Raw genomic sequence first — 212,797 nt, 5'->3', positions numbered from 1 at the left:
AAGTTTCGAGAGACGGAAGATTGACTGGTATTAATCGTATTGCAGTCGCCAACTGGCCCTTGAAAACTCCCGTTTGCGTAAAAATACAAGGTGGATAAAACCCTTATATAAAAAGGTATATCCTCCGCAATGCCTTCGTCGAAAGGACTCAATTCATCCACCAAATCCTTCGCCAATGCCCGTGGGAATCTATATTTCCTTCGAAATGTATTTTCTGGCAGCAAAAACGCATTGTTTTTATCTCGAAGTTGCCGCAGTCTCCGGAGAGTTATTGTCCTGCAAAATTTTGAACGATTATGAAGATTTGTTCCATTTATTTCAATGTTATTCTCTTACCGAGCATCTTTGGCTTTCTTTTTCCGCAATAACATCAAAAATAGAAACACACAAAGAGCCGTTTGAGGCATGATCTTTTGCAAAAACAAAATTTCCAACACTTGATTTGACGATAATAAGTATAATAACCTCCTCTCGAGGACCATGTTTATAAATCAAAAATTTCATTAGTTAATAAAATGTCAAGTTCTGTGCATAGGAACCACTTGTTAATTTGAAATTAAGCTTTCAACGGCCATTTTAATAAGCAACTTATTTATAAATAAATAAGCTGATTTCCGTGCATAGCTTTTTTGATTTATTAGCGAATTAATAAATCAGCTAACTTCTGTGCATAGCTCCCTAAATTAAAATTTAATTTTCTATAATCTAAGCGACATTTTGGGTTTAGAATGTACCTAACCATAATACTTAAATTCACTAATAAATATAAAATCAGTATGTTTTAATAATTCTAGAATATGAATAGGAACTAGGAACTGCTAGAATATTTTTAATATTAATCACTACAGCAAATTTTCTCAAATATGGTCATTTAGGGACCTCAATACCGGTAGAATTGCAGAGAAATTAAGGCGTGAAACTGTTTGAAATGTAATGATTTGTTGTTCATCTAAATTTTTATTAAATTTACGTACTCAAAAATCTTCGGATTTATTGTAACTATGGATTTATAGCAGTTTTTTTGGAAAACTATTAGAAAACTTATAGAAGACAGTATTATTGGCAATCTTCAACATTATAAAAAATAATGAATTATGCCTTTAATGCCGATTATCTTCCGAATTAGCAAAAAGTGGTAGAAAATTCTCATAACTGACATATCACAATACTGCTAGAAAACTGAGTTGTGCTGCGTTTGTAACAATAGTAGAAATATTGAAGGAATTTATTTATTTAAACAAGAAAAATTGTAGGATTATTTCGTTTTTCTATACAAAGGAAATGTGCATTTCAAAGAGTCCTTAAGTGCTAGAAATGTGATTTTTGTTGCAGTTTTCCTTGAATATGGTACAGGGTGAAGTGGGATATTTTTCTTTAAAAAGAAATCCAATTTTCCAGCAGTTATAAAATCATGAATGAAATTAGGAATATATAATATGGGAACTGTACCAAATTTCGGCATAGTTGAATGCAAGCGCCATTGTCTAAAATTTGAAATGACTATTTCTATTACAACTTAAATTTTTGTTAGTTCTTTTTAAGGAGTGTTGTTTGGAGCCTTTTAGACAGTTTATCGGTGTTTATTTTCTCTAATATCAATCTTAAGATACATTTTAAAATGAATAAGAATATAAACATAGCTTTCGGTAATTATTCGGTCACCTTAATTCTCATAGTTCCTTGCCCTTCCGAAATTCTTCAAAAGTCTTTTTCACATCATCTCATAGCTCGAAGCGACATTTTTTCTATTTATGCATTATATTAAAGTATGCATAAACTAAAAATTTATGGTAATTTAAAGAACAAAAGATGTGGCTGAAATTACAAGCTGGCCGAAATTTGGTACAGTTCCCCTTTAGAAGAAAAAGAAAATTTTCACTCTTTTTAAAACAACAAGCCTCTTTCTAGAAATTGAATTTTATCTCAGTTTTATTGTAGTTTTAGAACCATTAAAGAATATTAAAATATTAAATGTAACAAATTAAATCACAATCTCAGTCACAAATCATCGCTAAATATGCGACATAGAGAAGATTTTAATGTGATACCAGGCATCGTAGAACTTGTATGCCGCAATACGAGTTCCGTATTAATGTTTTCACCTTTATCAACTAGATTTCAATATCTGTGCACATATAATATAGTGAACAATCCACGCAACTAAATGAATATTGTGATGGCTCGAGGGACAAAATGCAGACACGAGACAAGTCTCGTGTGTCTTTCCCAACAAAAAAATATGCTACTTTGTGTGCCAATGAGGCAGATTAATTAATTTTACTGCAATATCAGAGCATCAATAATAATTATGAGCGTGTCATGATTGAAATCAATGGCTCAGATTTACCATATTCACACGCTTTTGATGGCCAGAGAGGATTTCTCAATATAAACACCCATAAATTTTGCGAGAATCGGTCTAGACTGCAAATTAGCAAGAGCAGAACTTCCCAAGCAACTGCAGATCAAATTGCTGGCAATAACTTCCATCTGAATATACTTACAAGAGTCAAATTTCCAATGCATTTCAATCAGATGTTCAGGCAATTTTCACATGAAAATGCCTCTCTCAGTTAGTGAAACTGATGCACAAGAGCCAGGTTTAAAATAGAAAATATACACCAAATACAACCCATAATCCAATAAACACATTTTCTTGTAATTTTGAAATTTTTATGTGATTTTGAAGATACTGAGGAATGTGAGAATGAAATGGAACGAAATGGAATAAATATTTGAGGGAGAAAGAATATAAATGGAGGTATTTGATGCTCCTGGGGATTTTCTATACTAAACAAATGGACGGGAAACAATGTAAATAAATTCCCTATGCTCTGTACAATCTGCAGATCAGTGCTAAGAAAAAAATGATACGATTTTACAGTCTCTTATGTTTTTACGAAATATCCGAAATATACATTAGAAAAAAGCGTAGACAATTGATAAGATCATATTAGAAATTTATATCATTTTGAAATTTAAAAAGTAATTTTTTCTACTTTTATTTTAATTAAGCAACTTCATGGATTAACAACTTTTTTGAATTTAAAATTTAAAAAAAAAATTACAGTTATATAAATTACTGCAATATTATGTGTTTTTATTATTCGGAACATGCTGAGGAAATATCATAGAATTTTGGGAAAAGATAAAATCTTCACTCAACCGAGCGTAAAATGCGTTAAATTCAGTTTCTAGAGGTTTCAAAAACTTCTTTACTTCACGTGATAATTATTTAAAAAAAAAATCATTGAATGTTCTATGAACATTATTTTTAGGGGGAAGTGGGGCACTTTTGAAATTGGGATATTTCACCTATTTTTAAATATACTTAAGTCTTATCGTGATATAATTTAGCTTCTCAATCTGTTTGTGCAACTAAATTATATCACGATAAGGTTCAATTTTATTTAAAAATAGGTGAAAAATCCTTTTCAAAATTTCAAAAGTGCCTCACTTTCAAAGGTGCCCCACTTCCCCCTATTGACTTAAATATCTATTTTTTTTTTAATATTTATCTAATGCTTAAAATTTTAAAATATAAACAAATCGGATAAAGTGATAACTAACAAGCTCACTATCTCATATTTCAATGGTACGCAAGACTTCAAATAAGCCCCGCCCACTAAATGTGTACTGAGTAGGCATTAATTTATTGGTGACTAATTGGGCCCCACCCACAAATATTATCTAGTTTGAAAAGGTTAACTCTAATTGTTCCATTAAAATTTATCCCAAAAAGATTAGAGAGGCACTACAGTGGCATAATATATGTAGAGAGCCAAGTTAATAGGTTAATTCCCACTTCCGCAATTTGAGCGGCACTTTTTAGTACCTGGGTGCTTTGAGATGAAAGCCATAAAATATTAAACTATAGTTTTTCATATATTAATAACTCTATGCAACAATTTTGAACTTTTTTCGTTCTTGGGTTTTCATGGTATTTTTTTTCTCTTCCGTGAGTCAAGTATACTTTACTATAATATTTTTTATTTCATTTTGTTCTTGCGTCTACAATTTAGACAAAACCGTTTTTACTATTTTTTACTACTTAAGCGACTAGGGGAAAGCGCCCTACCTTCTGACGACTTATGCTTCGAACAATTCTTTCTCTTAAATATATTTTTAATGAATTCGACCCGCTATAATATTATATTTTAATAGCTAGTCCGATGCTTCAAATTTCGTGAAGAGAGCCATGGGTCAAATCCATTAGGAACATATAGAAAAGATTGAGTTGTTCGAAGCATGAGTTGTCCGAAGGTAGAGCGCTTTCTCCTATAGCTCCTATTCTTCTAAACCGATTTAATTCTTGATCAGGGAAAAGTTGTTCCACTTTAGGTGCCCGGCCGACAATACTTAATATAATAGATTAAGTTCGTAAAACCGACACCAGAGGCTCTGTACTCTCATATAATAAAAAAAACATGAAAAAATGAACCTTTTGGTTAATTTAATCAATTATATCTGGAAAATTCGAAGTGTCTTTAAAGATCTGTTTTATGGATTTGATACAGAATTTTGCTAGCTAGATTTTCCTTCGAAAAACAAAAACTTTTTTAACCTCGATATTGAGGTTCAAACGAAAATCGGGCTCACAGCAAACGGGAGAATGTATGATGGCTTTAAAGCACGATTTATTTAAAGGGTAAGTCATACACCGATTTTGAACCGAATTTTATTAAGATCGGTTAAGCCGTTTTTGATAAATAAAATGTAAAATTATGAATTTTCAGAAGGATATCGTTAATTTCCCAAGGACGTCTTTTTTACGTGGGTCTCGGTAAAATTTTTAAGCCTTAGGGGAAAGTACTCTCCTTTCGAACTTTTTCTGACTACAGAGTCAGAAAAAGTACCTAATCAAATCACATCAAAGCCACAATTGCAAAAAGAAAATTTAAAAAAGTAGCAAGAAAACTAATTATATATTAAAACAAACCTTCCCAAGTGATTACAGCTGGTGATGATCCTCTATGTTTCCAAAAATAACGAACTTCAGGAAATAAAAAAAACATAGTCTAGTCGACCACTGAAGAAGGTCCACATCCGGGCCGAAAGCTCTGGGAAAGACAGAAAATTTGTTTTTCTTCTTGAGGTGAAATAAATTTTCACTGGCGATTACCGGAAGTGTCCCCATATAAGTATTTTGTGTTCTTTTTAAACTAAATATCTTAGATTCAGGAAAACCCTACAGAAATTTAGCGGTTGACCTCACCGGAACACGACCTTCCACCATACGCAGAGCCAACGAGTGGTTTCTGGGGTCAAGTACTTCGTTTTTCCTTTTGTATTCACGCACACGAGACATCAGAAATTGTTTCAATTTTTGTTACTTTTTGCCCCATACCTTTTATTACTATTAAGCCCAAGTGATTATTTTCAACAAAAGGATTTCTGGATTTCTACAGAGAATCCAAATCATTTAGGAAATATTTATCAGTGCCTCAACTTTAGCAAATAAGGTAAAGTGCCTTCGAGTCGATCGGTTCCTCGACTCGACCGATGAATAATGATGAATATTTGAATGTTTTAATGTCTAATGAATGTTTAAAATTGTCACTGATTCGTATTTATTTATGGAATAATTGACCTATTAATGTTAGATCATACGCCAAATATTAGTGCAAATATGAATAAATTGAATAAATAACTCTACCAGTCGAATTGAGGAACCGGTCGACTTGAGGGCACTTTACCTTAAATAGGTAAAAATTGATATCTGCTGTAAGGAATATATTCCAAAAAATAGGGTTACAAATTTCAATATATTTTTTTTTATTTTCGAAATTTCTTGTTCGAATTCTAAGAAACTCACGACATTGAAAAAGGTCTATGGAAGCTATCTATGGAAAAAATTTTAAGCCGCTATCTTTTTCATCTTGGAAATATTTTAAATTTTGAAATTTTCGATTTGTTACTTTTTGCCCCAGTTCCCCTATTATCGATTCAATAGTACCAAAAAGTAAAAATTCTCGCCTGTTCTTATCAGATAAAGAAAAATCTAAAGTTTCTTTTTAATTAAACATTTTCAATTTCAATATTAAATGAAAAATTCTGCAAAACTACTCTATGCGATTAATCGGGTATAATTTACCAGTAAACTATTAAATGATTGTATTAAACAGCCCAACGAGCCCAACAGTTGAGTTTTCGCGGTCAATGCGTGAAAATTTCGTTTCTATTGTGTCTTGTAGGTGGATTTCAAAAAGTAAAAAGAGTATTTTATTGTTGAAATAAATCATTGTCTGTTTCACAGAAGGAAAAAAAATCTCTGTAAAAACGTCAATTGCCTGTGGGAGAATTAATGTTACTGAAATTGATGAGCATTTATAGAAAAATAAGCCGTTTAATTTAGTTGGGCAGATTGACATGGGGGACGGAGATCCTCAAAACTGTCCATTAGATCAATTTAGCGATGTTTCTCTCTCAATTTTCTTTCACTGTGTCACATAAAATTTACGAAGTACAGTGCAATGTTGTGAAACAATGACGAAGACGTGTTATGGAGTTTCAAACAACAAACTCTTCTTCCCCCTATTTTAAAGAGGCAACATATCCAGAGAGTCCATATATGTGATTGAGACCTCATTTTTTCAACTGGCAAAGTCTGTTAGCTGAGGCTCCAATGGGCATAAATGAAAATAAAAAAAAATAAATAAAAGAATTAAACAAAAAATAATGTCGAAGCAGAAGAGTGAGAAAAAAGAATAGGGGAATTGGAATGAAGGAAATATGGAGAGTGAGAGAGAGAAAATGCATTTTTATTATTAAATATTAAATAAATAAGTTGTGAAGCTTTGTAATTTCAGTCAGTTTGTCGGAGACGGTCGTTGAGTCAAGACAAAAGTAGATTTTCCGCACGCGCTTTGTAGATGAAGTGAAGAAAAAAAAAGTTTTCTCATCATTTTATGCCACATTTTTCCACTCTAGTGCATGATATTTAATTAATATGCTAATCAATGTGTTGATTTTCTAATGTGAAACAATTTATCATCACTCACAAATTGATTAATGTTTATTTATCTTTCGTCTGGTGCAAAGTAAGAGAAAAAAACCGAAAGTGTGTTCTTTAAGACGCATCTTTTGCTCATCGTCTGGAATTTTGTGCATTTTCTGTTTACGAGGAAAATCCATCGAGATGAGTGTTAAAGCAGAAAATAAAATTACGCTGAAAATTGAACCGAATAAAGAAATTTCAGCATCTCGTAAGTGACATGATACTGATAAAAAGCAGATTATGGAGAAAAATTCTTAGCTGTTGTAATTAATTGGGCGCCAGAAATATGATTAAGAAAAGAAATATGAAGAATAATTTACTGATTATTCAGTTCTCAAAATTAATTTTCTTAATTATAAAAATAAAAATAACAATTTATAGGCTGTTGAGGAAAAAGAAAATAATTTTTCTGACACGATATCATGAATAGAAATAGGAAATTAATAAATGGAAATTCAGTTGAATGAAAGAGGCTTCCCAAGGAGTTATCATGGGGACTTGAAAGAAAATTTACTTCAAAAACTGCAACATAAATCAACAGCAAGTGGCAGATTATTTCACGCTATTTAGATTTATGTATTTACCTTTTGCATCTATTAAAATCAAATAAAATCCCAATGGTACTGAAGAAAATTTCTCTAACAGCGTTAAATTGGAAAATATATACAAATTTCCATATTAGATGGACATTTTCTCTGGCACTTTAAAAGGCAAATGACCATCGAAACTGTAGATAATTTCTTAGTAAATTCCCTATTAATACCAAATTTTACTATCTGAAATTCTTCTTTTGCTGCTCGTTCTCGCGTCTCTCAATTATTGCCGATGCATTTTGAACTACCGTAGAATGATGGAATTTATAGATTTTCTCATTTCCGCCAATTTCCATCAGAATTCCATTGAGATTTCATCATTTTTAGAATCTAAAGGTCTCCATGAGAATGTGTTTCTCCCGTGTTGTTGAATTAAACGATGTAAAATTTTATCAGATTAATTCTCATACAATTTAAAGTAACATCAAAGGGGATGATGTAAAAGATTAAATATATTCTTTTTGTATTGAATGCTTGGGAATTTATAGTAGAAAGTCAATTTATTGTTGTGTTCTTTGAAAAAATATTGTTGAGAAGATTATAATTTTTATCCTAAATTACGCATTAAGGCGTCTACAAATTGGGAGCAATTTTCGTCAAAAATTGGGTTTTTGACAGAAATTTTACGTTTCCCCCTACAATGCTGCAGGGAATTTCCTTCAAAAAAGCAATTTTTGACAATAATTGCTCCCAATGTGTAGAGGCCATTAGAGATTATAAGCCAAAAGCACGTTTTTCATGACATTAGTACCTCTCTAATTTAAAAGTGGGAAGTGTGCCAAATTTCGGCCAGCTTCTAATTTCGGCCACTTTGAGTGTAATTTCGGCCATGGAAATAAATTAATTAAAATTATATATGCTATCTTCGAATAGTCAATGAATTCATTTTGCTTTTAAATATTTATTCCTTTTAGGATGTATTAACATAAAGACCGTTAAATTTTAGGTATAATTTGAATTTAAATTGCTTTGTGCAAAACTCAATGTGAAACGAGTCATACAAAAAATGTGACAGATCGATTGTGTTTCTAGCAGTCTTGTGATTTGTGGTGAAGTGCAAAAGGTTTTCCTTCGGTGTTTTTCATGAAAATTGATTAGTTTTCATTAAAGATTGTTTCTGTTTATGTTAATAGTGAATCAATCTTTAAATTTCGGGTGAAATTTCCCAGCTGGATCCTGTATTTCGTAAATGTATTTACTAAATATTAAACACAAAAGGTGGTCAGAAAAAAGGTGGCCGGTATTTCACACAAAGTGGCCGGAATACTACCCAAAGCAATGTCCATATTATTATTTGTCAACTTTGTAAAAGTAATTTTTTCAAAGATTACACAGCCAATGAAGAAACATTTCTGCCGTTTGGCTTCGGAGGCTGGTCAACAACGCTAAGGCGGCGGCAGACGCATGGTAAGGGGGGAAATGTAGAGCTTGAATAAATTTATTATTATTATTATTATTAATTTTTCAATATTTTAGGAAGTGATATAAAGAAAACAAAGATGATAAACTAGTTTTCAAGGTTCCACACAACCTTCCCGAAAAGGAAGCAACAAAAAATATCAATATGAATTAAAAATATTGCATTTCAAACTTAGGACTTTGGTGCTTACATGCACTATGCCGAAATTTGGCACACTTACCTTATGCCAAACCCACGATAATCTTTGTTTTGTAAACATGTTTTCAAAATTTTGCATGAGAATGAGCGAGATGACTAGATTTAGATCTCACTCACTCTCATTGAAATGTCAAAAACATGTTTAGTAAACAAAAGCTATTGCGCGCTAGGCATTATGGTTAATACACAAAACTACCGTTTTATAAACATGATTGCGAAACTACCTATAAGATTGAGACAGATGAATGGAACGAGCTTTCGCTTTTTTTCATGGAAATGTCAGATTCATATTTACAAAATAAAAGATTTTCAGTATTGTGTAATATGCGGTATGCACAATAAGTTTTGTTTTGTAAATATATATATAAAAGTGCTTGTGAGAGTGATTAAGATAACTAGATCTAGATTTTACTCATTTTCACTGAAAATGTTAGAAACATATTTACAAAACAAAAGCAATTGTGTTGGTCATTATGGCTAACACATTATGGTCATTTGGATAATGACCAGCGCACAATAACTTTTGTTTTAAAACTTTTCCGTAAATATGTTTATTTCCCATGCGAATGAGCAAGATGACTAGATCTAGATCTCACTTACTCTCATCGAAATGTCTAAAACATGTTTACTAAACAAAAGTTATTGTGCGTTTTGCATAATTCTCCGGTGTATGGTCAACGCATAATACCTTTTGTCTTGTAAACATCTTCACGAAATTTGCTATGAGAGTAAGCAAGATAGCTATATCTCGATTTCACTCACTCTCACTGAAATGTGAAAAACATGTTTATAAATCAAAAGTTATTGTGCGCTGAGCATTAATACCGTCCATCTTCTGTTTTGTAAGCATGTTTCCGAGATTACATAAAAAACGATCGAGATGAATAGAACTATTACTCATTCTTAAATCAAGTATCAAGTGTAAAACACTTTTTTATAAAACTACATTTATTTTGCGTTGTTCATAATAGCCTACATTAGATTAATTTTGTGATAAGGTTACATGCTGTCTTTTAACTGTTTGAACTCCACGAAAGAGCAGTTTCCACAATCCAATTTTTTTTTCAACTTCTCACCATCCTTGCTGCTAAACGGTAAGAGATATCGACTTCCGGTCTTCGGTGACCCCCTCAGAACTCAACATTCTCTAGCGAAATAACTTACACAATTCACACTCACTCGTTCCATACCCTCTAAAAACATCTTTTTTCGATTTATCTCAAAATTGGCCCTGGAAATTTGTTCATTTTTGGATATGTTTTGGAGGTAGGGTAAAGTGATATAATTTGGAATTAGTGTTACAAGTTGGACAATTCGCTGGTACAAGTTGGACATGGCTTTTTTCTTGATAAATACAGTACAAAATTTGTTTTTAAGCACAATGAACCAAATTATAAAACTAAAGCATTAAAAATATACAAATAAAAATGAAGTACTAAATTTATCAAGACAAAAAGCCCTGTCCAAATTATACCATTGTCCAACTTGTACCACTTTACCCTAGTCCAGCTCACCACTTCGTCCTTCGACACCTTTCACCGGAAATTGCTTTTGCTGATAAGTAATTTTTGTTTAGAAAATCAATTTACTCTTAAATTATTTTGTGGGATCTTTGGAGTCATTTACAAATCGGTTCAAATCGGTTGAGAACCGGTAAACTGTAAATGATGCGAAAGTACTTTTGATGGATATAGTCAAAGTCTGGAATTCGAACACTTCGCAAAGCCTAGGACGCTTTGCTACCTCTTTTGATTTCAGAATACATTTTTTTTAGTTCACTTCATCTTAGGCTCTGAATTGAGGGCATTGTATACTTTTTTAAGATTAATTTGGCTATTCAGGAATTCTGCTAATATATCCAGCGAAATTAACTGCTTCACTTGCAAACTCTTTAATATAATAATAATCATAAATAATTCAATAATTCTAGAATGTTAATGTACAGTCCAAGGATAAATTATTTCTAAGATTCTTTGCTTTTCATATATTCTAGATTGTCAACTCTGACAAAAATCCCAAATTAGTTCAATAGACAATATAAAATTGTGTTTATTTTAATTGGTCAATTTAGGGTTAAATATTTTGAGCATGTTGATCTAAAAGATGAAATTTGATCAAGATCAATGGAATAGTAAAATTCCGCCGGTCTATCTTCAAATTGTGAAAGCTTCTTAAGAACTCTATAGGGAGAGTTCATTGAAGTCAATTGTGTCAAAAGTTGCGCAAAGTAGTGAGATCGAGCGAGCAGCAAAAGTGTGTGCCCTTGGCCCTTCATCAGCATCTTACTGATGCGAATGCGATGCCTCGAAAGAGTGAAAATGTGAGAGTGATAAAATCTTTCTATCATTTTCCGACAAATCATTTAATTTGTTATTTATGTGGGACAGTTGGTTTGATTTTTTGGGAATAAAGGTATACATTAACATACAAAATGATGCAAAATCGATAACATGCGCCCATTTAAAACAATTTAATTACTGATCTCTATCATTTATTATTATTATTTCTCTGTTTCTTTTTTTTTTATTTTCCGATCGATTGAATTGATTTTCATCAATGACATACTCGATACAATGCAACACATTCTCACAAAAAAAAAACATTCCTACATAAAATTCACATTGATAAAATGGCTGGAAAAATAGCTGTAAGTATTCTTTTTTTTCTATTTTATTTACTCTTTTAAATAACTTTTCCTGCGTTTTTTTTTGCTGTGCATGCTCTTGCAGTGCGTCTTTTTCACATGATTTATTTTTTTCACCAATTAAGTTTGTACGTTTTATTGACTAACTTCTTTTAGGCCTAAAATTGTTACGGTTAACAAAAATTACTTGGTGTTTGACCCTAATAATGTTTAACTGTTTTTCCGTTCTTATTTTCTTTTTGAGAAATTGAGAAATAGAGAAATAGCCCTCACAAAATCTTCTCAATTGTCACGATTTAATAGAAGAGTAACAAAAAAGAAATAATGTTGAAACATTAATAATAATTTTTTGACTACGTGAAAATATTTCACGTAACTTTCAACATGTACAGAAAAAATGTTATTCAATTGAACATCAATCAAAAGACACTTCAATTGTAAATAACATCATTTTTTTCGTTTTCTGGAGAGAAAAAATGTGATTTATCCATTGAGGAACAAGAAGAAAAGTGTGTAACGTCCAAATGAAGAATTAGCCGTTCTTTTGTCCCATTTGTGGCTTCCGGCAGTCGTTTATTGCATAATAAACAATTGCTGTTGGCCATTTATAGTGTCACCAAAGCAATTCTTTATTTATTTTTTTCATACAAACAATAATCTATCAGAAGCTAGTATGATGGAGGGATCATATTTGGAAGTTTACATTCCAAATAGTACATCCAACTCTTGCTCTTTACGCTTTTATTCTCTCTCAATGAATTATTTATTTGAAAACTCCTTACCTCTTGCCATCTCTTGACATGTGCCTTTTGGGTCTTATGAAGGTTTTATTGCACTCCCATGCTCAAAGAAGTCTTTAAACTTTCGTCCAATTTTAGTTATTTAGTCCCTTTTTCGTATGCTCTGAAAATATGCAATAACATAAATGTAAAACATTATCGATGATGGGTTTAGAAACCACACTATTTAACCCTTTAAGGACGAGAAGCTTTTCGCTGAGTGAAATTCAACGAAATCAAGTTTCCCTCGATATTTTAGCCTAAATAAGAGATTTACGGTTAAAAAGAAATTTTCCCATCCCTAGGAGTCCTGGAAAACTATGGGTCATATATGACCCAATCGTCCATAAAGGTAAAAAAACACAAAATTTTCCAGGCGACTAGTTTACTCGTTTGCTCTGTTATTTTTGTAGAAGGAATAACTTGAATATTGTGATAATAAAAAGAGTTATTTAGCGTACGAGTAAAAATTAAAACGATCAAAAATTAATTTAAAAAAATATCTCATTCAATTTTTAGTCTCAAAGAATCTTGAAGAGTGGTACACAAAAACAATAATTTTTATCATAAAAATGTATTAATGTTTACTTCATTTTTTTATTTTTATGATATTAATCGAAACAATTTCGAGTACTGGTAACACAGAGATAAATGTTGCATGCCTCACAAATAGAATTGGTCTTATAATCCTTTTTTTCTAATAGCACCATGTGCACCTGCGCCTTTTCTCAATTTTTTTTTTTAAACATGTTTCATGGTAATGGGTAGGTGCATTGTTAGTTGTCTCTGCGAATTTCAGACGTAGTTGCACATTGCTGTGAATCCGGGAGTTCTTCCGGAGTTGATGCGTTCTCGATGAAACTTCAAAGTCCACTTCATTCACGTCTTGTTCCAAGTATATTTTGTCGCTTTCGTTCAGGATAAAATTGTCGTCTGGGCATTATGTGGATGATTTCGTGGTCATTGATCTTGAATTTTTTTTCCATTTTTGAAGTCATCTACAAGAGTAAAAAGTTATGAATTTACAACATTTACGTAGAAGTATTTTATAAATTATCAAAATATTACCTGCTTCAGTCAGTATTTCACTGGGAAATCTCAGCTAAATGATATTATCACACAATATTACACGAATAATTGACTATTTTGCGCACACATAAACAAAAACATGAAACATTCTGACCTCAAAACTTGGAAAATCCATTCGGTATTTTTTACCTTTATGGACGATTGGGTCATATATGACCCATGAAAATTATAAAGCTTGCCTGAAAATACCAATAAACTATAATTTTTACTTTGTTGAGAAATATTATGTATAGTTATTACAATTTCTAGTCCCAAGAGGTTTTTGCTTAAAAAAAATAGAAATATTAAAAATATAAAAATTCAAGCACCAATGTGAAAATTTGAAAATTCGTCATTTTTGAGCTAAAATATTTTTTATATAGCAAGTAGCTGGAGATTTGCAAAAATTATCCTACATTCCTACATCTTTCTACTTTGTGATTAGGTACAAACATTAGAAAGAAATAACTTCAGGTAGTCAGGAAAAATTATTTTCTCTATGGGTCACGGGTGACCCAGTCTTCCTTAAAGGGTTAAGTCAAATTATATTTTTTCAATATTACTATACCTTCAAGCGGTTCGATCTGCATCATTTTTTCTTTATATTAAAATCTTTGATATGTTTTTTAAAGATATATTCACATGCTATTTATAATATAACACTGTGCAACAATTTTGAACTTTTTTTTTGTCCCTGGGTTCTCATGCTATTTTTTCTATTGCTAGGGTCAAATGATTTACGAAAATACTTATCATTTTGATTTCATTTGGATTTTGCACCTAGAATCTAGGCAAAACCGTTTTTGCCGTTTTTTGATACTTGGGTGCCTATATCTCCGATTCTGCTTAACCGATTTATTTCTCGTCATGGAATAATTTGTTCTCCTTTACATGCCCGATAAATCCTCTGAACAGATGAAGTTTGTACAACTGACACCAGGGGCGCTGTAGTCTCATAAATGTCAGAAAACATGGGAAAATCGAACTTTTTAGCAACTTTGATCCAAAATATCTCGAAAACTAAGACTTTCCCTAACAATCTGTTTTGTGGGTTTGATTTAAAATTTTGTAAAATAGATGATGAAAGAATTGCAAAGTTAAGTAATTGCATAGAGAAAGGCTTTTAAAGAACTCCGAGATCACAGTGTAAAAGTTTATGATGTATTTTTTGAAGCATTACACGCGTATGAATTTAATTTTCATTCATTTTAATTCAGAGTCGCTCATCAAAATCTCTGTCATTTACTAATTGCTCTCTTCGTACGAGATGTCTCACTTTTTTCTCTTTTTTTTATAGAAGAAATACAGAAAAGAGCTTAATATCATGCAATTGTGCTATTAAGCATTTGGCTAATTAAATTGATAATTAGGAGATTTTTATTTTTGGTTTAAGATGGGGGTGGAAGAGGACTTAAATAGAGCTTGAGAGAAATTGATTTTTCTACTCTCTGTAGAATCGAAAGAATTATAAAATGCGCGCGGTAAAAATTGGCGCGAAGTGGATATAGTGCCTCTAGCGGAAATAATGGGAAAAGTGGATGTAGAAAAATGATGTGAGTGAGAGAGATGGGTGAAATTGGTGTAATAAATTGTAGCGCTCCATGCGGTGGTTATCGGTATTTCTCGATAGTTGTCGGTAGATTATCGTGGAGTACGGACGGATGTCAAATGCGCTGTATGATTGTTTTGTGAGTTGTCTCAAGAAAAAGTGGCTAAATTTGTGGATTTTCCGGTGAAAAGTGCATTTAGTGTGACTATTAATGCATATGCTGTGGTGTCTGTGAGGTTTGTGAGGGAAATTTGGGTGGAAATGGGGGAAAATTAGCTGAAAAACAAACATACGTTCGCGAGTTGGAATCTTTCGGGGCGGGAGTCTTTTGCCTTCTTTTTTTTTCTTATTGCTCTGCCCTGTCCTCAGCAGACTTCTCTTCACTTTTATTTTGGCCTTTTTCTTTCTCTGACTCTTCCTTGGGTATATTAGGCCTGAGAATCTCATGGAACATGCACTCACACAGGCCGTAGAGAGAGGAGAGATTTATGAGGGAAAAACATTGGTATTTTTGTTGCTAAAAGTGAGTCATCTCATCAAGGCTTCCTTTGGTTTTAGCTTCCCCAAAAATTTCAAGGGGGTGGTGCCTGAAAATGGCAGGGAAAATCCGTCAAAAAAAATCATTGATATTTTTTCATGAACACCCTCTTATTGATTTTTCTCAGATATTTTTCCTTTTGTGGCTTTCCCACAGAAGTTCCTCTTGGATGGGCGCAGGTTTTTTGGGGAGGAAATTGCACTTGAATGTGGGAGGATGGTTTAAAATAATTCCTGGGAAAATTTGGGGTGGAAGACAGAAAAATCAATAATCAACACCTCTTATCAATGGCTGAATGGATAAATATCTCTTCTAAAGCATTTCCTCTCTATTACCAGAATAATTTTCTACTCTTAATATTACTGGTCCTTTGGCCCAAGAGGAATGGCTTCAAAATCAACCCAAAAATATTTCGGGATCAAGCCTAGGAGAAATTCATGGGAAGGGTAACCGGGTTTTGAGGGTGAAAATGGTTAAAGAGACGAAGTGTATGACACTAATGCCAAACACACCCAATGCAAAAGCAAAAGGGAACGCGTGAGAAGGAACAAAAGGGAGGACTAAAAGAAAAGGAACCAAGAGGGGAAAAGGTTCCCGGACAGTGTTGTGTGGGAGTTGCCGTCAGAAAGCCTTTTTATAAAAATAACATCCACTTGACTCAATCCCTCCGTCAAATAGTCCATTTTCCTGCACGATTGAGTAGCTCGAGATGGATAATTACTTTATTTTTCAAGTTTTCTTTTGAAAAAAGAGAGAAAAATCTCCAAGAGGGGCGTTCTAAAACAATGCAAATTGCAAAATAGCACCCTTGACCCTATTTTTTTTTTATGAGATGCACTGAGAGAGATTCCACTATCGCAGAATCACCAGATTCTACACCAAAGAATACGATGGTTCATGTACTTGAAAAACCAATTTTTTGTTTAAAGACTTCGAGAAAGTTTTAATTATAATTGAGAAATCACGCAATTGGCTTCTCTTCCACTCAATTGGGCAAATTTCATAATGATACATCCAATTCCAATAAGTAATAAACATTCCTCTGCTGTGCAAGTTTACTTTGAAAGAAACTTCCCAGGAATTCAAGAGGGAAATTGATAAGTTAATCGACTTCGAAAGAAGTGTATTTTTTTAGCGATTTGCTCTAGTTCTTGGATTTTCAATTTGTTTCTGAGTTCATAGGGCAATATCCTTTATAGTTCATGTAGGCTGGAAGCGTGAGTACTCAAATAGTCTTTTGAGAAGTGCAATGGCCCGAAGGGGTTTTATATTGCGGTCTGACTCATTTTATTTGGCTTGGTAATTGTGTTTTCCTTAACCCTTATTGCCACTTCTGTTAATCAAGTACGAGAAACTTGATATGGATTTTTTCCCAAAGGGATAATTCCCAAAAGTCGGACAGCGCTAAAAGTCGGACACATCGAAAATCAGAATATGACAGGCTGCTTCAGAACGCAGACTGTTTCTCCAAAATAAAACTGTTCTAAGTGCATTTTCTTTGTATCAGAAATCGTAGCAAACAACGCGTCTTGATGCGTTGTTACAAAAAGTCGTTGCTTGGATCAGCAACTGTGCTAACTGCATTTACTTTGTGTCTACATTCGTTGCAAATGCCAAGAGAATCTAGGAGAGTAGTAAACGCAGGGTAATTGTAAAAAGTGATTTTTATGTGACTATTTATTCATGAAAGCCATGTGAGGATCGTTCACGTGGACGAACTCAACAGATATTGTCATTCAACCTTACCAGAGTGTAATGTACAACCATGGTTTGAAGGACTAGGTAAATTGAATAGAAAGACTATTGTTATAATAAGTCGACTGATTTCGAACCATGTCGGATTAAGAGTACATTTACACAGGATAAATATAACTGATCATCCATTATGTGAGTGCTGTAAAGAATATGAGGACAGTCATCATGTCCTCTTCAGGTGTCCGCGATATGTGGTTGGCAGAGACGAGCTTGTGGCCTCATGCAGTGCTATATCCCCTAGCCTCCAGCTCAGGGACATATTAGCACTGTGTCTCGAGTGCAAGCTGACTGGACCTTTAATTATGATAGCCAGATTTGTCAAGAGAAATGGCATCCAAATATAATACTTCTAAGAATCCTGGTAGTATCACTCCTAGGAGTATTTAAAAGTGTATAGTACAGATTTATGTTATTTATGTATTTATTTTTATGTAAGTGATTGCGAGTTAGTGGCAATGTTCTACAATGTAAGTTTTCGGTCATGATAGGCCAAGATCCTGAGACCTGAATTAGAGAGGGATGGGTGGGGATATACAAAAAAAAGTGAGGATCGTTCTAACTCTAATAGAGTAATTCCCAAAAGTCGGACAGCGCTGAATGTGGGATAGCGCTAAATTTCGGACACATCGAGGCTGCGTCAGAACACAAATCGTCTCTTCAAAATGAAACTGTTCTAAGTGGATTTTCTTTGTATCTGCAATCGTGGCAAACAACGTGCCATGATGCGTTGTTAGTGACAAATCGTTGGTTAGATCAGCAACTTTGCTAACTGCATTTACTTTGTATCTACATTCGTTGCAAACGCCATAGGGGAAACTGGGACAGTAGTAAACGCGGGGTAGTTATGAATAATGATTTCTAGACATATGACGATCGTTCTAACTCTAATAGAGTAATTCCCAAAAGTCGGACAGCGCTGAATATCGGACACACCGAAAATCGAACTATGACAGGCTGCTTCAGAACGCCTGTTTCTCCAAAATGAAACTGTTCTAAGTGCATTTTCTTTGTACCTGAAATCATAGTAAACAACGCGTCTTGATACGTTGTTAACAACAAATCGTTGGTTGGATCAGCAACTGTGCTAACTGCATTTACTTTGTGTCTACATTCGTTGCAAATGCCATACAGCGAGGCGGCTTTGTTGATGATGATGGATCAGCAAATGCAATTAGCACAGTTACTGATCCAACAGACGAAATGCTGATAAAAAGCAAATGCTTTTAGAACAGCTTCGTTTTGAATCCTTTTTATCTCAGTAGTGTTAAATAAATTTAATTACGGCCTAAGTTTTGTGAAAATTTCACTGCCATCTCCTTTAATAGTGTTTACCGAAATGTGCCCATCGCCGGCTTATAGTTATCTTAATCCCAGGAACAAATAATTGGAAAAGGTTTTCGACTGTCGTGACTGACTGATACAGAATTTTCTTTGTAAATTGGTCAAATAATGAACATTACGGCAGAAGTTGTCATCCAAGTTCAAGTTCAGTGTAATAATTCATGCCTGTACGTAATTTTCCCTGCCATATTCGACACTTAATGAACAGCACATCCATCCTCGACACGTTATAGAGAATTAAATAGTAAAAATCAAGAGATACTCAGTGTTTCCGTCCACCTTAAGACTCAGTGCTGCATAGCAGAGTCGGGTGCATTTTTAAAATACTAGTAGGCTACGTTTCCTTTTTCAATTTGGTGCAAATCTACCTGTCTGCCAAAAATGGTTTACGTTTATGCACCTTTTGAGGTAGAAAAAATCGTGATTTATACAAGAGGAGATCCCTGAAATTTTGAATTACTTTTCAAAATTTGAGTATTATCGAATTGTTAGCAAAGCTTTGCAAATTAGACGATTTCTGAGAAATGCCTGTTTGCCTGTTTGATCTATCAGTATCTAACGTTATCGGTTCAGACATGTCAGGATTTCTAAGGTCTTTCTAACGTACCCAAACTTGCCCTTATCGGTTAAAACAGTATAACTCCATACCGTCTCAATGACCCCTGCCTACTTAACACTTAATAAGAGGAGCTTGATAAAATTGACGAAATTGACTATAACTTCGTTCCTGCGTTGCGAGATAGGGATTCGGGCTTTCGAATGACCCCCTAAAATTCTATCGAAGGATCGTTGAGATGACCTGTAGGGGAATTATGTAATTTTCGTGGCATTGTCACGCGTGAGTTCGAAACCTGACAATGTCATTCGAGCTTTTTTTGTCATATCATATGAGTTCGAAAATGCAATTCATTGATTTTTTTTAATGAAATCCATTTACTTGATGATTTTATGAAAATACAATACGTCTTGGTTGATTTGTTTAACAAAATTCATTGTCATTTGAATTGCCATAAATCTTAAATATGTGACTTCTGACAATGCCACGTGAGCTCAAATGGCAATGTCACGGCTATAGAATCGCATTTTCGAAAAAGGTCTCCTAAAATTCGAACCCAATTTGTCATGGGTCATATAGCATTGCCATAGTGTTACAGAATTCCCCTCCTGTTTTCCTTAGACCCCTTTACTTGAATTATTTTAGACCTTTAAAACTTACTTGGGCAAGTTACTTGTCGTTACTTCTGAAGGGCCTTGTTGAAGGACAAACATCTGTCATTCGCCCTTGGTTAGAGATAACAACTTGGGACCTTAGGGGACCTCACCATAAGTCGTTATTCTTTACTTGAATTACTTCAGGCTTAAACCGATACTATTACTTCCCCGGATGTATCTTGGGAATAGCCCTTTTTTTACGGATCATCATTCTCCGGCTCAGTCGAGAGGAATATCTCAATTGCATGAGTGTGTTCATGAGTGAATTACACATTTCTTTATAGATACTCTGATGGGGATTTGTGTGGGATGAGATCTCGGAAATTGAATGAAATGTATTCAGGAAAAAGACTTCTTGAAGATGTTTTTCATATAGCCAGACACCATAGTCTCTTCTATACGTATCTCAACTTAGTAAAGGGGAGAGAGATTATGTCTGTTAGAACACATTGCCATGTCCCATCTCACTTCACTCGTAGTTGAGCTCCGTTTATTGGCGGCGTGATTTTTCCTCTTCACTAATTAAAATCAGCATTTTGTGGAATGAAAAACACTAAAACTGATTGTTCTTGTTGGGGTTTTTGAGTGGTTTTCTTTGTTTTGTTGAATAGCGCATACTTGGAAAATCATCTTGGAGATTTATTCTCTTTTATATAAGAACTGGATGATGAGAGATGTTGCACTCGATCTGACTAATCCATATTCGTTTCGGGCAAACAAGTTGTGAATACAAGTAGTTTTGCCTTCCATTGGGGAATAGATCAGCTGCAGAAAAAAAGAGAATTGCATTCTACATGGTTTATAAAGAATTTCATTGCAACGATATGAAGGAATGATGGGAGGCAAAAAAGAGATGACGCACCCACTTTTTCATCTGGTCTCCTCTCGTCTCAATAATTCAATTTCCCATCTATTATTGATGATTAATCAATAGAGTGTTTTCATGAGTGCAATTTTATGAGTGGTGGTGTTGAGGAGTTGAGCTGAGGAACATGGCGGGAGGGCATAAGAAGGAGGCCAATCATCTGTATGTTGTCTCGTAGATTCCATCACAATTAATTTGATTGAATAATTAAGAGACAAGGAGTCAGCAATTATCATAATAATTTGATAAATTAAGTGACAAAAAGGCTCGTGATCGTGAATTAGAAGTGATTTCGTAAAAGAGGTGAAAGAGAAAAGGTATAGGTAGTGAAGGTGAAAAGGTGTTAGTCACAAAAGGGCCCGAAATTGGAGACTCACGGGAATTTCTTGAAAGATACATTGAAAAAGTGCTTGGATCAGTGTTATGAGAAAATGAGTACGCCGATCACGTCGCAGCAGCAACAAGCGGGGGTTCAACAGCCTCCGGCGGTACCACAGGGTGGACCACCCCCTGTGCCCGCCACTAAACCCATACTTTCCTCACCCGGAGCCTATATGGCCAATTTTGTTCCACCAGGAGTCCCATCGGCGCCCACAGCGGGCATCCATGGGGTCAATAAGCAACACGAGAAGCCAGTGATTGCTGCTAGACCCATACCACCACCAACTCTGCCCAAGTACACCTCCAGCTTCGGGAAGATCGATCGTGATCGCAATGAATTCGGCAAGATAGATCGATCTGAGAGGGAAAAGGTGCGACTTTCTCATTAAACAAAATAATAAAAGCCCCTTAAGCCACTTTTGTTAATTCGTAGCTGAAAGAGGAAGGAATCGATCATGATCAGCTTGAGCCAATTTTTTATCCCAAATATATATTTATCATTAAGGCTTTTGTTTTATAAAGTTTTTTTTTTCTATAGAGTGGAAGTTTTCATGAAATATTCTTCAAATGAAGTTTTGAGGTACTATTATGTGAGATTCTTTTCTTAAACTCAAGAATGTGACCAGATAAATTCCTTATCAATTGCTTAATATTCAATTCGGCGATATCCATGTACTTTACCAGTTATCTCGGACAACATACCCATACTTCTTTATCCTAGACACTTTTCCTTCTTAACAAGTAGAATTAGACTTGAAAAAATGCTTATAAAAACTAGCTTATAAATTTGATCTAAAAAATATTGTTTATCACTCAAATGTGGAACCTTATAATTAATAAAAAATGCTAGTCAGATGTACAAAAGCATTAAATTGCAATTTGCAGTAACCGTTTTATTTTGCAATCTAATTATTCTAGCAATTTTGACATAAAACATCAATGTCAGTAAAGGCAAATCTTGTGACTACAGTAGACTTTTTCTCAATTGGGCATTTGGGGCGAAATGTCATCCGGTTTATCGATAGATTTGGGCGTTAAAGCCTTTGTAAATTCCACAAAAAGCGCTCAATAATAAAGGATCACGATAAAATAGGAAGAACTACAGCGAATTTGAGCAAATTAGCTTCATAATTAAACGTGAAAATTGTCAACAAAATTTTCCGCACGATTGAAAAAGAGCCGATTGAGTGAGAGTCTACTATATATGGGTCCGAGTGAGTTAGACAGCCTAAACATAAAATAAAAGAAGCAGAAGAAGAAAGGCAAATCTTTCATGACGTAAAAACTGCTAGAATAAGAGTTACGTCATGAAACTGTTACACTGTTAGAAAAAAAGTAAGGCTCAAAAATAAATCTTCATAGTTCAATTCTGAAATCGAGAAATTTCAATACTTTGATTTTCTAACACTAAACCTACTAAGACCCGGTCAAAATGACCGGTTTAAAATTAACACAAATTTAAACGGTGCAATGTTACTATCAAACTTTATTAATTTCTTAAAATATGCATGTAATACATTTTTCTGTCTTTAAATTTTAATTTTTTGCTCTTTTCCAAGACAAATTTGTTGAGTATCCTACCCTACCGCGGTTTGTCATTTGACCGAAAAACGATCAAAAACGGTCGGTAGGTTTAGTGTTAAATGTGAAAAACCCTGTGATTTTCTTTTTAAAAATACTACTCTTGAGATATCTGTATTTTGTGAATCCAGAGTAAACATATTTGTCCTTAGTTTATTTTAAAACCGATTCTTTAGTGTATTTCTTATCCTGATTTTTATCTCAAAATCGTGTTCAAAATATCCAGTAAAAAAATGAACATTATGATATAGTTTGGATTTAACAATTTTAACAATTTTTCGAATTGCTTCATTTTTACAGCGATTTTTCTTATCGAAGAATTATTAAAATTATAGAAATATCATTAAGCAAACGAATTGTGGTTAATTTTAGAAAAAAAAAAAAATTGCCAAGAGATGAGAGAGATTATCACATATAAGATTACACTCAGCTCTTCGTTATCCGGTACACGGTAAAAACTTTTGGACACTGACCAGAATATTGGAACAAGTTTTCCTTGGAACAATTTTTTTGGAATCAATTCGTACCAAAAGAAGATATTTGTTTGTTCCAAAAAGTTTTCAAATTTCGTCTTACAGTTAAGGCTTATACTTCAGCCGAGATGGATTTCCGAGTTTTGATATCCGGGTGACAGCTGGCAAATACTGACGGTTGATGTACAGTAGAGTCTCTCAAATCTGAATCTCTCAAATTCGAACGCCGTTTGGATTCAAAATGTCAATTGTGAGGTTATGTTAGAAAGTTCGTATTCTTTGGTGAATGAAAATCATATTTATGTGCTTCTTCCTGAATGTTTACATACATTTATGGTCGTGTAAAATGAAATGGAAGTATGTTACCACAAAACTTGTGAGAAATTACGGGAATTTGATTTAAAGTGCAATTTATTCTCACATAAATTCAGTTAGTTTTAAAAATATCGTTCGAATTTGGGAGGTGAGAAATGTCAAAAATACCCCCCAATCGTTCGAATTTGAGAGACTCTACTGTATTCAAAACTATTTTTTACGAAACATGCAGTTTATCCAATGTGAATTTCTTCAAAGTTTTTGATACATAATTGTGATATAAAAATGAAACAAAAACACACCACATAGAAAATTCTGTTGTTTTTATACGGAAAATAAATCCACATAGTATACAAAGTATAAAAACCGTTGATTAGAGTCAAGAAACCTAAAGGTCATGTTGTTCCTAAATCAGTCGGATAACGAAGACCTGAGTGTAATACTTTCTAAACTGCGAGATTGACAAAAAAATATCAAGTGTTTTTATCTTGTCTCTTTCCCATTTGCCCTACTGCGTACAAAGTTGGCAGCCATGAAATTCCACGAAAATTGATCGAATCACAGTTGGCACGCATGGAAAATTGCTCGAATTGCTTTTCAGATGATTCAGAAACTCCAGTAAACAATAAATACGAAATGTAATATCTTACTGATCTTATTACTTTACTAGAATGCACTCTTTCTAACATACGTAGTTTTGCATACTATACACCGAGCTTAATCGTCTGGAAAGCAATTCAAGCAATTTTCCAAGCATGCCAACTGTGTTTCGGGGGGTTTTCGGTAGGTTTCCATGGCTGACAACTATGCACTCCATAACAGTTGACAGGTGCGAGTGGGAGGCAAGATCAAACACTTGTTATCATTTCTTGACATTCTCGTAGTTCAGAAAGTATTTATCTCAATCTTAAATGTGACAGCTAGGTCAAAGATAAACTGCTAGAATTAGGAGTGCCCGATGGAAACGTAAACAATTTCCGTGTACATGAATATTTGTCGCATTTTTACATTCCACTCATTTAGCACTTTGCACTTATATGAGCTTCTACATTTGAGTGTATAACCTCGTGAGAATGTCCTCTTATCAAAAGTAAAATCACTGTGGTGAAAAAAGAATCCACTGCAATTTCCCGATTCATTAAACTTCGCGATAAGATAAGGTGTATTATAAATGCTGTGTTATAGAGAGAAAAGTTTGCACTAAATAACTTCACACGTTAATTAGCTTCGTGTTTTTTCGTAACAGATGATAAAATTTGATTTATCAAATTGAATATGCAATTGCATATTTCCTTTTAAATTCGAATACTTAATTTCTTCTTTAATTACAAAACAATCAAGACTAAACTTTCTTTCGACAAAAACATAAATTTTTGAATAAATGCAACTAGCTCTCTTATGAATGAAATATTTCATGAAAACTTCTACAATATCTGCTGAAATATTCGTCACGCTCTTTCTACTTTAAAACCGCCAAATTGCACAGATTTATTCAAATGGCCAAAAATCATGTTGAAAGTCTCTAATTGAGAATTGGGCATCAACAAAAAATAAAGACATTACACCACTTGAGATACTTTTTATCGTTTCTTTTACTACACATTACAATTTTCGGCAATTAAGTTTAAACCATGGTCTAAATTCCTTTTTTTTAACATATCACGTGTTTGATTTCTGTACATGCTTTTCACTCTGAATACAAATGGGATTAAATTCTTAAGAGGAATTTAGTGAGAATGAATTCCAAAACTGTCACAACACTTCTATTTCAATGCACTTAATACGGGATGCTTTTTTTTCTATAAATAAAGCACAAGAAGCCATTTGAATATACCTACATATCTTTTTTTTTTAAGTGAAGATGAATAGTGAATGAAATTTCGTTTTATTTTTATGCATTTGCCAAAGATCTATTTTTTTCATAAATTTTTTCTATCATTCCTCAACATCAAAAACACGATCGTATAGCGTTCCATTGACTCTGTGGAATTCTCTAATTTTGTGTTACACTAAAAATGTTTATTGTTGTGTGACACGGGTTAAATATATAAGGCTATAGAGAGGAGAGTTTGAGGAAATAAAGCGTGTGTCGTTAAGATTTTTTTTATGAGACTCCCCGCCTGAAAATGAGAAGATTTTTGGGGGGCGGCGAAAGTCCTAATATTGGAGAGAGAGAGAGCTTATAGTGATTATACTTCTGTTTGGATTTTTATTTGGGTCTTTTTAACACCAAATCTGTCAAGATGTATAAAAGACATTCAAAGAACGAAAAAAGTACTTGAGGGGCAACTATAAATGAAATTCTAACTCAATCGTGTCACAATAAATTCATAGGAATGGCACTTTAAGCGTAAAATATGAGAATAAATATTATAAAAGAAAACTATGTGACGTCTTGAGTGATCAAGAATCTGTGAAAAAAGAGCTTTACGGTCTGTTTGTTGTTGAAAATGGAGAACTGGGTGGTATAGTTAACCCCTTTTACACCAATTTTAATTTTCAATTCACATTATGGTACGTGCAAGTTTAATTGATAAATATTTTTTCGAGTGTTAAAGACAAAAATACAGAAACTCATATTAGTAATGTTTGCAATATAAATTTGGTTATTTCTAGCAGTTTTGACATTAAACGTCAATGCAAGTTTGAATGCCTATGCATTTGTAAATAGAAGAACTAACAAAATTAATGTTCCTCGCTGAAGATAATCTTATAACCTGTACCGGATAACAGGTTTTGTAATTTCTTATCAATTATAACAACTGTCAAAACTGCTAGAATTTGGTTTGTTTGGATTGCTTGCTACTAGAATCAGGCCTACTCATTTGTATTAGCGTTTGCTTTTCACGAATCATGAATTGAATTATCAGAAAAGAATTTCATTCAAATTGACATTCAAAAATTTATGTCAGACTTACAAGTAGGGTTGCCCGATGAAATTGATCCCAGAAAATAGGTCTGTTAACATTCAGATTTTGTTTGATTATTATAATAAAAATGCTGACTCAACTGTCCTGAAAGAAACTAAGCCTTCCCACAAGTGACTTTTCTAGTCCTGCATTATTATTTTCCGTATAAAGGGATGGGGTTGTCAGTCTCATGCCCGTGGAATTATGGTGAAGCTCACTGGACGCAATTCTATTGGGGGATTCGAACTCAAGACACTTGTATCATAAGTACTCTACTACTTGACCCATTGAGTGCCTTTATAGTTTGATTATAAGTTCCTAAATATTATAGCGATTACAGCATTTGAAAATTGTTCATACAGACAAAATCAGACAAAATATTAATGTGTCTGTTTAAAATAGTTGTGTGACTGCTAGAATTTTTACATTGAGACTGCATATTACGTAAATTTACATTTGTTTTAAAAATTGTTTACTTCACAAGGCTAAAACAGATAATGTTTTTCATGACATTAAGCACCCTTAAACAATTAAAAAGCAAACTGCTAGAATTAGGCTTGCCTGATTAACCTAAATATACTGGTCATGGGAAAATCACACTTGAAATCCTAAATCAATTCCTGTAGATAAAATATCCGGAGGTTCCTCAAATACCTGCAAAGGGAGAGAATATCTCAATTCTGGCGAAAAAGAACCGCCTTCTCTCATTTGCCGATGCACTGTGGTTGAATTCAACTAAATTTATTTAACAACTAATTCAATTAAACTAAACTGATTGGCAAAATAAATTCTGAATTAAAACATGATTCCGAGATTACCTTTTTGGCATAATGATAACTTCCGGTGGTGTTGCCTGATGATATCCATTAAGAGTTACTATAACATAATTTCCTATACAGTAGACTCTCTCAAATTCGGGCATATAGGACTGAAATGTCAGCCGAGTTAGACAGAAATGCGGGCGACAAACTTTTTGAAATGCAACGATTTTTTATTAGTGTGCATATAGATATTGAGTTTACACACTCATATATAACGTAAATTGCATGAAAATCCCTCAATAATGCAAAATCACATCAAAACTAAGACAAACCATGCCAAATTTGACCATATTTGATTCATTTGGTAATCATAATTAAACTTGAAAAATGTCAACAAACTGTTGACATTTTAATCTAACTGCTGTCCGAATTAAAAAGTAGCCCGATCTTAAAAGAGCCGAATTTGCGAGAGTCTACTGTAGATATCAACTTATGGTTCGACTTATTTGACTCGTTTTTACGTTGCATTTGAGTACTCTTCCAAGAATTTCCAAATGACTTGAATGTAAACTTTTTAAATGAATACAATTCTGCTAGAATTGGGGTTGTCCGTTGCATTTCTTTTCATTTTATTTTGTTTAACAATTACTACACAGAAAAAAAAATATTTCGTAAAATTATTCGTAACAGATTAGTGAATTCCTATTGGGGACTTACGAAATGCTCGTAAATCGATCCTCAAGTGATCAGATCATGTTACGCACAATGTTTGTGAAAAAAGTACAAACTTTTACGAATTTGTTTCTGGTTAATACGATTTACAATCATTTCGTAAGTCCCCAATAGGAATTCACAAACATTTACGAACAATTTTACAAGGTATTTTTTTGTTTACGTGATTAAAGAGAAGAAAGTTTATTTATTATTGTTATTTAACTTTTAATGAAAAACTGCTAGAATTGGGGTTGCCTAAGGTAATTTGTAATTCACATTAGAATTGAATTCTCTTGTCTATTCGATCTTTAAGGTTGAATACTAATATGAGTTTCTCTATTGAGACGCCAGCTCTACAAGATTGTGATTATACTAATGGCATAATTACTAATTCAAGTGCATAATTATACCATAAAAATCTTAAAGATATCATTTCATTGTACATTAATACCTCATTGACGCACTGCAACCATCAACATTTATCTCAATAATTTTCTTCGCATAAAAAAAAAGAATTACATGGTGTTGAAGGGGTTAATTGAGCTCAAGCTTGTAAAATGCTCTCTCCTCCTCTCTTTTTGTATCTAATTGTGAGAAAATGTGTGGAAAATGTCAAATGCACTACGGGAGAACTATGACAAAGGAGAAAAAAAATCATCTTTGATGAGCGACAAGGGGTGTGAAAAAGACTTTTACTAAACGATTAATTGCTTAAAGAATTTCCTGCGACAGAGAGAGAGACAAAAATGATTTTAGGAAAAGATCATTAAGATGTTTATATGCTAAACCTTTAGGATTAGTTATATAATTTTTAAGAGTGGATGTTGATGAATAATTGTTGTTGAACTCTCAAACAAACAAAAAAAGGAGGGCATTGGTGGATCCTATCGAATTCCCAGTCTCGATCGATTGGCGTATAAACAGAGACTTCTGGAGCAAAACGGTGGCCTGGGGGGCGTTATTGAGAAGAATGGAAATGGCGATAGTGCTGGCCTACCGTCTGCGGTAAGAATTTTGCCATCATCAGCATCACAATTAAAAAATAAATAAAACACGCATTTGTGAAAATGAAAATTCACCCAGAATAAATTCAGGAATGACCGCAAACAAGTCTAAGGACACTTTTTGAGAAACAGAATTTCACGAGTGAAAATGCTTTTTGGGTTTTTTTTTTATTAATAACTTTGTGGATATGGAGAAGGCATTCAGGCTTCGCACACGCACACACTCTGGCTTCGAACACTCTATATTTGTCCCGAATTCCTTGAATCTAATCTATCCATTACAGTATATTTTAATAGCTCAGATTCATTAAAGGATTATGGGAAAAATATGAAGTGTCCGAAGGTAGAGTAAGTGCGAAGCCTAGCCTTTCCTTACTTGGTGATCGCTGCTTTTGATATTCTAACGCTTAAACACATTTTCAGTAGTTTTTTCATAATATACATGGTGAGAAAATGTTACAATGATAATCGTACATCAAATAATTAACTTACAATTTAAGTTACTGCGAGAAAAAAAAACAGTATATCGTATATGTATTTCTCTATTAAAATAGGCTGTTTTTGCTTTGAACGGCTCAATTATCATTGCATTTTTTACTGTGTATTATGTATGATTCATTTTCTCGGCGTGTGCTTGAGTGGCTTTTCATAAGAGTGATCTTGTGTGATTATTTGGAGAAGATGAACATTTTTTTTTGTTATATTGAATAAATAGACATCATTTCCTGTTTGGTCTGCATTTGCTCTCATTTGGCATTCTTATTATTTTTCTTTGGTGTGTGAGAGAGTGTCTGATGTGAAAAATAATCTTTAAGAGAGATGGCAAAAAAACCACCAAGATGACGATTTAGTATATATGGAAAATTGAAAGAAATAGTAGAAAGAGAGAAGATTATGGTTGGTAAAAGAAAGATTAACAGACAAGATGAACTTTACAAGCGATAGAGATTATAAAATGTATATTTTCTCTAATGTCCCATTCTGTTTGGTGTGACTTTTCATACCAAACATGTCAACAGAGTTGCAGTGATAAGATAAGGAGATCTTATACACAAACTCCTCATAAAAGTGCATTTTGTGATGGAAATTTGCTAAAGACATTCCATCTTCATAGCACAATAAATTCCACAGTGCTTTCACATGGAAATGCGAAACGCTTGGACAATATTTGCAGAGTCAGTAATTTTATTTTTTTTTGTCTTAATGGAATTATTGCTACTCACTATTCTTTCCTATGCGTTTTATAAATTTTAACAATGAACTCTGTGGAATTTATGCATACAGAGGGATATACAGTAATTATTTCTTGTGGTTTTTCAATTAAAGCTATTCGGTTTTCTTGGGGTTTGGGATGGGCCAATGATTCATGTTTTTGTACCTATTGTTTATGAGTTTGTGCAAATTATAGTACAAGCTAAGAAAATATTGATTCAGATGGATTTAGACGGTTAAGACTTGAACGTATTTTGTGTTTTTGACGTAAGATTGGAACAGATGTAGGGAAGCGTTTGCAAAAATTTCTATTGATGATAAACATGGTAAGGAAGCTATTCAAATTAGCGGTTTTCTTTGTGGTGCCCAAGGCATAATGCCCAGCGCTAAATAACTTTTGTTTGTAAACATGTTTTCTAAATTTTCTATGAGAGTGAGCGAGATGACTAGATCTAGATCTCACTCACTCTCATTGAAATGTCAGAAACATGTTTACAAAACAAAAGTTATTGTGCGTTGGGCATAATGTCCAACGCACAATAACTTTTGTTTAGTAAACATGTTTTCGACATTTCAATGAGAGTGAGTGAGATCTAGATCTAGTCATCTCGCTCATTCTCATGGGCAATTTTGAAAGCATGTTTACAAACAAAAGTTATTGTGCGTTGGGCATAATAATATTTGTTTTGTAAACATGTTTTAGACATTTCAGTGAGAATGACTGAGATCTATATCTATTCATCTCGCTTACTCACATAGGAAATTTTGTAAACATGTTTTCAAAATTTTCTGAGTGAGCGAGATGACTATATCTAGAAATGTCAAAAACTTTGAAATGTCAAAAACATGTTTATAAAACAAAAGTTATTGTGCGTTGGGCATTACAGTCTAATATAAATATTTATGATTTACTTTATTTTATTCCACTTTTATTCCACACAAAAAATGACAAAATTCTTTTACTCTAGAGGTAGCTCATTCGTACTAAGGCGGTGGTGGACATTTCAGAGCAAAGGCTTTAATTTTTTTCGGGCTAACTATTACAATATTTTTGTTTTTAAATGAATTGAATTAAACTTTAAAATGTTAAAAATTTTACGAAAAATAATATAGGGGAAGACGTGGTACCTTCACGCGACTCAAGCTTCGGAAAACTCATATTTTGTGTGTTTTTTAATGGATTTAACAAATGGCTCTTTATAGAAAATCTGAGACATTGGACAAACTCCTGAATTATGATGCTCCCTCCATCCTGAAAATGTCGTACGTTTGCTAGTACATTTTATATGAAAGAATGTACGATTTTTAGGGACAGATGGAGTATTATAATGTGTCAAATTAATTAAAACCATATTGAGAAAAGTCAGTTGTTTATTTAATTTCACTGATTTTCAAGCCAAATTGGGGTTTATTTACCTCAAAATCCTTTTTTGTATCAAAGAGTTATTATAAAAAATGGAAAAATAAAAATTTCTCAAATTTTAACAATTCCTAAAAAATAATTATAATGCGTAGAAAATTCATTCTTTTATTAAATTTGTCGGATTTAGTAAGGTCCTTGACACACTTAGGACTTAAGCCGAGAGACAGCTTAGTGGAAAGTGATAGAAATGTGGTTTAACAATTATTTCGAATATAATTACGCTAAGCCGTCTCTCGGCTAATCCTCAGGTCTGTCAAGGCCCTTACTTTCTTCGCACTTCCAGGGGTCCATCAAGCCTAATAAAAAGTGAAGCTTTTTTCACTTTTCCTTGTAAAAATTTTGCAGGTATTGCACCGCAACTTAAACAAATTTGTTCATAGTTCTTCTATTATTTTCGGCGATTATTATGAAATATGTGTTTTTAGATATCTTTTAATGCACGATTTCGAAATATATCACGGTGCTATCAAACTAGGATTTTCACAATTTAATTTTAAATTCAATTGAGCCAATTGAGCATTATAACCGTGCTATCATATTATGATTTTTTCAATTTGTAAATTCAATTTAATTTTCTGATGAATTGTTCCTATGCGTTATTTTGCATTAAAAATCATTTCATTTGATAGATTTTCACTTATTTATTAATATACACCCAGTCCCGGGATTATGCACATTTTCGGGACCGAAAAATATACGCGAAATGGCTATATGCATACCCGCAGGCGATTTCTTTTGAATGAATCAGCCATAGAATGAATTTCACACAGAGTAAAGTAGTCATAACAAAAATATTCAACTGTTTAAAAAAATTCATCAAAAAATAGTGCATAATCCCGAAGTGCATAATGCCGGGACTGAGTCTAAACTAATACTTAGCCCACCAAAACATGTTTTTTAAACATGCTAAAATAGCATAAATGCAGTTGCTCAATTAAATTTGAATTCAGCAAATTAAAAAAAATTTTAAAATTGCTCATTAATTTCAAGTTTATTGTAGTTAAACAAGTAGCCTTTGAACCAAATTGTTCTTATGAAATTTATTTAGTCGTAATTAATTATTATTTGTGGCCAAAAAAAAAGTATAGAGTGATTAGTGATAAACTTGTACGCAAGTGAAGCTTCAGTATCGGGAGTAATTTGCTGGGTTTCTCCAAAGCAATTCAAAGGAAATTGTGTCAAGAAATCTCAGTTGGGATAACTTCATACAGATTTTCAACAAAACTGTTTGAGAATCTCTTCATGAACCCCCTTGCCTACATCCCTTTCTTCTGGCTTTGGGGATTCTTTTGCATAACAGATAAGTGACTTATAAGACATTTTAAGTACTATCACAAATTTTCCGGAGTCATTTATAATCAAAAATCCCGCGGAACTATTTAAAATTGAGCAAATTTCTTGCAAAATGTGTCCTATTTCTCATTTTTGAGATTCTCACAATGTTCTCACTATGCAGCTGAATCGCATTTCCGAAATCTCTGTGACAAATTTCTCACTGGACAATTAAAATACACTGGTTGTGATTCTCACAGGGTTCTCATTTTGCTGCTGAATCGCATGTTCGAAAGCTTTTGTGACTTTTCTCACGGGAGATTCTCAGTGACATTCTCAAAGGTCTACTGTATCCACCCCCTGGATAATTTTCATGTAAATTCTAGAAATCTTATAATGCTCAATTGGCTCAATTGAATTTAAAATTAAATTGTGAAAATTCTAGTGTGATAGCACCGTAAGATTTCGAGTACTTAGCAAATCCTAGGATGCTTTGTCACCCCTTTTTTTTAGAACAAAACAACTTTAGATGAAATGTCCATTTAGATCAAATTTAGATCAAATGTCCTTAAAAGGTTAAACTGCGAGAAAATCAGAAATGATTGCAAGTATTTGATCTTGCATCCCATTTGGACATGCCCAGCAACGAAAGAGTTTGGGGTTCGAAAGGCCGCGACGGTGGCGGCCTCCCAATTTGTTGCCAACTGCAAATACTGGAGTACAAGGTTGGCAGACATGAAAACTGCTCGAAAACTGACTGAATTACAGTTGGCACGCTTGGATTTTTTTCTAAACCATAATGGTGTCTACACATTGTTAGCAGTTTTCATAAAAAATTGCTCTTTTGAAGGAAATCGTCTGCACTGTTGCAGGTAGAAACGTCAAAATTTTGTCAAAAATGCGATTTTTGACGAAAATTGCTCCCAATGTGTAGAGGCCTTAAGGGCAATTTGAGTAATTTTCCATGCGTGACAACTGTGATTCGGTTAGTTTTCGAGAAGTTTTCATGCTTGCCAACTTTCAACGTCACAGAGAAAGAAGATCGCTTTGTTGAATAGCTCATTAAATCCACAATTTTTTTATGAAAGTAAATTTTACTTTACTGCATAATTTATGCAAACCTTCTTGATCATCTCACTATATATTGCAATAATCTTTCTAACATGATAGCTTCGTAAGACGGTCACAAGAGGCATCATTGGTGCTGTATATTTAAGACCGTGAAATTCAATTTATCAAACTGCAATTCTAATGATGTACCCTATAAAATATGAATGTTTTTTTCTTCAAAGAAAATAAAGCAATTTGAAATTTTTTATTGCATAAATTTAATTATTTTCCCAAAGTGTTAGATAAATATTTTTTTCTCTTTTGAACTCAAACCACTTGGGAATTTCCTTGTGAAATATGAGAAAAGAATAACACTTAAGAGACATCAAGAAGTGTTTACAAAGAAATTGTGTTTCTACTTTGGTTTAAAAATAGATGGAAGAGACAAACTGGAATTTTTTCCTATGTAAATGACAAGTGATATGAGCAATTAATGGTATTCACATTTTTTTTTCTCTAAATTGTAATTAAAAGAATGAGGTTTGCAGACTAGAAATTTTAGTGAATTACGTAAAAGTTTTGCTTAAATCAACTGAAGTGTGTTAAAGTTAACAACTTTCTGGTTGAGGTAAAAGGATGGGTAATTGGAGAGTGTGACTCTGTGAATGAACTCATTCAGGAAATGGCCTCAGCAGTATTCAATGAAATATTGATATATAAATGGCTTGTAATTGTACCACCAAGTGATTATATTGGTGGAAGTACTGTTGTATTATATATATATGTAAAATGTATCAATAAAATAGCAAAAATGGCCTAGTTTTCGTTATCAAATTGAGTTGTATTATATTTTTGTCTGTTTTGAATTTTATTATCGGATGATTGTGGTAATTAAATGCCATAGATTGAGAGAGTTGAGTGTTGGGAAGTTCGCAATTTGCTGTTGCTTCCATCTTTTTGTCTTTGTGCAGCACTTGTGGGTCAATACAGTGAATGATGAAAATTTAACAAAATTTTTGCATAATTTCTGTGCTATTTAATATAACTCAAAAGCCACTGCATTCTACTAACCACTGCATTTGCATACACAAATTAATCTATTTTTGATTTGACTTTTGATTTAATTATCACATAAAATTTATAATTTGTTTTGTTTTTTCTTTCCTTTTCGGTTGGTTATTATTCTTCGGATGACACGAAATACACAAAAAAAAATAAATTTGAAAAACCTTCCCACAAAAAATAAAACCAATAAAATTATACTTGTGCAAAATGTGCACAAAATCAGTTACAATCGAAGAGGGAGATGTTCTTCAAGCAGGAAACCACTTCGACAAATTCCACCGCGCTCAATAATCATAATCACAATGTAACAGCGACACAAGTAAGTTTTTTTTGTTTAAAGTTGTCTGCACAGAGTTTTTGATCAATTTATTGATGAGAGAAAGAATCATCATAAGTGCAATCAAAATTGATCATTTTTTAACAAGAAAATTTCTCTTTAGACATTTTCCATTATTATTGACAACTTTATTTGGCAAAGACAAAAAAAAACATCTCAATTGGCTGTCAAAGATACAGCAATGGAAAGCATTTAAAAAACAAAAAAAAAATCAGACAGTCGAGAGAGATTGTGATACTCAGAGAGAATAACAAGAAAAAAATTGGCATGAGTTGAAAGTTATTAATTGAACTTCTTTCACAGCAGATCTCAGCGACTTCTGTATCTTCGGCCACAACACCATCAGCAGTGGACAAAGTGGTCACGGCCATTAACAATGGGCACACAAATGCCACAACTGTGAACAATTTGAATAATATTTCCGCAAGTAAGGAAAAGCGTGATTTTTCACACGAGAATAACCATCAGGATTCAAATAAGATGGTAACAGAGCGGCAGGATAGGGAGAAGCAGCAGGCGATTGTGCGTCCCAAGCCAAAGGAGCTGGAGGGATATGTGGGTTTTGCAAATCTACCAAATCAAGTCTACAGGAAGGCTGTTAAGAGGGGTTTCGAGTTTACTCTTATGGTTGTCGGTAAGTTGTTTCATTCTGCTATTTATTTCAATGTCAGAATCATGATATCTTAACTAGGTATTTATTTAGAAGAATGCTCAAGGTTTTCATGATATGAAAATTTTATCACATCTTTGATAGAATAAGTGTACCAAATTCCGGACAGATTGCAATTTCGGCCACTTCTTTTATCCCTTAAATTTCAACTCTACAGATTATACAATGCAAAAAATATAACAAAAAATGTCGCTTCGGCGAACGAAATGATATGGAAAAGATTTTAGAAGAATTCCGGAACGGAAAGAGGAACTATTAGAATCAAGGTGGCCGAAATAATACATAAAGTTATATCTATATTTTTATTCATTTTAAAATATATTAAGAATAATTTTAGAGAAAACAAGGACGACAAACTATCTACAAGATTCCAAGCAACTTAAGCTAAGAAGTAATAAAAAATTAATTTGTCTATTAATAATATTTACATTTTAACACTTTCGAGCTTGCATGCAACTATGACGAAATTTGGAACAACTTACCCTAAGTGCCCCTTAAAAATTAAGATGGAAATGACATGGTTTTCTGTCTTTATGTCAGTTGTTACATAGACCTTATGCTTTATGCATAAATAAATGTGAGTCAGGAAAAGACTAATAAATTAATCGCAAAAATTCAAACCTCAGACAGATAAGGTTTTAGAGAAAAAAAAACCCGAATTTACATAAAATAAACAAACTATTAAAAGAATTAAAAAAAAAAAAACAGAAAAGCAAATGTCGAGAAAGATCAACTCCCAAACAAGTTTTTGGTTTTTGAATACTGCTTAGAAAGTCTCTCATTTTTCAAGATTAAATTTTAAAATTGAGAAAAAGCTTCTGAAATTCATAAAAAAAACACAAGTTCTGCACAAAAAAGAGATGGTAAGAGTATCAGGTTTGTAGAATTCTCGAACTTGCGAGACAGAGCTCTCGGTGAACTTTTTCGTACAGTTTTCAAGTAGGGTGGAGTAACCACTTATCGCCACTTTTAGGAAAAAGTGAAATTAATTGAATTATAACTTTTGACCCCTTATTATCAGATAACTCAAATTTGACACAAAGCTACTTAGATATATTGGCTCTAGATTTTTTAAAGCAATTGTCCTACAATTTAACGCGGGAGTACATAAAAAAATGATTTTTATTAACAATGCAAAAATAAACACTTCGTCGTCACTTTTTATCACTTTTCGCCAGTTCTGTAACCACTTCTCGCCACCCCCTTGGAAACGTTCAAACTCGATTATTTTGAGCAATATTACACTGGTAAAAATAAAAGGGTCAAATTGACCCTTTTCAACAAAAATGGATCATATTTGATCCTTTGAAAGGTTCACTTGAATCTTTTGAAATTTTGTAGGCATATTTATCACGATAAATCGTGTTTTATCGTAAATTTATTACTCTTATCGTATTTCTCTCATCTAAGCGAACACCAAAGGAGACTTTTTCAACGTTTTTATTCGTTTATTTCGGAGATAAATAAGTGTCAAAACAGTGACCCTTTCAAAGGATAATCGGTGACCCTTTTATTTTTACCAGTGTATTCAAAGAATACATTCAGCATTTCTTTTTCCTCACGATCACCTTATTATTACTCACATTAAATGTTTTTTCTTCACTTTTGTTGAAGAAATCAAATTATTAGACTATTGCAGAAAGTAAACAAAGCAGATTTGACAACTGAGAATCTATGAAGTTAAGTTAGCGTCGTCTGTTGGAAAGCTAAGGCGACAGGTGGTGAATCAATTCCAGAATATTACCACTTTCCGCCATGCCTCATTTTTACATAAAAATAATATAAAATTAAATATTAACTAACTAAATACAAATTCTATGTATTCGTCAAATGTAATTAAATGTTCAATAGACAAATTATTGATTCAAAATCTAAAATTTTGTTCGATAAAAGTTTCATGACACTTACTATATTTGGTAAGAAATATTGGATTCGATACACTTGCTTAAAATAATACTCTAAAAAATGCTTACACATTTAAATTCAAAACAAAAAATGAGTGTTTTTCGACTCTATACATAGCAGCAATAAAAACACAAGTAACTTTGCGGCTCATTTATTTCATAAATGGTGAAAAATAGCGATTTCAATATAAGTGGCGAGAAGTGGGGCATTGGCGAGAAGTGGTGATTCCACCCTAGGCGGAAATTTTTTGCAGCTTCGTACATTTTAGTTGCAGCTTCGTAAAAGTCATTTTTCTATTTTCCTAAATGAATCTACCCCATGGCTATGTATTCTAATAGATTGTCCAATACCTCACATTTCCTGAAAAAAAATTGGGAGCTTAGGTCTTTTTCCCTAGATTCAAGAAGTGAAAAGGTAAAACAGAAGGCAAAGCGTCCCAGCTTTGCGGAATGCTCGAACTTACGAGATAGATCTCTCCGTGAATTAGTTTTTCGAATGATCTTTTGGTACTTATTGGTCTACTAGAGATTAAATTGATTCATAAATCACAAAAGCATTTCAAAATCAAAAATTGGTAAAGAAATGATCATTTTAGAATGTTCTGGCATGAGTTACAAGCATACGGACAAACAGAAAAAATGTCAACACGAGATAGATAAGTCATTATCGGATATTTAAACGATTCATTACTGATTTCAAGACCAGGTAAACTTTGACTTTCAAAAATTCAAGAAGGCAAATTTTTAGGTCAAAGGTACCTGTGTATGAATGAAATTTTCGCCTGGACCACCTCCAAAACATATCCAAAAAAAATAATATGTAGGAGCTGTTTTCGATAGAAAATTGAACAAACATAGTTTTGGAGGGGTGGAAGGGGTGGGGGAAAAATAAAAGTCATAATAATGATCCTTGGGTTGACTTATCGAGGGTCCTCGAAAATCATAAGTTCGTATCTCTTACCGTTTCGCCTCAAGTTGGGTAACAAGTTTACGGACAGGAAAAAGAATATTAAAAAATAATTGGTCATTTACTGGTACTTCACCGATTCATTACCGACTGCGACCGACGCAAATGGATTGAAAATTTCAAGACTTTTCCAAAAAATCTTAATTTATCCAAATCGGTTAAAAAATAGGCCTATCAAAGTAGTAAAAAAATTTTAATTCGGAAAATCAGGACGGCGGCGATTGTTTTTTAGGTTATAGGTATGTTTGGACGAAATGTTCGCTTGGACCACCTTCAAAAGATATCCAAAAATAAAAGAATTCTTAGGAGCCGATTTCGAAATAAACCAAAAAGCATGGTTTTGGACGGGTTGGAGTTTGGTGGGGAATAGAGTAAAAACGTCTAGAAACATTGTTTTTTTTATTGAGGGTCACCGAAGACCAGAACTTGATATCTCTTACCGTTTAATCTCTAGGACGGTGACAAGTTGAAAAAAAGTCGATTATAAAATTGTTCTCTCTTTGAGTTCGAGCAGTAATAAAATAACTTGCTCTAAATTTATTTTACCTGGAAAACGTAAATACAGTGACCGTTTAAATTGACATCAATAAGCCGAGACGCATACCAACATGCTAGGCAGTCATAAAAAATCGCGATAAACTTACTGTGATTTTCTGCAAACTTGTCTTCTTGAAACTTTCCCAGGAAAAATGAGTAACTGGTGCAAATGGTTATCAAGAGTTTTATATAATGCTACCCATGCCACCATTTTTATTATAGAAAACTTAGCTTTCTTCATACTCTTGTCTTGGTGTGTGTCTTGGCTTTAAAAACAGGAAAAATTTTTTTTAGAACATGACTGTTCTAAAGTACTTCTGCATAATAGACTTTTTGTTGTATTGGTTCCTGTCACGACTGTGTGGTGGTTTTAGAACACGATGAGAATTGGAGGAAAGCAGTCGAGACAGGAACCAACACAAAGAAAAGTCGATAATGCAGAAGCACTTGAGGACAGCCATGTGCTAAAAAAACATGTACAGGGGACAGATTTCCCCTATTAATTTTCATTGGAATAATACCATAATTTATCAAGAAACTAGTCACTTTAGTGCTTAGATCAGCGCTGAACATTTCGATAAAAATTATTTGGTTGAAACTAAATGCTTTTTAGCTCCTTGAATTGAATAAGAAAAATGTAAATTGAATGGTCAACCTTAACCAATCCATTACGGAAACTTGATAATCTTTTAACCCCTTCCCATAAAACGATAGATTAGAGACTTTGTACAAGTGTTTGTTTACATCTCGAGTAAAACGAATGCTTTATTGGAAATTAAATTGTCAGAGTGATCATTTTGAAAGAGCAGTCCCATTGAAAAGACGGTTTCTGTCTTTTTGCTAAACCATGCAAATTAATGCAAGACTTTATGGTATTCCAATTCAAATGAGCATCTAAGCTCTTCTAAACAGAAACAACTGTTTGGATGATGAATGGTACATTTGAATATGTAAATTAATTCTTGAATAAGAATAATTGTCTCTTTAATTGGCGATTAAAGTATGATATTTGATAAATGGGATTTGTTTTTAGGTGAATCTGGACTGGGAAAGTCCACATTGATCAACTCAATGTTCCTGGCGGATATTTACAATCAGGACCAACATCCAGGACCTTCTTTGCGCGTAAAGAAGACTGTCCAGGTGGAGACTACGAAGGTTTTGCTCAAAGAAAATGGTGTTAATTTAACATTAACTGTCGTTGATACTCCGGGCTTTGGTGATGCTGTCGACAACAGCAATTGGTTAGTTTTGATAAAAAGGGAAGTTTTCTGGATTCAGGATTCATTTGGTCGCATTTTTCTTTCAGTTGGGTCCCAGTAATTGATTTTGTTGAATCAAAATATGAGGAATATTTGACGGCAGAATCTCGTGTACATCGAAAGGCAATGTCTGACAGCCGTGTTCACTGCTGTCTGTACTTTATTGCACCGTCAGGACATGGATTGAAGCCACTCGATGTGGAATTTATGCAACGACTCTGCGACAAAGTCAATATCATTCCAGTAATTGCCAAAGCGGACACAATGACACCCGAAGAAGTGCAACTATTTAAGAAACAGGTAAAAATTTTAAATGTTCTAATCTCCTCCCATTTTAATATTTAGGCGAATTTAGACACAAAACGGTGAACATGAAAAAAATGTTTAAACCTTCTTGTTGGTAGACACATAACAAGAATGTGAAGCATTTACTGAAATTTGAGAAGGTGGGCAAAAGAAAGCATCGTACGCACGAGCCTCATGAGAACTTTTTTGCTGGTTTTGTAAAACAATGGCTTTTTTTTCTTTTGCATAAAAGAAGCATTTGTTAGGTATGCTCTCCTCGGTGGAAGTTCATTAAGAATTTATTCAGAAACATTTCATTCACTAGTTCAAATATTTGCTTGAAATTCTAAGCAGATAATAATTTTTAATTCTAAAAGCAAGAAAAATATCACGTTCAAAAGAAATTTTAGGATTATAATATTTCTAAAGTAATGAATTTTCAAAGATTTAATGCATTCCTAAATAAAAAAAAATCTTTTGATTGAATATAGTCCTTATGAGCAGCGTACAATAGCTTTTGTTTTGAAGACATGTTTTTAAAACTCTTGAGAGAGTGAACGAGATGACTAAAAAGATGTTTTTAAAACAAAAGTTATTGTTCATTAAGCATAATAGCCAACGCACAATAACTTACTTTTTGTAAACATGTTTTTGATATTTCAGTGAGAGTGAAAGAGATCTAAATCGAGTCATCTCTCTCACTCTCATAGGAATTTTGAAAACAAGTTTTCAAAAAAAAAAGTAATTGTGCGTTGGATAAAGGACAACAAAAGTCTGTTACTCACGGTTCAATTTAGCTGCCGATTAGCAGGATTATGGAGACTAATTTGCGCGATACTGGAGACAGATTGCACAATTTTAAAGACTGATTACGCGATTGATACGATCTTGGAGACTGATCGATGCGAACAGTGTGATCTTGGACATTGCTCGTTCCTGAGGTTGGAATCGACGCTAAGACGGCAATGGCCGCACGGGGGTGGGGAAAAAACTGTGATAAAAATAATTCAATCAATCAATCAAATCAAAAACGGACGAATTACGTTCTGGGTGGCAGCAGCTGAAGAGCCCGGCGGGCTGCCGACACCTTAACCGACCATTGTTTAAAGAAACATCTGAATAAGATTGGTTTCCAATGCGCTACAATGTGTAGAGGTTATAATGAGCTCAAAATGAATTATCTGGGACACTGCCGGCCTGTTCGATGATTTTAGAAATCGGAATTTCGGATTTTCAGGATTTTAACCCATTCGGTATTTTGGCTTTTCGGGATTTCAAATAATTCGGGATTTTAACGTTCGGAATTTTGATTTTTCTTTGAGGTTTTGGTTTTTCGGGATTCCGACCCATTTGGGGTTGTAGATTTCGGAATTTTAACGTTCAGAATTTTGGATTTTTGAGAATTTGGCATTTCTGGACTTTAAACCCATTCGGGATTTTGGCTTTCAGAATTTTGGCTTTTCTAGATTTTGGATTTTCGAAATTCCAATGCATTTGGGATTTCGGATTTTGACTTCGAGTTTTTGGATTTCGATCCGTTCGGGAATTTGGCTTTTGGAATTTTGGCTTTCCGAAATTTTGTCTTCCCGGGATTACGATCCATTCGGGATGTTGGCTTTACAGATTTTGACCAGTAGGGGAATTCTGTGAATTTCGTGGCATTGTCACGCGTGAGTTTGAAACCTGACAATGTCATTCGAGCTTTTTTTGTCATATCATATGAGTTCGAAAATGCAATTCATTGAATTTTTAATGAAATCCCTTGATGATTTTATGAAAATACAATACGTCTTGGTTGATTTGTTTAACAAAATTCATTGTCATTTGAATTGCCAGAAATCTCAAATATGTGACTTCTGACAATGCCACATGAGCTGAAATGGCAATGTAACGGCTACGGAATCGCATTTTCGAAAAAGCTCTCCTAAGATTCGAACCCAATTTGTCATATGGCATTGCCAGAGCGTTACAAAATTCCCCTCCAGGACTCATATCACATTCCTCCTTTAAGCCTCCGGTGACCCAAAAATGAAATTTTTCCCACGGCCATATAAAGTTGTGTTTTGCTGTAAAAAGTCAGAAAAAATTTTTTCTGACTCTCAATTTTGACCTTCTCGTCCTTACAGGGTTAAAAAAAAATTGTTGTCCTAAATATGCCTGAACTGTCATTACTTTCCTTACACTCAGAAAAATGTTTGAGTAAAACTTACTCGAATCGATGTTGAATTGACTCTTTTTCGCAGTGATTTTGGATTAACTATATTTTAGAGTTGATTTTACTTCTATTTAGGTGTAATATTCGGAAGAGTTGTTTTAACTTTTTTTTCTTAAAATTTACATGACAAAAGATAGTGTAAATAACTCTCTATAAGACTGAAAATAACTCGTTTTAAGAGTTAAAATAACTCGTTCTAAGAGTTAAAATAACTCTTTCAAATCCCAAAATGGATAAATTTTGCATTTTTATGTTTTTTTTTATTTTATCATTTTCTTTATTAATATTTTCTTGATCTCATGTTCCCTATATTCCGAACGAAATATCACGTATGATGCACGCACATGTCTTCATGAAACACTGTTAGGCATATTTCTAATTAATGTTCCATATGAACTTTGTCACACGAAAACCTTCTTGACTGAAGTATATTCTTAAAACGAAAACACTTAAGCATATACTTCAGTCGAGATGAATTTTTACATCGAAAAAGAGTAATAATTACATCGACATCCGACGAATTAATTCAACTCGCACGAAGAGTTGTTTCAATTTTATTTACTAAAATTTACAATCAAAAAGAGTTACAATTACATCGATATTCGTAGAGTTAATTCAACTCTGCCATAGAGTTGTTTTAACTTTCTAGGTTTTTTCTTAGTGTATGGAAAATAAAGCTATTTGTCACATTTTTATTTCAAAAAAAATAAATAAAAATTCTTCCTAATCAGCTTTTAATGTAACACTTAAAGAAGCTTAACATTTGACTTTTGACACTTCGTCGTTTGGATCAATAAATGTCGTAACTTAGTCATAATGTAAATCAATGATTCTTGAATAGTTTGCGTATTTTCATATTGTTTCAATATTAAGTCAATGTTTAAAATTTTAATGTCTCATTATCTGAGACATTTTCCATCAAAATTTTCAAGTGTCAAGAGCGATTTTCCCTCGATAAAAGGCCGTTTGTGTTTTATTATAAAGAAAATTGTCGATGAAAAGAGTCCAATTAAAGAACCTTTTCAATTATCTCTCTACTTAAGTCTTTTTTTATAGTCTTGTGATGGTTTTATTGATGGTCTCTTCATCATTTTCTTCGTCTTCGTCCATATGGTTAGATTCTCAACGAGATTGCCCAGCACAAAATCAAAATTTACGACTTTCCGGAACCGTTGGAGGATGAGGAGGAGGCCAAAGTGCTGAAGCAGCTCAGGAGTCGTGTTCCGTTTGCTGTTGTGGGTGCAAATGTGGTTATTGAGGTGGATGGACGGAAGGTTCGTGGTCGAAGGTATCCATGGGGAGTTGCTGAAGGTATTTTTCTTGGATTCTATTTTCTGGGGATATTGGGAAGTTCGTAAATTGTGTGTGTTTTTTTTCCTGATGTTTTTGTTAGTTGAGAACTTGGAACACTGTGACTTTATTGCTCTGAGAAACATGGTCATTAGGACACACTTGCATGATCTCAAAGATGTCACCAATAATGTTCACTACGAGAACTACAGGTGCCGTAAATTGGCCGGATTAGGGAATGATGGAAAATCCGGTAGATTGAGTAATAAGTAAGTGAAAAAGATTATTTTTATGAAATATTTATATATTTTTTTAGTCCTTTTATGAGAATATCCTTTCACAATGATTTATCAAAATATTTATTTGATTGAACTTTTTATTTCTCCCCTTTTGCAATTGTTTAATACACTTTCAATATATAGCTGATCGCCGCATTTCATTTAATATACTAATCTTCTTTCTTAAAAACACCCCACAATCATCCCTCTATCGAGTTACTTCCTGAAATATATGACAATCATTTTGAATACTAAATGATCAAAAGATGTACATAAAATTGGAAAAAGAAAATTGGATAGACTTAACAATATTATTTTTTTGTTTTGAGTTTTTTGTGTGTAATATCTATTTTTATTTTGGCTTGTTATCCCATTTTTATTTTCATCTCTGACCTAATTTCATTTTTTACTCACCACTAAAACATATTTTAATCTCAGTTTCTGCAGTCAAGGGATTATAAATTCATTTTTGATTGTTTGGTAAGTCAAATATGACGACAACAACACCAAAAAAGTTTTTTAAAAAAAAGCTAAAGACTCAAAAAAACGTGCAAAAATTACTTATAATTTTTTGCATCACAAAAAAAATCAGACACCTCTAAAAAATTTTTCTCTTGACGAACTTTTGACAAATTTTATTTTTCATTAGAACATTTTATATTTTTGCTGTTAAAAATGTTTAAATTGTGAAAATTATATAAATTCAAGGAGTATTTCACTGAGAAAAACTCAGTCTTCTGAATTTATTCAATCTAAAACTTTGGGAAAATTCGATTTTCTCAAAGTGTTTTCGATATTCCCAAAAGATTTTCGACATTAATAAAATTCGATTTTCGAAAAATATTTTCGACATTCGGAAAATAAATTCTATTGGCTCCGACACACCTTTTAGATCAGGAAAATTTCATGAAGTCGAAATTCGGATTCTTTTCTTTCTCACACACTTTGCATACGTCTATCTCATTCTTTCGCACTCTTCTTCTTCTTTTAAACTTCAAAACAAATTCGACTTAATTGAATTTGCAGTGCGAAAAAATGAGATGGACATAATGCAAAACTTTAAGAAAGAAAGAGATTTGAATTTTGATTTCATGAAATTTTCCTGATCTAAAAGGTATGCCGGAGCTATATACATTTATAATGGCTCCGGCACACCTTTTAGATCAGGAAAATTTCATGAAATCGAAATTCGAAACCCTTTCTTTCTCACATGTTTTGAATATGGCTATCTCATTCTTTCGCATACCAAATTTGATCGAGCAAAATTGAATTTGGAGTGATGTTTAAGAGAAGAAGAAGAGTGCGACAGAATGATATAGACATATTCAAAATGTGTGAGAAAAAAAGGGATCCGAATTTTGACCTCATGAAATTTGCCTGATCTAAAAGGTGTGCCGGAGGCATAAAATTCGATTTTCGAAAAACATTTTCAATATTCGAAGAAAAAGTTCAAAATTCATAAACTAAAAGAAATTCAGAGAAATTATGTTCTACATTCCTCCAGTGAAATGCCCCTTGTAATGGATATCAAATTAAATTTTTCTTGAGTCATTGAAATAATAAACTCTCTTGCATTTAATTATTTTACTTTCTTAACAAGACTAATTTTCATCATGCATTATTTGCGGCATTTTGTTTTTATTTTATTTATTTTTTAATTCGTGTATGAAATTCTCCTAATTTAATAATTTTCCTTTTTCAAAATGATTTCACATTGGATGTGAACTTGTTTTCTTTTTATTTCTGTTTCCATCTCATTGCACCATTCATCAATCACCATAATGTTATTTTCTTTTTTGTTTTGGACAGTGTCTCGATTTTATTTTTCAATATTAATTTCTTAGTGCTTTTGTATGTTTCTTTTTCATTTCAATATACTTATTCTCAATGATGTTTGCAGATAATATACACATCAAATTTCTCTAAACTCAATTACAAAAAAAGTAAATGACTAAAATATTTTCACCTTCATGCTCAATCTCATTTTTGCAGAGATGAGTTTTGGATTTTTAAGATAAGAAATACCCCGGGGAAAATTTTTGGGTATACGTGCAATGCATTTTCAGAAAGTCAGAAATCGATTTTGCTAAAATTGTGACAAAGCATTGCTCTCTGTGACCTACTTCCTGTTCAATCCTTTCGTGCCAACATAAATAACTAATTTAAAAATAAGTTTTCTTTTATAGAAGATTTTAAAATTGGATTTTAATATATAATAGAATGCTCTTCAAATTTGCGGCTTCACAGAAAAATAGCTATATGTTTTTTTTTTAACAAGTATATTGATAAAAAGAATATAAATGGAAAAAGGATGCTAGAACTAATGAAATACGAAAAATATGAAGATGCTTACTGTAGCCTCTTGGATATATTATTATTATTAAATATTAAAAAGAATAAATATTAAAAACATTAAAAAATATCGATTTCGAAAATAATAAAAAGGCCAAATTTAGGCAAATCGATTGGGAAATAGGCCTTCAAAATCGTTTATCTATGAAGTTTAAAAATTCGATATCGAAAAATTTTTCGGTCATAGCTGTCTGCAGACGAAATGTTCACCCCGACTACCACCAAAAACATCATCGAAGATGAAAAAATCTAGGGGTCGTTTTCGGAATAAACAAAAAAACGTTTTGAAAGGGAACGACGGGGAAGTCAGGAAAATAAGGAGGAAATATTCTCCTAGATACCCTAGATAATATAGACTTATAGAGATGTCATTGAAGACCGGAGGTCGATATCTCTTACCCTTTAGCTCCTAGATCAAATGAATATGTACGACCAATAAATAACGATTTTCGAAAAAAAGTAAGTCATTTTCAGGTACTTTGCCGATTTGTTGCCGATTGAGTTCGGTACAGTTGAGTCGGAAAATTCAAGAACTTCCTAAAAAAATCCAAACTTAAGCAAATCGGTTGGGGAATAGGCCTTCCAGAGATCCAGAGTGCTTTAATTTTGACCTATGAAAATTCGATCTCAAAACAAATTTTCAATTCTCTATGAACGAAATCTCCAAAACATATCCGAAAATAAAAGAAATCGCTGAATCCATTTTCGAAATAAACCGAAAAACACGGATGGAGGGGTTGGGGGGAAATGAAGATCATAACATAATAGTGATGCTTGGGTCGCCTTATGAAAGGCGGAGGATCCTTCGAAGACCGGAAGTTTGAACCTTCTACCGTTTGTACTCTATTTGGGTTAGAAGTTTAGGGACAGACAAGGGACACATGACCGATTCATTTTTGATTGTGACCGATGCCGCTGGGTTGCAAATTTCAAGACCTTTTCAAAAAAAAAAAAATTCAAGCAAATCGATTGAGGAATATGCCTTCCAGAACAGTTAAACTTTGACCTTTGAAAATTCGATGTCGAATTTTTTTTCGGATATAAGTGTCTAAGTGTATGGGTGAAATGTTCGCCTGGGCTACCTATCGAAATCTGTTTTAAGTAAGAACTCAAGATTTTTGCACGCTATCCAATAAGTGTATGGCATTCATAAGTGTTGACTCCACCCTAACCAAGAAATTGTCTATTAAAATGCAATTCATTTTCTGCCTGTTCCAGATACCAATAAGAGAATTTGAACAGATTTTTTTGCTCTTTAAAAAAACACTTTCGAAAATTCAACCTTTTTTTTAATTTATGATTAAGATTTTAATTAGCAATGTGAGGTTATGTTGAACATAACCTCTAAGCTTTCCATAGAACATTGTTCAAAAATTTCTTCTAACTTAAGTATTTTTTTACAATATTTCTTAATTGGAGATGAATAAAATTATTTTAAATGCAAATTTTAGGGATTTTAGACTTTTAGATTTTTTTTTATTCCTAAACATATTAAATTCCAACCATCAATTCTCTTTGGGAAAGTTCAGATTTAAATTTAGGGGAATTCAGGGGTTATTTATTAACAAATATATATTTTTTCATGACAAGTACTTTGCCTATTTTCCGATTAAGTGAAAAATCCCCTAGCAAAAATATTGAAATAACCTCAATGTTGAATTTTTTGAGGTTAGCAATTAAAACGCTTTGAGATACAAAGAGTAATGTTTCTGAATTGCTATAGAATCTCTTTAAAATATAAATAATTATTCTTAATAATGAACTAATTAAGAAAAAGGGTAAATAGCATCAAAAATATGTTATAGTTTTTAGGTTAAGTTCATTATAACCTAACTTTCCAAAATAACTAAATTAAGGGTTCTTACAAGTGCAAATCGATTAGGAAAATTTGTTTAGAGGTTAGTAACATCTTCAATAGAAAATTTTTCTGCAAATGTATACGGAATTTGGTTAAACGTTTTTTTAAGGGTTAAAAAATGTATAATTGAAAGGTTAAACTTTCTCGTAAAAGTGAGATTGAGCATATCATACCAACTCTCCTTTAATAAGTTGTTTCATTTTACGTAAAGAACGTTGCCCACTAATAATTCTGTTTGCTTGTTTGTGGGACAAGGAACCCTCTGGCTCAGATGGAAGAAGAAAAGCGTGAACATGAGCTCAAGATGAAGAAGATGGAAGCTGAGATGGAGCAAGTGTTTGAGATGAAGGTGAAAGAGAAGAAGCAGAAACTCAAGGATTCAGAAATTGAATTGACTCGAAGGCATGAAGAACGAAAGAAGGTGAGATTTATTTTTCCTGGCTAGAAAATTACTTTGCGAAAATGTTACCTGACTGTATTTTCTTTTGAGTCTCTGCAGACGCTGGAGATACAAATTAGGGAACTGGAGGATCGAAGACGCGCCTTTGAGCAGGAAAAGAAGGAGTGGGAGGAGGCAAATGGGGTGACACTGGAGGAATTGAAAAGACGCAGCTTGGAAGCAAATAGCAAAGAGTGAGTTGACAATCTTTTAATTTATCACAAAAAAATCTTTATTTTTTATTTCTATATTCTTCACTATCTCATTGTCGTTTTCATCCTTGGTTAAATTTAACTTATTTCTTCTTTTTCCTATGATTTATTTTCATCTGAAAAAAATATATAATCACACACCTGATAGAAAAAGAGACGTTAGTATAACATATTGATAGGTCACAAAGTAATACACAGATATCAACACAGTTTTCTCTTACACTGATTTTTTTTTTACAAATATTTCACAAACTGACAATTATTGAAAAATTGTGAGCGAGATACTGGGATATAATATTTATAAAAGTTTTTTTTAGCTTTGATAACTTAGCTCAATTTAAAAAAAAATGTTCTCATTGAAACATTCATTGGAATCATTTGATTTTCAATTCATTTGCATTTATTTTGTTATTTGCTAAAAAGGCTGACAATAGAGAAATGTAGCGAAAGTTTTAGGTGTTTATAGAACCAAAAAAAAAATATAGTTGAAAAAAATAAAACACATTTTATTTGAGTTTAGATTGGAATAAGGGAAAATTAAAAAAAAAAAAGGTGAATGAACAAAAAAGCTTCTACATTTATAAAATTTGCAAATATTTTTTTTTACTGCAGCTTTTCAGCTTTAGAGTTAAATTTATAATATTTGTAAATTTTATAAATAATACTAGGCAACAAATAATGCTGATAAAGTTGAAAATGCGAAATGCGAAAGAGGAAATTTAAATATTTGATAACTCTAGAAGAATTGAAAAATTTTTACTGGCTTCCGTTGCTATGAATTGTTTTTTTTATACTATTACCTGAGAGTTTTTACAATATCAGCTTATGTCTGAAATGAAATTCGATCTTGTTAGATCCTAGGCCCAAATTTAAAATTTAAAATAGCCATTTCTGGGGTTCCAATTGTTAGAATTTGATAATTTTGGGTGATTTGGAAAGGTCTCGGTAAATGCTACATGCCTTCTAAACACCCTAATTTCATCCTATTTAAACGAAGGGCCGATTAATCGAAAAATCGATTTTCGAAAATTCGATGTCGAATATTTCGAAAACTAAAGGATCCTTTTTTCATTCATTCCCAAACGCTTGTTGAGGATAAAGCAATTCTGAGAAGTATTCTTTCCAGCGACTTAAGACCTCTCCCTCTTTGGTCAGAAGATTTCCTTCCTGGGTGTTACTCCTTGGATGGAATTGCTCTTCTTCCCTCAAAGTCTTCGGACTGTTTGCCAAAGAGTTTGTTCTCTACGACCCCCCGAAACAAGCGATTGAAGCAACAGCTTGTCATTGTCTCGCGTAGATCGTTTCCGATGCAATCCATCCGTCATCCAAGGCTCCTTGTCGTGTTTTTTTTGCGGTCAGAGTACTATGACAACAGGGTGCAAGCCTGATGCACTGGCTTCCTTACCAAAGAGACAAAGGTTTTGGGATGGTTCGCGGTTTAGTATTTACTAAGGACTTCTCGTAGACACAAAGATGCCGATACGTGCCTCCTATAGCTTATTTCTAAACAAATTAGGGTAAATGTCCTAATTCAAAACCATTTCCAGATGCTTTAACTTTGACAGAAGATTCAACACATTAAGTTCAATTTTTTTCTGAAGAGAATTACATAAATTTGCTCCTTGACTCTTCTAGAATGTTACTGTTTACTGAAAATTCTTTAAATATAATTTGAAAACTTCTTAAATACAAGAAAAATACGCGAGCGTAAAATGCTTCTATTGGAAACATAATTAATCCAAATGGAGACAAGGGAAAGTTTCTAATTGGGGACAAACAGTGTAAGTGAAACCGCGACGAAAGGTTTCCAAAACCTTGTTGAGTTGCTCTTGAGTGCAGGATTTGTTCTTATTCCTGGTCTTTTCTCCTTTCCCATCTAAAACAATAAGAAAATCTCTCCAAAAAATCATATTTCCGGGGTTTCCTATTAAAACATTTGCAGACACTTCAGAAAAACCCTTTTTGTTCAGGAAATAGGTAATTATTTCATTTGAAATCTTCAAGTACAGTTAACAATAAAGATTAGCACTTAATTTAACTAAAATTAGCCAGAAATATGACATAAATGTTAAAAAACGAATAAACAACAGTCAGGTCATTGTGTTTTTCATTGGAAAACTTGGTCGATCGATGAAAAATTCGATCGTAAAAACACAGAGAAATCCAAAAAAGTTAAAATAACATTCCGGAAATGTTTATTTTACCCTGCAGTATTGATCCGAAATCGGTGTAAATATTATGCTTTATAGGTATATTGAGGGGTTAAAGTTACCCTTTTTCATGTTAATTTTACCCTTAAGAAGGTGTAAAATTAACATTAAAAAATGTTGATATATTTTTACACCTAAAAAGTGTTAAAGTTATGATGATAAAAAGTTAATCGCACCCCCGTTTTTTTCTCAGTGAAGGTACACTTTTAATTTTTCTGAGAAATTAACAAATTAAAATTTGTGAATATGAATGGATTTTCGCTTTATTTGGAGCAAAATTAACTAAATAATGAAACTGCGGTACAGAAAATATATAAATATAATAATTTAGTACTGTATTTATCGTGAAAACAATCACGTTTCCATTTGGAGTAGCGAAAAATTTCCATTTGGAGTAGGTTTTGAATTAGCTTAATTTACCCTATATCCAGTTCTAACACCAACTATAGCCATTCCCTATCCGCCACTTGGGACGCGCCCGATGGGTAACCCCAACCACATGGGCCTTTATAATTACTTGAGATATTCTAGAAAGTTATGGTATAGTGATGTATTTGTAATCGTAAGTCTACACTGAGAAAAAAAAGAGGGTGCGATCAACTTTTTTCCTCATAACTTTAACACTTTTTAGGTGTAAAAATATATCAATATTTTTTTGATGTTAATTTTTCACCTTTTTAAACGTAAAATTAACATGAAAAAACATAACTTTAACCCCCAATACACCTGAAAAGGGTAGTATTTACACCGATTTTGGATCAATACTGCAGGGTAAAATTAATATTTCCGGAATGTTATTTTAACTTTTTCGGATTTCTCTCAAGTGTACTACAATATCTTTTAAAAGGATGAATAAAAAAACATATTTCAGCAACTTAGAGCCAGAAAACATCTTTTGTTGCTTCTTAGCGACCCCAAATATTCAAATTTCCCTATGTTTATTTCTAATCCTAAAATTTGTTGCCTAGTGTAATGGTAAATCGGTGAAATGGTATTGAATCCTTTTTAAATTTTTAAGGTTTTGTTCATACTTTACACTTTCTCATTTGAATTTCATCTTTTAATTTTTGAGTTTATTGACTTTTTTTCTATAAATGATTTTTCTTTTGCTGCAAGAAAAGATTTAAATAAAGGGCCATGCTTTTTGTGTCTTGTTTTTGGTGTTGGTTTTTCTTTTAATCTTTTGTGTGCGAAAGAAAATTAAGAAAAAAAAAGATCTGGGACAAAAGAATGCACTGTTAAATGCCTTTTCTTTATGGAAAATTTGCACAAAATGGGACATGAAAATAAAATAGAATATTGTGTATGGGGGAGAGAGAGTGTGAAAATGTGAAAGAAAAACTTTTCAGGAGTGCGTCAATGTCTTCCAGGAGTGATGAGTCAAAGGGTCGACGTGTTTTTGGATCATTGCTGCGACGCCATACAAGCTTTGGCGGTACTGAATCATCTCGAGCTGCTTCTAATGCTAATCTACCAACGAGTCCGCAAGAATAAGCTTAAAAAAACCAAGCTCAAGAGCTTATGCAACGCGTAAAGAATGCAAAAAAAGGATATTTTTTCAATGAGGCACAAACATATCACAATTATGTGTCATTGTTTTGTACAAAACCTCTTGAGTAGCTTTTAGTTCACATCCTTTCGAAATGGTTTTAAGACATTAAACGGCATTTTATGTTTAATATTAACATTCATTGCAAATAATTCATATTGAGTGTGCGTGTGTGTTGTGAAAAAGGCAAGATTTTAGCTTTTTTTCTTAGTTTTCTACGAAGATATTTCTCTTAATTTTCGTTTCTGTCCTTTTTTTATTTATTTAATGTATCGAAATTGTATATTTTTCATATTGATACTTCTATTTAAAGTAAAGTATAAAAACCCGAGTTTATTTTCTAAATAATAAAAAATCATAAATTATAATAAAAAGAGGAATTAGATCTTTTATTTTGTTATTATCATCTAGATTACTAGAATCCTAACTACAAAGAATGAATTCTTTGCAGCTCTAGGAAATTACAAAAATACCCAAAAATAATAATATTGAAAGTTTTCACAATGCTTTAATCACATTTTCAGCTTTCTCTTGCTTTTCAATTTCCTTCAAAATCATTTTTAATTTTTTGAAACGTTTTTGCATTATATTTTTTTAATACACTTTATAATTTTAAAACTGATCGAGTCAATGAAGTTCGACAAAAAGGAAATATATTCAGAGGTAAATTTTAATTTTAAAACATCATTTTTGTCCTGAACCCTCAATTGCCATAAAAGACCTAAATCTAGTTATTAAAAAATATAGCCATATGTAAATCAGATTCGTTAAAAAAAGACGTATGTGAAAAATATGAAGTGTTCGAAGCCAAAGTGTGAGCGAAGCCTGAAAGGCTTCCCCTACCCCTACATTACTTTTCAACATACAAAATTCCAAAATGATGTCCAAATAACGTTTTACGAAGTAAACAATATTGAAAATAAGCAAAAGTAATCCGAACGTTACGTTTTTGATTCAATGATAACGAGCGTAACCAGAAAAAAATTAGCTAGTTATTCCGAGCGTTCATAACCGGAATTTCTCCAAGAGAAAATATATTCGAAAATCAGGTTTGAAAGCAGTAAAAGCATTTTTACTTCTCGCTTTGTCCGCATCGTGGCGAAAGTATTTCCTGTTCGAATTTTGAGATGTCTCGGGTGTCAACATGTCAGTATTTACTGTGTTGTGGCAAAGCTCATAATATTCCTGTCCCGTAATTAATTTTTTTGAAAAACCCCAAGGTCTGGTCGTAATCTGATAGATCTTCTTATATACCCCTACGTCAAAGTTTACTTTAGAAATTCAAAATTTTGTTTGAATTTTGCAAACATCAACGACGTTTGATGCACAGAAATTGTTATTCTTACCATATTCAGAGTTAGAGCTTAAAAAATCCGAAGATCGGTTTCAAAAGTCATTAAAAAAGTATTTTTATTTATCGTTTTGTCTGCATGGTGAACGAAGTACCTCCTGTTAGAATTTTGAAATGTCTCCTACGTCAAAAAGTATTCCTTTATTGCTTTGTTATGGGAACAACCCAGCAAGCCCAGCAATAATACTTCGTTCTGCAATTCCGCAATTTTTCTTCTTCTTCTTCTTTTTTTAACGGTCATCATTCAAAAACCGCACTAGCGATCGTAACGTCAAATAACCAAAACTATCAAAATTTGTCTCGAGTACGAAGTCTCACACCCGTTACCTAATGGCTGTTTCAGAGACGGACATTTCAAATCTATACATTTTATTGGAAAAATTAACGAAAATATACTTAATGAAATGAAAAGCATAATTTTTTCATAAATAATAAATAATTTTAAAGGCCTCAGCTGAAAATCACATCGTAATTTTTTTTTGTTCTCAAGAAAATTCTTGCACAATTTATCAAAAAATGCAGACTTTTCGGTCGGTAGTATGTTTAATACTGTTATTTAATCCTTCTCTATAGATAGCATATCCTCGCAGTATTTATTTATATAAAATATATCATGAAAATCGTGATTATAAATTCTACCAAGTTGATAAATAATTTCAGTTAAAATATTCCAAGTCCATTTTGACAGCTGAGGAAAGTGCCGAAAATTCATAAAATTTTCTGTAGAAATTCTGCAGAATTTTCATGCAACAATCGGATCCACCTTTAGAACAAAATTCTGCAGAATTTATGGCAGTTACATTTTCAAATCTGACGAATTCTTCAATTCGTTAGATTTGAATTTCAATTTCGTCAGAATTCTGAATTCAATTCAGAAAGGCCTATTATTTCAGTGATTTATACTTTTAGCAGCTTTATAGTGTGATATTTCATAAATTTTCGCAACCTTGTGTGAACATTTATTTTGAAAATTCAAAATCGAGTTTGAATTCTTCGAACATCAACGACTTGGAAATGACAATTTGATGCTTCCCAGCAAAACTTCGATCTGCAATTCTGCACTTTTGAAATTTTAACGTTTCTTGTCATTCAATCGGATACTTCGTGTGGCTTCGGGATAGTCGTGCGACTTCGTGAGCATCGCGAATTTCTTTCGTGTTTTCTAACCATTTCCTTCCCCTTCGTATTTTCTATTATGGCTGATTTAATAATATTGTATTATAACATTATAATAATATTGTAAAAAAAAGACAGTATTCACGTAAAATTGTTGAACAAAAATTGAATTTTAAATAAATTGAAATACATATTTTTATGTAGTTAAAATAATGTTTAGAAACATTAGAAAGGGTAGAAGAAATGTAGAAATCATCTAAATACTCTAAAGAAATTCTGCCGATAATTTTAAAATTTTCTATAGAAATTCTGCAAAAAATTCTGCAGAATTTTCATACAACGATCGGATCCACCTTAGAACAAAATTCTGCAGAAATTCTGCTGATTTTTCGGCATTTAGTAATTCAATTCTGACGAATTTCTGCAGAATTCTGCAGAATTTGCCGGGTGGGTTTATAGTTGCTTCCGCATCTGACACTTAATCAACGCAGCGCCTCTGATAGTTGATGAATTTTCGTGCATTTTTCGAACGCTGAATATAAAATGAAAATGTTGACGAATACAGTGATATAGCGCTCTGACAACTGTCAAAAAAAAGAGCGATTGACTGGTCAATTGCTCTCATTTGATTGAATTTGAATTCTTGGAACATGAATGACCTTTTGTCCAAATACAGTTCCACTTTCCTTTTATCCAAGGCACTATTGGAGAATCAAATTCCACCTGTAAATGGAAAGTTTTACCTTTTTGCTGAGACATTTTTGGGAAATGAAATGTCGATATACAGAGGAACGAAATTTGCAGTTTTCCAAAACGCGAGAAAGTGTCTTGGATGGTATGTTGTATGCGCTAAATAGGACATATTAACCCATTCCTTACCATGGTATTACACATCATACGCAAATTAAGTGATTTTAGATTATTTATTCCTGGGCAATTTTTATACAAATTGCTGTCGGGAATGGATTTTCAATAACTTTAGTCCTTCAATTACTAGGGAAAAATAGTCCGACAGATCAAATATACGTGAAGAACACTGTTTTGCGTTCATAGCGGTGAGCATTGGAACTACAAAATCCCAATGGTAGACAAACATACATAATTGTGTCTGCATAACCCCAATTTATTTTTTCTAACGTATAACACTGCTTTTTATGGTGTTTTTTAGGCTGATTTAAATTTATTGCTACAAAAAGTAATAAATAAATTTAATATGCAGCTTTGAACAACATTCAGAGTTCGTCAGATACCCGCCAGTGGCGCTAGTGTTGCTTCTGTTGCTTGGTATAAGAGTGATTCAAAAAGGCAATTGAGGGTTAAAATAAACATTTTTCTGCATTTTTTGCAAGAAATTTCCTTTTTTATTCTATATTTGTGTATATTTTCTAAGTTTTTGTAGCATATATTTTTTGTTATTTCAAAAATTTATAATTGTTTTGGTGTTATTATGCATTGATGTACTTAATGGTTAGGGTAATGATCCCAACACAACACTCATAGCTATTTTCATACACACGATATCACTCATATGAACCTTTTCTATTATATCCCAGTATGTGAAAAAATAGAATTATTATCCAAATGAAAAAAAAACTCAGCTGAACTGAGAGAGAATTGAAGGAAGTAGTGAAGCATAATCTTTTTTTTTTTTTCAGAAAGAAATTTTAGCAATTCTTGTACATAAAAGTGCCTTTATCTGCACCTTCTTTCCCATTTGCAGGCATTTCTGTATAGAACTTTTTGAATAACTTTGGTATTTTATGCAAAAAAAAAGAAAATCATATGTAAATGAACATTGATTGTGGTTAAAACTTTTTCATAAGTTCCTCTCATACTTCACTTCTCTGCATCTCTCTCAATCAGCATGATTTTCCATCACACGTAAAATATTATATGTTCTCTTTAGCTATTTAAACTTCAAATTAGAATATGAGACACTGAACAAATTTTTTATCACTTTTCTCGTAAGAATTTTTGTAGACATTTTCATTTTCTAATATTTCTTTTGTATTCTATTCCCTATATTTATCCATTTTTTTTTAATATTACCTCTCATCTTTTGTCAAAGTATGTTTTTTACTTTTCAACTAAGCATTAAAAAAAGCAATAAGTAATAAGACCAAAAAAAAATCCCATTGACTGTGAATTGATTATTAATTTTCAGAACGGTGGACGGAAAAGAAAAGAAAGATAAGAAAAAGAAAGGTTTGTTTTGAAAGTAAGCAAACGTTGGATGATGAAAGAACGATTTGTGGTACATGTCACACCTTCACTGTCTTTTATTTTTTATCAAATGCGTGTTTGTAAAATAAAAGTAAAATATTCTCAGTAGATGTAAAAAAAGACGTAATTTCCTGTATCCGTCTATTTAAAACAAAAAGAAAAGAAAAAAAATAGAAATATTCCTTGCGCGCTGCTATTTTTTCTTTTAGATTATTTCTCTATCCTAAGAACTTTTTACCCTTCAAAAAAAATCCATTTCGAGTTTAATGTTCTTTGAGAAAAATTGCAAGTGGAAGGAGTTAAGAAAACATTGATTGAACCAAATTATATGAGTCGTACTTTAAGAAAAAAAGATATAAAAATTCCTTTTCGTGTAAATATTCTTAAGAAATACTATTCAAAAACAAACAGTAATAAAAAAAAACAATTTAAAATAAATTTTAGTAAGTAAAACAAGAATTCTTTACAAAAATTCATAGGACACTCGAAGAATAAATATAGTTATTCTTCAATTGATTGCACACACTTTATAGAAAAAAAAGCAAAAAAAAAAGAAACCTTAAAAATCAAGCGAAATTTGATGAAAGTTTGAGGGTTTTTTTAAGAGAAAAATTAATTTTTATGTGAAAACAAATCATTTTTAGTGTAAATAATCATATAGAATATTGATTTTAGATATTATTATTTTTATAAATGAGGAAAAGTCTTGGTAATCGTGAAATTTGTAAATAATTTCATCAAATCATTCTCTTTGATTTTCTACACGGTGTTTCCAAGGTTTACCTTCAAATATAGGATCACATATTAAGTATGAAAAGTGTAAGTGGAATGTATCTACGCATTATGCCTTAGACCCTTTAGACCTAGCCCCCGGCGAAATGTTTTTTTTTATATGGAGCTGTTTGAAGCCAACTCACAAATTGATCAGAAACTTAGCTTAGACTTCTCAGAACAAGACCGCATTTAGACAGATTATAGTATATTTATCCCTCTTTACAAGGCTCAGAGTCTTGTATACAAAGCTCACCTCAATTTTGACATATATCGTGTAACGGTCACCGAGTGCAGAAAAATTCCCATACGCATTTGTATGTGAAAGCAAGAAATTGGCTTCAACTTTGAAGGCAACTCGCCGGGGACTAGCCCTAGACTCACTTACGACTTAAACCTAGAGACGGCTTAGCGTAATTATCATCAAAATAATGATTTGACTAAATTCCCATCAGTTTTCCACTAACTAACTAGGCCGTTTCTCGGCTTAAGATGAGATACGGATTAGCCAGCAACTGATGGAAATATAATCTTATCATTATTTTGATTTTAACTACGTTAATCTGTGTCTCGGGTTAAGTCGTAAGTGGGTCTAGGGCATAACAGATCATAGGGTAAAGTCAGCCCTTTTCGCCATGTAAGCACTTTTTGGCCACCCAAGATAAAACAACTTTAAAGTCTACGCTGCCGCACTGAATTGAGATTGAATTGTCCAACAATCGGATTTTGGGATAATTTAATCTCAGTCTTCGGCATAAATGGCTTCATTGAGGCCATGTACACCAGAGGGAATAAATCTGGAGATTTTATAATTTCTGAGAATAAGAATAAGAAATGTGGGTTATCCGGGTTATATAAATTTGAGTCAGTTGAGCCTCTCAAATCTGAATCTCTCAAATTCGAACGACTTTTGGATTCAAAATGTCAATTTTGAGGTTATGTTAAAAAATTCTTCTGGATGAATGAAAATTCATATTTATCTGCTTCTTGCTGAATGTTTACAAAAATGAAAAGGAAGTATGTTACCACTAAGACTTGGGAGAAAGTACGGGAATTTGATTCAAAGTACAATTTAATCTCACATAAATTACGTTAGTTTTGGAAAAAAAAATCGAATTTGGGAGGTGAGAAATGTCAGAAATACCCCCAGGGCGTTCGAATTTAGAAGACACTCTACTGTAATACTCACCTTTTGTCCTTTTGGGAATTACCCCCTCAGTGGCAAACATAAGGGAGACTGGGGCAGAACTTGTCAAAATGCATATTTAATTCTTTCACGAGCTCTGAGAAAACTTAAACGTTTTATTATGAGCATATTCTTATAGGAAATTTACTGCTCTACAACATTACAGAAGACTATTTTCCTCTATCTCGAAAGAAATGTGATTTTCGAATCATTTTCTAAAAGTCGATTTTGTGGAAATTCTCAAAATTTGTGACGTTTTACTCTCGCAAACGTTAAAAATATCAAAGGGACATATTTTTATAGGAAATTTATTCCTTTACAATTTTGTCAAAGATAATTTTTCTCTATCTTAACGAGAAATGTGCTTAAATTGAGCCAATCAGTATTGATATTTTCTGTATGTCAAATATTTTTTGTACTTTTACAAACATTTGTTTGTCAATGTTCGTAAACACACAAAAAATGTTCATAAAATTTTGTGCTAAATTTTTGTTTATCTGACGAATATTTTACGAACATTTACGAACAAATGACAAAATTTTACAAACATTTTTTGTGTGTTTACGAACATTTACGAACAAATGTTTGTAAAAGTACAAAAAATGCTCGTCAAGTGATCATATTACGAACAATGTTTGTGAAAAAAGTACAAACTTTTACGAACTTGTTTATGGGTTATACGATTTACGAGCATTTCGTAACTCTCCCATAGGAATTCTCAAACATTTACGAACATTTTTACAAAATATTTTTTTCTGTGATGGACAATTCAATTTCAATCTAATGCGGTGGTGTAAATGGCCTCATTGATAATCGAGCGAATTTCGTCACAATTTAAAGGGTGGTTCTACATGCTGAACCAATGCATGTTTATTTACTTTTACCTCGGTTTATGGTTTTTTTTTCATAAATTGACTTAAGAGGTGAAGTATCGTGTGGATCGTGTTCGTATATAATTTTTTATTGATCAAGAGCGCTTTCAAAACTGATTATTGAAACTTATTGAGGATCTAACTGTAGTATCTAGTAGATTGTGGAACTTGTTCAATATCTTAAATTCTACTTTCAAATAGATGCGTCCCTTATAACAAATGCAGGTAGAATTGTTACTGATCTAGAATGTGGAACTTGTTTACTCTTAAGGCTCAAATGAACGATGAAAATGTTTAGGCTTATTAAGTGTTTTTATTTGACTCATCACGTGCTGTCAGAGGTGAAAACTGGAAACTTTTTTATGAAAAACAGCTCAGTATTGAGCTTTTGTTTTCCCATGCTATAAATTTTATGGGAAAAAGATGAGAGCCAAGTAGACGATCTACGAACCCAGCGAGCACCAAATGCTAACCGATTTCAATTCAGCTGAAAATATTTGTATTTTTAGCTGAATTCTGCTAACCTTTAAACGAAACTCGCCAGGCAATGCCATTTTCATATATTTGGTTAGCATATTTTGTTTGAGAACTGCTGAACGGTCAGCATATTTTTTTTTACCAACTCAGCAAACATATGCTGAAAACACTACCTTTTTCAGCTAACTATGATCGCTGGGAAGTAGTTTCTTGGCGGGAACGATTTTCAGAACATTTGAAGTCGTCATTGACTTTTGAACATTTACCGTGGGATTTCGTTTTATGAACAACCTCTTTGAGACGAGAAGTGATCAGTGAAAAGTACAAGAAGAATTAGGAAATGTTGATCAGTCATAAATCTAGCCATGGAAAATATGACAGTTTCCAGTTCTACTTTCAGCTTCAGCGTATCCATTGTGCGATGCTTCAAGTGTTTTAAACTAAATTTAATTAAATACTCATTTTTGGTAATCAATAAAAGCTTCCAGTTGACAATTGCCATAACATGGCCTCAAATTTCTATAAAAAGCTTCAATAAGATGACGATGGGCCTAAACATGTTAGTCATCTGTTTAAGCCTTTAAAGATCAGAGGTTCAAGTGTGGAATAAATTCCACAACTGAGACCTTTCTTTCTGTATGACTGAAATAATTGTGTCGAAAACTGATAACTGTGAACAATCGTAACAGTTTATATTCTCTCGATCACCTTGTAACTCGATGTTTCACCATCAGAGGTACAAGTATTGAATGGGTTCCACAAGTTCCACAGCAATGACATTCTCGCTATAATTTAAATATTAGTGTGGGTCATTGCTAATTGAGCTGTTACAATACCAGTTGACTAATGATTGACATTCTTTCAAACAAAAGGATGGTCATAGACTTATTCTTTGTTAGAATTTCAATTACGAAAGTGTTTCGAAAGCGAATTAGCTGTAGAACTTATTCCATATTACAACCATTTGTCTAAAAATTACATTTGATGTCATCCCAATTAATGCGTTGACATGTCTGGACTTATGCTTTTGATCCTAATTTGTGATTCTACATTTGAACATTCTAAGTTCTTCAAAAGTTCTACAAAAAACTTGGAGGATTAATATTAAAACCTGTTACACACCGTATATCTTTCTATATGTTTTCTTGTATTTATATCACTGTATTTCTTTCATTTTAAAATTACATTTTATATTATTTTACAAAAAAAAAGAAGAGAAATACCTTGAAAGTATTCCGTGCATTTTAATTTAGAAATATTTTCTCTAGTGAGAAAATAAGAAAAAAAAACAGATAAAAATGATAGATTTCGAAGAAATAACTAAATTAAATAGCGTGTTTAACCCCTTTTGAAAATATTCTCTATGGACGATTTCCAATAGTAATTTTCTGGTATAAAATTGATGAAGAAAAAAAATGAGAAAGTAGAGTAATAAAATTAAAAGTGTTGCATTTATATGATAAAGAAAAGAAAAAAATAAAGAAAAAAACTTATTCCTGATTGAATAATCATAAAGAAAAGCTATAATAATTAAGATATTAAAAATTAGAAAACACATAAATTTATTTGTGTGTGCCATAAATTATAATTAGAGCAAGAAAAAAGGAAAAAAAGCATCGAATAAACAAAGATAAAAGAGAATATATTTATCATTTTCCGGACCTTTTTGAATTTTGCAAAGAGAACTTCCACAATGAGTGAAACAAAATGTGTCCAAGATCAAGCTCAAGTTTTGGAAACACTCGTAATTTTTACGGAAAAAAAAACGTAGCATTATTTTTACAATGTACACTTCAAAGTGTTTAATTCTAGCAGCATTTTTTGGACGTTTTTTGCGTGAAAGTAATGAAAATAATTTTCAAAATTCAGTGATTAAAAGAGTGTTTCGTATTTTCTTTGGGATTTCTTTCATCTCAAGAAATTGTACATGCAAGTGAAAGACACAGAAAAAAGGATAGAAAAAAATGAATAATATAAGAAAAAAATAATAGAAATTACGTGAAATTTATTATTTCTTCAAAAATAAAAATGCTTCAAACACAGAAGCTGCCTTTCTCTCACTCAACGCAGATCCTTCAATTGCTCCCAGGACACTTGTCCTCAACTCCGGACTTCAGTTCTTGTGGTAGTGGTGACGGTGGTCTCAGCACTTGTTGGCGGCAAAATCACGACTTGATCGTAAGTTGGTGGCAAATCTGCAGAGAAATGTAGAGATAAGAAAAATCAATTGATAAGGTTTCGTCAACAAATGCTTTCATTGTGTATTTTTGGGAAAAGTCGTGGCTTTGACTAGCCAAAAGCGTAGGGGAAGGCTTTCAGGTTTCGCACATACTCTGGCTTGGAACACTTTATATTTTTCCCATTTTCATTTACTGAGTCTGACCTACTTTTTCAAAAAATGTGTGACTTAAGACTAGCTAATGAAATATGCTATAGGGGAAACGGGGGCACCACCAAACACGGGGTAGCACTAAACACTAATTTTTATTTCTTAACTACTTGGACTACTATCTCAACCATTTCTTCAGTAGACAAGAATCCCTATAGTGCCTATAAATTGCTATAGGTCTTGTCCTTAAAAGTCGAATAGCTGATTAAAAAGTCGCAGTGTTTGTTGCTATCCCGTGTTTGGTGGTGCCCCAGTTTCCCCTATATAGGTCAGCATTAAAGGAATACGGGAAAAATATGAAGTGTTTGTTTGAAGCCAATGTATGTGCGAAGCCCTGAAGGCCTTGTCCTAACTATAATGACGATTTTCTAATTTCAGCAGTTCTATTTTCAGTGTGTATAGAGTAAGTGTGCCAAATTCCGACCAGCTTGTAATTTCGGCCACATTTTTTGTTCCTCGAATTTTATTGAATTTTTAGTTTTTGCATACTCTAGAAATGAATTTAGAGAAAATAAAGACGATAGACTGCCTATAAGGTTCCAAGGAACACTCCTTATAAAAAAAGTAACAAATAAATTCAATTTGTATTAAAAATATTACATTTCAAACATAAGACTTTGGCGTTGCATGCAACTATGCCGAAATTTGGTACACTTACCCTACTTGTCTATTCCAAAAATTTGTTTTTTAAAGTATTTTGATTCTCTTTTAATTATGTGATACATTTCCTATTGTGTTTTTCATAATATGGATTTCAGACTTTAAGCTTAGCCCAGCTCCCGAAGATCTTGAAATTCTAGATAAAAAGCGCTTTTTACTGAGTTTTGAATATCTAAGGAATTATTTATCCTTAACATCCAAAGTTACAGTACAATTTTGGCAATAATCTGACTTGATAAGAAATTACCGGAATTAAGCCATATGGCTAAATATTAGGTTTGAACACCTTATACGTAGTAAAAACGACAATTTTTCCTTTTTAACAGTTTAAACTTAATTTTCTTAATCGCATTGAGGTTTAGATCAGTTTCTGAATAATTATATGATATTAATAAAATCACTTAAAAATATCGAGGAAAAAATGTTAGTACTTCAGCACAGCTAAGACTGATGAAAACAAAAAGTTCTATCAGAGTTCTCGTAAGCACAACTGCTAACACTGAAGTTTAAACAAAACTTAAACTCAAATCATATTCAAAATTTATCGAATTTAGTGTTAAAATCTTCCAAAAAATAAATATTTAGATAGAATACATTATTCAAAAAATATTGTAAGAAAATTCCATCATGTTAAACAATTTATTTTTGGTGTCCAATTTTACTCTCAAAGTGTCCAAAATTAAAAACTGTCTCAAATTATGAGCACTTCCCCTAAATCAGTTAAAAGAAAAATAGTTAAAAGAGAGCATTTTGATTTAAATTCTTCATTTCGAACTTGGAATTCTTCACTGATATTTACCTCGAGTCGTTTTGTGTTTGAAAAATTTTCGAAACTGTACTTTTCAGTATCAGATATTATAGGGGAAAGTACTCTCCCTTCGAACGTTCATGCCTTGGAGTAATGTAAATTTTCTTTTATTTTTCCTAGAGACTCATACACAATTATCACATAATCATCAATAATTGATGAAAAGCTAACTAATATTTTACAAAAATGTGTAAATATCTTAGTAAAAATAAAAGGAAATTCACATTATTCGAAGGCATGAACATTCGAAGGGAGACTACTTTCCCCTACTTGCGAAGTTAACGAGCTAGGAGAAAGCGAAATGTTTTTAACAATGTCATTAAATATTTCCTTCTGTTTTCTGTTCTGTTTTCAAATTCATAACGTTTCGAAATAGAATATGTATAAAGTCTGCCAAATTTTCTATTTTAGCCAAGACACACTTGGAAGGATTATAAGAAACCGATTAAACGATTTAATATTCAATTTTGATTTACTGACTGAAATAGATTCTTTTTTAGTCTGTTTTTTTATATTTTAAAAGACTAAATTAAGGAAATTCTCCAAAAATAATGTGATAATAATCAAGGGGTTATTCATAAACAAATGGAGTGGCTCGAGTTCCCGGTTCCCTGAAAATATACTTGAGTTGCCGGTGTTCCCTGAAAGAATGTATGGATTCCATGAGTTTCCCGCTAGTTCCCTGAAAAAAATATGAGTTCCTCGTGTTCCCTGAAAAAAATAAATTAGTCCCGCGGGTTCCTTGAAAAAATACATGAGTTCCCGGGATTCCCTGAAATATGTATGTTTTCCCGTATATTTCCTGAAAAATGTATAGATTTCCCGGGTTCCCTGAGAGTTCACTGAAAAATATATGGTTCCCTGGATTCCGTGAAAAATTACATGAGTTCCCCAGGTTCCCCTGAGTTCCCCGCTAGTTCCTTGAAAAAATATAAGTTTCCCAGGTTCCCTGAATAAATAAATGAGTTCCCCGGATTCCTTGAAAAAATACCTGAGTTCCCGGGATTCCCTGAGAGTTCCCTGAAAAATATATGGTTCCCTGGGTTCCCTGAAAAAATGTATGGGTTCCCCGTCAGTTCCCTAAAAAAATGTATATCAGATTGACCAGAGTACCCCGAGATAAGTTTTCCCCTTGATAATAATATGTAAATGTTATGCCTTTGAATCAAATCATTTCTTCAAATTTTCAAGTTCTTGGAACCAATTACGATATCAGTACTCGATAAACTTAGTAATTGGCTAGAAACTATATATTAGAGATAAGTAAATTTGTTGTGGAATTATTCGCCTATCTGATTGATAGCATATCCATTAAAAGCAAATTAACTAGCCACCAAAATAAATTTCAGTCGCTTCCTCGATTTTTTAACAGTAACATTCTTATAAGAAATTTGCTTAGATAAACATTTGACGTGCAAAGTGATAGATGTAATTATCTTACAAATGTTATTATTTTTTTTATTATTTCTGATGACTCTACGGAAGACTGTTCTTGATTCCTTATAAAACAGGAAAGCTTTAGAATAAACTTCAACCCTAAACTGAATTACAGTGTTGTTCCAATGAGAAATAAAAAGGGGAAATCCTTTACGGTAAGGACTTTATACAACAGTCGTAACAGAAATCAACACAAAGAAAAGTCGATAATGCAGAAGCACTTGAGAACAGTTAAGTGCTAAAAAAGTACTAAACATGTGCTAGAACAGTCATGTACTAAAGAAAAGTTTAGGAGAAAGATTTCTCCTTTTCGTTTTTCATTGGAATAGCATCATTACATCCAACAGATTAAATTTTGGATCGTTTTTATAAGGACGATAACTTCGCTATTATTTTGATGAGAGGGTGTCTCGGATTAAGAAGGAATGGTGTATTGTCCGAGATAATTGAAATAGTTCTTGCATATAATGAAACCTAAAAACTAAATTCCTTATTATTTATAGTTCAATTAAATAAAATTCCTCACCGTAAGCTGGAGGAAGAGTTGTTCCATTCTGTGTAGTCCCTTGTGTATTGTAAGTCTGTCCAATTGAGGGATAAGTCGTTGCCAATTGCTGTGTTGTTGGGATTGTGTAGATGACGGTATTGTTATTCGCTCTGACCACTCTAGTCCCTGGAGGAAGAGTTTGTGCTCTCCTCTTGGCTGTGTGAACTCTGTGGGCGTACTGAAAGCAACCAGAAGGTATTTTTTGCGTCATCAATTTCACTTTTATCAACGTCTATAACTTACCAAAATGAACCAAATAACTATGAGGAGCGTTGCGACTATCTGTAAAACCAATAATATTACTAAATAAGTGAAAATTCTCCAGGATATTCCTTATTATCCCACCGTTATCCAGATGAAGAACGACATTGTGGCTCCAATCTGCAGACAAACTGAACACTTTCAACTTCGAAGGCGAGAAAAAAGAGGTGAGCAATTTTATCACATTGCACAATGTCAATCACGAAATGTTTTCTAACGACTGCCCAGAATATTCGTGAATTCTTATCGAATACCCATGTTTTGTGTTATCAGTCAAAGACAAGAGATACTCAGCTCACAAAAGGGCGTTCAAATGTTTATCAATTGTGACGCGTTTAATATTTTTTATACATATTTTGTGGGCTATTGAAGGAAATTACTAATCGGATTACGCATTACCAAAGATTGTGAACGGTGAGATAGAAAGGAGTAATCGGAGTAATTGATTTGAACCACTTGAAAATATTTCAAATTTCCTAATCATAGTATTACAGCTTCATATTGCACCTAGATTGTACTGAGACATAAATTAATAAATAAAATAACAAGAAGTGCAAACTGAAAGTTGCTATAAAGTTTCCTCTGAAAGTTAGAAATGCATTTCAAATCCTTGATATCTGGCTTTATTTTAAATTTAAAAATTCTAAAAGTATAAAAGAAATTGAAAAATCGATTGGATTCTCAAAAGTAATAAAATGTCTCCAAAATGATATTAAAATTAACATTTTCAATTCCTATTTGACTTCCATCGTATTTTCTGATCAGCTAGAGTTAATCACAGCTACGATTATTTAAGATTTTCTACGAAAACGAGAATAATTTTATTTCAAAAATAAATTACTTCTTTTTTGACAAAAAATCCTTAACTAGAAATGTATACGCAACCCTTTCAGAACGACGAAATTTGATTAAATTAAAGACTTGTATATACAAGGATATTTCGACATTCACAGTTGGAGTTTGATTCTCCAATAGTGTCTTAGATAAGAGGTAAAGGGAACTCTATTAAAAGGTTCGAAAAATTCAAAAGTATTTTCGAATTTTTAAATTAAATTTTCGAAAGTGGTAAAATTTACTGAGCTGAAGTTAGCTAAAATCCACTCAAAAAATATCCTAGATTTTTTTCAAGAGATGTTTATAAGACTATTACCGAGGACACTATAACACTTTTAAATAAATAAAACCTTTATTGTCGCTGTAAATGTGATTTTTGTGAAGACCGCCTGGAGGCGGTCTTGCGCGTTAGAGAGTTAAACTTAAGTTCAGCACTGAATGAAGGAATTGTGAGCCACAGATGAAGCTTAAAAAAATTCGAAGATCGTTTTCGTAAGTCAAAGAAAAGACATTTTCACTTCTCGTGTATCGTCCACATGATTGCCTAAGTATACTCACCTAATCAAAGCGAGACGGCTCATTTAATTGTAGTCCCCCTCATAATCACTGAGTATACTTTTAATAATTTATTAGCACGGTATTTTATAAATTTCCCCCAGCTTGTGAGAAAATTTACTTTGAAAATTTGAAACTGAGTTTGAATTGTTTGAATGCTTCGAACATCAACAACTTTTTCTGGAAACAGAATTCCATTTACCTTTTATCCAAAACACTATTGGAGAATCTATAACTCCTAATATGAATGGAAATTGATTTTTCGCTTTCGAGACAATTCGGAAATCCAGTTGTATTTGATATACAGTAAAGCCCCGCTACAGTCCATATTTTGTTCCAGATTTGACACTTGTGTCGCACTACAGTCCATGTCATTATTTAAAATTATCAACGACTTTTAGTATTCAGAAGTGAGAAGTTCACTCTCTTGCAGATGTAAGAGATGTGATCGTCCCAAGCCAGAGAATCATTGAAAATTATTCCAAGATTCTTGACTTTATGGACACAGGGAATTTTCTCACCATTGAGAAAAATGGGAATTGGAGAAGGACGGATTCGATTACTCGACACAATCATCACCTGCGACTTCTTTGGGTTAAGGAGTAGTTCATTAAATAATGCCCAACATGAGACTGAATTCAAGATACTTTTAGCATCACTGAAACATCTCTCAGGGGCACGGACATGGCCAGAGAGATAGATTTGTAAATCGTCAGCGTATAAATGGAAGTTGTGGTTACTTAAAGTTAAAGACAGATCGTTGACGTAAATAGAAAAAAGTAGAGGTCCAAGAACAGAGCCCTGGCCAATTCCCCTGGAAAGGGGTAAGGGAGGTGAAACAAAGTCATCAATTTTAACGGACTGAGATCTACCGGTTAAATATGACTTGATAAGATTAACGCTGGAGGAAGAAAATGAATACAGGGTTTTAAGCGCATTTACCGTTTTGTGATTGACTATGCGTGATTTTAAGCGCATTCACCATTTTAAGATTGAGCTGTGCGTGATTTTAAGCGCATTTACCGTTTTAAGATTAAGCTGTGCGTGATTTTAATCTCAATCTTAACCGTTTTATGATTCAGCTGTGCGTGTTTTTAGGCGAAATATTAACCATTTTATGATTGAGTTGTTTCTTGTTTTAAGCTTAATCAGAACTGTTTTGTACATCATCTGCAACAGCGCAATTTCAGTCGTTTTATATTTGGCCAGTGCGAGTGCGAGTTTAACTACATTAAAGGTTAGAGCATTTTATTCTGAAGTATTGCGAAGTTTGAATTGAACACTTAAGCGGTTAGCGTGGCGATGATTATTTTACGCAATATCTCAATCGTTTCACATTAATTGCGTGCGAATTTTATCGACGCCTTATAGCAAAAATCGAAAAATAATTTTAAGATTTATTATAAAAATAAAAAATATCCCATGCTTATGCAATATAGAATATGCTTGATTTTTATTCTGAGCTAGTAATTTATAAATTTCATGTATTTTGCAAGATATTGTTGCTCTGATATCACGACTTTTCTTGATCTTGGAGTACTTATTAAACAGGAATTAATCGAAATTTTTCAAATTGGCATTTCCGCAAATAAAGAAATAGCAATATTATTTTAACACACTACTCTACTTTAAAATGTTTTACGGTTTTATTGTGTTGAATTGGTTATAATGCCCAACGCATAATAATTTTTTTTAGTAAACATGTCTTTGACATATTTATTATTTATTTTTTTTTTATTTATTTACAATGCGTGCTATTGGGATTAAATCTCTTGAAAGCACAGAGATAGCTTGAGTAAGTAAAGAGACAGTTAGCATCCACCGCCGTCTTAGCGTTGGTGACCAACCTCTAGAGCAAAACGGTGGAAAAGCTCCTTCACACGTTGTATAAGCCGTCTGAGCCAACCAAGTTCAAAAGTACAAGTTAAACAAAGAATAAAAAGCAAAGAGAAACAAAGACGCAAGAAAAGACATAAAAAAAGAATTCAAGACGACAGAAAGGATCGAATGAGTCGCTGCCATATTTCTAGAATTACTTATATTGATCACTTTAATTCAAATAGTACCTTAATTAAAATGGCGTGAGAGGATTTTGATTGGGTTAATAATTTTCGGGTTACTATTTTCGGGTCGGGTTGGGTACGGGTATTAAATATTTTTTGCGGACCGGGTCGGGTCGGGCAGCACTAAATTTCAACGGGTCGGGTCGGGTACGGGTCAAATCCATTGCGGATGCGGGTTGAAAAAAACCCAAAAACCCGACCCGTGCTGGGCTCTCTAGTAAATATTTAAGCTAAAAAATTGCGATTTTTTTTAAATTCTCAAATTCATTATTGATTTTATTTATTTTTTATACTTCCAATTTTTTTTTAAGCAAAACCCTTTTGGCAATAAAAACTACAATACTCATACGTAATATTTTTCATACAAGCGAAAAATATTATACATTGGTATTGTCGGAAAAATTACTTAAATTTTTGGGCTATTTTTGTGTCCTATCATTCATAGAAGCACAAAACACACCGAATTAGACTCTGTTAGACTTTCCAAGGTTAGTGATGTAAGACTTATTATTGATTATGTTTCTCAGTTTAATTTTTATTGTTGATTTTCAGTCCGTAAAAAGTGTCTCGTCGTTAAAGGGTTAAGCTCGAAATAATTAAAATTTAATAAGTGGAACTAGACAAATCAAATTTCCAATTTTGATAGCCAGGACATTACCGAAAGGAAGAGATTTTTTGAATATAAAAGTTCTTGAAGAACCCGCCTTTACAATATTTTCATTTTTATCTAAGACACGCACCCTGTTCTTCACAGACTTATACCATCTAATATCGAAAAGAATAATTTTTGGAATTTTTTGCTTTATCAAGCTTTTCAGTAGAGATTTTATAAATCGAAAGGTAACCATAGCTCTTAGGGATTTTGGATTTTAATTTTGAAAGGGAGATTTGGATTAAAAATGCCCCTGTATAAATGAGCCTTAAAGGCTTAATTGGTACGATTTGCGCCGTTTTCACGTGAAGCTTATGCATTATAAAATGATAAAGCACGACTTGGATTGGAAAACCCTTAACCCTTTCGTCTCTTTTGGGACTCTGAGTATCCAAAGCAGCATATGAATGTTCTGTAAAAAATAATGTTTTTTAATTATTCAGAACTGATAAAAATCCTATTTTTGTGGATGATTACAAACTATAAGGATGTCCAAATGTAAGATATTTTTTTTGTAGGACCTCAATTAATTCCTGAGCTTAGATATTTTTGATTAAAAAATTGTGAAATTGGCTTGCAGCATATGCTGCGGTCCGGAAAGAGTTAAAGATGCTGAAATCAACCATTGATCAGCCCTTTCTAGAATATTCTTCCAATCTCTCCAGGGATTACAATGAATTGTAAAGAGTTGTGGGCTAAAACAAGGTTGCGATAATGAGAAATTAGGTGATAACACATTTATTATTTCCTTGTTTTCCTCTTCATTGGAATACACAATACATAAAATCCGAGTGAATGTTCTCCTGGAAGGTTGTGTTTACGTAGACATGAGCTGATCACTGGACAGTTGAATCTTCTCGCCTGGCTTGAAAGCAGGCATTCCGAGGTAGGGACAGCTGGCGCAGCGGAAGGCATCGCCCAGATAGCAACTGCCACAGGAAGATTTAGGAGCATCTGTTGCTTTCTTCTGGCCATTGAGTTCCTCTGCAAGTCCACAGCTGCAGTCTTTGCAGGCCTTTCGCTTTCCTGTGGTTCCACAAACCCTCAGAGATGCCTCATCGGGCTTCTTCTTGTCACTCTCATCCAGCAGATCATCCTCATTGATCACTTCAGCCTCTTCATCGTCGTCATCCAGCTTCCAGACTGCAGCTGTGGGCTTTTTAGCAGCAAACGAGAGCTTCATGGATGAGCCAACCTCATAATTGGGCTTTTCAGCCACAAAAACTGCCCAAAAAGCAAAGGAAATCGCTTTTAATAGAAACTTCCGGAAAGATTTTGCAGACATTGAACTCACCGTGACTGGCATTTTTCCGCACATTCACGTATCCAGATGTCTTCAGCTGGAACTCAAAGGACTCCAACGTGGACTCATCACTCTTCAGGAAGATGAAGATTACGGGTTTCTGGGGCTTCACGAGGTTCAGGAACAATTTGAGCTTGTCGCTGGTGGTGCTTTCGCTTGAGCAATGTGAAATGATAATGTCGAAGGTGGAGTTTGTGTACGTAGAATCTTCCAAGCGTTCAGAATTCTCCACACTCACGACCACATCCTTCAGGGAACGGATCTCACTTACAGCCTTCTCCAGGCCTGACTGAACCTTCGAGATCCAGACATAAAGAACGTGATTTCCAGGCTTTACGAACTCCATTGTTTCTCTCTGTTTAACGGAGTCTTTTTGGCTATTTCTCAGTGGGTTTGATCAGATAAGAGTATCACGGATGCTTCTAGAACTGATGAAGGTACTAAGAATATCAGAAAATTCGGTAAACTTGTAAAAATACTCGCGAGAAAATTAAATAAATAAGACACACTTCTAGAAATCGATTGCACTTTTCTTGACAATTTCTGCTATAAAATCCCCCTAACCATAAAGATTTTATGGGACTTTTTTGAAATCAAACATCTTAACGGTACACTGTAAAAAAATAGTTTTCAACTTGGCTAAGAGGAAAATATATTTCATTTTGGTTAATAAAAAAAATAATTCTAACAAAAATGTGTTTTATTTATATAATTTAACATCTCAGATGATAAAACGAAGTACTCTTTTATTTTTCCAGAACTTACATACCTGGGATACCTGGTGAATTGAATAGGGGACAGCCGGTATGTTAGTCACTTTTTGTGTTTTGACTTCAAGACATAGTTTCCAAAACTCAAAAAAATATTTTAAGGTTTTGTATAGTGCATACATAGTATACTACTCAATAGTATAGACTTTATTTAAATAAGGTACAGATAATCCTAACCAGCTTATGCAGTAAAAACAAGATGAAATTTTCAAGTTGAATTAATTGAACGTTGAACTGAACTATAGTTGAAATTTTGAATAACAACCACTGAAAAAATCAACTTTCAATTGAAAAGGAATCAATTAAATTGCAGAATTGGTAAAATTCAACCCTTATTAATGGTCCAAGTGCAATAAATAATGGTGGCAATTATTATAATAGTACTAAAATGAACCAACAAAATAGCATAAACTTCATTTAATTTACTCGTTGAATATTTCTACGATTATCGTGTGTAATAGAATCAATTCGATTGTCGTAGTAATTTTTCAACCGATTATCGCAGCAAAAAGTTCAACTTTCAACTACTATCGGTTGAACTCATTCTTCTTCTTTTTATATTTTGTGTAATTTCAGTAAAACTTTTGGAGAAAAATTCAACTTACACTCAGTCCCGGCATTAAGTCCTTCGGGATTATGCACCTGACGAAATTATGCACATACAATTACAGTAGACTCTCTCTCAATTGGGCATTTGGGGCAAAATGTCATACGGTTTATCGATAGATTTGGGCGTCACAGCCTTTGGAAATTCCACAAAAAGTGGTCAATTATAAAGAATCACGATAAAATAGGAAGAACTACAGCGAATTTGAGCAAATTAGCTCCATAATTAAACGTGAAAATTGTCAACAAAATTTTTCGCCCGATTGAAAAATAGCAGATTGAGCGAGAGTCTACTACTGTATGCAAGTTTGCCTACCATTGGGAGTCAATTTATGAAATCATTTTTGAAATACGCCTAAATGTATACTATTATGTGACGCGGGAAATTTAAAAGTATTTTCCTACTTTTCCAGAACAAAACTTTAATTTCTTTTATTAAGGTAAATTTTTTAAATATTCTAACCATTTATTGAATAACTCTGGCCAGTAGGTACTGTTAATGCATTTTTTTTAATAATAATAATAATTTATTTCTCTTTTATCATCTGCGGCTGCCGCCGACTTCACAACCGACTTCATCGGGCAAGACGGCAGAAAATCCCGAATCATTAGTCGTATAGGCCGTTACATAATTTGTACAATTTAATGAATTTAAGAAAAACAAAACAATAATCGTATATCATACAGTACAAATATGAATCAGTGAAATGCTTTGCAGATGACAAAAGGTAAGTCGCAGCAAGGACTCCTAAGAGGAGTACGTATTAGCTGCGGCTGTTTTGGAAGGATAGAATTAGGAAAGGCGGTAGGAAAATTAATTGTAAGGGAAACATATAAGGAAAGAGTAAAAAGATCATAATATAAAACAAATCGAGTACGTTAAATGTGTGGAGCATACCTCCAAGAGGAAAGCAAGAGGAAGTGTCAAGAAAATTAACGCGTGAGGGGACCATAAACAAAGAGCCAAACGCAAAGGTAGATAGGAAGCAATGCCTGCAAGTAGCAGTCCGGAAAAATCCAAAAAAATTTGTATTAAACAGTTGAATCTTTATTGATTCTTTATCTACTTTTACTATGCGCGAAATTCGTTATACGGCGGATTTACTCAAAATAAGGCCCCTGCGGATATGTAAATTTTCTCGATGCGTAATGCCATTTCGCGTGTTTTTTCGATCCCGAAAATGCGCTTAATCCCTGGATTAAGTGTACTTTTTAACTACGAAAATTCAACTTTTTTGAGTTTCAACTTTGCACGCTACGATAATCGTTTAAAATTTACTACAATTATCAATGCTCTCCTATTAAACGAGATAATCGATGTAATTATTTTTTACTGTGTAGAGAGAGTTCAAATTTGAGGAACTCGATTGTACCTGTGTACTGTGTACTTTCTCAGCGCCATTATTTGATAAAATCATAACCACTAAAACGGCAAAATCTGAGACATAGCGTAGTCTGATCGAAAAATGATGTATGGACGAAATATAGGTATAAATGTCGTCTACAATTATGTCGAAGTAATCATCAAAATCGGTTAAGAACGTGTCGAGATAATTGAGCTTATGTTATATTGAAATTGGTTTTTCGACTGTGGCGCCCCCCTTGTTGGTCCCACGAAGTTCAAATGTTCTAGAAAGTTGTAGCATTTTGTAAGATCTTCTGTTTAAGCCCCCATTAATCAAAATCGGTTAAAGAGAACCGGAGATATGATATTTTGAATTTCGTGAACTTTGTCCCCTCATATCTCCGGTTCTATTATAGCCACAGCAAAACCACGCCACTTTTTGTAAACTTCATAGCCTAGACTTCAACTCTCTCAAATTTGATTAACTTGCACAATGCCGTTTTTGAGAAAAATGAGTTTGAAATTTGATGAATTTTGACGCTATCGCAGCGCTACCTGTGGTGACTTTTTGAACTTCCATCTGAAAGTGCTCATCGAGACGAAACCAAAAAGTCAAAATTTAGATCGATATGTTAATTAGAACCGAAGATAGAGACCGATCAATTTTCGTACTTTGACCCCTTATAGCTCGGGTCAGGGGTTATGGATCGACTTAAGTATTTTTTTGTTTGATAGGTATAGTCAAGAGCTACAACATACTAAAATTTCAGACCGATGCATGAAGGAATTTTTGAGTTATTTAATTTAGAAAATTGAAAATTTTTCTTTTCAATAATAGCGCCTATAGAGGTAGTTTTATGAACTTGCGATGTTAGAACGGGAAGTGGCATTTCACGAGATTGGGGCCGATCGAAGGACATGAGATTTTGTTAGGAGAATGGTATTTGAGATTATTAAGAATCTCACCTAATAAAACCACTAAAAAGTCGTGACAAGAACCAACACAAAAAAGTCGATAATGCAGAGGAACTTGAGAACACTAAAGTGCTAAGAAACATGTGCATTTTCCATTGGAATAGCACCATTTTAGCCCTTATTCAATTAAGTTGATGAAATTGTCACAGTTTATTTAAGCATTTAAGGACTACACTTATCTGTTTAAAAGTTAAAAAATGAGACCTTAAAAATTGTGAAAGAACACATGAATGAACTAGAACTGTGAAAAAAAGGACCAAGAACTATTTTTTAAGGATTTATTTATTAATATGCAATGAATTCTTATAAAATACATGACAGAATTAATAAATTTTCTTCCTCGCATTGCTGTAACTGAATGTTTTTTTTTCTTTTTTTTTTCCTTGTGAAACTCATAAATTCTTATTTTCCAGACCATTTGTGTTTACTTTGTAGTTCCCACTATTGCTCATTCCTATCCTGGTATTCAGTTTTAATTTTGTTTACGCATTTTTTTTTTATCCGGGGAGAAAATACTTCTCAATCAGCAAGATTTTCAAAAATATTTACTGTTAATTTTCCTTTTACTGGGTTTGTAATTCTTGGCAGCATTTTTTTTCTCGTTTTGGATGATTTTTCTTTTTATTATTTTACTCATTAACTCCTAAATACGCAATTTAAAAAAAATTGAATGACTTTGAGAAAGAAAAACATATAAGCATATTTGCAAATCTCTTAAGAAATCTTCCTTGAGAAAAAATATATAAATTGTAAAATCAATTAAATTTGAAGATGAATTCTCAGCACTTTGTGCTGCATTTTTGCTACAAAATCTTTTTTTTTTGCCACCTTTATCATGAAACAATTTTTAGTTTTTTTTATCACTTTCTTGCTGTCAATTTTTCCCTTTCGCTCTACCTTCTCTTATTAATAAAAGATTTATTGCTCTCTTTAATATTTTTTCTTCCTCTTTTTTTTTCTTTTCCTTTATCAATTCACATCACGCTTTCGTCCTTTTTTTGTTTATCCTTTTCGTATACAAATAGCAACATTGTCAACAATTTCCATAGGAAATTTCCACTTTGAGAAATTTGTGGTTACATACTCTCTTTTTTATCATCAAATTTGAAAATATTGGTGTTTTCTCTTAAAAAAAAAAACTTTTCCAAAAAAAAATCAGCCGAAATAATTTTTATATCTCATTTTTTCTTCCTTCTAAATAAAAAATTAGGACCATTTTGTACTTTTTCCGTCATTTTTCACAACTGCCTCTAAATTTCTCACTCTCATCAAATAATCTTGTCACGAATATTTAACCAATTTTACAAATAAAAAAATTTAATACATTTTTTAACAAAAAAAAAATTTTGATTTATGAATTTTGAAGCTGGTTTTACCAGCACAATTTCCTCAATTTCATTTCACCTTCTCTTAATATTAAAACACAAACTTTTCTTCAAATCATTTTCTCTCTCTCTATTCACAGTTTAATTTTGCCTTTTTTCGTCTTCTTTCTTTTTTTTATACATAAATTTTTTTTCAAAGAAATAAAAAATTCATCTTCAATTTTTTCCCATTTTTAAAGAAACGTCTATAAAAAAAAACATTAAGACAGACTAATAAAGCATCAATAATTTGATGAAGAATTAAAAACTTAATATTAGTTTATTTATGGCTTTCTTTTGTCACTTATTCTCATCAAAATTTAAGGGGGAAATTGGGACAAATAAAAACAATTATATGTACGACTATTTTCTTTTTTACACAAATATTACAAGACATCATTGAAAATGTAGCAAGACAATTTTACAAGTATTCACTCAATTACTTTGCATTTATTTCTTGCTCATTCTGGATAGTTACGCCGGACAACGGAATCTAACATAGTCACAAAGAGAATTACAATTTAGCTAGATACTAAAAGTAGAGAATTAACTTGATAATTGAGGAGTTCAAATGAACTAAAAACCTTTTCAAAAGTTTAGCAAAAACTCTATTTTCATTCATCTCAAAATTAAAAAATAAATTGAACTACTTCAGGGCATCAAAGTATCAAGTAGAACAATTATCAATTTCACATAAAACACTACTTCCCGATCTTGTACTTTTGAAGCTCTCAAAAATACTAAGAGAGCTTCAAAAATACAAGATCGGGAAGTAGTGTTTTATGTGAAATTGACAATTGTTCTCCTTGATACTTTGATGCCCTGAAGAAGATCCTATCCAGGATCGAAACATTGGCAATAAAATAAATTGAACTATTTCTCTTAAATTAAGAGAAACATAGAATTCATAGAAATCGTCATACGTTACCGAGTGACTTGCACCCCTGCTATACGTAAGTTTTTTCTTAATTCCAACACTTAGGGCTGATCTGTAGACCATCCTTAAATGCCCTTATACGGGCTTCAGACCTAAGACAGCCATATGTCCTAACTGCTCTAAATTCTTAACAATCAAAATTTTTTGAAAAACAAAACTTTTATTAGATCCTGAAAAAGCAATAAAATTGGTTGCTATTTAGGATTTTGAGATCTTCAGGAACTGGTCTAAACCTCTAGTCTGAAGACTGTTTTATGGTCACTGGACTTTTTTTAAGTCCTAAAGCAAAGTTTGCAAAAAGCAGGACTGCAAAGTCATACTCATCTACGGTACTTCTATGCATCAGTAATTTATGTGCTGTTATGTTGCAAATTTTTAAAGTACAGTAGACTCTCGCTAATTCGGCTCTTTTAAGATCGGGCTACTTTTTAATTCGGGCAGCAGTTAAATTTGAAATCTCGTTGACATTTGTTTGTTTTGATTTAGTTTCTGGATAAAAATGCATAAAAACAACAGAAACGTTCATGAAATCACTGCTAAAGGATACCTTTAATCCTTTAGTACGCAAATTGAAGCAGGAAAAGAGATAATGGCCCCAATTCTGAGACCAAGATCAAGATCAAAATTTCAAGCTGTCAAATACTTCCAAAATCAAGATTTCGTATTCTGACGCGAAATATTTATGGAACTTAAAATGTATTAGCTAAGAACTAAGATTTCAAGATTTTCCACACTTAACTAAACGTCACTTCTGACAAATACCTTCATTTCCTCTATTATATTTGTTGAAATTTTGTCATATAAATTAAGAAAATTAACACTTTTAACTCTTGTAGCAGTCTACGTGATTTGGAAGTTGCTGGAAAAGCGATATAACAAGTGGAAAATGAGCATTGAAAGTTTGCCAGACTCCGACAGATGGGACTTGAATTGGACCAACGTCAACGATCAAATGAGATTACAGGAAGTGCAAACGAAACTTGTGACCTGTGATAAACCAAGAAATGCTTATGCAATATGTGATTATTTTTTAGGTATCCTCAGGGTGATGTACTTCGATATGTACATCTAGAAAAACTTATCATTTCGATTAAATTACAAGATCAAATACAGTATTTTTCAAAGTAATCCCCTTTTTGTACCATCTCTTATACTTTAATAGAAATATTTCTCATCAATAGTCATTTCTATATGAAATTCTTCAAATTGTTACTATCTTGAAAATTCCAAGCACTTCCGAGAGGTTCTTGGAATAATTTCAAGAAAACAAGATATTTGACGTCTTGAAATCTTGAAATATTGATTCCAGAATTGCAAATCTTGATATCCTCATAGTTTGTGTCAGATTTGTCATCTTGATCTTGATCTTGATTTTTGATTTCAGAATACCAAAATCTTAACATTTTCTTGATCTTGATCCTGGTCTCAGAATTGAGACCAATATTCTCAAATTTGGGATATTTTGCCTTAGTTATGATGTGATTTTGCATTATAAAGGGGATTCATGAAATTTACCATAAATATGACTATGTAAACTTAATATTAGTATGCGAAAGAACAAAAAATCGTTGCATTTCAAACAATTTGATGCCCGAATTTCTCTCTAATTCGTATGACATTTCGGTCCCAAATGCCCGAATTTGAGAGAGTCTACTGTAAGACAAAGCTCTTTGGATACGTAGGGTAAAGTGTATAATTTGGAATTAGTGTTACAAGTTGGACAATTCGCCGGTACAAGTTGGACATGGCTTTTGTCTTGATAAATACAGTACAAAATTTGTTTTGAAGCACAAGGAACCAAATTATAAAACTAAAGCATTAAAAATATACAAATAAAAATGAAGTACTAAATTTATAAAGACAAAAAACCCTGTCCAAATTGTACCATTGTCCAACTTGTACCACTGTCCAACTTGTACCACTTTACCCTATATTGTTGGGTACTCGCTTTCCTTATGCAGAAATTGTGTTAATATCAAGTTATTAATTAAATAGGTAACCTAGAGATAGAAATTCCAATGGCCTATTCTAATCAAGGCTAAATTACTTGAAAAATGTCAATCTCAAAAAATTAGAGCCTTGTGTATTTTGCATTCGACTGAACTCTGCATGTCAAAACTTATTTTCTATACCAACCTCTCTTTTTTATGAGGTTCATTGTCAATGCATTGGCATTACATTTCCATTCATTCACTTAACGAATTCGAGACTAATACAACAGCTGAAAAATCTGCAGCTGTCTAGCCTAGAACCCGAGACCTCACAGTCATAGAGACACTACTCTATGCACTGATCCACTGAGGCCCTTAATTTCGTATATCAATGTAGCCTCATAGCTCAAAATAACCCCACCCCCCCCCTACAAGGGGAACCCAGGCTTGAACGGGGGGCCTTTCGCTATCTAGGCGAATTTCTCTACCAACAAAGCTATGGGGTCACTGGCTCTGATTGTCTTTGCCACTGATGTCAACCAATTGCCATGTGCACTTCAACTCGTTTTCGACTCACTACGAGCCTTGAGAAACGGTATCATGGGTATCATGCGTACAATTGAACCAGTAGCCCATATTTTCACTCGTTTCTCCATGGAAAACATGGGCTGTTGCTTCAATGGTACGCATGGCACTGTTTCGCAAGGCTCGTAGTGACGTAGTGAGTCGAAAACGAGTTGAAGTGCACATGGCAATTGGTTGATATCTGTGGCAAAGACAATCAGAGCCAGTGAAAGAGTACCCAACCAAAGACTGAAATATATGAAAATTAAGAAACATTACAAAACAAGACAAGAATAGATGAAAATTCCACATTTTTCAACAATCTCAAGAGTACAATGGGGAAATTTGAAGTTACACCTAAATTAGTATTTTGTTATTTCCTCACAGTTTTGATGGACAAAGACAAAAAAACACAAAGAAGTACTCTTGACTGTAGGGGCTTGTGTATACTTCTTTGTGGTCTTCCTTTTCAATGAGCAAATTTTAAAATTCCAAATTAAGCAGCAATTTAAATTACTTCAATTGTCCTCTTTCGGAGATTTTTCTATCTCAAATTATTCAGCTAATTCCTAAAACTTTCATATCTAGCTAAAAATATTCTATAGATAACATCTTTTGTTAATTCTTAGTGAAAAAAAAGTTGTCCGACGTAATCACAAAAATAAAAGAGATGAAGTCACATCAAAACAAACTCTAAGATACTAATTTTTCTTAGACTCTCGCTCATTTAAAAGGGATTATACTCTTTTTCTCTCTACTCAGGTGCGTTTTGTTTTTAATAATCAATCCAACACACAAAATATTTCAGTTTTTTTCCTCACATAATTTCTAATGATTAGTATTTCTTGTTCTTTTTTTTTCTTTATGAAGATAGAAGTGGATAGAAGTGTAATGAGAAGAATGTTCTTTTTGCATGCAATCTCTCTCTCTCTCTCTCTCTCTCTAAAGTAGTTCACACAAGATTCCACTGGCTATTTCTTACATTTAATAAAATATTTCATCTTATTTTTTTTACTCATTATTTGCTTTTATACACAATTACACTTTTTTCTTTTTTAAATCTCTCTTTGTGTTGTTTTTTTTCTTGTAATGATGCAGGTCAACAGTAGTTACAGCAAAAATCTCACATAAAAGGAGACATTCAGGAGACATTTAGATTTTTCTTGTTATTTTTGTTTTTTTTTTCTTAATCTTTGCCATTGAGTTTAAACAGGTATCGTAAGAGTTTCATTAATGTGTACATTTTAGTTTTAAAAGATGTCTTTAGAATTTTTTGTGGGCTTTGCTCTTTTTTGTGTAATTCCTTTTGTAAGAAAAAAAAATCTTCTCAAAACTCGTCTTCTCATTACACCGTGTTGTGACTTTTTTCACCCATATTATTTTCTGTCCAACGAACATCAAAAATAAAAAAATACACCGTTTTAGCTTAATTTTGCTAAATGTATGCTAAGATTTTAGCTGACTATGAAGGGAGACTGCGAAGTCCAAGTAAGAAGATAGAAGAAATTAGCGCTCACAGCGTACGATAGAGAAACCAAACCTTGCAAAAAAACTAAGCAATTTTGAGTAGAATAATACAGGGAGTCCCGGCTTGAGTGAAAACGTATTAAAAGAATTTGATATGAATTGGGAGCTCATTTATAAAATAATTTTTGTATGCAAATATTTCTCACGAGGTAAATTTGAAATGCATTTCTTATGACCCTGTTGGCCCTGATAATAGGCCGAAAAATTGTCGCCTACAATATTTTGCATACATCACGGCGTCTCCGTAACTTATTACAAATACATATCTCCTGCAGGTATGCAATTTTTCTGTACTACTAAAGTAAATTCCCGGGCTTTTTTTCGGTCTCGAAGTTTCCTTTGAAAGAGACACTTTCTGGTAATCCTGAATATCTTTTTAAGAAGAAAATTCGTCTTTTACCGCATAGATGTAAATCACCGTCAATTTGTGCTGAGCCGAGATGTACATGTTTTTTTCCGTACCATTCCGAGCCACCATCTCCACGACTTACATTTCCGTTACATTTTGTAAAGTTTCTCCATTGTTCGGTTGTAATGGACGTATACAACCGAGTTTGCTTCCTGGAAAGGGCATAAAGCAGTTCCAAGAGTCGTTCGACAGAGGAGAGGGCAGAAATCAGGCTATGCATTTAATTAATTTAGAAAAAAAACACTTCTTTCCGTTATCGTTTCGACATATTTCTTACATTGTATAATCATAGCAATTGATTGATATCCCGTATTTTAAGTAAACTGCAAAGTTTATAGTTAAAAAAGGATCGGTTATGAACTGGTTTATTACAGGTTCATAACCGATTGGAATCAGTTCAGGCTTGTCAGGAATTCGAAGACCTTTCAAGTGCACTTAAACATGATACCATTTGGTTGACAAATACGGTCTTTTGAGACTTTTTAACCTTTGACCTTGAAAAACCATTATTAGGAACGAGATTCAACGAGATTTTCGTATAAGGACGAAATGTTCGTATGACGTCTTTTCGAGCAATCCCAAAACAAACATGGTTTTGAACAGGAATAGGAGGGTTGGGGAGGGGGGAAATGAGGGACATGTCAACGATCTTTGGGTTGACTTATGGGGGGGTCCCCCGAAAGTGCCACGTAGCTTCTTCTAACCGTTTGGCCTTTCAAGCTGGCGACAGCCGAACGGACCTACGAAACTACTTAGTTTTACTGCACGAGTTTCGTGCAGTAAAACTTTCCTAAAATGATCCCCAGAGAATGATAAAGCAGTTAATTATCGAGACGATCCTTTTGAAAACATTCACATTAGGTTCCCTGAAAGTATCACGTCAGTTTCAAACTGAATCATATTTTACTACCCCCTTTAGCTCTCACTTAACACTTTTCGGTGTTTTTTTTCTGGATCAAACCGTTGTGGAAATTTCTAAATAGCAAGTTAAACACTTCAAATTATAATTAACAATAAATATGAAAAAAAAATTCTGAATGACCTAAAAATTTTGCTAAATATTCTGCTGAAATATGCTTAATATTCAGTGAGGTTTAGTTCCCCTATCATCCGCTGAGAACGCTGATATTCCAATTCATATTTCATCGTAGTAGTTTTTCTTTTAGAGAACTGCTAAACATTTAGCACTCATTTAGCAAAATTATGCTAAAAACGTGTACTTTCCTTGTTGGGCGTTCGCTGGGATCTTTCTTTATGTTCAAATTCAATTTTCATGCACGCAAAAAAAAGAGACACCGTTACACAATACTCAGTGCAACAAATATGATTTTCAATCAATTTCTATCTCTCCCTCTCATTAAATACGTAATTATATTATGAGTTACTACATACAATAGAGAATATACTTTTGTTGTCTTCATCTTTTTCTCCACAAAATCTCCCACTTGCAGGTTTAATTTTAAATGGGTAAATCTCCCCTTTTATTTTATTTTCTTTTGCCTTTTGTGTATCTTGTGTTTTTTTTTAATTTGTTGTGTAATTTAAGAGGTAAATAGAGTTGTTCTCCTACGTCATCTTCTTTGCTTTTTTTTCTTTACTTCTTATCTTCTTACCTTCATCTCTTAATATACTCCCCTATCATTGATATAATATATATATATATATTTATGGATCTCTCATCTCTATATAACTTTTTTCTTTTTCTTTGAATATCTTAACATTATTATGTATACACAACTTAAGATATTGTTTAAAAGATAAAATCTTTATCAATATTTTGTATGTTTTTTTTTACTTTTTAAACTTTTTTTTTGTAGAAAAAAAATTTCAATATTGTGCTTTTTCTCTCAATGGTATATCTTTTCCTCAATATGTTTTTCTTTTTTTAGTTTTCTCACATTCACCCTCCCAAGTTTATCATCTTTTGGTTGATTAATAGTGGTAAAAGTAATAGGTAGTAAAGGTTTTTTCTCTCTCTCTCTTTCTTTCTTTAATTCCTTTCACACTTTTGCGCCCACACACATTTCATGCATTCACACTTTATTTCTTACCTTATCTCTCTCACGCCAACAACTTTCCTTAAGACATTGAACTGCAGGGCATTCGCGGGGAACCCATTTGCGTGAGCACACGATCCAGCCACTGAAGTGGTCCATTTAAATGCAATTCAATCCAACAAGGTGTTGATGTCACAGTTTGTCTCCTGCAATTTGCAACATAAATCTCTCGTTATTTCGCTTAATTGAGAAAAGAAGAAGCTCGATATTCTTAGGAGCACCAGTAAATGCATTAAAAATTTGATTTTGTTAACTGCAACTGCAACATTCTTAGAAATCTCTTCTGAGGTGACAAAATGAACTTATTTTCAGAACTAATTAAAATATTGCAAGACTACAATTATAATGGTGCTATTACAATAAAAAAATGAAAAGAGGAAATCTTGAAAAGGAGATCATGTCATCATTTGCTCCTTTCCGTTGGTTCGTGTCGCGACTGTTATTCCCAGTTCTCATCGTGTTCCAAAACCACCAACAAACAGTTCAGACAGGAACCAACACAAAGAAAAGTCAATAATGCAGAAGCACATGCAAGCAGACATTTTTCTCCTTTTCCAGATTTCTTTTTTTTTTATTCATTTTTCATTGGGATAGTGGGACGTGGGGAACATTTGAATTGCGACAGCTTTGAAAATGGCCTTTTAATGCTATTCACATTAATTGTCGCTTGTGAGCGTCCTAATATGTTATTTGTCTCTTTGAGTCACTTAATATTTGGGGTTTTCCTATTTAATGATAAAGTAGTGGACTTAGCCTGCAAAAGTAAGTTTAAATTTACTTAAAGCATAAATATTTTTCACATTAAAAAATTCAAGAGAAAATCGCATTAATTTTTCGCATTAATGCTATAAATCATTTTATATCAAATTTTGTGGGCCAAGTCTACCTTTTTATCAACAAATAGATCAAATTTTGAAAATAAAATGATTCAAACACACAAATTACACATATGGACTCTCACCAATGACAATTAATGTGAATCATATTAAAATTTTAATGTGCAAATGTGATAACACAGTCACACAAATAAAACTAATTTTGAATTAACCCTTTAAGGACGATTGGAACACCGGTGTCCCATAAAGAAAATAATTTTTCCTGACTACCTAAAGTTATTTTTTTCTTATGTTTGTACGTAATTGCAAAGTAGAGAGTTGAAGGAATCTAGGTATCTAGGATATTTCTTGCAAGTCTCCAGCTATTTGTTATATAGTAAATTTGAAAGCTCAAAAATGCCGATTTTTTAAATTCTCAAATTCATAATTAATTTTAATTCTTTTTTATACTTCCAATTTTTTTTAAGCAAAACCGTTTTGGAAAAAGAAACTACAATACTCAAACATAATATTTTTCATTCGAGTAAAAATTATCATTCATTGGTATTGTCAGAAAATTTACTTAAATTTTAAGGCTATTTTTGTTCCTATCGCTCACATAGATAAAAAATACTCCGAATCAGACTCTGTTGAATTTTCTAAGGCTAGATGTAATACCTTTTACTGATTTGTTTATCAGTTACATTTTTATTGTTGATTTTCAGTCCGCGAAAACTGTCTCGTCGTTAAAGGTTTAAAAAAAAAATAGTGTCTTGAAAAGTTTACAGTTCAATTGGGCTACCCTGCAGTAGTTTAATTTTCGTATTAGGACACAGTCTAGGCGGAGACATTTTCGCATTAGGACGAAATGTGCGCCTAGATGACCTCCAAATCATATTCAGAAATGAAAAAAAAAATCGCACGACGCGTTTTCGAGTAATCACAAAACAATATGTTTTTGGAGGGTAAAGGAAGGGATTGGGCACTGAATGGGTCAAGTGGTAGAGCACTCGCTCTATGATGCAAGTGTCCCGGGTTCGAATCCCCTTTAGATAGATAGATAGATTTAAAATGGGGGCAGCAGGCGGCGTCTATCCTCCTCAAGCTGCTTCAGCTCCACTCCCGACTCCATCCTCAGCCAAAGCCGCTCCACCCTCCAACTCGTGTCCACGCCAACCTGTCCGCTGCATCCAGGCCTCCGATTAGGCCCCTTATGCATCTCCTCTTATAATAATCCCTAAATTAAGGGTGTTGTGAATTGAGCCAGCCAGTCTTACGGATAAATTCCATTAGACTGGCCGGTTTCAATTTTAGGAGGTCATTCCAGTCTAGCACCACTTTTCCAAGTAGCGCTCGTCTGGTGTTGTAAAGGCTGGGACAGTCACATACATAATGTAGGACCGTTTCCTCAGCGTTGTCACAACCTCTACAGATTGGATTACACTCAACACCCAATCTGTTGAGGTGTTTGTTTAGACAGTGTCCGGTAAGAAGATCAGCAAACTGCCGCGCTTTGCAGCGGTTACTGCTCACCAGGTACTCCGTCCTTTTTCTATCCACAAGTGGAATAACAGTCTGGACACGCGACAATTGCTTGTAGCCGTCCAGACCGCTTGATGTTGTGCGAGTAAATCCTCCCCAATGATGGTTTTCTTCATTTGGGGCGACACTCCCACGGCAGGCTCGGGTCCGATGAATTCGGTCTTCGCTCCTGCCACTGCGAGGCGGTCAGCCTCTTCATTACCCGCAATACCACTGTGCCCAGGTACCCAATGTAGACCGACCTCACAGTTAAGTGAGACCGTTTCTAACATTTTCCGGCACTCGAGCACCAGAGAAGAGCGGGATTTGTTTCCCGATATGGAGAGCAAAGCAGCTCTGCTATCAGAAAATATGTTAATTTTCCTGCCAGAAACCCCAAATTCAGTCAGAGTCTGAACCCCAATTAGGATTGCTGTGACCTCGGCCTGGAATACTGTAGTATACCGGCCAAGTGGCACTGACCCACCAATTCCAAATTCCGGACAATGGTACCCGGCTCCAGAGGAGCCGTCTAACCGTGAGCCGTCTGTAAAGAGTGCAACCGCACCGGGTTCATTGATGTCCCCTTCCCGGTCTCTCCACTCAGCTCTCGTGTTTAGCATTCGAATCCCCTTTAGGTCACCAGGAATTTTTCTGGCGTTAAAGGTGTTCGGATTGCATCCAGTGAGCTTCACTGCACTTGATTCCACGGGCATGGGACTGACAACATCATCCCGTACAAGAAAAAATAATAATGCATATTTAGAAATCCCCTTGCGGGAAGGCCTAGTTCCTTCGTGGAATGTTGTGCCAGCATTATTATTATTATAAAGGAAGGGATGCGGGGAAATGAGGGGCATGTGATAACGGTCTTTCGGGAGGTCCGCCGAAAGTTCTATGTCGCTATCTTTAACTGTTTGACCTCTAGAAATAGAGACCGCTGGACGGACAGACGAATCAGACAGACAAACAGCCCAATATCGTTTCTCAGAAAGATCATCTACAAGCAGTAAGTTATTTTGCCTTTTAAATAGTCAAAAAAATGGTTTTTGTTTTTGAGACACCGGTATTCCACTCGTCCTTAAAGGCTTATGTAGTAGAGAGCTCGCTCTATGATGCTACCGTCCCAGGTTCGAATCTTCTTCAGGAAAACAAACATTTTCACCCAGTTTTGGAAAACTTCCCTTTCCAGAACTTTCGGTTTTAGTGATATTCAAAGAACTTTAATGTACTTACCTATATTCAGCTCCCCATCCCTTCACAAAGGACATCCTAATCGTGCACATTCGCGTGAGCTGATAAACTGCCTCGAATCCCTGTGAAACTGACTGTGAGAGGAGAGACGCAAACTCCTGATTATTGAAGATCTTCAAATTGCAACCTACCACCATAAAAAAAAATTATCAATAAATATCCCCCATAAATGTTATACAATTATTCAATTAGTACCTGGTGGGATTTTGCAAACAGTTGCCGGATGCCAGCCATATCGCTGATTGCAATTGGGACTCTGTACGAAAATACTGGAGTCACTTAAGCACTCAGCAAAAACTTCGCCTCCAATGTAGTAGAGCCGAACACCCTTGCCAATATGCCTCCTAGTCTGTTCTACCACTTCATTGCGATTGACATTGGACAGCAATCCCAAGCAAAATCTGATAAAAAAGGCCTTAGGGTAAATAAAGTTCTATAGGGAAAATTTGAATTTTGAGAATTGTACCTCTCTGAATTTGATGGATCAGTAAATCCATCCACTGTGATTGAAGGTTGAGACGCATGGAAGGTTTCCCCAACCCTCGTGTTCAACTCATAGTAACTGATAGAACACCAAAAAGCAGGTTCATGGTAGAGAACAGGTTGGGCATCGAGTGGAGGACTTGGAGTTATTCTCGATAGACCTGAAGTAGAAATCCCCAATCAACCTCAAACTTTTAGGAGACAACTCCTTTTTTTTCTCATTCACAAAAATAAAAACTTTGTACTCTTCACATTGAGTGAAAAAAATACAAGATTGAAAGGACAATTAGATGAGAAGAGAAAACAAAAGAAAAAAGAAACTAAAAACACGCATCGATGGCGATACCAACAATGACTCACTCATATTATCATTTTGATCCATGGGGTCTCCATCTTCAGACATATAGCCGGGAGGCGGTGTCTCCGTATTGGGGATACTCCCAACACTGCCCACACTCAAACTCGTAGAATCAATCATGGTATTTCCAGGAATCTGTTGACCCAGTGTCGCGTCCATATATGACGTAGAGTGTTGCAAACTGAGAATATTCAACAAACACGTCCTTTTTAGTTCGAAAAATTGGCAAAATTAAAATTTTGCAATCAAATTAACTCAAATTTAGTTTGCAACAACAAATCGAAGTATACAATCCTTAAAAAGATAACTTCAAAATTATCAATAAGCCGAAAACAATTGCGGAAATTCGGACAATGGCTCTGCTGATTAAAAAAAAAGAAACAAAAGTGATTGATATAGATAATAGAGATATTAGCTATTCTCATAAAGAATTTCATCAGCCAGTTCATGGAAGGCCTAAGCCATAAACAATGATGAGCCTCCAAATTCGATAACGCTGTTACTAAGTCCTTTGTTGTTGTTCGAATGGCAAATTTCATGAAATTTCACGTTTTTCCGCCTATTGTAGATGGAGACTACGGTGAAATTTCATGAAATTTGGCATCTATAGTTCGAACTCATTCCAAATGGATTTTTCGGTCTATCAATGAATATTGAAGTCAAAACACGGTAAAGGCCTTCAAGAAATCTCCTCTAAGAGGAAGAAATAGAGGAGATTTCTTGAAGGTCATTACCGTATTTTGACTTCAGAACTCATTCTTTTTTTAAGAATCTCATTGTAAAGTTAGTAATGCTATCACCTAATACCGTGGGGAAAAGAATTGGTTATAATGTAATAAAATTCATTGATTTGGTTTCATAAACACGTGCCGGTTATTACTATACTACAATTTTGCACAAACAATATCGAACATTACTGAACTACAAAAAAAAAATGCTACGTCACTTTTAGCGAATCCTTTTAACTTAACAATAACTAAATAGCAACGTTAGTGCCCTGCATTAGAAAATTTCACTTTATCCGTATACTTCATGTGAACAACTGTTACGCGTTCTAATGTATATGTCACCTTGAAGTAAGTTCCGTTTCTCTATATTAACGTTCGTTTACACTTCCCAGGGGGTCGATTATGTAAGTAAAGTGAAACCGATGAATGGCTCACTTAACATCTCGAATGAATCTTTGTCTTAACTCTTTCGTCTCTTTTGAGATTCTGAGTAACCAAAGCAGCATATGAATGTTCTTTGAAAAACAATGTTTTTTAATTATTCAAAACTGATAAAAATCCTATTCTTGTGAATGATTACAAACTATAAGGATGTTCAAATGTAAGATATTTTTTGTAGGACCTCAATTAATTCCTGAGCTTAGATATTTTTGATTAAAAAATGGTGAAACTGGCTTGCAGCATATGCTGCGGTCCGGAAAGAGTTAATGAACCGCCGAAATAATAATAATAAAAACTTTAATATGTTTATTAACAAAATTATATCATTATTATTTTTATTTCAGCGGTTCACCTGTAAAACGTTTATTCGAGCTGTGAAGTAAATCATTCACCGGCTTCACTTTACTTACTTAATCCACCCCCAAGTTGAATTAAAGTTATTACGAATATCTCACGAGAACCAGTGACCATTAGGGAAAACAGAACAGTACAGGAAAATTCAGTTCCTTTCAAAGCTCAAAGTTCGGACCCCAAGCGTTCCTCAGTGGTAAAATTTAGCCTTTTCTGGCTTTGTATTAGTCTTTTTGATTCACCGAGCATGGGATCTGGGATACTGCACTTGAATCTTGTGATATTAAAAAAAATATCATATTTTGCTGCGTGTATCTTCCCTCAAGGAAATTTGTGAAAAGAACCTTTTATCAATGTTCCTAAAGCCCTCAGGGTATGACAGTTGAAGATAATTTTTTACTGCTAAATTTTACATTCTAAATATTCTCGAGGATCAGACTGAGTCTATTTGCTTCCTAACGTATATTTTTGACGCCTGCTTAATCTCTTTACGTGACAATCATCTTGGGAATCACGTAGCTAAGTAGTTAACATACTAAATGTATACTACAGAATTATCGAGTTTCTAACGATGACGCATTAGTCGAACTGCTTCCAGTGTTTAGGAAAAAAAGCATTGCCGCCAGGCCATAACGAAAAACTTTGTAATGGAAGCACGGAAGCATCCTCATTTAAAGATGGCACTACAAGGTAGTTCATGATGAACTTCTTCTTCTTCTCTTTAAGTTTTATTTCAGGGACCGGGCGTTACTTGACATCCACACAGCCTAGTGTTGAACAGGCTCAACGGGCTGATCTTTCGAATATTATTATTTTATTCTTATTATTATATATCAAACGACTGTCTCAGTCTTGCCTTTATCTCTTGATTCAGTGAACATTTCCCATAACTTAAACAAGTTCTGATTATATTTCTAAAAATCTTTGTACAATGTTAATTTTTATTCACGTCAGTGACTCTTGGTCATTGTCGCGTAGGACCCCTATTAGTTTCCTTTGACATTGCATCTATGTTTTACGCAAACATCACAATGAATTTCTTTGACCGTCTACAAACTTTCAAAATTCACTTTAAATAATATCAATGGAGAACCTCGAAAAGGTCCTCTTCTGGTACATGGTGTTATTATAACGAGATGTAATCCGCGGGTATTCATTTGTGTTTAGAGAACTAATCTTGTTTCGAAAAGCTTAAAATACGCATGGAGGTTCCTTCCTTGTATTCCTTTTCAGGTCTAAATAGAGGGGGGGGGGGGGGCAGTCTTGCGACACATAGACTTTTACCCTCAATTCCTACGTTCACCTCCAAGTGGGCTAGATACCTGGTAGGTCTCGGTACACGCAGATGAGTGATAGAAGATTGGTTAACCAACCCTAGTGAGAAGTCACGAACATAAGGTTAACGAACAAGTGATCTGGTCCTTCTAGAGAGGGTTGGACAAGGGGCTAACAACACCTCCTCGTGGAAGCATGATTGTTACGAAAATTCGCAAGGAGCCTCGGACAATTCGGACGGACTTTTCGACAACGACCAATGCTACGTTTCTGGATCGGAAGGAGAATCGCCAAGACTGGAGGAAATTAGTGCGAGAGACCTGGTCCCTTAAAGCGACCTAAGTATATGTTTTAAAGATTATCCAGCGGACCCTTCGTTCTTTTATGAAAATCCTGCTGAATCAATCCTAATAATGGTTTTTCAATGTCAAAGGTTAAAAAGGCTCTAGAGGACGTATTTTTCAACCGATGGTATCATGTTTGGGCTCTCTGGAAAGGTCTTGTATTCCATTCGGTTATAAACTGGTAATGGACCAATTCATAACCGATAAGAAATTTTTACCCAAAATTCAATTATATTAGTCCTAAGCTATTTTGGATAATATTTTGAGTGATGTATCCGGTAAGTCCATTTAGGACTGCCCAAGAATGCCTCCCTATAGTGTGGATATTTCTTTGGATATTTCACATAATCAGCGGCTGGCCGGAAAGGAACCATCATGGTTTGAAAAGTACCGGACTTTGCCGCAGCGTGATTGTAAAGAACGACCCTACTTTATTGTGTTGGCGGCAAATGACTACAAAATCAACCAACCGACGGTTTTGCCTATTGCGCCACTGAGATCCCATATGTTGTCGAGATTTTCGACCTGATAGCGAAATAGAGCCAGTAGAAATTCAGTAGGTATTTAAGTCATTATTTTATAATTAGGTCATTTATTGTATATCGAAATTGTAATTTAATTAAAAAAATAAATCATACACTCAGTCGTGTGCTGATCGTGGAACCAACTTGCCTTTACACTTCATTCCTATTTCCAAATGTTTATGCATGTTTCCTCTTGCTCTCACCCCACATCCCACCATATTTTTCATATTAGCGTTATTTAATTTTTTTCTTTTTCAATTTTTCAATTCTTAACTCCGATTTAAGTTACTTTTAGTAATGACTCAACGACAGCGACACGAACTCCTCCACGGGGTCCAGCTGCCGTTTTTCCTCTCCGTTGCGCCATGTGACTGTCACTCTTTGCTGATTTATATTGTTATTTCCGATTGCAATGTATATATTATCTAAAATATTGTTTGTCTTATGTATAAGTTTGTATATCTAATCAGCGACGTCAGCGACATATACGATCAGTGATTCGGAGTTTTCTGCCGTTTCTCCGATGAGATCGGTTGTGAAGTCGGCGGCAGACGTAAATTGGAGATTGGAAAAATAAATATTATTATTATTATTATTATACAAACGGTTCTTCGTTATCCGGCTGACGTGGGGACAAAATGACATTTAGGTTTTTTGAATGATCAACGGTTTTTATATTTTGTGCTGTGTGAATTTATTTTCTGTCTGTTAACTCTTTCGTCTCTTTTGGGACTCTGAGTACCCAAAGCAGCATATGAATATTCAGTGAAAAATAGTGTTTTTTAATTATTCAGAACTGAGAAAAATTCAATTTTTTTGGATGATTACAAACTATAAGGATGTCCAAATGTAAAATATTTTTTGTAGGACCTCAATTAATTCCTGAGCTTAGATATTTTTGATTAAAAAATGGTGAAATTGGCTTGCAGCATATGCTGCGGTCCGGAAAGAGTTAAAGAACAAGAGAATTTTCTTCATGTTATGCTTATGTTTCATTTTTTATCACAATTATGTATTAAAAATTTCGATACAATGATAATAATACTTTAATTCACACTGGAGAAACTTCATGTTTAGTAAAAATAATTTTGAATACATCAACCGCCAGTGTTTGGCAGCTCTCACCCGGATAACGAAGAACCGTGTGCATATTACAATATTTTTTTTTTTACTTTCTATATGCCTTGCTCGAATTCCTTAAAACCTTGGATGTTTAATGAGGTTCATGGAGGTAATCTACGATAAAAATTTGAAGCCTCGGTCTCTTTTTTCTTGGATGATATCGAATTTTAAAATTTTAGAATTGCCTAATTTAGCCCCAGTCTCCCCTATAATAAACATAGGACGTTCATTCGTGTTAATGTCGTTTTTGTAGGCAAGCCTACTTCCTGCATACGGAGGCACCACTGAGAGAAATCCGAAAAACTTAACATAACATTCCGGAAATGTTTATTTTACCCTGCAGTATTGATCCGAAATCGGTGTAAATATTATGCTTTTTAGGTGTATTAGGGGTTAAAGTTACCCTTTTTCATGTTATTTCTACCCTTAAAAAGGTGTAAAATTAACATTAAAAAATGTTGATATATTTTTACACCTAAAAAGTGTTAAAGTTACTGGAAAAAAAGTTAATCGCACCCCCGTTTTTTTCTCAGTGACGAAACTTCCATTGTGAGAAATTTTCGTCAAAATGAAGCATTTTGAAGTAAAGATTACTTCATTGTGTTATACCAAATCTCACCTCAGTGCATTCGTAAACTGGATGTTGTGAGGAACCGTGTTGCTGAGATCATCGAGTGGATACTGACAGATGGAATCCACTCCTGTGTTGGGCAGAGACTTAGGCACCAAAATCGACAATGTCTCCACTTTAGTATAGTGATAAGGATTTATGCACACCTCATCCTTCTTCAGATGATAGGCATATTCACAGTGATCCAGTGGTCTCAATTCATTCTGACTCTGCAGATCAGGCCAACGCCACAATCTACAGTAAATTACATGGGGTAGACCCTTACGGGGCGTAATCCCATTCTCTCCATTCAATGGCCGGCTTCTGCAAACAAAATAACCCAATATAATAATTTGTTACTGAGAGTTATAGCAGCAAAATAGCCTCAAGAAACATTTGGCACTTAATTTTTGTCTCTTAATGCTCATACACGCTTCTTTTTTTTTTCTTTATTGCACACAATAAACATCTCAAAAATTCTATACGTCTTTTCTTCTTCCCCAGAAAAAAATTTGCACTCCAGACATTTTGTTATGTACACACAATTTCATTTCTGTTTTTTTTTTCTTCGTGGTGTACACATCACCACACCAAAGTCATTGCACTTTTTTTCTCCTTTTCAGGGCTATTTTTACAAATAAAATTGCCCTCCCGCGACACTCAAATGCCCTCCCCATGAATTTCTTTCTCCTCATTGCGCGCCGCACATTAACTATTATGTGCGAAACCAGCGAATTTGATATAGGTGTTGTATTTCAATATTTATACATGAATACACAAAAAAAGAGCAATACAATAACAAAAAAAAGAACCACCTAAAAATTGATTTCTCAGAATAAAATTTACCCATCAAATTACCTTAGAAACAAAAAAAAGTTGCTTCTTTGTACTTTGCTGAATATTCGGTTTGCACTGATTGGTTCTCAATGCTTGTTCGACAAGTTCGACAATGAAAATTTTGTTTTGAAAACCGCAATCACGAAATTTTTCTGCACTGTCTCTTTTTTTTGGTGGTGGTGCACACGCCTTCCGATTTGCTGGGTTTATCGAAAGTGTCTCATATGTAGCCCTACACTGCGGTATACTTATTCACATTTTTCCAGTTCAATTAGGTATTATCAGTCTTATTATTGTTTATTCGAAATTTCACGAAAATGACCTTTATAGATTTTTAAAACTTTTGTCCGAGACTGCGTGGGCGTTGCGATATTGAACCCCCAAAAAAAATCAATCTGAAATTTTACACACGTTCTGCTGGACCCATACACAAAAAAATTGTTAAACGATTTCATAAACCCTCTTTTTTCCTACATATTGACAAAACATCCACAATTCTAGCCACATTTTCCACCCAAATAAGTCACCAAGTACATGTGCAAGATCACTTGAAAAAATTTTTGAGCACAGCAACCAAATGAAAACAGGAAAATTTTTGCCCAATAATTTTCAACCGTGAAATGTGTGTAGATGCAAAAAGTCACTTCTACGCCATTTTATAGTGAGAAGGAGAGAGAATATTTTTGTGCGAGATTGGGGTAGGACGTCGTCGCAGTCGCGCATTAATTTAACCACTGTCGGTGTGTAAAATTCCATCTATCGGCACATCTTTCTACCCATGTATTTGTACTTTAACATCCCATTGTGGTAGTTGTATCAATATTTTTTGGCTGCTCACACTCACCTTCAGAACAATTTGGTCCTCTCTCTCTCATCTTCAGACACTTTTGCATTCTCTCTTTCTCTCTCACTCTCTCTCTCTCTCAATCGCCATCCGCTCAATTCTCATCGCAGAATTTTCGTCTGGCAAGATAATAATTGAGAGAGTGTATTGGTACAGCATACAGCCAGCCAGCCATCAGGCTGAGAATGACTGACCTATAGCCTCTCCTTTGCTCCGACACTTTTTCATCTTCGCAGACAAAAACTCCTTCTCTCATTCTTACTCTCCCTCTCCCTCTCTCTCTCTGCATTCTCATCGCATTCAAATCAAAATATATCACATTCGTCACAACACTGCTGCAGAAAATTATAGTTTCATCTTCATTTTTGATCACTTTGTAACAAATACCTCAATACTTTTTGTTGTGAAGTATAAAGATTTTATGGGAAAATTACCTAACAATAGAGTGGAAACTATTACTAATAGATTTACATATTAATTTGCATTTATTGCCTCTGTCAATCAATATTATTAGTAATTGCTCGTAAGTTGAAACAAAGTTGAAAGTATGATATCATAGCTATAAAAAAAATGTTTGTAAACAATATCAAAGACATTGACTTATTTAGTAAATAAATTATTAATTACGCCTCTTTTTTTCTTTTGAAATCGGAAAAAATTTTATGAAATCAAAATTTAGGGGAAAGTGCCCATGCTTTACACGGCCCCAAGCTTTACAATAAATAGGGGAAGGTTTTGCACCTTCGTAACGTCGCAGGTTCGTAAATGTTAATTTTTTTTCAAAGTTACTAAATGAATATCATCCATGATCATATATTCTAATAGCTAATCCCATATCTCACATGTCCTGACAAACTTGGGAGCCTAGGCCTTTTTTCCTGGGTTCTAGAAGCAAAAATAAAAAATGGGCCTAAAATCGTAATTCCGATGTGTATTATTTTATGCATTTTTTCACGCTTCAAGAGTCTTTTCGAAGAAAAACATTCCAAGTTATAGAAGGTTTATCAGGGTTAATATTTACCGTGAAAATCTTTCGCTAGAAGGGGGTGGAATTGTGGGCGAAGAAAAGTTCACAAAGATTGCCTCCTCTGCAGATTCGTAAAAATATCAGTCAAAATAATTGACTACCAACTCTGTAAATTCCAGACTGTTTTGGGACACACTGTGCACGACGCTCTGGATATTTTGACCCATCCAGAGATTCCACTGAACAAGTTGACAAGAAAATTGTGATATTACAACGATTACAACATTTTTCAAGAAAATCTCGAAGAAAAACACGCACTTCCACAGCAAAGTGAGACTTCATCAGATGTTTTTGTTTCGCTTCTGTCAAATCGAACATTAAGCCTAAATCTGTTTATGGTAGGTGTGATTCTTTCATTGTCCATACGGTGCGTTTTAAGCATTTTTCATACAATTTGCTTTGTTTTCAAGCGGAGTTTTCCTCATTTAACTTTAAATTAATCACTGGTAATTCTAAGAATCACTGATGTTCAAAAAATGTTCTGTAAGACAGATTCGAAGTATTAGAGAAATTACGAGGATTACAATAGGTGTGATTGCTTCTTTCTGATTTGTGCAGTGATGAAACTAGACTGTTTAAGGTAGATGTGATTCTTTTGTTGCCACTTCGATGTATTTCGAGTATTTTTCATAAAATTTTCCTTGTTTTAAAGTGAAACTTTCCACATTTCATTTTAAATTGATGGCTGGTCATTTTTGAAATTAGTTGTGTCCGAAATATGTTCTGTAAGACTGTTTGGAGGTGTCAGAGAAAATCCGAGGATTACAATAGGTGTGATTATAAGAGAATCACACCTAACCGTGCTCTGAACTGACTGTCAGAATGCAGGGAAAACATGGTTTTCCGAGTGTCAAAAAACATGTGTTTGAAAAATAGCTTAAAATTGATCTTTTAATGTGTGATACATCCTACAAACAATGAAAAGAAGTAGATGAAAGTTCCATCTAAGTAGTGATGCCCAAATTTTTGTTTCCGGTGTAACGTTTCCGGGGAAAATGAGGCCTACAGGGTTTGAAAGAAATGGTACGAAGCATTCCGGTACCAGATACATTCGTAAAAAATGCTACTACATTTTCATTTTCCTGTAGAGGAAAATCCAAGGACTTTCAGGAATTTTGTGAGGCAGAATTATGAACCCAATAAGTGAGAGATTTTTTTTGACATAGTGATATAATTGATTCGGCTTGTGTGGTATTCAGTAAAAAATCTTAAATCTTGGATTCCTTTTTTAGTACGAAGGTTCAAAACCTTCCCCTAGGCCTTAAATCTATTTTTTACACTTAAGCCCTATACTTCGAGACGGTCACGGATATGCGTTTAAAAGACACAGATGGCAATGTCTGTGAAGATAGAGAAAAAGAGGAGCCTTAGAATGCCTGTGGTACTAATCACAGTTCTTGGTGAGTCGTCTGCTATGTACACTGCACTAGAACAGGATATCAAAATCTAAACATTGAGATGATTAGTTCCAAGGGATAAATCCATTATCTTTCTGAGAAAGCTAGTGATAGAACAGGGGAAGAAAGACAGGAAGAAATATACCGTCGTAAAAGAAAATAATATTAGAATAATCATACTAGAATTCGACAATTTGAACCAAAAGCATGAGCATTTGATGGAACAAGTTAAGACGTTGGCAAAGTTGAAAACAAAGAGCTTTCAAAGCTAAAGATAAAACCTCAACCCCTCCTGATGAAGATACATTTAAATTTAAAGGTCTTGAAATTCTCTACAAGCCTGAGTCAGTTCCTACCGGTAACGAACTGGTTATTAAATTCTTATCGGAGATTCACTTTTCATCCACAAATAATGGCACACAGATAAATTCAAATTCTACAAATATTCGTTTACTATTGTTCTTATTCCCTAATATCTCACATGATAAATATAGCTATTAAAGTGCGGTTGTTTGTTTTTTCCCAAATGTGTAAAAATAACAGATTATTTTTTTATTTAAGGTAGATCATTTTACACATTTTTTTTTTATTTTGACCAAATAAATCTGCTTCTGCTTTCTTATAACGAAAAAACAAAAAAATTGAAAGAGACAAATTATTTACGAAAAAGATCAACGAAGATTCAGCAACAGTCATTTTTCGTCTTTTTGGTCTATCTAAAAATCTAAATTTCTTAAGTAGTCATAAGGCGCTGAGGATAAGCAAGTCAGCGACTGAAGCTTACTCACTGAAGAATGAGGACACTTGCCTCGAGTAAGATTAAGATTTGTCTATGGGTCGGTTATATTCCTTTCGGAACCACTACATCCAGGCTACTCATTTGGGCCCATTATCCACTCCCCATTCTCCTGTTCTATCTTAACCCCCAAGGCGGTAACCTGCTCTATATCACAGTGCTCTGTGTGCGTTCTGATACACACAGTACCGTTTTTACATCACGGTAAACCAACCTTGATTTGTGGATTTGGGCAGTGAATGAGTATTTGTATTCGATTGAACTCTGCATGTCGAAACTTATTTCCTATACCAACCTCTCTTTTTAGGCGGTTCATTGTCAATGTATTGGCATTACTTTTCCATTCATTCACTGGACGAATTCGAGACTATTACAGCAGCTGAAAAATATGCAGCTGCCTAGTCTCGAACCCAAGACCTCACAGTCATAGAGCCACTGCTCTATCCACTGATCCACTGAGGCCCTCTAACAAAATGTAAGTATAATATGACGTTTTTTCATTAATCTACACTTTTCGATAAGGATAGGTGTTCAAATTTCGTATTTCAAATGGTACAGAATAGGGTCTCAATAAGTCCTGACACGAGTTCTTAAAGTGTCAATAGGTGTTTTTTTTTCATTTTAGTTCATCTGTGAAAAAAAGTAGGATATTGTACAAATCAAAATTCGATTCCAAGATAGGAAAAAAAATCTTCATTTTTTAATCAAAAATAGCCTTTATAGATCTATTTAATTGTTCGGTTTTAAGGGAATCGAACAGGAAATTGTGGGCCTTTTTTCAAAATAGGTACCGCATAGCAAATTTAGATCCGCTCATAAAATCATATAGTTTTTCACCCAGTACACTAGATTTTGGCATTATGCACATTTTCGGGATCGAAAAAAAAGCCCGAAATGGCATTACGCATCGAGAAAATTTGCATACCCGCAGGGATTTTCTTTTGAATAAATCGGCCGTAGAACGAATTTCGCGCGGAGTAAAAGTAGTTCAAAACAAAAAGATTCAACGGTTTAATAGAAATGCATTAACAAACATTACTTTTTCTTCAATAAATGGTTGGAATATTTAAAAAATTTACCACAATAAAAGAAATTAAAATTCTATTCCGAAAAAGTAGCAAAATGTTTTCAAATTTCCCGCGTTAACTACATAGAATACATTCAGGCGTATTTCAAAACGCAACTTGCATAATTGTGAGTGCATAATTCCGTCAGGTGCATAATCCCGAAGGACGTAATGCCGGGACTGAGTGTATTTTTTAAATCCTAGTTTTGGGAATTCCTTGAAAACACGTAGTGCGAACGTATTTCTCAAACGAATGGGACGATGTTTGGGCTTGTTGGAAAGGTCTTGGAATTCCTGACAAGACTGAACCGATTCCAATTGGTTATAAACTGGTTATGAACCGATGAGTAATTTTTGTCTGAAAATCAGTTGGATTTCTCCTAAGCTATTTTGGAGGATCCTTTCAGTGACTGATGCGAAAGAAGTTTTGAAGTATAAGGGCCTTGACAGACCTGAGGATTAGTCGAGAGACGGCTTAGCGTAATTATAGTCGACATAATGGTTAAACTTCATTTCCATCATTTTCCACTAAATCGTCTCTCGGCTTAAGGGAAAGCTATCAGGCGTCGCACATACTCTGGCTTTGAACACTTCATATCTTCCCCAATAATATTTTAATGAATATGACCTAATTTTTTCAGAAGATCTGTGACTTAATCTTAAAAGTCTTCCTCTACACAGGCTTTTAACTCTTTCGCGTCTTTAGGGTCATATATGACCCGGGGAAAAAAGTTTCTTTTTGGCTATTTACATTAATTGAAATCTAACTGGAGTCTTGAGAAAATGAGCCAAGAATCTTACATCCTTCTATTATAATGTCGTGCACGAACAGATAGATTTCAAATAATGTAAATACCCAAAAAAAACTTTTTTCTCCGAGTCATGACATTACCCTAAAGACGCGAAAGAGTTAAAGGAGATAAAATAATTTTCATTGCATCTAAATTTGTTCCACTGCCTGTTTAGCATACATATCGTCGGTTGCCTCAGCAACTGTGCTAACTGCATTTGCTTTGTGTCAGCATTCGTTGTAAGCAACGCATCGCTGCGCGGCGTTTGCAACGAATGCAGACACAAAGCAGATGCAGTTAGCACACTTGCTGAGGCAACCGACGATATTTCATGATACAGTTTTCTTCTTCTCCAACTCCCCTTTGTCAGACAACCTGAGACATGGAGAAGAATCTGAGGCACAAGAGAAGTTCCGGAGAGAGACTCTCGCATTAACATACATATAGATAATGTCTGGGATAGCCAAAAGAGCCAATATACGTGTTTTAATCAAATGGCAGAGAACTTTTTCTCACCTCTCTGTCTTTCTCGTGGCGGGAACTTGTGCAAATTACCAAAAATAGAGTTCATTGAATAGGCCAAATTCAAGGATAAATCCACTCTTCTTTGTCACCATTCGCACACATTCACACTCAGGTAGTTTCTCCGGGCTCCTCGGAGGGTCTCTCACTCTCTCATGTACACTTCCAACTGAGACTAGGACACTCTCTCTCGCCCGACTCTTTGGTCGTGGGTGAAATTTTTCGATAGCCCGATTATTGGAGACATTTGATGGAAGTTTTTCCACGAAAAAGATGATTATGGGCAGTCGTCAGCAGACGATTTTTTTTTGTGTTCCTCATTCGTCTGTGCTTGTGCTCCCTACGTCCCTACCTCGTGTTTTATGCCCAAAATGTCAATATGTTATCAATGGTTGTCCGGAGAGATAAGCCCTCCTTTTTTTCCGCGCTATATTTGCACCCAAACATGGGGAGAGAACTTTCTTCTTCCTAGGTGACCTCACTGGATGCTAATCCAGTCGGTTCTTATCACAAATACCCAGAGAAACTGATAAAAATGCCAAAATATAGGGGAATTGCTCACCTCTGAATTGTGATACATTTCGTGTTGTAATTCTGCGTTGAGATGGCTTTCTCTAGCTCTTCCAGCGCATCAGACTTCTTTAGTTTCTTCACCAGACTCTTAACAGCCTTCTCAGCCCATTTTCCCTCTTCCACTGAATTTTCATTGCCCTTTTTCCACACAAGCAATCGCTTCACGATGGGCGACGAGAATGGCAGCATTTTTTTCTTTCACCTTCTTCAACACGCGAAAAACCCTGCCTTAGACTTCGGCACTTTTCCCACTTTTTTTGCACACTTATCCACCACAGTCAAGCACTTTACCACAATGTTGGAGTCTCAATGGTACTGCTATATCCAGCCTTGATGCGATTTTCCCAGAGAATTGTGCAATTTTTCCGCCTTCTGGCGATGTATGTTGCTTTTTGAGCCCTATTGACACTTTTCACCGTGTGACAATGGTGGCGCCACTGGTGGAATGGGGCTGTTATGAGTTGAATGCATACTTCACAGCTTTTGCTAAGAATCACCTTGATGCATCTGGATTTTGATCCTATTTCTCCGGAAATGAGTGTTTTATTTCAAGTTAAATATCGCATTGCATGCTACGATTTGCATTTGTATACTAAATTTTAAGCTGAGAAAGCTATTTTCATAAAAATTTGATCAAAGTACCCAAAAGGCAAACAAGAGAATCACAAGGAGTTGTACTTGTTTCGCTCTTTTCGTCTCTTCGGGTGGTCTTCGGGTAAAGAAACCTTCCAACAGTTGCACGAAATCTTCCGAAAATTGACATTCGTGCAGTTGCGTCAAACTTCGGCAGTCTTCGTTGGCACTCGATGTAGATGCAGAGACGGAGCCTTTGTAGTGGAGAGAAGAAAATTAGTGGTGTCGTGCATTGGAATAAAAGTAGAAAATATCACTTTATAAGTTGTTCTTTCTCAGTAAAACCACCTGTAATCATTGCATTGAGTATCAAGGTGTACAAATAGCTAAGAAATTGTGTGCTGTGTCATCTGTGGGGTGATCTGTGGGTGAGTTTTCATTTCAATGACTCTCTGAGCCCCTCACACCATTTCCGTATTCAGGTAGAGACTGTCAAATATTTCTGGTTTTCCACCAACATCTACCTGCCCTTTTGTCCAAAACACCATCAAAATGCCTCCTATTTGGTCAATAAGTCGATACCCCAGATTTGTGATAGATTGATTGTGCGTGGAACGGTGCCCCCTTCATGAAAATCCCAATTATTCACGCACAGAGTTCACTTTTTATGGTGGGATTGCAAGCCTATGTTTTTTTATATTCACCCAAATGGGCGCTCTCTCTCTTGTTGCAAAAATTATATCACAGTTGGATACGAAAAAAAAGCGCCAACTCATGAATTATTCACATCCAGCAAGCCAAAAGAGAGAACTGAAGAAAAATTGCCCTGCCAAAAAAGATACAATTTCCAGCTGAAATTGTAAACAATTGGTACAAAGGGGGGCCTGCTCATCAACTTCTTCTGCATTGTCTTCCAGACGCTGAGGATTTGAGGTTGTGATTTGACTTTTTCTGCTTGCTGTGATTCCGTCGTCCTTCCAGGCAACCATCATCCCATCCAGCAAGTGCAGAGTGTACAAGAGGGTGAGAGAGGAGAGTGCAAGAAAAAATGTCGAGACAGAGTTCTTTGGGATCAACTGGCCTCAAGCCAATTAATCTAGAAGAGGTTTATAAGTTCTCACCCCTCTAGCCCTTTCATCCTCTACTAATACAGACCCTTTTATCCTCTGTGTAGATTTGGACTGATCTGGAAGATGGTATCAATCAGATTTACCTGCGGGAACGCAATCTGATCATCAAGCGATATATGGAGCTCTACACGTGAGTCTTTTCCTCAATGCCTTCCATTTCCCCATGAAAAAAAACCCAAAAAAAAACATTGGCAAAGAAGTATAGGCTTCCTTGAACAATTTTTAATAATTTATTTTAAAAATCATCCAATAGGATGAGAATTCTCAGGCAGCCATCTTGATACGCCCTTGAAATCCTTTATTCCTATTGGTATCATTTGTTTTGCAGATTGACCTTGATTTATGATAAGTTCAAATTTAAAGAAAGTCCTTTAGATTTGCAAAAATATTTTTATTGCACTAATTTGCTAAGAACTTTTATTGGAAGATGCTTTTAAAACATCTCCAACCTGCTGAAATATCTGCACAATGGAAAAATAATCATAAATTTAATAACTCACTCAAAATAAGACCTAAGTTTATTTTTCTAAAATTGAGAGACCATAAACTTTGAAATAAGAAATAGAAAAACTAAGTCTGCAAGAAAGATCCTGCATGGAAGCAGGAATATTTCTATCTCGATGATTGAGGGACTTGTGTGACACTTGCTCTTAGGGTGTCTACACATTGTAAGAATTTTTCGTCAAAAATTGCTCTTTTGAAGGAAATCAAAAGAGCGTCAAAATTCTGTCAAAAATGCAATTTTTGACGAAAATTGCACCCAATGTGTAGAGCCCTTTATGGCCTCTACACATTGGGAGCAATTTCTGTCAAAAATTGCTTTTTTGAAGGAAATTCCCTGCAGCGTTGTAGGGGGAAACGTCAAATTTCTGTCAAAAACGCAATTTTTGACGAAAATTGCACCCAATGTGTAGACGCCTTTATTGACGATTCTCTAAACAAAAATACAAATTGACATTGAAAGGGGTAGGAAAGCGACCCAGACTTTGCGAAATGCTCGACCTCGTGACTTAGATGCTATACTGCAAAGGTGCTTTAGCATCATTTACCGTTTATCGGTTCTCATCTCAACCGATTTGATCCGATTCAAAAATCTTTCAAAAGATCCCCCAAAACAGTTTAAAAAGTTAATAGGATTGATTTTCAGATAAAATTTTTATCGGTTATAAACCGGTGCATTACCGATTCAAAACCGATTGAAACCGATTTAGTTTTATGGGAAATTCCAAGACCTTTCCAACGACCCCAAACATGACTCCATTTGCTTGATAAATGCGCTCTCTAGTGTCCTTCTTTCGCGTCCATAGGGTCATATATGACCCGGGGAAAAAAGTTTCTTTTTGGCTATTTACATTAATTGAAATCTAACTGGAGTCTTGAGAAAATGAGCCAAGAATCTTACATCCTTCTATTATGATGTCGTGCACGAACAGATAGATTTCAATTAATGTAAATACCCAAAAAAAACTTTTTTCCCCGAGTCATGACATTACCCTATGGACGCGAAAGAGTTAAACTTTGACCTTGAAAAACCGTTATTAGGAATGATTCGAACGGAAAATCCATGGAATTTATCCGCTAATATTCCGCATGGAATTCTGCGGAGTTAGCAGCTTTTTTTCGCATGGATTTCCTTGAAAAAAAAATTCCGAAGTATTTTCTTGCAATTATCTAAGAGCATTCCGTGGAAATTTAAACAAAATTTCCAATGAATATTCCGAGGATATTTTCTGGTACCTTTCCGGCCAAGACTCAATGGAAGTAAACGCGAAAAATCTGCAATTATTTTTCGCCCTAACGCTATAATTCTTGCGAGCTAGACATATACTCAAATGAACGAAATGGTAGCAATATTTTCAACTCTAAAGTAGGACTGAGTGTTCATCTGATAGATGAATACTACAAGTTCCAAGTTGCCAATTAGCATTGATTGTTCATTTATTTATGGATGTTTTTTTGTGGAAATTCTCTATGCAAATTTTACGCCATTTTTAATCAATTTTTGGAATTATTTTGAATAAAAATATTAAAAAAAAAATCCACTGGAAAAGTCGTGGAATTCCGTAATATTAAACCACGGAAGCCACTAAGGCCGTTGCATGGAAATTTCCACGGAGAATTTCGTAGAAATAAAGAGGAATGATTCAACGGTACTTTTGTGTATGGATGAAATGTTAGCCTAGGTAACCTCTAAAACATTATCTGAAAATAAAAAAAAAATCGCACAACACGTTTTCTAGGAATCCGAAAAAACAATCCATAATTTCAGACTGTGGAAAAACCTAAAAGAGCTTATGGGAAGGTGAAGTGGCTTTACGCATGCCTTAGGTCCTCGACTCACTTAAGACTTAGGCCGAGAGACGGCTTAGTGCAAAATGATAGAAATCTGGTCTAATCATTATTTCGAATATTATTACGCTAAGTCGTCTCTAGGCGAATCCTCAAGTTTGTCAAGGCCCTTAACAGGGGCCCATCAATCCTAACAAAAAGTGAAGCTATTTTTCAGTTTTCCTTTTAAAAATTTTGCAGATATTGCACTACGACTTAAACAAAATTGCTCGTAGTTCTTATACTATTTCGGCGAACATTATGAAATATGTATTTTTAGATAACTTTTAATACACGATTTCGAAATATATCAGACTGATAAGTCAGTTCTCTTTAGGAAAAAACTTGCTAATAGTCTTCAGTGCCTCTATGCAAAAACGTATGGAAAAATTAAATGTCGAGAGGCCCTTGCCCTTAGTTTTGAATATAAAGATTTTTAAGACGAAAAATAATTATTTACACTGAGTTAAAATAACATTCCGGAGATCTTAATTTTACCCTGCAGGATTGATCCAAAATCGGTGTAAATATTACCCTTTTTAGGTGTATTGGGGGTTAAAGTTACCCCTTTTTCATATTAATTTTACCGTTAAAAATATGTAAAATTAACATTAAAAATGTTGATATATTTTTACACCTAAAAAGTGTTAAAGTTATGAGGAAAAAAACTTAATCGTACCCTCTTTTTTTCTCAGTGTAGGAATCGTCCTGTATATTTTCATATAGTTAATAGCCAAGAAAAATAACGGATTTAATTTGAATGTGATTGATATTCAATTAGCAAATGAGTCCTGAATAAAAATTAAACTATGTGAAACTACCCCATTTTCCCCTACCCAAGGGAAAATACACTCGACTCTTCGTTATCCGGCTGACGTGGGGACAAAATGACATTTTGGTTTTTTGAATCTGGTCAACGTTTTTTTTTTATATTTTCTGCTGTGGGAATTTGTTTTCTGTCGAAAAACAACAGAATTTTCTTTGTGGTGTGTTTATGTTTCATTTTGTAGCACGATTGTGTGTCAAAAACTTTGATAAAATGAAAATAACTCATTAATTCACCCTGGATAAACTGCATGTTTCGTAAAAAAATCGTTTTGAATACATCAACCGCCAGCGTTTGGCAGCTGTCACCCGGATAATGAAGTGCCGGATAACGAAGAGCCGTGTGTAGCTTATGACTCTAGAATTAACCTAAAAAAAAAACATTTGGAATTTCATAGATTAGTTTATTGCCTTCATTTTCTCTAAAATTAGTCTTAATACATTTAAAAATGATTTAAAAAAAAGAGAAATTGCTTTGGGCCATGACCCTCTGATTCTCCTAAAAATCCTTGTTCTTCCGGAACTCTTCTTAGTTCTTTTCACATCTTCTTGTTCGTAGAGGCGACACTACTTTTGCATCGTACCTCTCTAGAAAATACAAGAAAAAAACTAAGAAAAAATATGAAATTTTGAAAACAAAGAAAAAGGCCGAAATTGCAAGCAGGCCGAAATTTGATACATTTGCAATTCCGGAATAAATTGGAGTACGACATTTTGATGAGTTCAAATACAATTGGGAATTTAAAAGAATTATGAATTAGTAGAATCACAAAATAAATTATTATTTCGTTTGCTCTCTTTTAAAGAAATAATTTGTAGTAAATCTCGTATTTAATAAAGATACAATTTCCCCCTAATCTTCCCTCCTTATTTTTTGCTTTGTTTTCAAAAATATTTCAATATTTTTTCCATACTTTTTAATTGTTTTTGATTTAAAATAATAAATTCTAAAAGAAAAGTTAAAATCTTTTAGAAGTCCTAAGATTTACCATCTTCAGGTAAACTCAACTTCAATACTTTGTCTTGGATTGTTTTAGTTGAGATTTGTTACAAACTAACATTCAATAAAAAAATCTAGATCATGTATTTCTTTAAAAATATTATATCGTTTAAAAATATAAAACGATGGCGCTATTTACTGAAATTCTAAGTTTCCGGAAAAGTTTTATTGCTTAATGTATCTTGAAACTCTTAATTAAAACGAAGATATAAATTTTATGGATTTTATTAGGCGGGAAATTTCCAGTGCTTTTCTAAAGGATTTAATGAAAATTGAACAGCTGGTTTTTAGATTCCCAATATTTATTTATATCATTCATATCATCAATATTATATTCTCTAAATATTTAATCTAAAAACAAATATTCGATGAGCTCTCCTCAATATTGAACTCTACATATTGATCTATAACGCTAAATCATCCGGTTTCTTTTATCTAATTCAGAATATTGAGGTCATACTGTAAACTAAAATGAAGCTTCAGTTTTTGGATGTACAAAACTTCATAAAGATCTGAGGAAAAGTAAAGAAGCATCTTCATAAGATAACTCGCAAAATTTGTGAAGTTTTTTTTTAGTAAGGCTTCATTGTTCTTTTCACAAAGAGATAAAAAAAACGGGTGATGAATGCTTTATCGTGTAGTAAATGCAGAGTGTATCTCTTTTAGAGATAAAGCATTCTTAATAACAATTTGGTTTTAGTCATTCATGAATTTTGCGCAGGATTTGGTAAATGGCGCGTTTATATGCGTAGAAAAAAGAAACAAGAACAGTTACTTATTCGTAATTCACAAAAAATATGCGTTTCCTGTAATAATTAAAAAAAAAAGTTTGAGAAGATTTATGTGATAATAAAGTCAGTTTTTATTCGTTTTTATAAATAAAACCATCAATTGCTTTAGAGAAATTTTGGAATCTACGCTAACTAAAAGAGCGATGGATTTATGTCCAAATGAAAATCAAGGACTTAGCCGGAAAGAAAAGGAAGTCTATAAAACTTTACTATATTCTGTTTATTTCCTTGATAAATCTTTAAGCATTAAAACTTTTTTATCAACCTTTATATAGTCTGTTTCGTAGTCATAATACAGTCTTCAGACCCTTAAGACCTAAGACTTAGCCATATGGCTTAACTTCCCTAATGCATTAACATGCGAAATTTCTGTGGAAATTGATTTTTATAACTGAATGTAAAGAATAATTGTTCGGAAAACTCTACAAATTCAAATGATCGAGGAAATTCGGAAACTAGGCTGAAATTCCAGTCTGAAGCCGGCATTAGAAAAATATCTATTTTAAAATGTCAAATTTCTTTGGCGCTCTTGAGCTAAATTGTTTCAAATTTTACAAATCTTTGAACATTGGAAAATATTTTCGGAAAAAATTATCATTTTGACGGAATTTTGACATTTTTCCTTATTCTATTTAATATTCTATTCTATTTAATGAGCTTTCAAACAATCTATTATGCGATTAAATTTCTTTATTATGGCTCCGGAACACCTTTTAGATCGGTCAAAGTTCATGAAATCAAAATTCGCGTCCCTTTCTTTCTCAAAAGATTTGCATAAAGGTGTCTACACATTGAAAACAATTTTCGTCAAAAATTGCTTTTTTGAAGGAAATTGGCTGCAATGCTGTAGGCAGAAACGTCAAAATTCTGTCAAAAATGCAATTTTTGATGAAAATTGTTCCCAATGTGTAGAGGCCTTAAGTCTGTCCTACTCTTTCGGACTCCAAATTGGACTGATCTAAATCTAATTTGGTTTGATGTTTAAAAGAAAAAGAAGAGTACGAAAGAGTAGGATAGATCATGTACTAAACTTTTAAAAAAGAAAGAAAGGGATCTGAATTTTGACTTCATGAAGTTTTTCTGATCTAAAAGGTGTGCTGGAACCATTAGAACAGATTTTTCAAATTTCACTTTTTTTGCCAAATTGTACTATACGTTACAGGAGCACAAAAATAGTTTTCTTGTAACGTTTTTTTGTTTTGTTTTGTAAAACAAGGGACTATCTCTTAGAAATTGTTCTGTTTATTCATTCATTCTGTCTGTCCATTTCCACGCCTAAAGGCCAAAAAGTTAGAGATAGGGACTTGGGACTTTCGGGAGACCATCATAAGTCAACCCAGGAACCATTACACTCAGTCCCGGCATTATCCACTTCGGGATTATGTACCTGAAGGAATTATGCACATACAATTATGCAAGTTTGCCTACCTTTGGGAGTCTAATTTATGAAATCATTTTTGAAATACGCCAGAATATATACTATTTTGTGATGCGGGAAATTTTAAAACAGTGTGCTTCTTTTTCAGAATAAAATTTTATTTTCATTTATTAAAAAAAAATTTAAATATTCTAACCATTTATTGAAGAACTCTGGTCAAAGATACTGTTTGTTTTGATGAATTTCTTTTTTTAAACAATTGAATCTTTTTGTTTGGACTACTTTTCCGGCGTTATCACACTTGCACATTAAAATTTTAATGTGATTCACATTAATTGTCGCTTGTGAGCGTCCAAATATGTTATTTGTGTCTTTGAGTCACTTAATATTTGGGGTTTTTCTATTTATTGATAAAGACAGGGGCATGACGTTTCCCATGTTTCCCATATGTTTCTAGCGAGCCGAAAAAACTTTTGAGTTAAATTGCTGTTTTCTGTCATTGCAGAATGAATTAGCAAATAATACAAATACAAAATACAAGCCAATTTAATAAAGAATAGGCAACCGAAAACCTCAAATTGGCAACCTACGTAGTTTTGAAGATAACTCGTGAAATGTGTACGAAAACAGGAAAGAATTTACACTAAAACTGGTCGCATTTTTCAGAGATAATGTCACCCTCCTGGATAAAGAAGTGGACTTGGCCTGCAAAAATAAGTTTAAATTTATCTAAAGCATAAATATTTTTCACATTAAAAAATTAAAGAGAATATCGCATTAATTTTTCGCATTAATGCTATAAATCAATTTATATCAAATTTTGCGGGCCAAGTCTACCTTTTTATCAACAAATAGATCAAATTTTGAATATAAAATGATTCAAACACACAAATTACACATTTGGACTCTCAACAGCGACAAATAATGTGGATCATATTAAAATTTTAATGTGCAAGTGTGATAACACAGTTACTCCGTGTGAATTTCGTTCTACGGCCGATTCATTCAAGAGAAATCTCCTGTTAGGTATGCAATTTTTCTCGATGCACAAAGTCATTTCGCATATTTTTTTAGGTCCCGAAAATTTGCATAATGCCAGGACCGAGTGTATCATGTCCCTTATTTTCCCTCCATCCTCCTTCCGCTCCAAAATCATATTTTTTTTCATTTTTGGATATGTTTTAGAGATTATCCAGATTATCCAGATTTTAGAGGCGGACATTTCGTCCTTATACAAAAATTCCGTTGAATAATTCCTAATAACGATTTTTCAAGGTCAAAGGTTTAAAAGGCTCTAGAGCAGGCCTGAGCTCGATAAAAGTCGTCTAATATCGGAAATTTTGTGTTGATAACCCAGTAATAAAAGTTCCTTGTTTGAACACCGTTCAGCAAACGCGTTTGGAACAGGGTTCGGTCCAATGTAAATCCTTACGAGCTGGGAAAAAGCGAACGCGGTTGAAGCAATAGTTCTCTTTGATGGCCACCTCTTTCTGAGCATTTGGGAGGCCGCCACCGTCGCGACATGTCGAACAGGGAACTCTATCGTTGCTGGGAATTCTAATGGAAATATGCAGATAACTGTGCTGGTAACACTAATCCCGCTTATTCACGGTGCCATGATGAATATTTTTGCGGCAAAGACATAATAGATAATAGAAAGAAAAAACTCACATCAAAAGAAATTGTCTTCTTGATATCTTTGTCGGAAGACGGGTAGCTCTTCAATACACACCCTTTTACTTGAATCTTGCAGAAATACAAAAAAATTAATGTAAATATCACTTTAAATGGAAAGTTTCTTAAATTGCGCGCAATTTGACTGTGAAAGAGAGATAAGAGATACAAATAACTCTAAATCTAAATCTCTAAAATGCGTCAAAATATTTTTTTTCTCTATTTTATCCTTATTAGCAGGCCGTGTCTCTTCTTGTAATATGTACTTTTGCATTCCTTATTAACCAAAATAATGTTGTATCAAAGGATTTTTCTCAAACCTATCCTGAATTTTGAGACAGCTCAAAAGAATATGAGTCTTTTAGCTCAAAATTTCACCCCGATGTTTTTGTTGTAATATCGACAATTATTTACAATTAACACAAATAGCTGTATTCAACTAAATTATAGAAAGGATTTTCTTGTGAAAATGATTTAACTTAAGCAATTTTAACATTAAAAAACCTCTTATTTTTTTACGTGAATTTTCGCGGCACTTCGAAGAATCTCAACAGGCGCCACCAAATTCACTCCCGGCCGGAAAAATGTTATACAATATTAGATAAATATTATATACTAATAGGGAGAGTAGGCCTACTATAGTCGGGATAGTAGGCCGATTGTAGGTCTACCCTCCATATAAAAGACTGTGTCGTTTTACTAGTGGAAGAGACTTTTTGCCAGCATTAGTATTGGTGTGTACGTGTGAATCACAATTACTAATTTTTTCATCTGATGAGGCCATTTTCTTACAGGAAACGTAATTCTTAAGCTTCATTGGCTACTTTTATGCCTCTTTTCGTATAAGTCTTTGCAAAATAGTAAAAAAAAATTGCACATTTATTTTCGATGTTATTGTGGCAGTGGAACATATCAGAGACACTGTAGAATGAATGGAACATATCTCGGACAATTACAGGGTACGAATATCATATATTTTTAAATGTACAATATAATACAAATCGGACTCAGATTTTTGTCAGACTAGTATCATGGAAATATGTTATAGCTCCGATTTTGTTCCGGCCGGGTTCGACTTTTCTTTTAGCTCAGGCCTGCTCTAGAGAGCGTATTTCTCAACTAAAAGGTATCATGTTTCGAATCGTTGGAAAGGTCTTGGAATTTCTTTCATTTCTGAAGCGGTTCGAATCGGTTATGAATCGGAAATGGACTGATTTATAACCGATAACCTAATTTTCATCTGAAATTCAATCATATTACAGTAGACTCTCTCTCAATCGGAATATGGGGCAAAATGTCATCCGGTTTAGCGATAGAATTTAGCGTCAAAGCCTTTGTAAATTCCACAAAAAGCGCTCAATTATAAAGGATCACGATAAAATAGGAAGAACCACCACGAATTTGAGCAAATTAGCTTCATAATTAAGCGTGAAAACTGTCAACACAATTTGTCGCCCGATTGAGTGAGAGTCTACTGTACTCCGAAGATATTTTGGGCAATATTTTGTATGATTTATAAAACGGTTGAGAACCGATAATCGGTAAATGATACAAAAGTATTTTTGAGGTATATAGAATCGATGTCACGAATTCAAGCATTCAGCAAATTTGTTGTTTTGTTTTTCTACTTCAACTACCCCTTTCATAATTTTTAATATATTCGTTTTACGAAAAAAAATGTCAAGTTTCAGAACAATTCATGTTGTTTTTTATCATCAGTATATAGAGCCTCTCCCAAGTCTCACAATGCTGTTAACTAATAGAAATATTTCATTTTGTGTATGACTAAATAAGACTTTATTATTAACTGAGTTTAATTGCATTACATTCACACTGAGAATTTCTCAATATTAATTGAATTATGGGGCTGATGTAACTTGCACAGTTTTGCTGCTTTTGCTCTTGTGTATGACTATGAGTCAATCTGAAGTGGCGGTAATTGTCCTTTTGCAGACATGTATACAACTACTGCACGAGTGTGCATCAGCAGACGGGCCAGGGAAGGTCAACGGTGTCTGCTAAAGTGGCAAAGAAGGGTACAGGGACTGGATCAACTGGGGGTGCTCAGTTGGTGGGTCAAGAATTGTATAAGCGTTTGAAAGAATTCCTTGAGCACTATTTGAAGAATTTGCTAAAGAGTGGAGCTGATCTCATTGACGAAGGTGTCTTGACATTCTACACTAAACAGTGGGAAGAGTATCAGTTCTCGAGTAAAGTGCTCAATGGGGTATGTGCTTATTTGAATAGGCATTGGGTGAGGCGAGAATGTGAAGAGGGTAGAAAGGATATTTATGAGATCTATCAATTGGCACTCGTGATATGGCGAGGTATATTGTTTAAGGATCTCAATAAGCAAGTGACAAATGCTGTATTGAAATTGATTGATCGTGAACGCAATGGGGAAACAATTAATTCACGGCTGGTATCCGGTGTGATAAATTGCTATGTTGAATTGGGACTCAATGAGGATGATCCCAGTGCTAAGGGACAGAATTTGTCGGTGTACAAAGAGAGTTTTGAGAATATCTTTTTGGAGGATGCTGAGAGATTCTATAATCGTGAAAGTACGGATTTTCTGAGGCAAAATCCGGTGACGGAGTACATGAAACGTGTAGAGCAGAGGCTCAATGAGGAACAGAAGAGGGTTCAGGTGTATCTACATGAGAGTACACTCGATCGTCTGGCTAAGACGTGCGAACGTGTCTTGATACAGAAGCACCTTGAGATCTTTCGGACAGAATTCCAGAATCTTCTGGATGCTGATAAAAATGCCGATTTGGGTAGAATGTATTCGCTCGTGGCGAGAATTGAGTCCAATATTGGATTGTCGGAATTGAAGCAAATCCTTGAGATACATATTCACAATCAAGGATTAGCGGCTATTGGGAAATGTGGTGAAGCTGCAGCTAATGATCCCAAAATTTATGTTCAGACTCTGTTGGAAGTGCACAAAAAGTACAATGCTCTAGTTCTAACGGCCTTCAACAATGACAAGGGCTTTGTGGCGGCCCTGGATAAAGCCTGTGGCAAATTCATCAATACAAATGCCGTTACAACGGCCAGCAAAAGTTCAAGTAAAAGTCCTGAACTTTTGGCCAAGTACTGTGATTTGTTGCTGAAGAAATCCAGCAAGAATCCAGAAGAAGCTGAACTTGAGGATACACTGAATCAAGTAATGGTGGTTTTCAAATATATTGAAGATAAGGATGTCTTTCAGAAGTTCTACAGCAAAATGTTGGCTAAGAGACTTGTTCATCATATGTCAGCCAGTGATGATGCTGAAGCTTCGATGATCTCAAAGCTGAAGCAGGCATGTGGCTTTGAGTATACCAGTAAGTTGCAGAGAATGTTCCAGGATATTGGTGTCTCGAAGGATCTCAATGAGCAGTTTAGGCAGCATTTGGTCACCAATAAACTGCTCAATGAGATTGACTTCAGTATTCAAGTGCTGTCCAGTGGATCATGGCCATTCACACAGAGTTTCACTTTTTCACTGCCATCCGAGGTGAGTGCAATCTTTTTATTATTATGCTTTTGTTTGGGATTTTCTACGTGCTTGGGTGATTCGCAAAAGGGGATCAACCGATTTGATTTATACAGAATTTAATTGTTTTATACTCAATAAAATTATTCTGTCAATTAAATTTGCAATTGCAAATTAATTATTATTTTATTTAATTATTTTTTTTAATGTTTGAAGACGATTTTTTTCATTAACTTAAAAAAACTGCAAAAAAATCTTTATTGATTACAATAAATAAAACGGAGTAGAAAAATTTTCTAGAAAATTTTTAAAGAAATAGGCTAAGTGTACCAAATTCCGGCCAGTTTGCAATTTCGGCCACCTTTTTTGTTCCTCGAATTTCCAAAAATTTTTAGTTTTTACATACTCTAGAGATTATACAATTCAAAAGGGCAAGGAACTATGAGAATGAAGGTGGCCGAAATAAGCCACCAAAGCTATGTCTACATTTTTATTCATTTTAAAGTGTATAAGAATGATTTTCAGAGTAAATAAAGACGATAAACTGTCTACAAGGTTCTAAGCAACACTCCTAAAGTAGAATGAATAAAGAAATCAATTTCTATTAAAGATATTTCATTTCAAACTTGAGACTGGCGCTTGCATGCAACTATGCCGAAATTTGGCACACTTACCCTAGATAAAATTGATTCGACGCGATTCTTAATGGCTTCGGCACACCTTTTAGATCAGGAAAATTTCATGAAATTGAATTTCGAATTCCTTTCGTTCTCACACACTTTGCGTATACAGTAGACCAGGGGGAATGACATTTCCTATGTTTCCCATATGTTTCTAGCGTGCCGAAAAAACTTTTGAGTATATTAGCTGTTTTCTGTAATTGTAGAATGAATTATCAAAAAATACTAATACAAGATAAAAGCCAATTTAATAACGAAGAGGCAACCGAAAACCCCAAATTGGCAACCTACGTAGTTTTGAAGATATCTCGTAAAATGTGTACGAAAACAGGAAAAAATTTACACCAAAACTGGTCGCATTTTTCAGGGCTAATGTCACCCCCCTGCAGTAGACTCTCTCTCAAATAGGCATTTGGGGCAAAATGTCATCCAGTTCATCGATAGATTTGGGCGTCAAAGCCTTTGTAAATTCCACAAAAAGCGCTCAATTATAAAGAATCACGATGAAATAGGAAGAACTACAGCGAATTTGAGCGAATTAGATTCATAATTAAACGTGAAAATTGTCAACAAAATTTTTTGCCCGATTTAAAAAGAGCCGATTAAGTGAGAGTCTACTGTATCCATTTCATTCTGTTTCACTCTTCTTCTGCTTTTATACATCATAATAAATTCAATTTAGCACAGCCAAATTTGGGGTTCGAAAGAATGAGATATGCGGTAAGTGGTTCGTGGTCCCCTGTAAAGAAAGAAAAAAGGAATCTTCACAGAAATCGGTTAATAAACATTAGAGATAGAGTCCGGTCCATTTGAACATAGTAACGGGCGGGGTACAGTGGGTTGGAGTTGGGACAGATGGGATCCACCATTGGAAAGATCTCGATCTCAATCAGGTACAATACACTAAAATATCATCAAAATTGTTTCACAAATACCAATAATGCAGTCCGGTCAAGGTATTTTTTTTTAATATAGCTCAGGTCAGGTCAGGGAACATAGAGGGTGGAGTGCGACCCATTGTTGGAAAGGTCACAACCTCAGCTACAATATACTAACATTTAGGGCAGAATCACATTGACAGTAAAATGCTCACCGTCACCGTCAAGGCCCTCACCGTATTTCGTTAATTTACGCATTTTCATTGCTATTCTTGTGCAAATTCTCAATTACCGTATTGACTTATCTCATACTCGGTGGCACTAGGTGAAAATAGTATAAGAAAATTGAAGAAATAAAACGAAAATGCGATAAACGGTAAGCAAAAAAAACTGTAGGATTTTTTTGCTACAGTTTTTCGTACAGTTTTTTTGCTCACCGTTTATCGCATTTTCGTTTTATTTATTCAATTTTCTTATACTATTTTCACCTAGTGCCACCGAATATGAGGTAATGTAACACGGTTATTGAGAATTTGCGTAAGAATTGCAATGAAAATGCGTAAATTAACGAAATACGGTGAGGGCCTTGACGGTGACGGTGAGCATTTTACTGTCAATGTGATTCTGCCCTTAAAGAAAAAGAACCGTCTAGTTTTTGAAATATTCGACTTCGAATTTTCAAAATATATTCGACATTGAGTTTTCGAAATTCGAAAATAGTTGCTACTTCACGAGAGCTTTCCAAAACACCAAAACTTTCCAAATTTTTAGAATCAAAGTCAGAGATATGGCTATTCGAAAATTAAATTTTTGACTCCTTGTAATTCGGATCAGGAGGGTCCAGTAGGGGAATTCGAGAGAGAGTGAGTTCGAAACGTGACAATGCCAATCGAGCTTTTTGTGTCATATCATATGAATTCGAATATGCAATTCATTGATTTTTTTTTAATGAAATCCCTTGACTTGATGATTTTATGAAAATACAGTACGTCTTTGTTTATTTGTTTAACTAAATTTATTGTCATTTGAATTGCCAGAAATCTCAAATATGTGACTTCTGACAATGCCCACGTGAGCTGAAATGACAATGTCACGGCTACAGAATCGTATTTTCGAAAAAGCTCTCCAAAGATTCAAACCCAATTTGTTATATGGAATTGCTAGAGCGTTACAGAATTCGCCTCCAGTAGGGGAATTCTGTAATTTTCGTGGCATTGTCACACGTGAATTTGAAACGTGACAATGCCAATTGAGCTTTTTTGTCATATCATATGAGTTCGAAAATGCAATTCATTGATTTTTTAATGAAATCCCTTTACTTGATGATTTTATGAAAATACAGTACGTCTTGGTTGATTTGTTTAACAAAACTCATTGTCATTTGAATTGACAGAAAACTCAAATGAGCCCAAATAGAAGTAGATTTTGATTCTCCAATAGTGTCTTGGATTAAAGGTAAATTGAACTCTATTTGCACAAAAAGTCGTTGAAATTCGAAGAATTCAAATTCAATTTCGAATTTTCATACTAAATTTTCGAACAAGGTGGGGAAAATTTATCAAATATCACACTAAAAAGCTGGCAAAAGAGTTACTCAGTAATTATGGAGTGATTAAATACTGGGGCAAGAACAGTAAACGTCGTTGTTCTCTTGTTTTTCCTCACAACCATGTGAAGACCGTCCCATTTTGACACTTGAGCACTTCGAAATTCGAACAGGATGTGACATCACCTACTTTTAGCCGCCCATCGATATTTAACTTTTGCCGAAAACCGCTTGCCGATATCTCATTCCGTTTTCTCGCCAAAAGCGTTTGTATTACTTAGAATGGGCCTGCCTGCCGGACAGACCGCCACGAAAATCGGTGTTTGGCAGATACGATATTCGTGATCTCTGGGAGACAAAACGTGAACATTTTTTGAGTCCGATCTAGCTAGGTCGCATTTCACTTCGGACCACAGAAGCTGAGACTGTTAAAGAATTTCAGATAAAAAAGCGATAAACCGTCCCAGCTTTGGGAAGTGCTCGAACTCTCTCTCAAGAATAAACTCTCCGTAAATTATTTTTTCGCATGATTTTTAGGTGCATACCAGCTTACTATCGACTAAATTTATTAATAAATAAAAAAAAAAACAGCATTTCGAAATTAAAAACTTAAGAAGAGCCAGAAGAGCACATTTTAAAACGTTTTAGCATAAGTACTTAGCATACGGACATATAGAAAAGTAAATTCGAGAAACGTATACCTGATTCATTACAGACTGAAACCAATGTTTTTGGATCGGAAATCGGAAATTTGATGGGCTTTCAAAAAAAATCAAATTAAGAAAAATCAGTAGAGAAATAGGCCATTCAATGCTGTTTAATTTTGACCTTCGAAAATTCGACATCGAATATCGAAATGTTTTTCGAACTTAGGTTTCTAAGGACGAAATGTTCACAATTAGGGGAAAGTACGCTCCCTTCGAACGTTCTTGCCTTCAAATAATGTGATTTTTTTTAGTTTTCCTAAGAGACTTACACATTGCCATTAAATATTAGTTGGCTTATCTTCAATTATTGATAATTCCGGGATAATTTAGTGTAAATCTCTTGCGAAAAAGTTTTATAGAGCTCTTTGCAATAACCATTCGATGCTCATTGGGCTTTAATGTCATCCTTCTTCCGATTTTTACCACAAAAATTTGTAATGATATTGTCATGCTGTTACAGAATTCCCCTTCTGGTTATGAATCGGTTCATATTCATAACCGATAACTAATTTTTATCCGAAATTCAATCATTTTACTCCTAATGTGTATTTTGGCAATATTTTGAGTGTTCTATAAATCGGTTCAAATTGGTTGTGAATCGATAATGAACCGGTTATGAACCGATAAGTAATTTTTGTCCGAAAATCAATTTTGGAGGAATTTCTGAGTGGTTTATAAATCGGTTCAAATCGGTTCAGAGCGGTTAACGGCAAATGATGCTAAAGTACTTTTGAGATATGACTAACTAAGTCACGAGTTTAGCAATTTACATAACGAATTTGATTTTTACTAATCAACTTTAATAAACTTATCAAATAAAATTTCTCAATAAAGAACATGACAGAAAAGTATTACAAATATTTCAATTCTTATTTTATATCATCTTCCTTTTATAGAAGAGCAAAATTCATATTTTTTAACGCATAAGAGAGCCAAAAATCTTACTCAGAGATTTCTCTTAAAAGAGAAAGATAGTTTCTGAAGCATTGAGTTATCCACCAGAAGATTAAGCATAAAAATCAAAAGGGTTATTTCACCTTTAATTTTGTGCTTGTTTTTTTTTTTGATGGTAGTTGGAACGCTCAGTACAAAGATTCAACAACTTCTATGCCGGCCTGCATTCTGGCCGGAAGCTGAACTGGCTGTACAACATGTGCAAAGGTGATTTAACAACGAATTGCTTCAAAAATCGCTACACCCTGCAGGCCAGCACCTTCCAAATGGCCGTCTTGCTGCAATTCAATGAGCAGACGAGCCTCACAGTGCAGCAACTTGGCGACAATACAGGTATCAATCAGGAGCACCTTGTGCAAGTACTGCAGATTCTGCTTAAGGCAAAATTGCTCACATGCGCCGATGACGAGACGAATCTCACCAATGACTCGCTCATTGAGCTGTACTTGGGCTTCAAGAAGTGAGTTTGCGAAATGGAAAAAAGAATTTTGAATGGGAATTTGGCTAATTGGTTGATTTTATTTTATTTTATTATAGTAAAAAATTGCGAATCAACATTAACTTCCCGCTGAAGACGGAATTGAAGGTGGAACAGGAAGTGACACATAAATACATCGAGGATGACAGGAAGATTCTCATCCAGGCGGCTATTGTGAGGATCATGAAGATGCGAAAGAAGCTCAATCACACGCAGCTTGTGGCTGAAGTACTCAATCAACTGTCCACTAGGTTTAAGCCAAAGGTTCCGGTTATTAAGGTAAGTGAGATGTTTTTTTTTTCTTTTCTTCCGCAGTCCGGAAACTGGACATTTTGTTCTTGCAGAAATGCATAGACATTCTCATTGAGAAGGAGTATCTGGAGAGAATGGAAGGTCAAAAGGATACATACAGCTATTTGGCGTGAAAACATTCACAACAAGAAAAAGAAAAGATTTAATATCTCGAAGGAAAAGAAAGAAAGAAAAAAATAATGACGAATAGTCCTATTGATGACTTTTAAATTAATGAGATTTAATTGATAAGGAAGTGAGATAGGTAAATCTAAATTCATGTTTCTGTTTCTCATTTATTTTTGCTCTGTTTACAAAATTCATTTAGTTACTTTATATGCTCTTCTTTTTTTTTGTAATCGACGTTGTAAAAAATCATTAAACTTTTCTTAGTGTAAAAAAAAACATCACTTTGTGAAGTCACTCTGTGGAAGGTTCTTATTTCCTTTTTTTGTTGGATGATCGCATTTTGAGAATAGCAACAGGTTTTGCATTAGGAGAAATTTGTTTTGTCCTGTTTATTTTTTGGAAAAGAAAAAAATCTGAATAATCTGAGAATTAAAAATGCGTCTTTCAATTTTGAAATCAACTTTTTAGTGAGGGTTTCCTGCTTAAATCCTGCAAATGGATCAACAATAGAACTTTGTGGTGAGTTACTCTTGAAATAACTTTCAAAACAAATTTGAAACACACCGAGAAAAAAAACTGGGGTGCGATTAACTTTTTTCCTCATAACTTTAACAATTTTTAGGTGTTAAAAAATAATCAACATTTTTTAATGTTAATTTTACACCTCTTTAAGGGTAAAATTAACATGAAAAAGGGTAACTTTAACCCCTAATACACCTAACAAGGGTAATATTTACACCGATTTCAGATCAATACTGCAGGGTAAAATTAACATTTCCGGAAGTGAAGCGTGAGAGGCAATCTGCAAATCGACACTGATTTTGAGATAAAAATCGGCAAATCGGCACTATTGTGCCATGAAATCAGAATACAAAAGATTATTTGTCGAGAAATATTCAGATCGGCACGTTCCTTTTAAATTACCAGAAGATCAGCACAATTTAGGCGGAAGATCTGCAGAGTTTTTCCAAAAATCGGCAGATCGGCACTATTATGCCGAGAACAGAATGATTGAAATGATTTATCGATAAATTGTCAGATCAACACGTTCCTTATAAATTGTTGGAGGACTAATACGCGTTTGGGGGAACATCGCCACATTTTTTCCCAAAAATCTGCATTTCGACTCTGTTTGCAATGAAAACAAAATGATTAACACAATTTGTCGAAAAATTGACAGATCGGCATGTTCCTTTTAAATTACCGGAACATCAGCACGATTTTGGCGAAAAAATGGCAGATTGGTAGAATTTTTGCAAAAATCGGCAGATTTGCACAATTTTGCCAAGAAATCAAAATGGATAATACGATATGCCGACCAATTGTCAAATAGGCATGTTCCTTATAAATTTCCGAAAGATTACATTCAGTTCTTTAGGATTAAGCATATTTTCGGGACCAAAGCAAACGCGCAAAATGACATTATGTATCGAGAAAAATTGCATACCCGCAGGAGCTTTCTTTTGAATAAATCTTCTGTAGAACGAATTTTACGCAGAGTAAAAGTAGTGAAAACAAAAAGATTCAACTATTTAATATAGAAATGCAATTACAGAACTTTTGGCCAGAGTTCTTCAATAAATGGTTGAATATTTAAAAATTTTACCTTAAAAATAAATTAAAGTGTTGTTCTGAAAAAGAAGCACAGTGTTTTCAAATTTCCTGCATCGCAAAATAGTATATATATATTCAAGCATATTTCAAAAATGATTTCATAAATTGACTCCCAAATGGTAGGCAAACTCGCATAATTCCGGCATAATCTTTCCAAAAAATCGGCAGATCGACATTAGTTTGCTATAAAATCAGAATGATTAACACAATTTTTTGAAAAGTATTCAGATCGGCACGTTTTTTAAATTACCGGAAAATCAGCACGATTTTGGTAAAAAATGGCAGATTGGCAGAATTTTTCCAAAAAAAAACGGCAGATTGACATTTATTAAACCGTGAATGACACAGTTAACTACCAGTTGATTAAAACTCTCCGATCATTTTCTCTAGCCAGTCATTCTGAATTAGTGTGCACGGGTTTCAAAACATTTTTTCATATTTAAATCGATTCATAAATCATCACAAAATTTACCTTAGAAAAAAGAACGATTTCAAAGCAATGCAATTGAATATTCGACCTGAAGAGTTATTGTCGAATCCATAACTGCGTTCGAAACGTTATGAAGGAGACGGGAGGATGAGGTGGAATGAAAAAGGAGGATAGGTTTACCTAGGCAGACTTATGAGAAGGGGGGGTCACCGAAGATCGGAAGTTGATATCTCTTACCGTTTAGCTTCTAGATCGAAAAAATATATATACACGGCTAATAAATAAAAATGTTTGAACAAAATAAGTAACTTTCGGGAACTTTGCTGACTCATTTCCGATTGAGTGTGGTGCAGTTGGGTTAGAAATTTTAAGACCTTTCCAAATTGTACAAACTGAAGCAAATCGTTTGAGAAATAGATCTTCTGAAAAAGTAGGTAGTAACGGTAGTAACTTTGACCTTTAAAAATTTGATGTCGAACATTTTTTCGGTCGCTAACAAGGGTGTACCAAAGCCCATTGAAATCCAGTCAAAATTAGTTTGTTCAGGCAGCGTTTTGACGGTTTTGACCATTGACGAACAAGTGAATTTTGTGGAATATATGCTACGGGGGGAGGGTACAGATGGGAGAAAATGAAGCAGCTGATGCAGTCAATGATACCCGAAATCTTTTTTTTTTTTGTGAAAGTGGAAGGGGTTCTCAGAAGATGCAAAGCCTCTATCTCTAACTGTTTATCCTCTCTGGTGACGATCGGAAGGACAGGCAATCAGCATGACGTCAATTTATTTGCAATTCTTTAATGTTTTAAAAATTAACCGAAATGTTATTATGTCCAACGCACAATAACTTTTGTTTGTAAATATGTTTTCAAAATTTCCTATGAGAGAAAACGAGATAACTAGATCTCTGTTTCATTCACTCTCATTGAAATGTCAAAAACATGTTTACAAAATAAAAGTTATTGTGCGTTGGGCATTATGCCCAACGCACAATAATTTTTGTTTTGTAAACATGTAATTGATATTTCCGTGAGAGTGAATGAAATCTAGATCTAGTCATCTCGCTCACTCCCATACCAAATTTTGAAAACATGTTTATAAATAAAACTTATTGTACGCTGGGCATTAGAATCCAAAAAGGATCAAACTTTTTTTATAATACGGCTCCTTGTGATTCTAGCAAGAAATTATCTTTAAAAAATGCTAATTTTAAATTCCTTTTTTTTTCTTGCCAAGATTATTTCACTATTTTTGGGAATTTAAAAAAGTAATATGCCTTTGGCACAACTTTTAGATTAGGAGATTCATGAAATCAAAATTCAAGTTGCTTTCTTTCTCAAACGTTTTGCATTGTTTATCCCGCTCCCGCAGCACTGTTTTGCTCCTTTTGATCATCACAAAAACACAATTTAGTCCAATCAAATTTTGGATTAGTTGGATCAATTTTGGATTGGACTAAATTGAATTTGTTGTGATGATCAAAAGGGGAAAAAGAGTGCAAAAGCGGGATAGATATATGCAAAACGTTTGAGAAAGAAAAGGAAGTGAATTTTGATTTCATGAAAATTACTCTAAATCTAAAACTTGAACCGATATAACTTTGACTTGTACTGGTCAATTTTACCAGATTAACTGCGCAATCTACTATGAGTAAAAAGTGATCATCTGCCTCACAAATTGAGATTGAAAAAAATTATTGTACTCCAGCTTCTTCGGTAATTCTGGATATTCACCCGATTATTCCCAGAAAGGCTCAAAAACCTAAAAATAAATTATGCAAAATCCCTTTTCAATTAACAGCATTAACAAGAAAATTTAGTTTTTTCTAAAAGAATTCTGGAGGATGTGAAAATCAAAATTAAGCAGATTTCCTTGAAAATCTAATTAGTGCCCTATTTAATCTCCACAAGAGTTACAAGACTCAATCAGATATTTTTTTTACAAAATCGAAAATCAACAATTTCACAGGCATAGTTCCTCTTTCTGGGCGGACAAGGATTGGTATGGGTATCTAGGCAGGGCTTGGTCCTTGCTTCCTTCAAAATCTACAACAATTTTTTTGTTCGTGATATCTTCAGGATGTTCAGGATTAACCAGACTAATCTGACTTGACCCACAAGGAAACATTATTACTAAAGTCCTTCAGATTTTGTTTAAAAAAACCTCTTTCCAGAAGAATCCCATCTCACCAAGAAGCACGTGGTTGCCTGGCAATTTTCAACTAATACAAAAAACTTTACTAAACTTCTGTAAAATTTGATTTATTTGGGCAGAAGCGGTATAAGATTTGTCAGTGAGAGATGAAGTGGAGTGTGGTCAATCCTAGCTGGAGGAATGACCAGTCTAAGACTACTTCTTCCCAGATTTTTTAATGCCTCCCCCAGTAAGTGGTCCCTTCTGGCTAGCTTTGGCTTTCATAGCCTCGAGGGCCTTCTGTTGCTCCTTCAGCTTCTGTTTGTGAGCCATATCATCTTCATCCAAGTCCTTGTTGTCTTTTTTGGGCTGCTTCAGGGGTTTCTTCTTGCCACCTTCACGTCCGGACATCTTCAGCAATCACAAACACTCACTAAATATCAAACATAACCACAAAAGTATGAGTATTTTTCAGGTATTTGCATAGCAATTGTGTTCTGTGGAGTGAGGTGATATATCCAGAGGTGCCTTACCAAGTAAATGCTGAGAAATGCGTAGAATTGGAGATATGGACAAAATTCCGGAGCGCGATGGAAACGTCACAGCCGACACTGCAATCTCTCTGCTATACCCTGGAGAAGACTTCCTAAGTCTATGTTTCTTGTGATTCTTTTGTTGACCATGATCAAACACGAACGGATAAAGTTAAAAAATTAAGGAAATTTAGAATCTTAGTTTCTTTATCTTCTCGATCTTCATGATGGTCGTGATAGTCACCCTCAAAATTTTATTATAATTTTTTTTTTAAACAGGAGATCTACAACATTTCCAAACGGAAAGCCGATAAATGTAGATCACAGTAAATTAAGAAAGTTAATCACATCCGATTTGGAATTTATGAGCTTAACTCTACGCATTCTAATTTCTAAATGATGACCAAAAAAGGAACCATTTCCTCTTTAAAAAAAAAAAAAACAAAAATAATAAATAGTATGGGTTTTTTTGAATTTGTTCAATGTCTCGAAAATATAATACAAGATTTTTTTTGTAGAATTAGTATAAAAGTTTTAAATAAGATTAAAGACATAATTAGAGAATTCTATGCTATTATAGGGTAAGGGCTCATAATTTTGCTCAGTCTGCTTATAAGCATCTATGTTCCAAGTTTGAAGTGTGATATTTTCGATACTAATTGAATTTTTTTTTGTTACTCTCCTTTCAGAAGGGTTGTTTAGAAACTTGACAAGGGTTCACTGTTTTTGTTCTTACTAAAATTAGTTTTAATGCGTTTAAAAATGAATTGATATGTAGAGGTGAACTTGACTCTTTTTTTGGACAACTTGGTTATTAATTTGGACCACTTGGCTGTAAATAAGGAGAGCTAATCCGCATCAACAAGATGCCCACTGTTCTTCATTTCATGAACCAATCTCACCAAGTCCTCTTCCTGTTCATGTAAGGGAAACGTAGAATGTCACAAAAAGCCCGGAAACTTTCCATATCATTAATTAAAGTGAGTTGACTTCGGTACTCCAAGTACGTGCGGATTCGCTCATTCCCTGGCCTTTCCGGGAGCCTTTCAATTCATTTCTCGCTACATCTCTTTCGTAGAGATGATGCTCCTTTGTTTCTCCAGGCATTTGTCCAACCTAGTCATTACAAAAGCTAAAACTTCACGAAATTTCGTGAGAAAAACACCTGTCCAAAATAAGGAGTATCACCTTACTGATAAATGTCTTGAAAAATTTTCCATTATTCACACGAAAAGCGTAATTCACAAGGCAAATCTCACTTCAGGTCAAATGTACAAATCACCACTAACGTGAATCAACACAATTTTCAATGAATATTCAATAATATCACTCAAAAAAGCGAAGAAACATTGTTAGTACTTCATCACAGCTAAATAAGACTGAAGTAAACACGAAGTTCTGTCATATTTCTCGTAAGCAATTGCTCACACTGAATTTTCAACAAAGCAATTTCAACTCAAATCATATTCAAAATTTAACGTATTTAGTGTTAAAATCTTCCAAAAAGAACAAATATTTAGATAGAATTCATTATTCATTAAATATTGGAACAAAAATCCATCATTTTAATCAATTTATTTTTAATGCCCAATTTTGTCCTCAAAGTGTCCAAAATAAGAAACTGGACAAAATTATGAGCCTTTCCCCTACTTCATTATTAAACAAAAACATCACAGGATATTCATTTTCATTGCTGAACACGCATATACATAATCACAATTTTTTTTAATTTCGAGAATTAATTATTTAATTTTTTTTAACGTCGAGAACTCGTCCGAATTACACCGATCGTAAATTTTTCGCATGATATAATATCTTTGGCAGTATAGAGTAAAATATTTTTCGTAACTAATTTAGTAAATTTGGTACTTAAATTAAAAAAATTTTTGGTAACTAAATTAAAAATATAAAAACGGTTCAACTTCTAAATTGTTACTAACCATTTTACTTACCATTTTTGTCAAAATACTTACCAATCTGCTGCAGACTGTTATTATTAAACAATAATAAATATTATTCTGAGCGTTCTGAAGTGCTCATTTCCTCACTCAATTACATTATCAGTGACCCTCTTCACAAGAGGTCACGGACACAATTGACGCCGTGCGGCCATATTGTATTTCCCAGTCGCCTCTCCGGGTTCTCTGAATGGTTTCCTTTCTGCTCGTGGCGTTCCCCAAAATACACCTGCAAGGATTTCAAGTACCACAGAAGGAGTGAATACGTTAATAGAGTGAGATGGCCAAGAAGGATCGTTCCTACAAGATCGGAGACTTGGTATTTGCCAAAGTTAAAGGTTACCCGCCATGGCCGGCAAAAGTAAGCAAAAAAATTCCAGACACTGCCTTGAGGCTTTTGCCCCAGAATTTCCCGTCCGGAAGTCATGCATATCCACCCTCTATGTCTTGCAGATCGTGAAGCTGTCCGGAAATAAAAAGTACAATGTTTATTTCTATGGAACGGGCGAGACGTAAGTTGACTTGGGGTTCGTTGAAAGCCAGACGGCTGCTTTGTGGGCAGCTTGGGTGACGCTTCTGGAGCGTGGGTGCTGCGGAAGCGTCTACTGTGGTGTCTGCAGCCCTATTGGGGTTAGATTTGGGGCATTGATGCATTGCGAGGTGGTTTTTTGGCTTTTTTTTTCAGGGGATACATCAAGTCGGAGGATTTGTTTTCCTATGCTGAAAGCAAATCCAAGTTGGCCACTGACAAGCATATGAAAAAGCCGCAATTCAAGGAGGCCGTGGATCAAATTGAAGCAGCTCTCAAGGGACAGGATTCCTCGCCAATTGAGATGCCACCAGCTGGAACTCCGGTGACAGCTGATGACACAGCTCCTCTGGACTCCAGCCAAGTGGAGCCAGAGCCAGAGAAGGTTGAGCCAGCACCACAGGTCGAGAAGTCTCCGCCAAAAGGTAAGACGGAGCCAAAGACATCGGCCAAGAAGGCAAAAGTTGAGAAGAATGAGGCAAAAGTTGAGCCTCCTGCAACTCCGGAAGATACTGTCACAAGTCCAGTTATCAAGGACAATGGGGCAGAAATCACCAGTCGCAGTGGCAGGAAGATTAAGCCGAAAAAGTAAGTAATTCCTGGAGGGAATCTCTGTTTTCTTTTTTGCTTGACAAAATTCTTTCCCAGATATCTGCTAGAGGAAGTGGAAGAAATCCTTCCAGCTCCCAAGAGAAAAGGTGTCTCCCTGGATAATACAAATGCCGACGTAAAACCAGCGAAGGTGCCCAAAATCGATAATGATGAAGGCAAAGAGGATAAGGGTAAGGAACTCCTGCGCAAAAATCTCACTCATGACAATTCCTAACCCAAAAAATCTCTGCAGTTAAGAGCCATTTGAAGAATCAAGGCAAGCTAATTGATCTGATGACCCGAATTAAGTCAACTCTGGGCCTCCAGAGTGCCAATCCGGAAGCCTGTGTGAAGCTCCTGGAAGAGTACAATGAATTGGAAATAACACCCATAATGCTGCTCAAGAATCCAACTTGCGTGGAAACCATCAAAAGGCTCCGGAAGTACGTGGGAAATGTCAAGCAATGGGTGATGTCGGATCAGGAGAAGGAAGAATTCGAATTGAATGCTGTTGAGGTCAGAAAACGATCACAATCGATATACACGCAATTCAAGGTACGTCAATTTTCGGCTGGCGTCCTTTCCCTTGGCTAATTTTCTTGATTTTTTTTTTTGGCAGAAAATGTTCGTAAACTCCGATGGAATTCCCTTCTGGGAGTTCTTCCAGCGAGAATTAGAATTGTTCAATTCCAACACAAAGGACTTCTCCGTAGAGGAACTCGTTCAGATGACGGATTTGCCGGAAGGACAGAAGCATATATCTGCTATCATCACAAATGATAAGTCGACTAAAGAAAATCAGGTAAGTCCAAAATGATTATTTTCCAATGGGGAAATGGTTTTTATCTCGTATGAAGCATATGCTTCATGCAGTGATTTGGAATATGCTCGATGGTAACAAAAAAGTAAATAGCACCACTAGCGGTGACTACTCAAAGTTAGAATCTTCTAAAAAGTTAATAATTTATTTAAGTGTAAATCTAATTTTTTTTGGACAATTAAGCCACAAGAAAACGTGTTTTTTAAAATTATTTTCAGGTTATCAACCAAGTTTTTAAATCTGTAGGTTAAATTTCTGTAAACTTCTTCCTTAACAATTTTGAACATTATAAATTAATAAATTTTTCATTAGTTTTTCAAGATTTTTTGGCATTCTGTATGAATAAAAATGTCTAGAATGGATTGTAGGGGCTTTTTACGATTTTAGTTGGAATTCTTAAATTTACCGGAAGCTTCCATATTAATTTTACTGAAATACTACTGTATCTTAAAGAAATCGTTTATTTAGGATTTTTTTTACCGGGAAAGGATTGTTTTTCGGGCAAAATACCGAATGGGTCAAAATCCGGAAAAGCTAAAATTCCGAATGAGTCGACATTCTGAATACCGAAATCCCGAAGAAACAAATTCCAAATGGGTCAACATCTTGAACGCCAAAATCCCAAAAGCTGAGATCCCGAATAGATCTAAATCCCGAAAACTAAAATCCGAAATTGAAAATCCTGAAAGTCAAGATCCCAAAAAGCAAAAATAAACAAATGCCATAATCCCGAATGGTTCAAATTCCCGAAAGCCGAAATCCCGAAATCCAATATCCTAAAAGTCAAGATCCCTAGAGCAAAAATAATGTAAAGCCAAAATCCCGAAAAGCCTAAATACAGAAAGCCAAAATTCCCGAAGACAAAAATCCCGAAAAACAAAAATTCCGAATGTCGAAATCCCGAAGAAACAAAATCCCAAATGGGTTAACATCTTGAACGCCAAAATCCCAAAAGCTAAGATTCCGAATAGGTCAAAATCCCGAAAATTAAAATTAAAAATTCTGAAAGCCAAGATCCCGAAAAGCAAAAATAACCAAAAGCCAAAATCCTGAATGGTTCGAATTTCCAAAAATCAAAATCCTAAAAAGCTAAAATACCGGAAAGCCGAAATCCCGCATGTCAAAATTTCAAGAGGATTAAAATTCCAAAAGGCAAAATCCCGAAAGCCAATATCCTAAAAGTCAAGATCCCGATAGCAAAAATCCTGAAAGACAAATTCTCGAAAAGCAAAATTCCAAAAAGTCGAATTTATGAAGAGCAAAAATAACGTAAAGCCAAAATCTCGAACGCAAAAAAACCCGAAAAGCCTAAATGCCGAAAGCCAATATCCCAAAAGGCAAAATCTCGAAAACGAAAATCCTGAAAGCCAAATTCTCGAATAGCAAAATTCCGAATGAGTCGAAATTCCGAACGCGGAAATCCCGGAAAGCCGAAATCCTGAATGTCAAAATTGCAAATGAATCAGAATTCCAAAAGCCAAAATCTCGAAAGCTAATATCGTGAAAGTCAAGATCCCGAAAGCAAAAATCATGGAAAGCTAAAATCCCAAAAGGCAAAATTCCGAAAAGTCGAAATTATGAAGAGCAAAAATAACGTAAACCCAAAATCCCGAACGCTAAAAAACCCGAAAAGCCTAAATTCCAAAAGTCAAAATCCCAAAAGGCAAAATCTCGGAAACGAAAATCCTGAAAGCCAAATTCTCGAAAAGCAAAATTCCAAATGAGTCGAAATTCCGAACGCGGAAATCCCGGAAAGCCGAAATCCTGAATGTCAAAATTGCAAATGAATCAAAATTCCAAAAGGCAAAATCCCGAAAGTCAATATCCTGAAAGTCAAGATCCCGAAAGCAAAAATCATTAAAAGCCAAAATCTCAAAAGACAAAATTCCGAAAGGTCGAAATTCTGAAGAGCAAAAATAACGTAAAGTCAAAATCCCGAACGCTAAAAACCAGAAAAGCCTAAATGCCGAAAGCAAATATCCCAAAAGGCAAAATCCCGAAAACGAAAATCCTGAAAGCCAAATTCTCGAAAAGCAAAATTCCAAATGAGTCGAAATTCCGAACGCGGAAATCCCGGAAAGCCGAAATCCTGAATGTCAAAATTGCAAATGAATCAAAATTCCAAAAGGCAAAATCCCGAAAGTCAATATCCTGAAAGTCAAGATCCCGAAAGCAAAAATCATTAAAAGCCAAAATCTCAAAAGGCAAAATTCCGAAAGGTCGAAATTCTGAAGAGCAAAAATAACGTAAAGTCAAAATCCCGAACGCTAAAAACCAGAAAAGCCTAAATGCCGAAAGCAAATATCCCAAAAGGCAAAATCCCGAAAACGAAAATCCTGAAAGCCAAATTCTCGAAAAGCAAAATTCCGAATGGGTGGAAATTCCGAACGCGGAAATCCCGAATATCAAAATTTCAAATAGATCAAAATTCCACAAGGCAAAATCCCAAAAGCCAATATCCGAAAAGTCAAGATCCCGATAGCAAAAATCATGAAAAGCCACAATCCCAAAAGGCAAAATTCCGAAAAGTCGAAATTCTGAAGAGCAAAAAAAAAACGTAAAGCCAAAATCTCGAACGCAAAAAACCCGAAAAGCCTAAATGCTGAAAGCCTAAATGCCGAAAGCCAATATCCCAAAAGGCAAAATCTCGAAAACGAAAATCCTGAAAGTCAAATTCTCGTAAAGCAAAAATTTCGAATGGGTGGGAATTCCGAACGCGAAAATCCCGAATGGTTCAAATTCCCGAAAGCCAAAATCTTGAAAAACTCAAATTCCGGAAAGCCTTCTTGAATGCCAAAATCTAAAATGGATTAAAATCCCAAACTCCAAAATCTTGAACGCGAAAATCCCGAAAAGCCAAAATACCGAAATTCCAAAATCCAAAATCCCGAATGGATCGAGGTTCCGAACGCCAAAATCCTGACGAAAGTGCTGATGAATGTTCAAAATCCTAAAAAGGGCGAAATTATACGATGGATAATGTGTAGAATAATTCCTCAAAACGTGGAAAATTTTCCTTCGTCAAGCGAGAATTCTTCTAAGAATTCGGAATCTTAGCTTTCAGGATTTTGGTTCTCGGGATTTTGCCCTTTACGGGATTTTGACCGGAAGCTGCATGACGAACATATTCCAAGATTTTCACCAGACAACAAAATAATTCCCAGGAATCATTCCTTATCCTAAAATTTTACCCAAGATTACGAGTTTTTTTTTAGGACAAAGGGAGTTTTATTTTGTAAGAACTGAGTACAGGGGCCAGAAAAATTTTACTGTAAGGACCTAGGCGACCTAGGCCAACCTGAAGATAACTCGATAAACAACTTAGCGTAATTATAATAGAAAGTGGTCCCCAGGGGAAAGTATTCGCATGAACTACCTTCAAAGCCAATTCGAAAATGAAAGAAATCTCTGAAACCATTTTTGAGAAAAACATCAAGAACATGGGTTTGGAGGAAAACATATATAGGATCAGTAGAGTAAGATCGGGTAATTCGGAATCATGTGTATTTTAGAATTTTTGAGATTTTCTCACTGTTCAGACGGTCAAAGAGAAAAAGAAAACTACAAAGAAGTACAAGACTTTAGATTCGAGAGTACTTCTTTGTAATTTTTTTCGTTTTGCCTTATAAAACTGTTAGGAAATCTCAAAGATTCAAATTACCCCATATTACCCTAAACAAAAATAAATCGAACGTATAAGTAATTTACGGATGCTTGATTTATTCATTGCCGATTGAGTTCGGTGCAATCGGAAAGGAAATTTCAAGACCTTTCTAAAAGTTCTAAATTTAATTAAATCTGTTGAGAAATAGGCCCTCAAGAATTTGTTTTTGATTTTCGAAAATGCGATTCGGAAATGTTTAGGTCATCATAGGGGTCTATGGACGAAACAGAGGAACGTTCCTCTGGATGAGGGAAGGCTTTCAGATATTTTGTTAAAATTGTTTCTGAGAAGTGATTGGATTTTCAGACGCCCAACGATCTCCCGGACTCTTCTCTGATGATGGTGGAAGCCGAACAAGATGACACCGTGACAAATTCAACAACTGAGGCCTGAAATTAATTTCCCTCACACAAATGATGTGAATTTTAAATAAGATGACCCTTTCCCTAAAAAAAAAACTTGTTGAACTACACACATTACACTTTGAAGTGTTTTTGGCAAAAAGAAAATCAAGAAATTGATTCCAGAATAAATAAACTGTAAGACACTAAAATTTATTGCATTTTTCAATCACTCCTGGGCTTCCGTGGGGGCAGCTGAGCTCGTCTCTGTGTCGTTTTTGGTTTCTTCGAGGTTGAGTCCGAGCCAGCTGGAAATCATGGAGATTCCCTTGTCTGCAGATTCACTGACGACATTGAGGATGTCTTCAGCTGTGAGGTCACCGATGATGGTTTCGGGTTTTTGGGTTGATGAAGGAGCATCTTCTGGGGGTTTCTCTGGGGAATCTTCTTTCTTATCTTCTTCTTCGTCTTTTTTCTCCGATCCTTCTTCCTCCTCCTCAATCACTTCCATGCCCTGCGAAGTCATGAGGAAGCATCCAATGGGAAGTTCAAGCTGCGCCTCACCCAGAAGATTGGGTTCCATCTGGACACAGGCTCGCATCCCTTCGGCCGTGGGGACGAATTCTGTGAATTTGGCGCACATCGAAGCCAATTTGGCGAAGATGTTGAGGCATGTGGGTTCGGGTTTTGTGCCTCTGACCACGTTGGAGTGCAGGAGACTGTCTCCGTAGGAGACGTTGATGCCGATACCTTCCTGCGGGGAGATGTAGGTGAGTCTGACGCAGCCTGGACCTCCTAGGTCAATCAGGGACATGTTGAAGTCGACGCAGCACGAGCAGGAAAAACCCTCGCATTCGCAGCTTTTCTCATTGTCACTTTCAGTATCATCCTCGCGGTTCTCAGCACTCACTGTCAGGTAATCTGAAAGATTCTCAGGAATTTGGATATTTGTTCAAGGAGTTCTGTTCCAATTTTAAATTTCGTTTTTTTTTTCGCGAATTACAATATTAATATAATAAAATGTTTTTTCTCAATGTTTTGTCTGATTAGCTTAATGACCAGCGCACAATAACTTTTGTTTGTAAACATGCTTTCAAAATTTCCCATGAGAATAAGCGAGATGACTAGATCTAGATCTCATTTACTCTCATTAAAATGTCACAAACATGTTTACTAAACAAAAGTTATTGTGCGTTATGCCCAACGCACAATTAATTTTGTTTGTAAACATATTTTCAAAATTTCATATGAGAGAGAGCGAGATGACTAGATCTCGATTTCATTCACTCTCATTGAAATGTCAAAAACATGTTTACAAAACAAAAATTATTGTGCATCGGGCATTAGGCATAATGCTTTCTACATTGCATACATTCAATTAAGTATCATCACAAAATATTTCAATCTGAACTCGTTCTCTGAATAAAGCTTTGAATAAAGATGATTGAAGCTTTAAGAATTCGGGGAAAGAATTCAAAATTTTTATACAACCAAATATTTTACTACACGTGGATAATGCTTAAACTTCAAATGCAAAATAACAAGATTTATTAAGATGTGAGAACCTAACTTTGAGCCCGAGCTTGAGCCCGTTACTACTTCTAAACAATTTTAAATAGAAATTATAAAGAAACCGTATATGTTTTACCGACAAAAATACTGAATTTTTATAGAAATTCTGAGATGTAGATGTTGGAAGATCAATGTATTTTTTTTTCATATAAAAATGTTAGGAAATATTGTCATGTTCGATAAAGAGCTTCAATTATTTAAATAGAGAAAAATGGTATAATTTCATCCTTGAATTGAAAATTATATTTTGAGATAATTTTATATAAAAAACAGGTGGCAAAAGGTCAAAGGTTTTGTGAAGTGCCCGAACTCGTGACTTATGCTATAGACACACTTACGACTTAAGCCGAGAGATGACTTTGTGGAAAATGATGGAAATGCATTTCAACTTTTATTTCTAATATAATTACGCTAATCCGTCTCTCAGCTAATCCTCAAGTCTTTCGAGGCCCTTTTAGATGCTATACCTCAACTTTTTTAACCGATTCATAAATCACTCATAAGATACCCCAAAATAGTTTTAAGAGTAAATAGAATTGATTTTTGGACGAAAATAAATTATATATCGGCCCATAATCGGTTCACTCACAGCCGATTTAAACCGATTTATAAATCATTCAAAATATTGCTAAAAATACACCTCAGGAGTAATATTATATACTCAATCCTGGTGATCCTGGTATTATGCATATTTTCGGGACCGAAAAAAACGCGCGAAATGGCATTAGCGAAATGGCATGGGAGGGGCGGGGAAAAGTAGGGACATATTAATAGTCCCAGGGTCAACTTAAGGGGGGTTCCCCGAAGGTCCCAAGTCCCTATCTCTTACCATTTAGCACTTAAAATAGATTGAAAATAAAACGCAAAAATAAGACATTTTTAAGATATTCGTTCTTCAACTTACTAATACTTACTTCAACTTAATAGCTCTTTAGAAGAGATAGTTGTGGTACACAAAACTTTTACCAACAAACTTTCCCTTAATCCTATTTTTTCCCACACGTAGGGGAAAGTGCCCATGCTTGATACTGTAAAATGATTTCCAAGGTTTGTGATTATTTTCTGATTAACACACAAACCGAAGCGATTCTTCCACTATGACAAAAAAATGTCTCACTTATCAGGTTCATAATCCCACCTCAAATAGTTCCTAGAAATTGTTAGATTTTCCTCAAGAAGAAAATGGAAATTCAGTGGCGATTTTTATACAAGTTGGGTCCGGTGCCTTCCTGTATAATAATTGATTCGACAATTCGGAGGCCCATTTTCACTGTAAAAAATTCACCGGATACAAAAAATTGCACGTCACTATTTAGACGGAACTCTAATCTATCTGCTTAAATCGTTTGTACGACTGGTTATTAGTTTTAAAATCATTCTTATGTAACTTTTCTAAGCCATGTTTTTATGAAATTACACTCTTAGAAAAGTTTAGACGTGATTACTAATGAAAATTAGTTGTTCGGGCGATTATTATCAAATCTATTTAAAATGGTTCTTATATTCTTAAAACATTATACTCATAATAAATTTATTAGTAGTGAGAATATAAGACAATATTTACGTGGATAAGTTGCGGCAATTATTTCATAATGCTTTCATACAATTATATTTGCTTGTGTTAATTAAATGAAATCATTATCCCAACTAATATTGGTCACTAATTCCTTTTAGTTCTCACAACCAATGTAAATAGATGGGCCTATATTTTCATAAAGTTATGACTACTTTTCCAATAGTAAAGAGTGATTTTTATTTTAGTAATGAGTTGAAGCTCTTTCGAATTTTAAGCAACTAATAAGAAATATGCATCACAATGAATGCTATATAGTAACCACAACTAATATGATATAGTTATTACAGCCAATAAGATGGGTATCAACCCCATTTATTTAGTAATTGGAACTAATATGTTATAGTACCCATTACTATTTTGATTTAGTTGTGATAACTAAATGAAAAGGATATTTTAACTAACTGTGATCAACTATTTCATTTAGTTACCCAAACTAAATATATAGTTGGGTCTATATTTACTATATTTTATAGTTCTAATAACTGCATATGAGCTTGTACGAACTAATTTTTTCTAAGAGTGTAGGGCTCTAGTGAAAACCATTTTTTCACTTTGAGTCCATGAAAATGTCACTCTGCAACCTTAACATTCAGGCAACAGGGTTGAAGGCTAATGTCAATTGTTGATAATATTCTAGGATTACAATATTTGTGATTATGAAAAAATTACATCTAATGATAGAGTTGCCACATTTAAATTATCATTCATGGACCCTTCTTAAAATGTAGGATGGACACAAGTAGAATTTATGAATTTGTCACCACCCTCAAAAACAGTGTCTCCAATTAAAAATATTTTTACATAAATATTAATACTGATGAACCCTCTATGTGTCTATGATAGTAGTTTTCCTGAACAGCGACATTAATTAAGAAAAACTTATGAAATATCATGTATCGAAATTATAGTTTTGGACCCATTTTTGATTTTTGCTTCCTGAAACTAGGAAAAAAGAGCTGGGATCCTAATTTTTTAGGAAATGTGAGGCTTAGGCCCAGCTATTAAAATATACTCCTATGAGTCACAAATATTGATTAATGTAGGAAAAAATAGTTATTATCAAGCTTGGATCGCATCAAGCATGGGCACTTTCCCCTATGACTTAATTCGGAACAAAAATTTTTCCCAAACGTACGACTTATTTCGGAACGGAGGGAGTATTTTTTTATTCTGAAAAAGTTTCAATTTTGAAAAAATTTTTCAATTTTGAAAAATGTTTTCAAAATTCCCAAAATAGTATACATTCAGGCCTATTTCAAAAATGATTTCGTAAATTGACCCTCAATGGTAGGCAAACTTGCATAATTGTAAGTGCATAATTCCGTCAGATGCATAATCCCGAATGACTTAATGCCGAGATTGAGTGTAATTGAATTTTGGAGATAAAATAGTTATCTGTTATGAACCGAATCAGAACCCATTGGGACCGGTTCCGCTTTATTGAATATTCCAAGACCTTTCCAATGATCCCAACATGATCGCAGTCGACTACAAAATACACTATCTAGAGCTTTTTTAACCTTTGACCTTGAAAAATCGTTATTAGGAATGATTCAACGGTATTTTCGTATGACGAAATGTCCGCCTAGGTATTCTAAAAAAAGACTTACTTTGCGATGAACGAAATTTTATAGAGTATATTTGAATTTGAAAAAAATGAAAATTTAAATTTCCTGTGGATGAGCTATAAACTCATACTTGAAATTTGGATTTTTTGCATTGATCACAATTTATTCTATAGGACCAAACGTGGTGTAAAGATACCGATATAGTATTTTTGTGTATTACATTCTCTCAAAAATACAAATTTCATTTTAAAAATGTTGGAAATATGGTGTTGTCCAGTCTTATTGATCCAACTCCATTAAATCCGAATTGTCAGAAAATCATCTTAAAATTCATCCAATGATAAATATCTTATTACACTGAAACCACTGAAACTATACTAAAAGTAGTCTATCACAATAATAATACTTCTAGATAAACACAATGATCGTTCAGAAATTAGTGAAAATAAGATTTCACGAAAAGTTATGATTTGATGTAGTTAAAAAAAATCATCTATTAATTTGTATGAAACTAATTCCAAAATATGAACAATCTATTTCCAGTGTTTCTGGTACATTGACTGAATGGGTTAATGAGTCGTTCAGTGAACAACTCAATAATTCGCCATTTTGTAAGTTCCAAAACTAGAATTGGCGGGAAATCTATAACTCGTAATTCTTGTACAAGAAGAAAAAAAATCTAAAAACACAATTTTCTTTTCATAAGTTTCATAATTAAATTAAAAAAAAACACAGAAAATTGTTGTACAGGAACTTGTTTTATTTTTTTTTTACATTTTGAGACGAAATATTGACGTTAACACTTTGTAAAAGATATTAAATTTTTTTTATTCAAATACTACCTATTTAGGTTTTACTGGAAGAGAATTTAATTATGAACAGAATTAAGCCTTTACTCATTTAAATTGGTCCATTGGTTTTTTTTTTAAATCTTTTTCGCAATTCTAGGAATTATAAAAATGAGAAGCGGATAAAACGCGCCTCAAAGTTTTGGATGTTCGCTTGAACAAATCGAATTGAGTTCTGAAGTTTTTGTAGTATATTTGTAGACAATTTATCTATCGATTTAAATAATAAAAAATATTATATATAGACCTTTTTTGATTTTTTAATTCAGGCTTCGCCCTTAATCGAAAAGCGTTGCATAATTTATAATTTTTGTGACTTTTTTATAATTTTCTTGAACTTACTAATTTAGTAACATAAAGGTTTTATTTTTATACCATTTCTTTCAAAGAAATAAGAAAAATATGCTGAAATTGAAATTGCCCCAATGTCCCCTATCTCTTTGTGTGTATTTTTTAAATTACGAACCACATTTTACCAATAATTATGTAAAATATTTATATTACATTTGTTCCTTTTTCATATTTAGGTACAATTCCTAAATAAAATTTTTACAGATCTTAGAGATAAAGAAATGAGCATAATTTCTTTAAAATAAATGAACATTTGTTATATTTTTATTTATCTAAAAACAATAGCTGTACATTGTAGATATTTTTGGAGAGTGAATAAATAAATAAATAAATAAATAAAAAATAAATTGATAAAAAATGCTACTAATTCGCATATTATCCAAACTGAAGAAATATTTCAGAACTGCAGATATCCAGATAATTTCCAACTCTACACTTTCTTAAATAAAAAAATTAACGGAAAAAGTTTATCACTTCTTTATGCACTGATTGAATTAGGTCAAACCAATTTGCAAAAATTAATTGTTCTTAATTCTTTCTCGAATTCCAACTGAGATAGTCTGATGGCAGGCTTTTTTTATTGAAGATAATTACCTAAAATACTGGCTCCATAGACAGAAACAGCCAAGAAAATCACACAAACCACCAGCAACTTCATGGTACTTATGCTGTGAAGATGCAGAGGAAACGATTGAGACACTAACGGGTCAAGAGTTGGGAAGAAACTGAAGAGGTGACACGAGCAAAACTTTGAATTTCCGTTTGGTCCACTTCCATCATCATCATCGGCAGAATCACCCCGACAACAGAGGCGAACTCTGCTGAAGAACTGAGCAGAGGCTTGGCCTCGACTTACCTTCATCGTACACGGCGAAAGAAAAAGAAGACACGGAAGAAATGAGCACGGAAATTGAGTTGCTATGACCTCTTTTACTCTTTGGGAGTCACACTAAGAAATCACAGACTTTGAATTGGATTTAGAATGGGATTTTGAGTAGACATCAAGTAATCTTCTAAATGGTTAAATTAAGAATCTCATCCCAGACATAAAATCAAAGTCTAAGAATTCTCAAGATCCATTGCTCCACGTAAATAATCTCTTGTGTCTCCGATTTCAGCTCTAACAAACAGTTAACTCTTTTAATACAAACACCTTGCCCGTGGAAGAACAAGGCTGTTTAACAGGTCAGTGATGATGTCATTGACCAGCGCAACATTTCTTTGCATTCATCAATCACAGCACTAAAAAGCAGCACAAACTCACCATTTCACGTGAATCCTCCTTCTCAGCACAATCGACAATTTCACTTGAGCGCAATGACTAAAAGTGAAATGATATTGTACGATAAGGAATGTTGTTATTATCATAAATATTACTTCACATTAAAAAATAATGTGAAAATCCTATTCCTTTCTCGCATTAGTGCTAAAAATCCTATAAATCAGTTTAAACTATTTTTTTTATTCAAAGACCCAAATTAGGCATTTGGACGCTCACCAGCGATAATTAAGGTGACTCAGATTAAAATTCGATCATAGATGATTCCCGAAGAATCCTACCACTGGAAAATAGACCACGCCCCTAAAAAAGTAGAATCCCTTCCTTCCGCCATCTTGAAACCCCTTTATTCTTTTCTCAATATTGTACCCCTGTGGCATCGAACTGCCTCCAATTTTAGTGTGTTCTGGACTTTAGAGCTTTCAATAAAAAAAAACAGGGGGGTGGCATTAGCTTTGAAAAATGCGACCGATTTTAGTGTAATTTTTTTCCTGTTTTCGTAAACATTTCACGAGATATTTCCAAAACTGCGTAGGTTGCCAATTTGGGGTGTTTGGTTGTCTATTCTATATTAAATTGGCTTTTATCTTGTATTACTATTATTTGCTAATTCATTCTATACTGACAGAAAATAGATAATAAACCCAAAACTTTTTCGGCGCGCTAGAAACATATGGGAAACATAGGAAATGTCATGCCCCTGAAAAAAACTTAAGGCCTCCCAATCTCCCAGATTCAAACTAGAAGTAATTTTTTTTTCCTAAAATGGTTTTGGATCCGATTCTAATCATTCTAATTATTCGAATTTGATCAATGAATGTGATTTAAAAAGTTCTCGCAAAATACCACATCTCCTTCTAACATCGGAAATTCATAAAAACACCACTAGGGGCGCTATAATGAAAAAGAAAATTTTCCAATGTTATAAGTTAATCAACTCCGACCCTATGGCAGGGATCGGACTGAAATTTTCGTATGTTATAGCTGTACTTGGTTTTGATGAGCACTTTCAGATGACAGTTCTAAAATTCATATCATTTGTAGCGCAGTAAAAAAAAACTAAGTTGCTCGGCGGACGCCCTTGACTCGAACTATAAGGAGTCCAAGTTGAAAAATTGACCGACCTATATCTCCGGTTGTAAATAAAAATTTGACCTAAATTTTGAGGGTTTTGGTTTCGTTTCGATAAGCACTTTCAAAACGCCATATCTTCGGTTCTATTTGACCGAATTTCATAACAGGGTTGTGACCTCATTACAACCCCTCTTTTACCTAACCATTACGCAACCATTCCCAAATTCTTATAACACTGTTCTATTTCCATATTTTCTGTATTAGAGAGGCACCATTGAAAAACCAATTCCATATAACATAGGGTGAAGTGGTACAAGTTGGATAGTGGTACAAGTTGGACAATGGTACAATTTGCACAGAGCTTTTTGTGTTGATAAATTTAGTACTTCATTTTTATTTGTATATTTTTAATGCTTTAGTTTTATAATTTGGTTCCTTGTGCTTAAAAACTAATTTTGTACTGTATTTATCAAGAAAAAAGCCATGTCCAACTTGTACCGGCGAATTGTCCAACTTGTAACACTATAATTCCAAATTATATCACTTTACCCTATAACCTTAATTATCTCGACATCACCGCTTATCCAATTTTGATGATTAGGGTAGATAGGATAATTTGGACTCATATCTAATTTGGAACTTTGGGATTTTCTAACAGTCTTAGATGGCAAAAGGAAAAAATAACGTAGAAAAAAATCTCTAATGTGAAGTCTTGTTACTTCTTCGTGGTTTACTACACTCAATCCCGGTATTATGCACATTTTCGGGACTGAAAAAACGCGCGAAATAGCATTGCATCAAGAAAATTTGCATACCCGCAGAGATTGTCTTTTCAATACATAAAAAGAACGAATTTCGCGCGGAGTAAAAGTAGTTCAAACAAAGATTCAATTGTTTAATAGAAATGCATTAACAAACAGTACTTTTTGGCCAGAGTTCTTCAATAAATGGTTATTTAAAAAATTTACTTTAATAAAAGATATTAAAGTTTTACTCTGAAAAAGTAGTAAAATGTTTTCAAATTTCCCGCGTCGCAAAATAGTATACTTCTATATTTCGCGGGTCGTGAAATTTTTCGCCGATTTTCGCGGGTCGCGAAAAATTTCGCGGGTTGCGAAATTTTTCACGGATTTTCAGATGCCGCAAAATTTTTCGCGAGTTTTCGCGGGTTGCGAAATTTTTCGCGGATTTTCAGATGCCGCAAAATTTTTCGCGAATTTTCGCGGACCGCCAAATTTTTTGCGGATTTCGCGGTTCGCGAAATTTTTCGCGGATTTTCGCAGGTCTTTAAAATTTTCGCGGATTTTGCACTTCTTAAGCCTAAACGAAACTCTAGTGTGATGTCAAGTTGGAGGCTTTGATCTCTCATAGTTTCTAAGAAAATCGATTTTAAAGTTTTTTAGACAATTTTATGCATTTTTTTTCAATTTTTTTCATTTTCAAGTGAAATTTTGCACATATCAAGCCTGAAAGGGGTTCTAAATGGATGTAAAGTTTGAGGCCTCTATCTCTAATAATTTCCGAGATAATAGACTTTAAACATTTTCAGATACTTTTATGCATTTCTCATCCAATTTTTTTCATTCCTTTAACCCTTTAACGACGAGACAGTTTTCGTGGACCGAAAATCAGCAATAAAAATGAAACTGATAAACAAAATCAGTAAAAGGTTTTACACCTAGCTTTAGAAAATACAACAGAGTCTGATTCGGTGTATTTTTACCTCTATGAACGATAGGACCAAAAATAGCCCAAAAATTTAAGTTATTTTTCTGACAATACCAATGAATGATAATTTTCACTTTAATGAAAAATATTATGTTTGAGTATTGTAGTTTCCTTTTCCATAACGGTATTGCATAAAAAAATTGGAAACATAAAAAATAATTAAAATTAATGTTCATTATGAGAAATTAAAAATTCGTCATTTTTTAGCTTAAAAATTTACTATATAGCAAATAGCTTTAGACTTGCAAAAAATATATTAGATTCCTTCAACCTTCTACTTTGCAATTACGTACAAACTTAAAAAAAAAAATAACTTGGGGTAGTCAGGAAAAATTATTTTCTTTATGGGACACCGGTGTTCCAATCGTCCTTAAAGGGTTAAGAATTATTAAACGGAATTTGCATTATTTATGTATAAATATCGTTCGAGTTTGCCACAATTCAAATTTGCGATGAAGGAATCGCACCTCTATAATCTGATCTAGGCTTATCACTGGCTTTATTTGTCCTTATGCTTATAACTCGTGATACATTATTTTAAAATTGGCTTTTCTCGTGAATTTTTTTTATTTCACAATGATTTTTACTAATTTCTGACTAAATTTAATTGTAGTAAGTCGGTATGGAATGGACCCTAAAATTATGTCAAAAGATAATACACGGAGAGTTGTTTCTTGTGAGTTCGAGCATTCTGCAAAGCTGGGACACTTTATCATCTTTTTTAAACAAAATGTTGCTTTCTGAGGTTTCAACGTCTTATAAGATTGAATGTCATTTTAATAACGTTATAATTACGTCTCCTTTACGTTATATTTTTAGTTCAGAAAATGTTGCTTGGGTATGACACCTTATTTATTAAATATTGGAAATTATAAAATCATTTATTACACTGTAGCTCTGAAATCCTAATTTTTTAAAGAATGACATGAAGGATTATGAGGAAAAAATATTACAGTCTTTTATAATATTCTACCACGGCAATTGTCCCAAGGGAAAGGAACCCCAATTGATCTCTGAAGGTGCTTCGGACCAAATTCCATAGTTTTTCTCCTGCTTGCTCGATCCATTGTCCTTCCCCAGAACATCTTCCAGAGTATAGATCTTTCCATCGTTCAGCGGTTCTGCCGATTCTTCCAATGAGAAAACTTTTTTGGCAATTTTCACGAGATTCTCCTGCTCCTTGGCCTCAAAGGGAGGATCTGCCAGTTGGAAGCAATTCTCAAGAATTTTCACTGTCACTTCCGAAGCTGATAGTGCTCTCTTCTTGATGAATTCCCGGCTAAATCTCAAGCTCCAGGGACGTCGATGGGAATCACTGAAGATCAGAGAAGTTTCCGGAACGATTCCCATCTCCTCGTAAGCCTCCAGGAGGACTTTCTCGACTTTGTGGGAGTTGATTGAGGCGAAATCATGCGAGACAGTGGGATCAGCATCTCGATTGTTCTTGTAGACTCGCTTGAGTTCCTGGAATGCCAAGAAGCTCTCAATCAGGCGTTCACACCAGAAAGCTGCCCCTAGACGCCTTGGGCGATTCTCCAAGGGGTCTTCTGCTACATCAATTAGCGCAGTGAGACAATTTGGGATAAAAGCCCATTCGGCAGTCTTCCGGAAGAACATCTGATGGATCTCAGTAACACTGATTGTGTCTTCTGCTTCATTTTCAATTGCTGGGGATTTTATGAGATTGTCACACTCGAGGAAGGCTTCGGTGAAGAGTTGGGCGATCTCCCGGACTTGCTGTTCAGCGCTGACAGCCGCAAAGATGCTGGAAAGCAGATTTTCCGCGATCTCAGGAAGCTTTTGCCCTTGAGAAGCACTCTCTGCCCATTGAAGGAATTCCTTGTTAACGATTTCTTGAGAAATCTCTCCCAGGGTTTCCTTCTTCCTGCGCAATCCTTCAGTGACTCCATCATAGGCAATAAAGAGCATCCGGAGAGTCCTCTCAAAAGCCGTCTTGTTATTTCTTTTGACATCCTCTATTTTGGCATTCTGCATGATCCTCAGCTGAGGCTCCCAGTAGAAGGATTTTAGCCAGTTCAGGAGGTAAGAAAAGACTTGCCGGAAGGTCCTGAGGGAGGGCATAGTTTGCCCATGGGAACATGAATGCCTCAAATCCACTACATACGGGGACAATCCCAGCTCCTTAGCCACACTGTAGAGTGACTTGGCACTCCTTGTCGTTGAGTGGATGTAGTTCAGGAAGCGTACAATTGCCGTGGAGTACATTGTCCGGAGATCGTTTTCTGCGAGATTGGACTCTTTGTCTTTCAGCGTAACTTCGAGGATTGTGAGGGTTGCCATGATGCCACCAGGTGTGAGGGACATTAAGCGACCCTTCCACATCTTCAGGCGATTGAGGGACTTCCGGTATGTCGACTGGGAGGCAAAATTCCCATAAATCCAATCGAAAACTTGGCGGAATTCTAACCTTAAAATTAGCATAAAGAAAAAGCTGCATTATTTAGCTATCTAGAGATGGAATTTTTAAGTTTTTGGAGAAATTTGCTTACTTGTTTTTCCAAGCACCCACCAAGCTGTGGGATGGACGATTTTTCACAAGAACACCAGACATTTTCCTGACCAATTTCACGCAGCAGCACTGGAACTTCGAATAGGCCTTTTCTCCGAAATTGTTTGTCGTTTAAGATTTTGTGTTTTTCCTTGGATATTTTGCAGAAAAGTGATAAAAATCCCATTTAAAGTCTCAAAATGATTGAGGAACAGAAGGCTAGAGTCGAGCAGGAGATCACAAAACTCGTAGATGATGTGGACAGGTCGTATTTACGGAAAATGCAGGTAATTCCTAATGTGCTCCGGGTGACATAACCTCAAACTCACGTGATTTTTTCTGGATTTTCAGGCGGAAATGCATTTGTGCGCCGCGAAATGCTGTGAAAATACCACAGGAAGCATTGATGTAGTTCAGGGATGTGTTCAGAAGTGTTCAGTGCCCGTGACAAAGGCGGAGAGGTACATTCACAAAGAACTTAATGAGTTCCAGGGAAGACTGCAACGTTGCGTAATGGTAAGTTTATTTCTTTGGCGCAATAAGCCGGATAACCAGGGATTGTGGGTCTCTTGTAGCAATGCAATGATGACATCAAGACTAAGATGCCTGTGGAGCCCACAGAGGACGAGATTGGTAAATATACTGCTCAATTTGAGAGATGTGCAATTTCCTGTGTCAATAAGAACATAGATTTGATACCCAATCTCCTGAAAACGATGAAGTCAGTTTTGGCAAAGGGCCCCAGTCGCATTCCCGATGTCTAAAGTGTCACCATTTCACATTAATAAAAGTTTTATTTGCAAATTGTAAATCTTAGTAAATACATTTGTCAATAGGGACATTTGCAAAGGGTTTGGAATAGGTCTGGGAGATGGCTAGGAAGTCCCGGGCTTCTCTGAGAGCGCACCTCATTAAGATGTAGGCGTCACTTTCAGCCTGATGCGAATCCACTGGATCCTCTCCAAAGAATCTCCTGTAAATGTCCACAAGACGATATTTTCTCTTTGCTGGGAATAATTCCTTCCTGGACTTTGGGATGTGCTCTACATGAGCTTTCTTGGGCGTTTCCTGTGGAGATCCTCCTGTTCGTCTCATCCGGGGTGGGATATTGGCCGTTGTTGGACGCTTTGGAGTGGTTTCATTCATTTTCTGGAATTCCTTGCCGGAGCTCAGAGGGCAGAGAATGTCATATTCCGTCGCAAGCTGTGGGGCTTTTCCTTGCTCCGTTTGCTGTTCTTCTGGAGTTTGGAGTGTTCCTGAAGAAATCCTGGAGCATCTTCCAATGCTTTGTGCTTCTTCCTCAGCCTTTTCTATCTCTCTGAGTTCGTTTCTTATAAATTCCGCTAGCTCCTCATCTTCTTCTCTCTCCCTATCCCTCGCCTGATCGATTTTCCTGAAGATCTCGAGAGAATCCACGCAGAGCAATCCCTCCGGAACGTCCTAAAAACCTCAAACTGTCAAACCTGCAATAAAAACCCCCCAAAAACTTCTCAAACTTACAATTTTCCGCTTCAAAAACTCCTTTCTCAGCAGTGGGTAATCATATCCATTCCCATTGTGAGCCACAAGGCATGCTGGCTGCTGCAAACGCTCCACAAACTTCGTAATCATGTCCAGTTCCCGGACACCCAATTTGCTCTCATACTCCAGCTTGAAATTGTCCAGTCCGGTGATTTTTGTGCTTTCCTCACAGATCCTCTTAAAAGGATTGACACAGAAAGACAATTTATGGAGGACACGAGGGATTCCTGGCATTTCCTGGCCAGAAGACGCCACAAAATGATCCACAGAACATGCAACAAGGGAAATCTCCATTATTTTCGATGAACCATTGAACTGGGGCAACCCTGTCCCTTCTATGTCGAAGAAGATAAAAGACTTAATGTCACTGGACATCTTTTGGGATGAATTTCCCACGGAAAACATAAAAAATAAAAATTAATACAAGTTTTCACATTATAAACACAAAGCGGACTTTAAATGATGACGTCACGGATTCCGAAACTACAATGGCGTTGCTATATCGAAGAGGCCTATTCGGAAATTTGAATCTAGTCAACGACGCGTGGTTTTTTTTCGTGCGTGAAAAATCGTGAAAAAATGTGAAAAACCAGTAATTTGTGCTATTAAACATGAATATATTCATCTCTAACATTCAATACAGGTAAAGTGTGTTAACATTCTCTAACATAGCACGTAATACACCTATTTTTCCGTTTTCCTCTGCTTCCTGCTCCCCCTACTCCTCTTCATCGCTGCTCACGGTGCAGCATACTTGCTCTTGGAACCACCCCTGAACTTCATACACCAGGTTCAGCTGGTTCGTGGGCCCCACAATCTGTGCCTGATTGTGGGTGAATTCATTGAGGAAGGGCAGATTGTTCTTCGTGGTAGCCTGCGGACGTGGTGTCTTCTTTTTGCTGTTGGAGAAGCGCTCCTTATCATTCCTGGCCTGTGGATCAGACAAGGTAGGTGCCAAAAATTTTCTCCCACTAGCACTTCCCGTTGAATCCGATCTATTGAGGACATTTTGGGATTTCTTGCGTAATCGAAGGGTCTCGGCATCTTTGGAATCTTGTTCACTGTCTTGGGGCTCCTTTGTGGTTTTATCTTCTGTTGAATCAGGTTTAGGGGCTTCATTTGTGGCTCTTAGCCCAGCTAGTAGGGAATTCTGTTGTTTGGCAATATTCTGTGTGCGTATCTTCTTAAGACATCCCTCCAGCCAAGTGCGAATGGTCTGTTTAGCTACTTCTTCCTCAATGATGTACTCGAATTCCTCTCTGGCCAGCAATTCCTCAAGTTGTAGGGCTTTGCGAATGTCCACAGATCTGTACGATAGCATATTAATGACATCGTGGAATGTTACGTCTTCTCCATTGTGTAACTTGTCCAGTTCGTAGCACATGTACTTGAAGAGGAGGCGATCCTTCTGAGGATCGCACTCCAGGCGCCCCTTGAGAAGTCTCAGTATGAATTTAACTCGTCTCACAGGGATTACACCCCTCTGATGAATGTCCACAACATTCCAAGTGTTCTGGAAGTTGCGAATATCCGCGTAGGATAGTAGCGCGTCTTCTTCATTTGAGTAGAACAGGGAAAAGTTCTCCATGATAATAGCCACTAGGAGGTTCAGAACAATATAAGTAATGATGACATAGAAGGTGCAGAAGTAGATAAGACTTGCCGTGAAGTTTCCACAATCGGTCTCCCAGTAGTTTCCTGCAGGAGTACAGTAAGGTGGTTGAACCATGCAGTCGTGCATAATCTTATTCCAATCTTCCCCTGTAACGATCCTAAAGAGCATGGCTACCCCCGTAACAGGTGAACCAAAGTTTGCCCTCCTCCCAATACCCTCCCCGTACTTGACTGTCCCGAAGAGAATGGTTCCAGCCAGAGCGTAGAAGAAAACAAGAAGAAACATTCCGAAGATAATGAAGAAAGATTTGCATACAGACACTCCAACAGTAAGCATAAGCATTTTCAGTGTGGTATGTTTTCCGGTGATCGTAAAGAAGCGCAAGATCACTACCATAAATCCTAGAAAGTACGACAAATGGCTACGAAGTGTAGTTTGTAGGAAGATCCATACAACTCCTGCAACAGTCACTAACAGATCATAGCGATTTCGTCTCGACTGCCAGTATCCACGAGGTGTAAATGCAATGTTCTTCATTACTACTTCGATTACGAAGACGAAATTCAAAAGTGTGCTAACGATAACCAAGCGTTCAGTGTGAACTTCATTCTTGATCCATGTTATCGAAAGAAGCATACTGTTGATCAACACTACAACGGCAATGCATCGTTTGAAGACGATGTGTTGAGTGATGTCATAGACAAAAGCTCGGAATTTTCGACCATCGGGTCTAGGAGGTAAATGAAGAGGTTGAGCGATCTTTAGACGCTTCTTGAGATCGCACCATCTTCTTTGATCAACAGTCAGAAGAGCAGTACCCTTGTTCTCTGAGTAGTTGGCAATGACAACGCCCACGAATAGCGTCAGTCCAATCATGCATCCCAAGAATATGTAGATATGGATGTAGATCGCATGAACAGGTCCAACAGCTTTGATCAAAACATCACGAACATCGAGCCAGCCTTTGAATGAAAGTACTTCGAAGAGAGCCAGCATGGCATCACCGATATTGTCGAAATTGAAGCGCCGAGGATTAGCCCATACTCGTGGAACAAGCATTGAGGGATAGGATTCATTGACTCCCAAAGTAAGCTTCATCTTAGTAACGAATACGCGTCTCATAAAGACCCCGACACAATCTTCACGCTTCAGAATCGTGGGATCGTTGCAACGTGCCAAGCGACCTCCATACAGTTGAACTCCATAACTTGCGAAAACGAACATCAATAGAATCAACAGCGTCGATACAAGCAAGATTTCTTTGAAGCCTCGGCAAAGCTCATAAACCACCTTTCTCATGTGTGGAACCAGAGTAAAGATCCTCAATGGTCGTACACATCTTAGGATCATAAGAAGCTGAGCAGCCGAATTACTAGGAACTTGCTTGGGCATCCAACAAAGAAATGTCGTTGACACGACGTAGATAAAGACATCCAGAGCCGATGCAACATCTTTGATATAAGCTTTCGGAGTGAAAAACAATCCATCTGCGAGGATCTTCAGAGCCAATTCCAAACTCATAAAGATGACGAAAACATACTCAGCAACCTGAAGAGCAGGATGTTCCATAACTCGATAACTAGGGGTTTCGAACATCATTGAAATGCAGGAAAGTGTTGTCACAAAGATCATTACCCAATCGAGATAGGTGACTAAACCGAGGAAGTTGTGGAGGCTCTTGTACTGAACTTTACGCTCCTTTCCCGTTAGAGGATCTTTAAGTCGTGCATCATACCGGCCATGAACTAATTTTTGGCATACTTTTCGGAATCTACTTTCTCTTGGCACAATGAATAGGGGAGTATCGAAGAATGGATGATTCTCTCTGAGATCTTCTTCACGTTGATTTCGTCGCATCTCAGCTTGCTGACGCTTTGCTTGAAGAAGCTTGATGTCGAGATCATGGGGTCTGGCTCTAGATGAAGAAACCCTAGATGCAGCCCCTATATCACCATTCTCCATCAAATGCTCATATGTTTGCTTCAGCTTGATCGAACCACTACGAACACTGCGACGAATAGAACGACTACCGAATTTCTTCTGATCCATCCTCCATTGTTTCTGGTGCGTTACAGTTCCTTGTGGTTTTAGGCCGGATTTAGCGCCTACTACCGGTAAAATAGCGGAATCCCCTAGCATCAGTCTCTGGTTGTTGGAATCGTTGATAATGTGAGTTATGGCCAACTTCCTTAAACTACTTCCAACGGATCGCACCTTTGGTGTTTTGTTCATTATTCGTACCGGCTTGCGCTTCTTGAACACAATATTTGACTCCCAATATTCCGATGTCGGTTGCTTCATCATCCCTTCAACCAACGATGGATCATCGGATTCCAGTTCTGTGACAAAGTGCTTCATGAAAGACTCACGAACTTTTGGCAGTGTAAAATCATTCGGAATCTTATGGAGAATTGTCATTTGTGGTGAATCTGGAAATTTTTCGAAAACTCTCAATCTAAATGGGAGAGTTTCTTTGATCTCTGCACTTTGTTCCCTGAACTTGAGTTGCTTCAGTTTCTTTATATCTTCATCCAATTCCAAGTTGTCCAAGATAACTGCGACGAACAACGAGAGCACAATCTATAAGATAGAGATATGTGTTAAGCTTTTGGAATACAGAATGGGTTACCAAGGAATGTGAGTACTGACCAGAGTCACGAAGAGGTGATAGAGTATGAAGTACATTGCAACAAGTGGTGTAAGAGTTTTGCTTGTACGAATCATGGTCTCATCCATAACTTCAACCCAGGCCTCTTGAGTTAAGATTTGAAACATAGACATGAATGCTTCGGGGAAGGTTTCAAACTTGGTAAAGTCACAGAGAAAGCAGAAGAGTTGCATTGATATGCTGGAACTGATGATCAGTAAGCACATAGTGAAAATGATCAGTGAACCGAGTTTCTTGCCAGGACCGAAGATCTTATACACGAAACCCTCAAGCATTGGAGAGGCTTTGATGAGTCGAACTACGCGCAAAACCTGGAAGTATGTTAGTCCTGAGAGATAAAGTCCAGGAATGACATGAAGTGTAGTTCCGATGGCAAGAAGTAGCTCAAATTTGTGGATAGAATGTTTGAAGTATCCTCGCCATCCAAGACAGTAAATCTTAAAAAGTGTCTCGAGGTCCAGGAAGAATGTAAATGTGACTTCAATGTAGTAATATCTCTCATAGAAGACCTGCCGTGGTCGGCCATCGTGTCTGAAGTGCATAGTTGCTGTAACAATTCCATTGGCCAGGATCACGGACATAACAAGGAGACGGAAGTATGGGGATCGCAGTACAGCATGGCAAGTTTCAGGAGCCAATCCCCCATGCTTGTTATCATCAATCGTGACAAGTTTCCATCCTGTGTCGTCGCCAGAAAGAATCTGCGATGCTGTGCTATTTTGAATTTGTCCACGAACGCCCCACATTTGCTGGAATTGTACTCGAATCTCATTGAAGGTCTCGGTAATAACGGCTATGAAGACATTCTTCACGAGCCATGCCAAGAAGAAGATCATGGTGCTGAAGTAGAAAGCAGCTCGCCATGCGGGAAGGGAGTCAATTGCTCGGTACATTATGAACACCCAACCTTCTTGCGAAGCAGCCTGGTAGACTGTAAAAATACTAGTGGCGATGTCTTCAAAACCATTGAATCCTTGAACGTAACTCGTGAGAAAGTCCATTTTCATACACTTCATACCATCAGGACACTGATATCCTGAATCTTCGTCGGTGGAGCAGAAAGTGTCCGGAATGGCCAAGGAATTGATTGTAAGGGTGCTGGAAATAAGAAAATGCATAGTATTATCGGGTAATGGTCTAAATCCTGAACGCTATTATCTCAAAAGCCAAAATTCCGAATGTCAAAATCCTGAATACCAAAATCCCGGTAAACCAAAATTTTGAATGGGTCGAAATCTCGAATAACTAAGAATGGTCAAAATTTCCAAAAGCCAAAATCCCAAATGGGCTAAAGTTTGGGCGAATTGGGCGAATGCTAAAATATAAGCCAAAATCCGGAAAAACCAAAATTCCGAAAAGTCTAAATCCTCAAAACGGAAATCTCGAAAGCCAACCTCACGAAAAGCCAAAATCCTGAAAGCCAAAGTCTCGAAAATCAAAATCCTAAAAGCAAAAATCCAGAAAAGACAAAATCCCAAATGGGCCAAGGTCCCGAAAGTTAAAATTCCGAAGCCAAAATTCTGAAAAACTGAAATGCCAAAACCATAATGTCGAAATCAAAATTCTGAAAGCCAAAGTCCTGCAAGTTAAAATTCTGAAAACTCAAAATTCTGAAAAACAAATCCCTAAATCAAGATCCCGAAAGTCAAAAACCCGAAAAGCGAAAGTCCCAAAAGCCAAAATCCAGAAAAACCAAAATTCTAAAAGTTAAAGTCTTAAAACCTGAAATCCCTAAAACCCAAATCCCGAAAGCCAAAATCCTGAAAAACTGAATTGCCAAAAGCAAAAGTTCGAAACCAAAATTCAGAAAGCCAAGGTCCCGTAAGCTAAATTTCTGAAAACACAAATTCTGAAAAATCAAAATCTCTAAACCAAGATCCCGATAGTCAAAAACCCGAAAAGCCAAAGTCCCAAAAGCCAAATTCCGAAACCAAAACTCTGAAAGCTAAAGTCTCAAAAGCGAAAATCCCTAAAACCAAAATCACGAAAGCCAAAATCTAAAATCTCGAAAAATCAAAATCCCGAAAAGTCAAAATCCCAGAAAGGCAATATGTCGAAAACTAAAATCGTTAAAGACCGAAATCCCAAAAACCAAAATCCAGAAAAACCAAAATTCTCAAAGCTAATGTCTCAAAAGCTAAAATCCCTAAAACCAAAATCTCGAAAGGCAAAATCCCGAAAGATAAAATCCCGAAAATCCAAAATCTCGAAAAATCAAAATCCCGAAAAGTCAAAATCTCAGAAAGGCAATATCTCGAAAACTAAAATAGTTAAAAACCGAAATCCCGAAAGCAAAAATCCTGAAAAACCAAAATCCCTAAACCAAGATCCCTTAAGTCAAAAACTCGAAAAGCCAAAATCCCGAAACCAAAACTCTGAAAGCTAAAGTGCCAAAAGCTAAAATCCCTAAAACCAAAATCCCGAAAAACGAAATCCCGAAAGACAAAATCCCGGAAAATCAAAATCTCGATAAATCATAATCCCGGAAAGGCAATATCTCGAAAACTAAAATCGTTAAAAACCGAAATCCCGAAAGCTAAAGTCTTGAAAGCCAAAATTCCGAAAACCATTATCCCAAAAATCCAAGATCTGGAAAAATGAAAATCCCGAAAGCCAAAATCCCGAGAAGCTAAAATTCCGAAAAACCAAAATCCTTAATAGCCGAAGTTCTGCAAAGTCCCAAAAGCCAAAATCCCGAATGGGTCATCACGGTCATCAGATTATATTGATCATACTACTTACTCAATTTCCGTTGTGTTGAGCACACAGTGATTTTTGAGTTCGCCAAAGAATTGAACACCCAGAAGTCCATATAAGGACATGAAGAATAGGAAGAACAGTGTGACATTGTAAATCTGTTGGCTTGATCGCCTGGAATCAAGAAAATCAAAGATTAGGATTGTTAGGGATATTGAAAAGGATTAAGAGCACAAGAATGTGAAGACTAACTTGAATATTTGATTGATGCGACTCTTTGGCATGGAAAACTTCAGGAAGACTCGCAGGAAGCGAATCATTATAAGTGGTCGGGGTGCACGCATAATGGATAAGTAGGAGAATTCATGAACGATTCCAAGTATTTCAAATACTTGCAAGGTGATTGACATCCAAAGAAAGGTGACCATTGTTGCGTCAAATTGGCACCAGTGATCCTTAAGGTAGGGTACTTCACCCTTGTAGACGCCCCTGATGTGCATCTTGGCGATCATTTCGGCACTAAAGAGAAAGGTCACGATGGTGTCACAGACAAAGGTGATATACTGCAATGGTGGATGACGCTCGAATGTCTTGGGTGTGTTCAGGGAGACTGATGTAAGGGAAACTAGGGCACAGAGACGCATCAGACGTCTCACCCATAATTTGTTCACCCATTCAATGTCTGCACTCTCATTGAGGGACTCTTCGGGTCCGTAGTCCGCCAGAATGGGTTCACCCTTGAGACTTTGTTTTCTACCTAACATTTTTGTACAACTTTTCACACTTCCCAGATCTTCATGATTGAAGTCCAGCTGAAAATTTTCACTGACAGTGACAATTTGCAAGAAAATGGAAAAATGGCGACGATTGCCATGGAAAAGTATCCCCCAAGCCTCCCAATTACTGCCCTTATCTACAAACTTTAGCGTCTCCATGAGTTTTTCATGCCCTTGCAGACCCTTTTTCATGAGGGGTTTTCACCAAAATCTTGTATCGAAACACCCGATCCTGAAGATGGTAGAGAGTCTCTTGGATCATCAAGATTCTAAATTGTGATATTAATTCATACTTTTCTTCTGGAAAATTTATTTAATTGACAATTATATTTAGTGAATTTTGGGGAGTCACGTGCGAAAATAGGGGAATTGTTTGACCACAAACCTTCCCATTCCACTTTATGACACCGGTACGATGTAAACAAATACTTATTTGGGTATTTTTAGGGTAATTTTGAAGAGTTTTCCACCAATAGAACACTCCTAGGTTACAAAGGTGACGATTGAGACACTTTAATGAATTTTTGAATTGACGAAAATGCAGAAATTTGGCAAGAATTTGCAAATGTGACGCGAATTGTCAGGAAATACATTGCGCAAACTCATTGAGAATGAATTTTCCGAGAAAATTTGTGAAAATTTCTCCCTTATGCTCTTTGAAAGAGCAAGTAAAAGAGAATGTTGAGCGTCTATATTGATTTTTCACGGTCTCAAAGCTCAGTCAGTGTTTGTCCATCGGGTATTGCATCTCGACGTTAAGTAATAAATTTGTAGGAAAATTTTCTATATAAATTTTTTCATGGGAAAACCATAAAATATTCCATTAAGCGATAAATTGGAGTGAAGAAAAAACAGGGAGTGACCTTTCCTGTCGATTTTCTCACGCAATTTTTTGTGATTTTTCGTGCTCAAAGAACTTTTAGGAAGACAACTTTTTTTTTAGGGTGGGCAAAAATGGTGAAATTGAAGTAGAATTTGTTTCAAGAAGCATTTCTGTGGGCGACACTGAAGTGGCGAGGACTTGAGAATTCACAAGACGTTTGTTATGTGAAAGAGGAAAAAAAATCGAGAAATTCTTGTGATTTTAGTCATTTAAAAAATTTTATGTGATTTTGATGTAAAAGTAGATTTATTTTTGTGTGATTTTGAAGAGAAAAAGAAAAAGTTTGTGAAAAAGTTAAGATAATTGTGGTGAAAATGGCAGCATCAACATCCATTGTACTAAAGAGTTTATCAATTCTCTTGGGACTTTTCTTCATTTTCATCGGTACAATGAAACTCAGTCCGTACTTTAGCAAAGAATTGCACAGAGATTTGGTGAGTATTATTTTTTTAATAACTAAATTATTTTTGTGTGTGACTTTTGGGTGTGAAAAAGTCTCATTTTCCGGTGCGAAAAAAAAGAATCTGTAAGAAATTGATTGATGAGTGGAAAATCCTTCCATGGTTTCTTGTTTGTCGCAGAGAGACAAAGTGGTTGGAAATGTGGGCGTGGTACCTTATCAACTAAGAGTTCCTTGTCCCCATCTGCGTATTTTTGTAACGCTTTAAAAAGTATATATATTTAAAATTATATTCAAATGTCTTAATTAATTTTTATGAATCTGTTTTATGAAGAGCGTAAATTGTACAATTTTTTTTAGACCGATTTTTCAGCAGATTTTCTTATTTAAATCTTGCAAGATGCAAGCTATTTTCGATTGCTAATTGGATAAGTGTCACTTTTTTTAAACTTTGAACAAAAATATTAATAGCATATCTGTACTAAAGCAGAATAGTTTAGCAGATGCATGTACTAAAGTATGTACTAAATGTGATATGTAGACCTTATAAACGGAGTATAAAGAGGGTATAAACACTGAGAGAAATCCGAAAAAGTTAAAATAACATTCCGGAAATGTTAATTTTACCCTGCACTATTGATCCGAAATCGGTGTAAATATTACCCTTTTTAGGTGTATTCGGGGTTAAAGTTACACTTTTTCATATTAATTTTACCCTTAAAAAGATGTAAAATTAACATGAAAAAATGTTGATATATTTTTACACCTAAAAAGTGTTAAAGTTATGAGCAAAAAAAGTTAATCGCACCCTCTTTTTTCTCAGTGAAGGGCTAGTAAGTAAACTATGAGTAGTTTTTAACTGTAAAATTTTCCTAATGCATATTAAAAACAAAAATGTAATACTTACAAAGTTTGATTAATTATTCGCAACAGATTTTCCTCATTTTTAGGAAGTAAAAGACATGATTCCGATAGGAATGCCAAATAGAAATTGAACTTTACTTTTTGAATTAAGGGTTTCGCAAATTACATTAGATAGTTCTTCTCAAGAAATAAATTATTCTAAGCCAAAATACTTTCAGTATTCCTGCTCTAACTAGCCTGAAATCTGTACCATGTCTTGATGATATACTTTAACATGTACTCATAGTGCTTTAGTACAAGTGAAATGCAAAATATGTGCACAAATGATAAATACATGAAAGGGAAAGAAATGATAAATGCTGCCAATGTTTTCATAATATACATACTTTAATGTGATTGATCTTATTAATACATACAATCTCAAAGATGAATTATTAAAATACCTTGGTCATTTGGTGATGTATTATGTCTTTGAAGATTTTTATTATTTTTTCTAATAATTTCTTTCACTTAAAAGATTGATTATTATTTAAACAAATATCTATTTAGGCAATTCTTTGTCGACTTAATAAGCTGTCATAATCATGGCTTAAATGCTGTACTTCAATACATTCACGTCATTTACCGTTTGTTGATTCACAATCGATTTAACCCGATTCATAAATTACTCAAAAAATCGTCCAAAATTTCTTAGGAGTAATAAAATTGATTTTCGCTTAAAAATTAGTTATTGATTATGAACCGGTTCATTACCGCATCGTAACTGATCGGAATCGGTTCGTAATTGTCAGAAATTGCAAGATCTTTTCAAAGAGCCGAAACGTGACACCATTCCGTAGAGAAATATGTTCTGTAGAATCTCTTAAACCTTTGACATTGAAAAAACATTATTAGGAATGATTCAACGTTTTTTTCGTATAAAGGACGAAATCTGGGTAATCTCTGAAACATATCCAGAAATTAAAAAGAAAAATCACACGACGCGTTATCGAGCGATCCCAAAAAACATGGTTTTGTTAGGGAACGATAAGGGGAGGGGAGTGACGGGCATGTTAATGGTCCCTGGGTTGACTTTTTTTTTAATTCAATTCATTTGGTCCATAAGTTTTTTTTTGTTATAATTTTCCGTCAATTTTGATGTTTGTCCGAGTGCTTGGCAATCTGTTCGGTTCCTTTGCTTCCATATCTTTATCTTCGGAAATATTTCGGTTTGGTTTCGGATTTTTTGGGTATATTTTTAGATATTTTATCTATCGATTTAGACAATAAAAAGATCGATTTTTTGATCTTGAAGTTCAGACTGCCCCCTTAAAACAAATTTATAAATTAAAACGGTTTCCTAGACTTTAAGTAAATTATTTAATATAAGTTTTTCTCAAATTTCTCCCTAGATTCAGTGATAAATCTTTAAGTTTTGATTCTTGTAATTCGTTTTCTAAAGCTTTTTTTGTAATCTCCAATAAACGGTATGAAGAAATGAAGCACTTTTGAATTGGGGCACCTTTAACATAGGGCTTCCTCTCCTAGTTTCAAGTAGAACTGAGCCTTATCATAATGTAGCTTAGCTTCAAAATTGATTTGTCGAGATAAATTGTACCATGGTAAAGTCCAGTTTCGTTTAAAAATAGGAGAAATAAGCCTTATCTAACGGTGCCCCGGCTCAAAAGTTCCCCACTTCCCCCAAATATTTTAAAAGTCATAATTTTGTTTAGATTTTTTTTATTCCACACGGTTTGAGTGATCGTTTAATCTTAAACTTTAACTTAACGTTTTAAGGATTATTGGGGTACTATTGATCCAAAAAAAAAAGTTTTTTTGTTATTTTATTCTTAAGGAGTTACGTGGGTCAATAAGACTAAAAAATAGCATATTTTCTCTTTTTTCAGCATTATTAGATATTTCTTTAATTTAGGCTCTTAAGCATTAAATCACAACATTATAAAACAATATTTTCTGAAATTTTTATTTAAAAATTAAAAAAAATAGGCCACTGACCTGATTTTTGAAGATCTATAAAAAATATTTTTTTCGTTGGACTAGATTTCTCAGAGTAAGGGCCTTGACAGACCTGAGGATTAGCCAAGAGGCGGCTTAGCGTAATTATATTCGAAATAATGGTTAAACTACATTTCCATAATTTTCCACTAAGTCGTCTCTCGGCTTAAGTCGTAAGTGTGTCTAGGGCATAAGTTGATCTATACCTCATATTAGCAGTTGTGTGAAACTAATTCTTGAACGAAGGACTTTATACTTCCCTTATCAAAGCTAATTTTACAATACATGGTATGAAATATGCCGAAAACGATTATTTTTATAAAATTCTCTCAAAAATCCGAATTTCTTTTTTTTTTTTGTTTCAAAAATCCTTCGTTCAAGGACTAATTTTAACTGATTTGCTAAAAGAAAATTTTTGGTTCTTAGATTTCAGATGAATTTACTCTGAGAAATTTTGTCTACGGAAAACTAAGCTTTTTTTTTATCAAAAACGGGTTTTCGGTGGCTGAATTTTTAAAATTTATAAATAAAATTTTCTGAACATAATGTTTAATATGTTAAATTTTTATATGCCTAAGAGCAAGAATTAAATAAATATTTTATTATGATGAAAAAAAAAATAGAGAAAATATGCTAATTTTTAGTGTTTTTGAGCCATGTAACCCCTTAAATAATTAGAAAAAACGTTTTGTTTTTGGCCAATAGGGGGAAGTTGGGTACCTTTGAAAGTGGGGCACCTTTCAAATTGCGATTTTTCACCTATTTTTAAATAAAATTGAACCTTATCATGATATAATTTAGCTGCACAATGAGATTGAGAAGCTAAATTACGTTACAATATGGTTCAGTTCCGTTTAAACATAGTAGAAAAATATCAGTTTCAAAGTTGCCCCACATTCAAAGATGCCCCACTTTCCCCTATAGAGTTTTTCTTTTTCAATGAGCAAGGGGATATCATAACCTTTAACACAGAAAAGGAAATCTTCATTTTGGCACTAAATATTTTAATTTAAATCTAAGCTTCTAATATTCCATAATTCAGAGGATTAGGTCGAAAAAAGGTGATCGATGTTTTGATTTGAAACGATAGAACATTATATTATATTACTTTTTTTTAATACTTTCTTTAAATTAGTGCGTCAGAGTAGGGAAAAGCTTTTAGGTTTTGCACACACTTTGGCTTCGAGCACTTCATATTTTTCCGCCGATATTGCTGACCAGTCTATGACAATATATTTTTATAGGTAATTTAGACCCTGAAAAAATTAAGTCAGATTCATTAAAGGAATGGGAAAAATACGAAGCGTTCGAAGGCTGAGTATGTGTAAAACCTGAAAGCCTTCCTCTACTTGTCGTCTTTGAATGTTTTGAAGAAGAATTTTGGTAAGCGGACAAATGAATTTTGTGAAAATTTCTTCGAAAGGATGTTGCTTATTACTTTGACAAAACTTTTTCTCACGGTTTAAATGGAAAAACATCTTTTTGACAAACTTTTCTTAATTTGACAATTTTCTTCACAGTTATAATACTTATTCTAAAATTGGTGTATATTTTACATAATTCTGATTTATCATCTTATTATACAATTGAAATTATCTAATTGAAAAAAAAAATGCTGTGGATAACGTCAAAAAATATAATGTATATCGACTAACATATTACAAATGAAAGTTTTACATTATTTTCCTAAAGGAATTTTCTTTATGAAAATTACTTAAGATCTTGTGGGCTATTTTGATATTTGGCAAGATTGAGCAAGGCGAATGCTAAATAATTTCATGTGTGATGATTAAGAAGACGAAGAGAGGTGTCTCAAAAGTAATGTGGCTTATCTTGATTTTCAAAACATACAACAAGAATTTTATATAATTTTCACATTCACCATTATAATTTATAAGACTTTTAGTGGTTCTTAAGAGATTAAATATTGAGAAAATTCATACAGTGAAGGAGAATCCTCTTCGAACAGGTGTCATGTATTGTTGAAATAAATAGAATTTTCCCTTAACATTGACACATGTTTAAATATCGTCTGTTGCATAGGTCAAAAAGTGGGCATACCATCAATTGATTGAATTCCGTCTTTTATTTTTGTTCAGCATACATATATTTTGGCACATAATTAAGAGGAATAACTTGTAAGAACGCAGACGTATATACAAGTAGAGTAGAGAGTATGCAGGAATTCACTCATGTATATTTTCATTCAACAGAATTGAAAGCTCTTTATTTTTTTTTTGGTTTGAGAGAAATAGAATTAAAAAAAAAACTTTCAAGTTCAATTTTCTTCTCAAGAAGCTATTAATAAATCGTCTCTCAGGAAGACGAGTGAATTTTTCACGCAATTTTAAAACATAAAAAAATCTATGGGAAACATTTGGGTACTATTTTTAGTTCGATACTTTAATAACGCATGTAACCGTGTTGTTATGTGCTTCTATTCTCCACCTCCGCAAATTAACACCACGAAATTCACCTTCTTTGCAGTCTATAAATCATAAACATACTTACATTCATTTCTTTATGTCTGCTTGTTTTCAAAATATTTATGTAATTCTAATTTCTGTAACAGTTTGTACTTGTATGGGGGGTTATTTAGTATTTATAAGCACAATAATAAGGTATTTTCATTGCTTTATGAGTGTTTTGCAAATTATTTTGCTATTGTTGGCACAAGTTTTATCCTTGCTAAGGACAACTTACTCATCACTTTCGTTTATTTTATTGAATTTAATTGTTATTGCAGCATTCTAGTTAATTTAATCACGTTACGTTGAATTAATTTTGCTAAAGTTGTGAGATAATAAACATTCCTAACTGCAGTCTCTGAAAATCGACCGGAAAATGAGAAGAATGTATTCAGAAATTGTGTATCATTCATAATCTAATAATATTATTATTATCTTGCAAATGTTATACTTGGAGTGATTGAAGAAAAAATTGAATGTGTGAAAGGGGAAAAACATGCAAAAAGAATGTATGTGTTTGACGAATAAATTTTGGATTAAAGCCAATTCTTTAAGTAGGGGACAGTAGGGCAATTTAATACATCTTTACACAGTTTGACCTGACCTTTTTAATAAATCAATAAATTACGTTTGGTTTAGGTCAGAGGTGTGCAAGAAATCGTTGAAACCGAATTAACGTCAAATGAAACATGTATGTCAATGGTCAAAACGCTACTATAACAAACTTATTTTGACGTTAATTCAGTTTCAACGGTTTCTTGCACACCTCTGGTTTAGGTATACAGTAGGGAAGATTGAGGCAGTTTCACGATCCTAAAAGTTTAATTAACCCATTTCTTACCATGGTATTACACATCATACGCAAGTTAAGTGATTTTAGATGATTTATTTCTGGGCAATCGTTATTCGAATTGCTGTTGGGAATGGATTTTTAGTAACTTAAATCCTTCAATTACTTGGAAAAATTAGCCCGACAGAGATGAAAATACATTTTATTGTTCTTTTCTCGCTTCTCAGAAAATCATGAATGATTTTTGCTCAAAATGGCGGACGGAAAATACGACATCCCGTGGAATTTGTTAAAATTGGCCTTCATCCTCTTTCCTGATTTGAATTCTGATTGCCAATTTGTTTTCCTGGATAGTTACTCTACCTAAATCAAAAGAGTTTTTATTGAATTAATGCACATAATTTAAATTCAGTGACTGTTAAAATGTGTGTTTGATAGCGCCTCCCCGCGACTCCAGATAAAAAAAAAGTTTTCTTTTCAAAAAAATCATCTATTAATCTGCAAGAAACTTATTCCAAAATATTAACATTCTATTTTAAGTATTTCTAGAACATTGACTGAATGCACCCCTCTGGCATATGTCCTGTACAGTTGAAGCCAAAGCGCATTTTTAAGTGCAAACACGTATGGGAATTTCTCTGCTTTTGCAACCGTTATGCAAAATAACTTATAAGTGAGAACTGATCCTCTTTTGGAAGTTACTGATCCCTGTGAAGGGATAAATATACTAGATTTTTATCTAAATAACTTTTCCCGATCGGCTCTGTGAGCTGAGTGAAGGAGCTGGCTTCAAATAGCTACATAAAAAAAAGAACTTGCCATGGAGGTAACTGAATGGGTTAAGACTTATCTCTCAACGAACATCAATTCGTTTAACTTTTCTAACTTTTAACAATATATTGCCGATATTTGAGGTTATGCGCAAGGAAATGAGTTCGAATACTTAAATATTATATTTGTACACCTTCCTGAGTTATTCTTGCTGTTTGTGGTGGCAATTTCAAGGTTAGGTTCCGATTAAACAAATAAACAATTTATTCATGCATTTGATGTGTCATTTTGTCTACGTTCTGATAAGTAATTGATTTAAATTGCTTAATCAATCAATCAATTGCTTAATCAACAAATAAGTATTGTTTTTAAATTGCCTCATCAACTTAGGAACGAACCGGAACGAACAATTTTAAGTTTTCGATGTATTTAACGGTCCATTCATGTGAAATTTTTTGTCCTTTGTGGTGAAAACTGAGAAAAAGAGCCTTTTAGAGCGACGCTTTTCATGCACTCATGACGAATAACGTATTTCTGGATTCGAATTAGACGTCAACTTAGTATTTCACGACAAAGTGTCCACGACATTGATGCTATCTATCGGTTCACAAAATAATTATTCCTATATTTGAAGTCAACTACCACTTATGATGGTCAGGCTCATGCTTAATGGCCTCTACACATTAGAGAAATTTATGTCCATATTGAAGAGTTTTTCCTAAAAAAAAACCTAGGGAATATGCTTCAACATGGGCATAAATTGCTCTAGTGTGTAGAGGCCATAACACAATTCAGTTATTTTAAAAGATGGACATTACCCACATCCAAGAAGTCCGTGAGGACCAGATTAAGGCAATGATAAGAACCTTTTAAAAGCCCGAGTGTATTTGAAGATTGAAAGTCTTCCTCTACGTATGCTTTCGAGAGAAAAAGTGTTCCAGTTTGCAAAATATTCGAAATTGTGACTTTAAATATTTTTTGGTTAATTTTGGAAAATTTAATGAACGTTATTTACAAGATTTTTTTCGTGAAATTTGTTTTCTTGGATTTCGCGAAACGTTTTTTTTAGGTTCCTTAAATTGCCTAAAAATTGTTTATGGGTTTCTTGGGTTATGAGGTACTTTTTTGAGTTTCTAGGATTTTGCAACAAAATTCTTTCGGTTTCTTCGAACTCACGATTTTTTATTTGGATTTCTCGAATTTCGTTAAACCTTTCTTTGGGTTGCTCGGGATTAATAAACTGTTTTTAGATTTTTCTGGTTTTGCGAAATTCTTTTTTGTTTTTTTTTTGGAATGCATGATTTTTTTCTAGTTATCTAGGATTTCGAAAACTTTTCTTTGGGTTTTCTGGGTTTTATAAATAAAAGTTTAATTTCTCACGTTTCACGAAACATCTTTGAACGTTTTTCGGTTTTGAGTTCACGAAGTTTTTCTAGGATTTCCTAGATTTTGCGAAAATTTTTGGATTTTTGAAGATGTTTCGAAATTTAATTTATATTTCTTTGGTTTCGTGAAACATTTTTAAGTTTCCCGAATTTCGTGAAATGTTTTTCGGGTAACAAAAATGGATTCTGTTTATGAGTTACCGAAAAACAAAAAAAAACACAATACTTTTAGAAAACTAATTAACTAATTAAGTATGAACTAATTTACTAATTTTGGAAATCTGAGGAAAAAAAATTGTCCTGTATTAAATTGCCCCACTCTCCCCTACACTGTAGTGATTTAATCATCATGCAATTTATGACTTTATCAATAAATTCATTTTATTGATTTGTCTTATTTTTGTGTGGCGCCCGAAAAAAATAAATTGTTTTATCATTTCAGCGGAAGGAGTATGTGAAATATGCTAAAGTTTTCCCTCTGGCATCAGTGTTTGACCTCAAAATCCCATCCAAATGGTATAGACGAGTGGTTGGTATTCTCGAAGTGATTTGTGGACTTGCCATGGTGTTTGTACCATTTCGTGAGTATCTTCTTGAAGGTTGATAATGAGGAAATTTTGTGTGGTGTAAATCGCCAAATTTTCACATTACCATGAACTTTTCTTGGCTGCCGTACCTGAAAATTTTCATTGCTTTTCTTGTTTCTCTTTTTTTTCACAGATAAAATTAAAAATGCTGCCAATATTACATTACTTGCACTCATGCTGCTTGCTGTATACTCACATTACATGGTGAGTGATCCTTTTGAGAGATCCGGACCAGCTCTCGTCTTCACATTTATGCTAGGCGGGAGACTCGTGGTTTGGTATCAGGTGAGTAAATAAGATTTTGATTTGGCAATGGTTTGGTGAAGACAGACATTAGAAAAAATCAGTAAGAATGAGTTCTATTTTAAGTAGATGGGTAATTTTCTACCAATCACACTCAATTTACACAATTAATTTAGCATTATTTTATTTATTTAATTAAATAAGAAAAATACATCAAAAGGAAAAGCGAATTTTCAAAATGGATTTTTGTAAGGAAGTTAATGCTAAAAGGATTTTACACACATTTTCTATTACATTTTTCCTTGAACCCTGAATGAAAAATTAATTCTTGATAATATTTTTTAAAGAGAACTTCGCGATTTTTTACACTAATAGGGTGTGTGTCTTGGCTTAGTGATTTCTATTTTTTCCGATGCTTATGGTACGTACACATTGCCGGTCAAATGGTTATCGCCTTCGACAAAACCTATGTAAAATTAATTAAAACGGTTCCGATAAAAAAGGCAAGGAAAGGTATTGAGAGATCTGTGTGTTAAATACAGTACACACAGAGAAATTTTAGTGGAATGACAACTCCAATTGGTGTTGTCGGACACACCAACCTCAACCCCAAAATCAACTAACCCCAATTCGGTGTTCAGAATACACCAAATGGTACCAAATAAGCAACCAACACCGGCTTTGGGTTTCTGATTACACCAATTTTACACCAATTATTAACACCAAATTTTGCGTTGTTGGAACACCATTGTGGATTTTGTATCACACCATCTCAAGAAAATATAGGTGTTCGTTTTACACCAATAAAAGTGTGAATTTTCCTCCACTTTTTTTCAAATATAACGAATTTTTTAAATGCTCCCATATCGAAATCCATATCCTTATCGAAATAAAATAAATGAAACACGAATTTTATATCTCTGATAAATATTTTTAATAGAAGAATTTTTTTACAAATTTACATTAAATATGATTAACATTATATTTTTTAATTAATATTTTTTAATCACAATTTTTCATCACAGGTTTTGTTTTATTAATAAAAAAAATTATAATTTTGATATTTTGATTTTAAGATATTTTATACAACTGTGAGGATATTTTTATGATATTTTATACTTCTACATAATTTACATTAAATAATATAATATAAAACATAAAATTTTTTAATAATATTTTTTAATCACATATTTTTGTAAAAAGAAGTTTTAATAACATGAAAAATCACTTTTTTATAATTTACCTGGATCGGTGGGCTTCTCTTCCTCTTCGAAAATTTTCAACTGGGAAATTGTATATTGAGAAATCTTTTTGAACTCACGAGAGGCACGAGAGGCTTGCAATCAGCATACAACTCCTCACAATCAAAATTAATCTAGAAATAAAGGGAATAAAGAAGAATTTTAATTAAGCAAATTAATAATAAACTGAATTATAAAATACGGTGATAATATTTTGAAAGATATATATTAAAAAGAATATTTACCAATTTGCAAGCGTATGAAGTGACCAAAATCGCCCATTTATCTTTCAATTCAGCAAGAGGGAAATATTTTTTCCCCATTTGGACATCACAGTTGAAGTGTAGCTTAAAGCAGTTTCCTCATCTGAAATACATATAAAAAGTATAGTAAATTTTTAAGAAATAAACATTTAATTTTGTGTTAAGAAAAGAAAATTATACCTTGTGAAACAAAAGATTCAGGAATATCTTCCATATCCTCTTCCTTCTTTTTAGGAGCCTTTTTTTACTTCGATCGATTTTAGTAAAAATTCCTTTTTTTTAGGAATGTCTAATGTTCCTAAATTTGTTAAAAAATGATCCCGAAGGCTCGACATTTTTCGCCGCAGCAACTTAGTAAGTTTCCTAAATGAAACACGAAGATTTTCTTATTAAAATATCTGTTTTGTTTTAATATTTGAATAGAATAAAGGGTTAAACAAAGTAAAAACTAGAATAAAAAAAATAATAAAATCATGCATGGTTCTTAAATTAAATTAATAAAAAAAAAGAAATTGATATAAAATATAATTTCGGTTTCAAATTACCTACCTCGGTAAAAATCTCCACGACTCCAAGGAATAAGCGGTTGAAAATAATGATGATGATGGTAAAAATCTCGTCCTTTTTCAATTTCGTTGATGAAGACACTTGCACTTTTTCTGAGACATCTTTCAAACTGCCCTTTTTTGACTCCTGCCTTTAAATTCGCCATTCGCCCAGTTTGGCTTGAAATTTTGCAAAAGAAATGTCAGTAGGAAAGCATTACAATAATTTAAAAAAAAAAATGAAATTTTTGAAATCTATACTGAAGGATAATTTCTTGATATGGATGAGTAATCAAAGGGTAAACTCACCAAGAAATCTCTGCACAATTTCCACTGGAAAACCCCGTTGAAACAAAAGATAAAACACTTCACCGAAATATTGTTTAGATTATCGATAAATAAAATACATTCCGAAAATGCATTAATTAAGACAGTTAACACTTGCGATTAAGCAAAGAAAATTGCGTAACATCACTTCCGCACTCTTCACTGACCAATTTGTTACTGATGCAGCGGGGAGGGAAAAGAGCACACGAAGGATAGTAAACAACACCGGATGGTGTTGTGGCAGCACCTTTATAGAGAATTGATGGTGTTACTCTTGCACCATTTTAGACATTTTTGTGGCGGAGTTTCTACAACACCGCCAAAGTATTTCATACAACACCTTCGATTCAAAACTTGGTGTGAATTTGATGTGAATGGTACAACGGTTGGTGTTCCAGCAACTCCAACACCAAATTTAACCCCAAATTCAACACCGCTTTCTCAAAATCACTTCTCTGTGTGTATGATAATTACTTAACGGTTCATAACCGGTTAATTACCGATTCACAACCGATTTATAAATCATTCAAAGCACTGCCCAAAATACACTACAGGAGTAATATAACTATATTTTGGACAATAATTCAGTTCAGAACTAAGAGGAACCAGTTCACTTTTATCGAAATTTCGAACACCATTCGGATGAGAAATACGTTCTCTAAAGCCCTTTTAACGTTTGACTTTGAGAGACCATTACTAGGAATGATTTAACGATTTTTTCGTATGAAATATAGGAGATATAGGCCGGTTAATTGTTCAATGTTGACCCAGCTCGGATAAGGGTATCCAAGGCACTTAAGTTTTATTATTTAATTGTGCAACTATAGGGTAAATTAGGCTAATTCAAAACCTGCTTTAAATGGAAATTTTTCGCTACTATACAGATAAATACAGTACTATCATGATAAATACAGTACTAAATTATTATATTTATATATTTTCTATACCACAGGTTCATTATTTAGTTAATTTTGCTCCAAATAAAACGAAAATCCATTCCACAAATTTTAATTTGTTAGTTTCTCAGAAAAATTAAAAATATACCTTTTCACCATCGAATTTTTCATAGATCGACCATGTTTTCCAATGAAAAACACAATAAAGTGACTGTTGTTTATTCGTTTTGTTTAACATTTATGTCATATTTCTGGCTAATTTTAGTTGAATTAAGTGCTAATCTTTATTGTTAACTGTACGTGAAGTTTTCAAATGAAATACTTACCTATTTCGTGAACAAAAAGGGTTTTTCTGAAGTGTCTGCAAATGCTTCAATAGGAAACCCCGGAAATATGATTTTTTGGAGAGATTTTCTTATTGTTTTAGATGGGAAAGGAGAAAAGATCATGAATAAGAACAAATTCTGCACTCAGGTACTTCTCAACAAGGTTTTGGAAGCCTTTCATCGCGGTTTCACTTACACTGTTTGTTTCCAATTAGAAACTTTCCCTTGTCTCCATTTGAATTAATATGTTTCCAATAGCAGCATTTTACGCTCGCGTATTTTTCTTGTATTTAAGAAGTTTTCAAATTATATCTGAAGAATTTTCCACTAAACAGTAACATTCTAGAAGAGCCAAGGATCAAATTTATGTAATTCTCTTCAGAAAAAATATGAACTTAATGTGTTGAATCTCCTGTGAAAGTTAAAGCGTCTGGAAATGGTTTTGAATTAGGACATTTACCCTACGAAGAAGTAGATTTTGGCTATGATGATAAGATCACTAATCTGACTTTAAATGTCCAAGTTTATGAAAAAGATTAGAAGATGAACAATGTATATTTCTAAGTAGTACCTTCAAGATATACAAAAAAGTGACATTTTCATAGCTGATCTGTGAATTATTTGTTAAAAACCAGAGCGATTGACACTTCAATTTTATCAATAGTGAATTTTAAAAATTCTAAAGTTCTTTTTCTAAAAATATATATATTTTTTATAATAATTATATAATAGCCATCCATAAAAACATTTAGAATGAATTTATTTTACTCTCTGTTCGATATTTTTTAATAAAAATATTTTAGTCATTTGATGCCTAAACGCTTATCATACTCCTCAGGGTATCTTAACCTTTTCTCACCTGGCACTCAAACTAAAAAAGATAATGACGAACAGATGGTATTTTTGAGTTTGTTGGACCATAATTACACTGAGAGAAATCCAAAAAAGTTAAAATAACATTCCGGAAATGTTAATTTTACCCTGCAGTATTGATCCGAAATCGGTGTAAATATTATGCTTTTTAAATGTATTCGGGGTTAAAGTTACCCTTTTTCATATTAATTTTACCCTTAAAAAGATGTAAAATTAACATGAAAAATGTTGATATATTTTTACACCTAAAAAGTGTTAAAGTTATGAGGAAAAAATGTTAATCGCACCCCCGTTTTTCTCTCAGTGTAGCCTAGAAAAACTTATCTCACTACTTTTTCTTGCATATTAAAAAATCAGACGTTAGAGGATTAAGTTTTATTATTTGAGACGCTCAGAACAGATTTGGTCTCCTTTGTATGCATTTCCCTATTAAAACAGCCCACTTCTGCTCTGAGCGTCTCATTTAATATTGTGCAACTATAATATACTAAAATTTCAGTGCGATTTGTGCCATAGCATAGAGTCGGAGCTAATTAACTTAGAAATTTGTAAAATTTTCTTTTTAATAATTGCGCCTCTAGCGGTGGTTTTATGAACTTCAGATGTTAAAAGGAGATGTGGAATTTTGTGAGTGCTTTTTAACTTCCTTATTGATAAAATTCTGACAATTAGAATCGGAGCTAAAACTATTGCAAAAAACCACCATTACAGAACGTTTTTTAGCGACCAATATATTCGTTATCAAGAAGTGGTGAAACGTGAAATTCAGGTAAAGTTTGGAGCCGATGGCAGGATATGAGATTGCTCAGAATCTCATCTAATAAATCGTTAAGTAAAAATTTAAGACCAGAGGGATAGCCAAGACACCCACCATAGGATCTATTTTTTTCCGTTTTTGTTACTCTTATGGTAGCTTTTTCGATAACGATGAACGGTTGCGGAGAAATATTCTAATTTAAAATAGAAAATCCTGTTATAAATATGAGCAGCCCTGCAGGGTCTTTGGACAGTAAGCATTTACTCCACTTAGAATTATTTAGCTAATTTAACTTAATTTCAATTGTAAAATCCAAAAATCTCACAAAATCTAAATGTAACAGAGGGATACTTCTTCAGAGCAACTATGAATAAATCCTTTCAATCTACCAAGAATTTAAAGATTTCAAAGATTCTAAAAGTAGTTAGTTACTCTACCTTATCTGGCTGGTATATGTCTCGGCTCAATGTGTGTGAACGTTTTTACAGTCAATGTGTCTTAGCTTTAACATTCACTAAAAATCAAAAATGTTTCTGATTCTCGGCTGTAAATCAGTTTAATAGCCTTATTGCAACACAATTCAATAATATTTATTCGCATCAAAGAATATTATGAAACTCTATTTATATCGGAATTAGAATAGGAAATATACACATTAACAGAATGATGAATTCCAGATGGATCTATTTAAGAAAATCATCAATGAATGTCCATTTAATCAATTTTTGTGTATTTTCCAGATAAATCGACGTGAAATGGAAGCTGCTGCAGCTGCTCAAGCTACAGCAAATGGTCTCAAGCAGGAGTAGAGAGTGCTATTGGTAGCTAAGGAATGATAAAAGAAAATCACAGACTTAGGATGTAAGATCTTTAATTGTAATAAATTGAAGGAAGAAAATCCCATTATGACTGATTCACCATATTGTGTTATATTTTGAGTAAAATTCAAAAACACATCTCTCTTCCACAACCACTTAATTTAATATTCCTTGCTGAATTTCCACTTTATGGAGAGTGATAGCAATAAATTGGATTTTAATGTGAAAGATGATAAATGTGTAAGAAGAACTTACAGTTGGTCTCAGTGAAACATTTGGAAGATGGTTTCTTATTCGAAAATGTATTGAATAAACCTTAATGAGAACACAATAAAGAGGAACATCGATAAAATTTAGGATGAGAATTTGTATTCTCAACATCATTAAAAAATAAAAAGAAATATTTAGTCACTGAATTTAGATGATATTACCAAATGTATAGTGTCGAATTTTGCAAGCAAATTGTCGTGGTTTTGATAAATTGTATTGCACTTGGAGAATAAATGGAAGGAATTTGATTAAGACACAAAAAATCCAATGGAGTTTTTTTTTCAATAGAAGCAGGTTACCATGGTTGGGATTTCTGTTGAATCAATAGCCCAGGTTGGTTCAGTTTTCTGAGCATTTTCACTTGAAATTGTCGTGTGAGAAAGTTTTTGTGTTTGAAAATGGAGGTGATGGAAGAGGGAAATCTCATGGACAGGGTTCCTATCCTGCTCCAGAGAGATATGCAGTACTATCAGCAGAATCAAGTGGTACTCCAAGAGACAATTTGTCCAGGTATTGTTGGTGGGAAACTCGATTTTCCGCGCTATGCTTCGTTTGCTGCTGTTAAAATTGTTCGCTGGTGGGAAGATGAGTATTACGCGGCTTACAAGAAAAATTCCGGACTCCTGAATTTATTCGATATCAAGGATGAGATTCATGAAGAGTCCGAGGATGATTTGGGTGCTCACTGTGGAGGAATTGTCAAGACATCTGATCCGGAAAAATTTGTAAATTTGCTAACGAAATGCGCAGATAAATTGCTTGAGCACATTCATCATCTCAGTCAGGAAGCTCTAGATCATGCAGATTTGACCGTACTTACGGCTACAATTGGTGCAGCTGCTCTGGTGAAGAACAGCATCTGGATCTACTTGCAGAATGTATCAGTGTCTGTTTGTCCACCGCGCGGTGATGAGAAGGGAGGCTCTTTGAAGATGAGCTACAAGCAGTACTCAGAACTAACAGAAGCTCTGGCAGAGCGTTTGCTAGATCTGCACTGTCGTCTTCTTACACTCTACATCCTCCAGGATGCAGAGACTCTCAACTGGGAGAACCAACAGCCCTTCTTTGAGTCCGAACGAGGCTCCTATACTGTTCAAATGTGGTGGCTCTATATGCAAGGCACCCGGAAGGATCTGTGGAACTCTGTTCCTCCCAACATGGCTCAGCGTGTTTTCGCCGGAATGCTCAATGAAACCCTCACTGTCTTTACCATTCGCTACACTCAACTCAGTCCAAGCCAGGCTCGCTCCCAACTCCTTCTCGTAGACATCTGCAATATCCTACATTGCGTAGCTGAACTTCTCCCGGCTATTTCTGAAAATGCCGAAGCCTACGTCGGATTGAACATAATTAACCAAACAAAGACCATCCGAGACATTCATGCAAAGTGTCAGGAACTTTTCTCTTGTCTTCTGCTTCGGGGAGCACCGCTCGGAGTCCTGTTTAGAGTCCTTAAGAAAGGACCAGCTTCGATGGGAATGATGACATCGCGACAGGGACTCCCGGCCCCTTGGATCATCTTTACACTTCCAAAAATGTTTCCCACCAATCAGAATGGGCACTGGGCAACAAGATGCTCAGAGTTTGGACCCAATACTGCTTTGAGTTTGGAATTGAGGGTCCTCATGGGAGCGCCTCAGGCTAATTGGTCACTACTGTTGAAAGTATTACTAATGAGGGATGCTAATCTCTCTATGATAATTCTCCATCATCTGCTGAGCAATCAACCCTCCAGTGATCGTTTCGTAGCCGCATTGGCACAGCCTTTGCTGAACAGGAAGAAATTCGCCAAAAAATGCGAAGGATTCATGTGTGGAATGGAGTGTACAAAAGTTGAAGAGTGGACGAAGGAAGATGTTGATCCAGTAGGTCAGACAAATTATCAAGTCGTCCTTTCACTGGTTTACGTTGTCGTGATGACGGGGAAAATGCACGATATCAATCTTACGCTGATATCAGCTCTAGAAAAAACTCAAGTTAAGGATTGGGCAGCTGCCCTTGATCGACGTCAAGTTTGGAATCAGAAGCGTCCAGCTTGGCTTGAAGCTTTGCTTCACCTTGTTTATCCCGTACTTGATCCTGTTGTTCATATGCTGATTTCTGCCGTTCACACTGGCAACGCTTCAATGTACCAGGCGATGTCCTTAGCTATATCCTGCTTCTCAGAAATGTGGGACTGTATCCCGGATTGTTTGTATAAGGTATCGATAGCTCTAATGGACATCATCCCAGCTGATGTTCGTCCACTTGGAGATTCAGTTCTCATCCAAATTCTCTTCATGGCACTCTACACCAAACTCCTTGAAGTTTGTGAGAACGAAAGTGATAAAGATTCTGAGAAAGCTTCCATTTGCCAGACTGTCGCTGAAGCCATATGCTCAGTGGATGCCGATAACAAGCATACCGATCAGCTAAGTTTGTTTCTCAAGCAAGCTAGGGATACGCAACTGGCTCCAACAACAGTTGAAACAGCTATGGAGGAGACTGTAGGCCTTAGCTTTACCTCCACTGTCAAAATAGATGATCTCGAGGCTGGGATGCAGCCTAGCACTAGTTCAGGAGAAGAATTTGACGTTGAGAACGCAGACTACATTGCAGAAATGCTAGCAAGCGATGTTCTAACAACACCAGTGGGAAAGCAGAGTCTTAGAATTCTCTTTCGCTACATCAAAAACAATCTCGAATGGATCTACCAACAGTTGGGAGTCAGTGAAGTTGAGAAGAGTGAACTACAACCTCTTCCTGGTCAGAAAATTGAAGAAGATTCGCAGACACTGTTGCACATAATGTTTCACATAGGACAACAACCTTTTGATCAACTACTTACCGGAGGACTTAGGATAGACTATGGATCCTGGCTTCAAACTCCCATGTCTATGAATGTTGAGAGTGCTTGGCTACAAATTTCTCAGAGATTTGAATTTAAGGAAGGTTCTAAATTGTCTCTTCACGATACCACTATGGTTGCTTTCATTACGTCTCAGTTGAAGCAAGCTAATTGAAACAACGATGCACATCTTACTTGTTAAAAATCAAATTGAATCTCTATAAGTTAGAAAATGTATAAGGCACCTTATAAATACTAATATTGCTTACAATACTTTTAGAATTTATAGTTAACTTCCTTTTCCGAATCTGATAAATTATCTGCTGGAACTTCAGTGACAATTTCAATCCGCTCTACATCTTCATTGAATCTCAAGGATTTTCTCCTTTCCTTGGGTGGACTTTCGGGACGTGCATCGTCATAAGGTTCTCCTGTCTCCACACTACTAATATCCGGATTAGGGTTCATTGGCGGAGAATGTCGTGCGGGATCGTTGTAGGTTTCGGATAGTCCTGAAAAGAACGAATTCTCAAGATCTTGCAGGGGTCTATTGGACTGATCTTGAACTGTACTTAGGGGTTCTGGGATATGTCCTTCAAGGACTGCCTTTTTATCAAAGTCGGGATTTAGGCCATTATCATCAGAAGTTACGCTTTCATTCTCCATGGTTTTATATTCATACGGTCTAATCCATTTCCACCATCCCCAAAATGCAGCTACTAGAAGAATTGCTAGAGCTGCACCAAGAACTGCTAGACCGATAATAAAACCTACAACACCTTCATCTTCTCCTTCAACACTGAGGACCTCGTCCAAAGGTGAGGTTTTAGCATCAAACTTCTCGGTGACGTCATTCATTCTCCTGGTAAATTCGAAAACGATTATTAAGTGTTGAGTTTTGGTCTATAATAAGGATACTTACTGTTCGATTTGAGGACTATTTAGTAGTCTTTCGTTCGAGAAGCCGTAAATTAGGAATTTCATAACCACAGTGTCAGAATTTTGTCTTAAGTGCAAAGATTCCCTATCGCTAGGAATTGTAGTAGAGTGAAGAATGATAATTCTAGCATCACTCACATTCAGCACACTCTGTCTAACTGCATCGGCACTTTGAAGTTCTACATCCTCAACAGTTACAACTGCAATATTTGCCAGAGATAGCCTATGAATAACAATGTTCACATTGGCTCCTTGAAGGGTACCCTCATCTTCCTCTCGATCTGTCGCTATTACTCTCAAATTGGTTTGTGCAGAGGTTTGTAGGGCATTTCTTTTTGGGTAAATTATTCCAGTCTCACTATCAATTGTGAAATGCGAGTTTGTTTCCAACAACGCAAATTTGATAATAGCATTCTCTCCTACATCTCGATCAGTGGCTTTAACTTGAAGCACATGATTGAGGAGAAGCCTATCAGCTAGTCCCGGTTCAGGGTAACCAAATGACAGACCATCATCAGCAGTGGGATAAATAATCGTTGGCTTGTTGTCGTTCTCATCCTCAACGATAACGTTGATTACGGTTACAGTTGAAGAGTGGGGAATGTCATTGGTGAAAACATATTCTTTAGGACCATCGAGATCTCGAGGTTGAGAACTTACTATCCATGGTAGTATAGATCGCTTTCTACGAGTTTCAGGACATTCCAATTTAAGACTGATCTGAAACTGAGGGATCGTCATACCGGTGAATATGTCAGCTTCTCTATCGAATTCATTCGATTTCAGTAGCCGATCCTCAATATAGAAGTAATCTGCAAATAAGGATTATATATATTAATTGGTCAAAATTTCAGTTAAATCCATTGTACCTTGATCGTTTGGAAGATAGCCCAAGATTTCGAATTCGCAATTCTCAATTTGTGTACTTATAATTTCATGTTTGGCATTTTCCTTTAGACGTCTTACTATTAAACTCATGTCAACTGGCGTAGGTGAGCACTTCTCATTAGGTTCTACAATGACAGTTACGAGGGCTCTCCCATCTTTCCTATCTCCTTCCACGGTAATTGAAGCAAATACTTCAAAACCGTAGACTTCGGGAACGAGTTGATCCTCAATTGAGAGTTCCCCGGTAATTGCATTAATAACGATCCGATCTTGTAGTGAATCATCTTTGAAGTTAAGGGAGTATTCAATTATGTTTGTCGATGACTCATCACTATGTGTTGCTCGAACTATTCCTATGGTACGAATTTCACCATAAAACACTCGATAAGTGTAGAAATCTTCTTGGAAGACTGGTCCTTCAGGATCTGGACATAGTTCGGGCGGAGGCGTTTGGGCAGGTGTCGTTGATGCTGGTGGTTCTCCTGTTGGTTCTTCTGTTGGTGCTTCGGTAGGGCACGTTACGGGTGGAGGACATGTTACCGGTTCTTGAGTTGTCGGTTCAATTGTAGTGATTACTGGGCATGTTTTTTGTAAGTCAATAACAATGGCTGTTGAACCTTCTTCAACTCCAGGTCGACTTGCTATTACGAAAAACTGTAGGAAATTCATGTCTTCTAAATCTTCCTCTGTAATCTCTCCCTCGACTGCTATATTGATAACATTAAGGATATTACTAAAAGTGAAAAATCTACTGTCCTCTCCACGAAGGGAAAACACTACTTGCTCTTCGTCAAATGTGTCAGTATCTAGAATTACGGATGATGCCATTGTCAATGTAAAGTCTTCATTGAGAACACCGCTGTAGTAGGGACTCTCAAAGACTGGTCGCATTATAAATTGATTTTCACCATCGCTTTCAATGTAAACATTAACACTTGAGCTTCTACCTCCGACATCCGTGGCTGTGATTTCAAAGGCAATATTATGTACAATAGAAAGGATTTGCGTTTTCGTAGTCATTGTTGCGTAGTAGGTTTTAGGTTCCCTACTAGGCCCTGGTAATGTACCAATGGTAACGTATTCAGAATCCGCGGTGAAAGTAACACCATTCTCACCAATGTCGATATCCCGGGCTGCAATTTCCTGAAGAATTCAATTGTATGAGTTATATTTCTTTCAAAAACCAATCATCTGCTATTTAGGTTTTCAATAGGTGAAAAATTTCCTACAAATCTTCTGATAATTTTGATGAGTTGATAATGTTTTGATAGATCTTAAATCTCAGAAAATATATTTTGTAAATAAATATATTATTTAAATTAAGTTGTATTTGTGACTGAAAGCTTAAGAGTTTTCTGTTTTTCTGAGATGATAATGCCTGAAGTTAAATATTAAGCAAAATTTAACTTTAGGCATTTCTATCGTTTTATCAAAAATAGGGCGTTTTGTTACTGAATTGTTTTGCCGATTTAGGAGGAGGCTTTCGGACTTTACACGCACTCTGGCTTCATACTTTTCCCACATTCGTCACCTGTCTATGACAATATATTTTAATATCTAGTCTTAAGTCAAGGGATAACTCATTTTGGGGAACTCGAGCCAATCTGGTTAGGAAACCATCCACGGGAAACCTGGAGAATTCACAGGGAACCCACGGGGAACTCAAGTAATCCATACATTTTGTCAGGGGAACCCAAAGAACCCACACATTTTTCAGGGAACTCTCGGGGAACCAAGGAACCCATACATTTTTCAGGGAACTCTCGGGGAACCCAAGGAACCCATACATTTTTCAGGGAACTCTGGGAACCCAAGGAACCCATATATTTTTCAGTGAACTCTCGGGAAATCCAAGGAACCTACACATTTTTTAGGGAACTCTGGGAACCCAAGGAACCCATACATTTTTCAGGGAACTCTCGGGGAACCCAAGGAATCCATACATTTTGTCAGGGAAATCAGGGAGCCCATACATTTTGCAGGGAACTCTCGGGGAACCCACGGAACCCATACATTTTTCAGGGAACTCTCGGGGAACCCAAGGAACCCATATATTTTTCAGGGAACTCTGGGAACCCAAGGAACCCATACATTTTTCAGGGACCTCTCGGGAAACCCGAGGAACTCATACATTTTTCAGGGAACTCTCGGGGAACCCAAGGAACCCATAAATTTTTCAGGAAACTCTCGGGGAACCCAAGGTATCCACACATTTTTCAGAGGACTCTGGGAACTCAAGTAACCAATACATTTTTCAGGGAACTCTCGGGGAACCCAAAGAACCCATACATTTTTCAGAGATCTCTCGGGGAATTCAAGGAACCAATACATTTTTCAGGGAGCTCTCGGGGAACCCAAGGAACCCATACATTTTTCAGGGACCTCTCGGGGAACCCAAGGAACCCATACATTTTTCAGGGAACTCTCGGGGAACCCAAAGAACCCACACATTTTTCAGGGAACTCTCGGGGAACCCAAGGAACCCATACATTTTTCAGGGAACTCTCGGGGAACCCAAGGAACCCATATATTTTTCAGGAAACTCTCGGGGAACCCAAGGTATCCACACATTTTTCAGAGGACTCTGGGAACTCAAGTAACCAATACATTTTTCAGGGACCTCTCGGGGAACCCGAGGAACTCATACATTTTTCAGGGAACTCTCGGGGAACCCAAGGTATCCACACATTTTTCAGAGGACTCTGGGAACTCAAGTAACCAATACATTTTTCAGGGAACTCTCGGGGAACCCAAAGAACCCATACATTTTTCAGGGATCTCTCGGGGAATTCAAGGAACCAATACATTTTTCAGGGAGCTCTCGGGGAACCCAAGGAACCCATACATTTTTCAGGGACCTCTCGGGGAACCCAAGGAACCCATACATTTTTCAGGGAACTCTCGGGGAACCCAAGGAACCCATACATTTTTCAGGGACCTCTCGGGAAACCCGAGGAACTCATACATTTTTCAGGGAACTCTCGGGGAACCCAAGGAACCCATATATTTTTCAGTGAACTCTCGGGAAATCCAAGGAACCTACACATTTTTTAGGGAACTCTGGGAACCCAAGGAACCCATACATTTTTCAGGGAACTCTCGGGGAACCCAAGGAATCCATACATTTTGTCAGGGAAATCAGGGAGCCCATACATTTTGCAGGGAACTCTCGGGGAACCCAAGGAACCCATATATTTTTCAGGAAACTCTCGGGGAACCCAAGGTATCCACACATTTTTCAGAGGACTCTGGGAACTCAAGTAACCAATACATTTTTCAGGGACCTCTCGGGGAACCCGAGGAACTCATACATTTTTCAGTGAACTCTCGGGGAACCCAAGGAATCCATAAATTTTTCAGGAAACTCTCGGGGAACCCAAGGTATCCACACATTTTTCAGAGGACTCTGGGAACTCAAGTAACCAATACATTTTTCAGGGAACTCTCGGGGAACCCAAAGAACCCATACATTTTTCAGGGATCTCTCGGGGAATTCAAGGAACCAATACATTTTTCAGGGAGCTCTCGGGGAACCCAAGGAACCCATACATTTTTCAGGGACCTCTCGGGGAACCCAAGGAACCCATACATTTTTCAGGGAACTCTCGGGGAACCTAAAGAACCCACACATTTTTCAGGGAACTCTCGGGGAACCCAAGGAACCCATACATTTTTCAGGGAACTCTCGGGGAACCCAAGGAACCCATATATTTTTCAGGAAACTCTCGGGGAACCCAAGGTATCCACACATTTTTCAGAGGACTCTGGGAACTCAAGTAACCAATACATTTTTCAGGGACCTCTCGGGGAACCCGAGGAACTCATACATTTTTCAGGGAACTCTCGGGGAACCCAAGGAACCCATAAATTTTTCAGGAAACTCTCGGGGAACCCAAGGTATCCACACATTTTTCAGAGGACTCTGGGAACTCAAGTAACCAATACATTTTTCAGGGAACTCTCGGGGAACCCAAAGAACCCATACATTTTTCAGGGATCTCTCGGGGAATTCAAGGAACCAATACATTTTTCAGGGAACTCTCGGGGAACCCAAAGAACCCACACATTTTTCAGGGAACTCTCGGGGAACCCAAGGAACCCATACATTTTTCAGGGAACTCTCGGGGAACCCAAGGAACCCATATATTTTTCAGGGAACTCTGGGAACCCAAGGAACCCATACATTTTTCAGGGACCTCTCGGGGAACCCAAGGAACCCATACATTTTTCAGGGACCTCTCGGGGAACCCAAGGAACCCATACATTTTGTCAGGAAACCCGGGGAAACCATACATTTTTCAGGGAACTCGGCGAACCCAAGTGACCCATACATTTTTCAGAAAACTCGGGGAACTCAAGGAACCCATAAATTTTTCAGGGAACTCTCGGGGAACCCAAGGAACCCATACATTTTTCTGGGAATTCTCAGAGAACCCAAGGAACTGATATTTCCAGGGAACCTATATATATATGTCCAGGGAACTCACGGGGAACTCAGAGAACCCATATACATATTTTTTCGAGGAATCGGGAACTCGAGCCTGGGAAAAATGTGAAGTGTTCGAAGCCAGAGTGTGTGCGAAGCCTGAAAGCCTTTCCTTATAACTTTTAAAATTACAAAAATTTTGCAAACTTCAAAATCCTTACCTGAAAAACTGTAAGATCAAAATTTGCAGGAAGTGGAAGTGGAATTTTGAACTCATACACTGGTTGCAAAAATTCCGGATCATGGTCATTGGATACAACAAGTGGTTGATTAAAGGAAAAGTCTCTCGTTGTAGATTGACAATCAAATGAAATTGTCACAAGAATACTAGTTCTTGTCTCATATTGAGCATAGTCGGGAAATTCGTCAGTTGTGAAAAGCGTAAGTGCTCTCAATTCCGAATTGTAATCTGCATTAATAAAGATTTTCCCTGAATCAACAATATTGGTGATATTCCGGATGGAAACTGTGTTTTCCATGTTGTATGTGGTCAATGTTGAGGGTGGTCCAATAGGTATCATTGGAATTTCTATTATTAAATTGTCGTCTTCCACATCTGGTATCGTACATCCTGTTAAGACATTGAAAGTAAGAGGTTCATGGTTATATTTGGAATGTGACTAAAATAATTTTAGTGATTTTTTTTACAAATTCTGATAAATTGGAACAATTCTCTGTATTTGTGGTAGAGAATTGACAACAATTTACAGCTTTTATTGTGTATATATATCGGACAGAAGAACACAATTAACAATCAAGTGGAAAATTGACTTGATAAGATTAGCCCAGGGAAAAGACATCAAATGATTGAAATAGCACGAGTGACTTCAAAATTCAAAAATTCTCACATTTTTGTATAGATCGAATAACTCTCTTGCATGTTAATTAACTAATTTCTTATCTATCATGATTCATTTGCACTTAAGAAGTTGTTTGGAGTACGGGTGAAAGGTTCAGCTGAGAAAACTCAAAAAGTTATAAGGGAAAGTATTCGGGCTTTACATGCATTCAAACTTTATATTCTTTTAATGAATCTGATCTATCTATGGCAATGTATTTAATAACGGCAAAAAACAAACGATCAGTAAAAAATTCTAAATGGGCAGTAAAAAATTAAAAAAGAGCAGTAAAATATCTAATTATGGTCAGTAAAAAACTTAAATCTTTACAAAAATAGACCTAACTTACATATTTAACATTTAAAATTGTTCCATATAGAGTAAAAAGCCCTTTATTTTCCCTTTGCCAAAATTTGGACGATAATATCACTGTTTCAAATTTTTTTGTTACTGATCAATTTTAACTTTTTACTGCTCGTTTATTCAATGCCTTTAATAACTAGTCTTAATTCACATCTTTCCTTTTTAAAAAAAGTCAGATTCATTTAAGTAATGTGAGAAAAATATGAAGTCTTCGAAGCCAGAGTATGTACGAAGCCTGAAAGCCTCCTCCCCCTACGTAAAGATTCAGCTGTTTTGGTTGATCAGGTTTATCGTATAAAAAATTGTACTACTTCTAACAAGGGAGGTCATCGAGTCATCAAATTCAGATTGGCTTCATATTGAGAACATAGACGCGGATAGGGATCATAAGGATCGTGTCATACTCAAAAAGTGCTAAATTTTTTTTTCCTTTGCAAAAAAAGCAATCAAAGGATTCCATAAAATGTTAATGATAAAGAAAGTTCTAGAGAGCCAGCAGGAGCAGTCGTGGTGCAGCGGGCTAGCGGACGGTGTTTACAATGCAAAGGTCCCGAGTTCGATTCTTGCTTTATGCCGCCTTATTGTTTTTTTTTCTTCTATTATTTTTTTATCTGTTTTTTTTTGTCGGATTTTTTTTTCATTGACCGTAATTTTTCCTTAGTGTATCTATATTTGCTTTGCACTGTAATATACTCCTAATATGAATGTTTAACTAAAGTAAGTGTCTTAAAAGTTCTTCAACGCGTCTGCTTGTTTTAATTTTTTTTTAAGGAATAGAAATTAAGAATTCATCCATATACGGTCTTATTGGTCCTAGATATACATAGCGTTATTTTAATTTGCTTTTTTAAATCACTTGCCTAAGCAATGTGTCTTGCATAATATCTCAATAAATCTATGCACAAAGCGATAGAGAATTATTATAATTAGCAATCTGCACAAAATCAAGATATGTTGAATTTTGTTATATTTGAAAATTCAATTCAATATTGTTTTGAAAAAGTTTATTGGGAGCTTTTGCCTAAATTGATTGTGAGTCATACTTTAATTCGGTGTACTCATTGTGAACATTGTCCTCTGTTTTAATCATTTCTTTACAAAAGTCCTCAATGCACAAGTTAGTTTAATAACTAATTAGTGCATGTGGATTTCTGTAAAGAAATGATTAAAACAGAATGTACAGTCACAATGTGCACATCGAATAAAAGATATGCTTTCACAATCAGTTTGAGAGCAAGTTTCCAAATAAACTTTTGTAAAACAGTATTGACTTGGATTTTCAAATTTTTCGGGCCTCTCATCAACATATCCTGATTTGTGCCATGCATATTTGAAACTGCATTTAAATCTTTCTGCAGACAATTGATTAAAAATGAGTGAGTGTTTTTTTAAATTCTCTATCTCTTGTGCATAGATTTATTGAGATATTATGCAAGACACATTGCTTAGGCAAGTGATTTAAAAAAGCAAATTAAAATAACGCTATGTATATCTAGGACCAATAAGACCGTATATGGATGAATTCTTAATTTCTATTCCTTAAAAAAAAATTAAAACAAGCAGACGCGTTGAAGAACTTTTAAGACACTTACTTTAGTTAAACATTCATATTAGGAGTATATTACAGTGCAAAGCAAATATAGATACACTAAGGAAAAATTACGGTCAATGAAAAAAAAATCCGACAAAAAAAAACAGATAAAAAAAATAATAGAAGAAAAAAAAACAATAAGGCGGCATAAAGCAAGAATCGAACTCGGGACCTTTGCATTGTAAACACCGTCCGCTAGCCCGCTGCACCACGACTGCTCCTGCTGGCTCTCTAGAACTTTCTTTATCATTAACATTTTATGGAATCCTTTGATTGCTTTTTTTGCAAAGGAAAAAAAAATTTAGCACTTTTTGAGTATGACACGATCCTTATGATCCCTATCCGCGTCTATGTTCTCAATATGAAGCCAATCTGAATTTGATGACTCGATGACCTCCCTTGTAAGACAGATCACTTTTTTGAAATCGATTAATATTGTTACGTTTCCGGTAGTATACGGATTGTAGATCAAAAATTTCGGAATTTAAATTTAAAGGCCTCCAAAAATATTGTTTGATAAGAAATGAGAGGTCATATGGCTTAACTAAACCCTAGATTCGCATCTCGTATCAAAAATAGATCGAAATGCCTGCGGCACATCTTTTAGATAAAGAAAATTTCATGCAATCAAAATTCATGTCCGTTCCCTCCTCAAATCTTTTGCATCTAACTATCTCACTCTCTCGCACTTTTTTCTTCTTTTAAACATCACAACAAATTGAATTTAGTTGTATAAGTTTAATTTATGAAATCAAAATTCACATTCCTTTTTTCTCAAATGTTCTGCATAATATCTGTTCCACTGATGTTTTTTTAAACATCGCAACAAATTCAATTTAGTTCGAACCAATTTTGAGTATCATAGAATGGGATAGAGGTCATAGCGTTTGAGTAAGAAAGTGATGTGAATTTCGACTTTATGAAATTTATCTAATCTAAAAGGTATGCCGGAGCAATAATAACTTTGGCACATCTTTTAGAACAGGAGAATTTCACGAAATCAAAATTCACATTCCTTTTTTCTTAAGCATTTTGAGGATGTCTGTCCCACTGTATCACACTCTTCTTCTTTCGAACATCACCTGAAATTAAATTGTACAATTTGGGACCGAAAGAGTGGTACACAGACTTAAGCGAATAGTTTGATAGAGAAAGGGACATGAATTTTGATTTCATGAAATTATACCGATCTAAAAAGTGTGCCGGAGGCATAAAGAATGATATAGATATATTCAAAACGCTTTAGTAAGAAAGGAATGTGAATTTCGACTTCATGAAATTTTCCTGATCTAAATGTATGTTATAGCCATAATGATTTTAGCACATCTTTTAGAGCAGTAAAATTTCATAAAATGAGTTAATTTCTTTCAAATCAATAATGATTAAATAATTTTTAGCACTTTAGCTTTAATAAATAAAAAAAAAATAATAGAATTAATTTACTTTTACAAGAAAGTAGATTGACTAGTTATATATTTCAAGTCAGATATTTCTTGTAAAAATGATTTAATTCAGAATTTACTGGCAATGATAATATTGGAATTTGGAAACAGTTGAATACACAGCATTATAAAACTGTTTCCATTCCATGCAATTGATATTAAATGATTAAATATAATGTTATAAAAGAAAAGGTTGTGTAGGGTCTCATCGTAATAAGGACATAAGAGTCTCTACAGTTCAATTACGGAATTATGGAATTAATTATGGAATTTTTAATAGAATTGGAGTTGAAATTGTCGGGTAGAGTAAGGGACTGAAAAGAGCCTAGGTGTCTGATCATCTGCGAACTCAGGTACACTCCGGTTTTTTAATCTATCTAAAATTTCATAAAATTAAAATAGGCATTGAATAAATGAGCAGTAAAAAGTTAAAATTGATCAGTAACAAAAAAATTTGAAACAGTGATATTATCGTCCAAATTTTTGCAAAGAGAAAATAAAGGGCTTTTCCCTCTATGTAGAACTATTTTAAATGTTAATTATATAAATTAGGCCCATTTTTGTAAAGATTTAAGTTTTTTACTGACCATAATTAGATATTTTACTGCTCATTTTTAATTTTTTACTGCCCATTTAGAATTTTTTACTGCTCGTTTGTTTTTTGCCATTAAAATCTACATTCCTTTTTTCACGCTCTTGTTCTTTTAAACGTCATAACAAATTCAATTTGATTGAATTGAATTTTAGGGTGAAAGAGTAGATTATATATATTTAGAACCGTTGAGAAAGTAAGGGTTGTGAATTTAAATTTCGCGAGATTTTTCTAGTCTGAAAAGTATGACAGAGACATAAAAATATCCAAATTCAATTAACTTTGAAATTTAAGTTTTCGGTTTTTCTTTAAATAAGTGACCTTGAAATAATCGTAAAATGAATTTTGAATGTCATTAGTGGACAAAATGTGCGAAAGATAGTACATTCGTTCTTAGCGCGCGAAACTATTTTTCAGCTAGAACTAACTGAGCCACAAGTTAATGTCTCTAAGCTTAAGTAATATGTACATCGTCAAAAACTTCAAACTATTTCATTGATACCACTACTGGTCTAATTCTGTTCATTCGATCCTTTACTGTTTTTTTTCTTAATCAAGAATCTAATTTAATTGACCGGATGTGCTGTGGGAGATTTGTTATCTTTTCACAAATTGTTTATCATTGATGAAAGTCTTTTATTGTATTGATCAATTTTATTTACTTTGGCCATTGATATATTGAACTTGGAAAAATCCCAGGCAGATCACTAAAGCACATTTCACTGTATTAGGCACTAATTTATCCATGAAAATCATTTTTCTATCTAAGAAAAACCATCAAGTGATTAAACAGAGATCCACATTCCTGCAAAGCACTTAAAAATGAAAAATAAATATTTTTCAAAAAACAGAAATACGTCCAGAAAGAATTTTTCTAGACGACTTTCCACCACGTAGTCTAAATGAAAACTGCAAGTGCCAATAGGAGTTTATCGATTCCCCCTGCAAAACCCAATCTTTGCTGAATATCGGCTGATAAGAGGGAATGTAATTGAAATTATCAGAGCCAAATGAAACGCCAAATAGATAGGAGTATGAATTTATTGTATTTGGGATACACAATATTGCTTAATTTGTCAATTAGGAAGAGAATTGCTTTTTTTTTCGATGCCTCTCTGTATTACCTTCCAATGCCATTTAATTAAGACAAATTGACTTTTGGTAGAGTTCTGACGAAAAACCAATAGAAGGGATATCAAACACATCAAAATTAGGACAAAAAAGCATGATTTTTCGATCGATAACATTCCTCCCTAAGAATGATATGTGTTATACTTCCCTAATGACCGTAATTTGAGAACTAGAGAATTTTCACTTTGCTCATCATTTCGTTGTGTTGTTGAAGAACATCACTGAGGGTGCGAGAGGCAGTCATAAGTTGCTTCCGGATAGGTAAACGTGGAGATAAGTTGACCATTGCAGCCCATTGACCCTTGCATAGGTTATCGAAACGTAGAAGACCTACGGATTGACCTTCTAAGATTTCGGGACTCTTGCATAGTGGTTCGGTATTCCAAAGATGAGAACTAGAAGACCTTAGCCATCGGGCTAAATAAATAGCACGACAGTCACAATGCCAGGGATTTTCTCCAAGTTTAACAGCCAAAAGCCTTGGTATCCTGTCCAAGCAGCCATGCGGAAGGAAATGTAGTTCATTCCAATCTAAACGACTACGAAAAAAGTCAATTAAATTTTGGAATAAAACCTTAAAACCTCACCTACAGTTTAGTTAGTTTAGTTAATGGTTCAAAAACTGTTGGATGTAGAAATTTCAGAAGGTTGTTATTGAGAGAAAGTATGGTTACTCGATGCAATCCCACGAAAGATTTCTCTCCCAGATGTGTGATGTGATTGGAGAAAAGCATCAACTTCCTGAGTTGTCCAAGAGCACCGAATAGTTCATCAGGAAGATTCGTTATCGAATTATGACCTAAACGTAGTTCCTGAAGTTTCGGCAATCCGTAGAACGTGTGATTTTCTATCTGCGGTAAAGAATACTTTTACAGATAAAGTACATATTTTTCAACTTACCATTCACTTTTGTCTGTATTACTTGTCTGATATTATTCATTGCTAGATCGAGGGTGATAAGGCTTGAGAGATTGTTAAACGATTTATTCGTAATGTGACTCACTTTGTTCCTTCTCAGTGATAAATGCTCCAAATTCATAAGATGACCAAACACTTCATCGGGTATAAAAGCTATTGTATTGTAAAGAAAAACAAAGAAAAAAAAACAAATACGAAGAATTAATAAAATGATAATGAAATCTTAATCGATTTGATAATAGGAAATTACATATATCATTTTCTGAAAGTCCCAATTTCTTCAAATTCAAAAGGTTTCTGAACAACGCAATTTTCAAATCTTTAATCTTATTTCTCGATACTTCTAATTCTTCCAGTTTAGTCGCATTTCTCAGAAGATTTTCCGGAAGGTTTCTAAGTCTATTGTTGGATAGGTCGACTGTTGTTAAATCTTTAAGAGATATCAAGAGATTTTCATGGATGTTCTCCAGGAGATTATTCTTCAAATCGATGCACTGTAAATTCTTAGGGCTTACAAATGTCCGGGAGTGTAAATTTTCAATTCTGTTAGTTGACAATTTTAGGATCTTCAATAAATTGAGACCGTGGAATAGATCCTGAGGAATGTGATCAAGGCGATTGTCGGATAGATGTAATTCTGTTAGGCTCTTTAGTCCTTTGAAGGAGTCCCTGTTGAGTGCAGATAAGGAATTTTGTGATAGATCCCTGAAAGGAAATTTAATTTAAATTTAATATTTATGCTAATGCTTGCTTTAGATATCAGGTTTAAACATTGTTTAAAAGTCTATCTATGTGCTTTGCTGAAGTATTTTTTGGTTATTCAAATGAATGGTTTAATGTTTTTCTGGAAGGTCTCCAATTTCTTCTCGTAAAGCACTACCACTGTATTTTAAATGTAAGAAGGATTAATCGCCCTGTTGTTATCAAGGGCGTAGCTCTCAATATAGGGAGGGATAAAGAAATGTTTTACAAAGACAAAGATCAAGAGTTTTCTCGAAAAATAACAAAAAAAAATCCCATTTTAATTAAATCTTTACGAGTTTGCTGTTATTGAAAAATCAATTAAATAATTTATTAGGAACCTTGATCTTTAGAAAAAAAATCACTTAGAAACTGTACTTCAGAACATTCTGGTCTTTATTTCATTTCCCCCGGGTGTTAACGATTTCGAAATATTTAGACAAAAAAAAAACTTTCTTAGATCAAAAACGATTTTGGAATTTACTTGAAAAACCAGCATAAATTTTGTTCAAACTGTATTTAAATCCGATTCTGATGATTTTAAGTGGTTCGGTTAGATGATAAACTTAGCTTTTCAGCGAGTGAATAACAGTTTTTTAGATTTTAAGGAAAAAAAAGATATAAAGTGGACTTTAATTTTTCTTTTTACTTTGGGAAGATTTTTACGAACTTTATGGCTCCGGCACACCTTTTAGATCAGGAAAATTTCGTTAAATTAAAATTCGCATCCCTTTCTTTCTCACGCGTTTTGCAAATAGCTATCTCATTCTTCCGCGTTCCAAATTCGATTGAGCTAAATTGAATTTGGAGTGACGTTTAAAAGAAGAAGAAGAGTGCGAAAGAATGAGATGGAGATATGCAAAGCATATGAGAAAGAAAGGGATGCTAATTTCGACTTCATGAAATTTTCCTGATCTAAAAGGTGTGCCGGAGCCATTATGTTCAAAATTCACCTTAACTCTTTCGCGTCATTAGGGTCATATATGACCCGGGGAAAAAACAATTTCTTTTGACTATTTACATTAATTGAAATCTATCGGTTTGTGCACGACATCATAATAGAAGGATGTAAGATTCTTGGCTAATTTTCTCAAGACTCCAGATATTCAGGAAAAGAAAATATTTGAGATCAAAAATCACGAATTTCGAACTTTGTGAAATGACTTTTCTTTTTCAAAATTTTTTATATTCATTTATTTTTTTCAGCAAAAAGTTCTTTAAAAATACAAAATAGAATATCCAAAGATTGTATATTGCATATTTTGATATAATAAATTACTCTCAATTTTCCAGAAAAGCGTGTAGAATTTTCCGGGTCATATATGACCCTATAGTCCCCAAGGGTAACAGTGTTTTCGTCCCAAACCTGCAGCGAAATGTAGTTGGGACATTGTTTTTCTTTGTGAAATGCAGGTGGGACGTCTTACTCCTGGACATTTCATCTTATATCTGATGAATTATAACATATATTGCAATATTTTAGAGTATTCTGCAAGCGTCTCATATTGTGCTATTGTATTGTGTGTGAATAAATATGTGGATAAGTTTATTATTGCCAAATACCACTCAAAATATTGTGACAGTGACTGTTCAAGGTATTACCAGGAAGATTCCTTGAACACCAGGAGTACAGTGTTCATCAAGACAATCCAGTTTGCCATGGTTTAGGCCAAATTATTAACTTCAAGCAAAAAAAACTCTTAAAAAGCCCGTGATATAGATTTTGAAAATGGTAAATACACTTCCCTTGAGGACAACAGGGTCATATATGACCCGGGGTTTTTCCGAGTTTTCACGCAATGGAAAATTTTTTTCCTCTCTGAACTATTATATTTGATCATAAAGCATTAGGAAAAACTCAATTTTGCATGAATTCATCTGCTGAATAAAAGTGGGACGCGAAAGAGTTAAATTAATTTCCAAATCATTTTTTGTGAACTCAAATTATTTGCAAATGTGAGAACATTACTGCAAAGGTTCTTATAAGAATTGGCCAAAATTGTAATGATTTCTTCATTTTGATTCTTTTGGGCAGGAGTAGAAAGCTTCAAATACTCCTTAAAATCTCTTAAGGCAACATAGTAGCTTTCTTTTAGAAAATTTGGCCATAAACTTGCCCAGATTTTGTTCAATGTTTTTTTCTAAATCATAAATTTTTAATCCAAGTTGAATTGGAGTTTTATAGGGTTTTGAAAATATTCAACAAAAGAATTGTCAAAGGCATTAAAGACGCTTTTGTATAAAAATGACTTTAAAATGACCAAAATTTTAGAGATCTTGAACTATTGATAATTTATGCTAAATTTAATACTGAACTATTTTTAGTTTATCGTGCAGGAGGGGCAATGGACCCTCCTTGCCCCTCCTTCGCTAGACCCTTGGCTATTATTCGGAGTTTAAATTTCTTAAAAAATCTTGCCTGTATCCTCTGTATCACTGGTTTAAGACTGGAGACTCACCCCAGTTCCTCGAAATCCTTTCAAAATATAATAGAACATTGCCTTTAATATTCAATCCTAAGTTTAGACTTTCTAAAAAAAGCTTGCCTGATAAGAAATTACATAGATTAAACCTTATGGCTAAACCGCAGGACTTAAGCCCATTTTACGGAATTACCGAAATTACTCAATACTCAACAATACTAGAGTTGAGTAGAATACTCAACAAATTTTTCTTTGAAAAGAGAAAAAAAGGGACAGATAATCCTAACCGGCTTATGTAGGTGAGATTCTTAACGTGAGCTAACTCGGAGTGCATGCAAATTCGATTTGATGCTGAAGTAGGGAGACGCCATTCAGTTATCTTGAACCAAATTCGTGAAATTATACAAGTTTTGTATTTTAACCAAAATGTCAAGGATTTGGATGAACTGACAGAAAAGTGTTATATGGGTGAAATGTAGACCAGAATGTTCTCTATAATTTTGCCGTAGAACTTGAACTCATCGATTACTCAGAAGCCAAGATAAGCGAGGTTTTTTGTTTCTTAACTCGTTTTTTCATCCAGAGTGCCCCAAGTGTTCATTTGTTGAACTTCAACTAAATCAAAGAATTGTTGTATTTTGCGGGACTTTCCATTTAAACCCCTATTTTAAGTGGCTTGGTGGAGTAGAGGCAGTCAAATTGGCATCTGAGTGATTTCAAAGCGTTATTATGGGAAAAATCAATTTTTTCACACTTAAACGGCAAAATCGGAGTGATAGCGTAGTCTGAGCGGAAAATGATGTATGGACGAAATGTAGAGACAAATGTGGTCTACAATTATGTTGAAGTAATCATCAAAATCGGTTCAGCGACAGTCGAGATAATTGAGGTTATGTGATATTGAAATTGGTTTTTCGACTGTGGCGCCCCTGGTGTTGGTCCCACGAAGTTCAAACATTCTAGAAAGTTGTAGCATTTGGTGAGATCTTTCGTTTAAGCCCTCATTCATCAAAATCGGTCACATAGAACCGGAGATATGATTTTTTGAATTTCGTGAACTTTGACCCCTCATATCTCTGGTTCTATTGAAACCACAGCGCGCATACGCACCATTTTGGAAACGCCCTAGACTGGACTACAACATACTAAAATTTCATTAACTTGCACAATGCCGTTTTTGAGAAAAGTGACTTTGAATTTCGAAGAATTTTGACGCTATCACAGCGCCACCTGTGGTGACTTTTTGAACTTCCATTTGAAAGTGCTCATCGAGACGAAACCAAAAAGGTAAAATTTAGGTCGCTATGTTAATTAGAACCGGAGATAGAGGCCGGTCAATGTTCGAACTTTGACCCCTTATAGCTCGGGTCAGGGGTTATGGATCGACTTAAGGTTTTTTTTGTTTGATAGGTATAATCAACGGCTACAACATACTAAAATTTCAGCCCGATGCACAATGGAATTTTTGAGTTATTTAACTTTTAAGATTTAAAAATTTTCTTTTTAAAAAAAGCGCCCCTAGCGGTGGTTTTATGAACTTGCGATGTTAGAAGGGGAAGTGGCATTTCACGAGAGCTTTCCAAAAAGCCCTCACTTTTTAAATTCTGACAATTAGAACCGGAGTTATGGCCATTTTAAGAAATTTTTTTTGGACCCTTATAGCTCGGGTCAGGGGGGTCGGGGGACCTTAAGTTTGGTATTGATGGAAAGCTCTAAGGCCCAGCTATAACATACTAAAATTTGAGTCCGCTGAATGCCATAGGGGCGGAGCTATTGAGAAAACAAAAAAAGGGGGGTCTTCAAAATGGCGGAAGGAGGGGTGGGGGGTGGGGGGTCTATGCACCAAGTTGCAATTTTCACCCGATATATAACCTTTGCCGAAAACCGCAAGTCGATATCTTTTTTAGTTTAGGAGCTATTAAGCTCCAAAGAGCGGCCGGCCGGCCGGCCGGCCGGGAACGTAAATTAGCCACATATATATTCGTGATCAGGAAGTGCTGAAACACATTTTGGCCAAATTTGAGGTCGATCGGACGACATGAAATTTTGTTAGGATTATAGTAGGTGAGATTGTTAAGAATCTCACCTAATAGAATGAAACAATTGAAAAATATATTCCATGCATATTTTAAGAAATTCATAAATTTTGATAGCGACATTGTACCGTTTAAATATGTATTAATTTTAAAAGGTATTTAAACCGGTCAATTTAACCGGTCTTTGTAGATTTAATGTTAAAGTTGAGCTCGAAAGAAATTACCTATGTCTTGTCGGAAAAAACTAAGAAGTTTCATGAGTTTTCCGATAACCCGTTCTTTCAAAGACTAAGCCATATTAGCTCTACGGTTTGACTTCTCTAGTTTCTTAACAGGCTAGCGTTTTCGGAAAAAATTGAGTTACGATTTGATATTGAAGGACAATGGTATCTATGTAGTCTGCAGTATATCTTGGATTTTGAAAAAAAAAACAATAAAAATTTTTGTTATTAAAAATATCGAGATATCCAGAAACTGGGCTGAACATCCAGTCTGAAGCCCTATTATATGGGTTTCTTACTTAAATCTTCTAATTCTTTAATAAGCGATTTTTTTAGATTTTCATTTAGAATGGTACTAAGAGGCTTTGATCTAAAAAAAATTTGACACCTTCGGGAATTGTGCTAAATCTTAAGTAGATGTAATAGATCTAGATCCATGGGCCTCTCGACATTTCATTTTTCCATACGTTTTTACATAGAGGTACTGAAGACTTTTGGCAAGTTTTTTCCTAAAGGGAATTGACTTATCAGTTTGATATATTTCGAAATCGTGCATTAAAAGCTATATAAAAATACATATTTCATAATGCTCACCAAAATAATACAAGAACTACGAGCAAATTTGTTTAGGTCGCGGTGCAATAGCTGCAAATTTTTTACAAGGAAAAGTGAAAAATATCTTCACTTTTTATTAGGCTTGATGGGCCCCTGTCTAGATCTACTTACTAGAAGATCACTTTATTCGAATTTCAGACCTAAAGCTTACCCATATGGCTTAATTTCTCTAAATTCTTATCGGTCAAGATTTTTTTTTGGGAAATTTGAACTCAAGATTTGATATTAAGGGGATTAAGGGTTAATGATCCATTAGATAATGAAAAACCAATAAAATTGCTTGTCATTTAGGATTTCGAAACCTCCGGCTATTGGGATAAATCTCTAGTCTAAAGACTGCTAGGGTATATAGAGGTCCTGGAAGAGCCATTCATTAAAGCTCTGTCACAAATTTTACTCACTTCCGATTAGGGCTTATCTTTAGATCTAATCAAGAGGTCGTTAAACTTATTACTGAGATCAGTATTAAATTGCATAATAATTTAATAAAAAAACATACAATTTCCCAATTGAAGCAGGAACTGCTTGATGAATTGGAAGACTTCTTAGACTTTTCCTACCACAATTAAGATAGTTTAACATTCGATCACATTTGCAAGGTCCTTTCTCACACTCAACCCACGACGAGGTATTCCCTTGGATAATTGTCCAATTTGGTTGTTCCACAGACTTTAGTCTTCTTTCGAGTATTTTCAACCTTCTTTCGAGATTGTAAATCACAAATGTTTGATGGGTTAACTTTTCACTGAGACCCATTTTGCTCTCATTGAAGTTTTCTGTGTTATTGGTGAGGTGACGAGTTTGAGAGAGTATCCTAAGTAGTTCACTGGGAATGGGTGGGCAATCCCTTGATTCCTGCATAACACCAAGTTGTCCAATTAGGAGAAAGCACAAGGCTATAAATAGCACTGCGTGGGAGTGCATGCTAATGAAGAGACTTTCGCAATTCCCGAGAGCTCTTTGGCAACTGCCTTATTTTCCCTCAGACTCTGCTGATTTCACTTGTCCATCGATGGGGCCCATTAATTGATCAATTTTCCAATTAAAGGCCCAACTCTCCAAGTCATCAAATGCAAATACTAAAGAGTCCACACACAATGTGCGTTTGTCATATTAAACATTGAGTAAGATGCTTTTTTTTAAAACGATTTTATTGCAATGAATTTCATCAAAAATTTCCACTATGTCTGATCATTTACTTAGCGCATACCAATGGATAAAATAATTCAAAGAAAAATACCAAAATATATTTTTTTGCACCAGAAAATTGATGTTGAGAAAAGAATATCAAATAAAATCTATAATACAAGTGTTTAAATTGTGAGCTATTATTTTATTAAAAAAAAAATAGAGCTAAGATGTTAAAAAAAAAGAAGGAATTATAAAGAAAGATACTTAAAGAAATACAAAAATTCGTGTGCTGCAAAATAATTGAGTGATTAACATCCCATTTTGACTATAGGATCACAGATTTGGTAACTTATTCCCACCTAATTGGACTCGATTTTACCGAGATTTCCGTTATCTATTACAACAAAATTGAACTAATTAAGGTAAAGTACCCTTACTCGACCGGGTTCCTCTATTCGACCGGTGGGTCAATTTATTAATATTTGATGGTGAATCTCATCAATTTCTATGAATTTGTCACTGATTCGTATTGTTTAAAGAATAATTGGCCTATTAATGTTAGATCATACACAAAATATTATAGCAAATATAATTAAATTGAATAAATAAATCTACCGGTCGAATAGAGGAACCGGTCGAATAAAGGGTACTTTACCTTACAAAAAAAAAACTTATGTTAATACACCGCACTAAGGAGAATTTCTTTAGATGTTCTATGCATTTTGAAAGATTTAGGATTAGGAAGAAAAGGATAATAGGAGTTTATCGGGAGGTTTCTTAATCTACTTCTAATTTTCTGAAACTTCCAACAACACCAGTATCCATGTCAGCATCGTCATTTCCCCCAAAATTTGCTGCAGTTTTTGAAATTTCAATGTAGAGATCATCTAGAGCAAGAATTTCATGGCGTTTCTGTCTTAAGTGAATTTTAAGTTTATCAATCATTTCACTGAGGGGAACAACTCCTCCGTATTCTTTCGGGAGGATCGATGGATCAATTTGTCTCTTCAAGTCATCCAGAGAGCTATGCAACTGTTAATAAAAATTAAGCATTTTATTATAAGAAAAAATCGATTTAGGGAATTTAGTTTCACTTACAACAATACGCTTCTTGAGCTTTTCATTGAGGATGGTCATCATGAACTCGATCAACTTGTTCCCATAGTGGGGCAAGTTGATAAAATGAGTCTCTTTGTGACGCATCGGGGTGGAATTTTGGATGCACCTCATCATGTTCCGAATGTCCGTGAGTGACCAGAGACTCACATGAGCCATGGCTAATCCAGATTCGTCATTGATGTGGTTATAGCCCGATATCTGGCTCTCCTCGTCGTCCATGAGAGCTTCACAGACCAGGGAATGTACTCTGGCCATTTGGGCTGAAGTAAAGCGATGAGGATCAAACTTTCCAGCACAGCTCAAAATTACTTTGCGTCCCTGACTGTCTCGCTGAAGCAGGGGTACGAGGTATCCTGCCGAAATGATTTCGTTAATGGCGGGATCCTCAATGTCTAGCTTCTGGAACCAGGCAGGGTATAGCTGCCGAATTGTGAGATACTTTTCCAGCATCTCACATGCGGCAGGAACGGAGAATTTTTTGGTGCGCAGAAAACGCAGCAAAAATACCGCATCTGTGAAAATTAAAGCATAGTTTATTAGAAAAACATATTTGAATTTAAAACAGCGTTATCGTATAAAATTAAAATTTAATCTTAAATTCCTGAGAGATGAAAGACGTATGGAAGTCAAAATTACTTCATAAACTTAAGAAAACTTAGATGACGGAATATCTAACGACGGTAATTTTTTTTAGACAATTTAAGAAATAATATTGCATTTGCGTGGGAGAATTCTGGAGACAATACACTTGAGAAATAAGTAATAAATATTGTAAAGTAATTAGTCAGCAAGCAATTATTCATTCTCTTACAATAAAGTTCGTTTATTTTGTTTGTTTATTTTGTATATTTTGTTCCAAAATATTGGAAGAAGTTTTCGTTGGAACAATTTTTTGGAATCGATTTGTACCTACAGAAGATATTTTTTGTTCTTAAAAGCTTTCTTTACAGTTTATTTACGAAATATAGTTACAATTTTGTTAAAGTTTTCTTTTGGAACTGTTTTGATACGGTGGAATGTCTACAAATTTTACTTGATTTCGTTTTACACAAATTTGTTCCAAAAAGTTGGAATAGAATTTGTTGCACTCGGCTGTTTTGTTCCCACTGTCAGGAACAAATTGGTACATTTTTTAATAACAATATTATTCCTACATCTGTAACATATTTGTTCCAAAAATTTTCGGTGTCCGTGGACGAGATAATTTTTGGAACGAAATTGTTTCTCATATGGGGAATCTTTTTGTTCCCATTGTCGGGAACAAATACCTGCAAGAGATTTTGTCTTACAATTAAGGCCTATACTTCAGTCGAGATCGATTTCTGTGACGAAAGTTCATAATGACCATCAAATAAGAATCAATTTAAGAATGTTTTATACAGACGCGTGCATGGCGAAATCATTTGCGAGTGCTGGCAGGAGGAAGGGAAGAAATCTCGAATTAAAAAAGTGAAACCATGTAGCACGAAAATTGCCATAGATTTGGCGTCCTCCTCGTTTCGGTGACGGGTAACTGAGTGTGAGATTTGGGATACGATTTTACACTAGACGAGCTATTTTTTGGAAAAAATTAGTTACTAATATTGGGTATCTTTTTGTTTCTCTAAGAAGGTACAAATTTATTCCAAAAATTTTCGGTGTCCGTGGACGAGCTACGTTTTGGAACAAATTCATTATTAATATTGGGTATCTTTTTGAGTCTCGTAAAATGAACAAGATTGTGCCAAAAATTATAGTGTCCGTGGACGAGCTAATTTTTGGAACAAATATGTGCCGAAATTTTTTACCGTGTAGGGTGAAAGGAACGTCTATTGACACTTTAAGAACTCGTGTCAGCACCTATTGACACCCTACTCTGTACCATTTGGGATATGAAATTTGAACATCTCTGTTTATAGTAAAAGGTATATTACAGAAAAAACGTTATTTTACTTATATTTTACTAGATACATTAAATAATTTTCAACATTTTGGCCAAAGTGTCAATAGGGGTTCCCTGTCGAACAGACGTTCCTCCGACCCTATACGTTATTAACCATGGCTAGCAGCAGAACTTGCGCAATTTTTATCCAATTGACTTGAAATTTTTACGGTAACTGCCCAACTAGCATTTTCTTCTCTTGACGAATTCCCAAATTACTGTATAGTAGAACCATATTTTTTAAATAACGTTTGTAGAACTTTTAAAACTATCGTAAAGACCCTAACATGTATAAGTGGCACACTGTTAAGAGACTTCATTAGGTCTTTAAGCGCTATTGTTAAAGGAAGTTAAGCATTCTCTTTCAAAAATTTACGTTTCCTAAAGAATGCATTATATCTACAAGAAAAAATTGGGAATGTCTTAGAAATTTGACTTATTATTTATTTTTTAAGAGGGTTCATAGAATTATGTTACGCTTCTTATGATTTTTTGTACACCACAGTAATTTCATTTTAGTATTTGAGAATAAATTAGAAGAAGTTGACACTTTTATTACTCCTCACGCTTAAGAATGCAAAATGAGTTAAAAGGGAGAAATATCAGATAACCCATTATTGAGTCACGCTAAACTGATGATTTCAATATTTTTCGCCATTGCACTGTTTCGTAAAAATCTTATGCTTGTGCAGTGCAAGAAGAAAGTGTACATTGGGACAGGAAGTACCAGTCTTCTTTACTTTCACCCTTAGTGTCCAGTTGAAGTCATAATTATATGTAATAAATCCTGAAAACCAGCCAAATTACAGAAAGTTTACAAAAAACCGTTAATTTTTTTTTTATAATAAAAATAATGATTAGATTACATTCCTAGTTTTCCACTAAGCTGTTTCTTGGCTTAAACCGTAGGTCTGTCAAGGGCCGTAGGGCTCAAATAACCTCTGACTGATCCTTGAGAATATTTGGTCTGTAAAATTTGGCAGTAAAGGATTAAGTAAAGGAAATTATCCAAAGGTCTTCTAATCGTTGATGCCTAAGCTCTCAGTCAGTGTATGACGGAGTAAATCTTTACTACCGTTGATGCAGGAATTGTGCACTCCGGAGATGACTTTGAACCCCGCTTTTTGTAAGCTTTTCTTTAATTCTAGCATTTAAGGATATGGTCTAAAGACCATAAGAGTACTGAAAGTTGGTCAAAAGACCATTCTTTAGTGCTAAAAATAAAGAAAAGCTTACGAAAAGCAAGAGTGCAAAGTTCGCTCTGGAGTGCAAACTCACCCGCATCTACGATACTAAATTCTATAGGTTGAATATTCTCAAAGATCAGTCGAAGTGGTCTAAATCTATTTTTTCTAAAATTTAACGTAATGAAATTGATGAGAATATTAATCTAATTCTAATTAAGATTTGATTGAATTATATAATAGAGAATTGATGAATAATACCTAATATAATTTGAAATAGTATAGCGATTTTCATTTTCTTTAAAAAAATCATTAAATCTATTTATTACGTATTCAGCTTTGGTTTTAGGTAAAGGTATTTAAACTGGATATTTGACTTAATCAAAAATTGTTCAAGATCAACAAGTTACACCTTTATTAGTTTGTAATTGCAATTGCAAGTACAAACTACAAACCTCATGTTGATTTGCAAGTTCTCCTAATCTCAAATTAAATCATGGTAATAGCAAATCACAATTCTTAAACCTTTTATTGACTCTGTATACCAAATGTTGTATTTCGACATCTTTTTCATGTCTTAAGATTTTTCTGTAAGTTTCCTCAAGTTACATTCTTTTGCATAAACATGCATATTCCAGCTTTATAAGAGATATTAAGTACCGCACCATTATGCGTGTATTCTACTGTTTCCTCTCAAAATTGCACAATGCAATTTTGCCGGCCAAGTGAATGGTATTATGAGGTATTTTCCCAACGCCAAAAAAGAAACAATCTTGGTATCTATACATCTGCAAGTTTGATCTCTTCCATCTCTGTGTCGGTAAATCTGGTCAATCGAGTTGCGTAACTAATTGACTTACCCGTGCGGCACTTTTTAATGTACGGATGTTTTGCAATCCACTCCCGGAATTGGGCCAAAGCCTGGGTACGAATGTTGTCATCTTCGCGCAGTTGATCTCGGGCGATGCGCAGGAAGTCTTCGCCTATGTTGCACTGGTAGGATTCATACGATGGGATGGATTTGGTGGGTGCTGGTGTGGATGTGGGACAAGGATTGGGAAGGGGTACCGCCTTAAGCACTGCACCAGTTAGTGATATGGGAGGAAGAGGAAAAAAAGAGTGAATTATGCTGAATTGCTAATCAATCAATGAATGTCTCTTTAGTCACATTTTAGAGGTCATACGCGAGATTCTCTGCCCATTTCCTTCACACAATTTCTCGCTCTTTCACACTGACCACGTTTCTTCTCATGGTAATATTGTGTGCTTGGGTAAATATATAAAATACACCATGTGAATAATTTTGCGTCAATGCTGTACCAAGTGATTTCCTCAAGACTTTGTTTTATTGCTCAAACTCGCTAAGCCTCAAAAGATGAGCAATAATTCCACAATCTATTGGCTTTCAAAAATACTACAATTAATCAAATCTTATTTTAGGAGGAGTTGGGGGAGTTGGTTTTGGACATTTAAAATTTTGTTCGTTGCAACATTTTTTTTTAAAGCATTAATTTTCTATTTTTTTCACTTTTATCTCTATTTGTTTTAGCGGTTTCTTTTGCCTGCTTTTCATATCTTTAATACTTAAGTATATTTTTTTTAGAGAATTCTGAAGTGTTGAATTAGTCAAATTGAGTGATTAATAATAAATCAATAAAAACTTATTCTCATTTTTTTGTGTGCTTAAGAGTTTACTTTGAAATTTTGAGGTTATGTTGGACTTAACCTACAAATCTTGAGTTTATCAGGTTATCAGTTTATCCAGGAGCCCATCAAGCCTAATAAAAAGTGAAGATATTTTTCACATTTCCCTGTAAAAATTTTTGCAGCTATTGCACCGCGACTTAAACAAATTTGCTCGTAGTTCTTGTATAATTTTTTCGAACATTATGAAATATGTATTTTTAGATAGCTTTTAATGCACGATTTCGAAATATATCAGACTGATAAGTCAATTCTCTTTAGGAAAAAACTTCCCAATAGTCTTCAGTGCCTCTATGCAAAAACGTATGGAAAAATGAAATGTCGAGATTCCCCAGGTTTATCAGACCAAGTTCAAAACTTTAAAATAAATATATATATTATTTAAATCATAAAATTTGTGATAATATTTTCATGCTCTGAAAATATACAGGGAAAGTCTTTTTGGCTTAGCACAGATTCTGGCTTCGAACACTTCACATTTTTCCATATTACTTTAATGAATCTGACCTATTTTTTTCAGGAAATGTGTGACGTAAGGCTAGATTTTAAAATATACAGTAGAGTTCCTCAAATTTGAACGACGGTTGAGTTCAAAATGTAAAATTTGAGGTTATGTGAAGAAAGTTTTGCGTAGAGTGCCATTTTTCTCTGATGTTTCCTCAATATTATGGTATTATATTAACTTCCGCAACAAATTCCATCTATTTCACAATATATTACATTTATATATTCTCTTGTTCATCTTAAGTTAGGAAAAGTGAATTTTACATGAATTCCGTTATGTTTTTGAAAATATTGTTCAAATTTGAGGAGTGATAAATGTCATCTATACCCCCCAAATAGAGTTGGTAAATTTCAAGAAATTTCACGAATTTCCGCCTAGAGTAGATGGCGACTGCTGTGAAATTTCTGAAATTTTACCATCTCTACCCCCAAATGTTCAAATTTGAGGAACTCTACTGTATTGCAATATGTCAGATTCTTTAAAGGAATATTGTAAAAATATGAAGTTTTCGTAGCGAGAGTGTGTACGAAGCCTGGAAGCCTTCCCGTATTCTTGTCTCTACAAATTTTTATTTTGGTTTTCAAAATATTTTTCCATAGAAAAAAATTTAAGAAATGAAAATAAATGAAAATGTAAGTAACATTCACTTTTAGAACTTTTTCATTTAAAAATATGTTTAGATACATTCAAAAGGATAATTGATTTCTATTTATTTATTTATATTTGGTGAATTACATCACACGAGTGTAATCTAGAATGTGCCTAATTCTTGTTCAGCAGAAATATTTAGCAGTGTGAGGTTATGTTAGACATAACCTATAAAAAAAATTATTGCAACTTCAAACAAACTTCAAAATTTGTCGAATATAACCAAGTATTGCTATAAATTTGTTTATAAAGCAGACAAATACGAAAAGAAGATTTTATCTGAATATTAAAACACTTTCAGCGAATGAAGACATTATTAGGTTAGGTTTTTTATACTTTGTAGAATAAAGTAAAATCAAAAATTTCAAATAATCTCGAAATATATTTTGAAATCGGTCTGTTTGTCCTTCAAATGGACGAATTTATGGAAAGAATTGCTCGAATTCGAGGAATTCTCAAATACGTTCCATGCGAAATTTGAAAAGCTTATTTTAGGTTATGTTCAGCATAATTCCTATTTTTTTAAATTTTGGATCTGATTCTTTATTTGTCTAGTCGTCTAAAAAACATTCCAATAATTGTATTGTCGGGATAAACTTGCAAAATGAAAATAATCAGAATTAGGGGGAAGTGGGGCTATTTTGAGCTGTGGGGCTACATTGATATGTGATTTCTGAAGGACGTTGGACCTTGTAATTATTTTTTATTTAGTTCCACAATTGTTTTGTAGAGCTTAATTACAATACGGCAAAGCCCATTTTCCTTCAGAAATATGTGCAAAACTGTAAATCGTAAATTGTAAAAATTCTAAATAAATTGTAAATAGAAAAAAGTACTTCGTAAAATTGTTCGTAAATGTTTGTAAATTTTGAGTGAGGACTTACGAAAAGCTCGTAAGTCATGTAACGATTTAAAAAGTTTGTAAAAGTAGTTTCTTCAAAAACATTGTTCGTAACCTGATCACTTTATGAGTGTTTTTTGTTCTTTTACTAACATTTGTTTTGTACATTTGTATTTGCCTGGTAAAACTCTACGGACAAACGAAAACTTGTTCGTAAAATTGAATATTGAATTAAAAATACTTTTTTGTCTGTATACGAACAACACAAACATTTGTTCTAACATTTTTGTTTGCCCGACAACAGTTACGAACAAATGACAAAATTTTATGAACATTTTTATATGTGTTTACGAACAACAAAATATTGTCCGTAACATGATCACTTGATGAGCATTTTTTGTTCTCTTATATACATTCCTTACATTTTTGCCTGGCTAAACTTTACGAACAAATGATAAAATTTTACGAAGGTTTTTTGTGTGCTTACGAACATTTACGAAGAAATGTTTATAAGACAACAATAGTTGCGGTAGTACAAACTTTAACAAACATTCACAAACATTTCCGAATAATTTTACGAAATATTTCTTACTGTGTAGGGACATCGACGGTAGGGTAAGTGTGCCAAATTCCGGCCAGCATGCAATTTCGGCCACATTTTTTGTTCCTCGAATTTCAATGAAGTTTTAGTTTTTGCATACTCTAGAAATAATACGATGCAAAAAATAACAAAAAATGTCGCTTCGACGAACAAGATGATATGAAAAAGACATTGGAAGAATTCCGGAATGGCAAGGAAATATGAAAATGAAGGTGGCCGGAATAGGCCACCAAAGTTATGTCTACATTTTTATTCATTTTAGAATGTATTAAGAATGAATTTGGAGAAAATAAAGACGATAGACTGTCAAAGTTCCAAGAAACACTTCTTATAAAAAAGTAACGATTAAATTCAATTTGTATTAAAAATATTACATTTCAAACTTGAGACTTTGGCGCTTGCATGCAACTATGCCAAAATTTGGCACACTTACCCTATTTCTCAGTCTTCCAATGTGAAGAATATTCTCAAAAACTTAGAGGAATTCATGGAAAAATGCACAAAATGCAGAAAAATGTTTCTAATCCAACATCACGAAATTTTTTTCTCACATAACCTTAAAAACATTTTAAATTTAACTGATATTCATATTCGTGAGGTTCATAATGTGACTTTACTGTATTTGCTTTTAAAAATTTCTTTAGTTTGAATTCCTAACTAAATTCCTATCTAAATAGCAAAATTAGGTCCACTATTTGAAATTGCTCCAATGTAGCTTTTTTTAGGTTAGGCATGACATAACCTCACATTCAACGATCTTAACCTTTTCCTAGCTATCCTTCTGAGTTTTAGCAACTTTTTCAATTATAATTGAAACACCCTATGAATAACGTGTTCGAGTACTAAGCCAAGTCTTTCACCTTCACCACAATTCATAAAATCCCGACATTTCTCGATATTAATCTATGTGTGAGGTGTGAGATTAAACAGAGACTTCCCATATTCATTCACACAAAAGCAATTTATAAAAAAAAAACCACAACGAAAAAACTTTTAAACTTGTTGAATTTAGTAAATACCTCTTATTACAAATTGCTGGTTGTAGGCAAAAAAAACCGCGCTGAGCGACATTATTTCCCAAAGAGATTATCTTTTGGAAGTCTGGGAGATAGGGAAATTACATGCGTAATTTCCCCCGCTTCCAGTATGAGCCAATTTAGTCAGCAGTTGAGCGAAAATATTGCACCATGAATTATTATTTCTCTATTCACGTATGTGTTTGTGCGATGGTAAAAACTTTCTTTTGCGCGCGAATTACATCACGGAACCATTTCACTCCGCGAGACGCCAATCTTGGGGGCACATGTTGTGTGTGGACTCTCTAGCACAAGGTTTTTCGATATGGGTGTGCAAAAGAGAGAAGAAAGTAAAAGTTTTCATCTTTTTTAACCAATTTGATGTTGGTGTTTTTAATCTTGTTTTGCAGCAAAATAAATCGAGATATATATCCGAGTTCGAAAGAGGAAAACTTTCGATCTCGTTGGTGATTAGAAAGGTGGATCTTCTTGTTGCGTAAAACAAGGTAGAAAACAAGAAATCAACATTTTACACTCTGTCTCATGATCAATCTTTAAATGCTTCGGTGCAGCAAATATTGTAATTCAATGTCCAATTAGCGCGATTTGCAGGTAGCAATATCGTGAGATTTTGAACACTTGCTGCAAAAGAGCCAATCAATTCTCACTCTCATGACCTGAATTTGGTCAAAGAAAAAAGAACTTCAAAATAAAGTCAATTTATACAATTTATGTGAATTGCGAACGGATGGAATAAAAGTGCGATCGGTGACGAATTTCTCATTATTTTCCAATCGAAAAAAAAAATAGACACTTCGGCACGATCAAAGACGTTCAATTTTATGGCGTGACCAGAGAAATGTGGCAAAGAGAGATGGGAAATGGAGGGAAATTTGAGTGAAAAAAAAAGTAACTCACTGTTTGAAAGAAAATCTTCTAGCTTTGGACGAAGAAGAAGAAGAGAGGCACAACACTTGTGAATTTAGAGGTGGTTCAGACCAAACTGCGCGAGAGTTGGATTTCGAAAAAGACTGCCACTTGGGGCGAACGTGCCGTGTGGGGACCATTCATTTCAGCAAAAGCCTCTGTTGCACTTGGAGACGAAGTAGGGATAAGACTGATGATCTGCCACTAAAGTAATGGAAATATTCAGCTGGTATCTTTCATAATTTCAAGTATTTTTCAAATCAATTTTGAGAATCGAACGTTGTAGTTTCATAAGTTTTATTGCTCTTAATCTCATCTTGAAATTGTTCAAACGGTTTGGGATATCGGTTTGAGGTTTTAAGGAACCCCTCTGTCCTATGTAGTATCTAATTCATAGATCGTTAGCATAAACACAATGCTTCTTACAGATATTAGAGCTAGGATCGCACCTCATTCTTATAATATGTTTATTTCTTAAACTAAATGCGAGAAAATAAAGGGGAGGGTGGGGCAGATTCAAACAACTGTTTTTTTTTCAAAACTCATTTGCCAAACCTTTATCAACCATGTTCTAACTAAATTCTATTGATCTCTCTTGAATATTGGCCAATTGAAAATACGCAGCACATTTCCCAGATAGGGGTGGGTGAGGCAGTTTCACGCATGAAAGCCTTTTGATAATTCAACATTTCGGGATAAACAACTAATATCTAGAAAATGTGCAGCATATTTCCAAATAATTAATACTCAAGAGAAACTAACTCGACTTATGCCGAAAACAGACACAGGCTGATCTTCGAGAATACTCAGCTCGAAAAATTTGGCTATAAAGGATCAGCCCAAACTATCATACACTGAGGATTTGGGATTAAGGACTAGGGTTTTCAGCTTAAATTTCTATCAAATGTGCACATGCACAGTGCACACTTTGATTGCTGAAAGACTTCTTAAGTGCAATATCAATGGATTTTTCCTACAGATAGGAGCACTCTGACCTTCCGATTATTTTAACATTATTGCATTGAGACTTTGTAGCATTTCGAAAAGCACCCAAAAACACCCAAAGTGAAGCTTTTTATTTTTAGCACTGGCGCTGATTTCGCCTAATCCCCGTAATTTCACTAGACCTCATGAATTTAGAAGATCAGCCTGATCCTCCAAATTATGGGCTGATCCGTGAGTGTATCGACACCAATCCTAATTTTTCAGGCTGATCCCTAAAGCGGTCTTCAGACTAGAGGTTTAGCCCAGTTCTCTACGGTCTGAAAATCTTAAATATCAACTAATTTTATTACTTTTTGAGAACCTAATAGATCATTTGTTCTTAATAATCCAATCCTAAGTTAAATTTTTCCTAAAAATTTTGATTGTTGAAATATTAAAGCAGCTAAGCCATTTGGTTAAGTCACAGGTCTCAAGCGCGTATAAGCCGATCCCTGTGTCTATTTTGGGCTTTAGTTAGCTTGAATATACTTCACAAACTTTTCTACTAGAACCGCTGTTTCAGGTGATGACCCAAGAAGCAAAATAGCTGCCTTATAGAACCAAGTATTAAATAAGTCTTTTAGTGCACTTTTAAAAGACTTAAAGTGAGAATTTTCTGTAGAAATTCTTATAGGAGCTCTTAAGATCCTTAAGAGTGCGCCACTTTACTTATAGTAATCTCAGTGATGGGACCAAGAGCATTATAAGCAAATAAAAAGATTTTTGGTTCTATAGTGCCTTACTTAAGGAATTCTACAACACTATATTAAGAAAAAATTGTTTCTTGGGGAGCAAGCTACAACGAATGCTGTTGCAAGCAACGAAATATTAACTTTAGATATTAACATTTTACAGACTTATTTTTCTACTTATACCTTAATTAGGCTAATGCTTGATTTTCCACAGTAGGGCTAATGATTGTTTGTTATCGGTTGAGTGTTTGATAGTGGCGTATCGTACAGGTCATCAGCTGGAGTTGTGAATCTGATCCCGAGACTCATACCACTTTTTAAGTGGTCTACCTCTTAGTTTGTTGGTTGATCCCATGGGCCTTTATTGAACCCTTCTCGCAAGTCTACGTCGTCCATTCGGTTTACATGATCTTTCCAGTATCGCTTTCTTGACATTGACCATATCAAAACGTCCTGGATTTCATACTCCTCTTGAATATCAAAACTTTAAACTCCTTCACGTAACGACTAAACACATATTGTTCCTAGAACTTTCATTTTGGTAATTGAGAGCATGCGTTTGGTTCCTGTGTTGTCTACCCTTATTTTTGCCGCGTATGGTATTATAGGTTGGACATTATTATTTGTTCTTAATGGCTCTGACACACCTTCTAAAGGATGGGAAAATTTTCTAAGGAAAATTTCAAAAACACAAAATTCACATAACTTTTTTTCTGTCAAAGATTTTCAAAGCTTCACAAATAAGGATCATTATAACCTGTGACGTCTGAAAAGAAGTCAAATTCTGGTTATTTATAAATATAAACATAACGTTGCTATCACACTGCTCATTCAAATTTTATAGCGTTTCACATTGGTGGTCACTACGTTGATACACCCAGAGAAATTTAATTAAGAAGTTTGCATAAAATGGGTGGTGTGGGTCGTGTGTAGATCCGATCAGCCTAAATTTTTTTTGTACAATATAGGTCTGTATAACAACTTTTTCTATGGTAGTGAACCGCGCTCACTACCATAGAAAAAGTTGTTATATAGACCTATATTGTACAAAAAAATTTTAGGCTGATCGGATCTACACACGACCCACACCACACATTTTATGCAAACTTCTTAATTAAATTTCGCTGGGTGTATATCTGAAAAAGCCGGACTTGGCCCACAAAATTCAGTTTCAATAGACTTAAATTGTATATGAATATGGTTTTTCATTAATTGACCAAATTAATGAGAATGAATTAACAGAAGCTATATTTTTATTTTTGTTCATTTAAATCAAATTTTGTAGGCCTAGGCTGGGTTTTCCTCTCTGTATAAATTAATGTTTAGAGGGTTTTCATCATTGAAAGCGTGAAAAAACATATTTGAATGCATTTACCGATAATGTGAATCTTAATAAAATTTAACTATGCAATGTGATAGCAAGGTAACTGCAATGCAAATTCCTTTGGTGTAATTTGGTTTGATAATTAAAACAAGCTATTACTACATACATAGAGAAGGGACAAAAATAATGCATAATAATGAGTTTGGCTTGCAATATATTGGTCAGTATTTTATTAAAATTTTTGAGCAGGCAAAATTAAATTTAGTGGGTAAATGGGAAATTGGAAAGAAATCGTAAATTTTTAATAAATAAAAGTAACTCAGGTGTGAAAATAGGATTTTTGATCGATTTCCAATTGAAATTTGTATATTTAATATAAACAAAATTGAATATTTTAAAAATGATTACAATTTTTTACTAAGCAGAGTGGTAGCTTACTGTATAAAAACGTTTATGGCACGAGTTTGTAAGCATTACAGTCTCGTAAAATCTTATTAATACAATCTTGTGAATAAGATGAAATATTGAATTTCTCTTTCATATTGTTTCATTTCAATTCTTTTGTTCAACCGTTGAAAAGAAATGGCATAGTTTCATTTTCAATGTCTCCATATTCGTTTCAAGTATGTAACAGGTTTAGTCATACGCTTTGATGCTTAATCCACTACGGTGTTACGAATATTTGACTAAAGTTATAGCTAAATACTTAAACAGATCAAAAATTGATGGCTTATCATAATTATTGCATAGATTTAATATACTTAAGTACAATGTAAGAATTAGTCAGGGGTAGAATTAGACAATTGGGTGTTAAAGTTTTCCTTAGAAATAATACTGAACAAGCTACTAATTATTCAGAGTAACTAACTATCTCCTTATTTATTGACGTATTTATTAGTCTGATTGGTCTGATTAATACATGTTTTTCATAAAATATATGCAAAGAAAAACTTCATTTGCTGGCTAATTTTGACTTATTTTCTCCTATCTTAATTTAAGATCATCGCTGTCTTAGCATTGTACCAACCTCCATAATAAAATAATTGAAAAAGTTCTCGAGTTAAATGTCTTCGGGTTTAAACGGATTTCAGGAGTTTCAGACTAGATGCTTATCCCAGATTCCGAAGATTAAATTAATATTTCCTTTAAACGATTAAACGATGGAAAGTCCTTTCTGCAAGGCTGTTTGGCTCTAGTGACTCTGATAGATCATCTGTATATTGAAGTCAGAAAACCTATACCGGCTGCTGAGTCCATTTCAGACCCCGCAGGGCCCATGTAATTTTCCTAAATAACAGGAAATTTTAGTGGTTTTGCACAATATAATGAGTTATTTCAGCTTAATATCCAATCGTAAAAAAAAATGATGAGAAATCGGACAAGTTAACCCATATGGCTTAAGGCCGGCTTTAGACCTGAGGTTTAGCCCAGTTCCCGAAGGTCTCAAATTTCAAAATAGTAACCGATTTTATTGATTTTTCAGAATTACCCAGATCATTTATCCATAATATTCAATCCTAAGTCATATTTTTCCAAAAAATCTTGACTGATAAGAAATAAGAGAAGTTAAGCCATATGGCTAAGCCTCAGGTCTTAGCCCGTATAACCTTAGGTGCTTTTACCATTTTTATATTTGTGAACTTATCCACGAGCAATTTGACTGTAAGACTGAAGATCAAGCAGTGATAGTTAGCCTAGTCTAAAAATATATCTTGTTAACGGTGTAAACGTAAACAATCACGTAAAAATCTTGTAAAATAAGCTGATCTATGTTGAAAAGTAATAAGATGTTTGGCTACCTGGGGATCTTCAGAAAATGTTACTAACAAAATATTCAATTATAACCGAATCGACCAAGAATACTACACAAGATTCTTGTAAAAGTTTTGTGAGAATCTGGTTTTATTTGAATTACTTAAGAGATGGCTTTGCAAAATAGATGGGTTTCACTTTCAGTTTTATCTTTATCGAGAAGTGGTTTACGGAAAGTATCGATGGGAAGCTAGAAGTAAGTAATATCAAATTCATCCCCTCGTTCCGACATTTTAGAATACCTCTAAATTTTGATTTCTCAATAACTACAGTAGACTCTCGCTAATTCGGCTCTTTTAAAATCGGGCTACTTTTTAATTAGGGGGGAAGTTAAATTCGAAAAAAGTTTGATGACATTTTTCAAATTATGATTATCAAATGAAGCAAATATGCCCAAATTTGCCATGGTTTGTCTTAGTTTTGATGTGGTTTATGCATTATTAAGAGATTTTCATGAAATTTACAGTATGTGAACTCAATAGGGTAAGTGTGCCAAATTCCGGCCAGTTTGCAATTCCGGCCACCTTTTTAGTTCCTCGAATTTTCATGAATTTTTAGTTTTTATATACTCCAGAGATTATACAACGCAAAAGAATAACAAAAAATGTAGCTTCGACAAACGAGATGACGTGAATAAGACATTGGAAGAATTCCCGAAGGGCAAAGAACTATGAGAATGAAGGTGGCCGAAATAGAGCACCAAAGCTATGTCTACATTTTTATTCATTTTTTAAAATGTATTAAGAATGATTTTAAAGTAAATAAAGACGATAAACTGTCTACAAGGTTCCTAGCAACACTCCTTAAGTAGAAGGAATGAAAAAAATCAATTTCTATTAAATATATTACATTTCAAACTTGAGACTTTGGCGTTTGCATGCAACTATGTCGAAATTTGGCACACTTACCCTATGTGTTTGCAGATGAATAAAAAATCGTTGCATTTCAAATAATTTGATACCCGAATTTCTTTCTAATTCGGGTGACATATCGGTCCCAAATGCCCGAATTTGACTATAACTACTGTACTATACTGTGTATTTGACTGTAAGTATACTGTAAGTACTGTTTACTGTAAGTACTTATAGCATCAATCGATGTCAAATTTTAGTTTGTTATAGCTTGTCTTATGGACATATAGGCAAAAACGGCATAAGAGCTTTTGATTTAAAAAAAATTAAGCCCCTCCTGACCCCCCTGACCCGAGGTATAAGGGGTCACAAATTTAATTTTCATTTTTTT

At 34.5% G+C, this 212,797-nt stretch overlaps 18 protein-coding genes and 2 long non-coding RNA genes across 60 annotated transcripts; 7 read left to right on the top strand and 13 right to left on the bottom strand.

Moving 5' to 3' along the window:
- Positions 1-11,822: 11,822 nt before the first annotated feature.
- Positions 11,823-67,708, top strand: LOC129804891 (septin-7). 35 transcript variants are annotated; one of them, XM_055852613.1, is made up of 12 exons: positions 15,325-15,484; positions 21,138-21,711; positions 28,961-29,098; positions 35,343-35,438; positions 35,763-36,090; positions 40,568-40,778; positions 40,844-41,096; positions 44,415-44,607; positions 44,690-44,855; positions 49,330-49,495; positions 49,565-49,707; positions 53,285-53,858. In XM_055852613.1, the coding sequence occupies exons 2-12, from the start codon at positions 21,391-21,393 to the stop codon at positions 53,427-53,429; spliced, it is 2,160 nt and encodes a 719-aa protein (XP_055708588.1). In that variant the 5' UTR covers positions 15,325-15,484; positions 21,138-21,390; the 3' UTR covers positions 53,430-53,858. The 35 variants fall into 35 exon arrangements, with proteins under 35 accessions (XP_055708623.1, XP_055708588.1, XP_055708591.1 ...); XM_055852616.1 differs by having other exon boundaries at positions 35,760-36,090; positions 53,306-53,858; XM_055852612.1 differs by having other exon boundaries at positions 35,760-36,090.
- On the bottom strand, positions 63,239-67,734 carry LOC129804956 (uncharacterized). Its single transcript, XM_055852751.1, has 4 exons — positions 67,667-67,734; positions 67,565-67,603; positions 67,301-67,499; positions 63,239-63,675 (listed from the first exon to the last, which is right to left on the bottom strand). Exons 1-4 carry the CDS (start codon positions 67,688-67,690, stop codon positions 63,581-63,583), a joined length of 357 nt encoding a protein of 118 aa, XP_055708726.1. The 5' UTR covers positions 67,691-67,734; the 3' UTR covers positions 63,239-63,580.
- Positions 67,735-72,408: 4,674 nt separating this feature from the next.
- On the bottom strand, positions 72,409-73,565 carry LOC129804936 (anamorsin homolog). The gene is made up of 2 exons (XM_055852725.1): positions 72,981-73,565; positions 72,409-72,910 (listed from the first exon to the last, which is right to left on the bottom strand). Exons 1-2 carry the CDS (start codon positions 73,333-73,335, stop codon positions 72,504-72,506), a joined length of 762 nt encoding a protein of 253 aa, XP_055708700.1. The 5' UTR covers positions 73,336-73,565; the 3' UTR covers positions 72,409-72,503.
- An 8,564-nt stretch (positions 73,566-82,129) lies between these two features.
- Positions 82,130-84,881, top strand: LOC129804962 (uncharacterized). The gene is made up of 2 exons (XR_008752034.1): positions 82,130-84,099; positions 84,174-84,881. It is a non-coding gene; the product is annotated as an uncharacterized LOC129804962 (long non-coding RNA).
- Positions 84,882-85,381: 500 nt separating this feature from the next.
- On the bottom strand, positions 85,382-103,600 carry LOC129804915 (mothers against decapentaplegic homolog 3). Its single transcript, XM_055852692.1, has 7 exons — positions 103,143-103,600; positions 95,310-95,624; positions 89,908-90,086; positions 89,531-89,708; positions 89,260-89,465; positions 89,047-89,191; positions 85,382-85,620 (listed from the first exon to the last, which is right to left on the bottom strand). Exons 1-7 carry the CDS (start codon positions 103,340-103,342, stop codon positions 85,497-85,499), a joined length of 1,347 nt encoding a protein of 448 aa, XP_055708667.1. The 5' UTR covers positions 103,343-103,600; the 3' UTR covers positions 85,382-85,496.
- Positions 103,601-103,930: 330 nt separating this feature from the next.
- LOC129804889 (cullin-1) lies at positions 103,931-122,275 on the top strand. 3 transcript variants are annotated; one of them, XM_055852608.1, is made up of 7 exons: positions 103,931-104,154; positions 104,644-104,831; positions 104,901-104,986; positions 114,806-116,357; positions 121,221-121,561; positions 121,639-121,858; positions 121,924-122,275. In XM_055852608.1, the coding sequence occupies exons 2-7, from the start codon at positions 104,775-104,777 to the stop codon at positions 122,002-122,004; spliced, it is 2,337 nt and encodes a 778-aa protein (XP_055708583.1). In that variant the 5' UTR covers positions 103,931-104,154; positions 104,644-104,774; the 3' UTR covers positions 122,005-122,275. The 3 variants fall into 3 exon arrangements, with proteins under 3 accessions (XP_055708583.1, XP_055708582.1, XP_055708581.1); XM_055852607.1 differs by having other exon boundaries at positions 103,948-104,154; positions 104,708-104,831; XM_055852606.1 differs by having other exon boundaries at positions 103,948-104,208.
- Positions 122,276-126,281: 4,006 nt separating this feature from the next.
- Positions 126,282-126,826, bottom strand: LOC129804958 (translation machinery-associated protein 7 homolog). Its single transcript, XM_055852753.1, has 2 exons — positions 126,708-126,826; positions 126,282-126,607 (listed from the first exon to the last, which is right to left on the bottom strand). Exon 2 carries the CDS (start codon positions 126,583-126,585, stop codon positions 126,391-126,393), a length of 195 nt encoding a protein of 64 aa, XP_055708728.1. The 5' UTR covers positions 126,586-126,607; positions 126,708-126,826; the 3' UTR covers positions 126,282-126,390.
- A 1,946-nt stretch (positions 126,827-128,772) lies between these two features.
- LOC129804918 (hepatoma-derived growth factor) lies at positions 128,773-134,822 on the top strand. Of its 2 annotated transcripts, none has more exons than XM_055852702.1 (7): positions 128,773-129,026; positions 129,119-129,177; positions 129,351-129,782; positions 129,843-129,976; positions 130,039-130,340; positions 130,405-130,587; positions 134,576-134,822. In XM_055852702.1, exons 1-7 carry the CDS (start codon positions 128,946-128,948, stop codon positions 134,660-134,662), a joined length of 1,278 nt encoding a protein of 425 aa, XP_055708677.1. In that variant the 5' UTR covers positions 128,773-128,945; the 3' UTR covers positions 134,663-134,822. The 2 variants fall into 2 exon arrangements, with proteins under 2 accessions (XP_055708677.1, XP_055708678.1); XM_055852703.1 differs by having other exon boundaries at positions 128,789-129,026; positions 134,561-134,822.
- LOC129804937 (uncharacterized) lies at positions 134,787-141,223 on the bottom strand. The gene is made up of 2 exons (XM_055852726.1): positions 141,120-141,223; positions 134,787-135,531 (listed from the first exon to the last, which is right to left on the bottom strand). Exons 1-2 carry the CDS (start codon positions 141,181-141,183, stop codon positions 134,840-134,842), a joined length of 756 nt encoding a protein of 251 aa, XP_055708701.1. The 5' UTR covers positions 141,184-141,223; the 3' UTR covers positions 134,787-134,839.
- A 4,245-nt stretch (positions 141,224-145,468) lies between these two features.
- On the bottom strand, positions 145,469-147,262 carry LOC129804906 (uncharacterized). The gene is made up of 2 exons (XM_055852674.1): positions 147,117-147,262; positions 145,469-147,034 (listed from the first exon to the last, which is right to left on the bottom strand). The coding sequence occupies exons 1-2, from the start codon at positions 147,176-147,178 to the stop codon at positions 145,576-145,578; spliced, it is 1,521 nt and encodes a 506-aa protein (XP_055708649.1). The 5' UTR covers positions 147,179-147,262; the 3' UTR covers positions 145,469-145,575.
- Positions 147,263-147,315: 53 nt separating this feature from the next.
- On the top strand, positions 147,316-147,926 carry LOC129804952 (protein FAM136A). The gene is made up of 3 exons (XM_055852746.1): positions 147,316-147,402; positions 147,467-147,631; positions 147,691-147,926. Exons 1-3 carry the CDS (start codon positions 147,316-147,318, stop codon positions 147,877-147,879), a joined length of 441 nt encoding a protein of 146 aa, XP_055708721.1. The 3' UTR covers positions 147,880-147,926.
- Positions 147,890-148,498, bottom strand: LOC129804957 (uncharacterized). Its single transcript, XM_055852752.1, has one exon. It carries the CDS (start codon positions 148,259-148,261, stop codon positions 147,929-147,931), a length of 333 nt encoding a protein of 110 aa, XP_055708727.1. The 5' UTR covers positions 148,262-148,498; the 3' UTR covers positions 147,890-147,928.
- A 66-nt stretch (positions 148,499-148,564) lies between these two features.
- On the bottom strand, positions 148,565-149,041 carry LOC129804949 (three-prime repair exonuclease 1-like). The gene has a single exon (XM_055852744.1). It carries the CDS (start codon positions 149,039-149,041, stop codon positions 148,565-148,567), a length of 477 nt encoding a protein of 158 aa, XP_055708719.1.
- A 191-nt stretch (positions 149,042-149,232) lies between these two features.
- Positions 149,233-156,484, bottom strand: LOC129804878 (sodium leak channel NALCN). The gene is made up of 4 exons (XM_055852547.1): positions 155,869-156,484; positions 155,662-155,790; positions 152,901-154,017; positions 149,233-152,831 (listed from the first exon to the last, which is right to left on the bottom strand). The coding sequence occupies exons 1-4, from the start codon at positions 156,378-156,380 to the stop codon at positions 149,355-149,357; spliced, it is 5,235 nt and encodes a 1,744-aa protein (XP_055708522.1). The 5' UTR covers positions 156,381-156,484; the 3' UTR covers positions 149,233-149,354.
- Positions 156,485-157,053: 569 nt separating this feature from the next.
- Positions 157,054-173,357, top strand: LOC129804948 (novel acetylcholine receptor chaperone). Of its 3 annotated transcripts, none has more exons than XM_055852741.1 (5): positions 157,112-157,151; positions 157,336-157,709; positions 166,391-166,529; positions 166,669-166,820; positions 172,747-173,357. In XM_055852741.1, the coding sequence occupies exons 2-5, from the start codon at positions 157,590-157,592 to the stop codon at positions 172,813-172,815; spliced, it is 480 nt and encodes a 159-aa protein (XP_055708716.1). In that variant the 5' UTR covers positions 157,112-157,151; positions 157,336-157,589; the 3' UTR covers positions 172,816-173,357. The 3 variants fall into 3 exon arrangements, with proteins under 3 accessions (XP_055708718.1, XP_055708716.1, XP_055708717.1); XM_055852742.1 differs by having other exon boundaries at positions 157,117-157,162; XM_055852743.1 differs by having other exon boundaries at positions 157,054-157,709.
- Positions 168,025-168,423, bottom strand: LOC129804964 (uncharacterized). The gene is made up of 2 exons (XR_008752035.1): positions 168,265-168,423; positions 168,025-168,153 (listed from the first exon to the last, which is right to left on the bottom strand). It is a non-coding gene; the product is annotated as an uncharacterized LOC129804964 (long non-coding RNA).
- Positions 173,352-176,096, top strand: LOC129804886 (uncharacterized). The gene has a single exon (XM_055852599.1). The coding sequence runs from the start codon at positions 173,493-173,495 to the stop codon at positions 176,094-176,096; it is 2,604 nt and encodes an 867-aa protein (XP_055708574.1). The 5' UTR covers positions 173,352-173,492.
- A 16-nt stretch (positions 176,097-176,112) lies between these two features.
- LOC129804881 (uncharacterized) lies at positions 176,113-187,981 on the bottom strand. 2 transcript variants are annotated; one of them, XM_055852575.1, is made up of 6 exons: positions 187,724-187,981; positions 182,396-182,805; positions 177,730-178,891; positions 176,844-177,672; positions 176,494-176,783; positions 176,113-176,433 (listed from the first exon to the last, which is right to left on the bottom strand). In XM_055852575.1, exons 1-6 carry the CDS (start codon positions 187,815-187,817, stop codon positions 176,198-176,200), a joined length of 3,021 nt encoding a protein of 1,006 aa, XP_055708550.1. In that variant the 5' UTR covers positions 187,818-187,981; the 3' UTR covers positions 176,113-176,197. The 2 variants fall into 2 exon arrangements, with proteins under 2 accessions (XP_055708550.1, XP_055708549.1); XM_055852574.1 differs by having other exon boundaries at positions 176,113-176,783; positions 187,724-187,972.
- Positions 187,982-188,096: 115 nt separating this feature from the next.
- Positions 188,097-189,801, bottom strand: LOC129804939 (carboxypeptidase N subunit 2-like). The gene is made up of 4 exons (XM_055852728.1): positions 189,361-189,801; positions 189,115-189,263; positions 188,784-189,043; positions 188,097-188,731 (listed from the first exon to the last, which is right to left on the bottom strand). Exons 2-4 carry the CDS (start codon positions 189,229-189,231, stop codon positions 188,362-188,364), a joined length of 747 nt encoding a protein of 248 aa, XP_055708703.1. The 5' UTR covers positions 189,232-189,263; positions 189,361-189,801; the 3' UTR covers positions 188,097-188,361.
- A 6,657-nt stretch (positions 189,802-196,458) lies between these two features.
- On the bottom strand, positions 196,459-206,920 carry LOC129804930 (clavesin-1). Its single transcript, XM_055852717.1, has 5 exons — positions 206,735-206,920; positions 201,362-201,580; positions 197,376-197,908; positions 196,933-197,309; positions 196,459-196,690 (listed from the first exon to the last, which is right to left on the bottom strand). Coding segments are annotated over exons 1-4 (1,008 nt in total). The 5' UTR covers positions 206,736-206,920; the 3' UTR covers positions 196,459-196,690; positions 196,933-197,054.
- Positions 206,921-212,797: the final 5,877 nt, after the last annotated feature.

The sequence above is a fragment of the Phlebotomus papatasi genome, chromosome 2 (assembly GCF_024763615.1).
Source record: "Phlebotomus papatasi isolate M1 chromosome 2, Ppap_2.1, whole genome shotgun sequence".
NCBI classification, from domain to species: Eukaryota; Metazoa; Arthropoda; class Insecta; order Diptera; family Psychodidae; genus Phlebotomus; species Phlebotomus papatasi.
The sequence above is the reverse complement of the archived record's forward strand: the minus strand, read 5'-3'. Positions and strand labels throughout refer to the sequence as shown.

Coding starts and splice junctions, on each gene's coding strand:
- LOC129804958 (XM_055852753.1), bottom strand. CDS start 126,585: ATGTCCGGACGTGAAGGTGGCAAGAAGAAACCCCTGAAGCAGCCCAAA.
- LOC129804957 (XM_055852752.1), bottom strand. CDS start 148,261: ATGAATGAAACCACTCCAAAGCGTCCAACAACGGCCAATATCCCACCC.
- LOC129804918 (XM_055852702.1), top strand. CDS start 128,946: ATGGCCAAGAAGGATCGTTCCTACAAGATCGGAGACTTGGTATTTGCC. Junction 129,783..129,842: donor AGGAAGATTAAGCCGAAAAA/GTAAGTAATTCC, acceptor ATTCTTTCCCAG/ATATCTGCTAGAGGAAGTGG. Junction 130,588..134,575: donor AGTCGACTAAAGAAAATCAG/GTAAGTCCAAAA, acceptor TTGGATTTTCAG/ACGCCCAACGATCTCCCGGA.
- LOC129804952 (XM_055852746.1), top strand. CDS start 147,316: ATGATTGAGGAACAGAAGGCTAGAGTCGAGCAGGAGATCACAAAACTC. Junction 147,403..147,466: donor CGTATTTACGGAAAATGCAG/GTAATTCCTAAT, acceptor CTGGATTTTCAG/GCGGAAATGCATTTGTGCGC. Junction 147,632..147,690: donor GACTGCAACGTTGCGTAATG/GTAAGTTTATTT, acceptor GGTCTCTTGTAG/CAATGCAATGATGACATCAA.
- LOC129804937 (XM_055852726.1), bottom strand. CDS start 141,183: ATGAAGTTGCTGGTGGTTTGTGTGATTTTCTTGGCTGTTTCTGTCTAT. Junction 135,532..141,119: donor CTATGGAGCCAGTATTTTAG/GTAATTATCTTC, acceptor AGAATCTTTCAG/ATTACCTGACAGTGAGTGCT.
- LOC129804878 (XM_055852547.1), bottom strand. CDS start 156,380: ATGTTAGGTAGAAAACAAAGTCTCAAGGGTGAACCCATTCTGGCGGAC. Junction 155,791..155,868: donor CGCATCAATCAAATATTCAA/GTTAGTCTTCAC, acceptor TCTTGATTCCAG/GCGATCAAGCCAACAGATTT. Junction 154,018..155,661: donor CTCAACACAACGGAAATTGA/GTAAGTAGTATG, acceptor TCTTATTTCCAG/CACCCTTACAATCAATTCCT.
- LOC129804881 (XM_055852574.1), bottom strand. CDS start 187,817: ATGATTTTCATGGATAAATTAGTGCCTAATACAGTGAAATGTGCTTTA. Junction 177,673..177,729: donor CTATCTTCCAAACGATCAAG/GTACAATGGATT, acceptor CCTTATTTGCAG/ATTACTTCTATATTGAGGAT. Junction 176,784..176,843: donor AATAGTCCTCAAATCGAACA/GTAAGTATCCTT, acceptor CGAATTTACCAG/GAGAATGAATGACGTCACCG.
- LOC129804956 (XM_055852751.1), bottom strand. CDS start 67,690: ATGTCGTTCTTCATCTGGATAACG. Junction 67,604..67,666: donor CGTTCTTCATCTGGATAACG/GTGGGATAATAA, acceptor TTGGTTTTACAG/ATAGTCGCAACGCTCCTCAT. Junction 63,676..67,300: donor AACTCTTCCTCCAGCTTACG/GTGAGGAATTTT, acceptor ATTTCTCTGCAG/ATTTGCCACCAACTTACGAT.
- LOC129804936 (XM_055852725.1), bottom strand. CDS start 73,335: ATGGAGTTCGTAAAGCCTGGAAATCACGTTCTTTATGTCTGGATCTCG. Junction 72,911..72,980: donor GCGGAAAAATGCCAGTCACG/GTGAGTTCAATG, acceptor CTTTTTGGGCAG/TTTTTGTGGCTGAAAAGCCC.
- LOC129804889 (XM_055852608.1), top strand. CDS start 104,775: ATGTCGAGACAGAGTTCTTTGGGATCAACTGGCCTCAAGCCAATTAAT. Junction 104,832..104,900: donor AGCCAATTAATCTAGAAGAG/GTTTATAAGTTC, acceptor TCCTCTGTGTAG/ATTTGGACTGATCTGGAAGA. Junction 121,859..121,923: donor CAAAGGTTCCGGTTATTAAG/GTAAGTGAGATG, acceptor TTGTTCTTGCAG/AAATGCATAGACATTCTCAT.
- LOC129804891 (XM_055852612.1), top strand. CDS start 21,391: ATGAGTACGCCGATCACGTCGCAGCAGCAACAAGCGGGGGTTCAACAG. Junction 21,712..28,960: donor ATCGATCTGAGAGGGAAAAG/GTGCGACTTTCT, acceptor AAACAAAAAAAG/GAGGGCATTGGTGGATCCTA. Junction 49,496..49,564: donor GGCATGAAGAACGAAAGAAG/GTGAGATTTATT, acceptor TTTTCTTTTGAG/TCTCTGCAGACGCTGGAGAT.
- LOC129804949 (XM_055852744.1), bottom strand. CDS start 149,041: ATGTTTTCCGTGGGAAATTCATCCCAAAAGATGTCCAGTGACATTAAG.
- LOC129804930 (XM_055852717.1), bottom strand. Junction 197,909..201,361: donor CATTAAAAAGTGCCGCACGG/GTAAGTCAATTA, acceptor TAATTTTCACAG/ATGCGGTATTTTTGCTGCGT. Junction 197,310..197,375: donor AGCTCAAGAAGCGTATTGTT/GTAAGTGAAACT, acceptor TTTTATTAACAG/TTGCATAGCTCTCTGGATGA.
- LOC129804948 (XM_055852743.1), top strand. CDS start 157,590: ATGGCAGCATCAACATCCATTGTACTAAAGAGTTTATCAATTCTCTTG. Junction 157,710..166,390: donor AAGAATTGCACAGAGATTTG/GTGAGTATTATT, acceptor TTATCATTTCAG/CGGAAGGAGTATGTGAAATA. Junction 166,821..172,746: donor GACTCGTGGTTTGGTATCAG/GTGAGTAAATAA, acceptor TGTATTTTCCAG/ATAAATCGACGTGAAATGGA.
- LOC129804886 (XM_055852599.1), top strand. CDS start 173,493: ATGGAGGTGATGGAAGAGGGAAATCTCATGGACAGGGTTCCTATCCTG.
- LOC129804915 (XM_055852692.1), bottom strand. CDS start 103,342: ATGCTGCCATTCTCGTCGCCCATCGTGAAGCGATTGCTTGTGTGGAAA. Junction 89,466..89,530: donor GATCCATCAAATTCAGAGAG/GTACAATTCTCA, acceptor CTTTTTTATCAG/ATTTTGCTTGGGATTGCTGT. Junction 85,621..89,046: donor GGATGGGGAGCTGAATATAG/GTAAGTACATTA, acceptor TGCAAATTGCAG/GAGACAAACTGTGACATCAA.
- LOC129804939 (XM_055852728.1), bottom strand. CDS start 189,231: ATGAATTTGGAGCATTTATCACTGAGAAGGAACAAAGTGAGTCACATT. Junction 189,044..189,114: donor CAATGAATAATATCAGACAA/GTAATACAGACA, acceptor TCTTTACCGCAG/ATAGAAAATCACACGTTCTA. Junction 188,732..188,783: donor TTAACTAAACTAACTAAACT/GTAGGTGAGGTT, acceptor CTTTTTTCGTAG/TCGTTTAGATTGGAATGAAC.
- LOC129804906 (XM_055852674.1), bottom strand. CDS start 147,178: ATGTCTGGTGTTCTTGTGAAAAATCGTCCATCCCACAGCTTGGTGGGT. Junction 147,035..147,116: donor GTGGGTGCTTGGAAAAACAA/GTAAGCAAATTT, acceptor GCTAATTTTAAG/GTTAGAATTCCGCCAAGTTT.